General features: G+C 36.6%; 14 protein-coding genes and 1 non-coding gene across 21 annotated transcripts; 10 read left to right on the forward strand and 5 right to left on the reverse strand.

The window, feature by feature from the left end:
* Positions 1-1,807: 1,807 nt before the first annotated feature.
* LOC135688318 (tRNA wybutosine-synthesizing protein 5) lies at positions 1,808-6,374 on the reverse strand. Its single transcript, XM_065205129.2, has 2 exons — positions 5,658-6,374; positions 1,808-2,259 (listed from the first exon to the last, which is right to left on the reverse strand). Exons 1-2 carry the CDS (start codon positions 6,336-6,338, stop codon positions 1,849-1,851), a joined length of 1,092 nt encoding a protein of 363 aa, XP_065061201.2. The 5' UTR covers positions 6,339-6,374; the 3' UTR covers positions 1,808-1,848.
* Positions 6,371-24,099, forward strand: LOC135688317 (uncharacterized). 2 transcript variants are annotated; one of them, XM_065205126.2, is made up of 13 exons: positions 6,371-6,526; positions 9,157-9,201; positions 12,032-12,191; positions 14,635-14,712; positions 15,425-15,540; positions 16,357-16,491; positions 17,131-17,277; positions 18,479-18,552; positions 19,259-19,357; positions 19,777-19,850; positions 20,353-20,513; positions 20,792-20,878; positions 21,220-24,099. In XM_065205126.2, exons 1-13 carry the CDS (start codon positions 6,440-6,442, stop codon positions 21,313-21,315), a joined length of 1,359 nt encoding a protein of 452 aa, XP_065061198.2. In that variant the 5' UTR covers positions 6,371-6,439; the 3' UTR covers positions 21,316-24,099. The 2 variants fall into 2 exon arrangements, with proteins under 2 accessions (XP_065061198.2, XP_065061200.2); XM_065205128.2 differs by having other exon boundaries at positions 6,374-6,467.
* Positions 24,100-26,598: 2,499 nt separating this feature from the next.
* LOC135688315 (5'-3' exoribonuclease 1) lies at positions 26,599-62,063 on the forward strand. The gene is made up of 39 exons (XM_065205124.2): positions 26,599-26,919; positions 28,396-28,527; positions 28,975-29,075; positions 32,378-32,475; positions 33,596-33,705; positions 34,205-34,315; positions 34,547-34,626; positions 35,063-35,150; positions 35,376-35,489; positions 36,136-36,190; positions 36,685-36,752; positions 37,339-37,446; positions 37,831-38,114; positions 38,685-38,774; positions 39,291-39,447; positions 40,516-40,635; positions 40,938-41,107; positions 41,555-41,610; positions 41,880-41,950; positions 42,486-42,941; positions 43,431-43,547; positions 44,556-44,648; positions 44,970-45,082; positions 46,146-46,206; positions 47,030-47,112; positions 47,907-47,990; positions 49,532-49,667; positions 50,255-50,314; positions 51,448-51,580; positions 52,625-52,715; positions 52,872-53,315; positions 53,662-53,795; positions 54,534-54,577; positions 55,123-55,318; positions 55,911-55,968; positions 56,739-56,829; positions 57,425-57,535; positions 59,337-60,047; positions 60,739-62,063. The coding sequence occupies exons 1-39, from the start codon at positions 26,845-26,847 to the stop codon at positions 61,009-61,011; spliced, it is 5,577 nt and encodes a 1,858-aa protein (XP_065061196.2). The 5' UTR covers positions 26,599-26,844; the 3' UTR covers positions 61,012-62,063.
* A 1,386-nt stretch (positions 62,064-63,449) lies between these two features.
* Positions 63,450-66,316, reverse strand: LOC135688319 (uncharacterized). The gene is made up of 2 exons (XM_065205130.2): positions 65,861-66,316; positions 63,450-65,347 (listed from the first exon to the last, which is right to left on the reverse strand). The coding sequence occupies exons 1-2, from the start codon at positions 66,209-66,211 to the stop codon at positions 64,622-64,624; spliced, it is 1,077 nt and encodes a 358-aa protein (XP_065061202.1). The 5' UTR covers positions 66,212-66,316; the 3' UTR covers positions 63,450-64,621.
* A 3,276-nt stretch (positions 66,317-69,592) lies between these two features.
* LOC135688320 (ubiquitin-conjugating enzyme E2 J2) lies at positions 69,593-76,028 on the reverse strand. Its single transcript, XM_065205131.2, has 7 exons — positions 75,656-76,028; positions 73,994-74,034; positions 73,620-73,722; positions 72,616-72,706; positions 72,182-72,229; positions 71,373-71,453; positions 69,593-70,690 (listed from the first exon to the last, which is right to left on the reverse strand). The coding sequence occupies exons 1-7, from the start codon at positions 75,772-75,774 to the stop codon at positions 70,478-70,480; spliced, it is 696 nt and encodes a 231-aa protein (XP_065061203.2). The 5' UTR covers positions 75,775-76,028; the 3' UTR covers positions 69,593-70,477.
* Positions 76,029-77,605: 1,577 nt separating this feature from the next.
* Positions 77,606-95,431, forward strand: LOC135688316 (uncharacterized). Its single transcript, XM_065205125.2, has 11 exons — positions 77,606-78,260; positions 78,797-79,066; positions 79,537-79,626; positions 80,232-80,303; positions 84,612-84,852; positions 85,669-85,777; positions 86,781-86,938; positions 88,685-88,804; positions 89,274-89,406; positions 90,202-92,349; positions 94,414-95,431. The coding sequence occupies exons 1-11, from the start codon at positions 77,728-77,730 to the stop codon at positions 94,569-94,571; spliced, it is 4,032 nt and encodes a 1,343-aa protein (XP_065061197.2). The 5' UTR covers positions 77,606-77,727; the 3' UTR covers positions 94,572-95,431.
* Positions 95,432-96,332: 901 nt separating this feature from the next.
* Positions 96,333-132,426, forward strand: LOC135688314 (uncharacterized). 2 transcript variants are annotated; one of them, XM_089113967.1, is made up of 42 exons: positions 96,333-96,809; positions 97,413-97,541; positions 101,424-103,037; positions 103,776-103,861; positions 104,297-104,410; positions 104,643-104,729; positions 105,300-105,389; positions 105,969-106,025; positions 107,995-108,129; positions 108,627-108,705; positions 109,323-109,474; positions 110,153-110,287; positions 110,404-110,501; positions 110,983-111,169; positions 111,815-111,919; positions 112,048-112,136; positions 113,512-113,627; positions 114,719-114,894; positions 115,276-115,840; positions 116,181-116,324; positions 116,650-116,910; positions 117,197-117,340; positions 117,728-117,930; positions 119,176-119,263; positions 120,335-120,394; positions 121,559-121,616; positions 122,309-122,453; positions 122,762-122,852; positions 123,308-123,520; positions 124,254-124,305; positions 124,775-124,919; positions 125,437-125,527; positions 126,367-126,549; positions 126,950-127,009; positions 127,400-127,457; positions 128,513-128,657; positions 129,186-129,276; positions 129,600-129,668; positions 130,337-130,380; positions 130,641-130,776; positions 131,265-131,375; positions 131,704-132,426. In XM_089113967.1, the coding sequence occupies exons 2-42, from the start codon at positions 97,503-97,505 to the stop codon at positions 131,818-131,820; spliced, it is 6,633 nt and encodes a 2,210-aa protein (XP_088970093.1). In that variant the 5' UTR covers positions 96,333-96,809; positions 97,413-97,502; the 3' UTR covers positions 131,821-132,426. The 2 variants fall into 2 exon arrangements, with proteins under 2 accessions (XP_088970093.1, XP_088970094.1); XM_089113968.1 differs by having other exon boundaries at positions 96,335-96,809; positions 97,413-99,299.
* Trnad-guc (transfer RNA aspartic acid (anticodon GUC)) lies at positions 119,648-119,719 on the forward strand. The gene has a single exon. It is a non-coding gene; the product is annotated as a tRNA-Asp (tRNA).
* A 225-nt stretch (positions 132,427-132,651) lies between the features above and the next one.
* On the forward strand, positions 132,652-144,750 carry LOC135688210 (uncharacterized). Of its 2 annotated transcripts, XM_089113970.1 has the most exons (7): positions 132,652-134,313; positions 134,612-136,922; positions 137,323-139,879; positions 141,113-141,163; positions 141,698-141,833; positions 142,671-142,781; positions 143,110-144,749. In XM_089113970.1, exons 1-3 carry the CDS (start codon positions 133,344-133,346, stop codon positions 137,891-137,893), a joined length of 3,852 nt encoding a protein of 1,283 aa, XP_088970096.1. In that variant the 5' UTR covers positions 132,652-133,343; the 3' UTR covers positions 137,894-139,879; positions 141,113-141,163; positions 141,698-141,833; positions 142,671-142,781; positions 143,110-144,749. The 2 variants fall into 2 exon arrangements, with proteins under 2 accessions (XP_088970096.1, XP_088970095.1); XM_089113969.1 differs by having other exon boundaries at positions 137,323-141,163; positions 143,110-144,750.
* Positions 144,751-145,731: 981 nt separating this feature from the next.
* Positions 145,732-148,373, forward strand: LOC135688313 (uncharacterized). The gene has a single exon (XM_089113974.1). It carries the CDS (start codon positions 146,207-146,209, stop codon positions 148,355-148,357), a length of 2,151 nt encoding a protein of 716 aa, XP_088970100.1. The 5' UTR covers positions 145,732-146,206; the 3' UTR covers positions 148,358-148,373.
* Positions 148,374-150,869: 2,496 nt separating this feature from the next.
* LOC135688480 (uncharacterized) lies at positions 150,870-160,211 on the forward strand. The gene is made up of 9 exons (XM_089114081.1): positions 150,870-151,264; positions 152,979-153,039; positions 153,574-153,660; positions 153,841-153,901; positions 154,362-154,477; positions 155,571-155,676; positions 156,878-156,933; positions 157,552-157,681; positions 158,583-160,211. Exons 1-9 carry the CDS (start codon positions 150,978-150,980, stop codon positions 158,585-158,587), a joined length of 909 nt encoding a protein of 302 aa, XP_088970207.1. The 5' UTR covers positions 150,870-150,977; the 3' UTR covers positions 158,588-160,211.
* Positions 160,212-162,670: 2,459 nt separating this feature from the next.
* LOC135688479 (uncharacterized) lies at positions 162,671-181,137 on the forward strand. Of its 2 annotated transcripts, none has more exons than XM_065205344.2 (13): positions 162,671-163,092; positions 164,405-164,481; positions 166,582-166,685; positions 167,610-167,684; positions 169,519-169,650; positions 170,162-170,299; positions 171,237-171,326; positions 172,441-172,504; positions 175,262-175,349; positions 176,871-176,958; positions 178,337-178,414; positions 179,385-179,500; positions 180,211-181,137. In XM_065205344.2, the coding sequence occupies exons 1-13, from the start codon at positions 162,869-162,871 to the stop codon at positions 180,323-180,325; spliced, it is 1,389 nt and encodes a 462-aa protein (XP_065061416.2). In that variant the 5' UTR covers positions 162,671-162,868; the 3' UTR covers positions 180,326-181,137. The 2 variants fall into 2 exon arrangements, with proteins under 2 accessions (XP_065061416.2, XP_065061415.2); XM_065205343.2 differs by lacking the exon at positions 175,262-175,349 and adding an exon at positions 173,117-173,207 and having other exon boundaries at positions 162,672-163,092.
* Positions 181,138-182,915: 1,778 nt separating this feature from the next.
* LOC135688481 (uncharacterized) lies at positions 182,916-188,255 on the reverse strand. Its single transcript, XM_065205347.2, has 5 exons — positions 188,126-188,255; positions 185,703-185,733; positions 184,874-185,017; positions 183,830-184,081; positions 182,916-183,039 (listed from the first exon to the last, which is right to left on the reverse strand). The coding sequence occupies exons 1-5, from the start codon at positions 188,126-188,128 to the stop codon at positions 183,011-183,013; spliced, it is 459 nt and encodes a 152-aa protein (XP_065061419.1). The 5' UTR covers positions 188,129-188,255; the 3' UTR covers positions 182,916-183,010.
* Positions 188,256-191,361: 3,106 nt separating this feature from the next.
* Positions 191,362-223,780, forward strand: LOC135688477 (tyrosine-protein phosphatase non-receptor type 11). Of its 3 annotated transcripts, XM_065205338.2 has the most exons (20): positions 191,362-191,528; positions 192,819-192,910; positions 195,000-195,048; positions 206,907-207,029; positions 208,276-208,485; positions 208,727-208,849; positions 209,703-209,865; positions 210,803-210,907; positions 212,271-212,370; positions 212,986-213,065; positions 214,350-214,490; positions 215,912-216,043; positions 217,116-217,273; positions 217,737-217,804; positions 218,494-218,570; positions 219,097-219,171; positions 219,684-219,736; positions 220,904-220,949; positions 221,468-221,520; positions 222,642-223,780. In XM_065205338.2, the coding sequence occupies exons 2-20, from the start codon at positions 192,823-192,825 to the stop codon at positions 222,643-222,645; spliced, it is 1,848 nt and encodes a 615-aa protein (XP_065061410.2). In that variant the 5' UTR covers positions 191,362-191,528; positions 192,819-192,822; the 3' UTR covers positions 222,646-223,780. The 3 variants fall into 3 exon arrangements, with proteins under 3 accessions (XP_065061410.2, XP_065061411.2, XP_065061412.2); XM_065205339.2 differs by lacking the exon at positions 192,819-192,910; XM_065205340.2 differs by lacking the exons at positions 191,362-191,528; positions 192,819-192,910; positions 195,000-195,048 and adding an exon at positions 205,291-205,483.
* Positions 191,911-196,929, reverse strand: LOC135688482 (DNA-directed RNA polymerase II subunit RPB4). The gene is made up of 4 exons (XM_065205348.2): positions 196,792-196,929; positions 195,269-195,449; positions 194,665-194,760; positions 191,911-192,243 (listed from the first exon to the last, which is right to left on the reverse strand). Exons 1-4 carry the CDS (start codon positions 196,862-196,864, stop codon positions 192,165-192,167), a joined length of 429 nt encoding a protein of 142 aa, XP_065061420.1. The 5' UTR covers positions 196,865-196,929; the 3' UTR covers positions 191,911-192,164.
* Positions 223,781-224,273: the final 493 nt, after the last annotated feature.

The raw sequence follows: 224,273 nt of genomic DNA on the forward strand, positions 1-224,273 counted from the left end.
AAGGGCCATCCTGCCTCCCCTCGCTACCCTACTGACTGGTAGCAAACGTGTTGAAATAAATGGAGGCATGGCCTAATCAAACAGGGTTTAATAAACAAGGGGTAGATCTTTTCTGAGGAAAATGTATTGCTTAAAGTTCAGGCCGCAGGGACGTTTTGGAGGCCCTGGGGCAAGAGCGAACGGTGAGGCCCCTTGCAATTGAAGCGAGCAGAAAATTATTGCGACCACGCCCATTAAATTAGCTTAAAATCGTCCAGTCGTTTAAGATATTTTACTATTTTAGGAATAGCTTTGTTTCTTCTAAGTAATTCCATTTTGAAACGGAATTAATTACCTTAAAATGAGGCCCTATAGACCTCGAAGTCCTTGGGCAATTTGCCCCCTTGCCCCCCTCTCCACGGCCCTATCTAATGTGATGGCAAGAACATTTCGACTTTCAAAATTTTAGTAAGTTCAACGCTTCTTTAATGAAACTGGAACAGGGGTTTGGAATCAGTCGCGGCGACAATTTTGGCAACGTACTTTGTTATGTCATCCTTTGATTTTTCAAACTGCCTTTACATAGCCAACAGTTAGTTGTGAGCGTTCTTTTCAGATAAAATTGGCTTTTCTTGTTTGTAAAAGAGCGCTTTCTAGTGCTAAAAGGGCGTGGCCTAAAGTTTTTTTATTTGTCCCCCAGAGCATAGTGGCTGGCGCCGCCATTGGTTGGAATAAGGAGCCGTTTGTGGTGGTTGTAAAATCTTAGAAAGTCTTCAAAAATAAACAAGTGTGTGTGTGTATTTGGGGGGGGGGTAACCTCAGAGCCCTCTGAGTTCATATACATGGGCTCCAACAAATGTTGAAAAGTGGGGAGGGGGCAAGGGAACATTTAACACCCATAACAAAGATTTTGAAAAAACTCTATTGTTTTCAAAAAATTGGGGGGGGGGCAAGACCCCCTGGCCCTCCCTCGTCAAAGGCCCTGATATACATGTGCCAAATAAATACTGGTGTATATACTTATATCCATACGTCAGAAACTGAGTTCATAAGCTGTACAAAGGACTACTAAATACTGACTAGGCCTTAACATCTAACAATAATGTATTGACTGAAATATCAAAATAATACTTTCAATAAGATTGTTGTTTCAAATTCATCATTACAGAACTAATCTTGAACTTAAAAGCATTATCATAGGAAAGGAATGAGAAACATGAGAGGTAGTTTCAAAAATCGAGAGACGAGATTTCAAAATGTTATCTAAAGTTACTTAAAGGTAATGTTTCCATATAAAAGGACTGCGTATACCCAACTTGTCAAGCCACCCATCAAAATAACAGTTTGCGATTGGTTAGTATTCTTGCGATGCAAAACTGCTCACATGGAAAGCTAACCTCGCAGTAGGATAAATAAACAGAACGACCGTAATGACTGGGGCGATGACATGAAAAATCACATGTTTCTAAAAACCCCCGCAGAGTCGCTTGCTATAGCTGGACACATCACCTTTAAAAGAAAACTCTTGCACAGTTTAATGTTTAAACTTGTCTTGTCCCAATACTGCATAGATGATAACTTCTGGTTTAAATGGTCCTCATGTGTTCATTCAAGCAGCTTGTCACCTGCATTAAGCTTGTCATCAACATTTTTTTAATGTTGTGAGCCTAGATACCAAAATGTAAAATGTTTAAACAGAATAAATTCAATTTATATTTGAAATTTTGCCAAGAGTGGTCTAAAAGGAGCCATTAATGTTTAAAAAAAATAATAATAGCAAGGAATATAGAGAATAAGTTAGGAGACCTGAGGAAAATCTTCAAATGAGGGAATGTTATTCCAAAACAAGAAAAGTTATTTGGTACACTATCAAGATCTCCATAACAGTCCACGTATCTTCAATGGAGGTGCATGTTTGCATTCCACCTCAGGCTCTGGGAGTTCATCAATTTGTAGATAGTTTTTGACAACTTTAACTAGCCTTTCTATCTGTTCATTAGATGGTAATTCATGCCATTGCTTCAGAAGGAAAGCCTTTAGTGACCTTGGAAGATGCTCCAAAACTTTCTTAAATTGTACAGTATCCCGATTCTGCTCAATGATATTGAGTAGCCAGTACTGAAATGCACCCCACTGGCTAGAGGACATAACTTTAGTTAGAAACACATTCTCTCCACTGTCACCAAAAAACATATTCACGGATATTGTTGTCTCACTGGAAGTAACCTGATGCCACCAGAAAGCAGGGAAGAAGAGCAGATCTCCAGATTCAATAGTACACTAAAAGAGAAATGTAGAAAAGGATTCATATAAAAGGAAAAACCTCAAAACATATAAAAAACTCTAAAATAACCAGTGGCGTAGCTAGCCAAATAGCAGTGGTCATGCCCTCCCTCAAATTTGAAAAATATGGGTGTGACCATATTCTGCCACGCCCAATTTTTCAGTTGATGAGTCCCTTTGGGAAATTTTAATTTTAAGGCTTGCAACTTATAAAAAAATTTTTGATGAACCTTTGGAAAGAGCTTTTCTTATTATCTTGTTACACCATAAAATGACCTTTGTGTCTTATAGCTGTGACACTGTTTTGGTTTGTTGGTAATTTATACAGACAGAGTTCTGACAATTTCAAAACAGAACTGTACAAAAGACATTAGAAAACGTTAGTTTAGTATAGTAGATAAATTAAGCTTAAACAAATAATTGTGTTATTCTCCTAATTTCTTTCAATTTGCAGGCTGAAATACATTTGTAAGGTTTAGAGATAAGCTAAAATTTGTAAATAAAACAATAAATCTCATGAAACTGAATGGGAGCTTTTTGGTCATATTTTTCACAAATAGTCTTATTATCAATCTATTGAAGGTAATTTAAAGCCATCACGATTAACTAACAACCCGAATAGAACTGATAGATGAATAAAACAAATGGGCAAAGGAATATGCAATGTAAATATTGATATGAAATATAGGAAGCTAAAATAATGGATAGGCCTAGTTGCAAAATGTTTCCTGCAAAGTTAAGACTTAATAGAAAAATACCTTGCAAAATAAGTTAAACTTGATAAAAACATTTATGTTTCCACATATACTTGTGGTAAACATCCACATGATTGGATTTCCTTACTAAATCTAGCAAACAAGGGTTTTAAATGAAATAATTTGATCTTGTAAATTTTCAAATACATGAAAAGTTATAAAGAAATAAAACTGTTTAACTAACAAGATCAGTAACATGCTTGACTTGTCGCTGGTCATCTTATTTAAACATCTATAAGTAGTAAAAAGGTACTTTCAATTACAAGTGAAGTCAGTAGAGCTTTGAGTTTGACTTTAATTGTGTGTAAAAACAGTGTTATTGCATGTGATAATAAATAAAAAATTGAAGAATAACTTTAAGCAAGTTTTAGCATTCCTATCCATTAACTACAACCTTATTGTCCTAATCATAATATGGTAACAATGCTCTTAAAGGGCTTAACAGTTTCTGAATATGCTGCTAAATGTCTGGAAAGTTTAAGCTCTCAAATCTGTTGGTTTGGAAAATAACACTGCTATCTCCTCCATCCATCTCCATTGAAACAGCACCAAGATTTGGCATTCATTTAATCAAGAAGATTTTCTCCAAATGTTCAACTAGTAACAATTGATTACTGAAAAGGCTGAGAGTTTGGTTTGGTTGCATAAAATGATCCTGCTCGCTGATTTTATGCCCAAAAATGGCCTTTCGTGCCTGTCACTTCTCCACATAGTGCAACAACATTAGGGCTGAAAAACCCTGTCATTGCCATAAAATGTTCTGGAGATTAACATGAGTCGTGGCTGCTTGGCAATAAGCTTTTGTTTGCATTTTACTTACAGAGAATTTCCTCCCAGCTCGTGGATCTAGGCATAGCAGCGCCGCCATCGATGCCTCGCATTCGCGTTCACGAAATAACACAGGACGGTTCTGATGATTATAATGATGGTCATGCCCTCCCGAAATGGCATGACTAGCCTTTGTTCTCTCCTGCGTCACTCCTATTGTTAGGCATGACCAAACATAGGGAACCAGCGTTATGGGCATGACTAAAACACAGGGTTTGGTCATGCTCATAGTTATGGGCATGACTAAATTGGAAACCCTCTGTTTTAGTCATGCCCGACAATAGAAGAGCGCCTTCGGAGGGCTCCATATTCTTGGGTGGAACCATAGGGCTCCAAAGGCGAATGGCCTGAGCTATTTCATCAGGAGAATACGACTTTATTGTTACGAAAATATAATTTTTTGAAAAATGTTATCTCTGGAAATAGATGGTCATGCCCGGCATGACAAGCATGACCGCTAGCTACGCCACTGAAAATAACTAGAATGTTGCAAAAGAATTTGCCAGAGAAACTAATTGTTAAAAATTTTGATAGTTTCAATTTTATTTTGTTGTTGTAAATATCTGACTTATGCTTCTGCATAGGTTGCTGTAGTCTGGATCTGCCTCTGACATGAAGCATGGAAATATCAATCCTTTTTCTATTGCAATACCCATGACATTGTAACTTTCTGCCTTATTCAGAAATACTAACCAACCTCCTTAAAGCTTCTTTCAAAATATCATAAACATTGCTTATATCAAAATGTTTGTGGAGTTCTAGCAGAGTGGCATTATAATCAACCATAGTAAGCCATGGTAAAAGACAATCTGAACTTAACAGGAAAGGAACAAAAGTATGCCACTGAATGGAGATATGCAAACAATCTTTTGATGGTACAAAACTTGAAAATGGCTTTGAAAAAAGCAAACATTTAGTGAACTAAAGCTTTTTGTTTGACACTTTTCAGAGTTTGAATGGAGATATATAATAATCTGTGACCAAATTTTGATCAGTTCCAGCAGTGTGAATTCATTATATCATTATTTGGTATCAATGCCTAATGCATTTTTTCAAACTTGGATTTTTTTGTGAATCTCATGCACAGCCTCATCATGAGATCTCCAAAATATGCTATTTAAAAATAAAGTCCTGTAGCTTTTAACTTGCTATTTTGCAACATCATTTTCTTCTGTGCCAGCATAAAGAGCAGAAAACAATTCCCCATGCAGAAAAATACTTTGCATTCTGGGCATCATGTTTCACAGTAAAATGTCTCACCTACCGACAAAGCCAACAGTTATTTTGTACTTGGGTCATGATAATCTGAAATCTTGACCCATATTAGCTTGAGGACTTTGCACACAAAATACTATAATAATTTGCATTTTTGTTTCTGTGACAGCATATACTCTTTTTTATAAGAACAATTTTATAAGATCAAGAGCCTCAAAATTGGTCAAAAATTAAGAACAAATGAAGAAGAAATTAAGAAGCTGAGTCTGAGCTAAGCAGCTGTAAAATGCAATTTCTAAAACAAGGATTTCTAGCCATGTGTGCGTGCTTTTTCAGTGAATTTCAAGTGTGGTGGCAAATGACTCACTATGTTGGCAAATGAGGCCTGAACACCTTCCTAAAGCGAAAAAGCTAGCAATAGCACTGCTTACACTCTCTTGATTTAAGAACAAATTAAGAACAATCCAGCCTCAGACTTTCAAAAAAAATTAAGAACTGTCAGCCTGAACTTAAATTTATTGGTTCTTATAAAAAAAGAGTATATGCTGTCACAGAAACAAAATGCAACTCTATAAAACCAATGTTCACATTTCATACCTCATAACATTTTGAATGACGAAAATTGGGGAATTTAGTGTAATTGGGCTGGCTAATCAAGACTTTCGATTGGATTGTCCTTCCTTTTGAGCCTCTCTCGTTTGGATACATTGACTCCAAATCACAGTCAAAAAGTTTTACATGCTTCTTGCCATTCAAAATAATTAAAACATTATCATCAGGGTCAAAATGGCAAAATTCATAATGACCACTGTTCGCAATCCACATAAACGGTCCACCATGCATTTTCCCCACGAAACTAGGAATCTCTATATCTTCCTCAAGTTGAGGAAAGACTTGCTTTATATTCTGAACAGCCATGTATGAACTTTTTGCTTTCTTATTACCACTCAAAATATTATCAATATAGTGTCCAAACGTCATTTTCTCTATATTGTATTTTTGTCCAACTTTATAATCGTCTGCATTTGTGTTTCTCCTCACATTTATAATGTTTTCACCAACTCTCTCTTTCAAGCTTCCTAAGGTCCATCGCATTGCAGGCCAGTTTCTCGCAAAACCAGAGATAACCAAAGGCCTGCCACCCTGAAGATAATCCCTAATGAAAGAGATATTATCGATGTTTTCAACTCGTTCAATCGGAATGCTCCTGTTTAGGTTAACTGCATCTAATTTTGGTTCTTGTAACAAATGATCTATGCACTCTCCGTTCATCGCCATCTTGATCAACGGAGTACCTCGACTTCAGAAAGAGATTTCCCGCATTGTCACTGACAGACAACAACAAAAGAAATGGAAGGAAAAATGGAAGAAAAGAGATAATGGGTAATAGTGGGTCTTCTAGCGCAAGTAAGAAGCTGCATACTGTAGCATCGCCATACCATTCCCAACTTGAAGCTCTTTTCGATGTAAGAAACAACTTTTTGTCACACGTATAGCCTTTAAAAGCCAGAGGTGGAGACTTTGTACAAAGTCATATATAAAATTAAAATATAATATTATATCACTCATAAACGGTCAAAGTTTAAAATTTGATTGACATGTTTATTGAAAACTCATGCAGTGTACTCAATGACAGAATATCTATGGGGCCTATGTGGCTTATGGGGCCTAAGGAGCCTAGGCCCCTGGCCAAGAATCTACCTGATCCTGCTAAAAATGGCTTTTGTATCTTCAGATTTTTGAATAATTACTCGTAAAATATTCGAAATTGGTCGATACACAAATTAATGCCTAATAAATTTGCAAAAGAATTTGAACAAATACAAGTTTTTGCAAAATTTAATTCCCTTATTCGTGGGTAGGTGATAAACTTGAAAAATAAGTAAAACTTTGTTCCTTTACATTCAGGCTACCTTTGCACTAGTCGGGTAAAAAAATGGTTAAATATATCAGCTTTTCAAGTGGGTTAGTGGGAACGCAACGCAAAAATTGATAGCTTTTGACCCGTTTTTGTTTTAAGTGGAAAGACTGCCTTTGAAAAAACTTTATTCTTTGATGTCTTAAATACAAATTTATTCATTTTATCTTTGTACATCTAATGAAGTATTTGTCACTCTGCACAAAACCAGTAGGTAGAAATGTTAGATCTGCTAGTGGTTTTATTTCACTCAGTGACGAAAATAAGTTGCTAATTTTGGAGGGGCGTGGAAGGATGAAAATTCCAACTTTAAGTGAGAAATTTTTCATGCGACCAGTAAATCTACTGTACCCACCAAATTGATATTTGTAAATAGCCCGAACACCATAGTTCTATTTTCTTTATAAAAACCTTACTCAACAATTAGTCTAAAGCATAGAATCCTAAATCTCTAAATTTTGATTACCATGAAACAAAAATTTAAACTTACTGTAAGAAGTAAAGCAACTTTCAAGCAAAACCAGTATTAGATAAACTTAATGATTAGTAGTATTCTTCAGATCAATTGATCAATTTTATCTAAATTGATCAATTGATGCAGATCTATTTATCTAAAATACCTACATTTTTTCGCGATATAGAAGCACCCAGAATTCGAGCCTATTATTTTTGTTCTTGATCAAAGAAAACTACTAACACTTTTTAGAGGACCAAATGCCTTTTCGTTCTTTACAATTGAAATGATGATTTGAGAGCAAACTTGTGCATATGCCTGATTCGAAAGATGAAACACTCTTCTTTGATCAAATGCTTCTGCTGCAGTTTTGCAATGTGTTCTTGCTTCACAGCAGTTTTGTCATAGGAATTTATGATAAGGATTCAAGGACGTTAAAAAAAAACAGGGGGAGTTTAGCATAAACTCGTTTTTTATAAGAAGCGTTGAGAATTTTTAGTACTGAAAGATTCTTAATCTTTTATTAAATTAACTACTCGTAGTTTCTTAAAAACCTCCCACTCTTATATTTTCTGATCAATGCGAGTATTATTTTTCCAAACTGTAAAGTTTCAAGTTTCTTATCTGGAAATTCACCTTGCCTGTTCGTAATTTGATTCAACTCCCGTCAGAAAGAAAGCAAACAGGGCAATTGTGCAATTTGGATCCAGTGGAGACGGGATTCACAATAGAAAACGATTAGTGGATGGGTCAGCTTCAGCCTGTGAATTTTGATGTTTAGAATTTTTACATTTGAAATAAAAAAACTTCTTAAAATATAAAATTAGCAAGTTTGGACTTGAGAAAAAAATTCCAAGTCAACCGTTAAGTTTTCCAACTGTAACTGGATTTTCCAAACTTTGGGGGGGGGGGGCGTTACGCCCCCACACCCCTCTATTATTTACGTGCCTGATTTCAATTCAGCTTTCATAAAGTATTCCGCTACCACAGCCAGACCTAAAAGTGCTGGTATGCACTTAGTATATGCTAATACCTCTATTATGCAATATTCTTAAAGCTGTAATATTTTTCCTTTCAAAGTCTCTTTGCCAAATTGACAAACGCTATCCCACAACTCATCCTTCCTCTCAAGATCTTGTTAATGTTGGAACTGTCTACCCGCCTCCACCTTCCCAGGCTTTAATAGCCTGTTTTATTAAAAACTAGAATCAACAAACATGATCTTAACTCTCTTTTAAGTCCTTACTTTTTTCTTCTGTCAGAACTTTGCTGTAAGCTAACAGGTCTTTCCGGGAAATTTACAATTAAAAAAGAGAAGGAAAAGTTCAATTTGTTATTTTGAAACATGGTTTGTTTCTGCATAAGAATCAGTGGCAGGAAACAATTCCCTGCACACACGAAAAATTCTTTCCAGTCTGGTATCACATCCATTTAAAGTTTGAAGAGGGCGAAAAACTGTCTTGTTGATATGAAATTGAAGAGTCTTCAATATATCAGTTTTTCAAGTGGGTTAGTGGGAACGCAATGCAAAAATTGATAGCTTTAACTTGTTTTTATTTTAAGTGGAAAGACTTTCTATAAACTTTTTAAAGTTTGTAGAGGGCGAAAAACTGAAGAGTCTTGTTAATATCAAATTCTGTATACTATTTGTGTTGTCCACAGACTGGTGACTCAAACTTGAAATTTTCCCACTATAGTAAAAAAAAATTTTAATTTCATTCTAGAAGCTTTCTCACAATGGAATGAGCATCCAACAGGGAAATTTTAAGGTACTAAAGTATTTTATCAAATATTTTATTTCTAATTGTGTTTTAAGTTTCCTTAGAATTTGCAGAGGTCTGTTTTTTAGGATACCATGATAAGTGCAGCTTCATTTGTTGATGTCATTTAGTTAAATTAAAGCATTCGAAGAAGTTGATAGAGAGTCCATTTGACTTTAAAGCTGCGGGGGTAAACTAATGTGTGGGGGATGTCACACCCCCCTCAATAATTTCACCACCCGGTCCCAGTTGAAATTTGATAGCAATAAAGTCGGTCCCGATCTAGCCCTCTGCTTAGTATTTCTGTCTATCACACCCAAACCTGGTGTCCCAATTCTGCTGGTACCATGCTGTATTGCAGTAAGGTAAGGCATATAGTGGACGCATTTTCTAGGAAGGGCTAATCATCGAAAAATGACAGGGGAGAGAATCGGTCCAGTACGGTCCCAACCAGCGCTGCTGCGTTTTAATCAAGACCTCATGGTTTACGTGTGACATTTGATGATATCACTGCCATTGTAAAAACATGGCAACATTCATGGCAACACTTGTGTGGAATACACTCATTTTTTTATAAAAAACAAAGGTCGATGTTGAGTACTTCAGTTTCTAAATGTTCTGGAAATTTCAATGCTCATTGTTTCTTGAATACTGTTATGAAATATTCGTGACCTTTTTTATCACGTTAAGAGATTCGCTACAGTTCTGATCTGATGCTGTATTTAGATGTGGGAAGTATATTTTTATCATGTGTGTCTTAAGTTCTAGGCCAACAGGGCAATCATGTTCTTGGATTTTACAAAAATGTCGTTTATTTTCAATAGTTTCTTAACGTTTTAATATTTTCTTAATTTTTCTGCTTCGAGTACTGAAGTTCCCTAATTTTTCTGTGACTGTCCAGTACTCGTTTCTTATAGCCAGTTTATTATAAAGAAATGAGTGTACTCCATGCATCCGGAAATCGAAGAATTTCGACAGTGAATAAAAGACCTTGTGAGCAAAACATTTCCACGGCATTTTTTAACATGCCGCATAACGTGCCCTTTCTATCTTAGAGATTAACCTATATTTACAACTAAATCTACACTTTCACCAACATTTACGATAAGAAGCTAAGGTTTTGGTAAGTAATTACTTGAAGAAAATCTGCTCTTAATGGCCAGATGTCAATCATGTACTCACTATATGAACATTGATTTATGCTTTTGGGACATGATAAACTCTGTATGAGCAACCTTACATGCCTTCAGAACGAATTTGATGGGTTTTTGAATGGATGACGTCCCTAATGCTTTTGTTAGGATGCAACTTGCTGTCAGTTATAGTTATGTTGATTCTCGTCTTCTGAGATATTTTGGCCGCTTTGGAAAAAAACTCTAGCTGCCACCGACAACGATAACTTTTTCGCCATATGTACATGCTTTATCTTGTTTCCGTGCTATGCGCGGTGGTGGATGCGCAAATTTCGAGGGGAATGCGAAAGCAGCAGTCACATTCCCTCAATAGTATCTCAATTGGAAATTTCGGGTAAAATCCGCTCGGTGGAAGAAACGCTTTAGGTATTTCACAGACCTTCCTGTCATAAAATCAATAAAGAATCAAGTAAAGGTAGTTGCTCCGTTGGTTAAATATGATATTCTTGTTAGCATTAAATCTAAAAATCCAGGCCCTCTTTAGGTAAAATTGTGCCTTATTCCCATTTCCCTTAAAGTTTCTCGAGCTGCAATTCACAATGAGCTCAAGATTTTTTTGAACATTCAAAAGGCATGCTAAGATGGAAAGAGGGATCTAAATTGACAACCAGTGTTGCTTGTTACCTAGCTTCAGAAGTAACTGACAACATGGTATTTTTCAAGATCATAGCGATATTGTACCAGTTGTTTTTAACTGCTGTTCAATTTGTTTGCAAAAAAAGAATTGGGTAGGAGGACTGCTTAAATAGTGCATTTGCCAGGAAACTGGAAGCATCAAAATTCGAAAATTATCCAGTCGTTCGGTGGCAACCGTGGTGCCGCCTCGGTTAGTAACTATATCCTTTGCCTGTCTCGACATACAGATCTGGCAAAACTATTAGGAAAGTCCGTTATTATCATATAAAAATGTATGTGGCGAATTATATACAGAGTTAGATTCACAAAATGTATTGCAGAGGTTTGTGACAGCAACTATATAATTTCAGTCAATCATTTTTCAATCAGATAAATTTTTAATCCACCCCCAACAAGGCCTGTCTCGCGACGGCCCTAGAGAGCGGCTCCGATAATATCTATATCGCAAAAATCGGTCTGTCGTGGCGAAAACTCGGTCCCTTCAAAGAACACCCCTCTAAAGAAATTTGCATTTGCGCCCCTGCCCAAGAAGCTGTCTGCCCAGCTTTGTTTGCATTGCTTCTGATGAATAACTAAAGAGAACCGTAACAACGCTTTTGTTTACAGTCAGAGACTTATGCTCTCAAATGCCTGTACATTAGCAGACTTCACCTAGGGTTGATTCAAATTTATCCCTTGTCTGGAGCTTTAAAAGAAAGCTTTTTCATTGAAAGATAAGTAAAACATTTTAAAAAGAAATCTTCAGCTATTTTGAGTTTTATCCGAAACCTTTTGAAACACTTGTTGATAATTGAATTTCAGCTGTTCGTAATTCCATTTTAACTTATTAAAATTGAAATCTTTGACCCTTTTCTGTTTTCTTACCCCTGTCCAATGCATTTTCAACGCATTCACAATTGAATGCATTTTACCATCTATCCCCTTTTTGCCTTGTTAAATGACATGATGACACCTACATACAAAGCTCATTTTTTTGACCAATTGATTTTTTCCTTTTTTGGATTGCACAGCAACACTTTGAAGGACCAACAGAGAGGCTATCTGATGCACTTTATGAACAGATTTGCAAAGCCAATGGTGGTTCAGTCAGAGATGGACACCAGCCCCAGTCGGTAGAACACCAAAGCAAGCGATCATTCATAGATAATGCACACAATCTTCTTGAGCAAGGCATGTTTTGTTGCTTTTTAATAACTTATCAAAGTATAGCATATATCATTTATAAAAATCCAAGTTACAAGAGGCTACCATAAGGGGTGCCACTGGGTGCACTAGGGGTAGACAAGCTAAGCACACTTTTTAAATCACTGATCTTTGTTTCTACCAATATTGAGGAGGAAATGCTGGGAAGGGTTGAGTCTAGGGGCGGATTTAGGCGGCCAGGATTTGGAAAGGGGTGTTGGATAATGATTGAATTTCAGTGTTACACCCTAAAGCGACTGGGAAATGATGGAAACACCCATTTTTAAAATTTAGTTTTTAACTTTAAGATACAGAAAATAAGCCAATAAACAATGTAATTTTTTTGCATCATTTTGTTAATAGTGACTACATACAAAAATGCTTTTTACCGAATTGAAGCAGAATTTACCGAAGGACACAAAAATACTGGAAATGTCACAACCACCAACCCCTAGTTTGAGTGGGTTGTGTAGTTTTGAGAGTTTTGGCTTTCCTCTAGTTAGTCATTAATCACAACCGAGCTTAAATGCCGATGAAAGTCTAGAAACTTAGAAAGCCTTGCTCAGATGTCAGATCAGTATAGATCTTGATAGTAGCATAGATATATCTAGAATTGTCTGAAACTCCCACTAAAGCATTTATGGAACATGCTTTGATTAATATTGTATGTTGACAATAAAGCTGAGGACAAAATAACAATTTCACCGCCGTTTTTTGTCATATCTAGTTTCCAGCACCTAAGAGGCATTAAGTTTTATGTGCAAGTCTGTTATTCCCTTCTCCACCCCACCCATTTCCGCATGGCGACCCCCATGGAAGCTACCGTATAAAGCAATGAGACATACAGAAGCTACAAGTTAGCTGTAGCCCTTTATTCAAATTATTTCTGCAAATGTGATTGATGTGTACCGTAATGTTTCGAATAGGTGCTCAGCTTCTATTAAGCGCCCATTTCAATTAAGCTCCCAGGTCGGGTCCCGGATAAACTTTAAATAGTTCAATAAGCGCCGCTGCCTTTAATTCCCATATGTGATTAAGTCCCCCCCCTCCCCTCTTGGGTGGATACTTCTTCCAATAGTTTGTTTTTTGCTTGCACGGAGGGTATCTTAGTACTCGTTTTTTTGGATCTCAATACATAGAACCTTCCTGTAGTGTCCCAGAGCGCTTATTCGAACCATTACGCTATTGTATGTTTGAGTTATTCAAGACTATTCGCTACGGTCTGGCATTTATTTGAACTAGAAATAAAACAATCTTTGTGCTGTATTATCAACAATTCTTGCAAAAATTTATTAACTTTCTGAAATATTTTCACTTTTGAAATCGCAATTAACGGTCTCTGATACGAACCGCATAATCAAATATGAACAATTTTTTGGCGGTACAGAACTTGAAAATGGCTTTGAAAAAAGCAAACATTTTACAACATACTGCTAAAAGCTTTTTCGTTTGACACTCCTCAGAGTATAAAACGTCAGAATAAGTGTCCGAAGGAACACGCCCGTAAATGTATACGGATTTGTGGATCGAAATAGGCCAATCAGAAAAACGCAAGCACATGACCAGCATAGTTGAACAATCAGTGCTACGTGCCTATAGGAAAATTACCAATGGGGTCCAAAAGAGAAAACGAACTCCTTCTGTCTACACAATGGCGGCTTTTTAGGTTGTAGTTCGATTCTAGAACTGCTAGATGAAAAGACGACCAAGCTCTGCCAATTATCTGAAACACTTCGTCATTATAGAGTTTTGCGCAATCTGGGTTTTCTAGTAGTTGTATTCCGATGGCAGATCCACTAGTTTTAACGGTGTTTCTAGACCTCAAGATCGAGGAGGCTGTTCTTTTTGAGGGGAAGTTTTGTGTTTTATCCTCTTCCCCTATCTCTGGGTTGTGCATCCTACGTTGCCAAAATCATACTGGCACGTAAATTCATAAACAACAGAACTCTTTTGATTGGCAGGAACGCGATCCTTTTGAATGGATGGAAGGGCTCTCTTGGTACTATAAATAATACGAGGATTGACAGCAAAGAAACATTTTGTGATGGCCTGTTTAATCTGACTTTTAAATTGCAAGGAAGTGTTACCAATCTATGGTAGTTTAAGATAAACTGGGGACTTTTGTGGACCAAACCTTTTATACAGCCGAAAAACTTGTGATCTTCTCCCTAGTGTAAGAAGAAATGACATCTTTTTGGATAGCCGTTGTCCAGAATGATAGAATGAAGTTTGTCAAGCTCTGTCAGTCAAGCAAAATCTTATCATAATCAAATTACTTTTCATATCCAACAATTTCTTCCTAAGCTGGCATTTCCTAACATTTAACATGGCAAAGCACCAGTAACATCTATAGATAGAAACATTCAAAATCCAACATAAAGTTTCTGGTATCGTTTTTACTGTCCTAATTCTTTTTCATTTGAATCCCCAGCATTCAAAGTAAAGGATTCAACTATAAGGTTTTATTTTGAGCTGATGGTAGGACAAGATGAAGAGACAACTTTGCAAGGTAATTTTTCATGTAAGCTAAAGCTATGTTCAGAGTCCAGAAAACATTACGGTCGCACGGTCATTGACCGGAGGAAGGTTTGAGAAACAATAGAAATTTGGAGGAAGGTTTTCGTAAAACAGAAACTTATGAAGCAACTTATTTTGCACTTGTTTTTTCGTTGCACTTTTAAAACACACGTTTAATCTGTTGCAGAATCGATTGGCAGCGCGAGCCACTAGGCTTTAGGGGGGGGGGGGGTGTTTGACAAAAAAATCTTTAGGCTAGGGCCTTACAATACATTTTTATCAACAAAGAAACGCCAATTTTACCTGAAGGGAACGCCCATGGCTAACTTTTGGTTACGTAAAGGCAGTAATTTTGTCTCGATTTATGACGCCTGTCACCCTTTTTACCCTAGCTACTCCCTAGCCACGCCCTATCAACTGTGGTTGCCTCGAAAATTGGAGGAAGGTTTTGGCAGGGAAAAATTTTGACCGGAGGAAGGTTAAGGACTTTTCTGGACTCTGGCTATGTTTGGTGCCGCATCTATGCAATTTTGCTTTTGTTTTCAAAACCCCAGTTACTGACAGTCATTTTCTTTATAAGTCGATGTTACACATTGTGTTTGAAGTCCCTGAAAACAATTGGATAATTTGTGCATTCAGGACTGTTGCGTTTGCTGCTAAAGCTGAAACGTTCAATCTTTAGATATATTGTTTTCTTTATTTAGATATGAAGAAATTGTTGCGGGAGGCGTGTCTTTATGCTATTGCTGTAATTGATCCAGAGGCTCAACACGAGGTTGCCGTTGACGATCCAATCATTGAAGCGTTGGCTAAGTCTTGCGTAAGTGTTGAAAATTGGAACCCACTTTCTAAAAGCATGTTAAAAATTAATCCCGCCTCTCCGAACCTGAACAGTCTTTAAACACTACTTAAACGAAACTACTTGAAGTTTAATGAGCAGCTTCGCTTGTCCTCGATGAATGTGTTATCTTAGAAATGAATGAATCTCTTATACGCTCGATGGCTCAAACCAAAACAGCCAGGTCTACCTCTTGATGTCTCTTCTAATTCTCGCATGTCCCTTTCCTGGGCAGGCAAAATGGTGTCAGTTATAAACGATGTAAATTTGCAAACAATCTTTTGGTAGTACAAAGCTTAAAAATGGCTTTGAAAAAAGCAAACATTTTCAGTCATACTTAAACTTTTCTTCTGACACTCTTCAGAGTACAAAACGTCAGAACATAGATTGAAAACTCTACGCTAGGAAATATATATACCCAGTTGTGGATCGAGATAAGCCAAACAGAAACGTGAGCTCATGACTGTTGAGGTTGCCCAATCAGTGCCGTTTGCCTACTAAGAATGTTACCAATGAAGATGTAAATTCCTTGCGACAAATTTTGGAAAAAAGCAATATTATCATTTATGATTTATGATATGCCTTATAAGTAATGATAATGTTTTCATAGTAACGATGCAAGTGTGTTTAGGTAAAAAAGCAATTTAACATAAAAATGTGCAATATGAAATGCCTGATAGTTTGGTTGTTATTTGAAGTTTTGAAGTCGTATAACGTTTTAAATTTAGAAGAGATTTTACGGTGTAAAAATCATTTATAGCTTACGAATAAAGCACTCAACTCACGTTTCTTTCTTAGATTTTACATAATACATCTGTGTGTAAAGAGAAATTCTGCACGTGGGCTTTGGATTTCAACCCAAAAATCTTCAGTGGACTTGAAGCTTGGTTGCATGAAAGATTTACTGGACACATCCAGAGAGGGCATTTTCATGTAAGTTTTAATTGACTTATTGATGGCAGATGTTATATTTTCTTCCTGAAAGCTGACATCTTTGACATTGAGGCGGTGATTGAGGGGGAGGCAGCTGATGTGTAAGAGCAAAGCAGAAATTGGGAACTTGCTCGTAAGATCTCCGATCTAGTTATCCTACTGAGCCTTAAGGTACCTCAAAAGAATATTCTAGTGATGATTGAGATACCTCAAAAGAATATCTAGCTAGTTTGCAAATGGAGGAGCCTTGAATCTAGCCATATTACCTCTGACGATTGATAATTTCTTTGACTTATGGTTGGCAATACTTGCAATCGATACAAGCTGTACTCTGGTTTTCCTGAGACCAAAGGTTTTCCTAGGACCAAAGGCAAAAGAAATACCATGTTTTCAATTTTGCAACTTTTTCGTTCCAATATCTTGAAACCTGGACGCTCGGATTGCGTAAATACCCTCTCCCTCTATGTCCGAATTTATGCGGATTCACCAAACCCCCCTCTCCCCCCTCAGCTTGGACGTCCTTTGTGAATTGCCTCTAAACAGTCGGAACATCCAAATACAGACGCTCTCCGTTAATAATTAGACGACCACTTATGTCTGCTAGTTTTATGTTACTAATTTGCTTTTCGTTCTTTTCAGATGTTACCAATGCCGGATATGACAATCTCAGAGCATTCCTTTCCACTATTAACCCCAAGTTTATTGTGGTACCTCTGCTGTGTTTTGCCAATTTGTTATACGAGATTGGAAAAATCGCAAAGTTACAACCAGCCTTGTGATTCATTGGTAAGCAGATAGTCCGTTATTCGAAAAAAATCTTCTCTTCAGAATTCTCTGTGTCAAGGCCATCTTTCCACGATTCCCTGTATTTTTCTCTTGAAGGTTGTCCACTTCTAGGCTAACTTTTCCGGATTTGAAAAATAATTTCTCTCTTCAAAATTATCAATGTTTAGCCTAACTTTTGCTGATCTGAAGTTTCAATAATTTAAGTTTCCATTTTGTCATTGTAAGATGATCGCCGCTGTTTTTTCAAAGTGAATTGAAATTGCTGTTTGATATTGAGTTCTTCTAGAAGTAGCGGCCTGTAGCCATTGTAAAGCAAAAGTACACTGTAATCAAACATATACGTAGAACAAATGGTGTTTGTTTGCGACAGTAAATTTCTAAAGAGAGCTCAGCTCAACGTTCTTGCTTCCCAGAGCCAAGACTCTCATGACCAGTTATATTTCAACAACTATTATTCCCAACAAACTTGATCTCACATCCCTCTCTACAGGGACCGCGCACCTGTCTAGAAGTGGAGAGGCTGAAAAGGGTGCGACTAAAACTTTTTGAGGCCACGCCCTCCAGAACGCCGGGGAACGCCCATTTTATAAAATACTTTTTCATTTCTACTCAATTTTTATAAACAGTCTGTTTCAGAGAAGTTATCGATAACTATAAAAATAGATAAAATTAGCTTGAGAGTAACATAATACGAAGCTAACCAAGCTAGAAAATACATCATATCATTAAACAAGATAAAACACCTAGAAAATTACCAAAAAAATGTTCCCAGTCAAGAAGAGCTGCTACTACATAGGAGTAAACTATGCAAAGACGCGTTAGGGTAAACCTTCCAAAAAATGTGTAGCCTATTATTGCAAAAAAGTGGGGGGGGGGGGCTACAGCCCCTGCTAGCCCAATGGCTGCGCGGTGCCTATCTCTCTTCTTAGCCTCTCATTCTCCTGCCTTCTTACGACTTTGATGCAGTAACACAAACCTCCCCAAAGCATTGCTGACAAAAAACCATATCGACGTATGCATGTCATCTGTATGTAATCAGCAATCAAGCTCCATTAGTGATATTTCCGTTAAAATGTAAATCTAAAGGGTGCTTTTATACAACGTGCAAACATCTGTAGACAGCTAAAAATATGATAAACGTCTTTATACATCAATGTACACGAATGTTTTAATGCTCACTGACTTCTTTCTTCTTTCTCAGGAGAGTGACTCTTCACGATTTTATACATGGAATATAATTTACGACAGCAATGAGCATGGATTGAGTCTTAACAGGTTAGAGCTTCCTGAGTTTTCTTAGTCCAAATCACAGTACCATTGCTTGTAAGCATCATCAGAGAGTCCAGAAAAGCGTTTTTCTTTTCTCTGGACAATTTTCACAACCTTCAAAAACTTTCCTAAGGGCGAGGTGCATTAATTTCCTTGTTTTTTATTGATCTTGCTCACAGTTTTCGACCTTATGCAGGGCCCAGGCCACGAGTTTGAAAGTAAGGGGGCAAGGCTAACGAAAGTGGGGGGCTACGGCTACTTCCATCTTTTATTGCAGCTTTGAAAATACTTGCTTCGAAAAAAATGGGGGAGGGAGCATTACCATCCTGGCCCCCCGGTGGCGTGGGCCCTTTTATGACCGATTTGTTTTCCCGGGCCCCAACCTGCTTCCTCCAGTCTATTCCATGCGTGCTTCATTCAACCATGAGTATATTTACATGGCTTAGGGTTTAGTCGCCTGCATGGCTTAGGGTTGCAGACGAATTGCAGGACCATAAGATTGGGGAGGGGGAGGTGGGGCAATGCACTGTGGATTTATAATAAGTGTGCTGCTCATTTTTTCTTAATTTCTAGTTCATTGTTTGATATAGATTGGTCGCTCTAAAAGAATCTTCCTTTCCATGACTGTATAATGTCCGACTGTTTTGATTATCGAAAAACACTTGCATATTTTAAAGAGCTATCAGGCCTAATGAATCCTGTTGTTTTTAAGATTCAAGCATAAGTGTTTGAACTACCCAAGCCCGACTGTAACTTTGGTTAGATTTACAAATGGCTTGTTACTCGCTCTGGCCCTTGACGAACCTTGGAGGTATGTTATTCTCATTTTTATATATTTCTTTAAATTTACATTAAGATGTACCTCCAACTTTCTTCTGATTTTGCTGACATTCTAAGGAGAGCAAGTGTGACTGCTTAGGAATTTTGTGGGAATTGTTTTGGGGGGAGGGTGGGCATTGTAAAGAAAACTACTCTAGATGAACAACTAGCCTGCTACTTTTGTTAGATGCGTGTGGTACCTTATCAAAATAATGACAATATAATGAGTAAGTAATTTAAGTATGAAATTGACGGTTAAGAACACGACATTTTGAGCCTATGCTCCTTGTCAAGCACATCAATCTTAATAAGTATTTGTCATATTCACATCAGCTCTGGTTTTGGCTAGAGTTTTCTTAGACAAGATGATTTTATATGTATCATTGTCACAGCCCTCGATTCTTTTCACAGAGATTCATCAGACAGATTTGGTGGATCGTACTCCTGCTTGCTCGAAATACTCCCAACATGCAATAGTATCCTTGGTAAGCATTATAATTTTTGCCAACTGTCGCTATTTTGGGGTAAAGATTTTAGCCTGCAAGTTGAAAATTGAAGTTTTAGGGATGTCCCCAAGGGATTATTAAATTCATTGTTGACAGTCTCCCGGCGGGTTCACTCTCATTGTCAAGTGTAAGCACCCTTGTCTTCAAATCTCTGAAAAAGGGGTTCACTTTTGTCATGTATCTAGGACATAGAAAATAGAAAAAAGGGTGTATCATATGGGAATCTTGATATAGTTTCTAGTTCTTCTTTGTTTGGCATTATTTCAACTACTCAATTTCAGAAAAAGGGTATAAATTTTCTTTGGTTTCAGAGAAAAGGGGAATCAAATTGGAATCAAATATCAGAGATAAGGGTCAGTTTTCTAGACCCTCAGACACGGGCGCTTGCACTTGATAGTGTGAGATGACCCACCGGGACAGCACTTTACTTTAAGTCAATGACTCGAAGGCGTCTTTTATGAAATAATGTTTTTCTTCGTAGAGGCACAAAGCATTTTCTACTTACGAGAAACTGCCAGAAGTGCACCAAAAGGGCTGCTTGTTGGGCAAGGACTTCCTCCAAAAATTAAAATTGAATCAGATTTGTCATCCGCAGTTCTTGTCTATAAAGGATCAACAACAGAAGATATCGCAAAAATTGAGGTTAGAAAACATCCTTGTTTGATTGCCTTTAGATTTCCTCTTGATTTGTTACACTGTTTGTTCTCTGTGTGAATTCAGAAAATCTGCTCTGTTCGCACAGGCCTAAAGGAAGTCTCAATCGATCGATAAAAACAAGTTACAAGATAATGTAACTGGGTCTATTGATTGTGAAACTCTTTAGATTTCTTTTATGGAATGGCTCTCTATCTGTCAGTTAAAAGCACATTAAAAATTGTATTAAAATCGAGATGCGTTCTTATTTTATTTTTCATAAACAGGTGTGGGGCTGCGGAGGTGTGCTGGCAGTTGCTGCACAGAAAAAACAACTTGATTGGGAAAAAAATGAGATTGAAAAGATGCGGAAAGTTAGTAGTAACTTCATTTAGAACATTTGCTAAAAGGATTGCAGAAAATGCTCTCTGCATGATTCCAATCATTGCTTGAAACAGCGAGTTGGTAACGAATTGATGCAGAAACAGATTTAGACTGTAAATGTTTTCTTACCTTAAATTTTCTTTTGCATATAAGGCTTCTTTAAAAAATTGGAAGGTTTGCTGTACAGAATTGTTTTGAAAAAACAAACATTTTAGGACATACTTCAATCTTGTTGTGTGACACTCTTTAGAGTATAAGACGTCAGAAACTTTATATTGCACGATTGGAAATATATTAAAGTAAAATAAACCTTATTTAATTTCTTTTATAGGTTAAAAGGCCTGGTCGCTGGGATGACAATCCGGATAAACAAATTTTAGAAATGGCCGGAATCCAAACTTCTCACAACCAAAGAGGGGACATGTGATTTTTCATTGCACAATGTCTCTCATCATATTGATTTCCAAACCAGCTTAAAGCTCGCAGATGGTTTGTCAACGCACAGGTTAGCAAGTTTTTGGAGTTTAATTTTGACTGTGATTTGACACAAATAGCCCTTCATTGCTGAAAAAAAAGATGCTATGCCCTGGAAATCTGAGCGATCCCTTTCTTGAAATGCTTTTGGATACAACAAAGTGGATTTTTGATTCAAAAGGATGATTTTCTGATGAAACATTATGGTGTCACATTATCCGATTCTGGACACGAGGTATTGACTGTGAGTTCCTAACCGTGAAAAGTTATAATTTAGTTCCTTTGCTGAAGAGAAGTCCATAAATGTTCAATTTACTAGGGCGAAAGTTTATGATAGGCCTTCGTACCGAAAAAATTTGAAATGGCTTGAAATAAGTTAATATTTCTTTGTGGCTTGCTTCAGTTTCACAAGCCTATTTTAAATTTCATCACATTCTTTGGTAATATAGATTTCTTTATGATTTTCACACAGACGGTTCTAAGTCTCAACTCCGAGTTTCACGATTAACGCGACCATCAGGAAACTTGGAGGCAACAATGAAGCGACTTTTCCAGACCCGTTTCTTGAAGACTCATGCATGAAGCTGCGTTGTCTTTTTCAACGGGGGCTAAAATCTTGAACAAATATAGTTGAGATTTTCGAAAAAACATCACACTGATTTAAAAAAAGTAAAGTACCCTAAATTCAATTTTTAATGCAGTGTGAATTGTTCTTAGATGTTTTGGCTGCAACTCCAACATTGTTTGGGGGTGTGGTTAGGGTGGTATTTCTGTTGCAATTTTTTTCACAAATTTTCACAAAGTAAAAGTTTGTCTCAACAATATTGTTTATAATTTCAGCAACTATTGCGGACGATTGAATGTGCGCGAATGTGGAATGTCTGTTTTCTTTCACTCCAAACATTAAATTCAATGCCTAGGCCACAAAAGGATGAGATTAACGCACCTCATTTAGTATTGTTGTCTTATCGCCTCTTGCTATGTAACATACAATTAACACCAACGTATAAAAACAGTGAAGTATAAAAGCTACAAGCTGAAATTTTGGAATTAGGCGGGCATCTAATAAGAACCCACTAACCAGTTAATGATGTTTTGTGACAAATTGTTTTTGCAAATAACTCAAAATTTAGAAGTGAAGCATTTTTCAAAAATTGTTAGGGCAAACAGGATGTCCTACGACTTTATTTGTTGCTGAAAATGAGAAGATAAAAACCACAAACCTTGGAGGACGAAGTTTTGAACACATTCTGAAAAATTAAAAACTTGAGTTTAAAAGCTCAATGCAGTATGCATCAGATGCTCTTTTCGATTGATTGTAATTATATATACCAAAAATAGAAAAACTCTGGTTGATCACAACGGTTTGAAACTCAGAACAGAATAAAAACGACATAAATACATGAACATGCATATTTTGCATTCAACCCCAATTATTTTACAACCTTTTTAGACGATTGCCAAACTTTAGGTTCTTATACACGAGTGTTTTTACTGTCAATTGATTCCGAATAAGATTATCCTTCTTATCAAGTATATTCTCTTTTTTTATGGTATACTTTAATTAATGTAATAATGGCTGAACCCCCCTGTTTATGCATAACAGTATCAAATTTCTAATTTTTTTGCAAAGTTTTGCGAAAGAACCCCCTTGTATTTTTGATAGAATTAAGCCCTTTTGCCAGGGTATTTGTGGATGTAACTTCTTAATTACTCGATTTTTTAATAAGGAAGCACTTCAATGGCGGGTCCACTGGGAGGATTGGAAGAGCATTCTTGGCTGAGTCGATTCCTTATTTTGTCTAAATTCAATGATAAAATGTTGGGGGGGAGGTCATTTTTTTTGCATTCCAAAAGCCAGGACAACTTCTTATGGTATAGAAACTGTGAGATATTTAGGTCAAAAACTGTGGCAAACACTACCTCACAGTATAAGAGAGTCCCAATCATTGGCAACATTTAAAAAAGAATTAAGAGCACACCCTATAGAATGCGACTGTAGATTGTGTAAAAAATTTATTGCTGGGTTAGGTTTTATTTAGAACATTATACCTTAAACCTTTTTAATATTGTATCATATATTTTTATTTCGTACTAACTCTTTAAAGATAGTTGGCCTTAATTAGCTTCTTTATAGCTATCAGCCGTTCATTTAGTACGCCAACTTTAAACAAATTATTTATTATTATTATTATTATGTGCTTTCTGATGTATGTAATTTTATGATTTTGAAACTGCTAATTGTTTAATCACGCCTGTTAAGTCATAAACAAAAAACAACATAACTTGACAGGAATCATTGAACTCGCTAAAATTTAGGCAAACTACCGAATTTTTGTTTTTCTTGCAACTGTCCTATTTCTAGGGCACTGAATGTGCCGTTGAAAGTTAGGAACTATAAGGGAATCTTAGGAACCACAATATAATCAAAGAGGTCGAAAATAGGAAACATATAAAAAAAGGGCTTGAACTGGGTTTCCTTTTATTATGATAAATATGTAGCTGCTTATGTGTGTAAGAATCATGCTTGTTGTGGTTTGATACGATATCTAAAACTGAATTTGTAAATTTGAAATAAAATACGAGTAGATCGATGTAGTTAGATAATATTGAGTCGGATTTTGAAGTGTTGGATTCAGGTAATATCAATTTATTTCGATTGTTATAAGCAACTGCAAAATTTATTTTGTTGTTTATCATTTTGTCAATTCAAATAATTGTTTATTTGCTGGTTGCTTTTGTTGTTCTTTTCTCTGATGTTGTTGCTATTGGATCGTCCAAATTTTGAGTGAATGTAGATATAAAGAAAGCAACTTTATCTCAAGATGTTGTTAAAGCTCAGTTCCAGTTTACAGATTTATTTGTTTCTGAATAATGTTAAGGTTTGGATTATTTGCAAGGCAAAGTTAAACAGATCTGCCGTCTGTATCAAATATTGCTCCGGAACCGCGCACCAGTCTGAAGGTCTGGGGGCCCTCTAGATCGCCGGGGACGCCCCTTTTAGAAAATACTTGCTTAGTTCTACCGATATTTTAATGATAACTATAAATATATAAAATTAACTTGAGGATAATAAAACACCGAAGTAATCAAGTTTGAAAGTACACCATATCATTAAACAAGATAAAACACCTAGAAAATGAACCAAAAGGGTTCCCAGTCAATAAAAGCTGCTACTTCATAGAAGTAAACTTTCTTGACTTTTCTTGCGTTTGAGCAAATTTTCCCAAAAAATTTCTAGTCTATTATTGCAAAAAAGTGGGGGAGGAAGGTGAGGGTACTGTGGGTACCAGACACACTCTATAAAATAAGAGAGACACGAAAAAACGTGAATGTAACGCCTGGGTCATTGGTTTGATGCCTCCAGAGAATAGTCCGGAGATGCTTGAACAGCGTATCTACGTGTCTCGTTTCGTTCTGTTTGCAGACACACCCCTATTTTATATAGAGTGAGGCTGGAATCCAGGGTGGGGGGAGGGCTATAGCCCCTGCTAGCCCGATGGCTGCGCGGTGGCTGATATTGAGTTGTTTTTTGTGTCATTTCTAGTGAAGTGACAGATTAACAAGTTTTGCTGAAAATCTATAAAACCTCATTGGATTGATAAACAGAGATAAGTTCAATAGCTTTTTACGTGTTCAATTGACTACAAACTGGTAGAGATTCTGCGTTTTGACAAATTCTACTCATAAACTTTAACGCTTCCATTTTGTGTCTGACTATATATATTTATATAAACGTGTATATATGCCTTCTCTTTTCTTTCAAAATTGTACGCAATGGCTGGCAAGGGAGAGTTTTCCATATATCTTATTAATTTATGTTGTTTCGTATCTCTAATGAACTCTTTATGTAAAGACAGGAAGTTGTACGTAAGTTTTAAAGGCCCGGGGCGATTGTGGGAAAGCCCTAGCAACAGAAGATGCTTTAAATAGAGGCAGGAAAGGTCAAGTTTGTTGATTTTAGTCTTTAAAGAAAACATTTTGTAAAGTTCAGGGAGGCAAAATAGGGTAAAGCGAAACTAGCAAGGTTTCCAATAATTAAAACAAAATGCTACTGAATAAGTACAGCTATAATTAAACTTGGTTTCGATGGTGTTGGTGTTGTAAATAAACTGCCCCGAACAAAAAGTTGCTGGAACTGCTTTGGTCTGTTTACTGTTTTCCATAGCTTTTGTCCAGTATTGCGTTTTCTGCTGGTAATTCGTCGTTCGTTTTGACGACTTTTACAATTCAACTCTTTGAGGTTGCCAATGAAGCTAAGAGCACAGTAGCAAATGCAGAAGAGCTTGTTATCGTTACATCTGAAAAGTAGTATTACAAAATTAAGAATGGAGCCACACTAAGTACTTTGGCAACACGTACTTTGTGTCAATTTTCATAGGTTTGACTCAGGGGCTTTGTGGCTCCTAAAACAGTGCCGGCAAAAACAAACATTCTTTGCTATTGTTGCAAGCAGTGAAGTTGGGTAAAATAGTATAAATAGTAATGACACTACAACAGAGGTAATGTCACCAAATTGAAACTAGGGGGGGTAGCTTCAACTGTACCAAGCCCCCATTATCGCCGTGCCTATACAAAAGCACTTCTTGGCGAGTCTTCGGTCAATTTTTGCTAAGCTGGAGATCTTTGAAAAGGCATTTCTATGATATGCAAGCAGCTCTTCGATTTTTTTGAAGATTGGAGGCCAAAAAATGCAGATAGATCTTGCTATATCGACTAGCCAGTTCTCTTCTGCTTTTATAAGCGCCTTCTTGTACAGGCTCCCAAAAATATGCCCCCATCTAAAAACTGTCTAGTTAATAAGCCTCCATCCAAGGGCTAATTCTTAGATTCACGGTATTCTCGAAAGCAAAGGCCCTTCCATCAGCTCGCCCATGCCTCATTCTAGCGGGTCAGCTTCTGTGTGACCTTCTCCAAATCTTTAGTTTATAACTATTAGCTTTACTTTTTAATTAGATAAGAGTTTATTTCTCCAAAGAATTCATTCCCTTAACATAGTTTCCTGGGTTTTACAAAGTCACTTGTAAGGGGCCCACCGGGAAATCTCCCGGTGTCCCGCCTAGCCATAACGCCCCTGGTTTCACTCCCTCAAGAAATTTTAATGTCAACTTGAACAGCTTTCACCAAAATCTGAATCTGCAGCATAGAGATCTGCAACGACCATCTTTTGGCAATGACTCACTGATCAGTGGCAGTTACTGCAGTGCAGTTACTGGGAGGACTGAGAAGGAGAAATTAGATTCCATACCCCCTCCGCCTACAGCATGGTTTGAGGATAAGTTTCAAATCCATAAAGTTGCATCATTTTACGTTGTTAGCTTTTAAATGCTGATACAAAAGTTCATGCACGTCTCTCCCTTGCACTTTTAGGAGAGTCAAATAGTCTTCTCTGCCAGTTTGCGGTAGATTAATTGTTCTGGCAGGTGGTAAAGAAGCATTCGGTACTTGGTCAGTTGGCTAGGCCAATTTTCAAGTGTAAAAGATGGGAGTTCCAAAGTTTTATCGATGGACCAGCGAACGTTATCCATGTTTGAGTCAAGTTGTTCGAGAACATCAGGTAAATATTGAATACATTGTAAAGTTGTTTGAAGCTTATCAGAAGGTCCAAATACTAATGACAGCACATAAAATTCCATACCTGCTGCTGTAAACGTCAATCATAGCAAATATCATTGAAATTTCAGATTAATCTCATGTTTCTTTTAGACTTTAACCTAGACTTTGGCTATAGGCTTTAAGAAGGGAATCTTTTGTTAACAGAAAATGTTTAGGAAGTAGCAAAGCTCTAAAATTTCTTTGAATTTGAGCTTGCACATGTTAGTTTATCTTTTCATCCCACTTGCTCGTTTTCTCATTCTGCCATCCACCTCACCCCCTCTCAGAAATTGCTATTGTGGCCTTGCTAAGGCTTTCTTTGATCCCAGAAGTTCGAAACCTTTTGTGAGAGAAGATTGAGGTCCCATTGAATATTTTATGGAGCTTAATAAATATTTACTGTACCCTGCAGTAAAGCATACCATGTATAAGAGTTTGTTCATGCCTGAATCCAAAAGGTGTGCTATGCCAGTCACTATCTGATTATCCTAGAAAATCTGGACATATCTGCAAACTGTATAGTATATATTTAACAAACAAAGTAAAAACAAATCCCAGACTACATATCTGCTAACAATCACATTGAATGTACAAGGCAGAAAAAGCAAGTTGCCAAAACAAAGTTATTGTGTGTGTCAAGGCCAAAAGTGCAGTTTTTTAGTAGTTGCCCGACCACCACCCATATTGAATTCTGTAACAATTGGTATGGTTGATTAAGCCAAACTCCCACCTGCTTCCATAATTTTGTTTGTGATATGGAAGTTCAAAGTATGTTGATAATTTGAATTATTAGTTCAAGCTAACAAGATCACTTCAGTCTTTATGTTTATGGCAGTTTGCATCAATGCCAAAAGAACCAAGAAAGGCACATTGGTGCACAAGTTTTGCATTAAGCTGTGCTTGACATATCTAGGTGCTGATTTCAGTGTGGACCACCAAATTATCACTTATTGTGCTCCAATCTATAAGGCATACATATATTGTAAATGCTGGCACATCTAAGGCATAGGCCCAGTGAAAAAATCTGAGTAGAAAAGGGAAGAAGCTGACTAAAAGTCAAGGAAAATTCTCTGAATAACATTCTCTGGATTTGCAGACATTCCTTTTTTTCACAAACTACTTGCCATTTTATACAATATATATCAATTTATTATATATATATATTGAATTGATTCCAGTATTATATTTTATTGAATATATGCATATTTATATTTTTGCATTGTTGCATAGATTTCCTTTGGTAGTTCAATTATATATATAGTTAAGCTTATTTAGATGACATGCAAATTCAGATGAGGTTGTGCTATGTTTTATATAATTCTTAATATATATATATATATAATTGGAATTTTACTTGATTTGGATATTTTGATTTAAAGTTAAAACCTTAGCTTCATTTCAATAATATTCTTCATTTAATGTTTCTGTTTCCCCATAGATTCCAGAATTTGATAATTTGTACTTTGATATGAATGGAATAATACATGTCTGTTCTCACCCAAATGATGATGACCCACATTTTCGAATTTCTGAAGCAGACATTTTCAAGAACATTTTCCATTACATTGAGGTAAGTAGGGTTGTACTGCATAGTCCTAAACAGGCTTATGTTTTTTAGTTTGAATGTATTTTAACTGCTTAATTTAAAAGCAGCATCAGCTGCTTGCAGTCACTAACAAAACTAGTGTTTAATGTTTTCAAATAATTTAGGCTAACTAATTATAGAAGTGATATCTTTCTTATCACTCCTTTTTAGCAGTGCTGTTTAGGTTTACTTTTCAGTGGCAATGAAACCCATTAATGGAAGTATCTAACCCTGTAAATGCAAAGGTACTTTATGTCACATGTTTCAATTTTTCCTTTTTCAAACAGAATTATAAGTGCACCTGTATCAAGAAACGTTGGTAGCTACAATTTGCTTTCCCTACATCTCAACTTTGTCATTTCCCTCTTTCTGGTAGTTACTGGACATTGTTGCTTTAACCCATGTGGTTCAATGTCGCTTTTTCTAACCTAGGTCTTGTTCAGAATTATCAAACCAAAAGGCAGTTTTTTCATGGCAATTGATGGAGTGGCCCCAAGAGCAAAGATGAATCAACAAAGGGGGAGAAGATTCAGGTAAAAACCTTAAAGTAATCTTGCTAAAGTCAAATCTCATCAATCACTAATTGCTTAAAAGTAAAATTTACAATGCCTGCCAAAAGTCTTGGAACACTGACATCAATTTCCAAGGTCAAAACCAATCATCCCCCTCTCCCCCACGGAACAATGTTGGTTTACTATCAAACGGACTAGGATTTTAGGAAGCACTTTCTTTTGCGCTTCTTTTATGATATTTCTCTAAATCATCAACATTGTTTGAGGGGGAAGGGGGCGGAAGTAGCAAATTTTTTTCATGAAAGGAATGAAAGATATCAAATGCAGCGTAAATTGGTGGGTGTTCCAAGTACTTTTGGCAGGCATTGTCTGAATTTCATTTTGAAGCTTATTAGATATTCCACCAAAACCAATATCCTCCTATAGGTTTTTGATGGTGCTGATTCCATTTCTGCCATTTTCAACATCGTATGTGTTACCGATAAGGAGATATGGGGGTATTGTCTCTTTTCGGGGGTGGGGGTAAGCTACCCCCATAAAACTAAATGCCATATTTCAATCAAGGTGAAAATTGCTAAAATCAAAATCGATTTCCAATAAATAAGATCAAGATTGTATTTTGAATCTTTTCAAAGGCTCGTAGCCAGATGGCTGTCTAAGAAATAATGGGATAGATGAAGGAGACAAATATGAGTGGCAGCTAGAAAATAATCTAAAAATGGAAAGGATGCAATTTTATAAAAGTGACATCGATTCCTCTGTTTCATGTTTCTAATTATAGATAAGGTCGTATTTGAGAATTATGTCGGGTAGTTGCTCTCCTTTTATCACGGATTTACAAGTTGTCATTCATATAGGCCCTTGTTGTGCAATTCAGTGCCCAAATGACAAATTTCAGAGTGTTTACCTATATTGTAGAAAGGAACCCCGTGTTTCCCGCATCAGAGTTCCCAACTGATTGATCTACTATTCCATGTTGGTTGGTAAGGGAACTGAAATAAAACTGACATCCATTCGCCTTCCTGCGCTCCTAAATGCTTGGCCCAGAAGCACTACAAAGAAAGCCCTCTTCCCTACTGTTACTGCATTGCCAAAATGGCCTTTAAGTTAGACTCTACCTGCTACTTTTGTCTTCATAAAGCGCAAGGCAGATTATTTCATCGTTAATTGATTGCTGTATTTGTTTGCGTGACATTTGCCACAACAAAATATATTATTTCATCGAATGTAGCGCGCGTCGATGTGAAGGACAAGGCCCCGCAAGGCAACTCTCACCCTCGGAAATGAACGCTTGTAGACCGTTGTGTAGACCGTGGCTGTTTCTTCGCAGTTTTCTGACTTGTCAGGGGGATGTTTGCCCCCAAATTCACCCAAAAGGTGTATAATAATACCCCTCAAAGATAAAATTAGCCTTTGTATGAATTCCATGAAGAAAACGGCAAAATATGACGAAAATCCCACGGTCTACACTCAAAAGGAGAATAAGATCTAGAGTACTTCAAATTCAATTCTCAGAAAGTGTAGACCGTTGACACTTTCCTGAATTTCTTCAGTTTTACAACTTGTATCGATCTGAAAACCTACAATATTTTTTATACCAGCCATGCACACCTACTGACGAGGTTTCGTCTACTTTCTTTGAAAAATACGATTTTAATGAACATTTAAAATCTGTAGACCGTGGCTGTAGACCGTTGGTAACCATTGGCAATAGGCATTTTCATACTACATCACGTGCCCATTAGGAAAGGAGCGTTCTTTCAATTCCTAGCATACTTTAACAATGGAAAACGAACAATTATAATTGGCACAAACCATTTTCCAATTACTGAAACAAGGGAAGATAGAAAATAATAGGGAATGGGGTGTCTATGAGCGCTACCATGTTGCCACATGTGAATGCGAAGGAGCATAGCCTAAGCAAATTTATTAATTCGTAGATGGTTTTGGGAGGGTTATGGTGGATAAAATTGAGCCATTTGAACAGTTTCTCACCAGCATGTTGTTTGCAATTATTTATATCATGCATGGTTTGTAGACATTCTCATGAATTTTTTTGTTTTTTCATCAACAATTAAACCATAAATAAGGGGACTTTTCAGCAAAAAAACACTTTTTCAAAAGCACTAAACTACACTGTTTTTCCTTTGAAAATTGATAGTTTTCTTAAACCGATGATCAAATTCTGCACAAAATACTTGTATTCAATAATGATTTAAATGATATTGACGGAAAAAATCAGTAGAATGTTTTTTGTAACAAATAACAATACTCGGATATCTACTATATCAATCGTTCAGAGTCCAAGCCCCCTCCCCCCCTTTTAACTGGGTAAAGAGTGAAAATTTCGAATTTTCATTAGTAGCAGTGAGATCAGCACCATCGAAAACCCTAGGGTAGCACAATGTTTTGATATCGCAGATTGCTGTTTTCGAGAAAATTTTCAGACAATGCCTGCCAAAAGTCTTGGAACACTGACATCAATTTCCAAGGTCAAAACCAATCATCCCCCTCTCCCCCACGGAACAATGTTGGTTTACTATCAAACGGACTAGGATTTTAGGAAGCACTTTCTTTTGCGCTTCTTTTATGATATTTCTCTAAATCATCAACATTGTTTGAGGGGGAAGGGGGCGGAAGTAGCAAATTTTTTTCATGAAAGGAATGAAAGATATCAAATGCAGCGTAAATTGGTGGGTGTTCCAAGTACTTTTGGCAGGCATTGTAGGTACCCATATTTTCCTGTGTCCTGTTCTTGCATTGCAAAAGAATTGCTCATAAGCAGTTTCATCTCAAAAGCAAGTTCTGAACCAAGTCCATCTGTTAGAAGCAATATGTTAACAAATGATAACAAATTAAAACTTTTTATTTGAACTTTTTTTATTAGATTGAGATACCAATAGATGGAGAATCAAGACTAATCAACACATTGTAAATTGAATGACATGTTTATAATGAATCATTTGCAGGTGGGGGGGGGGGGGGTATCCAGAAAATTTCAGGTGAACCTGGCTAGACCTGAAAAGTCTTACAACTTTATACCTTCCCCCTGAATACGGTTCTATTTTTTGCCATCGCACATAAATCTTGACTGGAATTGCCAAAGAAAGTTGAGCCAGTTTTATTCCATATTCTCCAACTCCTTTGTAATCTCTCCTTCTGTTCAGCATTTCAAACAATTGTGCAGCATTGTGACCTGTCCTAGTTTTATTGTGCTACAGTTTGTATGGCATGTTTTTGCTTTTTGGTTTTACTTTCTATATGTTTCTTTCTATATCTTTCTATAACCTTGCATTTATGCTCTAGCATTTCTTATTTTTAAGAACTGCAAAGGAGGCAGAGGATAATATAAAGAGGGCACTTCAAAAGGGTGAACAACTTCCAAAGGAAGAGAGGTTTGACTCAAATTGCATAACTCCAGGTAAATAAAGTGAAGCAGAACATCAATTCTTGAACTACCTATGGTATTTTCTATAAAAATTATGAATTTTCCTGTCTGACATATAGTGCTTGGTGCGGTATAGGCAGAGCATTGTTTCCGTTTAGTTGCACAACATTTGACACATTTTCATTAAGAAAAAATGCAAATTTTTGCAAACAGCAATTTTACATAAAAGTGTGAATTAGAGCATCTTGAGTTTCTTAGGGACTTGTTTTATGGAGCACCTTCGTTTTGCTTAGTGCAAGGCCTGTGTATAGATGAAGATAGGTCTTTTCTATGACCTAAATCATATTAATTGCCTTATAAACATATTGGATTTTAGACTGATAAACCAGGACAGTTTCAAGATTTATTCTGTTAATGTTTATGAAGATCATCCAAAAGGGAAAGAGAAAATACTTTCAACCATTCAGATAAAAAGATGTTACTTCCAGTGGCGGACACTTTGGGGGGGGGGGAAGGGGGGTATTGGGTGACTGCCCACCCAATAATTTAGGGATAATGGTCTTTTGTTCTAAAACACTGGAAAATGTGACATTGTCTTATTAAAACAATAGGCTTGGCCCCCCCCCCAATATTTGACCAAGTGTCTGCCCATGGTTACTTCTAATTAATTTGCCTTTTGGCTGTGCTCACATGATCAGTATTTGGATTATAGAGGTGCAAGTAGTAAAGGAAGCATCAGTTTTAATAAGATGTTAATGATTAATTTCTTCAAGATATTATGGGTAACTGGCAGGAAATTTTGAGTGTATAAGATCTTGTGGATGACGGTATAAATTGTCTTGCAAGTATTGCTTGTATGGTCTTGATTATAGTTACATATATTCTTTGAGACCTAGCAATAAGTTTGGTTGTTGCAATTATGGCCTTGAGTCATAATGCATCATTATTTTGCAGTTAGAAAGCACCCAGTCTGAAATTAAGTGAAGATTTTGACGGCAGTAAAATGTGGGTGTACCTTTTTTAGGGAGAAGTTAGTAGAATTTCACTGCAGATAGAGAAAAATAATAAATTAGATTTAACCATTTCTTTTCCACTGTTTGTAAGTAAACAAAAACATTCTGAAGAATGTATTTCTTCTCATTCACTTCAACAGGGACCGATTTCATGGCAAGACTTAACAGTCATCTCCAATATTTTGTCAATGACAAAATTTCTTCTGATCCTCATTGGCAGAACTGTGATATTTACCTATCAGGACACGATGTGAGTTTTTACAACAATTTATTTTCTTGTCAGTTTCTTGTTTTACAGATAAAACATTTAAGGCTGATATAAAACTTTTACTACCCCATGATTGATGTGATTTTCAGTAAGTTTCATAAATTGGTAAATGCATGCATTTTCCCAAGTGCTCCTAGGAAATTTACTTATTCAGGGACTCTTGGAAATATTGTCATATATGATTGTTGTCTTTTCACATTTGATCATCAATAGTTGAGAAGTTAAAAAATATAAAAACTGAAAGTGCACATTTGGTTCAAATTGATGTTAAACCAAATTTTTTATTAATTGTTGTTATATTAAAGTGTTTTTATAGTGATGTAGAGGGTAGAGTGTATTTGTCAGAGGGACTATTGCAGAGGGACTTTATATGCCATATCAACAGAGGTGTAGGGGCTTTGATGTGTGGATGGCTTCAAGTTGCTTAATGCTATCATTAGGCAAAGTCAAAGTGTCTAACATAATGAAATTTATCTTATAGGTACCTGGTGAAGGAGAGCACAAAATAATGGATTTCATCAGATATGAGAAATCAAAAAAAGATTATGATCCAAATACACGACATTGTCTTTATGGGCTTGATGCTGATCTGGTAATTAAACCCTTATTTTGTTTTTAACTTGCTGTTGTGGCCTACAAGTTTGTTAAGATGGAGGAAAGATTTCCTGTTTGTTCCTGCCTCAAATTCAAGAGGTTAATTTGATAGCCATTGGATGCACTGAACAGTTTCTAGAATAGGATAGCCCACGCATTTAGGTGTAGTAGGTTTGGAAGATGATTTTTCTTGCATATTTAATTTAACAACCATATCTCATGGTTTTAGATTATGCTTGGATTAGTTTCACATGAGCCACATTTTTCATTGCTCCGGGAGGAGGTCAGATTTGGAAAACAATCTAAAAGGTGATGACTATTCACTTTTTTTTCTACTTTGTATCTTAATGGACTGTGTAGTTTCTTTGATCTGATATCTTTAAACACATTGCACTTGAAGGGGTTGATGACAATCATCTGGGCTTCAAAATGATGTCAGGCAGGTGGCTCTCACCCATTTTATTTTGAATAATTTTATTAATATTGGACAGTAAAATCTGCCTTAAAAATGGTCAAGCTTTTCTTTTAGTGAAATGCAGTTAATGCTGTATGAAAAGAAGAAAATTTTCCATCCCTAGAAATGCCTTGCTGTTTCTTCAGAGTTCACTAGCCTGTAACTTTGTTAATAGAAACATTTAATTTCCTCTTGAATTTCTGCTTTGTTTAATTGATCTTGGCTTGGATTTAACAACATAGATGACTCAATGCAACATGATTCATCTGAAAACTTTCTTATTTCTCACAGGGTTACAAAACCAGAAGAGACAGTTTTTCATTTGCTCCATCTCTCATTGATGAGGGAATACCTAGACTTTGAGTTCGGTGAATTGAAGGTAACACAAACTGGCTCTGAAATCCATTTCAATTTGATTTTGTTATGCCTCTTCCCATATAAGTTATACATGAACTCATTCTTGTGCGTTTATCGTCCAGATGTTATAAGGTTTAAGAGTATGTTAAAAAGGTTATTACTGTTTCTCAGATTAATGACCTGATACAATTCTTGCTGAAGCTTCTCGCTTATCCAACTTAATCTTTAATTTGTCTTTGGTTTTCAGGATAAACTCCCGTATGGCTATGATTTAGAGAGGATTATTGATGACTGGGTTTTGCTCGGATTTCTTGTGGGCAACGATTTTATTCCGCATTTGCCACAACTGCATATAAATCATGTGAGTAGCTGTCTTTCTACCTCGTTTACATAAGCATATTAGGCTAAAGTTGGTAAAACCCTATGATTATCAGTAAACAAGCAACAGTATCATGCGCTTTCTGATACACATGCAGAGGTTTTACTTGGCCATTACCCTTGATTTCCCCCATCTGGACACCAACCATCTATTTGAATATATATACTTTACATTTATAGAATGTTTTTAAAGTATATACCCTACTTTCCACTTCTAAATATTGTTTAGCAACCCCTGCACATTTAAATGACCAAGAATATAATTATTTGTGCTTATCATTTTATGTCTCATGAAGATATCCGAACTTATTCAGACCTTGTAAACTTTTGAATGCTTTACTCTCTTTTTGCTTTCTAGATCAAGATCCAAATTTAAACTTAATCTCACCTCCCTCTCTTCTTAACCTCTTCTTCCCTTAGGCCTCTCCCTTAACCTTATCAACTAAAACAAACAAATTAGTGACTGGAATTGACGGATTGGTTTGTGGTAGCCTGGATTGTATTCTCTCAAGAAATCCATTCCTCGTTTTGTTATATCCTATTTGTTTAAAAGCCTATTCGCAGAAGAACAGGCGTCATCCTGCAAGTGTTTTAATTTCCATTTTTGAGTTGCTTATCTTTTCTTTTAGGATGCTCTTCCATTCCTGTATAAAATATACATTGAAACGATGCCAAAGCTAGATGGTAAGTTTGTTCACAGACCTTGCATCATCAGATTGCGTCATTATAACTATCATTTATTACATCTCTTTGAAGTTTTATTTGATCGACCTTGTCAAAGGCACTAAAAGATATCATCCTCCACCTCCCCCTCCCCCCATCCTCCCATCTTACACTCCCATATTACCCTACCATTTTACCCTCCTACCTTACCCTCCCATCATACCCTCCCATCTTATTCTCCCGTCTTACCCTCCCGTCTTTCTTTCCCATCCTTTTCTCTCATCTTTCCCTTTCAATCTCTCCTCCCATCTCCCCCCTAACTACCCACTATCTACGCCCTATCTTCACTCTATCTTCCCTTCCCACCCACCCCCCCCCTCATCCTTTGAAATACGTCATCTGAAATGCTCAAGTAGATACGGTTTTTCTTGCCTTGTGCCTGTAGTCTTTAAAGCTGCATTTACTGCAGTTGTTGATATGCTTTTCCATCGTTACTTACTCCTTCTATTTCGCAGGATACTTGCATGATGGTGGTATACTAAACCTACCCAGGTTCCAGAAATATTTAGAAGCCTTGTCAAAGGTATTGATTTTAATTTGATTGTTTTCTACGAGCTCTGCTTTTTTTATCATAAGCCAGACTGGGTATCGAAGCGACTCCTTGTGGGTCTTCAACGGCCAACCTCTTAATTTGAAGATATATACTATGTTTTCGCTTTTTGGTGCTATTTAGAAGAAATTTAATTGGCATGAAAATAGTGATACCGCTTCAAGCATCAAGTTATCAAATAAGACAAATTCTTTACTTGTATTTGTTTATTATTTTTGATTTTTTTTGATAGATACAAAACCCAAGACTGTTGTTTTCTCTTAAGAAAGCTAGAAAGTTTGGTGTGGGTAGTCAAGGATTGAGGCTTTAAAATTTATGACTTAAAAAATAGCTTTAGAGTAACCAGAGAAAACCCTATCTTATTACCAAAATACAAGAGAATCTGTTCCCCCGAACTAAGCATTCTGAGGACGGCCAAAGCTATGATTTTTAAAGATTTTTATGATTTTTAAATTGGTTGTGAAGATTTATTAGACAGAACCAAACTGTTCAGGCTTTTGTTTTAATTACGCCCTTTTAGCTTTTTGTATTTATTCCATTATTTATTGTCGGTTCTTAGTTTGACAGAGATCGTTTCGAAGATGTCTATGCTGATATGAAATGGCTGGAAGGTCGAACTGGAAGATCATTCTCACCGAACAAGAGAAAGGGAGGAAACAAAGGCATGGTATGGGTTTCTTTTTTACATTCAATGTGACCTGTCCTCTTTTGTTTAGTATCTTTATAACAATATACAGGGTCTGGTAATGGCTTTATATGCATATATAGCAACAAAGGACGCTATAACAAAAGAACCCATTGTATGTCGACGATCAAAAGTCTAAGTTTTTGTTCAGTAAATATTTGGAATCAATAGATGTGGAAACGAATGGTTTGCTGCCTAAAGGGATTGGAGCCAATGGATTATTCAACTGATATCCAAACTGATGTTTAACTTTTGGGCTTCAATGTGTTTAGAGTTTATGAGTCTCAAAGCTTTTGCTTAATTTCTTTTCATTTTCATACTGGCAATTGTTTTATATTTTTGTAAGTGTTTTTTTTTTGTTTTTAGAAATTTTCCAAATTGGTTTCTCAAGTGGAAGAAGAAATAATGATTCCGGTGAGAAACCCGTATATGGCCCTGGCAGACGTGTCTGATGCATTTGACGATTCAGCCTTTGACACATCCCAGAGGACGTTGGAACTAGAAAGCGGAAATGATGAGAAACTAGAGCGTTTGTTTGGTGATCTGGGTTTCAAGGACCTCGATGGAGGCGAGGAGTTGTTTGATCTTGAATTTAGGCAGCACAAGAGGGCGTATTACGTGGAGAAGTTTGAAGTCCCGGTCGCTGACGAGTATGTGTTCATTTCTTATTTACCCTATTACCCCCGCTCAAAAGTGCATGCGCTTATAAACGGAAATTCGCGATATTGTGATTTTCCAAAGTACGAAAAAACGATTCAGATATATACATATGCGCCTATGAATAAAGAGAAAAATGTTTGCAATAAAATTGCAAGAGTAATGTTTCGACAATAGAAAAAGGGTATTTTAACAGTTATTTGGAATCAATTCCTCAGGATCCAAATCATTATCAATCATATCTATTAGTTCTTTATGCAGCTGTTCTTCATCAAGGTTGCCTTCGTCATCATATCAGTTTATACTCAAAGGACAATTAAAAATAATTGATAATGCAAGGAAAGTAATCGAGGAAGCACGTAAACGTAAATAAAGAGAAAATAGATAGCCATATAACTGTTTCTTTTTTTTCAACTTTCACACAAAAATGTTTTTTCATCTTTCTTGTAAAATTTCGCCAATTAATGCTTTAAAATCAACCACTCTAGAAATGATCTTGTTGACGTCATTGCAGATCTTTAGTTATATGAAGTCTCTAATAACTTTACTTGCCTATTTTGCAGCGGATTTATCTCAAAAGTTGCATTTGAATATATCCTGGCTATCCAATGGAATCTGCACTACTATTACAATGGTATACAATCTTGGAGTTGGTGGGTTTTTTAACGCTTTGTTTAATTATGTCCTACTGTTCAATGTCAGATTTTTTAGAAATTGTCATGCATGCGCTTGCCTTGATTGATTTGTGATGAAAGTAGCATCTTATCTTTCAATTTGTACCGTGCTTAGGGATCCAATTGCTAATCTAGCAGGGGCTAAAGCCCCTCACCCCCCTTTCAAAAATAGGTTGGAATTTTTTTTATAAAATTTACTCTAGCCCAACTTTGGAAAAGTTTACTTAACGGATCCTAAGTAAGAACAGTTTTTGTTCATTTTCTTGGCGTCTAATCTTTTTGCATAGAAATTGTTATCCTCTCTAAATCGGACTGTTTAAAAGCGATAAGTAAAAGAAACAGGTATTTTCTAAAAGGGGCGTTTTCCGGCATTCTAAATGGCGTTGCCTCACAAATTGTTCGGCCACACCGTTCTCAGCCAACCCACTTTTAGACAAATGCGCATTGTCTGATGTTTACCCATTGTTGATGTATCAGTAACATTTTTTATTGCAGGTATTACCCATACCACTACGCACCTTACATCTCTGATATTCTCAATATTCAATCATTCGATTTGACACTTGAAAAGAGCAAACCCTTCAAGCCATTCGAGCAGTTGCTAGCTGTTCTACCCTCATACAGTAGAAAGTTGCTACCAGATGCTTTTCAGGTATGAAATAATCACATGTTTTTCATAGTTCTCATGCATTTATCATGCTTTGGTTTTCAAAAGCGAAGTGTTGCTTGAGAATGGGTTGTTTTGTTTAGGTCAAAAACAAGTCTAACTTGTGGTAAGTCAAAGCCTGCGGTTCAAACGTTAAAGGGGCAATGCCCCGACGCATAGTTATTGTTACGTTTGGCAACGTAAGGCTAATTTGCAATGCTTTTTTCTATCATAAACGTTAATGTGAACGATTGACTGAGATTGACTGAGTTTACATAGTGTCTTTGATATACAGCAATTCTCCGCACAAGTATTGGCTATATGACAGGGCAACACCTACAAGAAAACTAAGACTAGAAAACTACTAGAAATACTTTAGTCTTCATTTTTATTAGATATAAAAGCTGGAGTTGTTCATACAAAAAGAGTTTATATTCTCCTTTTATCTTCTCTCTTAATTTTCCTATACCCGCACTTGTAGCAACGATTTGTTTCTCCAAGCAATAGCCTGTTGAATTATCTAATTTACACTTGGAGTAAATTTAGGTACTATACTTGCCTTTTTTGCTCCATACTCCTTGACAAGATGTGCCATTTGTGCTAATTTAATAATAGTCTTTATATGTGCTAATTTCTTCAGAACTGGGCCGTTTTTATATCCAGCATAACATACCATAAAAATTTGTCGATTTCTATTTTGTTTCTATCCTAAAGTGTAAACTGACTCTTCAATTGTAAAGTTTATTTTATTTCATTACCAAGCTTAAAGCAGCAATTGGTTCGTACTCAACGTGACGTGAATCGTTTTTACACTGCAGGAACGAGCACAAGCTCTTACATTGGCATTATTCGGCTATCGTCCAGCTTTCTTTAGAGTTATGCATATAACATATTTACCCTGAGAATGACTCTTTTGGTGTAGCTATGGAATTAAACAAATTTTAAAGTAAGACTAGGCGGATTGAAAGGATTTTCTAAGTATATTCTAAGTAAAATCAAAAATTTATTTTGCTCTTCTTGAATTGTCATTCAGCTCACTATGTATGTTGCAACTCCTGTTTTGTTTCTTCGCAGAGTCTAATGGTAAACGACACCTCACCAATCATCGATTATTACCCAACGCAGTTCAAAACGGATTTGAATGGAAAACAGCAGGAATGGGAAGCCGTCGTATTGATACCTTTTATCGACGAGGTGTGTAGATTTCAATCTCAAAAACGCGTCCGAAAACCCTTGGTACACCTGCCAACATTATACATACAGTTGTATAAGATTTTAACCTCTAGATGTATACTTCAAAGAGTTAAATTTTTCCTAGGACAAAATGGAAAAAAAAATTCCTGTGATCTTTCGTCCGAGTTGAGTAAAACCCTGCCCCTCCTATTCAATGACAGTCAACATATTTTGTTACCGAAAACAAGATTTTTGTTTAAAGTATTTTTAATGTTTACTAACGTATTCACTCAATTGCTGACCTATTTATTTCCTTGTTGCAGCGTCGTTTGCTTGGTGCCATGGCTACACATTACTCCAGACTGACTGATGAAGAAAAAGAGAGAAATTCTTTTGGCAAATGCCTGAAATACAGCTACTCGAAAGATTTAAATTTCGTGTTTCCATCGACATACCCCGGCGTGTTTAAGGACATCGCTGTCTGCAAAGCACAGTAAGATAGCAAGCATTCATTTACCAAACGGGGGTACCTAAGGGGTGCGGGGTACTAAAGGGTTGCTTGGAAAATTTGTATTTACCTTCGCAATGGTGATAAAAAGTAAGAAACGAATCTGTGGTAAAGTTCCTAGGCCAGTTTTGTGAATATTTCAATTCAATTCTGAAAGTTATTGACAGTTATTGATTGGGTAAAGAGTGAGCTTGGCTCCCTGTGTTTAATTTCCCTGTTTAATTCAGACCCTTGGCGTTAAGTTATAGAACAAATGTTGTTTCAACTGCAATGCTTCATCTGGTGAAGTTGTTAGCTTAGTGAAATGTTTGAGTATCATGTACTTCCTTTTGCTACACGAGCGTGATTGTCCTGGGAAATCTACCATTCTAGTTGTAATCATATTTTTTCTTCATAAGCCTAAAGAAATTGTCATGATTCTTCTCTTTTTAGTTGTGAGCAGATAGACAAAGACAAGTTCCACATTGATATCAAATTTATTAAAAAAGGTGTATATTTATTTATATCAAAGCATCATCAAGGGTGAATATTAATGTGATCGATCATATTCATATTCATTATTATCAATCATCGTCAATCACAATTAATCACCATCAATCATTCAAAAGTCAATCGTCATGTTCCAATTAGTTCATTGCTGCTGTTTTACCTTCATTGAAAATCGCATCGTTACAATATTCGCAATCATTACAATCAATGAATTGATTGAGCAGTCAATCCGTCGTACCCTTACTGATTGACTGCCTCTTTTTTGCAGGACTAAGTGAAGGCGTGCAACAGGATGTCTATTTTCCTGGTTTCCCTACATTGAAACATATCCCTCATGAAGTAAGTTTCAAGTTTCCTATTTTTTATCATATACCCAAATCGTTGAACAAATGCATAAATTAAGACCCTTTTGTTGTGAACACCCTCAGTGAAAACAATAAAGCATACAACAAAACAATAAATTGCACAATGGTCCTAAACATATTTCCTAAATTTTTTTTCAGTTTTTTGTCAGGGTAAAATATAGTCTTGTTTGTGGAAAGTGCCCCCTTTTTCCATTTTGAATGTGCCTGGGGACAATGAATCTAACTTTTTGGCACCCACTGGAGCAGTTGTTTAGTATTTTTCACCTTTCTAGAAGCGACTCTAGCAGTATTATAGTTTTTTAATTTTTGTATCTTCTTAGTGGATATTAAATGAAAACAAGCCTCTATTCATAATTTTCCTGACAAAATATCTAAATTTTTCTTATGTCAGAATATATTCGTTTTTTAGATAGAACCTTTCACCTGACCAGCTCTTTGTCCCAACTTCCAGTTTATAGCGTTCTTTGCTCATTGCCACATTGCCTCATTGCTCCTTGTTCTTCCATTAGGCACAATTGCGAAAAGCCGGTGTGAGGGTATTCTCGTATGCAAGCAAATCAAAGAACACGATCATAAGCATTGAGAAAGAAGAGGAAGAAATAGATGTCGATGTGATGAGGGAGACAGTGGGAAGTATAGTACACGTTGAGTGGCCATATCTAGTGGAAGCGCTGGTTACAGCAATCACAGATGGCGAGAGAAGATTCATCCTGAAGCAGGCAGAAAATGTAGTTGAGGAGGACAAGATGACTAAGGCGAAAATTGATGATGCCTTTTTCTGGAAGAAGAATGTACGGACGAATCTGTTGGAAAGAAAGGGCATTGACCCAGGCGAAGTGAAGGTTCTCGTAGAAGCAAAGACGTTGAAGGGCAAGAGATACGTCTGTGGACCAAAGGGAAAAGTCACACTCGAGAAACATTGGGCTGACACGCACACGTTCTATCCGTTGCAGGCCATTATTCGGGTAAGTAAAAATTATTACCATCCACCTTACCGATCACATGTCTTTCATCTGTCATCCTCGTCATTATTGGCATTGTCATCGACACTTCCTAGAAAAGTTCGTCGTTTCTTAGAAAACAGTCAGCAGGCAAATGTTATATAATTCATCAAAGTGAACAGGGTACTCTAGAATTAACACTGCTAGACACAAATGTTGTAAGGATGCAACAAGTTATCGTAAAAAAGTTATCAAAGCCAACTCCAAAAATGAAGTCTTATCCTCAGCAGGTAGGTATTCGTTTAGAGGTATTAAATTAGAGTCTTTTCAGGCGAAGCTCCAGCAAAACATGGTTCCTCCGGATTCTTAATGTGCGCTTGTCATATACTTGCTGCACTCGCATAATTTTTTCAATTCTGTTTTGTTTGGTCGTGTAATTTTATCAACCGAACCGTCTTTCGTTGCAGTTTTTGCTTCCACTTTTGATTCGATTTGCCCTTTTGTCGTTGACAGGATCTCAAAGTACACACGTCAAAATATCAAAAAGAAGCCAAATCGCTAGACGATTTATATAAACCTGGAAACAGTTGTTTCATGATGGCATCACCACATTATGGATGCTCTGGAGAGGTAACATGCTGGTTTTTTATAGATCGTCTATCAGTTGGTGGAATAACACCTAAATTGTTCTCCATTTATGTCCTCGTCGGTGAATTTTACTATTGATGACCCTTCACCCCCCTAGTCTTGAAGATCAAGCGACACAAATCTCATTTGTTGACATCATTATTCTGAAAACACTTGCAGGTAAAGATCAGGAGCCTATATCATATAAATATCAAGCAGCCTTTATCAGGTGCCAAAAATGTCGGTCCCATTCAGGGACACTGTAACGACCAAGGGGCAAGGGGGCAGGCTTGAGTAAAAGGGCATTTGAAGGATAACTCCCAGCTTCTACTAATTCCTTCTATTAAATGCAATTTTATTTCGAGCTTCTCTAGGTATCTTGAAAATTGGCAAACTTTTGGTATGAGGATTTATTTCAAAAGTTTTGAAAAATGTCGTCATGAATTAAGCACTGCAATCAGAATTTCATATGATTCTCTCTGATTATTACAATTGGCCGGCTTCAGGGGCACTTTAATGAAAAGGGCACTCTGGCCCCTCTTGCCTCTCCTATCAAAAGGCAACAGGGGCTGTTGACCCCCCCCCCGCCCCCCCCTTCTCCGGCGTCCCTGGTCCCAATAATTTCAGGCCTTGAGGTTTTTAAGGAGCATTTGGCTTGAATCAATTTCGGGCACAGCATTTTGCTTAAATTTGAGAAACTAAATTGTTGTCACTTTCATCGATTGAGCTCCAAAGGTCTAAAAATGTGATAAAACACTAAGAATTCCAATGGAATGTTAGACAAAAAACTGTAGTTTAAACCAAACTGCCTGTCAAAGGGTCATTCTCAAATACGATTTTATTGCACACTACCCAAGCCGCCCTTTTTTGTATTTTGCCGGGGGTTTGACTTGATGAAATGATATTGTGAGAGATGTATCTACAGAAAGGCACTAGACGGTCAGGGTACCGCTCTAATTTTGTGTTTCTATACCGCATGATTTACTCAATATTCTTCCGGATATTTTACAGGTGCTAGAGGTTGATACCGACTCATCGAGGGTCCGGGTCTCGTTAGCAGTACCGCCCGAACCGGATTTCGAAGATGTTATAAACAACCAAACCGTAAGTTTTCGCTTTTTGGCTCTGGCAACGTTATGATCATGGTGTTTTTTAAATTTCTTCCACTTTGTTTGACTTTTTTGTCTATTCATTGTCCGTAGTAATATTCTCCGTAGTATTTGTGTACACATCTAGAAACTTTTCGACGAATGGTCGTGTTGAAGTGTTGGAAATCGGATATTAGCCGAGGTAAAAGCCAGTTGTTAGTCGGTTTTCCTTGAAGAAGGGTGTTACGCTTTAAGAATACAAATTTGCATGTAGACATTTGGATATAGCATCCTTGCACAATTTCTTTGTTTGATTGAAAGTTTTGTTAAACTTCAGAAGCTGTCAGATCGCTATTTCTCACTGGATGCTGCTGCAAGGAGAGTTGGGCTATCAAGCAGACTCCTGTCAAAGATAACTGGCAATATATTAGTCACAAAAAACAGCGCAAGGTACATTAATGGTTGTCATAGTAGCAGCCTCTTTGTCTATAATTGACGTTTAGTACCCAGTCTCTTTTCTGTTGTAAGATATTTTTCACATATGATTTGCTTACTTGCTTTATGTTCCTTTGCGAACAGCACTTGTTTAACACAAGTTGCAATGTTTTTATTCAAGTTTACTTAATGATAATTATGACTCTACTTTTAGCATAATAATAGTAATGATGATAATTATTATTTAAACTGCCTTTGAAAAAGAAGAATTTTGAAGCATACTTAAAATTTTCATCTGACTCTCTTCGGATTATCAAACGTCAGAACGTAAGTAAAGAGCTCTAATCTATGAAATATATATATCCAGTTGTGGATCGAAATTAGCCAATCAGAAACGCGAGCTAAGGTCGCAGAATCAGTGCCACTTGCCTATGATTAAGATGACGTCCCCGGTTGAAGCATTCCTCTGAATGTTTTCCATTATTGGAATTGCATTGCCAGCTTAAAACAAACTTTTCCCTGTAAACGAAAGACTAGAGACGACAGAGCACGACGAGGATGTTTTATGAAAGGCCCCGCATTGTGTTTCGATTGAAACATTGCGAGGGCTGCGAGCAATGATGAGAGATCTACTTCCATGGCTCTGAAATGGCTTGTTCCATTAACGATGCCAACTACCAAACTCTCTGAGCTCAAACCCAAAAATGTTGCTGCTATTAACCCAGATTTGAAAATGAAATAAAAATTATATACAGCCAAAGCCAGCCTATGTTATATTTCCCGTATAAGAAGTACCGTCTCCCCTTACCCAGTAATATGTCCCTTCGTCCCATTTTTATCCCGTTTTAAAGAGGGAAAACCCTTTCACTTTCCCCTACACCATTTGAAAGATTTGCTTCCACACCTCTAATGAATAGTAAGCAATCTGTAATGCCAATATTTGTTTCTTGTTGACACAACTTCGCCGTATTGCCCCGATTATCTGGATGTTTTGTCTTTTCAAAATGGCTGAACATTTAAAAAAATTACGTTTTTACCAGCGATCCTGTGAATGTGTAATATTTATTTGTTTTGACAGTATGTCTGAATCGAGAACAAATATCGGCCTAAAACTGAAGTTTTCTGGACGGAATCGAGAGGTAAGGTCAGTAGATCTTAGCATTGTTTATTCTTACAATAGCTTTGATGTTATGGTTGAAGAGTGAAGGATAAAAGTTGTGTGTCTATAGGGAATCTTGGCAGAAATACTCAATTCTAATTTATATTTTGCCGTTTGTTGACGCTTGCTTGAGCATTACAGGCAAATGTACATTCAAAAAGTTGTAGTTTGCATTTTGAACTGTATAGACGCCGACGGTGTGGGGACTCTGGGGCTGGAGCCCTCACCCCTGACAGCTTTTTAATAAAGTAGTATAATTTTTATATAAACTTAAATCTGGATATAAATTTTCTGCTTACTTTTGGCCATTATCCAATGCCTATCCAACATATCAGACGAAAAGTGCTACAGTATGCAATGTTTCCGCTATTTCGTGCTAACTCCAAATTCTGCCAAAAAGCAATTTACTTTCTATTTTGAGAAGCAGCAAGTTAAACGCGCTTTTTATCGTCGAAATTCTCTATTAAAGGGACCTTCGGCTCATTTCCTTGTCATTTGCGGGACTCGTTTGAAAAGCAGTTTTATACTGAAACGACTTATCCTGTATAAATATTTTATAATTTAAACGAAACGTGATGAAATGGGTGAGGTGAAATTATATAATCAACATTTGGAAATAAAATTATTTTCAAATCTTGAGCCAACCTGGGAAAGTAAAAATTCAGGGCCTTTTTGGTAGCATATGCCAAAACCATGACATTTAATTCATCAAATGCTCATCCAAGATAGTTGTAATTAAAAACTAAAAATGAATCGATTAGTAATAGAAATAGTTCTTCACGTTAGACTTTCTTTTTCTAAAGGTCCTTGGGTATGCGAGGCGTGACGAGGAAGGATGGTCATTTTCAGAGAACGCAATCGATGTTCTATGCTCTTATGTACAAAGGTATGTTTACCCTTGGTCACCACGTTTCAACTGTTTTTAACTGTTGTTGTAAACGTCATTTTTGTAGTATTTAAGTCTGCAGGGACAAATTGGTGCCGAAGTGTTGAGTGTTCATGGAAATGTTGGAAGGGAAATTTTAAGCATTTTAATGGGTATTTTAATTGTTTTAATAAGATGACGTCACATTTCCCCATTTTTTAGAGCAAAAGACCATTGTCCTCCAAAGAATTGGAGGCGGCCGCCCCCTCGCACCCCCGCCCCCCAGTTGTCCGCCACTGTATATTACCTATCTGAATTTTTTCAAATGTCACATTTACGACAATTCTCTTTGAAATTAATTGGATAGACAAATTGCAATTCAAAGCAACGTAGCTAGGTATAATAAACATCTTTATACTGAATCAGGTTGTTTAAATCCGTTGTCATTTATCAATTTTTGTTTAACAACCAAAAAATTGGAATGAAGAAACCTTAGTATTCGAATAAGGTTTACAAATTGTTCTATCTGAGTATAGCTGACATTTCCCATATGTGCATGCTGGTACGTCTTTGTTTCTCCAATAATTTTCTAGCCTCGTCTTCTTGCATTTCAACCTCTTCACCGTAGACCTTGACACATCAGCACAATCAGCCTGAACCGGGTCAGTCTCGGTTTAGAAAACGATATTAACTCGTTATTAGATCATGCCTACCAAAAATGATGGTAAATTGGAATGTGACTCGGGCGGGATGAGACCATATATTTGCGTTTTTCTTGTTGAAGCAAACCGTGATAAAAATTGAATTTTTTTCAGATTTCCGGAACTCTTCAAAATGCTATCTAACTTGCCGGAACAAGAATGCTATGAACAAAGTATCCTCTTTCCTGACCAAACTTGGTAAGTTTGCTGTAAGACATTCATCAATGTTTCTAGCCTGTTCACGGTTCATTAGAACCCCGCAAAGAAGAACCTACGAATTTAAGAGCCTACAAGAAATTTATCTTTCATTAGGCACTTTCAATAGGCACTTTCAATAGGCACTTTCAATAGGCACTTTCAATAGGTATTTAAGACCCTGTTAAGGCTAAGTAATGTGTAAGTTTCTTGATTTAGCAAGTCTGTTCATGAAACGTTCGTTTTGAGCAGGGATTATTTGTGATTGCAGTCTGTATGTTAAATAAACAATTTTGTGTCTCTGAGAAAGAAAATTGAATTGTTGTTTATTTACTATAGGCAATTTTTCCTCAAAGTATAAGGAATATGCCCCTCGTGTGTACATCTTAGATATATATTTCAGGTAGACATTTGATTAAGGCAGTATTCGCCAATCTTTTTTGGTCCACGGCACATTTTTCATTTAGAAAATCAAGAAGCACACCACAAACAGAAAATTTTTTTAAATGAATCTCTGTGGCCTATGTTTACAATATTTAATAATTCTAATCAAATTGTCTTGTATAGAAATTGAAAGCACAAAGAAAAAGTATTTTATACAAAACATACTATTTTTATTCACTCAGTGTAAAACCTAGGCCAGTTTTTTAGACCAGTTAGGTGAAATTGGAGAATTTTCCACGGCACACCAGACAATTTCTAACGGCACATTAGAGTGGGTACGGCAAAGTTGTTGGAAAACACTGCATTGTTGTTTAGAAGTGGGGCTCCTTTTTAAGAGGAAGGATAACTCGAAAAGTAAAGGCTCGTTAATGTCTTTTTTAAAAGATTGCATGTTTGGAAAAGGAGATTTTGGCTGAGCTAAATGTTTCAACGGGTCCCATTTTTGCATACATTTTGGCATACAGCAGCTTCGCATTGCTCTTACATACTCGATGTGCTGTTTTCCCGTCACATTTTATTTTGAATTAGTCAATATAAAATTCGAATGTTATGATAGGGTTATTAAATAGTAGCCTTATTCTGTGAGGGTTACCTTTGAAAATTTTCTCTACTCAGAAGGTTTTTGAGGATTGATAGGCACCTTAGGCTATGCGTAGATTGAACATGTTTGTTTTTGGGCTATGATGAAAAATACTTCCATGGCGCTGAGACGGCATTTTGCAGTCAAAGATGCCAAATATGACATTCTGAGCCCTACCGATTTATAATTTTTCCCCCCTTTTATAATTTGATTTTTCAATAATGAATGTAGCTATCACATGCCTGAAGATTTTGGTCACATTGCTCGATTTCTAATGTTGCTCTGAAGAAATCGTCTTATCTTACTTCCGAAATCTATCTATTCGATTTACTGACTTGGAAAACTGATTCGAGTGATCTTATTAGACAAAAATTGCCACGAGACAGAACATTTTGGCTCTTTGGTGGTGCTAGGTTTGGAAATTTCAGGCCATGATTCGCAATAATTCTGGTTATCCTAACCTGAAATCTTATAAGGACATGCTTGGACCTTTTTTTGATTGCATTTTGTTTCGATGCAGGAAGGATTCTGTGGAGGAGATTTTAACATTTCTAAAATCTCTCCCGTTTCGCAACACTGAAGCAGTGAAATGTGGTAGCAAATACCTGGACGAGAAAATAATATGTGCTATTGGGGACGCTGTGGAGGAAGCAAAGGTAAGTTTGTGTTAGAAGAAAGGAAAAGTAAGAGGACAAAAATGATGATACTTTATAAGGAAAAGTCAAATGTTAGGGGGGAGAGGGAGATGAGATAATAATAAGGAGAAGAAAAACAAAAAGCGTGAAGGGAAAAGAAAATAAGCTTGATGTAAAGATAGAGAGAAGTAATTGAAAATAAGATAAGAGCCCATGTAACCGAAGAAATTTTGAAGAAAGGGAGGGGAGAATAGTAAAAGAGAAAAAATGAAGAAAAGAAAAGAAAAAAAGAAAGATCAGAAGAAAGAAAGAAAGAAAGAAAGAAAGAAAGAAAGAAAGAAAGAAAGAAAGAAAGAAAGAAAGAAAGAAAGAAAGAAAGAAAGAAAGAAAGAAAGAAAGAAAGAAAGAAAGAAAGAAAGAAAGAAAGAAAGAAAGAAAGAAAGAAAGAAAGAAAGAAAGAAAGAAAGAAAGAAAGAAAGAAATGGACAAGGAGATGAAAGCTTTACCCTCAAAAGGAAATTCTATACGTAACATTTCTAATAAATGAACTTGAAGTTAGATGTCAGATCCAATAGCCACTGTAATGTTTTGTTTTCCTCTTGCCATAGTCTTTGCGGCATCAAACCAAATGCGTTAAAGTCAAGGTGAAGCCATTCGTTTTATTCAAGGTATGGTCTTGTCTTTCCTAGTAATGCTCTATTTCATTTATTTTTATTAGTTACAAAGCAACTCTCAAACAGCGAATACTTTAAAGTAAATAGATAGTACCCTATTTGTATTATTATATTCCGTTCTTAGTTTTTATATTGAGGCTTCAAATATTGAGATTTTTAAGGGGGGCATCTTCTAAAGAAATTATTTATAGCGACATCAGTTGACGTAAACAGTGGGAAAAGATTAGGGTGTAAACAAACGACTAGAATGGTTCACTCTGCTATTTGCAAGACACTGAGCGCTACATTTATTGACTTTCTCAGTATTTCAAATATCGTAAATCCTCGAATTGCCCCCCCCCCCCCCCCCCCGCCCTCGAATTGTAACAGAGACGAAAGTCCGCCACTTTAAAGTAAGCCACGAAACGAACACAGCGACTCATGGAATGAGTAAGTAATTGACTTAGTTAAAGTATATATACAAACGTAATCGAGGCTATGATTATATATATAATAAAGCGAGGTTAGTCCTACTACAGTCCGTCCCTGTAGGCCTCCCTCGAATAAGCCCCCACTGCTACCATAAATTTACGAACTGCCCCCTCGATTTGTTAATTGTTGCCATCTGAGGTTTCCTTTGGTGTTTTATTGAATTACCACAAAAATTCATACTTTTAGTAATAATTAATTAAATGTTCATAAAGAAATTTCTCCTAAAATAAACAAGGTATTTTGATAATATCTTCTTGATGTCTACTATAATTTTTTAAGCCCCCCTCGAATAAGCCCCCCCTCGAATAAGCCCCCAGGAGGCTAATTCGAGGATTTACGGTATGGCATTCCTTACGTTACATTTTTCTATTCCTCATATCTTATCTGCTTCTCAAAGCTTCCACTGTGGCTGATTTATTCCAAATTCCAATAGCAAAACTTATTTTTACTTGTACCACATGTTGAAAATCTTAATCAGTATCTAAAGCCGTAGTTAAACAGGACTGGTTGTTCTTTTAAATTCCTATCAATAGAATGTTTCTGTTAATCCAGTACTGATTATCACGCTTTGAAGAAGTGTCTGTGCAAACGCTGATAAATCAGTGACCCCTCATTTTGCTTCTCCATAGCTCACTTTGTACTGTTCCTATTTGTAGCCAACAGCCGACTTTGGCGATCTTGTTCCTGACCCTACCACAGATTACTATCTGTTTGATCGTGTTGTCAATGTTAGAGACGATGGAGCTGTTCCTATGGGATATCGAGGAACCATTGTTGGGGTGCATGAAAGTGAGTATTGAAATACTGCGCATTTTGACTGAAAATGGGCGAGGGGGGGGGGGGGGGGTGTGGGCTTTTGGGATAGCAGGAATTAAATGCTTTCATTAGTCAGGTACATTTAAACAAACTCTGAACGGTATCTACCTACAAGCATGAATAATAAATTACACTTACGTTTAAAAAGTATTAGGACAAATTCGATAAACGAATTATGGCGTTGCGTTGGATTCGGTTTTGCAACGGGAACTTTTTCAGATTTGGGCAGTCTTTCTCCAAATAATCTAGGCCTGCGTATTTTCAAAGTGGAATAAGAAGTTAAGAAAATGCTTCAACTTATAAATTAAAACCTTGAAAACATAGGATTCTTAAGATTTTCCTGAATAAAACAACAAAATATGCAGAAGGGTTGAATGGCCTAATAACGGCAAAGTAACATGACCTTCACAAAATTTTAGAGATGTCCAAACAAATTCAACTTTTTAATTTCACGTTTGCATAATAACGAAATTTATGAAAGAAATTACAAAATCAAAATTTTAAGCTTCAAATAAAGTTTGCTACATCAACGAAAATGCTACAATTTTATTAAATCATATACTAGATGTATTAAAATTGTTCTGATTACTATTTTTAGTAGCTACGAAAGTTATAGCTGAATGTTTAATGATTTGACGATATTTAAGGATTTAGGCTCACTCTATAGGTAAATTAGATCAGTCTTCAAAAAGTTTGCTCTGAGTGAAAATAACTAGTTTTCTAATTGCCAAACTGATTAAACTCTTTCATGAACCTTGTAGAAAGTCAATAACATACCCCATCTTAGACCCAGTTATTTCAGGCAAAGCATTTCAAGAAATCATATTTAACGCGTTTTTATCTTTCTATTAATTTGATCGTCTATTTTCGCATTGAAATTATTATTCGGTCCTACACACTTCCACACTTTTCAACAAAATCCCTCCACTACTACAGAATCATTTTCAAACTTATGAGTGCATCGTCAACATCTGGTCCCTTTCTTTGCATCTCATTGTCCTTCTTTTCATGCTACAGTTGAAGAGAACAAGACAAGCAGCGACTCGCCAAGTGTTTTGAAATACGAAGTCTTGTTTGACCAACCGTTCCTTGGAGGCCTACAATTAAGGTAGTATCAAAATTTAATCTAGGGCTAGTCTCTTTTCAACTAATAATCTGTTTTTTGTTCTCATACCTTGATATTTTATAGACTGGGTTAGTAAGAGAGTGTCCATCAAGAAACTGTTTAGTTCCAGCAATTTCTTGATTACTTATCTCCTTCTAGATGTAAGGAAAACAAGGGTGCATTCATGAGCAGCAGTTCGTTGCTGAATATATCGTATGGTGAAAGAAAAGAAATGATGAAGAAAGGCTTCACCCCGAAAAGACTGACAGGATTGCAAGAAAAGGCACAGCCGAGATCTCTAAATCAGGGAGCACCTTCGCCGTACGGAGAGTCATCACCATTTTCGCCGCAAAGAAGACGAAACCAGTCCGCAGATAATTCATCTTATGAGAGACCAAGGGAATCAACACCAAAGTATACCAGCAGGGGTGGCTATACGGGCAGAGGTTATAGCCGGAGTGGTAATCGAAGTAAGGGGGACGATGATTTGAAAACCCCGGACTACTGGCTCAGGGGATATGGTGGAAGGACAAAGACGGATTCATCGCCGCGCGGTAACTACAGCCATCGGGAAAGCCCCAAAACGAGCCGCGCTACCAATGAGTGGGTATTGTTATCGCATTTTTTTCTTCTCCAAACTTGTGAAAGATAATTGGAAGATTTTTGTATCAATTTTTATGCTCTGTAATCTTTGAAGCTTCCGAGATCCACCAAATATGCTTCGTCTAGATTTATTTAGAACATGTTCTTTTAATTTGCTGTTGATGGCTGTAGGCTCCATAATTTGAATAATTTGTCAATTTTGTTGTAGCAAGGGTTAACACTCCTTTGAAAAGATATTTCTATTTTTTGCCAATACCCCTTTATGTTGAGTCATATGTTAATCTTCAAAGAAATCTCTCATGATTCAGTGGCTCCTTTTTGAGAAAATCAAACTTTCATTTTGCAGTGATGGGCCAAAATATACAATCTTGAATAAATCTGAGAGCGATGGAAATTTCGAGGAAATGTGGAAGAAGCTGCAAGATTCTGGGAAAAAAGATTATGTCGGGACTCAGGAACCCAAGAAAGATATTCAACATGGTAATTTATGATATCTGCACTGCCTTAAGCGCTTAATCCCCTTTTTCTCTTAGAGCCTTTAATAGAGTAGCCAGTTGAGTTGCTTCGCCAAATCAACCCTCCTGCCAAATTAGCTGACATGTGCCTTTGATATTTGTTCGATAGACGCTTGTGATTGGCCGACGTTAGCTATTGCGTAACTGATCACATTAAGTAATTATTTGTACGATAGCTGTTGCGTGCCTGATCACATGAAGTAATTTTTTGCGCTAGAAAGATGGCGTGCAAGCACAACTGAAAAAGATTATCTATCAATCGAAAACCCCTTGCGTTGTTGTTTGTTTCGTATAGAGTTGTATAGAGCCAATAAGTTTTATTCTTCAGATGTTCCTGGAGAAAACCGTGTTCATTTGTTTGAAAACAACGTTCAAACTTTTCCTTAATTGTATCGAGCACACAAACCGGTAAAACCATATCTAGGTTATCTCAGAAATTGCCTATTGCTATGGTTTAACTTAATGCCACTATTTTCTCTATGGTTTGTGTAAACTCTGGATTATTTTATCAAAACTTCATTAGAAAGAACTTTCCTTCGACATCTTGCACTTGTTTCCTCTGGATTTGCTACTATGTCCATCAATGTCCATCACTCGGTCATTTTCATCGTTGCATATTAATTTTATTATATTGACATCTTTGCATTTGTCATCTGTTATTTCTATATAAAAAATTTAAATCCTGTTTCGGTCCAATTTTCAGATACAATGGGAAATGTAGCACTGGAACAAGAAAAAGTTAACTTGGTGAGGATTTATCTTAACTCCATTCGTTGTATTTAATTTTTTAAGAAAGCCACCCCTGAGGTTTTCTGATGAAAAATAGAATTTTGACAATCTACCCTCATTTATGTCATTGTACGTTGAATGGCTAAATAATTGGTGTGCAATTATTTAGCCATTCAACGTTCACCTTCAATATTCACCAACGTTCACCAACGTTCAACCTTCAATATTCACGCAACTGCTTTTAATAATCTGTAAGTGAGACTTCTCTAGACCCCCACCCCCCTACTCTGTATTCTCATCCGCGGTTCTCTACCAGGGCCTTTTTACATACTAACTAGGGAGGCAATTGCCCCTCCAGCCTTAAGCTCCATTGTTTTAAAGAATAGCTATTTTGTATTGTCCTCCTCGTGTTTAATGTTTATAAGCAAAGGCTTGCCCCCGCAGCTTATTTTCTTTCGAGAAGGCTTTGTTCTGTACGCTAACATATTCGGTGCTTGGTCTTTTCATTCACCTTTACATATGTCCTTTACACTATCATATTTTTGGATCACTCTATTATTTAGGAGGGGACAGCCAGGCTCCAGAAACTACTGAACATCAAGGCAAAGACTGCTCAGCACGCTGGTGATGATAGCCAAAGACAAGCGAGCAAAGAGCAGCAACGAGTTCTGGACAGCACAAAGCCACATGGGAAGCCATCTGCGGATTTGCCGCGCATACACGCGAATGAGATAATAAACAAGCTCTTCCAGAGCAAGAGTAAGTCATGTTGCATTTATGATAACCATTGTGCCTTGTTGGGTCACCATTGCACCTACCATGTCTCAGGCACATGTCTCAAATGTAGCAGGTGAATGTTATTTTTTTCTTTGGGACGGCTCACCCGTAGACCTGCTTCATAATCCTGTAGCTGAAAAGCTTTGTTCTCAGCAATAAAATTGATTTGTTACTGTGATGGAAAATTATAAATGTGCGCCTTACGCCTTGTTGGTCATCTTACGGTTAGTCATTCCTCTTCGCTATACAGTAGTCAAGCTGCCAAACGAGTGGGTCAGGAATGTAGGTTCCACTCCAACAGGGGCGGACACTTGATCAAATATTGGGGGGGGGGGGCAAGCCTATTGTTTTAAAAAGATGACGTCACATTTCCCATTGTTTTAGAACAAAAGATCATTGTCCTCCAAAGTACTGGGGGGTCGCCCCCCCCCCCCAAGTGTCCGCCACTGCACTCCAACGCATACCTATGATTTTGGGGATTGATCCTCTCGTTCTGTTCACCTTTTTCCAAATGGCCATCTTTTTGCAGCAATGAGATGATGTTAACAGCCAATAACTGTTTTGATTTTTACAGGTGCTGATCAGCCGCCATTGAATAGCCCCGCCAGTCCCACAAGTCCTCTGATGCCCGGGTGAGTAGATATATGAGTTAGTTGTGGGCTAATTCAATTTCGAAGCGACGAAGGAGCGAAGGCAGCGCATATATTCAGTATTTTACCGCTGTTGTTAGGCACAGCTGGGTTAGATGAGAGATGATCAGATTTGGTTTGTGAGACAAACACGTCCAGAGATAAAACTCTTGGGAATATGCTAAAGTTGTTTTAATGACGTCACCCACAAAATGCCCTTTACATCTGTGAATTGCAGTTGTTACCCAAAATACGACAATTTATGAAGTTATACACAAAACATGAGCAGCGTAGCATATGATCTGTGTACCATAAATAACTATGAGTTATTAAAATCAATTTTAAATACAGAATGAAACCAGTTATAATTTCATGTGAATGTAACGCTAACAGCATTACTTGAAAGTAGACATTTGCACTCTGAACCAGAGGATTAAGAGTGGAAAATGAAGGATATTTCATGAATCTAGAATTATTTCTGAGAATTTCATCACGATTTGACCGTATGAGCGCCATGTTTTCTTGATGTACATGTTGCAAATGCTAGAAGGTGTAATGAAGTCTTTAGTGCGTAACCAGAAGCTTGCTCCAACCCAAAGTTGGTTCGAACGCAAAATGCTTAAATTCTGGCCGATATCTTTAAAGTCGTTATGGATTCCCAGCACATGAAAATTAATATTTTAACATTATGAATTCACAAGGCCTGAATAAATTGCAAATTGATAAGGGAAATATTTGAATGGCATTTTGGATGTTTTTTGTTTTGTTTTTAGGACTGTATCGGCCCCAGCCAAAGGCCTACAGCAGTGGTGCTTTGAGAGTCAAATGCCAGCACCACAATACACGTATTCCGTGACCCCTCAGGTTGGTTGATCCTTTCATTCATCCGTCTGTCACGGGCATTTGAAAATAATAAAATCATTGACCAGCTTTCCTGTCTCATTGTTGAAAAATTTTGTGGCATGAAAAATTAAATTTAGGACCCCGAATGTGAAAATTAAAGACAACATGTTTAAAAAAGTCTTAAGAAACAATGCGTACCATAAGACCTGGAGTAAGATCCCCTCGAATAACCCCCACCCTAAAGTAATTTTTATGGAATAAGCCCGCACCCTCGAATATAATATTGCCTCGACAACAGTAGGTTTATCCTAATATATCTGTATTGTTAGGCAAACTGACCAACATCAAATAGATGGAGAAAATTCACCCAGATAATATTTCATATTACCCATCCCAATTGTTTCGCGAAATAAGCCCCCGGGGCTACTTCGAGGTCTTTTGGTATTGAAGTTCCCGAGCCTTAAGAAACTGGAGTACTTGACGTCGACCTTTGTTTCTTATCAGAAAAATGAGTGTATATTGTCGTAGTTTGTTTATGTGCGATACTTTTGAAAATACTTTGTACGTGTTGTTCTGTGTATAAACGGTTTAATTAAGGTCTGCCTTTTCCTTGTAGGGTGTGCATGCTGTTGTAAATGTGGGTCCTGCTATTTGCTTTGGTGGTCTGATGTGCAAAAGCAAAGCGGAGGCAGCCGAGAGTGCAGCCGCCATCGCTTTAGGCCATTTGGTAAGTGAATATATTTAGACTAGATTATACAATTACAATTAAGTTACTTCATATAGCGTGGCCTTATGTTACAGCTTATGTTGACCTGCGCCTTGCGATTCGCCAGGTCCCTAACGTTTTGCAACAAATTGATGTGGTTTTTCAAGAAAGCAATACGTAAACATAACTCTGTCACATAATGATCGCTCTGTTACGCCATACCCTTTTTGCAGAAGTTACAGATAAGGAGAAACTTCATGGAGCTTGTAAATTAACCTGCACCCATCCTCTCTTTGAAACAGCGTTAAATTATAACGCATTTTGCTATAACCGTACCCCCTCGCGTCGCCCGACATCATTTTGGAGCGGCCTCTTTGAAGGCAATCTGTCACGACGTTGATTGATTATAAGAACAAAGGGATTTTTTATTGTTTCCAGTCCCCCTTTAATTTATTGCATAGTAAAAATTATGGCGGAGCGCTGGAATCGTATTTAGGCTATTGTTCCAGCTATTGTTCTCGTTTACCAATCCACAACGAGACAGATTGCCTTTAAAACTTAGCAGTATACAAATATAGCTATAAATGCATCGTTTTTATCGTTAGGGTGTGCTGGACGTCGAACTGTTTGGCTTGTAGCCAGGGGGTGTTGTCGTCAGCCCTTTGACATCTGGATTCATGCATTTGTTTTGGGGACGTCTGCTAGACAATTGTGCTCTTGTTGTTATGTTCTCGTTGTTGTTGTTGTTTCCACAAAACGTTTAGACTTTGTGTTTAGCCTGAAGTGTGGAATTTACTCTTCATCAAATTCATGCTTCTTTGATCCCGTTACATCTCGACACAACTTAAGAATTGTGTTCTTCATCTTTCTAATGTCCCAGCCATATAAGGGCTGTGTCCTTCCCGGAGTCATTTCCTCTTATATTTATTATTGGTTAGCTTGAATTGCCTAGTTTTTGTCATATCCTACATGCAAAAAACTTGAAGCTGACACCCAATATTTAACCTCAAAACTTACACACATCATAGTTACTAAGTCTGTTACCACAACTTTTCGTGGAAACTCTTGGCATCTTTCTTTAAAGCCCTGCAGTTTTAGGCTGATATTCAAGGCTATCGACCATGTATCATTACTGGCGATTTTCTGTTTACTGCGATTGTTGATACCCTTACAGATAGCTTTTGAAATTGAATAAAGCGTCTATGTTATCCCTGAAGGGAAGAAAGACGAATACAGCTGCTTCTTTTGTTAATATCAATGTCTTGGCATGTTAGCACTTATTCTTCCAATGCAGCCATCTCTTTTCTGATATATTTATCTCCAAAATCTCATCGCTTCATTGTCGGGACGACATTTTGTGCTATGCTTTCGAAAAGATAAGCCATTAGTGACCCAGGGCTTCTTTCCTATCATTTTTAGATCAATATTCTTGGTACTGTTAGTTAAAACTGTGTATCAAATTCTTGCCTATCTTTTCATATGCGTAGCTATGTTTTCTATTGATGCTTAAAATTTAGATGTAGTAGGCATATGAAATGGAATAGAACTGGCCACAAACTTCCAGAAGGGTCTCTCTAAAAACATTTGGCGTAGATTATGGGAACAGGAAATAGTTTTGTGTTTATGAAATTTTTAAGTGGTTGCGTTGCTGTCAAGTAACATTTCAGATATTTTTAAATTTCCTGGTAATGGTGCAAGCATTTTCAAATTATTTATCAAGAGACGTCCAAACCTGCTGCAGCTCGGATCTCTAGTTATAGTAAGGTGTTAAATGCACCAATTCACTTGTAAAAATATTCACCCAGACTTTGTGGTCCTCTAGATGCATAGCCATGGACCATTTCCTCGAGGTAATCAGCCATTTGCACTCAATAGCCCCCATATGTACATGGGACATCGGCCTAGTGTTGGCTTGCAGCTTCCAGGAGCACCAGTTCCACAACAACTTAGCCCTCGGCAGTTTATTGGTGGAGCCAGTTTGAGGTTTAGGCATGACGCAAACTCGTACCAGTCCCCTCCCAGCAAACCAGGTTCTGTCCAAAGAGCTAACCAGCCATTTCCACTCAATAGTCCACAGCTATACATGGCACATCGGCCTAATGCTGGTTTACAACATCAAGGGACTGGAATGCATCAACAGCACAGTCCTCTACAGCTCACAAGGGGATCTTATGCAGGTAGCCCGTCTCAATCACTCCAAAACCAAATAATGGGGCCGCAGCCTGTCCCTTTTCTGGCGCAGCCAGTGGCCATTCCCGCAAATCTAGCACGTCTAGCCAACCAGCAACCAAGTAATATCAGTGTGTCACCACAAAGGCAACAGATAAGAAGTGATCAGACAGAAACAAAGAACAAAATGTGCCCGCAAGAAAAGGAATCAAACACACAAACGGATACGGACGAGTCACAACTACAGGAAAGCAAAGCAAGTGGCACAGAAAGCAGCAAGGCATCTGGGCCAACATTTGTTCCACTGCAGGTCAATCGTGCTGGTATGAGAGCAAATAAGAGCAGTGCAGATGCTACACTAAAAGTAAGATTGCTTCACTGGCTTTCGTTTATAGGATAAATGAAATTCCATTAATTTTGCTATGGAATTATCTGTCTCTCTTGTAAAGGAGTGTGGCTAAACATAACCCCAATATTGACAAAAAAAATTCCCACGACAGTGCCTAGCATTATAACCTAGCACTATATGACGCCTAGAATTATACCCTCGCATTATCTGAAATTATTTTAAAAGAATAACAGAAGGGATCAAGCGTCAAAATAGGTTTCTATTTTGTTAGTCTGGATTTTGTTTGTGGTTGCCATCTTTCGGAAACAAATTACCCCCAAAAGAAATTTCTTTAATATTTCCTTAACCTGAAAATTTCTTTCTAGTTATTTTCGGTTTTGTATATATCCTAAATTATCAGTGATGCACTCTATGCCTTTCTACGACTTCAAGTAATTGCGAAAGGATAAGGCACTTGCTGCTAACTAGAAGTCAATAAGTCCATATATTGAATATCCCTTACGAGTCCCGCCGAGAGCTTTTCTGGGGCCTGGGGCCAAAAGAAAGACCTGTGATGACGTCATTAATGCAGTGATTGATATTGTTGTTATTGTTAGGGGTTTAGTTATACCTTAGTGGAGCAACTCCTAGCTCTGGAAATCTTGACGGGCCTTCTGCGTATATAGACATTTTATTGACGCGTGCTCATCGCCCATCTAATTTACAGGACGAGTGTTTGGAGCCTAGAAAAACAGAACGCGAGGAAGTCAACCTGATTGACTTCAACATCGAAATAGAGAAAAGCAAATTGCCGGCTGACTTTGAAAGTGTTGTCCCTAGTGAAAGCGTCGAATCTAGCTCCAAGAAAAAGGACGTCGTAGGGAACGAAGGGCCTGTTGGCGCTGCCAAGGCCGAAGATTTCCCCAGTGTTCCAAGGAAAGAAAAACCTCGGAAGAAAAAGTTTCTTGCAGCAAATTTTTCCGCTCCCAAGAAACAATAGATATCAAAGCAATCATCCAGCTTTAAAGGGACAATGATTTATTTGCAATTTATCCACTCATTCGCTTTCAAGTTTTTCAATATGAAAATAATTTGTATTGTAAATAAGAAAATATCTCAATATTGTTGTTCTTATGACGCTTTTAGAGTTTTCATTTCAAAATCATATTGTGTTTCATGTTAGTCTGAATGTAAACGTTCTTTGTGTAAGAACCGAAACTCGGACCTTTCGACCCTTTTTAATTTATGTTTAATTTTAGGATTTCTTTAATCTTTTTTCGAACCAGGGGTGGCAAAATGTTTTCTGATTTAAAAGAAGCAAGTTCAAGTTCGTTTTCTTTTTAAATTCCAGCTAAATACAAATTCCAAGCTAGGTATTTCAAGCTAGGTTTAGATATGAAGTGTCACCAACGGGGCTCATCGTTTTTTGCTTATACAGAATTACTTTTAGAAAAACTCAATAGCAAGGATGAACCGTAATGATTCTTACTCCAATATCAATTTTGTGATATCGGTAGAAATCATTTGTACTGTTTAAGAACTTTTAAGAACCTGCGCGCCGAAATTGTAGAAATAGAAGTCCAACACATACGTTCTCAATCAGCCTGAGTATTGGGAATGCTTCCTATTGTCAGATTGGAATTGCTGTTTGTCAAACCATGGCACTATCAGCCAGATTTAATTTTCGTAAGTGTGATTATTTTCAGGCAATATCTGAATGAACCAAAGATATGCATAGGTCTATGGAATTGAACAAATAAACACAATATTTAATACCTTAGAGTCAAGTAAGAACCTCTCTAAAAGAACCTCGTAAAAGAACAAGTTCAGACTAACAAACAAAATGTAGGCTAGAGGTTTTCATGCTTGTGTATTCTTTGTAGAGTTTGTCAATTTTGGAGTTACTTTCTTTTAAATCGGTTATAGAAGATTTGTATATTGCAAAAGAGATTTTAGGGACTAGTTTAAGGTAAAGGGTTTTATTAAAAACTTGTGTATAAATTCTTTCACGCCTACAAGAATGAAATCTAAAAAAAAATGACGTGTCTGAAATGTGGCAGAATTTTTTCTTTCTGATGTCTTCACTCTCTATATACGAGAAGAAACTTTGGTCCGCACTAAGAGTTTCTTTCCTTGGCATCCGAACTGAACATTTCTTAATTTGGCATCCGAATTTTGGTGTTTCAGTACTATAAGTTTCTTAGTTGATTTCTAATTTTCGGGATCTAAAATTGCCTTACTGTTTTGAAGTTGTGCCTTTTTGTGAATATTATAAACGCAGATCGTCACGAAGAGACCCATGCAAATTCGAAGTATGCTATATTTTCCAAAGGACAATCAACAAAATAAAAACTTGAATTCTTGAAAATATAAATTTTACAGTTTTTCTAATTTTTCTCTAGCCTTGTACTTACGTTTGTAAAATTTTTGGCCATCCTAATACTATTTTCGTCTAAACCAATTTCTGATTAATAAAAAATGTGTATTTTTGATGCCTAAAACGGTTAACCATCGAGATCTTTTGTAAATCACACTCATTTCTTATAAGAACCAGGCAATTGAGTTCTAAAGTGTGACGTCATCAAAAAACCTTTTTTAGAATTTTTTAAATTTGACCACATAAAATTAAAGATAACCACGAAATACTTTCAAATATGCCAAATTGGCCAAATATGTCTAAAATCTGCTGAGATATGGCCAATGAAAGATTTGAAGTTTGCTAACGAAAAACTGTTATTTTGCCTCTGTTTATAAAGTTATGAACAGAGACCGAAATACAGAGGTTTGATGGAGAAAGAGCCAATACACATGTGGTCATATCTCTGACAATTCGTAACACAATTGACTCATTTTGCATATTTAGAGGTATGTCATGATGCTCTTTAAGGTTATAGGATCCAAATTCAAACATTCTAAAATTAGATTTTTGTAACGTCATCACTTTAGAACTCTATTTTGGCCAAGAACATTTTTTCAGTCTTGATTTTTTGATGATTTTAGCTCGACTCAGGTGTTATTTTTTCAGCATGAAAATGAGGTTAACTCAGTACACTTTAAAGAAGAAAGATACCTTTCTGCCAGATGCTTCATCTCATTAGATATGAGAATATACAAAAAATAGAGCTATTGTTTAGTTACGAACAATAACGTTTACGATCGCTTTTATTGCACGCTTTCATGCTGTGAGCTGTAAGAATTTACTTCGTCTAAGTTTCTTGTTCAAGTTGTAATCGCCGTTATGTTATGGATAAATTTATTATAAATCGCTTGTTTCTGTGCGGAATAATTAATCTTAAATCTTCTGATTTTAACATTAGAAATGGTATTTTGATGGGTAGGAGGCACACAAGAGACTATAACGAAGTAATCACCATTGTTTTGCAAAAGTTAGGCAATTTTTACGAGCTACTCAGAAAACACATGAAAGATTTCTCGTAATTAAAGAGACAAAATCTATTTTTTAATGAAATTTATATCGCTCTAAATTATATCTTACTGACTATCCACGTAAAGTTAATTTAGTATCTAAAATTTTACTGCCACTCGTCTTTCACAACAATATACTTTTTATTCTAAACAAAACTCAAAATTAGAACACGCCATTGCACATAAAACTATTTTTTAAACATTATATTCATAATAATTTGATGTATTACAATGTTGTCAAAATACAGACTGTTAACAAGTGTGAACAATTAGCTAAATGTTAATTGGTTTTTAGGGCTGCCACACATATTAGCTGGAAACCAAGAATTTTCAAGGAAAAGTAATGGCCATCCTACTACAATGTTGTGGCCCAGGATGATGTGCCCCTAACAGTGCATTCCCCAACGTTCAATATCGAATACGGGACCAAAAAAAATGAAAATCTGAGGCAGTCATATTATAATACCAATGGCCTGTTACCTTGAGAGGCATGGAAAGAATTATGAAAGGGGTTTCACGATGATCAACAATATTGTACTAAAGGAATCTTCCTTACTGACACTAAAGGATTTCAATATTATTTTACAATGATATAAATTTTGATTTCTTAATGGGAGGTGAACAGGGAGAACTTGATCAGCCAATTAATAAGCAAACAAAAATTACTTTATACACACCCTGAAAAAAGGTGGCCAAAATCAAAATCAAACTACTAAGCGTTTTAACATGGCAATTCAATGTGAAAATTATCAACCAAATGTCAAAGTGGGGTATGTTAAATTTTTGAGGCTATCACCCTGATTACCTAAAATTAAAATCTACATTAAATCTGAATATAATCATAAAAATTCTACATGGATAACAACTGAGGTTATCTTTGGATCAAGGTTTAGAACTCAAACAGTATTTATTTAGAGAAATGATTAACCACATCTAAACTTCAAATCCTTCAAAAAGATCAATCACTGATGTGTTATTGACAAAAAATTACATAAATTTACCTGACAGACTTTCAAAATCTTCAGAGCATTGAACTACCATTATGATTATCAAAATTATACACATAAACTTTTCTAGATACCTGCTACACATACATCTATATCGCTGTTGGTATATATCTATATAGATATCTAGATGCTACCCTTAGTATTTAACATAATCCAGAAGTATCACTTGACTTAAGGTTATTTCTGATCAATGTTGCCAATAAGTTTGTTGATGGAGTTCAACATAGACATCCGCTCTTTGTGAAATTCCCGCCTTTCCTCAGCAAAAGCTTTCCTTTCTTCTTCTCTTGCTTTACATTCCTCAACAAGAGAATTTTTGACTGCTTTTAATTCCTCTGTCAACTCTGCAATAGTTTTTCTGTCTGCTTGAAGCCTACTATCAAATATCTGCAAAGGGTTTCCAGCATCACGCTGAAATGATCCTACCAATGCAACGGTTGGAGCATCACCTTGTTGATCTGGTTTTTGCATTGGTGAATCTCTTTGGTCGTGGCCTTCATAGGCAAATTTTTTAACTGCTGGTTCAAAAGATTCTCTAGATGAAGCCATGTCTGAGTTGCTTTGTCCATTCATGAACTCGTTTTTCAGGAGCGGGACTGGACGACTTCTACTTTGTCCAAGCAATCTTGAGGGTGTCTGGAGTGGAGGATTCAGCCCATAGATATCATATAGGTCATCATAGTATTGACATGTTGCCATGGTGTCACCCCTCTTGATTCTCTCAAGTGTTCTTATGTATGTTGCTTTCATGTTTCTCAACTTTCTGTCACACTGCTTAGGTGTGGGGCTATACCCATGTCTTCTCAGTTGAACACAAATATCAACAAAAATTTCTCTTTTCTTTTTGTGTGGGTCACTGAAATCTTTCTGTCTTTCTTTGTAATATTTGAACATAAGCTCAACCTGTGAAAAATCAAGAAATTATACTTATACAGCTTTAAACTTGTCTAAATGTAACATAATTTTGACTGGATTTAGATCTAAGGCCAAACATAAAAGGTTGTAGCAAACTTCAATGTTGGGAAGTTCCTGTACAATATCAGATTTGACCATATTAGATTCAGCAAGTTGAAAAATAGCATTATTAATAATGAAAGAATCTATTACATAGCACTATTAAATCAATATATATTAAATCAGTAACTAAATACACACAGGTATCTAAATTTATAAAAGTTTGATAATCTGTATTATATTCATTTTTGCCTTTGTAATAACTGTTAGTTTCAAACCAGATAATAATCGTTTCTTCTCTCTTTATCAAACTATATTTAGCCTCTAGTCTTTGGAGCTGTTTACTTGGTGTCACTATTGACGGGATATAACCAACTACTTATAGCACCTCTTATCAATGAAACGTGCCCCTGAGGCAGAGAGCTGAAATGTAATTCTACTTATTCGTGGCAAGGCAGTTACCTCCTCCTTGACCCAAACATGGGTTGATTCGTCTGCATTCGAGTTATCCCCAACATCGTATATTTCCACTTCATGCTCCCCAGGCGAAGAAAGGTTATTCAATTGGTCTTGTACTGTGTTTTGATGCGAATCAGAATCAGTGTTTATAGACGGAGATTGTTGATCGTGAAAGGCGGAGATCGCGATGGTACTGTCTTGTTGATGGTCGTTGATGCCCTCGGCCTGATGGGCCTCGATGCTGCCTTGATCGTGGCTAATTTCACCCTGGTTATCAGCCGCAGCAACTCCAGACATGTGTGCTGTGTTAATATTTACAAAAGTAGGGTAGTTTGTCGTTGGCTCTGCGGACATTTGTTGTTTTAAAACTGCGAAAACATCATAAATTTAAAGTTTTGAGAGGCGATCGCCATTCATCGACATTCTTGTGATCCGCGAAAGTGATTAGCGAATGAAATGCGAGAAAAACAATAGTCCATCGAACACGCATCGTAATCATTAAATGGCATAAAATTCGGACCAGAACGTGTCCTTCGCAGTAGCGCGATAAGATAACATAAACTAGTGTGACTAGATCTTTGCGTACAGGAAGTCACGAATAGGGTGTCTGGAGTGGAGGATTCAGCCCATAGATATCATATAGGTCATCATAGTATTGACATGTTGCCATGGTGTCACCCCTCTTGATTCTCTCAAGTGTTCTTATTTAACAAAATAATATTTTGGGGTAGGAGCTTATTTCGAGAAGGGGGGCTTATTAAAAGATAGGGGCTAATATAGCTAATATATAAGTGAACTTTTGTTTATCTTCACTTCATGAAAACACTTTACACCCGCATATGGGGCTGTTACATTGCTAGACCAAGATATTTTGATGTGGTTGATTGGTTGCTATCTCAGTTGGCTTTGATGATTTCCAGAAATAACTTTAAGTGAAACGTATAAGCTACATACATTGTAATATACATAACTACATATAAAATCTCCTCCTGAACATCTCCTGAAGAGTGAGTTACTCACGAAACAGGCTTGTAGAGATAAACCATGTAGTTTTACTTTCTTCAATCTATGATATATCACGCTCTACGTGCTAACGTATTGAGCACTGTGCTACGGAAGTATCAAAAGACAAATTTCTAACTACATATAAATACATATTTATATACATATTTGATTAATTAATTGCGTTAAACAAACTTTCGCATTTTAGTAAAAATCGTGAATTTCGCGCGAATTTCTATTCAACTGGTTTCCTTCTATTTTTATTCCACATGATACCAACAAAACAATGAAAACAATATTAAAATTTGTTCAAAATAATCATTATTCGTCAAAGTTTTCAAGAGAATCAACAGGAAATTTTTTTGGATATTTCACAAAATATACTTTTGCAAATTTAGTATTTCAGGAAGCTTCGAGTATCAAGCATCCGCGATTTCAGGCCAAAAACGCCAAAAAACGCAAACTTTCTCTTTTTCCATGAAAGTTTCTTCCCTTAAAGGCTGGTTTCCACTTTATTCGCTTTGGTCGCGCGACTGAGCGAATGCACATTGGAGCATGCGCAAATTGAACGTTGAACAACTGAGCGACTGGTGGCGTTCGCTGATTCGCTGATTTGTTGATTAGCTTCCGCCCAGTCGCACGACCGAATTGTTTTGTCATGTTACTGTTCAGCTACTGTCTATTGATTTGGATATTCCATGATAGGAATCAAATCAAATAATAGGAATAATAATAACAATTCTGTGCATACGCTAGCCTCTTTTTCAAACAGAATGTCTTGATTTCAGATTTAGCATAGGCTAATTTTTGCAAATTTTACACAATTTTATGAAAATTTTGGCAAACTCCATAGCTGGCATAAAGTTAACATTGACATAAACGATTCTTGTTGAAACCAGCTTTAGCGTCTGATAAATCAAATGCTCTTGAAACTATTTTGCTATTAACGATCATAACCAGAGACGGATTTAAGCGGCAAGAATTAGGGGGATTGGGTGTTAGATAATGATTCAATTTTGGTGAAAAATGATAAAAAAGCCCCTTTTTTAAATTCACTGGCACGTAAATTCATATACAACGGAACTTTTTTTGTGTGGTAGGAGCGCAGTCCTTTTGAATAGACGGAAGGGCCTTTTTCATACTAGTATAAACAACACGTGGGTTGACTGCGAAGAAACATGAAAAATGAATTTACGTGCCAGTGTGATTCTGGCTACGTAGGACGCACTACCCAAAGATTGGGGGATAGAATAAAAAATTATGTTCCGTCTAATATTAGAAACAAAACCCATCCCCAAAGAGAACAGCCACCTCGGTCTTGCAAATCTAAAATTACAACTAAAACCTACGATTCTGCAATCGGGCAGCATTTACTAGAAAACCCAGATTGTGCAAAAAACTATAATGGCGACATGTTTCGGACTATTGGTAAAGCCCGATCGTCGTTCCACCTAGCAGTTTTGGAATCTATCTATATGAGCACGAAAAAACCGCTACTGTGTAGACAAAAGGAGTTCGTTTTCACCTTAGGACTCCATTGGTAACATTCTCAATAGGCAAGCGGCACTGATTGGTAAACCTATACAGTCATATGCTCGTGTTTCTGATTGGCCTATTTCGATCCACAACTGGGTATATATATTTCCTAGCGTAGAGTTTTCGATCTATTTTCTGACGTTTTAAACTCTGAAGAGTGTCAGACGAAAAGCTTTAGTTTACTAAATTTTTGCTTTTTTCAAAGCCACCTTTTATATATGTTTGGAATAGGTTTGCTGTCTTTGAAAAAGGTTTGCTATGTTGAAATAGGTTTGCTATGTTTGAAATAGGTTTGCTGTGTTTGAAATAGGTTTTCTGTGTTTGAAATAGGTTTGCTATGTTTGAAAAAGGTTTGCTGTGTTTGAAATAGGTTTGCTGTGTTTGAAATAGGTTCGCTATGTTTGAAATAGGTTTTCTGTGTTTGAAATAGGTTTGCTATGTTTGAAAAAGGTTTGCTGTGTTTGAAATAGGTTTGCTGTGTTTGAAATAGGTTTGCTGAATTTGAAATAGGTATGTTATGTTTGAAATAGGTTTGCAGTGTTTGAAATAGGTATGTTGTGTCTGAAATAGGTTTGCTGTGTTTGAAATAGGTATGTTGTGTTTGAAATAGGTTTGCTGTGTTTGAAACAGGTATGTTGTGTCCGAAATAGGTTTGCTGTGTTTGAAATAGGTATGTTGTGTCTGAAATAGGTTCACTGTGTTTGAAATAGGTATGTTGTGTCTGAAATAGGTTTGCTATGTCTGAAATAGGTTTGCACATAGTATTTCATGAGTAAAAATCTAGGCAAAGACTACTTTTTGGATATCCTAGATTTATTCACGTCTACAATACCAGAGTTTGAACGAAACAGTCAAGGCTTACAAACAAAGATGGCAAACTGCTTTCAAAATACACGTCGGGACAATCCTGTTAACTTTTCTAACGAAAACTGGCAAGTTCAGGCTACCAAAGTTTTTTAGGATAAATTTAATTCCAATTCCAAAGTGTTTGGCTTGAAGGTTGGTTCTTTATGTTGTGCATTTATACTCTAGGGCCCTCTAGCCATGATAATAGGTAGGGGATATCTATAAACAAATATCTATATGCAGATAAATTTATGCCCAATCTAGACAATTCCTCTCTTCTGTATGAATATTAGTAAGTGTTTAAGTCCTCATCTAATGTGCTTTGGTTGGATCACAGAAAAACATAATATATATGATGATGACATGTTGGATTTATACATATACATTGAATATATCTAATGTGATGAAAACAGTATAGTCTAAAGAAAGATGCTAATATATTTTAAGAAATATGCTAAAGAAATATGCTAATGATAATTAACAGAATCATAGTTTCATTTGGCCAATCATTTTCTGTTAGCCTTTTAACTGCACCTGTTAACTGGCATTTCAGAAACCCCCTATTTCTACAAAAGATGGTTTATAAGTTTTTTCGATGTTCTTTTGTAAGGAAGATGAGGTCTTTGTTGACCGAACTCTAAATGCAAATAAATGGAGATAAAAAATCAAGTTCAACACGATATTCCAATAGCTTGATTTAAGCAAATTGAAATTCTCCCACCCCTGGAAGTTGGAGGAGCCTTTCTTCCCATAAATTGACAGTTTCAAGAGCATTATTTGTGCACTATGAGAATCTCTCAAGAGATTTTAATTGTCAGTTGAAAAAATTGATTGCTGTGGCATCTTAAAAAACTAAAATTTTTGTGCTTGTGAACCATTTTCTGAACAATAAATATTAAATCAAACTACCAATGCTGTTAGCTTCAATGTATGCATTTCATTGTCACTGGCTCCAGTAGGTTACCTTCTGAACAACAAAACATTCCCTTCCTCTATCTTGGAAAGCTTGCAATACAATATATCAGGCCTTGTGAGGAGCTTGAAAAACTTAAATATCATCAAATATCATCAAAAACAAGATTTTGTTTTTCACATTTAATTGTTAGACATAATAAACATGCTAGATGCTTGATCAATCAAGCTGCTAGAACTTTTTAGCTGCATGTAGAGGCACTTGTTGAGCTCAAGTGCCTCTCCTTGCAAGGCCTGCAATATATTTACAAGTACATTCTATATTCATCGATGCTGTGCCCCTGCAGCCTTGAGTACATAGCTGACAGTAAATCCAAATGCAAGGACACCTAACACTACACAAAGATTTGCAATAGTTGACCCTAGATAATTCTGTTCGGTCTGATTGCTTTTCAATGGCTCTTCATTTTTCTCTAGGCTTTGGCTATCTTTATTCCGCTTCTCTTCATTGATTGCTTCAACTTTTTCACAGATCTCCTGAAAAGAGTAGCAAACTTTGAAAATTCTTATAATAGAATATGTTCTCAAAATTCTAACCACCATTTTGAGATGTTTACTCTATTAATTAATCAATTCACGCCACAATTTTGTAAAATAATGGAATATTATTCAAAAGAAGAAAAGTAATCCAAAAAACATAAAAGAATATAGAAAAAAGTCATCATTTTAAATAATGATGCTAAGATAGGCTTTTGCTACATCATTTAGATTTTTCTTACTTGTTAAGCATTCAAAACTAAAATAAAACAAGCTGATCTTACTTGCTACTATATACTATGCAGTGCACACCATACATTTCTAACATTGGTTTTTTGTAACCATCATGTTAATCTTTAGTTATATTGTTGTTGTTAATTAGTTGTTTATTAGCTATCATTGTGTAAACCAAAATTAAATAAATTGAGAAAAGCTCAATATCCACCATTGATGATCGTTTTTTTCTTAACTTAGATCTAAACATACTAATCCCAAATCTCTTACAAGATAAAAATTGAAAGGTTCCCTGACATTTGAGCCAAACTAGGAAACATGAAATTTGTTGCTTTACAAACAAAGAAGCTCTCTGAAGATGAACTACAAGATTTGAGAATCAAAGGGTCTTACCGTCCCTCCTTTATTCCTGATTTAAAGATATATCATTGTTTGATTACTAACTTACTTTGTAAATTTCTGGGAAAAGATCTCGAAATGTTTTGTTTTGAATATTGAATTCCAATGACCGCATGGCAAACTGACGTTTCTAGAAACAAGAGAGTTTGTTATTTAAAAAAGGATGCAGCGGAGAATAATTTGAAGTAAAAATATTAAAAAAGGCTACTATGCAGTGAGCTTTTGAGTATTCCATAAAGACTTGCGTATCCATGGGACCGCTTCGAATGATTTCATTGGAGCTTTATCTTTTTGTGTACTTTTGGCATCACATTACCACAGAACTGGTTCCATTTAAAACTGAATTTCTGAAATACTGTGAAGGCAAAACCTACTTTGCAGCATGAATAAAAAAACTACTTGTCATTACTTCTAAAATCTAAAATATTCATGACCTAAAGTTCAGGCAGGCTTTTGTTGCACGAGGCAACTTTCTTTTGATATTTTTGTCTCAAAAATTGATAACTTGACATTCTAGCAACACCTAACTGTATAATATTTCCTCTTTTGTCCTCTTTTGAAGGAAAATTATAAGCACTTTTAATATCTATAATTTCGGAACCATTTGATATTTTCGCAACATGTATTGTATACCATCGATCATGTATACCATGCATTGTATTGTATTGATTGTATACCATACATCAATGTGACCTGCTTTGCAAATGGATCAGTTGGATGTATGCCTAGCAGTCCAAATGGAACTCTTCTTAGTGGTCCCACAAAAAGCAAGGCCCATCCGTAACAAAACTGTAATAATCTCAATGAGCTTTAATGAAACCTTTATTAACATACAGATTATTATTTATTATTTATTACCTGAAAATCACTTGTTTCTATACTACCAAGAGTAGGAGCACGCTCCAGCTGAAAAAAATTATGCATCTTAGTATTTCCAGAGGAACTCAAAATAATGGTCATGTACACGAAAAGTATCCTCTCAAATTAATTATACAGATGGAAATAAGTATTTTCTAATTTTTAATTTACATTTTGTCATTTATTTTCATGATTTTGAAAGTATTGGACCAGATAACCATTATCTCAGTAAAATTTAATGCATGCTGGGAAATATAGTGTTCTTGAAAATCAAAATTCACAGTTATTAAAATGTTTCTGTACTGAAGGGGAATGTATTATCTATAAATTTTTTTACGTAACTTGAAAAACTTGAAAATTATCTGTAACGTGAATATTGGGTTCTTGAAAAAATTATTAAAATGTATCAATCATGCTTCACAAAGGTTTCATACCATGAAACTAAGGAGCCCAGTCAATATTGTGGAGACTGACCATGCTGGATTCCATGTATCTGGATGAAAATCACTGATTGATAAACATAGTCTAAAAAGGAAGATGTAAATTATTCCATCAAAAGTTAACATTAGCAGCTTCATACTAACACCTGCTGTCAATTAAGCCCTGGTTTTGTGTAGAAAACAGGTAGTCTATTATTTAGATGAATCACTCTTTTTTATAAGAACCAGATAAGTTTAGTTGAGGCTTGATTTTCTAATTCTTTGGCTAATTTGAGGCTTAAATGTTCTTAATGTTATTTCCATTTAAAAATTGATTTTTCTACAACTACATAATATTAATGGTGTTTAAGATCATCAAAAAACAGTTTTCTAATAAGATATTGGAAGCGAGAATGACCAGCTGATGAAGTCTAATAAAATCTTTTTGATTTTTAACACAAGAGTCAATTTTCAAGAAAGCCTAGCTTTTTCTTCAAATTTTCATATGAGGCTGGTGATGTTCTTAAGTAGTTCTTTTTGGCAAATAGTGTCCTGGTGTTCTTATCAAGTTCGCTTCTAGAAGGAACAAGAGTGTATTAAGTAGAACTGTCCATTGCAGGGGAGTATCTGAGGCTTACTTTACAATGCTTTGATTTCAAGGAAGAAATTTTTGATAACATTATTTATTTATCTGTTTTTGGAGATGCCTGTTATTTGAGTGTCTGTTAAAAGAGGCTGTCCTGCATAACGAACAGGACCATAGCAAAGCTTGGGCACAGAAAAAATGTATGGATCTATGCTCATTTTTGTAGAAACATCCATTTTTATCTTCAGAAGATCATAATTTACAAAGTTTGATTTTGTTTATGTTCCTTAAAGTGTATAAATAATTTTGTGTGAAGGAGTTGCCAGGTGTCATGTGAAAAAGGTTGTTATCCAGAATGAATCAAAGGGTGTTATCTTAAGCTAATGAAACAATCTTAAGCTCTAGAGATTTCAAATTTGTCAATGGTATGTACCTTGTATTTGTCTTGAACCTTCCATTTGGTGTAATCATAATAATCTTTGGAGGTTTGAAAGGAAAGTCTTTTGGAAAGACAAGTTTGCCATGGTAATAACCACCTAAAATTGGAGTTGCAATAAATTTCTTTAAGATAGTTATAGTATGATATAAGAAAAATAGATCAAGAATCAAAGGAAAAATTTTTTTGTGCTATAAAAAAACAAAGATTTTTGCATCAAAACATTTTAAAAATAAAGTGGTAATTTGAAATTACATAGAAATATAATGATGTACATCTACCATTACTTTATATTCACATTCAAGGGAACACAATTACTATGAATATTTTGAAACTGAAAATGATTTTCTGAAGTCTTGACAATATTTTACCTTCATAGAGGGATTTTTCTGGCCCTTTGATGACATAATGCCTAGAGCAGATGAAATGGAGAATCTATTAGGAAGTTTATAAACAGAGCAGGACAATTCCTGGTAAAAAGGGGGTCCCCAGATTTGGAGACAAGCAGCTCTTTCTATGGTCTCCTACATATGGTCTGTGGTCTCCCAAACAGAACCCTGGCAACAGAAACAAAATATTTGCTTCGAAAAAAGCAAATATTTTGTAACATGTTACTAAAGCTTTTGGTTTGACACTCTTCAGAGTATAAAACGTCAGAACATAGATCAAATACTATATGCTAGCATATATAAACCCACTTCTGGATCAAAATTGGCCAATCAGAAATGCGAGCACATGACTGTTGAGGTTGCCCAATCAGTGCTGCTTTCCTATTGAAAATGTTACCAGTGGAGTCCTAAGGTGAAAAGAAACTCCTTCTGTCTACAACATAGTGGTTTTTTCATGTTTATGTAGTTATATAAGAACAATACTATTAAGCAAGAATTGCTGTGGTTCCTATCCTGTTTGCTGTAACTTTCCATCATTGATGCTACTTGGAATCTTATTTAATGTGCAGAGAACACAGAGCCAGTGAGAGAGACAGTATGTTGCCTGTATAATTCTGACCTGAACTGGTGACTGACTAAGTTACATACAAATTAACATACATATATACTGAAATCAAATTTATAACTAAGGATTAGTTAGAATGGTGTAATGATGATGCAATGGAGAAGGAAAAATCTAGACTTGGGAAGAAATCAGCATGACATAGATGTGAGAATGTGTGTACAATGGTGAAGGGAACGTCCTTTGGTGGATGATGCCGTGAATGACATAAGTGGATGTGATGGTGATGGCATGATCGATGGAGGAGATGTAGGTATATGGCCTATTTACAATATTGAAATCACTACAGATAGATTCCAAAACTGGTAAATGCAATGAAAATAGGGCTCTACAAATAATTCTGAAAAATTTAACGATTATAGTTTTTGCACATTCTGGATTTTCTGTTGTCTGATAGTGGAATTGCATGTTTTGGTTGTCGTTTTTGATCTGCAAGACCGAGGAGGCTGTTATCTTGAGGGGAGAGTTTGTTTCTAATGCCTTTTCTTTGAAAATGTGTAGTTTAACAAGAAAGCTAAAAAATCCTACAGAGTTCTTAGTTCTTAGGTATGTGAGAAGCTAAAAAATTCTACAGAGTTATTAATTCTTAGGTATGCGAGAATCTAAAAATCCTAGAAAGTTATTAGTTCTTAGGTATGTGATGCATTATGTAAATATAAGTAAAAGCATAAGTATAAGGATTAGTAAAAATATTGAGTGTCTATCAGTGGGCAGAGATTCAACGACTGTGTTTGCAAGATAATTGCCTATTTGAAGAAGTTGACTTAAGAGCTCAAACATTCATATTGAATTACCAGGACATTTAGGGGGAATATGGGGCTGGGGTCCAAAAACTCAACAACCTCCATGTATTGAGGACATCTATCAAAATCACTGTAAAAGAAGGTATCATCCAAAACATTTCCAGAAACAAAATATGTTTAGAAATTTATAGCTTTGCCATCTGTTCAAGTCATTAATTCTGAAGTGAGTTGGAGATAGGGCAAATAAGCAACGCTTCGCATCCTTTGCAGGATACTTACCATTCTAAAATATTCGAGGGTAGTGGTTCTGCTGTGATATAAGGTACTGGGTCTTTTCTTATTCTCATATAATCTTGGCGCAGTCGCAATGAAGCAGTTGCAGAAACGCCTTTATTCATCTTCGTGGAAATGCAGCAACAATGGGCTAGGCCTGTTAAAACCTCGACTGTGTTTGCTATACACTCATTTACACTTTCCACTCTTGAATAAAGAATTTCAAATGTATGTCCTAGTTGGATTTATGTACCATTTTACCGCTGGAGTGCACCATTCAAGCTTCAGAAACCGTGTCATGAACAGATTCTAGGAAGCTGTGAAAAACTCGCTTTTCCTGATCGATTGGTGACGATTCCAACAGGTACTTCATGTAAACCTGCTTAGTTTCGAATCTTCCTCGAACGAAAGGGACCTTTTGAGGAACAAGGAAGACAGAAGGGGGGGGGGCACCTTTTCCCAAAGGTTTAGAGGTGTAGGCTAACCTGTTCTAGCCACTTAAAATAGCAAAATGATATGATTGACAGGCTTTTGTAAAGAAAGTTTGTCACATCCAAAACTTAACAAAACTCCAAAAACTGCATCCATCCAGTTTTTAGCGATCAAAATCAAGTGAATCTTCTTTATACCATCGATGAATCTCTTCCATGACACTGACAGTGATAAAATAAGGCAAGACTTGAACCTCGATGTTCCGTGCTAGGGAGGGACACTATTCAGTCTTTGTTCCTTGACAATTCTATGCTCCTTCAAAAGCTCTCTCATTACGGTTTCAGAGGATAAGTAAAGACTGCCTGCTACCTATCATAGTAAAAGAAGCAAGTAAACCATGGTCAAAGAAAAGAGCCATCGTTTCGTCATATAGGCGAAGGAGCGCCGCAAGGACCTGTTTTAGGAGCAATCCTACTCATTATATCTATCATTGATGGGCCACAATCAACTTCACTCTTGCCAAACTGCCTGCTTATTGTAAGGAATAATCTAAAGCTTTTTCTAACTCGAGAATTTCCATGAACGCTTTAGAGCTAGAAAATTAAAAGTTAGCTCCGAAAAGACGATATGTTCTGTTATCAGTCCCTGAAAAACCTCTTCTTGTATTGTCACTTTTACACTTACTTTGGATAAGCCATCAATTAGTATCAAGTACTTTGGTGTCTTGATAGAGCATCCGAATTTGAAAAACCACATCAACAAGCTCAATAAAGCCCTGATGAAGTTACGGGACATTTTGCTAAACTTTTCATCAAACCTTTTATTTTAGTGAGGTTGAGCGACGCCCTTATGAGGATATCAAAATGTTACTGAGCTTTTCACTAAACTTCAATAAGATCTTTTGAACTGGGAGCTATGAAGAACGAATTGGTCTTACGCAAATGCGAAATGGACTCTGAGCCTGATGAAGCTGCCAAAACTAGTTGACCGGTAAAGGATTACATCAATTTTTTAAAAAATGATTGAGGAGCGATAGCAATGCACATGGGAGATAAAAAAACATACAAATAATTAAAAGAAGGTTATGTTTTCCAAACCTTTAACTTAAGCCCCGGTCAATTAGAACAAACACTTTACTTTACATTTATAAAACAAATGTTTATGAAATGTTAGGCAGGTTTGGCCCCCTTGTTTGGTCACATATCATTTGTTTGGCGATGTCTGATGAACTCATTTGTCATATGCCTTTTATCAAGATTTTCCTTTCAAATATAGATACTCTCAGCTGTTATTTGTTTGTCTCTTCGGCTACAAATTGTACCTTTATTTGTTCCAATTCAAGAATGTGTCTCTTATTAATTTTCTTTAATGATTGATTACTGATGAAGAATTTCATTGAAACGTTTGTAGGAAAATCTTTTTTGATATGATAATCTTGAAATTTAATACCTTTTGTATTTCGCAAGATGTGCCCTCGCTCCCTTTATTTCCGGAATATGTTGAATGCGAGAGCATGCGCAAAATTCTATGCCGCCGCTGTTCGAAGCCAAATTTTGCCCGCGAAAAAAATGGCTGAAGTCACGTTGTATAGTTTTCCACATGTATTGTATTAATTTTGAAGCAAGGCTAGAGCGTTATAAGAAGACATGACTACGGTTGTTTTGAAAAACATGAAGAGTAAAGTAATATCGTATCTCAATGCTTTGTCGTCACGAAATATCCTCTTTGGTGGTGGATTTTTGTCCGTTGCTGGAATATCAGTATGTGGCCTAGGCATCGCATGGAGTTTCCTGTTGGCTGCAACAATCGTAGCAGTATATTTTGTTAGGGACAAGCTGGATAATGGAGACTATGAGAAGGGAGAATCTTTTGAAAATGTCTATTCTGTTAATAAAAGTGAATCGAAACGAAAACGGATGTTTGCTAAAAGAAAAGAAAAATATGAAAGGAAGATGAAACAGGAGAACGATGCTGAAGACGATTTAAGTCGATGTCAGTTACCAGGCGGATTTTTAAGTGAAGAAAATCTGGATGGTACCAGTTATGAGCTATTTGGAGAGTTTGATAGCGTATTTGGCTATTCTGACTCGAATTCGGGAAGAAAGATGACACCAATCATACCTAGTTTGAGGTCGCCACAACCATTGCTATCTGCTTTTAACAGCAGAGTTTCCAAAAGGTCAGTCTAAATTACACCTAGTTTACATAAAATTAGATCATGGGTTCCAGGGAGCATCTTTGATTAGTATACAGATGCATTATCAAGAATAAGGTCTAAAAAGTTTGCTAGTAGATTTTTTAAGTATAAAGAGGCTGCTGGCCAGTCTCCGCCTTGCAGTGATTCCATTACATTCCTTTACATTCATATAGATTGCTTCATTTTTACAGACAGTGGCGTGAGTAGAGATTTTACAAAGACATGGCAACAGTGCAGCTGGAAGCTGATATGATGGCATGGGGATCTTTCATTTAGGTGTAGCCTACCTTCTGTTTTAGTCAGGGTTCTCTTGATCCGCACCTCAAATGTGCCAGATTTTTCTCAAGAAGTGAATGCCTTAATTTTTGAAACTCAGTGCTACTTTCTACCTAATGCCCCTTCTTGAGTGACAAAGAGTTTTCTCAATGATCAGACATTGCAAAGATGAACTACTGTAAAATTAGCTATGATTGTAGATTTACATCAGACTTTTTTTTAAAGTTATGATTTCTTCTTAGGGACAGCTTTAATGATGCACCTCTCAACCAGAGCCACCTGTTATCCCCAAGGTCTGTTTTTGGCAATCTGCAAAACAGAAGAATTCAAAGCCCAGTAAATAGAACCTTCACTGTCAAGGATACAAAGCTTTTTCTAAACAATAGTCAAAATGCACACAAAGCTATGTCACCACCAAGTGGATTATATTTCAGCAGAATCCGACAGGATTTTGAACATAGTAGCATCCTGAGCCCTCAGGGGTTTGAAACCCCTAAAAAAGAACTTTCAAGGTACTTATCATTTTGTACTTGATATGAAGATATTGTTTAAATGTAATCATAAGCTTTTATTTGATAGCTTTGAGCTTTGTGCTTGGTGCTTTGAGAGTAACTGCGATGATACATTCCTGCTGAGAGTATTTCTTCTCTAAGCTTCTTTCAATTCTTGGAAACTGAATCAAGGTATCAACTGGCTTATCAGAGTGCCAACTTGCCCAGCAGACTGGAGGCAGTAAGCAAGTGCTTCAGGGGTGGTAGCTCATTTATAAAGAAGAAGTTTGTCTGTTTTGTAGATACTAATTATTATAAGAACAAGCTGCATGTTCTCTGTATTATTGAAATTATTTGCTTTCACATGTTTATTACCTTGTTTGTTTGTTGTTGTAGGCTTTTTCCTGCAATTTTGTTATTGTTAAAACTTAATCAAAAGAGAAATAATTGGCTTGATCCAAAAATAATTGATCATGTATCTTTTGCTGCAGACAGGAAAGCTCATATTCAAGTATAGAAAGCCAAGGAGAATCATTAAGTAAAGAAGCAGTTGTCAAAGCATTACAGCAAAAAGTTGCAAGGTTGGTAAATTTAGTTAATATGTATACTGAAAACTTTTGCAATTTGTACACAGGCATAGCAGAGTTGCCACTTTGAATTATAGTATTGGGCCAGAAGAAACATGCAAATTAAAAATATGGGACCAAAGGGATAATGATTCATGTAAAAGGTGTCAAGATTTAATAGGAATTGCTTCACCAAGACGCAAAAGTTTATTCGCCCAAAACATCCTAATTCTCTTCTTTTGTGAAATTTAATTCTAAATATTTTGCACTTTTTCAATCTTTGAAACTATCTTTTTGTGAAACTTTCATCCCTGAAAGTATCCCTTGGTATGACACTAGCTTTCTGTGTAGTCCATGAGGATAGAGTAAGTTAAGTTTTGTTCTTTCTGGGAGGGCTTACATCACAGAAGGAAGTGAATTGAGTGTAATCAAGAAAGGTATACCTAGAAGAGCATGCTGCACATCAGTCCATCCTTATTAACATGTAAGGCTATAGAAAAATTTCAAATGGAAGAATGCCCTGTTGTATAGAGCCTTTGTTAAACCTTGAATTTGCTGCACATTTGGAAAACATAATCATACACTGGTTTCTGGTTAAAGAGCTCTTTTCTTTTTTTCAGTAAGAGAAAGAGAACACCACATGGAAATGTAGAATTCAAAACAGATGAAACAGAACAAGGAGTCAAAAAGAGGTACACAGTAGCTCTTATTATATTTATTTGATCACATTTTTCAACAAGGTTTATCATTAAATATGTTCATTAATGATAAATATGTATGATCAGTAATTATGTCACTAATACAGCCCCACACACACATTTGATGTATGTTTAAATGCCTTTTGTCCTTATTCAGTATTGTTAGAGATGTGTATTTACATCACAGTCTATCACAACAAAATAAAAACAATTGACTATAAGTAGAAAAGCAAGAAACAATAGTGATTGTGAACCATATCAAAATAAAGTTGCAAACATCAAGATGCCTCTCTTTGTTGTTTTGGTGGTCAGGGGTGGAAAAAATATTTTACTTTCTGGGACCATAGAAAATGTTGAAAAAAATTTCTGCGGTATATCAAAAACATGTGACAAAACAGAACGTGGAAACTCTGATTTCAATGGGACTTAATGTATCAACCAGTCAATTAGTTAGTCCGTGGTCACAGTCTTGTAATGTTCTAAGTTTTAAAATGATGGAAAGGTTCTAAGGCACTTTATCAAACTGTTTTGAGAAGTCTATCCAACACTTTTGAGTCTCCGTGAAAATCTTTGAGATGGTCTGACAAGGATGCTCTATAGAAATGCCAGTTCTGTCCCTTCCAGTATCTATTCATTGCCTCTTCAATGACCCTGTTGCAATGAGAGAGGTTGGGCCATTCTCTGCAATGAAAAACTCTTCATTTATATTTTCTTCTCCCATATTTCTGGTACTGTCAAAATGATACTCATACAAAGAAACCATTGACTCCAGAATCAACTCGCATGACTGCTTGACACAGGATACAGCAATAGCGTGCATTACCATCTCTATGCCCACAAATAAAGTATCTACAGGGTTGACAACTTTTTAATGAGCTCCTTAGAATCTACAGTTTTGAGCTGCGCCAATGTGTGGCTTGATGTTGACAGCTGAAGTCTTTTCAAAAATTCTCTGTATTGGCCTTTGAGGGCTTTCTCTAGCACAGAAGAAAGGGACCTCACACGTATTGCCAAAACTGCTTCCCTGAACTTGGGGAAGTCTGTTTCAGCAATCTTCATTCTTCCTCCATCTGGCTGGTGTAACTTGACAGCAAAAGCAGGCTGGTCAAGAATCACTTTATGTCATGAATCACATCATTTGATGTTTGATCATACACATCAGATTTCAAACCACTGTGTATTTCTCTCAGCAAGCACAGTATTGCTTGTTTGATGTTGCTTCAGAATCAGGTTCCATCCTCACGGTCAGAGACTGACTTTCTGTGTCATTTTGCAGGCCAGCTTGAATCCCACACTGGGAGACAATAGGTATTCCCCTGATTTCATTTTTTTTTCAAGTCTTTTTCTGCTTGGTTTAATGGCCACAGGCACCTCTGCTTTCTTGATTCTGGTCCCAGTGAGTTACATTTGCTGTGGTCATCTAAGCACTCCCCTATTTTAGGAAGAATATCAACAGCTTCCATAAAAAGCTCCAATCTTTCATGTGGCAATAGGTGAACCATTTGAGCAACATTCACTATCAAGCTAAATTGCCCATATGCATCTGCTAGACCAGACAGTGTGAGCAGGAACCAGGTGTTTAATATCTTAAGCTCTCTTGCCTTGTCTGCCTTTTTCCTCACTCCTGAATTTGCAGGTTTTGTCCCTGATCTGTTCTTCACCCCATCTAAGATTTGTTCCTCCAAGCAGGTCATTATTGCCAGGAACTCTTAATGTATGTTTTTATATACCTGCCTTCTGCTGTTGGCAAATCCTGTCTCTGAAAACCCCACTAAACTTTGCAGGTTGAGCTTCCATAGTGTTGTAGCTGCAACAAGCTTTTCATAATTGGTTCCCCATTAAAATAGGGTGAAAACTTGCTGGCAAATGTGCGTGTCTTCCACAACCCATGCAAATTCTTTCTTTTTGCATGTTTGTGTCTACAAGTCCACTTTTGTGCAATGTGTCATAGCTGAACAGTATGTCCCCATCATTGGTTTCATATAGATAATTGAAGTGCTTCTGTATACTGCAGTGGAAGTAGACACCATCAAATAAACCCCTCCTATTTGACAAGCTGCAATGTAAAATTCATCAAAGCCACCTTTCATGTTCTGGGTGAGTGCTTTACTATCACTACCATGTTTCACAATAGCCTGCCCACAGCTGATATTCTCAATGTGATTTCAGCGAAGAAATTCCAATTTTCATGCCAAATTATTTTCTGCTTTTTGTTGGCTTATTCAAAACAAAATACACAAGTTTTGAGACTGAGCAGAACAGATTGCCAACATTACTGCACATGAACAATAATAATATAATATTCTCACTGAGATTTTAATTTTGTCAGTTCTCATTTTTTCTTCCTTTCAGACCTTTTCATCCTTGGGTTTTACATTTTCTTTTGTTGCTCCCTTCTTTTCCCTTTTTTCTCTCTTCCCCTCTTTCTTTCTTCTTTTTTTCTCTCTTTCCCTCTTTCTTTCTTCCTTTTCTTCCCCCTTTCTTTCTTCTTTTTTTTCTTTTCCTCCTTTTTTCTTTCTGGAGACCCAAAAAATTTCTGGGACCAGTATGTTCTTTTTATAGTATGCATATTTAATAGCTTGATTGAGCCACTTGATCAGTTGAGGGGCTCAATTCTCTGTTCTTTTGTTGCTTGTTCATGTCAAGGCCTGATCACAGATTAGTTAAAGGTCTAGGCTTTGAGTCCTTGCCATAGAATTGTGGTAGAGTGGCAGAATCGTTGGCATTTCATAATTCCAGGCGTAAGAATCTTGAGGTGAGAATCATGAAAATCATGGTCGCATTGAGACTGAGAACCAGGATATTGCTTGATATGCATAATTTCTCACTTAACTAAAAAGTACCTTCAGCTGCTACAAAGGCTGCCAAAGGTCTTGGAACCCTGATGCCAGTTTCATAGGCCATCTCAGTGATCCCCCATCTCCCCCACGAACAATGTTGGCTTGCTATAAAACAGGTTATGCCATTAGGAAGTTCCCTTTATTTATTTTTCTTGTACGATATTTGTCTAAATTTCAACATTGTTCACCAATGGTAAGGGACCGGAAGTAGGAATTTTATTCTGAAAAGGAATGAAATATATAAAATACAACATAAACAGTTTCAAACACTGTTGGCAATGATTTTAAGTAGATACAAATAGTTGCATTCTGGCAGGGGGCCAAGGAGCGCTTCCAACGTCCCTAACTTTAGGCTTGGCGGTAAAAGTTCAGATTCGGTGCCATTTTGTGAAATTATTGGGAGGGTGCAAGGAGTTCTGATTGACTGAAATGATAAGAAATGCTAGGAAGAAAAAGCTGAGAGAATCTGAAGATGTCCCAATCTGAAGAAAATTGTGTTGCATGAGCTGAAAAACATTAAGCAACGACAACAAAAAGTTGATTAAAACCTAAAGAATTTCAGGTAATTTTTGTCAATCAGGCAAATCTGTGATAAACCGAAACAAGGCCTGCCTTGCAGCTGCCTCTGGGCCATTTTTTTAAGAAAGGTTATGGGTGTTGTATTTTCCAGGATCTTCAGTGATTCTAGAGCTATGTTGTAAATATTTGGATACATTTTCTGACAATCCCTAGAACGTCTTCTTTGCATTTTTTTGCCACCAACCATGGTGACGGTCTTCACTAAACTCCTGAACGATCTTACTGCCTCCTCCCTACCCCGCCCCCCCACCCTCCCTCAACAGTGACGGCCTTAATTATCATTCTTGTACTGTTTGATAATACAGCCGCTATTACAACGATACTAAAAAATACTGTTAGGTATTACAATGAATAACATACTCAATTTGAAAATTCTCTATCACGTCCTGTCAGTTATTGACTACTTTATCTCCCCTCATTTGAAGGTCTTCCAGTACGCCACCGATAGATAGATATAGATCAGCGTGCTTCTGAACTCTCGTATATTTCTGCACATTTCAAAAATTTGAAGGAAAATTCGAAGATAGCTAAATGAGGGGCGTCATTTTGACCCTTTGCCCTCTTTGCGGTCTCACCCCCAGCACGCCACTGGACACAAATGGAATTGCAGTATTTTGTCACTATATCTATCATTCCCTAAAGGGTGCAACTATATGTTTTAGATAAATGCCCATTAAATCACTGTCCTCAAACTTCTAAAGTAGTTGTTGGTTCTAGATGAAAAATGCATTTGAAGAGATTTTAATAACAAGGAAATTATAGTGGAAATAAGCCAGTGAGAGCCTGCTTTTGCCACTTTCCAGTGTTGAATTTTGTGACAAGCACTGGATTAAAAGATTGTTTGTTGCCACTTTCTTTGAATCGTGGTTACTCTATTTTACAGGCGAATTCAGAGTGAGATTCTTGAGACAACAGTTGATCAGTTTAACAATGAAAAGACTTTGAGTAAAGAAACAAAAGGGACACCTTTTCAGCAAAGTTCACTGTCAAAACATCGATATGGAAAGGATGAAATTGAAAAAGATGACGATACAGCTGATGAAGATGTGGTGAAAACTCCTGTAAAGAAAAACAAATATGGTATTGACGAAAATGAAGTTGATTCAATATCTGAAGAGGAAAATGTAAGTTAGCTATATTTAGTCCGTCTATGATTATTTTGTACCTCTGAGTGGAGAGATGATTCTGTACAGTGCTTCCAACGTCCCTACCACAGTGGGTTGCCATTGTTTTTACTATTTCTATCTTGAATTAAAACCTGTCCAAGGCGATGAATTAATTTTTGTCGATGGAGGGGGTGGGGGGGGGGGGACTTTTCAAATATCTGTTAAAGTTTTAACTTTGGCAACTGCTGAAGGCATTGATCAGACAGTAAATCAGTAACATCGGATTCGCCTATTTTTAATAATATTAGATATGAATCATTTGAATCATTTTATTTTGTTATATTGCTAGTTTTGTTAGTCCGCCTTTTGTAGCTTTTTATACACACCAATCTATTGGCAGTCTGCTCCCCTTTGTTTCCGGGGTCTCTTTTCATGGCTATGATATTCATGCATAGTTGGTTTAATGCACAAATAACCAATCAGAATGAAGAGGGACAACAGTGCACTTTCATTGAGCGAGTTGCTGTGAATTTTGTTCTTGTCTCAAACGTATAATTCAGTTTCAATGATATAAATATTAGGCATTTTTGTCGTGTTCACCCACAATAACTATTGCCGGATACTGAAAAGGCAGAGGTGGACCCTTCAAAGGCGAGGCTTTCAAGTTAGAATCAGCCAATCACAGAGGGGACAGATTCTCTTTAAAATAATGGGTTGACAGAAAAATGTCCCTCACAGTTGACAGGTCGACATTTTTCTTAATATGCAGTGGCAGCTGACACTAGAAATGTATTTTATGTTTTTAGCTCTATAATTGAGTCTTATTTACTCTAGATGGAAGTTGATAAAAAACAATCCAAAAGAAAAGCTCCAGAAGACAGTGATACTCTGACAAAGGAAAAGAAGAATCGAGAAGATGCTAGAAAAATTACAAAAAAATCAGGTAAGAACAAAAATTTTTTTTAATTGCTTTAAGAGTTTATCAACTAGAGATAATAAAGATGGCGTGGAATAGCGTAAGCATGTCATACCATTTTATCATATATTTCCGTTTTTTCGGGCTATTGTGACAGTGATTGAGGATCTGTGTGGGATATCATGTGACGCGTTTTAATCGATGCATTTGACAGCGTCTGGCACATGTGCAAGTAGCTAACGATGATGTTAGCGAAGGACAGTATATTTTGATTGCCCCTCCGTTGCAAGAAGATGCAATTTTGGTTATTCTTCAAGAGCAGATTCACCAAGCCTATGTCTTACACAAAATTTATAGTTTGTTTCTTTTCAACGTATTGTGAGAGCAGATTTTTAAAATTCTAAAAATTTTTTGTTTAAGTTCTGTTATTTTGATCCCAAAACGATCTAGCCTTATTACCATTGGCTGCATCAAGGTCGGGAAATTCTCAAAAAGCAACGTTTCTTTTTATGTGATACAGCTGCATAAAAGGCAAAGAAATTTCCTAAAATATGCAGACATTCCTAAGTTTATCGTAAAGGTAGCTATTAAGGGCGAATTTATAAGAATGCTACATGCATCGAGAAATAGTAACACAATTGTTATTTCCTTCTTTATCATTCTTAGAGAAATACTGAGCAAACATTTCAATGCAAATTTATAATTTAAAATTAGCATAAAAAAGCTGACAAATTTCATATACTGAAGTATTTTTCGTGCTTTTTGAGTTTAAACGTCGGATAATGTCCAAAGGTAAGCATAATAATTAGTAGGCGACATTTTGATTTTCAAGGCATAAAATAGATTTATTGCTCCTTCAGCATAGTCCTTTCACAAAAATGTTGAACTCTTATATTGCTCCTAGTAGAGGAAAGACGCTGTGAATGAAAACAGTTTTGCAACTAATCTTCAATATTGTGCTATGTATTACTATATACAATGCTATATAGTTTACTATATTCAATTTTGTTCAATGTTATTATTACTTCAGACACCAAACAAACGCCAAAGTCAAAGAAAACTCCAGGGAAAAAGAAAACACCTTTGCGATCTGTGGAAACACAAACTCCAACCAAAATTGATGACGAGAACGAAAAGGAAACCCAGAAGAATTACATTGAAAGTCCAAAATCACCATTTTCTAAGACGGTGAGATTTCTATATTTGCCATATCTGATACTTCGCTACATTGAAGAACGGCTGGAAGATTTTTGGTTAGGTTTGGGTGGCTTTCTAAACCGTCAATCTTTTCATAGGATTTCTCATATTATGTGTGAGAAGGAAGAACCGCAGGATAAGGTGTCCGCCGGATTCTGTGAATCTTGCAATGAGTATAATATAAATACGAGGATAAAATTCAGAAACAAAGCAAAGCGGCGACGAGAATCCAATGTTGTGAGATAAATTTTCCAAAATAAATTAAATTAAACGAATACTAATATTTCGCCCCGGCATACAGGGCTTCTCAGAGTAAATGAAACGATCGAGTGAATGAATTTGAAATGTGAGATGGTGATACCGGATTGGTGGATGTTGAATGGTGTGAATGCAGCGCAGTGGAGAAAAAATGGGATGATGGAAGTGGGGCAGGGAATGGTGGTGGGTGATGTGAGAGAATGTGGGTGGTGCTGTAGATATGGGTGTAATATTTTCTCATATTTTCCTTGTCAATATTCTAGGAAGCCGCATTTGCATGTTCTCTTGGTTCGCCCCATTGCTCTTATAGAAAAGCCTTAGCTTCTTCTTCCAATTCCGTTATCACCAAAAAACTAATGGCCCTCGCTTATGATGGAAATTTTTGAGGAAAAGGCAATGCCGTATCAACTAAGAAGCTCGAGCAATTTAAACCTACCAAAAGTGCGAACCACATGCTATGGTACAGACACCGTAAGGTTCATGGGTCAAAGAATATGGGCAAAATTACCTAAAGAAGTGAAAACTTTAGTCTCTTTGACTGTTTTTAAAAAACATCTTAAGACAACAAAATGCAAACATTTCAACTGTAGGATTTGCAAAACTTTTATATATGGTTTAGGACTTTTGTAATTATTATGTATTTCCTTTGTATACACCTTCTGTAAATAGTTGGCCTTAATTAGCTTTTATTTCTAGCTGTTTCGAACAGCCAACTTTAAATCAAAGTATTAATAATAAATAATAATAATAATAAAAAAACTGATAAAATGCTAATTGTAAAAATAACAAAACTTGATTACCGTAAATCCTTGAATAAGCCCCCGGGGGCTTATTTGCAAAAATAAATTTTTGGGTGGGGGCTTATTCGAGGGGGGTGCTTATTAGAGGGGAGCTTATTTCAAAGTTTAGTATTTTCCCCAAAGGTCGACATAAAAACGACATTATTTTTCTAGCAAATCTAACAAAGAACTAACAAATATTATAATTTTTATCATCACAAAAGTCGCTTTTTTGCTTTTTGGTCTCCAGTCAAAGGAAGTTATACTGTATAGCTATTGTCCTGTGGGGGCTTTCTTGAAATCAGATATTATTCTGCAATTATGCTTACTTCGAATAAGCGCCCATGGGGGCTTATTCAAGGGGGGGGGGCTTATTTGCAAAAATGATTTTTTAGGTGTGGGCTTATTCGAGGGGTGGGGGGGGGCTTATTCGAGGATTTACGGTACTTTGTCATATGGTGTTTGAAATTTTGGTGCCGTGGCCATGAAACGAGCCCAAGTATACTACTACCAAGTAAGAGCTGCTTAAATGTATCAAAATAATCATTTCTTGATTGCGTTGAATGCTGAATGTTAATAGATCCTCGAATGTTCACCCATTGTACTGCATATTACTGCTTTATATTCCATCTGGTACAACTGCAATGTGTATTTCTTCGGCATTGGTATGCGACTAAGCTTTCTTTTTTCCTGCTTGCAGACATCTTTCCAAAGGGTACTAGCATCTGGTTTTCCATCCAACCTTAAAAGCCGGACACCTGAAAAGAGACAAAGGATTCCCATCTACACCGGCTCGCTCGCTGATATTGAAAACATTGAGGTAATGTTAAGTGTCGTTACCCCTGTCTAAATTCAGTCCTTTTAACTATAAGACTGTCAACCCAGACTATTAACAGGCAGTCATAAAAGTTTGTTTCCGTCCATCATTGTGCGAGCAGGGTAGAGTCTGACGATAAATAAAATCCTTGTGTATATAGGCAGGGAGAGTAGATTGATTTTCTCACTTGGATACTTCTGCAATGTGAGGGGTTAGCGGTTGCTGTTTGATCAAAAACAAGGAACCAATGAATCGCCCCGTTCTTATCTTAATTCTTTCAATCTCTCATGTTATATTTGATCTCACCTGCGAATATGTCTCTGCTTCTCCTTTTGGTTGTCCAACGTTCACACTGTGTGGACTTAATGATACGCTAAATACTTACGTTAATATGCTACTTTGTCCGCTGTTCTGTACTATTTTGAAATTTGGAATACTGTACCAGAGTAAGAGTGTGTATTGTTTTACCTAGATGGGACGAGAAGAATACGGAGAGCGCGGAGTGACATGCGAAGCTTACAAAGCAGATAAGAAAGCCGCATTAGAGAGGACAATTGCTTTTATCAATGGTGAAGACGACGAAGAGATTGATCGTACGCGCGCAGGTAGTTTTTAACACTTAATTTAAGAATTGACCTCAGAAAGGGAACAAAGTCCTGTGTAATGAGTTGTTTTGCCAAGAAACTCACTTTTCTAATTTCAGTTTATTGCAGTTCTGCGACTATTTATGATTAGTTCTTTATAGCAGGTTAGTCAAGTTCAAACTTTAAAAAGCAAGTTTTTTCTTACTACTCTTAATTATTCGTTTATTTTTGTGTGACTTGGGCGGGACATAGGTATGTACCACAGACAGACACATGTTTTCTAACTAGAAGATATATATATATATATGATGATTATAGGTAATTATTTATACTCAAGAGAGAGAACCTCTCTCCATGCCTCGTGCATCTAACTCTAATCAATACCGACGGCGGGAGGGCGTAAAGCGAAGAGATTCAGGAAATGCCAAATATGGTAAGATTCCGGAAATGCCAAATATAGTAAGACCTTCTCACAATGTGTCCCGGAGCCCTGGACCCAAATGGAGGTTTTCTGTCTCCTTCGCAGTATATTTCACACATCAGATTATTGAAGGGGGCACATAATGGTAGCTTATGTTTAGCCTTTCAATATTAAGTTTTTAGATTGGCTCTCATTGCTAATAATTTTGGTAAACAAAGTTGGTAGGCAAAGGTGTTCTGTTTGGATCTATTGGCATTTTCCTCAATATCAATTCAATCAATGCATTCACCTGTCGCCTAAACTGCCTCAAGAATAATTTGTTGTACGATACGGGAAAGTGCTATCAATAGTTGTGCAGTGATTCCCAAGTGAGTTGTAAATATTTTGATTTTTAGTTTCTACCGCTGCTGCGTCGACAGTGGATGCAAGCCAGACAACGACGTCGCTTCTTACTGCAACTCAAAGTTCGTTTGAAAAGACAACAGCTACTGTCACGCCAGAGCTAAACAGCAATACACCTGTAACTAAATTGATCTCTACATCGCTATCGTCCTTGACACCTTCAACGACCTCTAGTATTCAGTTTGGTCTTCAACCCACATCATTTGCTTCAGGAGGAGCCTCGCAGAAGGCATCGGAATCAGAAACATCAAAGGAACCAATTACGTCTAAGGAGATTAATGAGGTTAAGCAGCCTTCGGGGTTGATAACGAGCCTTACCGCTGGTTTATCAAATACAACAAATACACCGCCTTTTGGCTCATTCAGTTTTTCAGGTGCAAAGACACCTCTGGATTCTCAGTCTAAAAACACAGAATCAACCGCCCAAGTATCTTCTCAAGGCCAAACTTTGTCGACAACTGGGTTTACCTTTGGGGCAGCTGCACTACCCACGGCACCCATAGCTGGTGGTGGACTCTCTTTTGGAACGCCAACTTCAAACACCTCCTCGTCTTCAGTGGCCACTAGCTTTACATTTGGACAAAAATTAGACACTGCACCAAAACCATCATCAGTGGCATTATCAACACCGGCAAATAATATATCTAGTGCCTCACTGCCTTCTGTAGCGAAATCTCAAGCAAATGCTACAGTTTTTGGAGGACTTACATTTGGTTCAATAGAGACAAAGCAGGGTACTCCAACCGCTAGTTTTGGAGGGACACAAATAACTGGGGGTTCACTAGCAACTGGAAACTCACAAGCATCTGCTTCTGTTTCATTACCAACAACATCTGACACACTACCTAAACCCTTTACTGGCTTTTCTTTTGGCTCGGGGTCTTCTGATTCAAAAACAAGTTCTATAACCTTTGGTACACCCACAGCTCCTGCATCTTCTAATACTGCAGTTGCGGCTACATCTTCCTCTACCTTTTCTGGTTTCGGTTTTGGCTCATCTGCAGCATCCTCGTCCCAGACAGCCAGCACATCTTCTGCCTCCCTTGGCGGATTTAGCTTTGGTTCTGCAAAACCGTCTTTACCAACATCTTCTACAACCCAACCAGCCGGATTTGGTGGATTCAAATTTGATAACAGCAAGCAAGGAGAAGCAGGCATCGGTGGATTTTCCTTTGGAAAAAGCGTCTCATCTGACACAGGAAAGACTTCTGCAAATATTCCCATGTTTGGAACAGATGTTCCAGCGTCAACTACAGCAGGGACCTTATTTCAGACAGCCCTTTCCAAGAATGGTAATCTTTTTGGTGCACAAGCATCTACATCTGGAACTACTAATATTTTTGGTGCTGCAGTTAATCCACTCCAAACTACCCAAAATGTCTTTGGCAGTGCAACCCAAAGTGCAACACAACAGCCGTCCGTTTTCGGTGCCCAAGCTGCTAATCAGACCCCGTCCCTTTTTGGCTCTCAAACACAGCCTGCAACTGCTGCTCCTGCACTTTTTGCGTCAATAACAAAACCAACAAGTGCCAGTAATTCTGTTTTCGGAGCAAGCGCTCCTACTTTGAGTACCACTGGCACTTTATTTGACCAAAATAGCCAACCAGGAGGACAGATGTTTGGCTCTACGCCAGCAGTGACAACCTCTTCATCGTCGATGTTTGGAACTCCCATTTCATCTACAGGCTTTTCTTTCGGCAGTGGAAGTAAACCGGTTTTTGGCAGTGGAAACCCTGCTCAAGCCTCTGCAACAACTGGCGGGTTTTCTTTTGGAGCTAATGCAACTCCCAGTGCTGGATCAGGATCTATCTTTGGACAGTCAAATGCGACACAAAATCCCTTTGGGAGCGGCTCTGTTGGGAGCGGCTCTGTTGGGAGCAGCTCTGTTGGGAGCAGCTCTATTTTCGGGCAATCTAAACCAACCGACCCTGTAACCACTGCAGGTGGCTTCTCATTTGGCTCTACAACCCAAAATGCCTTTGGACAGCCTTCAAGTAACCCAACGAATTTTGGAGCTGGCTCTGCTTTTGGTGCAAATAATGCCCCGAGTCAGATGGGTGGCTTTGATTTCAGTGCTGCCGTCAGTGCTTCCAAACCAGCAGCGTTTTCGTTTGGAGGTGGTGCCGGAGGAGCTAACAGTGGTGAGTTAATTCACGCACATTTTGAAAATTCTTCCCAATGTTTAAAGGCATTGATTCATATTAAAGACCTTCTCTATATATAGGCATTCACTTTCGGGGTGATCGGTGTAGGTAAATGTGATATCAGCATCCGTTATTGACAACTTGCTATTGACATAAGCTGCTTTCAAACCAGTACGAGGCAACTTCATATGATCGGTGTCTGACCAACCAATAGCATTGCAGTACGAAATTGATGACTCAGATATTTGGGTATGTTTGAGTATACCCTCTCCTTTTATCATGACTCAATGCCTTTGACGATCCCTAGTGAAATTTATCAGGGATGTACAGAAGGCCATCCTTAAGTTTCACAAAATATCGTCTGCTATGCTACCACTGATAGCAACTCGAAGACAATCCACAGATACTGTCAATCAAATGGTTTTAGCCAACTGTCAATCAAAACTGGCCAATCAATCAGCGCATTGACACTTACACGTTTATTGATTGGTTAATAGTTGAATGACAGTTGACTAAAGCCTCTTTAGTATTTGTCGATTGCTTGTAAAGCCTGATTTACACGAGACGAATTTTTTCGTGCGAAGCGAATTTTTCGCCGCGAATGCTCGAAAAATATGCACAGAAGTAGAGATTAGAAAATTCGCAGCGTATTCGCTGCGAAAAAGTAGAAATCATTCCTACTTTTTCGCTGCGAAATTTTTCGCCTTGTAAAATAAACCAATCCGAACAGCATTGGAAGACACCTGACTTCTGTTTTGGTTTCAGATGGCCTACGTCTTTCCGCATTCTTTTTCTCAAACACTCTCACCTTTAAAACGTCACTAAAATAGGTTGGTAATTATTCATTTCCTGTTCCTTGTACACAATCCATGTAAGTTGATTTATATCAGATTATTATTCAAACATTTGAATTTCAAATTGATGAAAACTGGCTTGAAAGATTCATCGTTCTACCAATATGCCAGAAATAAAATAGGCAAGAATTTCTTCAAATTGCTGAATTGTTGGCTGCTTATTGGCCTGCTCAAGAGCAACAGTTTTAAGCAGATGCACGAACAGGATCTCGCATGCTTGTGCAAGTTTCGATAGCGACCTTTGAAAGTATTTGAAGAAGTTATACTGGTCTTATAAATGTAAACGTAAACCTCTCTTACCGAAAGATGGAATTCCCACCTTCTTATCCAGTATCGCTTTTTTGATAAATTTAAAGCTTTCTGATAAGAGCACTCTTCGGACAGTCGCTATATTCTTTTGTAATTTTCGCAGCGAATTCGCATAAAAATTTCGTCAGTGTAAATTGAACTTCGAATTCGAGAGAAAAATCCGCAGCTAAATAATTCGTGGCGAAAAATTCGCTTCGCGCGAAAAATTCGCTTAGCGCGAAAAATTCGTCTCGTGTTAATCAGGCTTAAGTATGGAGTGTTTCTTGCTCTCTCTAGTTTGTTTTGGCTAGGTAGCAGACTAGTAGGTTAGAAAATTTATCAAATAACAATATTCAATCAAGTAGGCATGAACAGTTTTATTTTCGGGAACCTCTAAAACGAGGAACTTGTCTGCCGGATGAAATATCGCATTAGATAGTTCCTCTTAAATTTGACATAAAGTACCTTAAAAAAATTTTAATTTGGTTTCAGTTTTAACATTTAAATTGACAGTCGAGGGATGTTTTATTCTCTGCTGTAATAACACAAGATGTAGTTTATTTAAGAAGAATATTGTGACGTTTAACTTGATCATCTGTTTGTTTGCTTGAGAGTTTGATATTGTTCAACTTGAATGCAGACCCCACAAACAGGTCATAGATTGTCAGAAGAATCGTTTTTAGGCATCTTTTCAAAATTTTCCCCTTTCTTGTAGTGTTGATATAATGCAATGAAGAAAGTGAAATAATTTGAAAGAAATATGAAAGGAATTTAAAGCATTGTACTAATCATAAAGTATTACTATAACGGAACACTGATCTCCCTTTCGGAACCCAGCGAATTGAAGCATAAAAACATATTGCAAATATATCTGCAAGTTTTGTTGTTCCTAAAGACATACCTTTGTTTTCCCTTTAAGGTTTTACTAGTCGACCTGGTACCCCTACTCAATTCGGCAGTGCCCCGCCTGCTGCTGGTGATATCATGAGCACCCCGCAACTCCAAGCAGGAGCATTTGCGATTGGATCTGGATCAACCCGACCAACTGTTAAAGGAAGGCGCAGGATGCGAAGATAGCTGCTGGACTTTGGTTCATTTTTGGCACTTCAACAGACAATGCACCAATAAATTTCTAACTGCTAAGGGACTTGATTGTCTGTTATTGTTTCCAGAAGCGGAAATTCAATTTTTCAGGTGGGGAAAGGGGGGTCAAACCTCCAACAACAAGCAACTTGCCTACCAATGATAAAATTTAGTGACAAGAGCGCTAATATTTTGTTTAACCGACAATTCATAAAAAGCTGGGATCTCTCGTTCCCCCCCCCCCTTGGGAGGGGACAGATCAGAAGATGCCTCTAATTACCTTCAACGGTATTAAAACGGATGTACTTTATTTGCGTCTGATATGTTCACCCTGTAACCGTCTTCCCTTGCTAACACACTGTATGCGAAGCCTGGTGTTTCCAGATATTTTTCCTTCAACCCCAAATTGTTTCTTCGCGCAGTGACTGGCATACTTAGAGTCAGAAGTGTAGAGCATTGAAAAAACAACCGGGGTACTCGCTTGTATTTCCTAAAAGTGATTAACAGGAAGAAAAATACTTATTTTTTTGTGCTCAGCCCCCACGAGCTCCCGGCTGCTATACAAATCGTCAAGGCTCTGATGTTTTTTACCATTGGAGGAGGGGGTAGAGGTTTTTGAACTGAGTCATTTAGGGGGTAAGAGCGATGGCTGCACTAAAGCAAGGTGATTAGCTAGCTCCGACCAACACCAAATTTGATTTAGATCAGTGCCAATTTCTGGCAGGCAAATAGTCTTCAGTAAAATTTCCAATGTAAGAAAAATTTCATCTTTACTTAAAGTATTCAGTGCCGTAACGTGTACATTGATTTTAGTTATCATTGCAATTGAAAAGAGCGAAGATTGAATTTGGTAATTGTTCGTTTTTGTTTCTTTCGCCTTTTGTCTAGTATCAATCAGTAGAATTCAAAGACTTCATAGCATTCTCTTTCCAGTTTGGGGCTCACGCTTGGGGGGGGGGTAAGAGGAGGCATTGCCCCTACTTTCTTTGCTCAACAAAAGATTTAAATTTGCCCAATTTAGTGTATAGAAAAACATTGGCAAAAACCTTTTGCCACAGTTGGGGCTAGGAGGTAAGAGGAAAATCTACGAACACCATCCCAGGGCTTTATAGAATCAGACGTTTCCAACCTAAGAATCTTCAAAATCGGTAGATTTTTTTAAAAACTTTTCGTGAAATTGTTGAATTTGCCCCGTTCGCAGAAAATTAATACACTCCAAATTTGCAAAGAAAATTCATAGATATCAGCTCTTGCAAAAAGTGATTTCCTTAAAGCCATTGGTAGGTGGTAAACTTGAAAAGTGAAGTACAACGTTGTCGCTTACCTACATCTCTAGTCAAGTCTACTTTGATACGAATCAAATTTCTATAAAAATACGAAGAAGATCGAGATGACACAAACATTTAAATGTATATCAGTTTTAACGCTCAAATTGAACTTGGATGTTCTCTTTTTCACACACATTTATAAAAGCTTTAGGGAGTTGAAGTGTTTATCTAGTATAAATGTTCGTTCATTATTATTATTATAATTCAATTCAGACAAACAGATTTACATTTTTGCGAAACTATTTATCAATAAACTTCATGTTGTAGTGAGGAGTCAAACATATGTTTTTGTCACTAACAAAATGTGGGGGGGGGGGGGGCTGTGATTTCTCGATTAAAATATTCACAGCTAGATATTTAACTTACGAATGGCGGCCTCTGATTCGCTGGATCACGGAACACGAAACTGAAAAGGTCTGCATCAAGAGCCAGAATACATTTCACAAGCTATATTTCAAGAATCTTAAAGAAAGGTACGATAGCAAACTTTACATGCACTAGTGTAGATATTTTGAAATGGTATTTTAGAACAGATTTATAAAAAAATTCCTGAAAGCAGGAGGTTTGGTTTGAAAGCGGGATATTCTATGTAACGTGTGCCAACAACATGCATGTTCTCTGAGGAGGAGGAGAGATCCGAACAGGAAGCCACTTCAGACGTGCTTCCTTAACGTGTCCCATTTCGGTAAGGATAAAACGGAATTTGACACTTTGCTTTGTGAGCTGTGATAATCACCATGGATATATGCTCTCTGTTGAAAACAAACTTTCGGCCTAAAGGGAATATGACCTGCCAAGAGCTTTGATACCGTATCTGTCTCTTTGGGAATATCCAGCTCCCAAGTCGAATGTAACATGAAGAGAAGCTTCGATGTAAGGCCATTCCCCGAGGATGGTGCATCAGGTGAGGTGCCATCATGCCATTTCGTTTGCAAACCATTTCAGAGTCACTACTGCATTTGTCAGCCGTTTACAAGCAAAACCCTTCTAAATTCATACATATTTTGAGTCAGTTTCAAATTTTCCTGTTTGTAGATTATACAGCAAAAACAGTGCTAACAAAACCTCTTTCAGTTGTATCACATAGATAAAATTGTTCTATTTTCTTTTGTTTGTAACAATATTAAGTTGCAGAATTTAATTTAGGAACGTGCAAAACTTTATATTTATTTAGAAGGTTTATAAAAAACGAAAAGACTTTTGAAAAGTCTATCTCAGTGCAACTGTGTCAAGTTTTTAATTGAAGTTGAAATTTATCAGTTTCAAAGAACTTTAGTGTCATATATTAATATTAACCGCAATCTAATTTCCGTCCACAGAAATTCCTCGAAGCCACACAATTGTTGTTATTTTGTGAAATAAGAGATTTTCTGCAACATTTGAATGCGAACAATGCAAAATTGTTTCTACGTAGACTCAAAACACCTCTAATTGTTTTCAAACATGCGCCGAGATTTATTTTTTGCTTTGAAGGTTTTTCTAAGCTCTTTGCCAACTTTCTTTTAAGGATAATAACAACAATGGGTAATTCTGGTCGGTTTCTGTAAACTCCTTCAGCAATAAAGTGAGTTGATTTGCTTGGAAAGGCAGGCAAATAATGCGCCGTCAAGAAGACCACAATGAGAGGCAAAGCAATGTAAGTTTAACTTCTTCGGTCATTATTAGTATGTTATCATTTGCTAGGTCGAGCAGTTTCTTTGCAGTTATCAAGCTGTCTGTTCGGTCTTTAAAAAGGGTTTAAGAAAATCCAGAGGCTTATCTCTTTATGACGGGTTCTTTTTGTAAATTCGCGTATCACGTATCGCTTATTTCTTTAAAGTTGATTTTGTGAAGAATTTGACACTTTCTCTTTTGGGGACTACCAGTTCAGAAGCAATTTGTTCCAATTTCAACTTTTCTGCCTCCATCTCCAACCCCATCGTTAATATTGATGTTTCTGAGTGTAATTTTGGAAGCACCCTTGTGAGGAGGAGAGGTATGGTTTGACGAAAGTCCAACGTTATCAGCATTGCTACAATGTGTATGTATTTTTATATGAATAAACGTGGTGAATTTATACGGTTAAACGGCTAGAACTGTGACTTTTGGCCAGAGAGCATCCGAATATGCTGCATCTCATACCTACAACTCTGTGCCTCTCCGTATCAGACAATCGAAAACTGTCACAATTTCCAAGGCTCGTAAAATTTTCAAGGCTATACCTGGATGACAGGTAAAGTTGTGACAGCCCCCTCCTCATCGCCAGGTACCGCGGAGCATGTTCCTGGTTGAGGGGGCTAACATGTCTTTTAGGGGGCTCAACATGTTAAAAACCAAAAGCAGGGCAATTTTTGTATGGTTTCAAGTGCATTTTGGAACTTGTTGGGAGGGGCTAAAGCCCCCGTATCTTCCCTCTTCCGCGATCCCTGCTGCCAACGCAATCACCCCCATTGTTATCCACAAGTATCAATGAACATTGCTAGGATACCACGAGTGTATCACAGAAATAGCATTACTGCCTACATCAATAATGTTGGATCTAATCATATAATACCAAGTCTGATTCCAATTTATAAAATTGAATTTCATAGCACTTTTCAAACATTTTAAAATTTGAAGTTATGGCTGCAAGCGATGCGGTGTCACTAATTAATTTTATTTTGTGCTGGTGAAAATGGGAACTTTACTGTTTGTAACCATCTCTATGTTTGTATCAATAGTTTAAGGGTATCTTTAGTTAACTCAAGGGAGCTTTCTGTCTATGTACTCATCCTTTTAGCCCTTTTTATGTTCCATGGGTCACTTTTAAGTGCCAATTATATCTTTTGAAATCTATTCAAAACACCAATGGCCCGTGTCATAGTTTAGCATTAGAGTTGCTGTTGTTGCACATTCGTAGAGCTGTTGTTAAGTCCGATGTTGTTGCCAATGAAGTTCAAACCTGTTGCTGTGAAGGAGAGCATGGGTATACGTTAGAGAACAAATAGACGCTTTGGAAGATTTACACTAAGATTTGATATGTAATTACAACTATTTATCGGTATTGTCTGCAGAGAAAAGCCTTTTTGAGTTACTGTTGACATTGTCCCTGTGTAGAGAACAATAGAATTGCAAATATCACACGTTGTATAGAACCAGGTTGCTTGTTTTATGATCAAAAGCCAGCTTGTGCATGAAACCTGTCCACAGATTTGCTTGCGTGCTTCATTGTTTTGAACGTGCCAAAACTGGACTTTGAAAGAATTGAGTTGACGCGAAGAAACTTTGCTTTTGCCTCTTCAAACTGAATAGCGCTATTTATGACCGACGCTTAATGATATCGAAAGAACAGGTGGTACACCAAACAGCGTTTGCGGGCATCTTCAAGTGAACAACTTCGACTGTTCCTTGATCAGCTCAATTGAAAACTCAGCAGGTATGCTCTGATGAAATGTCTGATCTTCTACTCGCTACACTCGTGTTGTTTCATTCAATATTGCCAAGTCGTGACCTTATCTTATTAACACTCCGTTATTTGATTTATTAAGTTATATATTAAAGAAATTATCTCAGAAAAGCAAGAATTTATCAGACTTTTTTTCTGACTTTTTTTGAGTCAGTTTCTTGTTACGATTTAAGGATGTGTGGCCAACGAAGTTTTATAGAGGCTCGTGCTTTTTAAATTTTAAAAACTAGTAAGAATAAACGTTTTGAAACGGGATAGTACAGACGGCTGCACTAGGATAAAGAAGCGATACTAATTATGTTTATTCGCATTGGGTTATTTTTCCAAATAGTTTGCACATCAGCGTCACTAAAGTCTGCCTTGATATTATATGTTATAGAAAGCTTTTTACGATACTTTCAGTTCTTAAAAGCTTTCTAGTCCGAAGATTCCACGACTTATCATCAAAACACAAGCTTTAAAAACGCACTGAAATATCCATAACAGAAACGCTTTAAGAAAAAAGTTCGAGATTATATGGTTAAATAACTAGTAAGTTGCTCAGTTTGTCTACAAGTTAGATTCCTTGAAAAATATATCCAGCCCCTGACTTCATTGCCTTACATACAGTAGAAACCCGCATAAAAGAACCTATGTTTGTTTCTGGCAGCCTGAATAGGTTCTTAATTAACAGGCTGCTATTCTAACTTCCAGTCTAAAAGGTTTGTAACAAGGCTCTTATATACGTACAGGCCTTGCATACATTAACAATGTTTTCCACCGCAAGAATTCTAATGGACACACTTAAACCAGCTTTTTTTATGACAAATTTCAGCCAATCTTATGAATTTGAATTGTTAGATTGTCCAATTAGAATGCAACATACCATAACCTGATTTACTCCTCTAAAAACCCTTTTTTCTTATATATATATATAAGAACCTTTCCAAATTTCAGCCTCCTGGGGGTTCTTAATTATGGAGTTTTAAAGGTTAAATTTCAGCCTCAATGTTCTTATAAAAACAGGTTCTTTTATGCAGGTTTCTACTGTATACATGTAAGATGTCCAAGTTCTTTAAATTTTCGGTAATTTGAATTAGAAAACCTGCCGTAAAAATTGGATAGTTATAAAGAAAAAGGTTTTAATTGGATTCGGCAAAGATCTGATTTATCAGCTAGTCCTTTTGTATTGTATAAGTTTATTTCAGCCACAGGACAGTTAATAGCCTATAATCATCATCTAGATTTGTGCTTAGGTTTAAGTTCTTTTATTGGTGATTTTTCAAGGTGACCTGTATTTTGATTTTGTTCTCCATGTAGTGCAACCTATTTGTAGAAACAGTATAAACAGCTTTTAAAAAGAGAAACATTTTCAACATTTCAAAGCTGGCGTTCCTTAAAGTATATTTTACGTGAAAATAGTAATTAAAGATGTGCAGTTAGAATATATAAATATGGTGTGGATCGAAATAGGCCAATCAAACGTGAGCAAGACTGCTAAGTTTTCCCAATCAATACAAGATGCCTATAGAAAGTGTTACCACTGGAGTTCAAAAGGAGTTGCAATTCATTGCTTTCCACATGACACAAATTGCGCTAGGGACGCAGATATTATTCTTATATCCGTAAACTTTTTTGCAGCATATGTAAATATATATGAACAAATTAGTCAACAAGGAAGCTTTTACAGTCTCAGTTTACTATCATGTTAAAATGCCAGCTTCCACTTTCTTTGGATTAGTAAGAATCTCAGGTTTTTCAAGAGGATAAAATTGGCCTGTTTATATGATAAGAAGAGTTTAGACAATATAATAATTTTCGTTCAGTAGATTTTGAAAAAATTTTTTGTGAAAGATGTAGCAGCGACTCGGAATGCTAAAATTGGTTAGCCCTTATTGATTCTCGTATCTTGCAATGAGTTCACCTTGAATTATTTTCAATGTTTTTGGATGCTAAGGCCTACTTCATTTTGATACCTTTTAAAAGTCTTTATCTGGCCTTACGATTATCTAAAAGCTAAAAAGATGGAACATGGATCTTCTCTAAGTGTTAAATCAATAAGCATTTGATTTGTGAAATGTGAAATTTATTCATTTCAATGTTCTTCTATTCCAGGAAGGGTATCTCGACAGAAAAACAGATCAACCTCAGCAATTCAATTCAAGCTTTTCAGGTTACAGAAAGGTGTCCAGATTGACATCAAATCGAGACAACGGACAAAGGGTGCCATTGCCTGGCAAATACGCTGCCTTACCACGGAACAATGCGAAATTAAGTGCGAGGTTGGATGAAATTGGGCTGATTAGGAAACCTTCTGCAGAACTCTATCGCAATGCTATGGCAACTGACACAATGGATCTCGCTGCAGCTGGGTCTACTCCAAAAAAAGGGGGGACTGTAAAAGCGTATCAAGAATCAGTATTTAATGATGGTCATGATGCGAGCCAATCACAGAATAACGGAAAGAGTACTGATCGTTTATTAACCCGAATAGGGAATTATGATGCACAAGTTAAAGGGAAAACAGATCCTCGATCAAAAAACCATGTTTTGTATAGTGGTAATTCAACGAATCGTGAAAGACCTGGTTTAAATTCCGAGTTTCTTTCAAAAAGCTTCCCAGCCCTCAAAACAGAAAATGGCTATGATTACAATCATGGCGACTATAGCGATGCTGATCTGTTCAGTAAGTCGACAATGGTTAATCCAGATGCAGATTCCACCTATTCACATCACACCAGTTTAGCAGAGGTTGCTCGAAGCTCGCGTAATAATTCGAGGGTAGAAATAGCATATCGACAGGATGGATTTGGAAATGACTTGTTTAACTCGATCAATTCGCCAGCTTCTATCGATCTTTCTGGCATTTCGAAGTGTGGATCAAAGCAAAGCAATCACGATGTAAATTGCTATGAGAAACGGAAATCGTCTGATGGCGAACTCAGTCTCTCAAACTTTTCTTTTAGCTCAGCAAACGAATCGATGAGTGGGAATGAAGGCGGGAATTCGCGGACAATAATCACTGCCAATCGAAGTAGCAGTACGGAAAGCGTAGGAAATCATGACCATAAGTTAATTCCTTTGATGTCTGATTCAAACGGCATTGCTGATCATGATCCAACTGATCAAGATAACCTGATTGAGGAAATCGAGCGATCGTTGAAGACATTGCGAGACGACTCCCTCTTACAAGAAGCTAAAATCAGTTCCGGACACAGTCCTAAATCCATACTAGATCGGGCAGACATAATCTTGAATCGCATATTATTAGCTTCTTCACTGAGTCGTAATGACATTTCTAAAGACGTCGAAAATAATGATAGTGACGTAATGAAAATAGATAATTCTCCAACAGGATCTGTAGATCTCACAAGGGTAACCACTTTAGATTTGGAAGAGACAGGATCCCGAAAAAGTGTAAGCGACCGTAGTTTAGGCCGATCCGCAAGTGAGGATGGCTCGTTTGATAAAGTTTTTCGCGGTAGGTTCCAAAGTACACCGAAGTTCACATATCGTTATGGTCATTATGATGACGAGGGATCTTTCTCACTTGATGCGACTGATTCGTCTCCTCCAAGACTACAACAATTAGCAGTTGATTTCAACCGCAAAACCATAATGAAGAAATGCATTGTTGCATGGTATAAGGAATATCGACGAAGTAGCATTGAAACTGAAGAAGTTGTGCAAAAAAACAATTCTCGGCGATTGGCAAAAGCCTGGGTCAAGGTACGTAACACCCTGAGTATAATTCTCAAAACATTGCAAAGCAGCTCGTAATATTGTTTACATCTTTTCTCATGTGGACTATCCTGGAAAAAATTTTTTGAGATGGATTTTTGCAGTTTTCTACTTTACACTGCCACGCCTGTAAACTCGAACCCCGTCACTCCCCCCAAATCAATATTTGATTTGTAATTCTATCATTTGTGCTTCAGTAGCTTGCATCCAATATGTTTTTTTAAAAGAAAGAGAAAATATCAACTTTTTGAGCTATTTTTGTCCGGGATTGTAGCTTTACTTTAGGATTTCAACAGCATCTCATGTAAGAGGACTGTGATTGGTTGTAGATCTCTGGTCCTGTGTTTCTATTGGCTCGTTTCGATCCGAAAAAATTTAATCACTTGTTGACCTGATCGAAGTTTTACACCCTGATACTTACTTGGTAAAAAATAGTTTTTTCTTATGAAGAACAAATGTTTGTACGTTTTCGTGCCATACCGAAGCTACACATAATCAGTCGTTCCTATTTGAAGTTTGCTGAGTTGAAACATAGCCTTCACTTCATGTATACTTCACTCCATGACCTATAAGATCTATACTTTCTCCACAAACAGATAAAGAATCTTTATAGTTTACCAAAGTATCCTAATTACAGACGGGAAATTCATTATCTATCTTTTAAGTCCTTATAATCTTTGCTTATTTTATCTTGATACTTCTCAATTTTATCTTAATTCTTTTCAGTGGACGACGGTTTTACACAGAAAGAGAAAGCAAAGGATGAGGTCTGTTTTCGTTCAATGGAAACAAATTCACTTGCAGATGAAACGGTTGGTTCTCATTTTGCAGCAAGATAAAAAATTGATAACGCTACCTCCCACATGCATTGCCACTGAGAGCCTAACTGCTGGCCCTAGGTCAACTTTAGGTCCTTTTTCAGTCTAGCTGTACTGATGAGCTCTGATATTAGGCGAAACCGGTTTACAGCCGACTGTTTGAAGTATCAGTGGTTTTCTTTACTTCACACTATTGTTTACTTTTCGTCATTTGTGTTTTATTGTTTACTACTACCCTCAATTTTGATTTCACGAGTTCCCCATAGCTCTTGCTCGGTTTTGTATTGCGATTAGAATAACCAAATGTTTGCGTGAAGTTTTATTCCTACAATGGTTTGTTTACGTCTGTTTTAACAAAAGCAACCTATTCCAGGCAATTGAGACCTTAATAGAGCAAGTTTTCAATGGGAAAAGCATTTTTACTTACAGGGAAATGCTGACCACGGGTTCGTCTCGGAGAAAAGAAGTCAAAAAAGAATATTATGAATGGAAGTTTCAATTTGAAATGGAGCAAAGCGATGGTTTTGCATCCTTTCATTACAAGTGAGTCAAATTAAATTTTGTGGTACAATTTCCACTCATGTACTTTTTTTGCCAATAATAAGTTGCAGCATTTTCGTTCCTAATGCAGGGATTAAATGCTTTTAAGTTCTACCTGAATTGTAGAATTATTTTTTAACAGTCTTTCTTAAAGATATATTTTATCGTAATCAAAACTGTTGTTTTTTATGCTTAAATTTGCCAATATTTATTTGTTTGCATTATTTCAATTCAGGTTGTCGCTGTTAACAAGATCCTTTCAGCTGTGGAATGTGTATGTCGCCGAAAGACGTGTGAAAAAGAAAATGCAGAACCTTGCTAGGTACAAGAATGTTTCTTGCTGATTTCGATTTACAATAAACCAATGATTTTAGTGATAATGATGGTAGACGTATAATAATGATTATGGTGATTAAATGTGACAATAGTCCTTAGTGTTGTGTGGTTTGTAGTTGACACTAGCAATTTGAAGCATATATATCTAAGAGCAGGGGCGGACACTTGGTCAAATATTGGGGGGGGGCAAGCCTATTGTTTTAATAAGATGACGTCACATTTGCCATTGTTTTCAAACAAAAGACCATTGTCCTGTAAAGTATTGGAGGGGCAGTCGCCCCCCTAGCCCCCCCTCGCTCCCCAGGTGTCCGCCACTGATACAGAGCTTTAAACAGGTTTGACAATCTATTAATCTGTTCAAAATCTATTCTTCGAAATATTTATTTTTGACTACATAGCCGAGAAACATCGAGTGAGATATGAACAATTAAACATTTAAAGCCTGCTAACGGATTACTGTAATTTTTCCTTTCTTCATAAAGTTACGAAATACCCTGGAACTTGAATTTTACTTATTTTGTTCAGTTGCTGAAATTATTTGTTTATGATTTCACAGAATTCGCTTTGAAGTCCAGTCAACAAGGAAACTGTTTCTTCATTGGAGAAACTGCATTGGCAAAAGCTGTTTTGTAAAACGGCAAATGAAGTGAGACTTTGAGATGTTTTTTGTAATTTTTGATACAAGAATTGCAATGTAGTTTGAACGGCTCAGTTCGATTGGCTTCAAGTTCCTCAGTTCGTATTTTAATGAATAATGCAAAGAATAGCTAAACTGTAAGAGCATTTCGATAAATAGCAGAAAATTAATTCGTTTGAAAAAAAAGGGAAAAAGCAAATGGCAGAAACAAAATGTGTATTTATAGAGGCAAAGGAGCAGCTCTCTTAATAATTGAAAGTATTTGTTTGGTTTGCACCTGCACGATTTGATTTTTACAAAATTACTTAAACAGTTCATGTATAATTCTTGCTTAAGAAATTATTGCTCAATCATCGGTCTTTATACGATCCATTTGGTAAATATTCATATAGACAAATTCTTGCCCTATAATGTCTTAAAATTTATTCGATAAAGTTTTATACATTGCAAAATTTTAAACAATTTTTGTAGACAGTATTTTTTGTCAACTCGCAGTTCAGTAATTTTTGTTTATTGTACGACAACATTAATGATATCAAACAATTCTGTTTGCAAATTTATATTATCCTATTGCTCTTTCATTTTCAGCAAAGAGCTTCTCTTAAATGTTTTTAATGGATGGAGAAAATGGACCCAATATTCAAAGTAAGTTGTTCCATCTACATTTTTACTTTTGGATCAAGTTTAAAGTTGTCACGTGATTGAATGACAGGTCAAAGTGTTTTTTAATTCGGTATCGTATTTTTCACGAGTTTATTGTTGTAAGCAATTCAGAAATGTTTTTGCTTCGAACAAAAAAATTTTTGTGTCTTAAAAAAATTCACAAGGCATTCAATCACGAACTTTATTTTGATAATTCAAGTCATAGATTTTTTGCAAACGTCAGTGTAATTGTAAGATGAATCAGAACGCTAACATAGGCCGAATGAGCGGTTTTATGTACAAATTAGGGTTGGGGTGTGTCATAATCAGACAAAAACTGGTCTCTAACAAACTTTCATGTTGTAGGAAAAGGAAACAAGTTTAGAAAGTCTCTCTTTTGAAACGTTTTTCAGATTTTCGTCGTCGTAATCCAAATCCCCATTTTGATATAAACGGATAATATTCATCATTCACATTTTGTTTATTGATGGATATTTCTATGGGTGTTACAAAATTATGTTATGAATATACAACGTGTTGTGTTTTCTGCCCCCCCCCCCTGAGCTATCAACACGCCAAGACTATCAAAATCTCTCATATGTAGGGGATGGGGGATGAAATCAGATGCAATCTCTGTAGCAACATCCATACCTACACTGAAACCATAAGTGAACTGTATTATAAAGAATGTCACAGCTTATTACAAATGATGCCACAAGATGTACCTCAGTTGATACCACCACAATGATTTCCACGGATGATAAAACTTAAAATGTCGCTTTTGATATAACAATTCGAAATTAACCGCAATGGACACCGCAACTTACATACATGCCATGATGGGTATTGACCAGTCTTAAAATTCAATTATATAATGTTATGTAACACTGTTTGATGCACACACGGTTGGCGGAATAGGGGCCCCTTTGTACATATAGCCCTCAATATAAATTAAGAAAAACGTAAGGTTTATGAATGTAAAGAAATGATACTTCTTCCTTCTCTAGTGAACAACGGAACGTAATTGTAGAGAAGGCAAACCGTGGCGAACACCTGGGGGCGAGGGGGGACGACCGCACTTTAGAGGACAATGGTCTTTTGTTCTAAAACAATAGGAAATGTGGCGTCATCTTATTAAAACACTAGGCTTGCCTTCCAATACTTGATCAAGTGTCCACCCCTGAAGGCAAATATTAGGGAACGTTTCTAAAACAAGTTATGAACTCTGACAAAGGTTACTAGGTGGTCAATGAGCTTGTTTTCTTCATTTGGTAACATTATCGTATCTAATTGCTGTATAGTTTGCTCTATAGGAATCTTCTTCAGTTCTTCGGGCTTTTAAACATAACTGCCCAAAATCTGGTTTTTGTCCTTCCCTTTCCCTCTCCTTTTCTTCTCCTTTCGACTCCTTCTTCCCTCCCTCTGTTCTCCTTTCCCTCCTTCATCTCAATCCCTTCCCTTCTTCCTGTCCTACCTCCTTTCCCCTCACATTTTCCAATCTCCCTCCTTTCCCTTTCTTTCCCCTCCTCCTTTTTTCTCCTATTCCTATCTTCTACTCAGTCCCCTCCCTCTTTTTACCTCCTTTCTCCTCCTATTTCACTCTTTCCCCTCGTTTCCTTCCCCTTCCCCTCCTTTTCAATCATTTCCTCTCCTTTCTCCTTCTATTCCTCTCTTCCCCCTCATTCCCCTTTATTTCCCTCCTTCCCCTCCTTTCCCCTCCTTTACCCTCCGGCTTCCCTCCGTTTTTCCTCCTTTTCCCTCCTTTCTCCTCCTATTCCTCTCTTCCCCCTCATTCCCATTCCTTTCCCTTCCTTCCTCCTTTTACATCTGCCTCTCTCATTATTTGCCAAACTTTTCCCAAAGTCTTTTTTACTTTCGTTTATTCATCTCCAGCAAGAACTTCATGTCAGTATAGCATCTACTTTTGTAAGAAGTGTTTGAAAGTAAATGCTAGAACAATTTTATTCCTCAGAATGCTTCACAAGCGCCATCTAAGCGCCTGTAAGGAGTACCGTAGTCGTGCTATGATGAGGGCGGCTCTGGCTAAATGGAGGTCAAAGCTAAAAGCCAGAATGGCCGAGAAGCATCATATTATAGCAATGGAAAGGTAAGTATCGCCATTCTACTTCAATCCCTGTCAAATTCATAGCTTAAAAGTATGGCACATTAGCTCCATATTTTCTCAACTCTATTCACTAGTAGAGTAGTTTTTATCATTTTCACATTGCACAAGTTTAAACTCGTTTTTACATTTCCTTAAGACCAAAAGGTATTTCACTGCCTCCTAACTCATCAAGTATCTCTTTTAAGTTTACTGAGGATGACACCAATCCTGGCTTGTCAAATAGAATCTGTCAAGATAAAATTTAGCTCTCTTCACGGCGTTAATGGTGAAGGAGTAAAGGGTTTTTCCACTATATCAATTAGAGACTGCTATCAAAAGCATGAGAGATTGGCAATCGATATTATGTGGGGCAAACGGTTTATCTAAGTTTTAGTCGTAAAACATCAAAATGTTTTGTTACAGCGTTGCATTTGCAAAACAAAAATTGCTCAAACTTAACAATGTATTAAATGTGACCCTCCGAAACATCTGTTTTGTAGAAGATCGTTTGTCCTATGGAGACTGCAGTGTCGTCGTACGATTCTTCGAAGGCAGATCGCCATCAATCATTCCAATGCGGTAGGTACAGTGACGTCATCAAGATCTAGAATTGTTCCATTCCGACCGTTACTATGCACCAACTCGTTTAAATGTTTTGGAAATTGGCTGATGACCACTTGAGCCCAGGCTCTTTTCTCATCAAATCACTGTTATTTGGTCTTCGTTAAAAAATAACCGAACCAGGCAAAAACAACAACAATCAGTTAGAAAAAGTCATTTCTTATCCTTGATATATCTCATTAAATTTGCAACAAATTTAACTGTTTTTGCACTGTAAGGGGTATTTTATGGTGTTCTTTCAGATTATTTGGCCAAAAATAAAAAAATTATCAAATATATTGGGTATTTGCCTTCTCCTTTAAATCAACTTTTATAATGTATGCATATAATTAGTATTAATGTTTCTTTTTGCTTTAAAATTCAAAAAGGTTCGTTGCGATAAGGCAAAGCAACAATTTTTATGTCAATTGCACTAGCGAAATTGCATGAAAAATAATTTTATGAATTCCTGATATTCTTTTTATTGGAATAACGAACTCTTTTCAAAATAGGGGACTTCCCGTTGCTTTTCCCGAGGAGAGTTGTACAATGAGGCGTAATTTACAGAAATATAACAAGTTTGTTTTTCATATCAGGTGTTGATGGAGAAATGTTTTACACCTTGGATGACATTTTCAATAGCCAGATTAAGAAAAAGAAACATGTTTATCAAGTTGGTTATGAAGATACAGCTAAAATCGATGTTTCAAAAGTGGAAAGATTTCACTGAAAAGTCAGCAAGCCTACGGTAAGAATATGATAAAGATTCTCGGTAAGATGACACTTTTTTCGCCAAATATCCTTGTTAGTTATTCAGCCCTATTGTGAGCAGTGACGGACACCTGGGGGACGAGGAGGTGGTGGTCGCCCCCAATATTTTGGAAGAAAATGGTCGTTTGTTCTAAAAGAATGCGAGAATGTGACGTCATCTTATCAAAGCAATAGGTTCCCCCCCCCCCCAATATTTGCCTAAGTGTCCGCCCCTAGTTGTAAGTTGGCGGTAGAAAAAAAACACTATTTGTTTTTAACTTTGAGTTTGACACCTAAACATTCAACCAAGTATTTATTTAAATTCAAAATAACAGGACAGGACGGCTCTAAATTGCCACTCCGAGTCTCACTCAAAGCTTTTAATAATGCCAAAATTTTCCAGTGTTTTCTTCCTGTCGTTCTTCTTTGAGATATTTTTTGCCTATGTTCCATGCATTGCCCAACATTCCTGTCAAAGATCGCTTTTATTTTAAGTTGTCTCTTTTAAAGTGACAGTTTTGATGAAATATCTACTTTTTTGGAGAGAAAGCCTCCACTTCCGTACCAATTTTCCCGAAGACAATGTTTATCATAAGCAAGTATCATAAATTTTGTTAAACTTTGCATGACCATAATAAATTTTTTTAATTTTGCACCCTGATTTTACAACTTTTAGGCACTGTAAGACCTCGTTTCACTCGCTGCGATCTTCCGTGCTGCTGAAAGAGGCTTTTTCAAAATGGAAGCATTCGCATGACGTCATTAAGTTTAAGGAAAGAATGGCTGAAGATCGATTAAAGAGAATTGTCAGGTAAGAAGAAAGATTGAAAAATCCTTTTTGTAGACATGCAATGAGTGATAAAATTTTGTTCTATTTTTTTTTAATTTAAAATTATTATCTGTGTCACTAAGACTTTTTGATTTTAGGAATGCCGCAATGAAATGGAAAAACAAAATAGTGAAGAGACATCTGAATCAAAAATTGATTGCTGCTTCTCCTTTTTTTGAGTTCCTTCGACTGAAAGGTAACTATTATGTGAAGACTCACTAGTAATACCTTGTCTGGCAAAGTTTGTTATTTTTTCAATATTGAATACAATATTAACTTTATATGATGGTCCAGCCTCGATTCTTGCTTAGAATTCATAATAAAGACACTAACATATATTAGTCTTTCGTCCTTCAAGCATTATTTTCCCGCGGGTAAATTTCCTTCTCTCGTGCTGCGTTATCTGGTCTCCGCCCAGAGCTTAACCTTCAAGATTCTGTTTTGCAAAGCAATTATCCTTTGTGCCTCACCGGAAAAAAATTATAGCAGGTTATTTTCAGAAGAGCTCTTTGCAGTATCGCATGACGTGCACTTTGATTGTATTTGTAGTTTCTGCAGAGGTATCTGCTTGATCAAGACCTTATATTCGTGAGTATCGTTGTAGTATTAATAAAGCCTTGATGTAGTTTTTCGCGCTGCTTTATATGTTATTTCATACTGTTTGACTTGATTTCCAGCTCTCTTTATGCAATGGGTTCGTGAGAAAACGAAATCAGACAGGGACATGCAAAGGGCAAATGTAATTGCAGCAATCCTCGGTAAAAGTTGCAAGGCTCGAGTTTTCACGGCATGGAGGCTGGTCACTCAAGAGGATCACGTGATACATCATATGGTTGCTAGGAAGCAAAGACGCGATCTGGCAAGGTTTGTTGTTTTTCAATGCTTGGATGTTATAAAACAAAATATCAGATCATCATCGAAGTCACCTTTGTTAAACAATGGAAGTATTTTTCTTGACTGATTTCACGGATACATTTGCCAGCATCTTCTTGAGTCTTTTGTAAACTATTAACATGGCTTCCAATATTTTTTAATCTCTTATTTTCTTTTCATTTTATCTGCACTAATGCTATAATTTCTTAGGCTTCAATCAATTGAATAAAAGAATGTTTCTAAACTTTATTGTAGCTGAGTTGATTAAGTATGTTAAACACCTTAAAACCTTATGCAGCTCATAATTCCCAGTGTTGTGGATCTCAGAAACACTTTTGGAGGTTACAGTATCCCGAGGGTACAACCCCTTGGAAGAAATTCTAGCTATTTCTTGAAAAACCTAGCTTTTTCAATACATTTGCAACTTAGAGCCGTCATTTTCTACACATCAAAGTATGTAAAGCTCTGCCTATACGGCACTGAGAACTAGATGACAAACAAACTATAAATTGCAATAGCTTTGCATCCAAGTGGAAACACATTTCTCCATCCATCACAAGAGGAACCTAGTTTTGCAATTTTCAGCAATTTTCAGCAACAACAGAAGTCAGTTACATTTACGATTTATATTTTTAGAGTGTTTGATGCATGGAGGCTTGTAGTCACAAGGAACCTTGTGTCAGTGAAATATAGAAAAGTGAAGGAGTTGGAAAGAACGCAGAAGATTTTCTTCAGTTGGAGGTTCGTGTGTTTGATGTCATTAGCTCATCTAATTTCTAAGATATAAAAGTTTTTGCGCAATGAACTCTTTATGTAATAGGGAAATCGATTGTACATGTAGGTTCATGTTATTTTTGGTTTTCTTTTAGGGAAAGATATTTATTTGTACTGAAGGAAAGAGAATTACGACAGTCTGTTGAGAAGAACTTGCTGTTACGAGTAATATCGAGATGGAAAGGTATGCTATAGCTATATTTGGTTACAAATTACTGTGTTCGTCTTCCTCTACCTTTGTAATGCCTCTACCTCGTTAATACCTTTATTGGAAGTATATATCCCTCGCTGATTCTATTTGCTGATTACTTGCCTGTTGGCAGTTTTCTATGTTTTCAACTCAATTTGAGATATGTACCTTTACAATTACCGCAAAGAAGCACCCATAAACATTCTGTTATAAACCTTTTATTTTCTACTTTTTTAGATATATGTCTTATATACGACTGTTTTATTTTGCTTTGATATACAATTTAAATGATGAAATTCAGTATCTTGTTCATGATTGATAGAAGCCCACAACTTAACCATAAACACTGTAATCCGTGGCAGGATCGTAATGATATTCTTTGGAGTAATATTTGGTAATAATCTAATGTTAATCGTTTTAGTTATATTTACCAATATTCGGTTTATATTCTAATGACAATATTTGACTGATAATTGGCAGTAGCGTAACGGACATCTTAGAGTAATATTTAGCAGTAATCTGGTGGCAATCTTTTGAGTAATATTTAGCAGTAATGTGATCGTAATCTTTTGAGTAATACTTAGCAGTAATCTGATGGTAATCTTTTGAGTAATACTTAGCAGTAATCTGGTGGCGATATTTTGAAAAATACTTAGCAGTAATCTGATGGTAATCTTTGAGTAATACTTAGCAGTAATCTGATGGTAATCTTTTGAGTAATACTTAGCAGTAATCTGATGGTGATATTTTGAAAAATACTTAGCAGTAATCTGATGGTAATCTTTGAGTAATACTTAGCAGTAATCTGATGGTAATCTTTTGAGTAATACTTAGCAGTAATCTGGTGGCGATCTTTTAAGTAATATTTAGCAGTAATGTGATGATAATATTTTGAGTAATATTTAGCAGTAATCTGATGGTAATCTTTTGAGTAATACTTAGCAGTAATCTGATGGTAATCTTTTGAAAAATACTTAGCAGTAATCTGATGGTAATCTTTGAGTAATATTTAGCAGTAATCTGATGGCAATCTTTTGAGTAATATTTAGCAGTAATCTAGTGGCAATCTTTTGAGTAATATTTAGCAGTGATCTGGTGGTAATCTTTGAGTAATATTTAGCAGTAATCTGATGGCAATCTTTTGAGTAATATTTAGCAGTAATCTAGTGGCAATCTTTTGAGTAATATTTAGCAGTGATCTGGTGGCAATCTTTTAAGTAATGCTTAGCAGTAATCTGATGATAATATTTTGAGTAATACTTAGCAGTAATCTAATCATAATCTTTGCGCTATCTTTGGTATTAATTTGATCGTAATCTTGAAGCTGCTGTTGCTAAATGCGGTCTTATTAAGTGTCCATCATTTGCAGATTTCGTAGCAGAGATAAACCATCACAGAAAAGATCTGAGTCGAAGGTATTTAACCCGCTGGCAAACCAATACTGAGGCCAGAGTTGAAAGACGGTCAAGATTACAAGCGTTAGAGGTATTACAACTTCATAGATGTAATTATTACTATTGATCGTCATCAATCTTGTGCATAATTAATGGGAGAAATCTTAAGTCAGTAAAGAACACTCTTTATCGCTCTTTGCCAACATTTATCGCTCCTTATCTTTCAATAAGCAGTTTTGCTGTCGTGGCTTTACATACAACTGTATATTTTGTGAAGAAAATATCTAAGAAAGGTATCATCAATGCACTTATTCAGGTCTAGAGAATATTGTAACCTTCAGATGGTCACTAAGCTTCAGATTGTAACCTTTCCTTTGATAAAGGGCGGGTAGTGCTAGGCTGTTACGAAGTTAGTAACCAATTGGTAGCCTTTTGGTTTGCAATTTCCAAAGCAGTATCCAATTTGTTTCAATCACTTTTTAAGCAAATGTGTTATTGTCAGATTTAACTTGGCAATCAACTCCCTGACAGCCCTACTATGATTTATCAAGACCGATGCTATGATAAACAAGACCGATACTCTGATTAATAAAGACCGATTCTATGATTAAACAAGACTGATACTATGATTAACAAAGACCGAAACTATGAATAAACGAGACTGAATCTGCGATTAATCAAGGCCGATACTTTGACTAATCAAGATGATAAATCATGACCAGACTAATACTATGATTAAACAAGACTGATACTGTGATTAATCAAGACCGATACTATGATTAACAAAGACCTAAACTATGAATAAACAAGACTGAATCTGCGATTAATCAAGACCGATACTTTGACTAATCAAGATGATCAATCATGACCAGACTTATACTATGATTAAACAAGACTGATACTATGATTAATCAAGACCGATACTATGATTAATCAAGACTAATGCTGCATCAAACATCATATCATTTACATTTGCTTTAAAATATATAAACCGTGCTGTTATTAGACTAAACTTGCCATAAATAAAGTCTTTCGAAATGTTGAGTGCAAGAGACAGATGGGACTTTACCGCAAGCTTTAGCTTCCATTGAAGCAATATTTAGGGATTGCTAGGTGGACGAATAGTTGAATTAGTTTGCTTTAAGTAAAATGAGAAGTTCTGAGCTATGCTTATCATTTTAGGCCAACCGTCGCATCAAGCTAAAAATCGGATTTCGAAGGTGGTTATTGAAAGCTGATTTATTGAAAAGAATGAGAGAAGAAAATGAGAACGAAGCGATAAATTTTTGTGCATACAACTCAAAGAGAGTTGCATTATCACGGTGGAGAAGGCAATTTCATGTCCACTGTATTGTCAGGTAGGTGACATTTGCTCCGTTTGCTTGTGAAATCAGCCAAAATTAATCAATGCCTTTCTGTTTGTCAACTAAACTGATTTTGTTTGAATTTGAATAAAGTTCGTTTAGCTAAGCTGACTTGATTTTGGACTGTCTCAGCTGGTCAACGACATCTTATTCCAACAACAAGATTTCTTAGCTAACTTTCTAGGTTGGAGTTCTCCCCTTTGTCTTGGCCCCTATTTTATTTTTTAATTTTGCAAATGAATTGCCACAAGGCTCCTTTTCTGAAACGTGGATCATGGTAACACCAAGAACAATGTTTGCACTGAGCAGATTTTTATTGGAATTTTCAACAATACCTTTGCTTGCATCGCTTTTAAATATTTCTCTTTCTTGTAGCGAATATATCGAGGACAAGAAATTTCAATGTCTCGATGGAGCATTTAGGCAATGGAAAGATTATGTCAAGCACCAAATTCAAGATGCCATAGGCCGGTTCACAGATCGACTAGAAAAAGACACACCAAGAAGTGTCCGCCATCACACCTTATCAGAATCCTACGCTTCTGTTGATATGCCGATTTTAAGATCATCTTCTGGTTACTTTGGGTCCCTACCAAACGTTGCCAAAATCGGCTCGCCTTTGCCTGTATCCCCGCTAGCAACTGCCCGCTCTGTCGCAGGGAGAGACTCGCCAGCCTCGTTGTCCCCAGATTATCCATTTGATCGTAGTCCGAAATCCCCATTGACTGGTCTGTATAGATCTAATACATTCTCATCACCATCAGATCGAGGCAGGACTTCAAGTCTTGAAAGATCAAGGTCAGTCCGCGAGAGATCAAAGTCGCCAAACAGTATCCCGAGTAGTGGAAGTCTTTCTAATAAGAATAAATCGCCTGTTTATGTGCCTCCTTTGTTTACAAACTCGTTCAAAGGCGAGGGTGACGACGACGACTCGGATGAGGTATGTATCTTCAATATGTAGGGTCTATGAATGTAAAGTGAAACTTTTTCCAGTATAAGTGCACCTTCTGTTTTTCGTGTTTCTTAAGCATAGCTAAAAATTTTAAACATTGACGACAAGTATCTGTAGTCTGCCAAGTGAAGAGTATCAACCCAAAGAATTGAGCCAGCGTATTATGATATTTCTTTGTAACCAATTGGAAAGCTCAAGGATTGATCAAGTAGCTGAGGGCAACTGTCTTTGATGACATTTTGTAACTGATAAATGAAGCAGGATTTGAGAAAAATAGATCTTTTCTTTAACAGCCAGTAACGATATCATGTTGTTCACATTTTCTCAGGTTTACACTGAACTTGTGCGCCCATCGTCCCTGCCTCGTCTTGAAAACAACGATCCATTGAATCAGTCCACTTTGTTTCTGCAAAGCGATAAGTCAGCTGATGATGACAGTCCAGCTTCAATATTCGGTCATAACATGGATGAGGCAAGTACTTCTTTGATGTTGGAGCTGACTGACTCTTTGCCATATTATTGATTGCCATTTTAAAAAAGTATATCTTGATTACTTGATTATCAATCATGATCATGAACAACAACAATCATCATTTATTATCATCATCGTTATGCTCATCCCCAACCAGTCAATCACCCAATCAATCAATCACTCCACGTAAATTAATCATATACCTTCATCACAATTTTTCACTTAATCATTCCAATCAAACACCATCAGCAGCAACAATCATAATCATCTATCCTCTTCATCACCTTAAATCATCATTGTAATCATATTGGCTTGTTCCATGTAGGATGCTATGTCTTACTACTCATTTCAAAGTGAGAGCGTCGGGGTCAATCGTGAGCATTTCATGTCTGGTGCGATTCGTCATTGGCGCCATTTGCCTCTCAGCCGAACATTCAGGGCCTGGTTCAAGTATACACAAGAAAGGAAAATCAGAAGAGACCTATTACTGCATTTTGTCAGCAGTAGAAATACCTGGACAGTGAAAAGAGTCTACCTTTTGTGGCACCGGAAACTGTATTGTAGACTGGCAGTAGAGAAATTCTGCGTAAGTCAGACTCGCAAATTCACAGTAAAAAACTTTGTTTTTCTGCTTGCATGTTCTATAAATCCTTGAGTTCTCGAATGGTTTTCCATTCTATCTACGCTTTTGTTCAATGTTGTTATGTATGCTTTAAATGGAAGGTCATAGTTTGCTAGTGTTTGTGTGTATACTCTATAATTGTGGTGTTTGTCTAACATTTTTCATTCAAGAATAGGTTTGCTTTTCACCATAACAGAAATATTAGAAATAGGTACATAATGATTTGGACTCTCCTTCTACGTTTTCTCAGCGAACGAAGATGCTGCAAAAACACTTCAAAGCTGTGTTTACATTTGCCATGCAACAGAGACAGAAAAAGGACCATAATCTCGTCGCAAAGTTACATTTAAGGAACATGAAAATCAACTCAGTGTTTCAACTGTGGAAAAGAAAGGTAAATCGTCTTGGTATTTTATGGTATTCCATGGTAATCCGTAGTTATCAATGGCAATTCCATTGTTATAAATGATATTTCCATTGTTATCCGCAAGTTTGGCTAAGTTTATATAATATTTTGCAGCAATAAAAGTAGCCTTTGCGGCTCATGTTCCTTCAAATTGTCGTGTTTTAGAAAATTTCTAGACCTAAAATATATCAATTGATCGTATCAATTGATTGACCTAAAATATATAAAAAAGATTGCTTTGACATCTGAAGTTTGCGCTCTTCTTCACAAATAGAATGTTTCTGCAATCACCTGACACAAACTCTGCAATTTAACATGCCAAAACAATACAAGCCATTTCTGTAAAACTTTATTTTTTTAACCCTATTCAAACAGTACACTACAAAAAGAAGGCTCCACTCCCTCGTTGGAAGGTGGCAAGAAGCCGTGCATATATCGGAAGGTGACAAGTCAAAGAGTGATCAATTCTTACAACGAAGAAAGCAGAGGATGTTGAGGGAAGCATTTCTGGCATGGAAACAAGCCATGCAAAATTTTGCAGCTGCGGAGGAGTTATCAACCAAACTCCTCATTCGAAGGTAATGGCGCAATTTATTTGGTAAAAGGGTGTTTATCGGATACGTTTCGTCAAGAGAAATTAGATTTGACCTTCTTTTGCACTTACAAATCTTACTTGCTCATGTCATGAGCTCGGAAATCGCAATCTGGGAAAATCCCATCTGTCCAATCTACGCACCTTGACAGACTAAATAGAAGCTACGTAAGAAGGCTTCACAGATTTTCTTCCTAGTGCATGGAAAATGGCAGAAACATGGTAGAAATTCTGATTTGTGACCAGTACATCTGTCATTCAAGCTGGACCGATCATTTTGCTAGCACTTTGCCTTTATCACTTGCCAGAGCTCGAGGTCTTTTACTGCAAAGACATTTAACGTTGAGGCCAATAAAATAAGGCAATGCCTAAAGCAAACTACAATCAAGAGTCAGCTGTCTGTGTTCCTGTTTTCTAAACCTTCCCATTCACGGTTCTATTGTCTCTTTTTTCTGAGAAGAATCTAGTCCTACAAAGTGCATCTTTTCCAGCAATATTTGACGATTGGTAAAATGTTTTGCTAGATCAATAAGTTAAAGAAAAGTGTCAATTTGTCACAACCATTTCTCATATTAACATGGACTAAAAAGAAAATGTCAGTGCGCCAGAAAGAGAATCTTAGCCAAAATCAGAGTACAAGAAGCTCAATAACTAAAACCTAGGCTTGGGGACTTAAAAAGTAAAACTAGATATAATTTGAGAACTTCTGAGGTATTTCTCAGCATGCATTGGATAGCCCGTATTTCTTGTTTGTTTCTTAACCAAGTAAGCATGCATTTCGGAGGCAGAATTTTACAAACAGAAAGGTGACTCAAACAAGAGTTTCTAGCCGTTCATAGTGTTTCAATATACACCGATTTGTATAAAAAAACTTGCTTTAAATAAGTGTAATAATGTTATGCTTGGGAGAAATTTTTTATGTCAAATTCAAATATTTTATTATGTTGGAAGATAAAGGACTTTTGAGATTGATCGTGAAGAATTTGTGAAAACTTTATTAAGATATTCTTCTTTACACAAAATTAAGCTTATTTATAATATCTGTGTGTCTTCGTTGTTTTGTTTTGAGTACTAAATTGTCTTTCTTTATTTATTTCTGAACTTCCAATGCTGGTTTCTGAAAGCAGTTTTCTATTAAAAACGTTTAAATTAAGAAACTCTTGAGAAACAATAAGTATTGACTTTAAAAATATGTACCTTAAGAGTAACCTTTTGAGTTTTTGTAACCTAGGGTGATAATATCTTGGCATAGAGGGGCATCAAAATCAAAGGAGTTAGAGAAGGCATCTCAGAAAGTTGTGAATATGCGAACGTCAAAGGTCTGTTAAATCTTCTTTTTGCTCATTATGAACTTGCCTACTTATTTATGAATCAATTTTCCGTATTATTTCTAGGTAATTATAAACCCCGGTAAATTCGAAAGTGATCCCAGACGTTTGCCCCGATTGCAAATCCATGATGTTGATCAACATATGGGTTTATATGCTTGAAAATCTGGAAAATACATTCTATAAAATGGGGCGGGGGTGTTTTGAGAAAAAAGACCATTCAAGCACCACGAAGAAAATTATGAAAATATCTTCCGAACTATTCTGGGCTTTTTCAGTGGTCAAAGAAAGGTATATTTTGAGAAATGGGGCCCATCGTAACATCAATTAGCATAACGAAGAATTCGTCTAATCTGCACTGTTAAAACTAACATGTCCTCGGTAGTATAGTGGTGAGTATCCCCGCCTGTCACGCGGGAGACCGGGGTTCAATTCCCCGCCGGGGAGGCAATTGTTTTTATTTTTCAATTTTTTGTTAAGATTCAAGCTAATATGCATTAAGCTTATGGAAAATCATCTGTGTTTCAAATGTAGTTAAATTTTTCATGAATAATTTTTATATGTACCATTGATCAGCATATGAGCCCATTTCATTTCAGTTTATCTCATTTAACGTGATTTTTTCTGCTACTTTTAGCATGTTTGCCTATCATTTTATAACCATAATTGCAATAAAAAATTTCTTGCATTTTTTCTTGGTCTATCAGAAATTTATGTTCTATATGTTTATTTCATGGACTCGTTGAAGAGCTAAATGTGCCATTTTGAGGCACAAAAATGAAAAAGATTAGATGAAAAGATCCCTGGTACCAAAGAAATTTTGACATTTTTCTGAAATCCACATTTTGTTAAATCCTTTTACAAAGTAATACTGTCAATTCTTACATTTTTGTGCACCAAAAGGTAAAAAAAAGTTTGATTTCATTCGGTTCCAATAAGAAGTAGTTTTCTACATAAGGTTAGCATGAATTTTTTTTATTTTTGTCTCTAAAGTGTTTTCTAACTCATTAATTTCAACTAAGCGTTTATTTTTCACGACCTTTTCCTTTACGAATTTTTCAGGTCTTTTTTACTTGGATGAAATCTTTTAATTCGACCAAGAGAGCTCAATTGCATTATCAGGTAACAGTGAATTTTATAGCTTTCTTGTTGAATTTTTACAACGGGCAAAAAGATTATATTCGTTAAGACCTTTTTCTTTGCTGTTTTCTGTTATAGCGCACTATATAGGGCGGTAGGATGTCGCATATAGTGTAAGAAAGGATGACCCAATGAGGTGTATAGAATACGCTAGAGGGTCAACTCGAGGCAGCCCTGACCACAGGAAGTGAAGCCAGGAGAAATCTCATTTGCACGGCAAGAACGGAGAAGTGCCGTACAAACACTTGAATGAAACGTGCAATATTAAGCAAAGAATTCAGGCGAAAATTCAGTTTTAAGTGATTAAACTGGAAAATCTGAAACACCTACGAACCTAAATTATTGGATTTTAAGGAAAATGGGAAAGTAAAGCATAATTCTGGACATTAACAGTGATGGTACCGACCGTTGTTTTGGAGGATCTATAGCGTTTTTTCGCAGCCCCTCAACAATATTAAACAAAACGAGTTTGTTGATCTGAGGGGGAATACCTGGTTTGTTTTTATTTATGACTTCGCTCATTAATTTTTTTGGCATACCTTCGCAAAACAAACAGCCATATATTTAAAGCCGATATTTTTGACGAGGTGTATCAAGTGATCACCTTGCAAGGCATCGGTCATGAAACAAGGAGGAATCTAGCAAGTACCAAAGAAATAAAATTTAAGAAAAAATGTATAAATTTTACAGAAAAGCGACAATATATTGAAGAACCTAATGGTAAGGATAGGCCTAATCGTCAACAAACCGGTGAAGTAAAATTGATCCATCCCCACTTATATCCGTAGAAATACTGGCGGGAGCCGTTTACTTCCAACACTTTTTTTAAGAATGTCTTTTCTTATCAATCTGTCAATTCTTAGACCAAAAAGAAACGCACGAAACAACAATCCTAATAGCGAGATGCAATAGAACGCCATACACTGTGAGTCACTTCTTGCCGTGCAATGCGGAAATTGATAGGCCTCACTGCATCCCTACAGAGTTATCCCCTTAGCGTATTCTATACACCTCATTGGGATGACCCCAATATTATGAAAATCCCAAAATGCAGGACAAGAACTTAAGGAGAATCTCCCTTTAATATCTTTTATACATCATAATAATGTCACAGAAACTAAGTCTATATTTGATATTCTTCAACAGAATACTCAAGGTCGAAAATTCCGTACCATATTTTACACTTGGTTGGAATGGACGAAGGGTGAGTATGAAGATTAGTTGTTTTTTGCTGTTGTTAAATTTTGTGTCTGAATTAAACAACTTTCAGCTGGTTACGAAAAAGAACTTGGCAAAGGTAGATTAACTACAGTTTTACTGGCAAAGCTAGATTAACTACAGTTTGCTGGCCAGATCACAGAGGTGGCCTAAATTTTCAGCCATTTGGTTGAGTTTTGTATAGACGCCACCAATTCTCCATGAAACTTTGTTGCAAAATTTCTAAAGAAATGAAATGTTGAATATATCAAACACAATTGTTTCTAATGTTTATGGAAAATTGTTACCTCGAAAATGTTGAGTTTGATAACAAATGAAAAGAAGGAAGACATTTCTAAAAAAATGTCTTTAAACTCCATAAAGGATGACTTCTCGGTTAGTGAGGCATTTGAGGGACGATTTTGTAGGCGACATCTGGCTTGCTATTGTGTCTGAATAGCTAATGTAGGAAAAAACACAGAAGGGAAGGGATTGGCATCTTACCATAAACCATAATCTGTTTGCCCATGAAAGTTTCCTTTTTGCAAATCGGTGTTTTGTCAAAAACGTAATGTCAGCATAAATCCACCCTACAATATTTGATTCATCCTTTATCAAAACTAAACCATGATTCGTAAAAAGCCTAATATATCTTCTCATTTGCAACTCATCAGTGTTCAAACATGTTTTCTTTTCCAGAGGAGAAAGCATTGTCGAGACAAGTCGCTCAGTTCCAGAGAAGAAAGAATTTCAAATTAGTTGCCCAGGCTTTCTTCATTTGGTCAGAAGAAGCTGAACGATGCAAGATTGCGGATGACCATTACCGCGAAAGCCTTATGATCAAGTTGGTTCTCTCTCTTTTTATCCTCGACTTGTTGTTGTTGTTGTTTCTGTTTCAAAGAATCTTAAATAAGAAAGGCTCTCGACCGAGGCATCACAGAATTGTGATTAGTCTCCTAAGCTGTAAAAGCACCTATATTTGTGACGATTACGCACTCTGTTGGATGCGTTTTGGATTTATGTTTCTTATTGCACGAGTTTCTATTCGTTTCAATTTTGATTATCGTGAGTTTACAAGTTGGCCGAGAGCTTGAAAATAAGAATGCAAATTTCTTTCGCTAAAACTTACAGAAAATCTGCTTTATTTTCAAGGGTGATTGAATTTTGGCATGAATACACGGAACAAAGATTAGATCTTGTTATTCGCCTAGAAGACTATCAGCAGTCGTCTGTCAGAACCAAGGTAACTGAGGCTGATATAGAAAATGGTTTTCAAAACAGCTTATGCCCCTAGTAAATATGTTGAGATTTTATCTGGTGGTAGAAATTCTGTTATGCTCGTAGCAATTTGGCCTATGCTGTCGGAAATTTATCTAAAGCTTTCCATTAACAATGGTAGAAGGATAGGCAATGCAGCACTCTGACAGCTTGTGGCCCAAAGAACACAATAGAGAGAGAAGAACCTGATTACCCTTGCGGTTCAAAAGCTGTCAGGGAAGCCGAAGGCACTGAATTTGTAGCCAAATTTGTTAACCATATCTTTTTTAAAGGCCCCAAGTTACACACTGAATGTAGTTATAGTTTTTATATAGTTGAACGGAATTTCTTTTCTGGCTTTTAAAAAGATTTTCGTTTACAAGACGACCGTTAAAACATCTTTTGAAGCGTGCAAGGCTGAAAAACCGTGATCTTTTTCAGACGAGAAATGTTTTTGATTGGTGGAAACGCAGTGCTATTTGTTCCCGAGTGTTCAAAGAACGTCAGCAAATCCAGCATAGGGAACGTCAGATGGAGGCTTTTTTGCAATGGCGAAAAAATGTTAGGCAAAGAAAATCTGACAGTCATTATAGAGCACTGATCACAAAGAAAGCATTTCATAATTGGCTTCAGAAGTGTGTAAATATAAACAAGGTGTGTATTGAGTAAAACAGTATAGTTGTTTTTCTCAAAAAAATCAAAGTCGTCTCAATGGCGTTTTTTAGCCAAATTCAATTTTTGGCTTCTTCAAACGTTGCTTGCATATTCGTGCTCTACTCCATTTTGCTTTAATTTTCCAATACTTTTGTTAGAATAAAGATTCCCTCCGGTTCAGCAGCAACTTAATATAGGCCGATATTCAGTACCATTGATTGTTGCGAACACCTTAGAAAAAAATTACGCTGTTGTGAAAACATAAGGTACTGTTTTCCCTGGAACAGAACCACTAACAACTACATATCATTCAGCTGAATAGGAAATATTTTTGGGAAACCCGGGGGTATACTTTGGAAAACGAAGTCTAAGTTTTCTTGTAGTTTTTAGAATTTAAAAAAAACAGCTCTTCTAGTGCTTTGGTACATAATAGCGTTATTCGTAGAGGTTTTGATAAAAGAACCCCCCTGTCACCTAAATTGCGTTCATGAAAGCTGCAATGATAAAGAAGTCTTGCTCTTAGGTATGTTGATGCCGTGAGACACTATCCGGGATTTTTATGGGGACTATTTGCCATACTGAATTTTCAAGAAGGAATGGCTTAACCGAATCGTTTTCTTTGGCGTAGATTGTAATGAATTTCATTAACTTTTACAGAATCCACACTTTTAATCATTAAAAATTGATATTCATGAGAGACTAACATGATTATGAATTCGTTTTAATTCGACAGCAACGAAGGGTAGTTGTCATTGCTGCTAAGAAATGGCTTTCGCAAACGCAAGGTAAGGACACATTATGTTTCTTAAGCCACACGATATAGGCCTTGTTTCTGTAAGGCTCAATTAATGAAATGAGCAAGATATTTCAAATTGCAAGTAAAAGGCTCGCAGTTATAACTGTGGCCCTTGGTCGAGCAAAGTTGACAGTGTTAATGTCTGTGTTGGTTAATGTATAAGAAGAAACAATTCTTAAGGAATCCAAGGATTAAACAGAAAATCAGTCAATTAGCTAAATGGATTTCTATACGGATCTTCTTATTTTCATAAAGCAGGTCTAACGGAAACTTTAACTCTCAGAACATTTATTTCCTAGCTATACCATTAACTTAACGTTTTCCTTTAAAGGGCATGCAAACCATGAAAGAACAAAGCACATCTTTTTAACACATTTAAATTTTCTAAGCTAACAACTTATATCCAGATATTCTTGAGTATACCTTTCACTCACCAGTCATCTGTTACTATTTGATAGCGCATTTGGCCCTTGAAGAGACGGCAAAGATTTTCTTCCAAGAACGAACAAAGGACCTTTTGCAAAGTACGTTTATGCAATGGGTTGACAGTGCAAAGGGTCTGAAAATTGCACGGATTCACCATGAGCAGCATCTAACGACAAGGTAGGATTTTCTTCTAGAACCATTCAAACGTGTCGAGTGAGTCAGTTTACAGACTGTCTGTGTTGGTGTGGCCATTAGTGAATCAAGTATTTTCATGACCCCCTGTACGTAAGTATATACAAGTCTATGCAACTATTTTCAGGGCCCCCTATGTTTAAATCTAAGTACCCACTAGACGTAGATAAAGTTGTTTCGATCTTTGCATTTCCTATCAGACACCTTTGGACATTGATTCGTTTTATCCGTGAATCCTTGCGACTGACAAAGTTTTTTCTCCGATTCTAACTCTAATATCATCGATACCTTACATCAACCCCATAGAACCTGAAAGCATCTCAGAGTTTCAATTTTTGCTACTTCTACATAAATGACCAAAATTTACAGCAAGGAGAAAAATTGATTTTAGCTGTAATCTATATTTTCATCAAAGTTATATCTAGCATTTTTTCCTTATTTTAATCTTAATATCATCAATTATGTTAGTATGCTATTAATATGCAATCATGTTATTTTACAGTGCAATAAATTACTGGTTCGTGAAGACAAGAAGAGCAAAGGAACTCAGGGAGGCCCGAGTCACTGTTGAAACAATTGTTGAAAATAACTTGGTATATATTTTTACGAAATATTTGCTTTTCTCTGAAAAAATCTTTGAACACCAATTTACTACTTTTATATAATCAACTATTAGTTGTTTTTATACATGAAAATGCAAAGAAAATGTGATCAAATCCATTTTTAAAGTAAATCAGAAAATTTTTGGTTTGTTATTCATTATCATCATTATTACAAATGTGGTCTATTGGAACAATTTTTTAAATAGATTGTACAAGAAGAGTCTATTGGAATATTTTTCTAAATAAATTATGCAGAAAGAATTTATTGGAATATTTTTCTAAATAGATTATGCAAAAGAGTCTATTGGAATATTTTTCTAAATAAATTATGCAGAAAGAATTTATTGGAATATTTTTCTAAATAGATTATGCAAAAGAGTCTATTGGAATATTTTTCTAAATAAATTATGCAGAAAGAATTTATTGGAACATTTTTCTAAATAAATTATGCAAAAGAGTCTATTAGAATATTTTTCTAAGTAGATTATGCAAAAAGAATCTATTGGAACATTTTTCTAATTAGATGTTAAATCATGATTCAAACTTTAATATTCTTTATAAATTATTTTCTTATTTGATTTTGCACTTGGGATTCCATTAACCAACGGTATCAAGTGACCAAGAAAATCAGATTATATACAATTTTTTGCTTCTCCTCGATTGTTTCCAGTACATTAAAGTTCCCATACTTTGGTTGTTATTGGGATATGTTGGTTGTTATGTTGCCCTTTGAGATATTGTACAAGGAATCTCTTACAGCCCTGCGCATGCTAACTGTCGTTAAATATTATAGTTTCAATGTAAATTCAACTAATTATTCGTTATTTTAGTTGGCTGTGGCATTCGAAAAGTGGATAACATTCTATAAACATGTACAGAAAAATGACATGGTTTTAGAAAATTACTTGGAGTTGAAGCAGCAAGAAATCCTCAAGCTTTGCTTGGTGAACTTTAGAATCAACGCACTCAAAGGGAGATCAGAAAAGCATTGTAGAGCACTACTTCAGAGAAAAGTATGCAGAAATGTTTAATATAGAGTATTGATATTATGCTTTTGCTCTCAATGAATTATTTTTTGTACGTCAAATCCATTGCTGTACCAGGAATATATTGCCCATTTTCGCATTTTGAACTATTTTTGTTTAAGGATTTATAAAAAGCAGATATTAAATAAGATAGTAAAGAAATTTTTGCTGCAGAATCTTGCTTTGCTCTTTAGTGAATAGGCCTAAGCTTTAGAGGCCTTACTCTATGCATGAAAACTTCATGCATTTTTAAGGCTATGCAGAAAAAGAATTAAAAATTCAAATGATCTGAGCTTCGTTTGTATATTTCTTCGCCTTTTGCTTACCTTCTTTCTTGCAACACGAGAGTGCGCATCGCTCCTTCTTATGTCATATGTGATTTTTGCAGACATTGGACACGTGGTTAAATGCAGCCTATCGAAGCAAAGCATTGGCGAGAATCAAAGAGGTACTCCACATGATTTCACTTTATATTTCGATGCAAATTTCCTTAACATCTCAACAGGCAAAGTTTCAACACCTAGTTGAGTTGGTGAAGAGACTCTTGCCAAGATCCGGCAGTGTGACTCCGTGCACCTTTCACGTTGAAAGCAATGATAACTTAACTTTTCCTCAACTTCTTCAATCTTCTTGACGAAGCTCTTCAATCATATGTATCGAATATGTGTATCAAATCAAATTTATACATACACTTTTAAATTTAACTGTGGTAATAAAAAGTAAAATCTGAGAAACTTTCTTAATCTATTGTATTTTATCTTTGAGAAGGCATGGGTGGAATGTTATGTTGTTTGATTCTAATGAGATCAAATATCTTAGTCACTATGATCTTTTATAGCGCTTGCTGACAATCACTGTTCGAAAATATGCAAATATCTGGAGAAAACGAACCAAAGGTCGGTTTTATTTTAATATAGCAGGTTACTTTCCTCTTACCTCGGTGTAACATGTGTAACACTAAGATACAATTTTAACGTAGTTTATTTTCAAAAATGTATTTCAAAGTAACAAGTGACATTAACTTGTGAAGCAAGTTATGAGTTGATACTGATTCTATATTTCACAATCCTCAAGAAACTAGCTTTTGTTCCAGACCCCTAACTTGAAATTAGAGGAACTTTACTTTCAAGTTAGGGGCCTGGAGCACAGGCTACAAGAAACACGCCTTTTGTATCGTTTAAGCTGCTGGTGATCGAAAAATTTGAGACTGAGGGGTTTAGTTTTTCAATGTAAAATTTAGCACCAACAACTTCCAGTACAGTACTGGATAGCGTTATGGAAATATGACCAAAAGCCTGTGTGGTTACGCAGAGGCTTAATCGAGAGAAAAAACTAATATAAATTGCAATATTTTATCATATATTTAAGTGTTAGCTGATCAAAAAATAAAATCTCTGTCTACTAGTTGCATCTATTTGTGTATAAATAGGGGTGTGAAAAAGGACGCCTACACAAGGGTAAGGGGCAAAGTATTAAGAAAAAGGCAAAAATTAAACTTTCGTTTCCTTTTTTGAAAATGACGCCTTCCATTTTTTTAAAGTTGTGTATATTAGTAAGCAAGGCTGTAAGGAAGTAGCACAAGTAGCACAGGAAACATAGGTAACATAGATGACACAAGTAACGCCGGTAACACAGCCAGTACAGGTAACACAGAGAACACGGCTAGCCAAGTAACGCAGGAACATAGGTAATACAGGTAACACAAGTAACGCCGGTAACACAGCAAGCACAAGTAACGAAGAGAGCACAGGTAACAGAGTAACACGGCTACCCAAGTAACGCAGGAACATAGGTAATACAGGTAACACAAGTAACGCCGGTAACACAGCCAGCAAAAGTAACGCAGAGAGCACAGGTAACAGAGTAACACGGCTACCCAAGTAACACGGGTAACACAGGAACATAGGTTGCAAAACTCAAGTTATGCTGACATTGAGTTGTCCTATTTTAGCTGTGGTTGGCTTAGAAAGTATTGCTGATGCCCAAAGAAAGAAAAAAGATACAAAAGATCTTAAGAAAAGGTTCCAAGCTTGGATGCTTAAAACCAGAGGAAAAACGCTGGCAAGGATGTGCTTTCAGGGAAATTTGTTGAGAAGGTAAATGCATTATTTGTTTTCTTCTTAATTCTTGTATCGTATTTGCAGTGATGCAAGAACAGGGCATGTCTCATTAAGATTGTTTGTTACACATTGTTATTCTGCTAACAAAAATATATCAAATTTGATACGTTCCCGTTGTTTTGTGCAAAGACTCATTCGATTCGCTTGCTTGGACAATTGTCCTGTCTATGGATGGCATTATGAAATTATTAACACTATGCTAAGAAGCTGTTTTGAAGAAACATGCGGTGTTCGGGGAAGCCTGCACTCGAAAGGGCAACGGGGGCAAAGCAAAGCAAAGATAAAGAGCAAACAATTCTTATGCAAGGAATAGTACTCAGTTTTGCGAGGGCAAGGCACAGATGTCCTTGGCGGTGTTAATAATTTTGAAATAATTTCGAAATGTTTGCGAAATTTTTCTTATAGGGAATGATGAAATGTGGCCTAAATAATTATAGGGCGTATCATAGATACATTTTTCTCTCTTTAGACAAGATTCTCTATTTCTATTGTTTGATTCCATAGTAATTTCATTCGATGGCGAAGGCGCACCCAGCGCAAGATGCTTCTGAGGAAAACTTTAGAGTCTTATCAAGAAAAACAAAAGAAAAAACAGGTGAGACTCAGATAAGAGTTAACTAGCATCTTCATAATGATTATGCAGTTATGCATAATGACATTTGTAGTTTTTGTATTTTTGCCATTTTCTTTTTGTCTTATCAAGAAAAACTAAAGAAAAGACAGGTGGGATTTAGATGAGAGTTAATTAGCATCTTTGCATATTATTCCGCAGTTACTGTAATTGTGTTTCCTGCTATGTTGTGTTTCGGTTACTCTCTTCCTTTTGTTTTTTTTTGTCCTTTTGTAATTTCACTTTCCTGACTGTCTTGTTAAATAATTTCAGGTGAATAATCAAAATAATTTAATTTATATTGCCAGCTTCAAGAGCAGTTTCAGACGTGGAAGGAAAAAATGAAACAGCTGCAAAAAGATAAGAAGATGGAGGAGGTTTGTACATCATAGCTATTGAAAAAACATAAAAAATATTTAGTTCCTGAATATAATTGACAAGAAAATATGAGAAATGGTTTATTAGTTTAACGTAAAGCTTGCAAGATGTTTAGTGACATAGTTTCAGGCTGTGTGCATTAATTAGAAAATCTGTTTTTCAATTGATTACTATAAAGCTTTAGAAAATAGTTTTGTAGGACACTAAGAAGCGGTGCTTATCGATCGGGTCTTTGATTTTTTCACCTTGTTATTCCTTCGCCTGCAGCTACAGAGAGCTGGCGACTTTTAGTGAAGGTTTCGTCGTGTCACCCACTCATCCTTGGATGTTTTGTACGCCACCCTAACCATTGAGCCATCCTCACAAATAACAAAACCTTTGGTATTTTGGGGCAAAATGAGAGGGTGCTGTACCACTGTCCACTCAATCCGTGAAATGTGAAGACTGTAACCTGCCAGACTGATTGAAAATTTTTCTTTGAAAAGAAAATGTGAGATTGACTTGATATGAAAACAGGAAAACAAAACATGATACACCATCAAAAGTAAATTTACCTTTTACTGGCAGCTGTAGCCAAAGCCTCAATAATTATGATGGCCATTTACTTTATTAGTCATTAAGAATTCATAGAAACTGTAAATAACAATTTTTATCTTTTAACTTGAAGGTTCATGAACAAATTGCAAGGGCACATTTCCGCAAATCACTGATGTGAGTACTGGTTTTCTCTTTGAGTTCAGCTTAATAACGAGTCCACATTCTATTTTTTCTCATTCCAAACCAACCCATTTTTTTATTTTCTATTTTTCGTTTTACAGTTTAAACAAACAGTTTCCTTTTTTGTCAAACTCGTAATATTAGCCTCCTAGGCCAATGTCTTTGGTCTATCCTTGCTAAATCTCTTCTTATGTTTTCCAATGAATTATGCAGATTGATATCTTAAACTAATCTTTATTTTATTCATTAATTAGGGAGAAGTGCTTCTATGGATGGCGAAAGGAATGTTTAGTTGAGCGAATGCGAATGAAATTGGATTTAAAACTTTGTGCCCAGTATTTTTCTGTATGGAAGGATCAGAGCTTAGGATCGAACAAAGCTGAACGCGCAGTGGGTTCATTTTCAATATATACTTTTAATGTGTTCTTTCTTTCCTGCGCATGGGAAAGTAGTGAGGCGGAAGTCTGTCGTGATACTTATGGTGATGAGATTCATATAATTATGTTGCTTATCCATGTACATTTTTGTTTAACATTTTGGTCTGGCTCCTTCAATTTAAAGCAGAAAAGTATTTCAAAAATATAATGGCGGTACACAGATTCTCTCTCGTCTTTTCTCTTCTACAATTTAGATTTCAAAACTAAATACAGTTTCAAGTTAACATAAACTAAATTTTTTTTCTCGCATTTCTCACCAATTTCTTTCAACACTTCTCTGGCCTCCAAAACTCTCACATCTCAATACTGTCATAACGAAAAACGTTATAATGTAATGTTTTTTCTATAATTGGGCTATCTTATGCTGGTTTAGTATATCAACTTGAAAAATCTACTGTTCATAGCCCCCGTGCTTACTTATTGAATTTTTTTTCGGTTTAGTATGATCAAATGCTGTTGGAAAGGTCTTGGAAGCGTTGGAGGAAAGTGAAAATTAAACTAAAAGTAATAAGAGCTATGGAGATGCACGAGACACGACAGCAGCTTTCAGAGGTATGTTGAGAGAGTAATTGATTCTTGTTATGGCTAGAAACATATGAAGTCACCCTACGTGCCTCGTACTCATATTTTGATCGAATGATTCGTACGTACTCGCAAAGGGCAGACTAAATTGTTTCGAAATGTCGAAAATTCCCATAAAAAAGAATTTGCAATAAACAACTATCATTGTTCAGATAGAAAGGGAAAGATTTTTTGCTGAAAACAGAAAAATTATATTGCCAACCAATCAAGTAATCTGATTTTAATGTGTAGGTATCAACTTCATCAAGCTCTCAACTTTTCAAGGTAAATGCTTAATTATCTGGTTTTAAATTTTTAGGTGTTCTCTGCGTGGTACAATTATACCTACATACGACGTCGTGCTCTTAAGGAATTTGAACTGACAAAGCAGAATAAAATCTTCAGAAAATGGATGCAAGAATACAACAAATCTTGAGAGACGGCAAACTAGCGTTGATTTGGGAACACAAACGATTTCAACGGGCCTATGATACACGTTAAGCTGATATTTTCAAAAAAGATTTCGATATATTATTGCCGTTATTTTTAAAAACTCTTGAAAATTCTCTCAAAATTTTTTTGACAACACTTTTCCTGACTTTCTCACATCTAAAAACTTCTGCATAGAGTCTCTTTGTCTTTAGTTGCATTTTCATTGTCGATTTTTCTTTTTAAAATTTATCCGATTTGAAAATGATCTTACCGTGGGGATATCTTATGTATGGCCTAACACGAAGACCCTATCCTCTTCGCAACTAGCTTTCATGAGTACAAGAGACTTTTTACAAGTACTGGCTTTTCATGATAGACCCGACTTTTAAGAAGTAAAGTTGTACAGTAAATCCTAGGTTTTGTATGCATTGTAATTAATACGAATAAATATATTTTAAATTACTAGATTTCATGAATGTTTGTTATTATTTATATCATTGTAAATAACAACACTGTGAAAGATATTGATAGAAACAATTTTTGTGCTTATAAATTTTGGAAATAATTTTGATTTGAAATTTTGACTATGCTGTAGATAAGTTGATTGACAATAGATATACCTAAATATCCTAATCTGGCCGCCATTTTTATTTTTAAGCCTTTAGACATGAAGACATTTTCAAATATAGGACGAGTTTATGCTTGATAGTTTGCTAAAGGCACAGGACGATGGAGAGCCCTCCCTTTTCCCATGAATACTCTTATGATTAATATATAAAACTATGAAAGCCCTAACGTAATTTTAGCAAACCAATTTCAGACCACTGGCAACTCGGTTTCTGTTTGGCTTGGCCACTAGTTGTTCATCGCCTCTAAACGAGTTTATATGAATTTTACAGTATATTCAACGCAGAATTCTCGCGTTTTTACCGCATATCTTGCGCTTTCATCGCATTGCTTTTAAATTTGACGTCACTGATAACCAAAGAAATCTCACGTCACATTAGAAGAGCTTCGATGTGAATTCGCTTCAATTCTGGTTGAGTTACCGTTGAGTGAGGACCGTTCTGCCGTTTAGGTGAAATTTCGCTGCTTACCTGTGCGTATTTGGAGGAAATCGATCGTGTTTCAGCGTTAAGCTGAATTGCTTTACTTTTATTTAATATTCTTCATTAATTTTACAAATTTTATTGGAAGTTTCAAGTCAGAAGTTGAGAAATCTCGGCCTAGAGCGAGAAAGGTTGGTATCTCTTTCAAGTCAAACTTCTTTTTCAAATCACAAATTCTTACCAAAGAACTACTTAAAGCTAAGATGTATTAAAGTAATACTTGGTGTGTTTAATTTCTTTCACTAGGAAAAGAGTTTTCTTATTGATTTTTGCAAGTTCTCAGGTTTTCTGATGTTGACTTGATCTACTATCTACTTCAGGAGAGCGGTTCGTTTTCGAAGCCCAAGTCACCCTTTGGAAGGGTACACACGTGCATTCCCTTGACCCTCTATCGTGTTTAGGTAGGGGCAAGGAAAGAATGTCGTGTTCAGAAGAGGACGAGGTCATAAACCTTGAAGATTCTGCAAATTCTGAAGGTAAGACGGGGCTGAAAGGCGTACACCTGCCACCTGATGTCGTCGATAGGTGCGATTGGAGTGAAGGCAAGAGCAATGCGACAAGAAAACCAGTCCGTGTGAAGTGGTTTGTGCCACCACCAGTGGTGCAACCGGCTGGGAATACGGAACAAAATGAAGATAGAGAAGGTCAGAGAACTGACACTTTGAAAGCTACAAGTGCCAATACTTTTGATGTTAAGGAAGAAAGCAAAGAGGCTTCCTGGCAGAAAAGCCAAGAGCTGAAGAAAAAGAGGCTTAGATGGCAATTAGAGAAATTAAGAACCACGGAGACTGCCACTAAGCACGAAAATTTGTACCCAGAAGTAAAGGAGGTACATGCCAAAGCGACACAGACACTCAATACCCAAAGCCGAAAAGGGCTGGACGAGAAGATGATGTATAAGATGAAAGAAAAGCAACTGAGCCAACAGGTTGATCAGCTGAAGAAGGAGCTAGCGATATGCAAAAAGAAACTGGCCAAAGAAATACGCAACTTTGAGAAGCAGGAAGTAAGGAGGTTGCTAACAGCAGACAAGTCAGTTCTAGACTCTGAAAATGAAGACATCATCGTGGAGGGGAAAGGCCAATTGGAAAACCGCTGCTCTGTTTCTGAGAGCGAGAAGAAAGACCTGAAAGAGAGACTGGAACAGTCTGAGTCTGATAATGCCCGAATGAAGAGAGAGCTGGATGATCTGGCTGCTAAGTTCAGTGCAATGCAAAGAAACATGGAAATTGCAAAACCTCTGAGTTCGGGAATTCAAGGAGAGGCTGTAAAGAATACCGAGGCTTATGAATCAGAGTTCGTCGATAAAACAGGGTTGGTTCTCGATAAAACTATATCTAATCGCAGCCAAAGCGAAGTTGGTGCTGGAGATGATCAATACAAAAAGAGTAAGTATTGAAGAATTCATAATCATATCTTCGTGAGTCAATTGACGGCTTTTAATTAAAAATTCTTCGAAATTTCTTTGAGAATCCAAAAAGGGTTTCTTCTCTTTCGTAGCTAAGTTTCAACCTAGCTGTAAAAACGATTTTTAGACATTTCAGCCTCAACTTGAGCAAACAATACAAGTGTAGAAATTTTTTGACTTTTGTTTCGATCTTCTTATTACCATGACCGTTTTTGCTTAACTTCAACTAACCAATGATTTGAATTGTTCTGAAATTTAGACAAACATTGCTCTTTTAGGTTCAAAGAATCGAAGTTACTTGGATCGAAGAGAGCAAGAGGTTTTGTCAAGGGGTGGATTTATCCATCATGTCGATGACTTCTCCAACAAGAGTGATGACGAAATCAGCTTGGGAGAGTTTTCACCTCGTAGTAGAGATGAGGCCTCTACTAAGAAAGGGAAATGGAGGTTGATAACGAAGACAAAACGTATGAGGGAGACTGGATACGACAGTTGTGAGGGTGATGATATTTCTTTCAAGGGACAAGGGTTGGTCCTGGGAGCTGTTACGTACAGTGAGAGCAAGACCAATCTTGTTAAGATAAAGAAAGGAACTTTTCGCAGAAAGGAAAGGTATAAAAAGGTTCATTATACCATGGAGAAGAAAAAAGGCCTCATGAGCTTTATCCGTGACTGGAAAATGAAAAGGCGTCTGAAGAAAACTCGGGAACCAGAAGTGTCAGCCAGCAGAGATACAGTCGAAGGACCTGGTACAGATAATGACGTAGTTCCCATTAGAAGTAATTACAGTGAGACAAACCTTTGTCGCAAACAGGGAACCTTGTGGGATGGCCGGCAGGGAAGTCTAGAGCAGTGGGGTATTCAAGACAATGCTCTTTCTGAGGATAGTAGTGGGTCAAACGATCACAGAATTGTGGCACAAAGGCAAGCAGAGAGACCTGCGAAACCCGAGAGTTCTAAAAAAGAAAAGGGAATGAACGGAAGAGTAAAGAGAGAAGATCTCAAGAGAAAGGGGTTGCTAAGCAGTTTGAGAGGATGTTTTGGAGGTAGAAAAGGCAAAGTGTCAGACTGCAATAGTGAAACATATGGGGCAGAGAATACCCCGTATAAAGATGACACAAAGTCTAGTACAAGGACTGCATCTATGGAGTCAAAAACAGAAGTTCGCCGTATTTTGTTTTCTGATCAAAATGAGCCTAAAAATGTTCAAGCCTGGGTGTACAGCGCTGACAGTGATGAAAGTGGGAGTTATACTGGACATAGAATGTTGAATAGGAACTCTCTTGTAGTTGATGTTCATCCGATGCAAGGAGTTGATGATGATGGAAAGGATACTAGAGCTGAAAAAGAAATGCAATTGAAACGAACAATCCTTCAGTTAAGGGAGGAAAATGCACGGCTCAAGACATATGCTTCAAGAAACCAGCAGCAAAATTCATGCGAGGTTTGGTCAAGTAACCAGATGTCAACTGATTTCCATGAGTTGCAAATAGTGAAGAGACAGTTAGGGGATGTGAGAAAGGATTTGAGGGAAGCGGCAAGAATTGCTGAAGAAGCAAATGGTGAAGCTAGGCGTGCAAAAGAAAATGAAAGCAAAGCAACTGCGGTAATGGAAGAATATCGTAGAAAATATGAAGCACTCGAGGAAAACCACGAGAAACTGCAAAAAGAAATGGATGTTATTCTAGAGGAGGCCAAAGGAAAGGAATTCCTCTTTGAACAGAAGGTGCGAAAAATTGCAGGCTACAGAGAGCAAATAAAAGAAGGAGAAATGTTGAGATGTGAGCTCAAAGAAAGATATGAAGAAGAGGCCAGAGAGCTACAAGAGGAACTGGAAGCCTGTAAGCAAAGATGTGCAGAATTTGAAGTTCTGGAACTGGAAAAGGATATAGAGCGAGGCAACGCCATGAAGCTTGAGGAAAAAACAAAAGCTTTAGAGTCGATGGAACAAACCCTGGAGTTGAAGAAACTCGAAACCGAAAGCATGGGGAAAGAGGTCGATGAGCTGCAAGCCATTCAGATGGTTTTAAAAGATAAGGTCTTGGAGCTAGTTGTGAAGGAAAGTATGCTGGAAGATCGAGAACAAGAGCTAGAATCAATTAAGGCCGAATATAGTGAACTCAAATTGCGTGAGCAAGCCTTGGAAGATGAAATTATTGAAATGAAGTTGAATAATAACATTTCGGATGTGTTAATAGAGCAACTAGAGAGTGTTAAGAGAGAGAATGCTGATTTGAGAACAAGCAAGGCTAAATTGGAGGAGAAAATATTGGAGCTTGAAATAGTTACAATAAAAGAGACTGCCAACGATAATGGCAACTTGATCGAGTCCCTACAAAAAGTGGATTCGCAGTTAAATGTTACTTGCCCGGAGGAAAGTGACTGTGATGAAAGAAAAGATGTCGGAAATGAAAAGGAGGCTGTGTGTTCGAGTGAAGTCCTCTCAGAACGACAGAAAACTGTGTCCAATGGAGCAATAGTACAGCAAAGTGGAGCCATGAAAGGGCCTGCAGATGAAAATGTCATATCGCAGTGGGATGCAAAGGCCTTTGAAATCGAAGATTCCCAATTGGCAGCTACCAAAAAAGGGTCAGATTATTTTTTTGATGTTGTATTATAATTTGGTCAAGTTCTACATATATTTTCATTGGCTCCGATGTCTTTTAAACAGGAAGACTTTTGCAAGAGTTGTCCCTTGTATCTGCCTTGATTGAACGAAGGGGTTATTTCCAGGCCAAAGAAAATTGTTCGAAGGTAGAGAGGCATATGAAAAGCATAACAACAAGACCTGCCAAACATAGCCATTCTTGCCCTTATATTTCATTTTCATGGACTCTTTTGGGGTTCGAGGTCGCGTATATTTGAGTTTTTATCCCATTCTATATCCACTACTAAACGTTCTCAAAAGTTTCGTTTTAGTGAATAACGTGAAATCTCTATGCTCATCATGTCCTCAAGAGAATTTGAAACAAAGATTTATTTTATACAGGGACCTGGCATTGGAGAAAAAGGAGCTCGACCTTAATGAGTACCCGAGTGACGATTACTCTGAATGTGATGATTACGATAGAATACCTGAAGAAAGAGACAGTGAAGACGAAACGACAGAACCAATTGGTTCAGTTGTAGAGCAAGGGACAAAGCAAAGTGCTGATGATGATGGCGAACAGGCGACTTTGGTTGAGGATAAGCAAGGGGAACCAGTGGCCAGTGAATCGCGCTCCTCCTCTACCCTTGTATCAATGGCAAGGGGTATAGACGATCCTCTCTCGGCCGAGTCTTTGCTGAAGCATTGTTTATCAGCGAATCGCGTGGTATACGACAAAGAAGCGGTTAAGAGGGAGTTGTGCATAGAGCAGTTTCCTTCGATAACCCTTGAGGAAGGCGAAGTTGTGGGTTACCCAAAGGGAAGGTGCAAACAGTCAAGAGCAAAGCCAGAACATTATGTCGATTTCGTACTGTCGCCAGCAGAGCTCACTGTCAAGTACGACCCGGGCTTTGAACATTACGAGCCACTACCACCCTTTACAGAAACAAAAAAACCAAATAAGAAAAACTAAATATTTGAAACAGTAACAGTTTTATTTTAATTGATTGATTGTTACGACAATACGTCGTGTGGCCATTGTAAATACAGAAAGTTTTATATTTTATGAATTGTGAAAACAATGTTGTTTATTTGTAGTTGATCCTTCTTTGTTTATCAGATTTGCTGATGTTTTCACAGGTGATTGTATCAAACTGAAACTGCTTCAGTTTTGCGTTGGCAAAATGCGTATCTCAGTTTTAAAGATAAAGAGATATTGGTTTTTCTGAAAAAGGATAAAAGAAAGAAGCCGTTATGACTAAGATCGTTAATTGAAGTACACGATGCTACTATTCCATCGCGAAAAACTTCAAATAAGAAGCAAACAAGAATATACTCAATAAAGTTCCCATTTTGAAGTAAACTTGGAAGTTAAGTTTCTGATTTTCGATGCCAAATGTCAATCTGTAGATTGTTTTCATGCACATGGTTTTTATGCTAAAGTTGCCCATTTAATTTTGATTTTTGGCCCATTTTATCCGATGTTTCTACTTGAATGTTTGGTTTGTGAATTACCTTTGTTTGCTGTCATCGGCACTTGAATGTGGAAAAGGAAAGTGACATTTTCTGCTAGAAGTGTTGGGAGAAAGGGGAAAGGGAGAGCCCCTGATTGTTTTCGAAATTGCAGATTCTTCTGAGTATTTCGTGACTGTACCTAAAATGCGAGCTGATTGTTCTCCAGAAATGCAAAAATTTACCTTGGTCATCAAAATTAAACGATCAAAATGCAGCATTCATTTTACAGTTTTGAAATTCCAATCTAAGTACATAACACAACTAAACAATATAATGAAACTAACAAATGTTAAGGGAATCCTGTTAACAAAAGTTCGGAGGGACTGTTCTTCATCTTTAGAATTTGATTTTTGAGCCCAATTTTGGGTTTTTGCCACGTCAATTCTAGATTTGTTAAACAGTTGTTTAAGATCGCGAAATTGATAAACATCGTTTGGGAAGCTATGATTCGCAAGAAAGCCATAGCAACCATTTGATTTTGGTGCAAAAAAATGAAGGGCGGTCATGTTCTTGCAATGCTGTGATTAAAATCTCTCTTTTGCGTTTGTGATGGGTTTGGTTCATGGTCTCCGTGTGAATTTGATGCTGGATTGCAATATAAAAGTCGCAAGTATTTTCTTTAAATCATTTTCGGCTCCTGAAAGCTTTTGTTACGATTTTGTCTTGACATCTGTATTCTCTCGCTGTTATGGGCCTAAATGACGAAAACAAGAGTCACACTTGATATGGATGGAAAAATAAAGGCTGTCATTGAAGAAGCTCTGTTCAATGCTAGTTTGACCACAAGGGATGATTTAACTGAACATATCATATCAAAACTTGAGATGAAAATTATGGAATCCCGTGGCAACAAACTTGAACGTGTAACAAAACCTTTGGTCGACAAAGTAAGTCCTCTCGAAAGCAAAATGGAGGTATACGAAGCCCATCTCAGAGAACTTGAGGAGAATGTAGATGATGCAGAACAATACAATCGGCGTTCCTGCCTCCGGATTTATGGCATCCCCCTTTCAGAGAAAGAAACCTCAGCTCGGTGTCTTAGTAAAGTAAAGGAGATATTTGATAAATTTTAAGTAAGGGTGCCCGCAGAAATCATAGATAGAGCATATAGAATTGCCAAGGCAAAAACAAAACCGGAGATCAAATACGTGAACAGGCAGTTATCGTAAAATTCAATACCTGGGAGACGAGAGTTGCTGTTTAACATGACAAGGAAAAGCTGAATGATGTAGCAATTAAACCTGACTTAACACCTCGCAGGGCTAAACTTGATTCTCTTGCACGTGAAAAAGCTAAAGTCTCTGACAGAATCGAATTCGCCTTCGTGGACATAAATTGCCGCCTTGTCCTGAATACAGAAGAAGGATCGCTAGAATTGTTAATGCTGAAGAAGGGCTGGGAAAACTAACAGCGATGCGTGGTTCAGTTTCTTGAACCTTTTAAGGTCGTATTCTTTACTTCTTACTCTTGCGTTCCATACTTACTCCGTGTTGATATATATATTAATTTCAGTAGGCCAAACAGTAAGAATTTTTGCTTCATGATCATGGCTTACTTAAAAGTTATTTCCTTAGGTACCCCAACAAGGTAGAACAAAAAATATCTTTTCATTTGAATATAAGCTGTTTTTCTTGATAGGAATTCGCATTCCTTGTGTGAAATTTATAATGAAATAATTGTCGATAATTTATAATTTATAATATTGTCGAGCATACAGTATCACGCCTCTGTACCGTTCGTCAAATCAACATCAACAGTCCCAAGAGAATATCGAGCAATTTAAGCCAGTGCTTCCTAATTGCGGTGCACGGAAAAGTGCATCACGTGAGAAAATCTACAATTAACTGGGATGGGAATCGCTTAACTTGCGTCGATGGAGTAGGTGTCTTGTTCTTTTTTATAAATTCAATAATGAACTGACACCAAATCATACAAAAGTACCAATTCCACAAATCCCAGAACCTCCTTACTCTTTTCGTAAACCCAATTTGTTGGGAAAATTTGTTCTAGAATCGTCAGGTGTGAGCCAAATTTGTACAAAAGCCACTTTTACGCTTTTACAAGATGAAATGCTACTTTAAGTTTTGTTGTATGGCTATGAAAGGCTACCAATTGTTGTTAATAGAGAAATAATCATGAAATGCTATGAAAGGCTACCAATTGCTGTTAATAGAGAAATAATCAAGGGAATTCTAAGATATTTTTACTCATCGAAAAGATCTCAGTAGATCAGCGCTGCCTTCCCTATTCACAAACACTGTCTTTCTGTTTTTTTCTTTTTTTTGTGCGTAATCAAAGGATGTTCCAAAGATGTAGCTGGGTGTATATAAAAATCCAACCCCTCCCGGTATATGTTTTTCCTTAATGGGTGTTTCGCGTATTCTATTGTTTGATTCCATCGTAATTTCATTCGATGGCGAAGGTGCACCCAGCGCAAGCTACCTCTGAGGAAAACTTTAGAGTTTTATCAAGAAAAACAAGAGGAAGAACAAGTGGGATTTACATGAGAGTTAATTAGCATCTTTCATATGATTCCGCAGTTACTGTAATTCTGTTTCCTTTTATGTAGCTGGTTACTCTCTTGCTTTTGTAGTTTTTGTCCTTTTGTAATTTCACTTTCCTGACTTTTAGAATAATTTCAGGAGAATTATCAGAATAATTGTAGTTACATTACCAGCTTCAAGAGCAGTTTCAGACGTGGAAGGAAAAAATGAAACAGCTGCAAAAGGTAAGAAGATGGAGGAGGTTTGTACATCATAGCTGTTGAAAAAAAACGTTAAATTGATTTTTGCAAGAGAAGATTGTCCGGATATACAAAGTAAAAGGTAAAAACAGCTCAGAAATATATCATGGAGGATAATTCTGGAATTTTTGAAATTTAAAATAAGATAGAAAGTATTTAATTCCTGAATATAATTGACAAAAGAATATGAAAAACGGTTTATTAGTTTAACGTAAAGGTTCATGAACAAATCGCAAGGGCACATTTCCGCAAATCATTTATGTGAGTACTGGTTTTCTCTTTGAGTTCAGCTTAATAATGAGTCAACATTCCATTTTTTCTCGTTCCAAACAAATCCATTCTTCACTTTCTATTTTTCGATTTACTGTTTAAACATTTTTGACACAAGTATGCATTTTTGTCAAACCCGTAGCATTGGCCAATGTCTTTGGTTTATCCGTGCTAAGTCTCTTCTTATGTTTTCCAATGAATTATGCAGATTGATATCTTAAACTAATCTTTATTTTATTCATGAATTAGGGAGAAGTGCTTCTATGGATGGCGAAAGGAATGTTTAGTTGAGCGAATGCGAATGAAATTGGATTTAAAACTTTGTGCCCAGTATTTTTCTGTATGGAAGGATCAGAGCTTAGGATCGAACAAAGCTGAACGCGCAGTGGGTTCATTTTCAATACATACTTTTGATGTGTTTTTCTTTCCTGCGCATGGGAAAATAGTGAGGCGGAAGTCTGCCGTGATACTTATGTTGATGAGATTCATATAATTATGTTGCTTATCCATGTACTTTTTTGTTAACACTTTAGTCTGGTTCCTTCGATGTAAAGTAGAAAAGTATATCAAAAATATAATGGCGGTACACAGATTCTCTCTCGTCTTTTCTCTTCTTCAATTTAGATTTCAAAGCTAAGTACAGACTGTCATTTTTATTTCATTTCATTTTAGAATTATTTATCCAGGGTACAAATTCAGTCTAAATACTGTTTTACATTTGGCCCTGCAAAAACTACTTACAAAATTAAAAAGTTATATACTATAAAATTTATAATAAAAAAGGCGGAATAATGCTAAATCAAAGATGTATAAATTTAGAACAATACACCTCAATATATAAAAAAGGATTATTTTGCCTTGAGTTTGGACCTGAAGGCATTGATTAAGGGAGCCATTTTTGTGTCCAAATTGAGACTGTTCTAGAGACTGGCGCCAGGATACGCAAAGGATTTCTGGTCATTGCCAGTTCTAAACATGGGTATTACAAGGTCTGTTTTAGAGTTTCGTAACTCTCTTGGATGTACCCTGGATCATTCTTCTCGCGTTTTTCACCAGTTTATTTAGACAGTCCTCTCACATCTCAGCGCTGTCATAACGAAAAAGGTTAAAATGTAATATTTTTTATATAATTGGGCTATCTTATGCTGGTTTAGTATATCAACTTGAAAAATCTACTGTTCATAGCTCCCCTGCTTACTTATTGAATTTTTTTTTGGTTTAGTATAATCAAATGCTGTTGGAAAGGTCTTGGAAGCGTTGGAGGAAAGTGAAAATTAAACTAAAAGTAATAAGAGCTATGGAGATGCACGAGACACGACAGCAGCTTTCAGAGGTATGTTGAGAGAGTCATTGATTCTTGTTATGGCTAGAAACATATGAAGTCACCCTACGTGCCTCGTACTCATATTTTAATCGAATGATTCGTACGTACTCGCAAAGGGCAGACTAAATTGTTTCGAAATGTCGAAAATTCCCATAAAAAAGAATTTGCAATAAACAACGATCATTGTTCAGATAGAAAGGGAAAGATTTTTTGCTTAAAACAGAAAAATTATATTGCCAACCAATCAAGCAAACTGATTCTTATGTGTACGTATCAACTTCATCAAGCTCTCAACTTTTCAAGGTAAATGCTTAATTATCTGGTTTAAAATTTTTAGGTGTTCTCTGCGTGGTACAATTATACTTACATACGACGTCGTGCTCTTAAGGAATTTGAACTGACAAAGCAGAATAAAATCTTCAGAAAATGGATGCAAGAATACAAGAAATCTTGAGACAAGGCGAACTGGCGTTGATTTGTGGAAACAATCGATTTCAATGGGCCTATGATACACATTAAGCTGATATTTTCAAAAATGATTTCGATATATTATTGCCGTTATTTTTAAAAACTCTTGAAAATTCTCTCAAAATTTTTTTGACAACACTTTTCCTGACTTTCTCACATCTAAAAACTTCTGCATAGAGTCTCTTTGTCTTTAGTTGCATTTTCCTTGTCGATTTTTCTTTTTAAAATTTATCCGATTTGAAAATGATCTTACCGTGGGGATATCTTATGTATGGCCTAACACGAAGACCCTATCCTCTTCGCAACTAGCTTTCATGAGTACAAGAGACTTTTTGCAAGTACTGTCTTTTCATGATAGACCCGACTTTTAAGACGTAAAGTTGTACAGAAAATCCTAGGTTTTGTATGCATTGTAATTAATACTAATAAATATATTTTAAATTACTAGACTTCGTGAATGTTTGTTATTATTTATATCATTGTAAATAACAACACTGTGAAAGATATTGATAGAAACAAGTTTTGTGCTTATAAATTTTGGAAATATTTTTGATTTGAAATTTTTGACTATGCTGTAGATAAATTGATTGAGTAGAGATATACGTAAATATGCTAATCTGGCCGCCATTTCTATTTTTAAGCCTTTAGACATGAAGACAATTTCATATATTGGACGAGTTTATGCTTGATAGTTTGCTAAAGGCACAGGACGATGGAGAGCCCTCCCTTTTCCCATGAATACTCTTATGATTAATATATAAAACTATGAAAGACCTAACGTAATTTTAGCAAACCAATTTCAGACCACTGGCAACTCGGTTTCTGTTTGGCTTGGCCATTAGATGTTCATCGCCTCTAAACGAGTTTATATGAATTTAACAGTATATTCAACGCAGAATTCTCGCGTTTTTACCGCATATCTTGCGCTTTCATCGCATTGCTTTTAAATTTGACGTCACTGATAACCAAAGAAATCTCACGTCACATTAGAAGAGCTTCGATGTGAATTCGCTTCAATTCTGGTTGAGTTACCGTTGAGTGAGGACCGTTCTGCCGTTTAGGTGAAATTTCGCTGCTTACCTCTGCGTATTTGGAGGAAATCGATCGTGTTTCAGCGTTAAGCTGAATTGCTTTACTTTTATTTAATATTCTTCATTAATTTTACAAATTTTTTTGGAAGTTTCAAGTCAGAAGTTGAGAAATCTCGGACTAGAGCGAGAAAGGTTGGTATCTCTTTCAAGTCAAACTTCTTTTTCAAATCACAAATTCTTACCAAAGAACTACTTAAAGCTAAGATGTATTAAAGTAATACTTGGTGTGTTTAATTTCTTTCACTAGGAAAAGAGTTTTCTTATTGATTTTTGCAAGTTCTCAGGTTTTCTGATGTTGACTTGATCTACTATCTACTTCAGGAGAGCGGTTCGTTTTCGAAGCCCAAGTCACCCTTTGGAAGGGTACACACGTGCATTCCCTTGACCCTCTATCGTGTTTAGGTAGGGGCAAGGAAAGAATGTCGTGTTCAGAAGAGGACGAGGTCATAAACCTTGAAGATTCTGCAAATTCTGAAGGTAAGACGGGGCTGAAAGGCGTACACCTGCCACCTGATGTCGTCGATAGGTGCGATTGGACTGAAGGCAAGAGCAATGCGACAAGAAAACCAGTCCGTGTGAAGTGGTTTGTGCCACCACCAGTGGTGCAACCGGCTGGGAATACGGAACAAAATGAAGATAGAGAAGGTCAGAGAACTGACACTTTGAAAGCTACAAGTGCCAATACTTTTGATGTTAAGGAAGAAAGCAAAGAGGCTTCCTGGCAGAAAAGCCAAGAGCTGAAGAAAAAGAGGCTTAGATGGCAATTAGAGAAATTAAGAACCACGGAGACTGCCACTAAGCACGAAAATTTGTACCCAGAAGTAAAGGAGGTACATGCCAAAGCGACACAGACACTCAATACCCAAAGCCGAAAAGGGCTGGACGAGAAGATGATGTATAAGATGAAAGAAAAGCAACTGAGCCAACAGGTTGATCAGCTGAAGAAGGAGCTAGCGATATGCAAAAAGAAACTGGCCAAAGAAATACGCAACTTTGAGAAGCAGGAAGTAAGGAGGTTGCTAACAGCAGACAAGTCAGTTCTAGACTCTGAAAATGAAGACATCATCGTGGAGGGGAAAGGCCAATTGGAAAACCGCTGCTCTGTTTCTGAGAGCGAGAAGAAAGACTTGAAAGAGAGACTGGAACAGTCTGAGTCTGATAATGCCCGAATGAAGAGAGAGCTGGATGATTTGGCTGCTAAGTTCAGTGCAATGCAAAGAAACATGGAAATTGCAAAGCCTCTGAGTTCGGGAATTCAAGGAGAGGCTGTAAAGAATATCGAGGCTTATGAATCAGAGTTCGTCGATAAAACAGGGTTGGTTCTCGATAAAACTATATCTAATCGCAGCCAAGGCGAAGTTGGTGCTGGAGATGATCAATACAAAAAGGGTAAGTATTGAAGAATTCATAATCATATCTTCGTGAGTCAATTGACGGCTTTTAATTGAAAATTCTTCGAAATTTCTTTGAGAATCCAAAAAGGGTTTCTTCTATTTCGTAGCTAAGTTTCAACCTAGCTGTAAAAACGATTTTTAGACATTTCAGCCTCAACTTGAGGAAACCATAGTGTAGAAATTTTTTGACTTTTGTTTCGATCTTCTTATTACCATGACCGTTTTTGCTTAACTTCAACTAACCAATGATTTGAATTGTTCTGAAATTTAGACAAACATTGCTCTTTTAGGTTCAAAGAATCGAAGTTACTTGGATCGAAGAGAGCAAGAGGTTTTGTCAAGGGGTGGATTTATCCATCATGTCGATGACTTCTCCAACAAGAGTGATGACGAAATCAGCTTGGGAGAGTTTTCACCTCGTAGTAGAGATGAGGCCTCTACTAAGAAAGGGAAATGGAGGTTGATAACGAAGACAAAACGTATGAGGGAGACTGGATACGACAGTTGTGAGGGTGATGATATTTCTTTCAAGGGACAAGGGTTGGTCCTGGGAGCTGTTACGTACAGTGAGAGCAAGACCAATCTTGTGAAGATAAAGAAAGGGACTTTTCGCAGAAAGGAAAGGTATAAAAAGGTTCATTATACCACGGAGAAGAAAAAAGGCCTCATGAGTTTTATCCGTGACTGGAAAGTGAAAAGGCGTCTGAAGAAAACTCGGGAACCAGAAGTGTCAGCCAGCAGAGATACAGTCGAAGGACCTGGTACAGATAATGACGTAGTTCCCGTTAGAAGTGATTACAGTGAGACAAACCTTTGTCGCAAACAGGGAACCTTGTGGGATGGCCTGCAGGGAAGTCTAGAGCAGTTGGGTATTCAAGACAATGCTCTTTCTGAGGATAGTAGTGGGACAAAGGATCACAGAATTGTGGCACAAAGGCAAGCAGAGCGACCTGCGAAACCCGAGAGTTCTAAAAAAGAAAAGGGAATGAACGGAAGAGTAAAGAGAGAAGATCTCAAGAGGAAGGGGTTGCTAAGCAGTTTGAGAGGATGTTTTGGAGTTAGAAAAGGCAAAGTGTCAGACTGCAATAGTGAAACATATGGGGCAGAGAATACCCCGTATAAAGATGACACAAAGTCTAGTACAAGGACTGCATCTATGGAGTCAAAAACAGAAGTTCGCCGTATTTTGTTTTCTGATCAAAATGAGCCTAAAAATGTTCAAGCCTGGGTGTACAGCGCTGACAGTGATGAAAGTGGGAGTTATACTGGGCATAGAATGTTGAATAGGAACTCTCTTGTAGTTGATGTTCATCCGATGCAAGGAGTTGACGACAACAGGAAGGATACTAGAGCTGAAAAAGAAATGCAATTGAAACGAACAATCCTTCAGTTAAGGGAGGAAAATGCACGGCTCAAGACATATGCTTCAAGAAACCAGCAGCAAAATTCATGCGAGGTTTGGTCAAGTAACCAGATGTCAACTGATTTCCATGAGTTGCAAATAGTGAAGAGACAGTTAGGGGATGTGAGAAAGGATTTGAGGGAAGCGGCAAGAATTGCTGAAGAAGCAAATGGTGAAGCTAGGCGTGCAAAGGAAAATGAAAGCAAAGCAACTGCGGTAATGGAAGAATATCGTAGAAAATATGAAGCACTCGAGGAAAACCACGAGAAACTGCAAAAAGAAATGGATGTTATTCTAGAGGAGGCCAAAGGAAAGGAATTCCTCTTTGAACAGAAGGTGCGAAAAATTGCAGGCTACAGAGAGCAAATAAAAGAAGGAGAAATGTTGAGATGTGAGCTCAAAGAAAGATATGAAGAAGAGGCCAGAGAGCTACAAGAGGAACTGGAAGCCTGTAAGCAAAGATGTGCAGAATTTGAAGTTCTGGAACTGGAAAAGGATATAGAGCGAGGCAACGCCATGAAGCTTGAGGAAAAAACAAAAGCTTTAGAGTCGATGGAACAAACGCTGGAGATGAAGAAACTCGAAACCGAAAGCATGGGGAAAGAGATCGATGAGCTGGAAGCCAATCAGATGGTTTTAAAAGATAAGATCTTGGAGCTAGTTGTGAAGGAAAGTATGCTGGAAGATCGAGAACAAGAGCTAGAATCAGTTAAGGCCCAATATAGTGAACTCAAATTGCGTGAGCAAGCCTTGGAAGATGAAATTATTGAAATGAAGTTGAATAATAACATTTCGGATGTGTTAATAGAGCAACTAGAGAGTGTTAAGAGAGAGAATGCTGATTTGAGAACAAGCAAGGCTAAATTGGAGGAGAAAATATTGGAGCTTGAAATAGTTACAATAAAAGAGACTGCCCACGATAATGGCAACTTGATTGAGTCCCTGCAAAAAGTGGATTCGAAGTTAGATGTTACTTGCCCGGAGGAAAGTGACTGTGATGAAGGAAAAGATGTCGGAAATGAAAAGGAGGCTGTGTGTACCAGTGACGTCCTCTCAGAACGGCAGAAAACTGTGTCCAATGAAGCAATAGGACAGCAAAGTGTCACCATTCAAGGGCATACAGATGAAAATGTCATATCGCAGTGGGATGCAAAGACCTTTGAAATCGAAGATTCCCAATTGGACGCTACCAAAAAAGGGTCAGATTATATTTTTGATGTTGTATTATAATTTTGTCAAGTTCTACATATATTTTCATTGACTTTTGCAAGAGTTGTCCCTTGTATCTGCCTTAATTGAACGAAGGGGTTATTTCCAGGCCAAAGAAAATTGTTCGAAGGTAGAGCGGCATATGAAAAGCATAACCACAAGACCTGCAAAACATAGCCATTCTTGCCCTTATATTTGCTTGTTACTTTCATGGACTCTTTTGGGGTTCGAGGTCGCGTATATTTGAGTTTTTATCCCATTCTATATCCACTACTGAATGTTCCCAAAAGTTTCGTTTTAGTGAATAACGTGAAATCTCTATGCTCATCATGTCCTCAAGAGAATTTGAAACAAAGATATATTTTATACAGGGACCTGGCATTGGAGAAAAAGGAGCTCGACCTTAATGAGTACCCAAGTGACAATTACTCTGAATGTGATGATTACGATGGAATACCTGAAGAAAGAGACAGTGAAGACGAAACGACAGAACCAATTGGTTCAGTTGTGGAGCAAGGGACAAAGCAAAGTGCTGATGATGATGGCGAACAGGCGACTTTGGTTGAAGATAAGCAAGGGGAACCAGTGGCCAGTGAAACGCGCTACTCCTCTACTCTTGTATCAATGGCAAGGGGTATAGACGATCCCCTCTCGGCCGAGTCTTTGCTGAAGCATTGTTTATCAGCGAATCGCGTGGTATACGACAAAGAAGCGGTTAAGAGGGAGTTGTGCATAGAGCAGTTTCCTTCGATAACCCTTGAGGAAGGCGAAGTTGTGGGTTACCCAAAGGGAAGGTGCAAACAGTCAAGAGCAAAGCCAGAACATTATGTCGATTTCGTACTGTCGCCAGCAGAGCTCACTGTCAAATACGACCCGGGCTTTGAACATTACGAGCCACTACCACCCTTTACAGAAACAAAAAAACCAAAAAAGAAGAACTAAATATTTGAAACAGTAACAGTTTTATTTTAATTGATTGATTGTTACGACAATACGTCGTGTGGCCATTGTAAATACAGAACGTTTTATATTTTATGAATTGTGAAAACAATGCTGTTCATTTGTAGTTGATCCTTCTTTGTTTATCAGATTTGCTGATGTTTTCACAGGTGGTTGTATCAAACTGAAACTGCTTAAGTTTTGCGTTGGCAAAATGCGTATCTCAGTTATAAAGATAAAGAGATATTGGTTTATCTGAAAAAGGAAGAAATAGAAGCCGTTTTGACTAAGACCGTTAGTTGAAATACACGATACTAATATTTCACCGCGAAAAAAACTTCAAATAAGAAGCAAACAAGAAACTCCTCAATAAAGTTCACATTTGGAGGTTGATTTAAGAGTGAAATCTCTGATTTTCGCCACTAAAAAGTCACACGTTACATCGTTGTTTTTAAGCTAAAGTTGTTGTCAAGTTTTCAAACTAAAGCTGCCTATTTAACATTGATTTTTGGCCCATTGAATCAAATGGTTCTACTCCAATGTATTTGGTTTGTGAAAAATCGCACTACATCATTTGTAAACTGTTCGTTCTATCTAGGCGTGGTAAAAAAGGCTAAAATCAGACTGCTTTGTTTGAAAATTAGGTAAATCAATGTTTCAGCTTTCTGGTTTTGGTAATCTTCTAGTTATAACGAATATAGAAAATAATTCGTCGGGTTTCCGAAGTATTCTTTCTTACAAGCATTGTCAAAGGAAGGAGTGCTGTCATTAGCATGTGGGGCAAGGTAAATTTAACACCTATAACGAAAGATTTTGTGAAAAGTTATTTTGTTTTGCAAATATGTGGGGGGGGGGGGGGGGGGCGTCAGAGGCCCTGCCACGTTCTATTGAAAATGTAAGAAAAAAGTAAGGTTTTCCGCCAGAAGGAGTAGGGACGGAGAAAGGAAGGACCCCTGATTGTTTTTAAAATTGCAGCTTCTTCTGAGTGCCCCAGAGTCTAAAATACCATTATACCGTGACTATAAACCTGAATTCGAGCAATCTGTTCTTTACAAACTTAAAGATTGACCCTGGTCATCTCAATTAAGCGATCAAAAAGTAATACGCTTCCAGCTTAAGTTGAAACTTATCATTTTAATATTACATTCTACATACAAAACTCAAATAAAGAATACAATGACACTACAAAATACTATTACAAAAAATAATTTTTACAGAAATCCTTTTTAACAAAGCAACTAAAGTTTATGTAGGGGAATTTCTTCAAGGAGGGCCTGTCTCAATTGCTTTTTAATCTAGAAGAGGGCACCCCGTTTATTCAAGGAATACTATTGTGGCCTATCCATTAGGATCGCTATTATTAACGCTTCTTAAAATGAGCATTTGTTATTTTCATTTCAGTTTTACTTATCGTCTAAATTTCAGTTTTTCAGTTTCTATAATTCTATCACCTGTTATAGCTGCTTGTTAAGTATAATTTGTATGCTGTGAATTTTAAAATGAATTTGAAATTAATTGAACATTCATATGAATTTGGAAAGTTACAGACAATTTGTTCTTATTTTATGGATGTTTCGAAACGAGGCAGCAGTTTCATTCTGAGGATGGCCCTTGGTCTTTAGACTTTGATATTTGAGCCCAATGTTGTGGTTTTACCATTTCTGGATTCGTTAAACTGCCGTTAAAGATCGCGCAATTAAAAATGGATATACATCATGCAGGAAGCTACGATTCGCAAGAAAGTAGTAACCATTTGTCGTGCAACGATGACGACGAGCTGCTTCACCAGCACCATCATTTTCAAAGCACAATGGCTGACGATGTAACGCTGTCACAAACTTCCTACTTCTCCGTGTTGGAACTCGATAATGATCTGCTCATTGAACGGGCTGCACAAATGGCTGACATGCTTGAGAAGTCTGCCAGAGACCTTAAAACATATACAAAACTCGCGAGAGCCAAGGATAGGACTGTTCATCAAGAAAAAAGGTCGAGATTTTGTTGTTGTTAGAATATCCCCCCGCCGAAATAATCAGGTCCATGACACCTAGCAACTAAGATTTGGCTGAATCCTCTGTTTGGTTTGGTCTGGAGCAAATTTTGGAGTGGGGGGCTCTAGACAAATTGGCAAACTTTTATGGTAGTTTTTACCCATTATCTTTGGTGCCGAGACACCTGAATATATCATAGTTCAGGAAAATGTGAGACGGCTTTAGCACCCCCCCCCCCCCCCCCGGCGTACCTGATGTTTTCCTTAAGAGATTTCACATAAGACAAGTTCTAGTAGTAACCGTTTTTCTAGAAATTCGCACTCAGGTAACCTGTTGGTCAAAATGAGTTTTCAAAAGGTCTAATTAAAGAAAGCTTCGATTGAGAAAGAAAGGCCACACCACCATTTTATTCTGGGGGTGCACTGAAATTTTCAACCAGTTTATTCTGGGGGTGCACTGAAATTTTCAACCAGTTTATTCTGGGGGTGCACTGAAATTGTCATTTGTCTTAAGAAATTTCCCTATCTACCATCCATTGTCCACCTATCCATGCATTATCCATGCATTGTATTTCATATGGGAAGGATATGGATAGTTTTGGTTCTGTTGATATGAGATCTTGTCAGGAATTACCACCCTTTCCACGCGGGAGTATGATTAATTAATTTACATTTATTTAATCTAGACTAAAATCTAAAGTCACTTTTCATTTATTTAGTTCACCGCAAACTGAAGTCTTGATTTATTTACCAATAAAGTTCTTAAGTGCGAGGTTTTTAGAATTTTAAATCTTAACCACATAGCCTAAAAGAACATCGTGAAATACTTCACAATTCTCCAAAAGAACAAGATCAGTAAGGGGCCATTCACAAAGGACGTCAAAGCTGAAGGGGGAGAGGGGGGTTTGATGAATTTGGATAAATTCGGACATAGGGGGAGAGGGTGTTTACGCATTCCAGATGTCCAGGTTTCAAGACATTGGAACAATACATTTCAAGACTCAGTCTGGATTGACCTTATCGTCAAATATTTGGACAGTCAAAAAGGAAAGGTATCTTCCAGGCCTACTTCTCAAAAAAAGAAATTCTGAGCAGGTCTGCAGTTGGCTAGTATAGGGGAACAACCTGTCAAAGAAAAAAAATTTACACGGGTCTCTTTGAATATAACATCATCTAATGCTTTCTTTGAATATAACATCATACAAAAACGTACTAGAAAATCAAAAATTGTTCATCAAGCCAGATTCTGGTTGGAACAAAGAACGACTTTTTACATTCTATTTACATATGCAAGGTTGAATAGCTTTCAGTATGATATCGGTGGATGTTTGAGGAAGGGGGAGGAAGCTCTGAATACAGACAATGCCAGCCACATGGGGGGAGGGTGGTCAAAAAATTCATCTTTTTCCTGGACGTCCTTTGTGAATAGCCCCTAAAATATGTCTAAAATCAGATAAGATATGTCCAATGAAAGAATTGATGTTTGCCAACCAATCACTGTTATTTTGGCTCTGTTCATAAAATTACAGAGGTGTTGGGGAAGAGCCAGTGTGCATGTGGCAATATATCTGCCATTTCGAAACAAATTTGACTGAATTTGCACATTTAAAGGTGTTTCATGATGTTCTTTCAGGTTATGGGATCAAAATTCAAAAAATTCATAAAAAAAATATTTGTGACATCATCACTTTAGAACTCTATTTGTTTTCACAGGAAACCAAGACTTCCCCCAAGAGTGACAAACAATTTATTGCCAATAACAGCTCTTTGGCAGGCATGTACAAACCCTTTTAATTTCTGTCTATCAATGTTTTTTATTGTATTTAATTGTATATCTATATATATGTATCTCTTATAATCAAAACATCTTATTTTTTAGAAATATCTATATCTTTATCTCATCTTTTACGCTTTTGGTGTATACAACAGGATGGTTCTTAGTTGCTTCTCCAAGTTTCATGTGAAATATCCCAAGTCATCACTGATATGAGTTTATTTGTTGCACAATGTTTCTTATTTTATTCCCAAGAAGATTTAAGTAAAAAATGTGTTAAAGGAAAATGCAGCAGTGGATTCTGAATCCTTAGACAATTTAGAAATATGTCCGACTTTGCTGCTCTGCACCAATAAAACTATCACGGGAGCTGCAAAACATGAGGGACATAAATTATTATCTATAACAATAGCTGCTTAATTGTAAGTTTTATCCTATATCAATGCCATCTTAGATGCCATCTTCCACTTTGTAGTTTGTTTATATTCCAAGCTAAATTTGATGAAGTATTTAGATTTTGAAATTTCTTTTCAGGTTCTGTGCCTCCTTGCATTGACTATTGTTGATGTACTTTACAGGAATATAGAAAAGGATGACAACCACACATTGAGCTACACTATTGTGAGTGTTTTGTGAACTGCATATTCCTTCATTGATATCATTATTGTGTTATTGATTTTAGTATATATAATTCTTATATTTACGTATGAAGCATAAAACGATGCCTTTAAAGAGCAAGAAATAGGAAGCTAACATGTCAAGGAAATTTTTTATTAAAGTCAAATGTAACATTTTTTCCAGAGCATTGGCCTAATGTCTGGTTTTCAGCTCATCAATCTATGTCTTGTTTTTGCAGCAACAGGTAACATCATTAGTTTTGCTTTCTTAGTTGTAATCAATTTTGTATTTGCCTTTCAACGCCAGCATTCATTTCCTAAGTTATACTTAACATAATTTTCTTTACAAAAACTACACGGCAGTGAAAAAGAATCTAATTTTTGAAATCCTTTAATTTCATCTCTTTAGTTTGTCGTTTTTAGAAAAAGTGACTCTATCTGTCTGTAAGTATAATTCTTTGAGCAAGTGTTGAAAATAGAATTGTTTTAAAGAATATGAATTGCACTCGTTTTGGATCTTTCATGTGTGCCACTAATAACGATCAAGTATTGAAATTAAGCAAAATTTGAGTGTGAAAAGTGTTATCATTATTTTGCCATGTATCAGTAGTTTTGCAGGGATGATGTGATTCCCTGTTATGCCTTTAAATCGATTTAATGCGTCTCTTCACGTTCACATCTTTCTTTGTTTATTGTTTTTTACAGTCAAGCTGACGAAGCAATACCTGCACAAAACAGCGAGTAACAGGTTTCTAATCAATGGATATTTCTCAATGATTGTCCTGTTTGCTGGATTGTATATGCTTATATACAGATATGAGGTAGGCTTTGGTAAATGCTAGCTCAAGTCATGGTTAAATTTTTTTGCATATAGAAGGTTATCTGGTATAGTAGCCAGTTGAATATCTAAAGCTGCAAAGCCATTAAACATAGGCCCGAGTTACATGACGTCGGATTGGTTTTCGGTTCGGATTGCCCACCCCAATCCGAAGCAGTTGCACTTCGCTTTACCAAGTGATTTCACGACTTCGGATTGACTTTTGCTCTGCTTTGCTTCGCTGTTACACGATGTCGGATTGCTTTGTTTCAATGTATGGACGCAGTTCATAACACAACAAATTGAAACTATTTCTGGATATACGAAAGTTAAGTCGCCACTCTTCATCATCTTTTACAAGCCCGTTCTTTAGGTTTGACCACCAGCTGCTGCAGCGACTGGTCTTAAGCCAGAAGCGACGCTGGGCCTTGATTTTTCTCCTTTTCCTGGTGCAATAGCTACAAGCAGCTATTTGTTTCATTAACAATTTTCTTCGTGCCAGATAGTTGTGAGTAATGAACTCAAAGAACATGCTGTTCTGCTGCAATAAAGTGGAAAAACCCGTAAACATGCCAAGAAACATTTTGATTAACAATTTGATGTCAGCCATGTTTATGCTGGGTATTTTCTTCTTCAAAAAGCGCGCACATTTTGCACATAACAGAGGCAACGTGATCTGCAACGAGGTTTCGGAGTGAAAATCACTTCGGATTCAGTGTTTACACGAGAAGGAATGCGAAGCGAAGTACTTCGGATTGATTTTCACTTCACCTCCAGAGCGGAATGACTTTCACTCCGGTTACGCCCACCGAAGTACTTCGGATTGCCCCAGCGTCGTGTAACTGAAAACTCTATCCGAAGTGAAAAGCAATCCGAAGTGAACCCAATCCGACGTCGTGTAACTCGGGCCATAGAAGTAAATCACACACGCTATCCAGTGAAACGAATTATGACATAGATTTACCCCAAAAATTGGATATTTTGTTTATAAAATAGAGAAAAGATTAATTCAATTTCTTCTATATGCCCTGTAAAAGTTATTTTTGTAATAACGCATATGTACATGTTTTATAATGAAGGTCTCTTCTGTTTTTCAGAATGACAGTTTCGTTGGCTTTCCAAGTAAAAAGAAGAAGTTTGAATATTCTGTAATAGTGTTCATCCATATGTTGAACGTTTCAATATCAACTGCAACTCTTTGTGGTAGGTTTTGTCTAAGATTTTGGCTGCACTGGTTCGGTCGGCTTCACGACGAGGGGTGTCACATCAATTAGGCCAATGTTGTGGTAGGTTTTGTCTAAGATTTTGGCTGCACTGGTTCGGTCGGCTTCACGACGAGGGGTGTCACATCAATTAGGCCAATGTTGTGGTAGGTTTTGTCTAAGAACTTCGCTTCACTGCTTCGGTCGGCTTCACGACGAGGGGTGTCACATCAATTAGGCCAATGTTGTGGTAGGTTTTGTCTAAGAACTTCGCTTCACTGCTTCGGTCGGCTTCACGACGAGGGGTGTCACATCAATTAGGCCAATGTTGTGGTAGGTTTTGTCTAAGAACTTCGCTTCACTGCTTCGGTCGGCTTCACGACGAGGGGTGTCACATCAATTAGGCCAATGTTGTGGTAGGTTTTGTCTAAGAATTTGGCTTCACTGCTTCGGTCGGCTTCACGACGAGGGGTGTCACATCAATTAGGCCAATGTTGAGCCTCTCTGTTGCCGATTTGCCTGCTTTGTTGAGGAGATGAGTCTAAAAGGATTATTCTATCCATTTGTATGGTATGATATGGACATGTGAATTAGGGCGAAGACAAAATTTACATCTAATGGCGCTTCTCATTATTTAATCAAAATTATTATATATCATGGTTGCATATTTTAAACAGAGTTTTGTTCTCACATTTTCCATGACACCCTTTTCTTTAAGTTTTCTTCGTCTCTTTATTAGATTCAGGCTAGTTCCCATATGTGCCACGAATGTTTCTCTTCCACAGAATATTTTTATTTGTTCGATATGTTTCGGCAACAGCTGTAAAAACCATGAGAGAAATTGTGTCCTTTTCTTGTATGTACTCTTTGCAGTTTTGTAGCAATGAAATCCATACAATGGATGTTTTTTTTACATCCATATAAGATATTACAAGCATAGGCTACATTCTACTATACTTTAAATAACTATGCAACACTACAGGACGATGCCATGGAAGCAAAAATAAATGACTACACCACGGTCATAACATAAAGACATGGAACTAGACTAACATCTACGATACAGCTTGCTTATACCCCATTCACACCGCCAAGCCAAACCAGCCCATACCAAACCAGATCATTGATTTGTGCGTTTTGATTGGATGCATTTGTTTTTCTTATTTGTTTTTCGTGTTTTTCTTTATGTTTTTCTTAAACAGGTGCTGCAAATATAACTGCAGTGGAGTGGTATTCAGCATTGGCTATGTCTTTTCAGGTACGCTAATCCGATATTTTGGGTAAACAAAGATAGACTAGGTGTGACGGATAGTAGTGGCCTAATTTTGTTTTTGGCATGATCCCCGTCGTAGAAGTTAATGCACCACTTCAAGACAAATGAAACAACTTCCAAAAATTGTCTGGACCTCGAAAATGTTTACGTTGCTTTCAATGCTTAAAAGCAGAGACACATAGTTACAATAAAAGTATTCTTTGCGTACTTGTACCAGCACACAAGGCTAAGTTGAAGTCAGAAGTATAATTTCATAGCAGAGATGTTTACTTTAGAATCGCTTGGTATCCTTGATTCGAGCAAAGGAAGACTGAATGTTTTTTGACATGTTCATAACAAACTAAGCCAACAAAGATCAATTTTTTGGCAAAATCAGCAAACCATCTTTCATTCCTTTAACTTACGAGCCACTATGAAATTCTATGGGTAGTAGGATGGGTATTAAATATATATTTAGGGCTTTGATGAACCTCAAAGAACGTTGAAGCTGAATATGGCCTGTTTTTATTGTTTTGTTCTTGCTTCTGCCTTACATCAATGCAATTTGCAAATCGCCTTTCTGCTTTTGCTAATTTGATCCGTTATTCTCTTGTACCTTTTTAGATGTTGGTCAGTTTTATATACTTTGCCTCCTTCCTGTCACAAGTTCTTAATCCACCCCGCCCTGCATCTGGGACCAGTCATAAAGGTGGCAGTATTTTCAGACGAAAAGTGAGAAAGATGTACGGGTCAGGTGAGTGTCTCAAGGTTGTTGTGCGAATCGATTACCCGGAGAAAGATTGGGGGTGGTATTCCAAGTTTGTTTATAGTAATTTCTGTTTATCATCGTCATTCATTTACCCAGGAAGTTGACTGCTTGTACCATAGGCGTAGACTTGCATTTTTTTCAGGGGGGGGGGGGGCTCAAAAAGTTAATGACAATCCCTAATGGCAGCTGCTGATGTCACAGGATAAAAAGTGGATTAGCTAAGGGCTTAAAGATGATTTTTCCATGCATACTTCATTATCGAGGAAGGAAAAACACACAAATGAAATGATTGAAAGTTTATTTTTAAATCATGATCAGTTTCTTTAGGTTGAGATTTATTTTGCTGTAAACGCAATTATCTAATGCAACAAATCTTATGCGTGAAAACAATAATATAACAAAAATATAAAATTGGTAAAGCACTCCCTTATTTTTCAGGGGGGCTCAGCCCCCCCCCCCCACCCTCGGTTTTCGTCAGGAGGGGCTGAAGCCCTAGAGCCCTCCCTGAGTTTACGCCTATGGCTTTGACATCTGTCTACCAGACTATCCCACCGTCTTCTGTCTTCCGCTTGGCGATTGTTTCGTGTACTAATTTTGAGCATTGTTTCTTATTTCACTTGTACAATCACTTTGCCACAGCAAGCTTTCGGAAATGGTTATTTTTAATCATTCCAAGAATGAACTGTCCCCTGCCCCAAAAGGGCAATATTTTTACTGTAGAGATCATTCAAGATCTGGAAATTAATGCCACTTTTTGAAAAGCAATTACAAACTATACTGAACTTTAAGAACATCTGTATTGAACTTTAATGTTATGTTAATGGTAGTTGGAAAACAGAAGAGAGAAAGTTTAATGCTCCCTTACGCCATTTCTTTTTGCTTCTAGTTTGATACCAAGGTTGTTTCAGTATGAAAGCGTGGTTTTGCTGGCACATCAGATGAATTTGATATTTGATGGAGAACTTTCACTGTCTATGTAAATATAACAAATTTCCATGCTTTCTTTAGAATTTGTAACATATCTAAAACAGCTATAATCTGTATTAATGTCAATATCAATAGAAACTTTCGTGAACGCTTTTGTATCAATCAATTCTAAGGCAAGAAAAGTACCAAGCTTGAAAACGAGAAGCAAATTATCTAGCTTTCTTATCACTTTATTATGACCTTGATATGCTATGTATTTCTCATGGCAGAACTCACAACTGCCACCAATGCACCTTTGTTTACAATGCACCAGTGCACCAATGCACCAGGTAGCACATTGTGCATTCACAGTTAATGACAAGTGTTGCCATTTGCTTTCCCTTTTCCCCTTATCCTTTTACATTTTCATTGCAAAAGCTTTTATTTGACAACCTTTAGTTGTAAAAATCGTTTTATTGGTAATATCATTGCTCTTGAACTTAAATGAAGATTTAATTCCGTCAGTTTTTTCATTCCAACCAGATTGTATAATTTTTTAATACATAAGATTTGCAATTTTATTTTAAAAATTACTTGCATACACGCTCCGTATATTAAAATTCCAATAAACCTCACTAATATGCTTTTTATAAATAGTTCTTCATAATATGTAAATTTTGTATTTCGATGTTAATGTTCCATTTGTTTCTACCTGAATGCGTGTATATCGTAACAAAATAAAATGATTAATATATTTTATAATACTTTTAGTGTTACAGCCACACTGGCATGCCGTCCTTTTTCAAAAAAGATTAAACCCCCATTAAGGGCAGATATCAATGACCTCTAGAACAAGGATACGAGACTCAATCCCACAAGAATCATAATATAAAACATTTTCTGAGACACAGGCCTAAGGAAGCAATTATTGTTTTCACAGCAACACCAATTATGCTCGACAGTCACATTTGAATTTTGATTGCCAAACTAATGTAATTCTTATTGAAAAAAAATTGGATGGCAAAATATAAATTAAGTAATTGAAATCACACTTGATAACTTAATTTTTTGTATGCAATTAGTAGTTTGAAAAATATCTACCCTCTCCAAAACACAGACGAGCAAGTATTGAAAAGATTTATCGAGAAATCTTACATCCACTAAAGTAACTAATAAGCCTCTGTTACAATTAAATTTCTGCAGAAATATAGGTTATGAAACATGCCTTATTTTTTCTCGTTTGATGCTCTTATATGTCTCATTTGATGCACTGACATATCCCATTTGATGCTCTTTTCAGATATAGCAATTGGCTTATTTAATGGCTGACTAAATGAACCGCTTTCTTTTAGAGTTTACAGTGCAATTAATTTCACATTTTTTTAACAATCTTAGTTGCTGATTTTTCATTATTCTAATAAAAACAAAAAGAATTGTAAACCTGTATTGCTGGTGAATTCTTGTTTTTTATCGTGTAAATTGGATCTTCCAAAAATTGCAAGCTAAATCGGTAATAATTGGTCAGAAATATTGAGAGAAATGTAAAAGCCGTTGCATTTGATTAGATCTTGCTCTGATGTTAAGAGGCACAGTGGCGGCGCCAAGGGGTGGTATGGGGGGGGGGGGGTAATTACCTCCCCACTTTTCTGAAAATACAGTCTATATATTTCTTCTAAAAATGGATTAAAAAGCGCTGGGTAGGGGTAGATCAAATTTCCCAAGAAAAGGGACAAATCACTGGAACGAGGCCAAAGGGGCGTGGTCATACTGGCCACGCCCATTACCCTCCCACCCTGTAATAGCTGGCGCCGCCACTGAAGAGGCATAAACACTAGAATGGTTGGTATGCTAGGCAGTCTATTTTATCTCATAAGAACTACCCATTAAGTGTTCCCCCATTTGAGTGTTGACTTTATTCGAGTTGTTATGGATACTCAAATGGAAGCGGCAGAGTATTTTATGATAATACAATTTAAAACCTGTAAATTCATATGTTATAACAACTATGAATATAATTATTTTAGAAAAGGCATTAGAAACCCAATTCGTGTTATGTTTCTGGGCCCCTTAATAAAATTATGGATTGTTGCTGATTGCTAGACTATTAGGAACCATTTACCACCTACTGATAAGATGCAAATATCGGTGGTCTTGATTTGCATATCACCCTTCACATCCACTACCAGGCTGGTGCCTGCAATTCCTCTATACAACGTTGTTACTACCACCAGTGGCGTAGCGTCTATGTATGCTACGCTTGCGGCGCAAGCGTAAAAATTTATAGACAAATTCTAAAATTCTTGCAACACTTTCAATGCATAACAATTTCCGCAATAAACGGCTTCTCTTTCTTGTCATGAGCAGCATGCAGTGAACTCTAGCGCCAACAGGCCAATTGGCCCCAAATTGGCTATTTTTCCAAGTAAACAGATCGCTAAAAATTATGAAATTCGAAAAATCTGAAAAACTGAAGCCCCTCCACATCACTCTTTTTGCCTGTCCAAAATAAGAGAAACATGTGATGCTCCAGTGCAGCTTCAGTGCAACTCGAGAGAAGCTTCTGAGAGAAGTGAGAATTTTCCGGACTGGAGCTTGCGGTCGGCCTGAGCGCAAGCCTTCCCAAATATTTGATAATCCACAACATGTTTCTACCTATAAGCTGCTTTTTGCGAATACTCTTTGCGTGATACATCATTTCAAATCCAATTATTTTCCTTTCTTTACTTTGTGACTGTTGAAAAGAGAAACAGTTTCGTCAAAGTGGGGTCAGAGTCTATTTGTCATGATCCGCATTCCGTAATTCAAGTCAAAAGGCTTGCCAGTATAGTCAGAATTTACGGACCAGGGCATGCAGTAGACCTGAGCGCAAGCCTTGCTAAATACATGATGATTTGCCGGGACTAACTTTCTGAAACTTTACAGATGGAAGCATCTTCAATTCTAACAACTCTCACAGCTCACTATTTTCATCTTAGTTAACTATGAGAGTAAAAAATGAGCAGAAACTGTTGCTCCTGTTCGCTTAGGCTCTGCAGTGTGTTAACAATTTCGCAATGTGGAGAGCTCCTTCTTGCGGGAATCCCCAGCTTCATTATAGCATAAAAAATTCTTACATTAGGTGGGCATTAGGTGATGCCTTTTCTTGAGGAATATGAATAAGAATAAAATCTTTTGCAAAGCAGTTTTAGCACTAGGAGTTATTCTGAAAATTCTTGCTAAACAATTGAGCTTTTTTCAAAAACTTTCGCATGGATGATAATTTTTCCCTTGGCCCCCCTTCACTTTCCAATCTCTGTCGGAGCCTCTGATGCTAAGAATAGACACCTTGATTGATTAGAATTAGAGTACAAATGATTTGTTACTTTGAAAATCAAAATTTGCTATCACGATTATCATTAATTACCGCTTGTATTTTTTAGAAACTGAAATTACCATTACATTTATTCAACATAGCTGTATATTTTATGTTACCGCATGCCTAAGTTCTGCGCTCACGCTACGCCACTGACTACCACCAACATGGCCCCAATCTTTCCAGCAAGATGAATTATAGAAATTTGCTGACCATCTTTGAAGTTCAAGGCGCGGGCCTGGAAACATACCCACTCAAGCACCCTTTGCACCCCTTTTTGATCCAATTAAAAACCCCTGTAGAGTATCTATGGTCTACTTTATTTTACCTTATTATAGCAGGGATAATTGAAGAATAATTAATTTGAATGTCTGGGCGCATGGCTTTGATAGCTCGGTCTTGAGTTCTTAGTAAAACTAATGTTGCAGGCACCGCGGAGCAGGGGGGTGGGGGGGGGGCTTTGGCTTTTTGCAAAAAATGCCAAATATTAAGTATCAAAATACCAGAAAAGTCTCTATTTATACGGTTTTAGCCCCCCCCCCCCCACTTCTTTTAGACCCCACACTTTTCTCAACGCTCCGCGGTGCCTGTGCTGTTTATCTTTACCTTTTTGTATTACTTTATCTCAAAATCTACATCACTGACTGTAACTTAACAACTTTAGAATGGCATAGCATGCAGTTTGCTTGATATGCTGGAAATTTTTTTGAGTTTGAATTTGAGATAACCAATCTGAAGTTGATTTCCACATGGTACCGAGGCGTTGCTGGTTCCAAAGCGAGGGTTTCAAAAAGTGATCTTTGATCGTAATAATTTTTTGTTTTGGTTAGAGTGCAATATTTTTGCAATGTGTGAGATGGCATTTAAGAGGTCAGTTCTAGTACAGGAACGTTGATTTTTATGTTGATTTCAGAATGAGATTTTTTGATTCAGTTATTTTGCTTTCTATCATTTGTGTTGGATTTGCACTCGGTCACAAATCTTTCAAAGATGTAGACGAAAGAAGTCTGAAGATTAAGAAGTCTGAAGATAAGCTAAAAGTCAAATCTCAAGCAATTCAGAGACATTTCTATGAAGGAAATAAAGCAGATTTTCAAAGCAGTAAAAATATATCGGTTATAGCATTTGGAAGTTGCAGGTATTTGCAAATTTAATTCGCTGTTATGTTTTATTCCTTGAAGCATGTTGGTGTTAGTTCTCGAATCGTCTCATTATTGTCATGTGACTTTTGGTTATTGATGTAACGGGATGTATTTTACGTATTCTAGTTCGTATATTTTGCGTATATTTTACTGTGCTATTTATGACACTATGATATTTATACAAAAGTTGAAAAAGGGAATGATCTGCATAGTATTATTAACGCTTTCGTCTGATGACTAAATCAAATGAAGTGTATGAATTCCAACCTACGGCCCATGCTCAATTCAGTCAATATTCTGAATCAGCCACATTTAATCAAGCCTCCTTCTTCCTTTTCGGCTCTTTTCTCACCATGTTCATTATTCTAGTTCACAAGTTAGGTGGATAACAAGGAGGATGAAATTAATATACCACTTAATCATTGAATAATCATTCATTGTCACTATATTGTCTTAAAATGATCTGGATTTTTCATTTGAGAATAAATAAAGTAATAAAACATGATCTAACAAGCATGTGATCATATAAGGGGAATAGCCAATCTGCACAGTATGACAAATTTCTAAAATTCTTTGAGTTGATCATTAATTAAGTGTGTGGATGATTAAGAAGTTAGGGTCACAGACCCAAGAAGCCAAGGTCAGGTTATTTACCATGATCAAAGTTTTACTTTGAGTGTGGAGAGTTCTGATATATTTGAATTTAATTGAATATAAAGAAGTTTCAATAATGGAAATTACAATGCTTTTGCAACTACATCAATGGTTTTAAGACTCAAACTTCAGAGTTGATCACACATGATAATTGGTGAGACAGGGCTATGTGGCTGCTTCCATTTACCTGTTTCCCTCTTTTGTAAGTTTCCTCAATCTTGGTATATTCTGTGTATATCTTTGACATATTATCAATGGCCAAAGTTTGGTTACACAAAGACATTTTAGAAATCATTAGATTACATCACAAAAAGTATGTTGCCAAAATATTAGCTACCCCTCCCTCAACATTTTCTCAATGAATTAAGATGAAATACAAAATTGATCTTGTCAAGGACTGGGGGGAAGCCCCCCCCCCCCATGGAACTGCTTTTAGTTCATTTCTTGTCAGAAAGGTTTTTATATTTTGCAAAATTGTACTTGATTGAGTTTAAAAACTAATTTTTGTACTTTATTCATGTAACCTTTCTATCATTCTAGCCATTAACTCTTTTTGCTTGATTCCTGTAGCTCTTTGGTACTGCTTTTCATAAACTATTCTTTTACAGCTGATGTATGTTTAATAATTAATAGGTCATGTTCTTGCTTTTGCAGCAAACACACTCATAGACAACCATTATGGAAAAATATTTTGGCACAAAAGCCTGATTTATGGATATGGCTTGGAGATGGTAAGTATTTGCAGAAGGGCTATTTACCGTCTGCTTAGTAATGAAGGATTTTTATCATATTTTGATATGAGAAGTTATGTCTTTTCCTGCTGCAAATGGCTAGCTGAAATCATGGGGGCATGGGGGGCTAAATCAGCATTCTTGTTGGAAAATTCGGGCTTTTGCTGGATAAAAGACTAATGTTTAATGAAAACCAATCAAGCAACATGTTATCTAGTCTGAAAAACATGAGCCTGAGCCCCCCAAAATGAAAGCCTGAATTTCCTTTACTGGCAAATGGTGCAGATAAAAGTATTATTGTTGTTTTCATTGATTAAAAAAAAGATAAACTTTGTTAGTAATTGCGGAAATTCAGGCTTTCATTTGGGGATGCCAAGGCCTACAGTTTTCTGACAGGATCACATCTCAGATTATGTCTAGTTTTAAGGAAACTGCCTTAAAACTGCTTTTAAGGAAACATTTTGATGAAAATGGAGATTTTTTGGTAGGATCCTTTAGAAAACTTTGTCAACCACATCATAATTAGGTAGCAAGAAGAACAATTCATTTATGATTTTGATATCAAGATTGATATCTCCTCTAAGGCAGTTGATGATACACGAGGTTGACTGATTACTTCATGATAACAACATGATTGTAATTGTGATGTTCATTTTATGATTTTTATCTTGTTTTCTTCAATGGAAAATATGTTTGAAAATAACTTTTATTTGGAAGAAATGTTCAGCAAATATTTTTTGCAGAATTGAAATCAAATATATAATTCAGAACCAGTTTTGATGCCCCTGAGGTAAAAAGGGAAATACAGAAACTTTGGCAAATGCACAAAATACATTTCACAATGATTTCTTGCAGTAATTTCAACATGTCGTCATGATACTGTTCTCAATTATCCGATGAAAGTCCAAATTTTCCAACAAGATTGCTGATTAGGGAGACCAGAGCCCCCCAAACCCCCATAATTTCTGCCACTGTTTGTTAGTGCCTTTGTTGGTGGGCAAAATTCAGTCTCACTTGCTTGAGTTAGTATTCATTAGTCTAAATGAGAATGACATAGCACTATACTCATAACCAAAAGTTGCATGATCACTTGAAGAACTCCAGTATTTTGCTGAAAGCTACTGCCCTTTTGCCCCTTCGACAATTTATTCTATGAGTGAAATGTGTTTGTTTTTGTAAAACAAAATCAAGAGGAAAGGGTTGTTAAAGGAAAGCATCTCTAACAGAGACACTTCTTTGCTAATATTAAAGTGTAACATTGTAAAGGACCTTTCTATTGTTCCTTGTCCTCTTTCAATTAACACTCCTTTATACTATGTATAAAGGCACTATATCCAAACAGTCCAAGTTTTCTGTAACAAAAGGCTCTGCAGATAATTTAGAATTGAGAAATCAGTTAGGTTTTTGTCAGGCATTGCCTTGTATAAAAGAAATTATAGACTGTTGTATATAACAACCAGTGGGAATCTAGTTGAAGCAAAAGCTCACCAGGACCGAGTGTCTTTAAGCTTTGGATTGCCTTGTAATGTAATGGTGTTCATTTGAATGAAAATTCCCATTAGTATGGTATTTTTAGTCTTCTAGAAGTGTTTTAAAGGGAGCAGGTGTTTTGATCTTTCATTGCTCTGGGCAGCTGTAATTCTACACATGGCTGTAAAACATTTCAAAGGAACATTGAAAGGGATGATTTTCGTAGCTTGAGTTTTTATTTTCCAGCTTAAAAGATGATGGTGAGGAGCAAAAAGCAGGCGCTTGACAAACTAAGCACCTTCAACCTACTGGACGCTCAATTGAGCATCATCAAATATCATCAATAATATAATTTTGTTTTTTGCATATAATTTTTAGACATTATAAACACACTAGGTGCTCGATCAATGAAGCTTCTAGAACTTTCTAGGTGTGTGTGGAGGTGCTTGATCGAGCGCCTCTCCGAGCAAGGCCTGGGGGAGGATATTAAAGAGCATAGACCAATTTATCAGCCCTGTAATGTTGGTCTTACTGCACCTGTAAATGTCCTTGAAATTGTGTGCCAGTTGGCCCTATCTTCATTGTTAAGTGTGAGTTATTCATATCACATTGCTTATTACCTTTTTGCAGCTGTTTATGCAGATACCAGGCTAATGCCTTTTGTATGGATTGTTGCCAGCCTACCTGAAATGCAACATAGGTACAAGCTGCAGAAAGACCATCCTGAGTACCAGGTAACATCAGATATTAGATGTTCTTTATATGGTATTTGATTTAAACTAAATAGCAATGTAAGGGAATTTGGGGATTAAGGTAAAGGTAGGTGTGCCATGAAGGGTGTGTATAATTTGTATCATTCGCTGTTCCTTTGTTAAAATCAAGATTTTGATATTGCTCTTTTTGTCAAACATTTCTTGTCCTAGGGTATCTTGGAGGATCTTAAAATGGGTGATTTCTTTTAGCTATAACAGGCCTTGCCAGGAAAGGCGCTTGATCGAGCGCGAGCACTTAAAGTGCACCTAAAAACAGCCATGAAGAGCGATTTAATGAAGGCCTTAAAATGTGAAACGATATTGCTCCACAGCGAAAAATTGTTTGAAATTAATGTTGATAAAACTTTAACAATCTTCTCAATTAGCTGTGAAATATTTTGGTTTATAAGATTTATACAACAGTTTATACCACTAATCTTTTGATGACTAGATTTTGCACCTGGCTCCTTTTAAGCCACGTCTACAAGAATACTTTTTTTAATGAAAAGGTTTTTTCCATTCAACGAAAATACGAACGTAAAAACACAACACATTTTCATTAAGAAGAAACACAAATTTTTGCAAACAGCAGTTTTACATAAAAGTGTGAAATGGAGCGCCTTGAGTTTTATAGGAGCAACTTCATTTTGCTTAGCACAAGGCCTTATATATATCATAAACTACTTTTGTTAATTTTTTTTTAACCAATTGATATAATTTTTGTCAGATTGTTTTGCCCTGGTTTTATCTTTGATTGTAAGAACTGAATCTCAGTTGCATAAGAATTCTTCATGTCTTTAAACCAAGTAAACTTTTTGTAGCCTTTTGATATATTTTTGTCCTCCTAGCACAATGAAAAAGTATTGTTCATATAGAGTTAAAGTAACAAGCTTAATTTATTTCTAGAAATTTCTACGTTCAAATATACCAATCATTGGCGTTTGGGATGATCATGATTATGGTTCAGATTTTGGCAATAAGGTAAAAAAGTTCTTAATTGATGACGTCACAAAAAGCTATTTTTAGAATTTTGAATTTGATGGCCACATGTGTATTGGCTCTCTCCCCATCAAACCTCTGTACTTTGGTCTCTGTTCATAACTTTATGAACAGAGGCAAAATAACAGTTATTCGTTAGCAAACTTCAAATCTTTCATTGGCCATATCTCAGCAGATTTTAGACATATTTGGCCAATTTTGTATATTTAAAAGTATTTCATGGTGATCTTTTAAGTTATGTGGTTAAAGTTCGAAAATTCTAAAAATAGATATTTCATGGCGTCACTTTTTAGAACTCTAGCAATAGAGCTAAAAATGAATAATATCTCTGAAAAAAAACAAATCTTTATGTATTTTTTGCCGCCAAGCTTTCAAAGGTAGGCTTTAGGACACAGAGAAGCTATGCTCATCGGGCAGTGTCCTGATGGATCTTCTTGATGTATTCACAGTTCCGTGATCCCCACATCGGGAATTAGAGAAAACTAGCAACCACTTATTTGAAATTTTGAAATGAACTTGAATTACAAAATCCTTGTATTTTGAAAAGACGTGTCAGTTAATTCAGTGCATTGTTGCAACCACTAAAGCCTGATTTAAATTTTTTATGCGAAGCAAATTTTTCGCTGCAAAATTTTTTAAGTTGTAAAATAAACCAATCAGAACAGCATATGAAGACAGCTGACTTCTGTTTTGGTTCCTGATGACCTACGTCTTTCCGCATTGATTTTCTCCAACACTCTCAGCCATATAACGTCAATGAAATAGGTTGGTAATTGTTCATTTCCTGTTCCTTGTACACACTCTAGACAGATTATTATTCAAAGTTTTGAATTTCAAATTGACGAAAACTGGTCTGAAAGTTCTATTGCTCTACCAATCTGTCTGAAATAAACGATCGGCAAGAATTTCCTCAAAACGCTGAAATGTTGGCTGCTTATTTGCCTGCTCATCAGAAACAGTTTCAGTCATAAAAGACTCGAGATCTGCTCGATGCAGATGCACTAACAGGATCACGCATTTTTTCTGCAAGCTTAGGTAACGAGATTCGAAAGTATTTGAAGAAGTATTGCTGGTCATGTGAATGTAAATCTCTTACCGAAAGATGAAACACCCTCTTCTGAACATGCATGAATTTTTCTAACCCAGGATCGTTTTTTGCTGTTTTGCTCGCTTTTTCAATAAAATTAACTTTGAAATTTTGGCCTTTCTGATAACAGCACTCTTAGGACAGTGGCTGTATTCTTTTGCATTATTAGCAGCGAATTCGCATAAAAATTTATGCCAGTGTAATTGAACATCCTGGCGAACTAATAATTGAACAGTTAAAAATTTCGTGGCCAAAAACTCGTTTTGTGTAAATCAGTGATTTAAAGTACAATCACTGCCAAAATTACTTGGAACACCCAACACTTTGCGCTGTGCTTTTCTATTTTTCATTTGTTTTCTCGAATACTACTACTTCCGTCCCTCTTTCCCCCAAAACAATGTTGAAAGTATAGAGAAATATCAAACAATCCACAAGAAAAATCATACTCCAGGACCCCTTTCTTTTTTCTATAGTAAATCAACATTGTTCCTGGGGGGAGAGGGGGATTGCTGAATTTGCCTTTGAAAACCTACGTTAGTGTTCCAAGACCTTTGGCAGTGATTGTAGTTTACGCAAAAAGGATAGTTTGATCCAGTAGGGTAATATTTTGCACTCATTCGCCCATTTTTGTATTACATGTGCTTTTAGACAACAGAACTAGAATAGAAAAATATGTAAGAGCCAGATTAAATCACTTTATACCTTGGCAATATCCCTTTTTATTTTCAGTATTTCAAGTACAAATACAGGGCACAGGACATTTTCTTGGACTTCCTGGATGAGCCATTAGACAGTTTGAGAAGAAGAAGGCAAGGAACATTTGCATCATATAAATTCGGAGAAGGAAACAGATCAGTTAAGGTTGGACAAGCAATTTGTTATTCATGTTTTTTCACTATGTTTTTTCATTTACACCTTTATGTTATTTTTATCATGTTAACACGTGATAGATTTTTATCAGGTTTATAACCGATCTAGATCTTAGTCTACAATCCTGGCCACAGCTCTTGAAATAGATGTCTAATCATTTGACGATGAGGATCACCAGGCAAGCAAAGCATGCATCTATTAGCCAGAACTCTTTTGCAGAAGACTGATATCAAAAAATTGAGCTGGACAGGCAGTGGTTGCAATCCTCCACACTATGTGTCTAGGATGTCGAAAAGTTATAATAAAATTATATGAAGGAAGTATGTTACATATGGCAGAGCTGTACTTTAAAACTAAAATGATCCAGCGAAGTTATTAACAAAATTTTACAAGATTCACCATGATTTCCATTTGATACAAACTCGCATTTACTTCAACGGTCATGTTCTTTCAAAGGGCTTAATTTTTCCACACAATTTCATAAACGATATTTTTTCTTCAGATAATTCTGTTGGATGTTCGCAGCAATGCTGAGCCTGGTCACCCATGTGATCTTCTTGGAGAACACCAATGGCAGTGGCTTGAAGACCAGCTAACGAATGACGTCACGCAAATCACCATGATTGGGAGTGGTATGCAGGTATGGCCGTCTATTGCCAATTGCAGCATAGTTTAAGTGCTCCTACTTATAAAAGGTTTTTTGTTTATGGGTCTTTCGGTGTTTGGTCCCTTAAAGTGTTGCAGGCCATTCGTGACGAATAGAAAGGAAAGCTGTCTAGAAATGCCTGAAGTGTTGGAATGCTCTGGGAGAACTGCTCATATAAAATCATAACTTTCCAAACAATGTTACTCAAGTTTTTTGGTGTTTTTTGAAACATATCACATTTGAATCAAGTCAAGATCTTAGATAATCAAGTTTTATAAGAATATTAAGTTTAACAATTGCGGTGCTCACATAGAAGAAACACACGATGATTCAAAAGCAATTGTATTGAAAATCTCATGACCCATCCTCATTGGTTGTCTATTTTTAGCCCGTCACGGCCCCTGGCTTAAGGCTGATTTCCACTAGGCGAATTCTTTCACGCGAATCGAATTTTTGCCAATGTGAGCATGCGTGGTGTCATGTTCTCAGATTTCGCAGCGAAAAAATTCGATTCGCAGAAAGTAGATCACGGTCCTACTCTATCGCTACGAATATTTATTCGATTCGCGCGAAAGAATTCGCCTAGTGGAAATCGGCCTTTAAGCCACTTATTGTCTTAAGCCACGTAGTTTGCCATTAATGATATTGTGGGCTAGTAGTATAGGATCCATAACACCATTTCTCGATACTCTAGAAATATCGATACCAAAGAACCTAACAGCTTACATTATCTAGCTTGCTGTTGATTTTTTGCTACTCATTTGACCATTTAAAAATTCCCTGCATAATCTTATGCATGATATCTCTGTATTGAATATTTGAACACTGTCAGGTGAATGAGTCTGCTCTCTTCTAAGGTATTTTTGTAAATTGTAGATTTAACTTGTGTTTTGATTTTTTCGCTAAGGACATTCTCGTTTATTTTTTTTAGATAGTTTCTGATATTCCCTTTATTGAGAAATGGCAAAGGTGTGTTTCAAGCTTAGATAGGCTCGTTTGGCTGACACAAAAGCGGGACCACGTAAGATTTGAATTCCTTAATTTTCTTCACATGTTTACGAAATTTATTTCCTATGTTTCATCGCCCTTTAAAGGCATTATGTCCACCATTATTCTCAGCCTCTCTTTCATGGCCATGATATTCATGCATCGTTGGTTTAATGCACAAATAACCAATCAGAATGAAGAGCCACAACATTTTACTTTCACTGAGCGAGTTGCTGTGAATTTTGTTTTGGTATCAAACGTCTAAGTCAGTTTCGATGATATAAAGATTAGGCATTTTTTGTCGTGTTCGCCCAATATACTTAGTGACGGATACTAAATAGGCAGAAGAAGACCCTCTTTTAAGGTAAGGCTTTCAAGTTAGAATTAGCCAATCACAGACAGGACAGACTCTTAATTTGAATGGCCTGAGTTTAGATGCCTGTTCTACAAATAGCCTTCCTTGAGTGAACGTTGTTTCACGCAGATTAATTGGATGATTATTACACCTTTTTGGCAAACCGGAAACGCTTTGAGATCATCTCTTTTAACCCGGGTCATTCACTTTAAACATCGGAATTTCTAAACAGTAGCAACATCAATCAGTTTTAATTACCAAGCCAGTAGTGTATCGTATGAAACCTTTTTGATGAGGCCAGGAAGATATTGATTCATTTTTGGCTTTCAAGTCTGGAGTTTCAAATATTTTGTTACCATATTATTCTTTGTCTACTATCTCATTTGTTGATTCATCGATTCATTAAACTTCGTTCCATATTTTTCTATTGTCTAAACACACTTTACGACAACAATTTCCAGTGTTCTGATAACAAGAACATAATAGCTGTCAATCTGTAGTTTTATTGTTCTTTTTGCCAGTTGATGCTCTTAATATAAGCCACATCTGAGCATAGCAATTTTTAATTGAGTTGAACTGCGATTGTTTGTATTATCACTATTGAAATGACCCATTGATACAAAATATCCTCTCGTAAAGGCTTTAGCAATTTTTATGTGGTAAAAATGTGTTCGTGTAGGCACAATATAATTTATAAATATGTTCTCCACATTGAAGGAATTAGCATTTATGGAGGTATTATTAAAAATCAACTCTGAACAATTTTGCATGTTTAGATGTCTTTTTTTCAAAGGTATTTTTTTTGAGTGGAGATGTACACTTTTCAGAAGTCAACTGCATGAACGCAACAAGCTCTGGTATTTATACGTTCGAATATACAATTTGTTACCGCATCTTTTGCCTAAACTAAACCGATAAGTGGGCTATGATAAGTTTATGCGACCCTAAGTTGTCTTTTAAAATCTCCTGACAATGGCCTAAAACCGTTTACTAATCACTATGGTAACTGCTAGCAATGCACCCAAAGAAGCCCATTCCAAGGTTGCCCAGGATCTCAGTGCCCTTTACTTGACACCAGCCATCCTAATTTAACGAGGAATATGAAATAGCGTTTTAATACGCCAAATCTTGTTTTTTGAGACATTTAATCTGGTACAATGCCCTCTGTTTAGCCAATTTGTTGAGAATATGTTTATGGTATTCTATGATCCGATTGGTTTTAATTTTTGAAATCTCAGAATAGCCAATCAGATTACAAGATACTGTCGCAATCAGCCAGGCCTTTTAGGCGATGCAGTCCAACTACCCCATGTAACCCCACTCTGTCCCATCTGCCAAATCCAAAGATCATTCCAGTCATAGCTCCTTGTCATCGTTCTATTCAGTATTGTGTTTAGGTATTCAGAACGTATCAGTGTTGCGTCCAGTCGCATTTAGACCATGTGAATGTTGTTTATTCTGTCCCCTAGGTTACCCATTGTATGAAGTGACGTCGAGCTCGATGACGCATTCTTGCTCATCCTCCTTGTTGCCTTATGGCATTTGTGATTGGACCCTAAAGTGAGCACATTCTCTCAAACTTGTCTGTTAGGCCCAAATAAACATCCTTTGCTTCCACAGTCTCTATCTCACTTGTTAAGAAAACTAGCTGGAGCACTGTTGCTAGGAAAGTATCGGTTAACCTTTGCTTTTTACTGTGCTAAAATAAGTAGTTTTGTAATCCAACAGTCCTACTCGCATTAACTGTCCTACAAACCAACTATAGGAAGCTACTTAAATTCCATTGAACCGGTTGAACTGAAAATTGTCTCACCATGACATGGTTATGGTGGACTTTGCTCAAATTGACATCTTAACTAGATTTTTTTCGCTCCATGAAATGGTTTATTATTCATAGGGATTTTCTACTGGGCTATAATTTATTTCATCGTAGCTCATTATCAATCTTTCCTTCTTTATGGTTAAATCCAAATTATAAAAGAGGATGAGCTTAAAATTTATTGAAATCAACTTTATCATCATCATAAAGTTTTTATCTGATTGAGTATTTTATGGAGCTGTGCAAAATAGTTGTAAAGGTTGTTTTAACTTTTGTTTAATTAAAGTTAAGGGACAAATAAAACTGAACTTAACGTCCAAAATTTAATCGGATTAAAAATAAAGCAAAATCTATAAAAATACCAAAGATTTCTTAATATCAATACTTGAGCTGTCACCTTTGTTTTGGTTGTCACTATAACGCTAGACTAAAAATGTTGTTTTGACTTATTTTCAGTATTTAGGTCTACATTACTTTCTTCTTCATGTCTACTTTGACATATTTTAAATGTAGAATCTTCTCTAGTTTATTATAGGTTACTCCTTCAATAGTTTACTACGGTTTTTAACCATTTTCTTAGATGAAAACTGACTAAAGATATTAAGATCAAGAATAATTCTAACGATAAATTCATCAAAATCGTGAAACATTTCCCCCTATATACCTGATGATTGCTTCTAAATCAGAATCCAGGAATTATTGAAAAAATGTCCAGCTTTTCTTGTTTCTTTATTTATATTATTAATTTTTTTGTTAACAATGAGCTCTGGGCTGGATTGAACAAATTATCACGGCTAACTGGACGTATTGACGTATTGCTCATCTATTTGTTTTATGGCAAAGCTCAAAATGTTTTATTTCCTGGATGTAAATTCGTACAAGGGGGTTTTTAATGCACAGCTAGGATTGATTTAAGGTATTCATGTCACAGCTTTGCTCGATAAAATGTATTCCCTGCACCCGTAAGATCCAGATCCATCTGTATTTATATCCGCTGCAAAGATAGCTTCTTCAATGCTAGTGATCGGATACACTGCTCGTAATTTCTAGTCAAAATCTTCCTCGGGCTTCAATAGCCAAACAAAAGCTTATTGTCATACCATCAATGCCAATATCCTCCAAGCAAAGAAAAATAGCAGTCAAAGGTGACATTTACCAAAAAAGCAGGACTTCTGAAATGTTGCTCCCCTTCTAACCACCAGAAAACGCCCTTTTACCAATAGAGAATGCCAATTTTATCCGAAGAAACGCCTATGACTAACTTTTGTTTGAAAATTGGCGGTTTGAAAATCATAGGATTACATCATAAAAAGTACTGTGTCAAAATATTACCCCTCCCCCAACATTTTCTCATCGAATTTAGACGAAATACAAAATCGATTCTGCTGAGAACTAGGGGGATGTGTTCCCCCCCCCAGTCCTCCCCGTGGCGCCGCTACTGGAAGGCTGATATGGACTGAAAGCCCTGATATCTATTATTTACATACCCTTTTAGCTGCTAAGAAACCCCCCTTTTTGTCAATGTTCTATATGGAAAACTTCCACACCATGTGCCTTGTAAACCATGACACCTGAAAGTTTGATTACCTCCCATTATCGCGTATTTATCTCTCCCTCTTATTACTTTAAACCCAGCTCTTGCCTTTGAGTGAAGCAAAAGTACGTTATCACGATATAGTGCGATAAAGTACGATATAGTACGATATAGTACGTTATCATGCAGTAACAAATAAATAGGATACCGAGATGCAATGCATAGATCCTTTTAATACAACATGGTAACGTTATGTTTTAGGATACCCTATCTATGAATTCACCTCAAGTGGAATGACTCACACATGCTCAGTTCCAAAGCCAAAAAAACTCTGCCAATGGTTTATTAAGTAAGTTAAGTCCAATAGCAATTAATCTCAGAGTGTGGCGTGAGTCGATACTAACAATTAACAATATGGAGTGAAATTGTTTTGTTTATTACTTTTATTCTTTGTGTAGGTGACGAAAGCACTGGCTAAACTTTAAGTTATAAAACACAAAAAGCTTTTTAACTTTTCAATACTTGTTACTTTACAGAGTTATATAGACTAAATACATATAATTTCAATAGTTAATTCACTATTTTGCATTACACAAAAGGTGTGTCAAAGATCCTTAACTTTGACCATCAATGATTATTTTTGTTTACTGATTTTGAAATTAGGTTTCGATACAAATTTTTCATCAACTGCAGAATATGATGCATCGGAAACATGGGAAAAATGCATTGATCACACTTATCCTCTGTCAAAAGTGTTTTCTATAAGTCTTAGAATTTAGTCCTATGCTGCTTAGAGCTAATGTCCTATAGCTCTAAAATCTTACTAGCAAATCCTTTTAGGATTGTCAGTTTGACCATTGTTTTACAATTGATATCCCTTTTATATGTAAATACTCATATTTCCCAAGCAATTTTGCAAGTTTATACATTTCATGATATGTTAATGCTTTTACAAAATCCTTTTATGACATTCTTAATCAGTGCATTGTATTATTTATCCTTGACCTGAAAAACATTGCTAGGTCGACAATTTTATTCCTTGACTTGAAATCTGTGCTGAATATGAATATTAATGTTAAATTGATTGATTAGAAGACCAACAATAAAAAGGATTGACCGATTGGTCGATTCCTCGTCATTATTTTCAAAGAGCATGTGCAGTGATTTGGGATAGCCAGCAAGGACCGCGGAGCATATTACAGATTGAGGGGGCTAAAACGTTTTTCGGGGGGCTAAACATGCAAAAAACAAGAGCAGGGTGATTTTTGTATGGTTTTAAGTACATTTTTAAATTATTGGTGGGGGGGGGGGGCTAAAAACCCCTCAGTCCTTCTGCTTCCGCTGTCACTGATAGCCAATACACATGTCTTGTGTGTCTACTAAGCAATGCTTTTATGCTATTCGATTAAAGTTATTAGTTATTATAAAATTTAAAGTTATTAAAAGCAGACTTATCCAAATATTTATCAATGATTTAAGGAAAAATGATGCAATTCAACAAAATTCCAAGTAGCTGACCACAGCAACGAAGGGATTTTCGAAGGAGTTTTCTAAATTGCAAATTATCGCAAAAGGAACACTTACAATGCTTCATAATAAGAACAATTTTTTGAAATTTTAAATTGATGTACAAAAGAGATTTTTTTAAAACAAAGAAAGTAGTGCTAAGAAATGATTTTAAAATACCTTAAAACTTTATTTAAAATAAATAGTCGATAGTCATAATAATCGGTAATAATTTAGACGCTTTTTTAATGGTATTTAGATACTGATAAACTCTTAAAAATTGAACAACCCTCTCACCTTTATAATTGCATTACAGCCATTCCATAACTAGAATATCTTAGATGTTATTTTATTTTCTTTTTAGAAATGTGGTTGCATCATGCTTTAGAGTCACTAATGTTGTAACAGAAATCAACTACGGATTAATAAAAATCGACTGGAATGCCAAACCAGTAAGTTTTAAAGCATGAATTATTCCAGTTAATCCTGACTTTTTTCATCGAGTTGTCAATTTAACACTCAACTTTATGTATTTTCCCTATTATATAGTGTTAGCCATTTGTTTTCCGTTGGTCTTATGCCTATGATTCACTTGTTCACCCCATCAATGCAGAATAACTCTAGACATGTTTTCATCCACAAATCTTTCCCATCAAGGATAGGTTCGGTTTGTCCAGAGGTACAAACCCCCTGTAAACGAGCCAGCAGAATTAGTTTGAAATATATGGTATATATTGATTAGATATATTGTGCATAATTTTTTCGTATTCGACTTTGTTTATCACATCGCCACACAATCCATCTGAGATACGAAGTTAAAGACTCATTGCTAACAATGAGCCATTGCGCTACGCAAGAACCCCATAATGAATTTTCAGACAGTCTGAAATCAATTATGGTTAATCAGTAGAAGTTTACTGCCATTGTTTGGATTGTCGCCTGGATAATTTGCCACCCTCGCAAAGGCTCATTGTTAGCAATGAGTCTTTAATTTGAGCAATCATATACGCAATATAAGCAGTATTTGGATTTCTATTAATCACATATTTAAATAAAAACAAAATTTCTGAAATTCTTCCTCTCTACCCATGGCTGATGTTGCTATCATTCAACTCCTTCTATTAATCCCCTAAGAGTCCCCTCAGTCAATGGCGGGGCCAGCCACTAAGCTCTGGGGGGGGGGACAAACCAAACCAATTTAAACCACGCCCTTTTAACCACAAGAAAACGCTCTTTTACCAACAGGGAACGCCAATTATATCTGAAGGGAACGCCTATGACAAACTTTTGTTTGAAAATTGGCAGTTTGAAAATCATAGGATTACATCACAAAAAGTACGGTGTCAGAATATTACCCCTCCCCCAACATTTTCTCATCGAATTTAGACGAAATACAAAATCGATTCTGCTGAGCACTGGGGGGACGTGTCCCCCCCAGTCCCCTTCAGTCCCCCCCCCCCGTGGCGCCGCTACTGCCCTCAGTCAACCGTTCAAAGTTTGACTGACGGGACTCAACCTGGAAAAATCGAGAATTAGACGATGGGATACGTGACAATAGGTCTATTGTGTAGTCCAACCAATAGGAAATTTGAATGGCCAGCGAAATGCGTCGGGAAAAATTGCCTTCAAATAGATTAATACATTTTTTTATACTTTCACTTAGAAAAGATCTTTACATTTCTCAGAACTAGCTTTTTTGCATAAGTCGCCAAGAATTGATAATTGGTAGGTGTGAAGTGGGGTCATACAATATGTTGCTATTCATCTTGCTGGTTTTTATTTATCCTTTGAAAAGGTGTATACGTTGCCACTGATTAAGTTTTCCTTTAGGTTCAAATTGCATTGGAGATTCATGGTGAAAATGAGAAATTATCGTCTATAGCAATTCCCTTGAGCGATCTAGAAAGGGTAAGTAATATTGGCATATTTCGTCATTTTTACATTAAGTGGGGTCATCGAGGGGGTATTAATGCGCTATCCCACGCAATTTCAAGTGGAACACAGCCGTTCTGGACATTTTAGCCAAATCCAAAAATTGCTGATAAATGCTGCTGTCCAGAAAAACCAAGATTTGACTAGGTAATTTTTTATAAAATGTGAAAAATTCCACTAATCGTTTAAACGTTATTAAAAATTCTGTATCCAGTATCTATTATTTTTTGAGAAATTCTGCCTCCGGCAATTGTGGAAGTTTCTATCGTTTTCTTGCCAATTTGCCCAAATTTTTTCCGCATTTACACTTAAACTGGATTTATAAACAGTACTCGTGCGTCCACTGTGAAACCATGTTTAGCCCAATCTACGTCATATCAGGACCTTGTTTTGATACTCGGGTAAAGTAAGACAATGTCGAGTACTATACATATGTGCGGGAAATGCTTGTTAGAGGTTAACCTTGTCCAAGGCCAACAACATCTCATATGGTAGGATAACCATTACCTTTCCTTGCTGTCTTTAGCCCCCATCCCCCTCCCCTCCATTGTTGACACTGGATACTTATTTGCTACTTGAAAGACATGAGACGTGCTTTCATTTATAAATTGCCCCCAACATTCAGCACCAAACGTTTTGGCCCCTTCGCTTTTAGGAAGTACCTGACCGTATTTTGTCCTGTGTGATAGAAGCTGTTGTCTTCTGGTCGTAGTTTCTTAATGGCCGGGAGCGAAGGACGGCAGACTGTAGGGTATGCTCTGAAGAAACGTATATGTTAGAAGTTTTTGTCTTCTGGCTGTAGTTTTCTTGATATTTGTTCAGGGTTTGCTCTAGTAAATTGTAAGTCACATTTGCCTTATTCAGCTTCAACTTTTCCTGACCTCTTTAAGCACTTTTCATATTGAATTTTGCTATTAAAAACAGCATATATCTGTTTTTTATTTAGAAAATTACCCCGGCTAGCTGTCCCGTGACCGTTGAGCAGCCAAACTGGTACTGGAAGCGTGTATTCTGGGCATCAGTCATCATCCTAGGAGTTGTTGCAGGCCTAGCTGCACTATGGTAAGTTCGCCAAAATATACTGTATATTTGCACTCTTCAAAGGGACGTGGTTACTTCATCATCACACATCTCTCTTATTATCAGATATCTCCATTAGAAACACTAGCAGTAGCTTACGCAAAGTGACAAGATTGGGGCCTCTAGTGCAGATTTTGGTGGTAGTAGCAATTATTCATTTCAGTAGCAAAGATTAGGGGCAAAGTAGCAAAGATTAGGGGCAAAGTAGCATAGATTAGGAACTTGGTTGTTGTAGCAAATATAGTAACAAAGATTAGGGGCAAAGGCTACTGGAGCAAATCTAACAGAGTGGTCTGGGGAAAGATTTTTTTGACAACAAACTTTTTGGAAACTGTTAAATGCTTCTTTTTGTAAATTTATTTGAATGGGTTACTATCTAAATTCTTGCCCCCCCCCCCTTAGCGACGCCAGTGAACTCCAGAAAACCTATTTCCAAAAACTAAGAAGCCATTTATCGATGTAATATTTTTCTATTGAACAATTTTCATCATTGCTTAAAAACAGGGATTGCTTTCGTCTCACCTCCCCTAACAATTTGCAAAATGAACTTGAAACCATACAAAAAATTTTCTTGTTCGTATTAAACTTGAGACTTTGAGTTATAACTTAGAACCGTCTTTTTCTGTACACTAAAAGCGTATTACGTCTACTCATGAATGTTGCAGTTTATCATTTTTTCCGTTCCATTTCAGGTTGTCTATAATTTCTTGTCGATGGTTTGTAAAAGAAGTTCTCAAAGATATTGACGTTAAGATAAAAAATGGCATGGTAAAACTTAGGAAAAAGAATAAAGTGAAACATGATTAATAGCTTATTTTATTAATTTTAGAAGGAATTCTTAAAATGAACATCAAAACTGTTAGAGAATGTTTAACCCAATTGACGTAATAGAGCACCGAAGTGTGACGTCACCAAAAATGACTGTTGACTGAAAAATGAAAGTTGACTGATTTTGCATATTTCATGAGGTACTTCATGATTCTCTTTGAGGTTATAGGATCAAAATTCAAAAATTCTAAAAATAGATTTTTGTGACGTCATCATTTCTGTGCTCAATTACAGACCTTGTTCTAGGTGTTCTCCTTTTGCTAGTTATTGCATTCTTCCTCCCGTCACGACCGTCCCGTCCAACAAAAATGCCTCCACACAGTGTTACTGAAACAATAGTATGTTGGAAACTGTCTCTTCAAATTTGTTCCAATTTACTGAAAACTGTTGATAATGAGAATATCCAACCCAACAAGCGAGAACTGCGTGGACTGTGTACCCCTGCTTCAAACACCGATAACTATGTCAGCTGAGATTATGATTGGGAAAAACATATCCTAAGTAATTCGTTCGAAATATTACTCTTGTGCTGCAATTGCTGTTAAGATTTTACCTCTAGACGGGTAGCTGGGCAAAAGAAATTTGCTTCGTCATTATTATTGTTTTTATTCCTTTGAAATAGGCCTTAGTGCTTTAACCAATTACAAAGCAGCAAACTATACTGGAAATTAGCCAAGGCCCATCTTAGTACAAAGATTTTCAATTTTGAATAAGTAATTCGTAATATTAGGTATGGAATTAGGAATTTAGTTTATTTCAATTATTTTAATGAATGTTACTTTGACAAGTTATATTTGCTTCCTGTTTCACGTGATATCTTGAGTATTCGTGCTATTAAGAAATGCAGATTGACTCCCATGGGGGAATCCTTGCATCCCCTGGCAATTAGACAAAAGTTTCACCTCCCAAGGGATGCAGATGGATGCTGCTATAGATTTCCGTTTGTAAAAGTGATGCTGCTTGTCAAGGGCTAGGCCTTCTTGGTTCTACAGAAAGCGATAGAAAATCAACAAAAAGTTATGGGGAAAGAGTGCGAAAAGGTAATTTTTGACAGTAATTTCAATGTGAAGCAAGGCCCATCTTAGTACAAAGATTTTCAATTTTGAATAAGTAATTCGTAATATTAGGTATGGAATTAGGAATTTAGTTTATTTCAATTATTTTAATGAATGTTACTTTGACAAGTTATATTTGCTTCCTGTTTCACGTGATATCTTGAGTATTCGTGCATGTTAAGAAATGCAGATTCACTCCCATGGGGGAATCCTTGCATCCCCTGGCAATTAGACAATAGTTTCACCTCCTAAGGGATGCAGATGGATGCTGCAATAGATTTCCGTTTGTGAAAGTGATGCTGCTTGTCAAGGGCTAGGCCTTCTTGGTCCTACAGAAAGCGATAAAAATCAACAGAAAGTTATGGGGGAAAAGAGTGCGAAAAGGTAATTTTTGACAGTAATTTTAATGTGAAGCATGTTTTAGTCAGCTTTATTGCTTTTTATTTAACATAACCGTATACAGTAACCCCAAAACAGACGTGTTTCAAGTCAATCTAAGCAGAAAGCAGGCACCAAGCGTTTTTTGTGGAAAATTCGCAGAAGTATAAAAAATAATTCGTATTTTTAAGTCGCTTTGATGACAACTATCATATAAATTACGTGTGGCATGAACGAAGGTTCTGAATGAAAAGCACGAGAATGACTCAAAAATTCAAACCGAGCTTTGTCGAGAAAAATGTGCAGAAATACAATGATACTATTAAAATGTCAGTCAAGAGCAGATTTTAGAATCTTTCAGTCAAGAGTCTTTTTGCTTAGTACACGAGTTCGCAAGTACAGCCAAAGCTAAAGATTGTTTTTGGCCTATGTTGCAATTTGTTGATGTTTTCCAAAAAAAATTGATTGTAGAATATTACTATTGAATAACCAGGGTTTTCCTGCTTTTGAAAATGATAATAAACACATCTCTTTAATTCACGCTTTCAAAGTGGAAATTCCTCGGGATAATCAGATTTTTGGGTTACAGGTGGTACAAAATATTTGAACGGAATTTCTGCCTTTCTTGAGAAATCTAAAAGACCACTAACCGTAGTTAAGTTTTTATGATCGCATAGACTCGTAGAGGGTACCCCCATTTTTATGTACGAAGAATGAGTACATGAAGGGGGAATTTTGCTCGGCTCGATGGGCATCCATATATATATATATATATATATATATATATATATTTAGTGTTGCATTAGTTTTCACTCTACACGTGGTGTTGGTCGATCAAATCAGGGTTTAGGGGGTCTTTCTAGATTTAGAGGGCGAAGGGGGCCCCATGCGTTTTTCTGGCTATTTGTCCATATTCTTAGAGCTGTATTATAAAACTTTTTATTGTATTTGCAGAAAAATGATATATATACTCCGTGTAAAGCTAGTATCGTCGGACAATTCACATTTTCATTAAGTTGAGGTGTGTAGAGAAAAATTCTGCAGAAAAGAGTATTCACATTCCGTTTTGGAATTATTCTGTCATGAATTCTTCATTCCTCTTTGCTAAAGACAGTGAGAAAGACAGTGATTTGAAGTAGTGATATAACGGTGATCATTTTAAAAGACAATTTTAGATAAAGTGTTGCAAAAGAGTCCTTGTGCATTGAAAATAGTCCATTGTATCCTCACCTTAGGCGTACATGAAGATCTTTGTAAAGTCTACGAGACAAAAAGTAAGATTGTAGTGAACTTTCAAGTTTGTATGGAACATAACTGCAGTTTGGGGATGTTGAGATTGGTGGGCTTAATGTCGAGAAGTAAACTCTTTTTAACCAGTAAGTTTCAGCTCAAGCTGACCGTTCTTACTTTTTTAAACTGGATTATTCTTAATTTGTTCTTAAATCATTAGGTTGTAAGCAGTGCTATTTTCAGCAGTTTGAAGCAATGAAAAAAGTGCAGCCTTTATCTTCTTTTTCCTATTGTTTTTGATGAATATCCCTTCTTTGGATATAAGACCCCATTTTAATCGACTGCAAACATTACTTCCATAAATTAAAATACTTCTTATATACAATTAAAAAGGTGCATCAATACTCAGAGGCCGCTGAAGCGGGTGGTCTACGGGGCTTTAGGCCCCCCCCCCATAATTTTTTTTTTCAAAATGTACTTAAAACCATACAAATGTACTTAAAACTATACTTTTTGCCATGTTTAGCCCCCAAAATATTTTGGCCCCCTCCATCAGTAATATGCTCCGAAACTTCTTAACCCCAGTCTTTTATCTAAGTCTTTTGGCTCAACGGACTTTGGCAACATTTTGTTGTCATGGGGGAGGGGGAAAGCATTTCTTTAGGGTTCCCTAAGCCCGTCAAAACAGTGCATTTTTATCACCTTGCAGAAAAGTATCTTGCAAAATATTGCCATCTTGCAAAATGAAGGCGGTGTTTTATCGCAAAAACTGTTGTCAATAATGCGTAGCTTGCGAGCCCTGTACAAAAACAACACTTACCGCTGTATTCAAGCTCGCTACCCACAGATTCAAGCTCTTCTAGAATTCCATTGAGTTCATCGGTCGTCAGCTTCACGCTGAGGTTTTCAAGGACGCTTTTCAGATCAGAAACCGTGATTTTATCGTTTCCAGATTTGTCGAAGGCCTTGAAAGTCTCTTTTGTTTCATCATAAGCATCCTCTGACTCGCCTGAGTCTCCTGACATTCTTTGCATAAGGACACAGAAGTCGTCAAAATCGATCTCACCTTGTCCTGTTGACCAAAGGCAGAAATCGTAAAGGCATGGCCCGTTGAAAATTGCGTATCATTCAACAAAGTATATCGTGCTCTTATAGAGTACCAAAGTGATGAAGTCATAAAATATAACGTTAGAATTTTTTAATTTTGATCCCAGAGCCTGAAAAAGCATCTTGAAATACCTCTAAACATACAAAATCAATTGAATGCATTGCAAATTGACTGAGATATAATCACATGAGCGCAGGCTCTTTCCCCATCAAACCACTGTAATTTGGTCTAGGTTCATAACTTGGCTTTGGTTATGAACCAGGCGAGAATGACAGTAATTCATTAGCAAACTTGAAATCTTTCGTTGGCCATATCTCGCCATATCTTAGTTACTGATTTTGCACATTGTGAGGTATTTTATGGAAATTCTACGCTAGGAAATATATCACAAATATTGGCCTACCCAATTGTTGATCGAAAAAGGTCTATAAGAAACGCGAGCACATGACTGGTGAGGTTACCCAATCAGTGTCAATGTCCCCAAATGGAGTCATATATATTATATTTCCTAGCGTAGAGTTTTTGAACCATGTTCTGACGTTTTATATTCTGATAAGTGTCAAATGAAAAGCTTTGATTACATGTTTCGAAATGTTTTCCTTGTAATTTTGTACTTCAGAAAGATTGTTTGAAAATTGAAAAACCTCAACATGACCGTGATGCTACGATAGCATGACATCCTCTCAATAGCATGACAACACTACGTCACCCTTAGTACGTCATAGTCTGCACGTCATAGTCGCAACGAATACCGACCTTTTGTGTCGACTTCTTGAACCATGCTTTTGATTTCAGCCTCTGACGGGTTTTGCCCAAGACTTTTCATGACGAGGCCAATCTCAGAAACTGTGACGGTGCCGTCGCCATCTTTGTCGAAGACCAAGAAGGCCTCGCGGAATTCTGTATGAAAATTTGTAAAAACATTTGAATTATAATAATGATAAAAATAATAATTTATTTATTCACAGTAGGCATTGTTTGCAATAGTAGCTAAAAGGTAATTAAAGCCTGTTATTTATAGGAATAAAACTAGGAATAATCTAGGAATATGAATAATGTAGGGATATTTTCTACAAAATGGTGGATACGTAGTGATCAGCAAGAGCAAGTTTCGCTGAATTATTGTGTACAGAACGAGCTTTCTAACAGCTTTTTCGCTGAATACCCGCCTGTGTTTGGAGCGCCATAGAACAAGCTTATCAGAAACGTTTGCAACGCCCTTTTTAGAATTCTATTCAGCTTTGCAAGCAGAGTTTCTAAATATGCGTTGTCTTTCAAGTGGCATTTTTAAGGAACCAGGTTTTGGTTTGAAAACGGCAGGGAGGGCATCAAATGATTAACTTGAGACAATAGATGAAAAGAGCCTTGACCTGGTTTAGACAACGCCGTAAAAAGGTTAAAATCTATGTTACTTCGCCATGTCTCCTGACATCTATCCTGAGAGATTACAAATTATCCGTGTACAGAAATTAAAGAGACTTGAGCATGACGGGAAGGCTTAAGGTATTTGCATTAATAAAATAAGGGATAATCTAACGACAACGTGGGCTACTTAATTAGTAACAATAGAGTTAAAGTTTCTTACCTTTAATCTGTTCTTCTGAAAGTTTCTTGCTCTAAAACAGGTAAAAAATGAATTGCTCTTTATAAGTAGAACGGGTATCACAACTACAATATATTAAAGAGTGTTTTGTATGTGAAAGAAAGAGAGCGTGTGAGTTGTAAAATTTAAACATAAGTTAATTGAGGTTTCCTTCACCAGAAACTCTCTTTTACAAGAGCTACTTTCTATATCTGATAGAGTGATAGGGTGATAGGGTGATAGAATGATAGAGTGATAAATTAAGAGAGTGTATCCCTTCACCCCCAAAACTGTTCAACGGAACAGGAAAGTACCCGGGGTGCCGTTCTAAAAATTTAGGAAGGGGGCTATGCTGTAGGCAAATTCAAGAGGCCACACCCTTAGCACACCCAACGTACTTGCAGCCAAAGACTCTCCGTTGTGAGTAGGAATCATTCAAACTTTTCAATGACACAAGAAGACGAATTTGCTCATTCTTGACACAAGAAGACGAATTTGCTCATTCTTGACAAATTTATGGTAAAATAAAGGGTTGCCAACATGGAACTCGTCCTATCAAATATGAACTCACTTCTTAAGAGGGCTGAGCCCCCCCAAAATCCCTTTGAATTTTAACAAAGGTGGCTGAACCCCCTGGAGCCTCCTGGAGCCCCCTGGAGCCCTCTGGAGCTCTACATTTTCAGGCAAATTAAATACAACGTAGCTTCTTAATAACAATTGCTATTTCACATATCAATCTCTGAAATCGTGAGCAAAGACGTTAAAAATCTTTCAATGATTTGGTTATAGTTTATATTTGACAAGCAACCAGTGGAAAAAATTATGGGGGCTCGCCCCCCCCCCCCCAATCAGCGATGTCGTCGGGAAATTTGGGCTTTCTTCGGATAATTGAACACCGTTTAACGTGTCGAAATTGCTCCAAGAAATCATTCTGAAAAGGAATTTTAAGCTAATTTTAGGGGCGTAATTGCCAAAATTTTCTGCTCGCTTCGCTCGCAGGTGACCCACGTTTCCTTTTCACCCCAGGGGCCTCTATAACACGCTGTGCCCTTTTTGCAAAATTTGAACATAGCATAGCTCATAAAATATCAGCCAGTCCCAAATAATCAATCAAACAATATATGACCAAAATCAAAACTGCTCGTGAATTGTATATTTAATTTCAATTCCGTAAAGATTAGCCAAAATTTCCATCGGATTCTTCTGAACAAAAGTTATTTTCAAATGTATTTCTCACTGACAAAAACAAGATAAAATGCATAAAATGAACGTACGAGTTGTCAAAAGTGTAATCGTTCTACCTCTTGTATCACCAATTGTCTTAGATTAGATATCGATCTTGATATCAAAAATAAAAAATGGATTGTTCTTCTTGCTACTTAATTATGGCGTGGTCAGCAAAGATTTCTAAAGAGTCCCGTCAAAAAATCAACTTTTTTTATCAAAATGTGCAGTTTCTTTAAAATTATACATGGTCCGTGATGTTATCTTGTCGGAAAATCGTAGGCCTGGGTCCCCCCAAGTGAAAGCCTGAATTTCCGCCACTGCAAGCAACCATCCTCATCCAGTCTTTTATACTTTACTGCAGCGAGAACCGCTTCCTGTTAGAAATTTCCTCAAATTCCACACTTTGTAATTACAGCATTTTATTCTTAACGATTGGAAAGTTTCCCTTATGTATGGCTGAATGACTATTTTATGCTAGTACAATGATTAAAACTTATGTATCGGGTAAATTTGATTTCATATGCTTTTAATTGATTTATTGCCCAGCAGAACGCCTTAAAATGAAGAACACCTTGCTAAATGATAGAAATCTTGTAATGATCATGTCATGACAAAGGTTTTTTGTAATCACATCTGAGCCAATCCCCTTACAAAAATTCTTTGCAATTCTTTGAGTTTTTTAACTGACCGATCTGGTATTATCACATATATCAAGTAGAGTACGATGAATCCAGGCGATATTAGCGATAATTAACAATATTGACCGAGTGAAAATGTTCTTCAAAAGACAAACAAATAGCAAAAAGTATCCTTGATACTGAAAGTAAAAAATTATAACAGGCATTTAAGCACAGAGACCTAAAATTGATCTTTTTTCTTATTAACTAAGTTTTCCTATCAGCTACCCCTTGCTATCAGTCGATTACAAAATATCACCTATGATGCATAGACATCCTGCTATGGAGAATATATGATTTGTTAAAGTTAATAAAATATCGGTATAGTACAATCCGATTTTCAAAGGAGCATATGGCAAAATTTTTGCCTTTTAGTACACAAATGTTGCACCGCTCTTTTCAGTTCCAGGACATTCTCTCCCGCTGAACTCAATTCCCGTAACAACTGCTCAATACATTTCTTTTGGAATATACCATAAGAACTTATATTCAAGACAAATTGAAAAAATTTGAAAAACTCACCATTTTTATGAATTTTCGATCAAACAGGAGCAAGATTGTGTGCTAATGTCTTGGAAGCAAGATAAGACAGACGTGGTAAGGAGATTCGGTCTTCTGAATAATAAAGATCATTATTTGTTGCAAGTTTTCAGGGGGTCAGCGCATGTAAGTAGCTTTCTAATATGTTGAGTGTTCTTAACGATAGAATCATAGGGTGTGTCTTCCTTTTAATAAGGCGCTCGGTCTTATATCCTTTTGAATACTGCAAAAATGTTGCTTACACTTTTGATTACACTACGATTTAGATCTCATGAAATGAGACAACTTTGGAAAAACAATCGGAGGCTGAAACCTGTAAACAGAATCGTGCTCAGTGTCTCGTTATTGGGCATTTTAGGCATAGTAAGGAACAAGATGTTGTTCTATAGTGATAAATTGGTGGATGAAATGATATTTAGTTGCATTGTTCTGTAAACATACTCGTGATTTACCTTTGTATTGTAAACAGCTGATTCGAATGGCCAAAAAATCTTTTTGTCCTACAAATTGGCGGTATAAGCATTATAATGCCAATTGTTCTTTTAACCAACTATAAGAACAATGTGGATCAGTCTACCAGCAACATACAAGGGCAGTGCTATAGGAAGGATAGAATTATTGGGGGGCACCATTGTTCGGGGAACAATAGAAACAAAAGGGATTGTTCATTGAAAAGAAAGGATTAAAAATTTTTGGGGGGCATGGGCTCCCCCCAAGAGCAATAGTAGCTACTGAGTGCATGTCTCTCCACCTCATCGGTGGGCATATAATTTTGATCCTGAACCCTGAAACAGATTTGTTTTTGGATTGGTTTTCAATCTTTGCTCTTAATTACTCAAACTAAGGTCATTGATCAAATGTTATATACATTTTCACTTACTTCTAATGACTTAAAGTCTTGTGTAAGGTTCTTGTTTTACATCATTGGTTAACTAACACCACAGGCTAATTTAATCCTGTTTTCTAGACTTTACACAAATAGTCACCTAATCGGTTTCTAGCAATTTGTTAGTCTAGAGCCCAAAAATATTGAATTCCAGGGAACTACCATATCACCTAAACCTTCAAGATTAACTTCAAATAATAATTAAATTGTTCAAGACATTTGGTCACTTTAAAAATAAAGGCAAGCATAATGAGTGTGCTAAAGTCAGTGGCCTTAGAAAGTTGCATTCTGGTGACTTTGGCAATAAAACTCTCTTCGACATATGGTCTTTCAGGGGTGTGGCATTTTCGTAACCATGGGTACACCCAATTTTACAGGTCCATGTCTCAAGATTGTCCAGAATTCTCCATGCAGTTTGAATATAGTGTGCCGTTTTGCAAAAGAGTGCGTTCTCCAGGGGCTTATTCACAAATAGAGACATCATTAGAAATGGAAATCAAAGGGGGGGGGGGTTGGTTTTAGGTCTGTCACTGCTAGGCCTATTCGCCCATCAAAGTGAAAAATATGCCACCTTACAGCAGATTACTTTTTTGACATGGGTAACATGTATTCTTTCTGATTGCGACATGCAAGTTTTTAGGCATGCTTACCGTTTTTTGATTGAATAGGAATTTGAAATAAAATCACGATTGTCAGGAGGCTGAGCGTTTGTTGTTGCCTTGACAACGCCTGACTTTGCTGATAATGGGAGGAAGGCTTATTTCCTTTTCCACGAACAAACAATAATAAAATATATACTTAGTATTTCAAGTATAATTGACACTGTATGTATTATATTCTATTTCTTTAACTGCTGGGGTTTTTAACCCTGAAAAAAGTAATTTTGGTTTTTTAAACTTCAATAGACGAACAAACATTGTTAGCCATATTTGGATAGCGTTCATTGTTTTCCTGAAAGTGAATTCTTCAATGCAAAATAATATTTGTCCAAATCCTTAGTTCACCACTTTCAACTGTACTTGTTCGTGCATGCTAAATTTTTTCATCTGCTTGGATAGACAAGCCCCCGTTTCAAAATGACAATACAAAGAGGTTTTCCGCCGACCTATAAATTACCATTGACACAAGCCAGCCTTAAAGAAGGAGCGATTTTTAACGAAAATTTTGTTAAATCGCAAGTTTTGCTTACGATAATGGTCACTACAAACAAACAGCACATGTAAACAAGAATAAACCAAGTGCTGGGTAGAAACAGGCGATCTCCGAGGAGAGGGTTTTGCACAACAGAGCACAAGTGTTGGTCCCTTTGGCCAAGACAATGAGAAAGCCACTTTTTCAAAGAGACTTTAGGGCAAAGATTAAATAATCTCTGCTTTCTATAATTTCAGATTATCCCTTTGAGAAATATGCGTCAGTTCTCAGAGCAACAGCATAACAATTATTTGTCTCTTTACATGTCCAAAAAAGGTACTTAAATAAGAAGCCATAATTTCTTTCTCGCCTCTGGTAGATTCAAATGATCACAAAATGAGGCCGAGGAAATTTTCCTCCTTAACTGCAATTTACTGTTATCACTGCTCGGTTGTAGAAATCGTTTCAAAGCAAAGCTGGAGTCTTTGCAGTTATTTAATGCTGAGTAGGGTGATCAGAACATTAAAACAATGTTATACGGCACATCATAATATGGTTCTGAATTAGAAATCTGCAAAGGCATTGCTAAACGGATTGAAAAACAAAAGCATTGCCAATGGATAAGGTATAAATGCTAAACACGCCTGGATAAGAGATAAGGTTTACAAAAACTTTGTATCTTCGTCGAACAAATGTTGCTTTCTTAAGACAGAAAATCTTTTATAGACAAATATTTTGAATTAATGGAAAAGGAGGGCTGTTTTGGTTGCATTGATTTCTTGAAGGTTGCGTACACATAAACAGAAGAATTATTCTATGAAGATGGTAAATAAGCTGCTTGTTTGTAAAAATAGTAGTCCCATAACGATGAGTAGTTCATCTGTTTCTACGGACCTCGAATCCAAGAGGCGCTTCTGCCAAGTTGTTACCCTGGGTACCAGAGCCGCAAAAATTAAAAATAAGCTCTCTCATTATTTTTTGCTGCGGTTAATTTTTTGCGGTTCTGGTACCCAGGGTACCAAGTTATTTGTAAATGGCTCCTTTGGTGTTGTAAAAAACATTCCTAAGAGTTCATTGTGGTGTCAATAATGTGGCTTTGTTTCTAGAATATCCAATACAATTGAAATTTTTGTACGAAAGGCAAAGCCGTTCCAGGGATTACAACTTTCACTTAAGGCTAATGAAGATATTTTTCATTTATTATCATACGCTGACTGAGAAAAAAGCCAGACTGAAAATGCAAAACAAATCTAGTTCTTCCTCATCAGAAGGAATAATATAGGCTCTATATGGTCGAAGAAGTTTGTAAGACTACCAAAGGGCTCGATCCGAAAACAAGCAGGAAGGCTAGATAAAACAATTTTCAAGGTATGCGCAGATTCTTAATTCAGTATCTGACATGGCATGGGAAAGTTTATTCAGATAGTTATTAGAGCAATAAAATTAGCCTAATTTCGTTGGGTCCAATCGTTTTCCCTGCAAAAGTTAACTGTTTACACAGATGGCAAATGTTGCGGAGTGAAACAGTCAGGGACGTCGGAACGTCCAAAGGGCTAGGGGACAGGCTTCATTAAAAGGGCATTTGAAAAATATTTCCCGCCTTTCTAAGCCAGCCAGCCTAATTCTTTCATGACTGTTATATTATTTCGATCTTCTATAGGCATCCTGAAAATTGAATCTTTGTGATCTTACCCAACAAAAATTTTTTGATACTGGTCGTTTAAGATACAACAAGAATATAGAGAATGACTTGACCATATCATATTATAAAAACTATTAAGATATTAAGGATCTAACAAATTTACATTCTGCTAAGGATGGGTGCAATGTCTGTTCGCCTAGGGGTACTTTACAGAGTACATAATTTGCCTTGAGAAGACTACCTTTTCGATGTAGGTGAATGTTCTATACAAGTCCATAATGCTACTAATAAATTTCCCTTTGTCTTCTACTAACAGCTTCAGTTAGACTTCGAGCAGCTGACCATGAAAATTTTATTCGAGTTTATCCTTGAATGCTTCTGTATGTCTTGATTTCATCCAGCACATCTTGAAGTTCTTTGTCATCAAATCTTCCCTCTAAGCTACAAATGGAAAAATCTTTTTATATATCATAAAGTTTTTAAGCTGTTTAGAACACATTATTTATAACTTTTGTAATAAACTATAACCTAGTCATTTCATTCGGTGATTAATTTTATTAGGTTTTATCTTAGAAAATTCAGTTTTCTGTGATGCAAGACAGAAACTGGGATTCTTTCCATTTGTAAAGCCATACCTTGTTTAGCCATGTCCAAATATAATTCTCCTTCCGTCCTACATTTATTTTCATTATTTCTTTTTTATTTTCCACCCATTCATTCATTTTCAATTAATTATGACATTTGTTGATTTTTCCTTCTTTTTTTCTCAAATTATATCCTTCTTCTTAATATCTTTATCTTAATTAACTATAGTTTTCATTCTCTACCTATTGAAGGTTGTTCAGCATCTAGTCAATGCCAATTACTTGATCCAGTAATAGCCACTTAGCCAGGCAGCATCACCAACCAATCTATCATTAAATTGCATAGAGTAGCCCAACTGGGAAGTAAAATGCTGTCTATGTAAAAGTGATATAGCTAGTCAAGATACTTAATATAGTGAACTTCTCCCTCAGAGACATGGAAATCAGTGGCGAAGCCAGCTCGGGAGAGTTGGTCATGCACTTGGGGGAAAAAGGTCATGCAGGGTTTTCAACACCACAGCAAGGTACCCATTTCAAGTTAAGGTTAGATCAGTTCCCTTGAGAAAATTGATATCAGCTATTGTGAAAATATCAAGAAAAGTCTTAGGTGGGCATAAAACTGTTGATAATTTGCAAAAAAAATCCTCAGAACTTTCTATAGACATGCTTTGAAGAAGCCTTGGCTTTAGGTGTTTAACTTTAGGTGCTTTAGGTGTTAAATTCTGAAATTAAATTGTTAACTTACAGTTCTTAATGTTAACTTGCTTTTGAATCCTGTTATTCAATTTATTCATATTTACCATTTCAAGAGCTGTTTGATTCACCTAATTAAACTGACAGATAATAAAGAAAGGCTTTTTTAGATAACATATTTAGATTTTATTCTCACAATATCATATAAAGTGTTTAAATTATTTTGCTCTGATACATGACAAGATAAATACACTTTTGATAATCCTTCCTTATTTCTTTACTTAGAACTACTGTACTTACAAATACAAATAGCGTTCTTTTTTACAAATAAAAAAAATCAATACCCCTTAGACAAGGTTCATGCTACACTGCATTTCTTTTAATTTCTTTATTCTTAATTTGGCAAAACTGATTATAATCAGAAAATAGAGAGTTCTCCTCTGAAACAATCTCAATACTCTCATCTCACAAAACATCAATAACAAAAAGGCCATGAAAATATTAGGACAACAGAGAGTTCTAATTTTGTGCCTCATTGTATCTCAAACTTCCATCACATGTCTCTAAGAGCAACAACAATGGATCATTTGTGTTTCTTCTATTAACAATAAGTTCTAGAGACATTCATTCTGAATATTTCAAGCTACATAATATGAAAATTTTGCATGTAAGTCGACCAGCCATAATCAAAGCATGGAATATTTTGAATTTTTTCAATTATCGGCAACAAAATGACATTATAACCGTTAACCAGGCAGTTTGTTTTGTTGTTTTTCTTACAACAGAAGCGTTGACTGCCTTGTCATCAGGCGCAGTAGGCCTAGTTTGTGCATGTCATTTCCTCGTTGACATTGGCTTAACTAAATATTAACTAACATAGTCCACAACAGGAAGAATCTGTTCCACTACCAACTTTTATTTTGCTGCTTCAATTCTGTAAAATCATGGAATTGTTAATCTTTTTCATTTCTCTGCTGCCATATTTCTTGCAGGGTAACAATTCATGAAAACACTTTCCTTATGAACAAGCGTACTTCCTCTTCAGGCTCACTTTTTGAACTCGAACAGGGCAACAATGCGGTTGCTGTGCTTACAATAATCAAGGCCATGGTCATGCCATTCCAAAAATGCACGACTAAAACCTAATAATCATCATGTTTTCCAGGCTCTTTCCATTGTTTTGCATGACCAAACATAGGATTGACATTTGAAGGTACATGACTAAATTGGGATCCCTGCAATATTCGCATGACTGAATTGGAAACCCTTGAGCTTTATTGAGTTTCAAATGTAGAAACCCTATGTTTGCGCCTACGGAGTTACATGAAAGTACACATAGAATAATTTTCTTTGATTTTGGAGAATTTTGAATGTAAAAAAGTCCTTATTGTAAGATATCTAGAAATTTCAACATTGATTAAAAAATTATTTTCCCGGAAAATTTTTTGGTCATGCTTAGCATGACCTGCATGACCTCTAGCTTTGCCACTGGTGGAAATTAGCTGTGGTGAACTACTACCAAACCATTACTGATGATAAGCAGGCAGAACATAAGACTTTGACAAAAACTTAAACAGTGTTTTACCTGGGTATCAGTGCCCTTGCTTCTTCTGCAGTTTCAGGACATGTGTTGGCGAGACATGACAGTTCAAACTTATGAAGCTTTTTCTTTGATAGTAATCTCAAAGTGAAAGAGTACAAGTTAATAAAAAGGAGTAAAAATTGAGCACTGCAAAAATTGAGGCTTCCTTCTCAAATGTTATTATCATGACACAAGAAAATATATATACTTCTGTCTAGGTTATGCAAATGTCAGTAGGGCTTGCTAATTTCAACTTAATTTTGAAATGTTCAGCTATATTCTTTAAAACAGCCATTTAAGAAAGAAGACAATTTTTTAATTCTTGATAAATTCAACAGGTTTGGCTCTTGATGTATGGCAAATGTCTTCTGAAGTTCCTAAAATGATGTAAGTTTAAAAATGTTTATTTATAACAAATAACTAAACATCCTGACATTCGATTTCTAATGTTGAGTTTGAAATTTTGAAGCTTCTGTGCATCTGCCTATGCAAATTTTGGTTGTTCTGAATTCTCTCAATTTCTGTCATCTTCTAACATTTATGTCATTTTTCATTTGACCTGTAGACAGAAAGTGTACTGAATGACCAACAATTCTTAAATACTCACCCCCTAACTTGTGCAATTGTTTCTCTGTTCTTGTATCTGCTGAACTTCTGTGTGTATTCATATGTTTTTCGAAATACTTCTGACATCTCTTGATCTTCATCAGCCATCTCATTCTGTGCTTTTCTGTGTTCCAGCAACATAAATACTTCTGAGTTTAACAAAGTCTCTGCATTTTCAAACTCTGTAATGTATAAAACTTTAATGAATATGTGTCAGTTCATTTAACCACAGTCATGAAAATTAATGTTTGTCAGTCTGTTATTATAGTTTATAGTCTTTTTATATTCCTGTATAAATTCACAATATTTAATACCTACGCTAGATGCAGAAAATACTATTATGTCTAGCTCATGGCCAGTTACACGAAAAGAACAAAATATGATAACATCTGTGAAAGGAAGCATTTTCTGTGTGGAAACTGCAATATGGGACTGAGTGGTGTATATTGAGATCACAGGGAACACCTCATATATAAATTGGTTAAATAAATTCAGGTAGGAGCTGGAGTCAAAATGAGGGATTTTAATAGGATAAAATATAAGATGTTTTTGGGTGTAAACTAGCTTAAAAAATTAAGCCACAGTTTTAGATGTAGAGGCACTTCCATGGAAGGACTGGGGTTGTGCAGGTTTCTTGAACCAAAAGCCTTACAGAGCCAAGGCTAACACCTGTTAAAATTAACAGTTAACTATTCAGATCAGACACATGGATTCTATAATTACATTATTTTGATAAATTTTATTTTGGAATTTTTATCCTATGGCTTTGGGATCAACTCTTTGAGCAATTATTGTGATGAATGTGTACTTCAGTTTTTTTGCTAGCCACTTTGTTGCTACCTAGCTTCCAAAGGTAGCTTTAGGACAACAAGAAGCCATGTAAACATCCTTCCATGATTAACAATAATTTGAGATTAAAAATGAGATTAACAATAATTTGTCCATTAAAATGGTGAAAGTAGCTGAGCTCTTCTAACTTAGATATTTTTATCTGTTATTTGTTCTATGATAGCTTGAATCGTGTTTTGGGTATAACTTCAGACACCGTTCAGTGACTCTTCAACATGTTTGCATATTTAACTACTCTCTATAATACTTAGGGTTACAATGCTTCGGAAGCTGATTTAGGAAACCAAAAGTACTTTGATAAAAATGTGGCGATACAGATTACAATTCTTTTTTCCTAATAACGACCTTAAACTTCTGATGCAGGCAGATAGACAAATCTTTAGCCTGCCTTGATGGCTGTGCTTTACTTCAAAATATAAATCACCCGTGGAAATAAATTTTGAGGAGAATCTATGAGTAATTAGCAGTTATCCAAGAACCATGGCAGTGGCAGTTGAATGCAATGACATTTGGGAAATTAACAAGTTTCTAGACAGGGTCTCTTGATTTTTATTCCTGAAAACTTTATTCCGTACAACATAGTTAGCATTCTGACGATCAACGATCGATAATTCATGGCCATAAAGCTGACAGGAAACTTAGGGCAGAAATTTCCCAAAATCTTTCCATATTTACCTTTTGGAAACATTAATTCTTTAGCATCTTCTTCGTCGATAATAACCTCATCTCCATTCACTTGACCCGCCATGTTAGTGAAGCAAAGCCTCACTTTGGGACAAACAAATTTGTAAACGTGAATGAGGCTAGACAGATTTCTGAATTTTAGAAAAGTTTCGTTTTACACCGATGGACATTCAAAATAGCAAAAATTCCTTGGTATTGTTTGAAAATTATTATGCACCAAATACATTGTTATTTTATACATTAAGTTGATAAGGTTTGACTGATTTTCCACAGGGCCGTCGCTAGCAAGAGGGTGCGGTGGTTGCGGCACCCCCTAGAAAATTCTTGTCGGCAAATTTTCGAAACGTAGAGTTTTGTCGGGTTTTGCTTTCACAGTTTCCAAAGCAATAGCTTCAGCAAACAGTGGGGATGAGATGAGGATAAGACCGAAAAAGTATCACCGAAAAGCTCCACAATTGAAAATAGGCACAGATAGCGAGGCCTCGAGATCTTGGGGGCCTCACTAATAGGCAGGGCATTCCTCTCAACCATCGACCGCATTGCCTAACCTTTGTTTTCTCGGCTGATTATGGAACAATATGGTATAACAAATAATTTAAGCCCTTACAACATTTTCAAAAATTCATCAAAGTCACGTTACCGATGACGTCAAAAAGCTCTGTTTCCTAGACTGAAAATCATTGTAACTTCTTAAGTATACGTCTGACTTTAATAAAAATGCTAGATTCGGGCTCGCCTGAACGAAAGCTTTCTAATGATATATACACATCACTATTTTAACGATGTCAGCAATTTTCAATGATGACGTCATCACTTTCAAAATGGCCGTCGACCAGCGAGCTGACTCTGATTTTGCTAGGCACAATTTGGCATTATCGCAATTTGACATCATGCATGGTTTTGCTTGACACTTTCTTATAACCGAGAAAAAGCTGCTCCTTCGCCATCCACAGCTTTTCATTATTATTCCTTTAATTTTATTAATTAAATCTAAAATAATTGTTTCCGAAGACCGGACCTGAAGCCGTCGGTACGAAACCGAGCTTTGCACAAAGGCCACGGGCTTATATTATTGGCATTGCCAGGAGACGGGAGGAAACAGTTATTATATGATTTATTACTTTAAAGCCTTTATTTAATACCCCTGACAGGGCTAGATACCTTGCCAATCACTCATAAGGTGCCTGTCTATCCAGTATGCAAGGAATATACCTTGATTCTTTCTTAGATATGATCTTGACATATTTCATGTTTTTGTTCATGCGGATGAAATGGGGAAGGCAAAGATGAACCAAATTATGTGAACGAATGCTGACTTGTATAGTCAGATCAAGGTGCTGATGGGTTGCTTTCATCAACTCATGGGTTCGCCAACGTCTTTTCCAAAAAAACACATACAGTCAATGCCCATAAGCAATGGCAGATTGATGCAAAAACTGTTGATTCTTGAAAATCGTCAAAAAACTGAAAAGTCGCTTGAAATCACTAAGCTGGAGGATTTGTCTGCTTTGTTGAGCATGGTAGCAGCTTTGCAGAAAAGCAACACTAAGCTACTTTTGCAAGCAGTGCGTAATATGATTCTGCTTACATTTGCATTGAATCACATCAACTATGCCCGCTACTGGACATACCAACACATCTGCTTCTCCATTTCACTTCAATCATTACAGGGTGAGGGTGAACAAACTACAGCATTCCAAGATTGGAACAAATAAGAATTTAGAGGAAATTTATTGCGATTCAAAAAGCTAAAGGGACTGCAGGTCCATACTGGTCTGGCTTCAGCAAACGTTAATGCGGTTAACACTTGGATTGCTACGTCCCACATTCATAGCAAGTTTAGAGAGGCTCTAAAAAAATACTTTTTCGTAAAGTCATCATCAATTCACAAGTACAGCATTCCAGGTAGGACAAAGCTCCTTCAGAAGCATAATGGTAGCCTTAGAGAACTCTTCGAAGCTATGGCACCAATCGGTTTTCTGTTACACCTGCGAAATCGACTTTAACTGGTGAAGAACTAGAACAATAAAGTTCTACTGACCTCCTTGCAGCGTCGATCATAGGAGAAGGGAATATGCATCGCTTCACAAATGATCGCCTGATTATTGGCAGCGTTTAATTCTTCACGCCGATCAAAAAAACCAAAGCTGAAGGCAGATCTGGAAAAGATCAAGGGGACACCTACCGTGGCCAAAGAACACAAAAACAGGCCTTTAACTACTCATTTTGAAGACAGGAAGTCTGCAAGAGGCATTCATTCATCCCATGACAAGCGTTCCTCTTTCAATTGCTATCGCTACAGCTGGTTTAACTTTGTGTCAGTCAGACAAAGTAACTTTGCAACGACTCTTGCTCGAAGAGTGGCAATGGATCAAAGACATGCCTCCGAAGTCTGCCGTTTGGATAGTAGACGGAGTGGTAGCAGTTCGCTCCATCAAGCCGATGCCAACGTACCGAGCGCGGACGCGCAACCTTATCAAATTTGTTGCTCCTGAAGCTGGGTATAAGTTGGTGAACCAGGGCCAAGAGGTCATTTAGAAGTGTACTACCAAAACATGTTGCAAGGATATAAATGCCACGAGCTCCGATATCAAAATTAGAAGCAAATTTATATCATAAGACTGATTTCTGAAGGAAGACACATTGGGCTTTTGCTTTTCTCCATGTAAAACGCAAATGGTTCCCATTTCGGAAGAGCTGTTTGCCTTAATCTACAGGCTTTACATGCTTTATCTAGGTGTTATTCTAAATCCTATTTCCGCAACGTAGGAAAGGTAAGGTTGCTGAAGACAGTCATCAAGAGCCCGCGATACCTTGAACTGCTTGACAGCCTTGGAGAAGGAAAAGTGGTTAGTGATAGCGATATAGAAGATTTTCAGAAGTTTGTTCACATGGTAATGTATTCTGACAAGGTCAAGAGAAGCTATGTGGAAACAAAACTAAAAATGTATAACAAAATGAAAGTAACATTTAACTCCCTTCTGATTCACATTCCTAGAAGATAGCCTACTGCTGATTGCGTTGCGTAGAACCATCCGTCAAGACTTTCTTTCGAAAGTTGTGGCTGGAAGGGTCTTCTGAAGAGTCTTCCTTAAAATCTTGCTGCCTCCTTCTTTGAAGTCAAGACGGAAAAACAAGAGCCGACTTTCAGAAAACGTTGGGGCAGATGTCGAAAGTGGCAGTAAAATCTCCCTGCCCCAAAGAAATACAAGAGATGTACTGAGGTACCGAAATATGCCCGTAGTGTCGACGAAATCGGTGCTAGTAACGAATACAAGGAAACAACAGACCAGGTAGACTCTGACCTAAGTAGCACTGAACTTTCTGATTAAATAGAGAGTGAACGGGAAGTTTATGACTTCAGTTCGTCGGAGGATTCTGGCGGTAAATGGATTTGAGGCAAATATATAACGTAAATCCTCGAATAAGCCCCTGGGGCATATTCGTGGGGGGGGGGGGGGGGGGCTGATACGAGGGGGGTTATAAAATTATTGTAGACATTAAGAAGATATTAGTAAAAGACGTCATTTATTTTAATAGGAATTTCTTTATGAGCATTTAATTAATTACTACCAAACGTATGAATTGTTGTGGTAATTCAATAAAACGCCGTAGGCAACAGATCAGATGACAAAAATCATCAAATTGAGGGGTCCCATTCGAGAATTTATGGTAGCAGTGGGGGCTTATTCGAGGGGGGCTTATTGACATTTTGTAGTGCTAGGGTGGGGGCTTTTTCGAGGGGGAGGGGGCAATTCGAGGATTTAAACGTTAAATTGAGTGATGCAGAATAATTACCTGACAAAACATTGCCACAAAACGATCCAGAAATGCAGTTGATTAGATCAGAGCTTTTGTCTAAAAATGAACTGTACGACGGCCATTTTGAGAGTGATGACGTCATCATTGAAAATTGCTGACGTCGTTAAAATACTGATGTGTATATATCATTGGAAAGCTTTCCTTCAGGCGAGCCCGAATCTAGCATTTATATTGAAGTCAGACGTATACTTGAGAAGTTACAATGGTTTTGAGTCTAGGAAACATAACTTTGTTGACGTCATCGGTAACGTGACTTTGATGAATTTTTGAAAATGTTGTAAGGGCTTAAATAATTCGTTATACGATATTGTTCCATAATCAGCCGAGAAAACAAAGGTTAGGCAATGCGGTCGATGGTTCAGAGGAATGCCCTGCCTATAAGTAATGAATTCCATTTTAAGAACGGAATTGATGAAAAATAGAAAATATATGCCTAAAAATAGTAGAACGTTCTAAACGATTGCCAGAAATGACTATAAGAAGTATTTTCAAATGCATTTTAAGATAATCTATAGGACGTGGTCGCAAAACATTTTCGCTCGCTCCGCTCGCAGGGGGCCTCGTATTTCGTCGGTTTTCCCCCAAGGCCTCCGAATCCTCTCGGTGGCCCTGCCTCTGAAATCTACTAATAAAGGTTCTATATAACCGTGCTGAATTATCATCTCATTGTTGAACTTGATTTCTAGAATAGAATAAAAAAGGTACCCTAAGGCACTCAGGCAAAGGAAATTACGACGCAAAAATCAAAGCAATGATTGACTGACGAGAAATAGAATCAAGGCAAAATGCTACACCCAAAATTGATATATTGTGGGCCATGTCCCACGTTGTCTACAAATGGGTGATTGGTACTGCACATTCAGAGACGGCCCTGATTTTTGCACATTCAGAGGTATTTCATAATGCGCTTTTAGGAAATATGGTCATGATTGAAAAATTAAAGCTCTATATCTATTTTTAACTCACAATCAATCAAAATTTATAATCCCGTCATTGCGAGTGATGATCGATAATATTCCCAGCTGCAAACGGTTCTAATTATTTTATCCCCATGGGTTACGAAAAATGCAATATTGTTAAATCACTACTTTGATCTAACATAAACGCGTGAGTTCTAAATAGTAAGTAGAATTAACTTACGACCTTGGGCAGAAGAACTCGAATGAAGACACGTCTCGTCTAACGGCAAATGATTTCGACAGCAACTTCATTAATCTACAGCTTTCGGCGAGTCTCTCTAAAAACTACGCTACACGATATATATATGAATATCTAGGGGCAAAGGTTAAAATTAGGAAAATAATACGTCTTTACTAAATATGATTAACAGAAATGTATTTAATGTTTCTGGCCAATCAGGGAAGCGATAGAAAAATATCTGATGCAATGTACATGAACCCGGCACAAAGTACAACGTGTGATCTGATGTCTGATGCAATGCTGGTATGTAGCCATCACGTGACATGCAGCAAAATCAATAATCGAACAAAACAACAGCAACAGCATAAAAGCGATTGTTTAAATGAACTGTCTATTTACAATATAAAAGCCCCCCCCCCCCCCTTAAGTTAAATCGTAGTTTATGACATTCTTGCTCAGTAGGCGTAAAAAATTATCAAAAGCATAATAGACATAAATTAAGTATTCTTCGGGCAAGCCCTGACCGCCATATCAACCTGCTTTGCATAAGAACGATATAAATTTGATTCAGCCTCGATATTCGTAATTGAGTAAGAAACTCGTAAGTAAGAAATGTTTGCTTTGAGCTGAATATATTCTTGAAGTATTCTTATTTTCTAAAATCTGATATGGTTTCAGGAAAACATCGCCCAGCCTCGAATAGGAACCACGACTTTTGAAAAAACGAGATATCTCAGTTCTGCGAATCCTTGATTCAAACATGGCAAAACCGGCAACTGCTGAAAATAAGACATAACTTTACAAACTGAAGTTGAGTTCTTAAAGACATAACTTTGCGAGTTTTCATGATATTTTTAAATTTGGATGATTTGGTGTCTGAATGTTCTCAGTGGAGGAAGTTTAGGCTTTCATTTGAGGGGCTTAGGCCCATGATTTTCCGACAAGATAGCTGGGCATTTATCACTGCTCAATTTAATGAAAAAGTGTAACTTCTTGGCGTGACCCGTAATAATTTTACCACGCCCTTTAATTTAGTAGCTAGAAGAACAATTAATTATTGATTTTCGATTTCACGATTGATATCTTGATACAAGAGGTCGACCGATTACACTATTGTCAAGTCATTCATGATGACAACGTAATTGTAGCTTCTTGAACTAAAAAAAACACAAAATTAAAAGTTGAAGTTCATTTTATGCTTTTATCGTTTTTTCTTTTTTTCATTTTCCTACCCAGTTTCATCGTTTTTTCATTGGAAAATATGTTTAAAAATAACCATTGTTTGGAAGAATTCGATGGAAAATTTGGGTAATATTTACGAAATTGAAATTAGATATACCATTCGCAAGCAGATTTGGTTTTGCCATATATCTTTTGTTTGTTTATTTAATACTGGCTAATATTAGATCAGGTATATTCAAAGGCACAGAGAGGTTATAGAGACTCCTGGGGTAAAACGGGAAATGTGGAACTCCTGCGAGCAGAAAATTTGGCAAAAGTACCCTTTAGATTAGCTTTAATTGAATTTGAGAATGATTTCTGGCAGTTATTATCTTTCGTTTAAAATAGTTTAGTATTTTTAGCTATACTTCCGTTATGTTTGATTAATTCAATACTTCATATAAGATTTCCTTACTTTATGATGTTCCTTACACCTTGAGGCCAAAGGGAATTTGATCACCCCAGTCTCCTCTTTTTGTGACCCTGGGTAGGTTTAGGCTATCAAAGTTTATGAAAAATACGGAAAATTTGCTCGCTTTGACTATGAATTATAGTCTTAACACTGCACACTTTCACTGTTTATCAGGGCACAAATTGGTTATTTCTGCACCTTAAAACTAGGTATGTCTTGTATGGGCTTTTGGCCACTGGTCTCATAAAAAGACTGGATAGAGCTTCTCCAGCCCAGCGCTGATTCCACATTGCAGCGTTCATCTTGAGTCTTCACCGTGTTGTATGAGACGAGAGTGCAATCATCTCGGTTCTAGTTAAACTTGCTTTTTCATAGCAAAATTCAAAGTAACCGTTGAAATTAAAACTTGCAGCATTCGTAAGTGACGTAAAATATTTTTGATGTAGTACTAAGCTTATGTAATGGAGAATCTACTGTTATCTTATTTTTTTAGGCCTGTTGTCTCTTAGGATATTTTAGAATTTAATGATTAATGTACAATTTAAAGCGCAGCACTGTCTGCGCACCATTTTAACAAATGGCAGCCCAAAGCTTTAGGCACAAGTAGTCTTAAGATGGAGAGGTTCATTCGCTTCCTCGAGCTGCTGTAGGAGAACAATAGGTTGTTCGATCCAGTCTTTTTTTGAGATCAGTGGGTACAGCTGGGACAGTGCCCTGGGCCCAAGCCCTGGCGGGGGGCTATATTCGAAATTTACCTTTTTTTATTCTTCAACGATGATGCCTTGCTATTCCATGCTTTCTCCCAAAAGAACCCCAAAAGCCCAAGATTTGATGTTAAAGTATGTGAAGGTAATTCTGTGTTGTTCATGTTTGATACATTTCTCGACAATCTTAAGCTCAGGCTAGCAAAGTTGGTCCGTCAAAACAAAATAACATAGAACGAAGGCTTTAACATGTCACGGCTTCTATCACACCTATTTTGTATAAAAAGAAGCCCCGGCCGAAGGTTTGCAGGGAAGATTGACATTCTTCAAAGCGCTGTATAAAGCCCGTTTTCACCTTCAAATTCAGAGAGAGGGCGTTTCTAGGGGCAAAAGCAGGGCGTGGCCTAAATTTTTTTGCGTAATTTGAAGCCCCGGTATGGCGAATAGAATCCCCCCGAGGCCCGTCCTGCCTGGCGGCGGCCCTGCCTAGAAAGACATCTCTCTGGCTTGAATTTGACAAAGTACTATACTGCTCAACTTAGGTTATAAAATTTGACGTTTCTCAGGAAAAAACTGATCATCGTTTATTGGCAAAAGTTAGGAGGAGGTATGATAAAATTCTAGTGATAGGAGTTGGAGAGGAAGGGAAAACGTATAACGATAGCAGCAGTCTTTGAGCATCCAAAGGTCTTAGAAAATCTATGATTGTTTCTTCAGTCACTGTGATGAAACATTTTTTCCAGCCTCTGGTCGTTAGTCAATTCCTTCGCTTCGGTCCTGACATCAAACCTTTATCTTTGCTTACACAAAGAGGATTTTGATTTTTTGAAGAATACTTATCTTAAATTGCCGAAAAAGGTTCACCAAATGTTTCAAAGGAATTCATAAAATGGTTTGCATAAAAATTGCATTTGAAACTTAAAACAGGTTTTTCTCACAAAACATTTGCTACTTTCCCAATACTTTTGTTTTTACACGAGGGTTACACATCGATTTAAATCCACCAAAAATGCCGAGAATCATGCCTTTGACTCCTACTCCTGGAAAATTGGGGATTTTGAACGCCAGAAAATACCATTTAAAAGAGATTTTTTGCAATTTAGGGGGGGCGTCCGACCTCTCTTGCCCCCTCCCCAAGCTACGCGCCACTGCATTCATTTCATGATTCATTCGACCGCCCTTGCTGGCAGCCTCACTATGATACCGAAACTTGCCTGGCTGGGTTTACTTCCGTGACTGAGTTTACAAAAGGATACAGTTTCGTCTCTTTTTACAAGTTATGGTTTTTCCAAAGTTCAAGTTTCCATGAGAAATGGAAAATTCATAAAACCTGAGCTTTGCCCGCTAATAGAAACAGAGCAGCATAAGGAGAAATGACGGGAAGGTATGTGAGTTTGTTTTCAAATTTTTCGTAGTTGAAGGGCCTATATCTCACAACAGTTCATTTTGTCAGATCTGGGTTATATCATGTCACCTACACTGCGTAAACCATTTCTGGGAATGTGACTTTTTTGCGACTTTTTGGAGTATCTGCCTCTAGTCTAGGGCAGAAAAGTTCAGTAGAAACTTAGGCTGTACTTATCTTGTGACAAGGTGTAATTGAATATTTTATTATGTCGTTACACCGCGGTATAGCCGAGCCGTTCTTGAAAACCTGAAAAAGGTCTTCATTGCTCATCATCATTTATCGCACATGGCTATTTCTCAACGATTTAATTATAGCTGTTAATTACATTCATCCTTTTTGATAAGTTAACTAATAAGTTCTAAACTAGAAGCTATTTGTAAGAATTGCTGCTGATTTCAAGGGTTTTTTTCTTCTATAAAAGCTGACGAGGCATGTTTAAAAACCAGAATGTGTAAACAAGGTATATCTAGTTTCTAGTTTTATTTGATCTTGTAGCTAACTTTCCAAGTGTACTTAATGGAATTAAAGAGTACCCAACTTCATAAAATCTTCATAAAATTTTAAAGTAGGGAAGGAAATAGTAAGTTCAGAGATGTGGAAATATACAGGACAAACATGATTGGCATGGTTGCTCTGTCTCTGGCATTGAACCTGTCTCCAGCATTTAAAGTAGAGATGATTGTAAATAAATGAGAAATTGATACAAGATGAATAACTTTTACCTTGTATCAGCTTACGTGTTTATTAAGACTATTATGTTTTAGTTGTAGGTACAGACCACTCAAAAATATTGTATCTGCAATGTTAATACCTTTCTAAACTGATATTTTATTATAAAAGTGATTTGCCTCCTCTCAGTTATCCAGGTATGAGAATTAAGGCATAGATAGAGAATGAACCAGGAAAAGGAAAATTTATTGTATGCAGCCCTCAGAGAATGTGTGAGAATGTGAATGTGACATTTTACATTTAGCTTTTGCTGTTGTGTCCTTGATCTCAACTTTGCACTCTCATGCTTTTAGTTTTTGTAAATAGATTTGGATAGGTAGCTTGTTGTCTGGTCCTTTTATTTCACAATAGTTAATTCGTAGATGCCACTGACCATTCCATTACAATAATACCCTCTCAATGTCCCCTTTAATTTTCAGTCCCTTTTTGATTTGGTCTTGACGACAAACAAAATTACAGTTTCTCATTTGACATGTATATGCTCAATCAATCTAATCATTGATCAGTGGCATCTTCTAGCACATTTTATCCATTAAACTTCATAATTTTCATTATTTCTTGCACTCTGAGCATTATATCGATACTCGGTCCTGCTCAGTATCGATGTAGATGTAGATAGATGTAGAATAGAAAATCCAATAACCAGTGTATCATTTTCTGCATCCTATAGGTGGTTTCACCCACATATTACCCCCCAGGAGTCAGATGACTTGTTGAAAGGGAATGGTAATGATGGAACGTTTTTAGTGCGACCAAGTCAAAGTCACCAAGGAAATTTTACCATTTCCGTCTTGTAAGTATACATTTGACTTTTAATTCTTGATGCAGAAATAATGGAACATTTGTTAATAACTAATGATAAAACATATTGATAGGAATCAACACACAAAGAGAAATCGAAACATAAGACTTGTAGCCATTGTCATGTTTGTACTGCCAACTTTAACTTTGTTGAATCAGGCAGGTCAAAGATTCAGCGTGTTGAAATTTGCAAATTCATTGAGAAATTATGCACTATTAAGCTAAATATGCCCAATTGAAAATCCTGTACAGGGGCAATGTTGCAAGTGGTGATTTCTAAGGACATGATTGTTGTTACAACCCTCCCTTTCTATGGAAAACTATACATGGCTTTGAAAAAAGCAAGTTATCCAGTCATGTTTGACATCTTCAAGACATGTTTCGGATTATTGGTAAAGCCCGATCGTCTTTCCACCTAGCAGTTTTAGAATCTATCTACATTAGCACGAAAAAACCGCTACTGTGTAGACAAAAGGAGTTTGTTTTCACCTTAGGATTCCACGGGTAACATTCTAATAGGCAAGCGGCACTGATTGGTCAACCTTTACAGTCATGTGCTTGTGTTTCTGATTGGCCTATTTCGATCCACAACTGGGTATATATATTTCTTAGCGTAGAGTTTTCGATCTATGTTCTGACGTTTTAAACTCTGAAGAGTGTCAGACGAAAAGCTTTAGTTTACTAAATGTTTGCTTTTTTCAAAGCCATTTACAAGTTTTGTACCACCAAAAGATTGTTTGGAAAACTATACCCGAAAATACTGCTATTTTTGCAGGAAAAATTGACAGTTTAAAAACTCTAGCGATTAAATGGGGAGGAAAACTGTCATGTTAAATAGTCACCACTAACAAGTTATCATTGCCATCATCTCAAGTCTACATCTTATCTGAGTTTCATATTTATAACTTTCCTTCAAAATGTAAGTGAGTCTAAAATATGGAGTGTTGTCTTCAACAAAGTAGAGTTTTAGAAATGTGAAAATATATGTCAGATTTAGAAAATATACTGAAAAGAAAAATATATGCAGAGAGCTTTCAATAAAAACCAAAAAAGGCCCAAATTTGGCATAAAAAGTTGTCACATGCTTTATTTGGTAGCAATGGAGTCAGGTTCTTGGAGCAGATGTGATGATATGTCAAAATGATGGGATTTTCTTTGCAGAATTTGTGCCTGTCTGTTTTGATATACATAGAAAGACAGAAGTGGCCCTTTAAATGCTGCCCTTGTTTAACTTTCAGGCATCAAAATGAAGTGACAAATATTAAAGTACTCAATGATGGTGATTGCTTTCAGTTAGCTTCATTAGATGGAGCAGCATCAGAACCATTTGCAACATTGAATGATCTTGTTAATCACTGCATGAAAACAAAGAATGCCATTCCACTTAAAGATGGTGGCTGTATTGAGATGAAATATCCACTTGCTTCCCAGGATCCAACATCTGAAAGGTATTCCCATGTCTAAGGGATTTTTAAGTTTTTTCCCAAATTTCATTTTGAATTTTAGTGTCAAAATTATCTAGAGTATTTGTGAGCACTTTCGATGCAAAAAGTCCTTCTTTGAATTTGGTTGATCTAAGGTTATGTGTTTTGCATATCCGTGCTGTTTTGTAGTAAATATATAATTTGGTCTAAATAACTATTCACACATTATCAAGAAAGGTTTGATAATAATCTCTCTTTTTTCAAGGTGGTTTCACGGGCCATTGAAAGGTGCTGAGGCAGAAAAATTGTTATTGTCAAAAGGCACTGTGGGGAATTTTTTGGTCAGGGAGAGTCAAAGCCAGCCAGGCCAGTTTGTGATCAGTGCAAGGTTGTAAATAAAGTTAACTTCTCCAAAACACATAGTCCTTTTAATTTTTTTCATTGACGTTTTTTCAGTGAATTTACCTGAATTGCTACAATCAAAGATTAAGGTCAGAATCAGAAATTGAAGTCATGCATGATTTCACTCAATGATTTCACATTCAACACTCATCAGAAATTGAAGCTTTAGTTTTAGTCTAATATTAACAGCTGTTTTATAACGTTTTGCAGCAAAAAGAAGATAAGACAATTAAACTTTTTATGCATTCAAGATTGATCTTGCATTTAGACTCACTTTACACTCAAATGAAGCCAAAGGAGGTTTTCACACTCGTCCAGCATTACACATGTCCCAATAGGCCCACTTTAAAAACTGCCTAAAAGTACTAATAACAGACTAGGATTGGATCTAATCCTCTGTGTCCAGCGTCAGCCCAACAAGCATTCATATATTTCTGCTAATCGGTCCCTCTTATTTCCTGTCTATCATTTTTCATTATATCGATTCCCGCAATATTTTCGTGTAAGTATTCATTCATGAGTTTATGGAGAATTACCGATAATTTCGTTAAATTGGAGCATAGAAACACAAGAGTACTAGTCTGAAAACACATTTACAAGAACTCTAGAGTAAAGATCGCTACCCTGGATATTAGAATTAGCTCCACCCTTTGCATAAGCCTCCCCGTTAACCCACCGTTTCTAATGCACCGAGCTCATTACTTCACCTCATTACCTCATTAATTCTTTAATTCCTTTAAATTCTTAATTTACTGCATCTATAATCGAACTTCCAATGATCCATTGTTTAATCCATCGTTTGAAGTTTTTTTCTAAGATTATTCATTTCTATTTGAAAGGTGCCAATCGGGCGTGTCACATGTCATTGTGAAAAATAGAAATGGCAAATTTGATGTTGGATCTGGTCTTCAGTTCAATAGCTTGGCACTCCTTGTTGATTATTATAGACAAAATCCGCAACTCAGAGATGCAAATACCCAAACTGATATCAAGTTGGTGGAGGTGAGGATTTGAGTTATTTGAACCAAAGTCATATCTCACTGAAGAACAAAACATTTTTTAAAAATACTTCTCAGACGTGCGTTACTTTCATTTAAGTTAGAATTATTTTTCGTACAGAACATCTTCTCCTTTTACAATTATGCTTTTTTGAACCAACTTTTGATGATTTCAACTCTCGATCGTTCAAGCAATTTTTTTAATTCAAAAGTTCTACATATCGGTTGTTGAGCCAAAATCTTGGTTGAATTTGGTTAAAGTGTTTGGTTATCAAGTTAGATATTTAACTTCTAAGTTTGATGAATCTTCCAGAAGCAAGGATTGATTAGGCCTGATTAACGTGCCATGCTGCTATCGACATGCCAATTGGCAATATTTTCAGCACGCCTGTGACATTTTGATTTTAAATTCGTGCTCTAATGTGTATTGGATGTATCGCCCTTCATTACCTAAGCTTTCACGCAATTATTTTCTTCTGCCACAAGTTCATCCCCTCCTTAGTATCTTTGCGGTGGGGCTTTCCCAGATCTTGTAGAATACGGCTCCTTACGGTGCCTGAGTCAAGCTGCATTGGAAGGTCGTGGCTCGATAAGATTCATCCTCGGACTAGTTTTCAAGTTTTATTTGTGCATTTAGTTGGTGCCATGCTTAAAGATTTCTATGTAGCAGTGTACGATTCTGGGATGACGTATAAACCATTGGTTTTAACGGGAACCTAACAATCACACAAGCAAAGTATCAAATAATTTTTCATTGTTCCTGTAATTGTTGCGTTTCCGTCTACCATTATTATAGTTGTGCTCAAATGCCTTTTTATCATCTGTTTAGTGAAATGCCTCATAAAATTTTTTTGTGATTTTCAAGTGGAAAATAAATAAATGAAAATCTGTATAATTTATTCTGAAGAATGTGTCGAAATTTGTTTACATTTTTTCCCTAGCCATTTTACAGTACAAGTTTCATAGCACGAAATATCGGAGAAAGAATGCAGCAACTGGAAAAGAAAATTCACCCTCGATTAGATGGCTTTGGTGAAGAGTTCGAGGTACTATATTATCTTGCCTGATTTTTCCAATCTTTTGTGAACATTTCAACTCGACTTTTCGATATTTAGGAAATTTTGCCAATTATTGATTTTAGCTTTATCAAGATTATAGTTTGAAATACACCAATTCGACTTACGGCCTCATTTTGAAAAATTCTTCAAATTCTTTTGTACAAAATTTTTGACCTCAGATTCGGATTGACAGCAATGATTTTAGTATACTTGGAAGTTTTCATTTTGATATTGCTCACGATATTGATTTCATGACGACATAAAGACAAAAATTTTATAAGGGATTTGACCGTAGTGGCGACTAGGGGGGTAAAGTTTCCCCCGGAACGATTTTTGCGGTCAAATCCCTTACAAGTTTTCAAACTTCATTTCTCGGTAAAATCTAAAATACAAGCTTAAACAATATGAAAAATGGTATCCCGCCTAAAATTATGACGATAAAACCAAATCTGAGCTTAAAAAAGTCGTATAATGAAGTTTGGAGAAATTTCCAAAACGAGGTCGTAAGTCGAATTGGTCTATTGCGATGCCCATTATGGGCTTTACTGATTATTGTGATAGATAGAACAAAAGATGGTCTGCAAACCAAATATGTTTTCTATACTGTTTCGTATTTTACGTATTTTCCGTAAGGTTTTATTTGTGTATTTAAGTGACACTCGCAACTTGTAAATACTCGTGGCCGATCTCAACATTGCATGCTGATATGACCTCGTTATCTTATTTTGTTACATGGCCTCACCTCAGAAGATTTTCCTTAAAACGCATTGATTTTTCCATTACTTTTATAGGAACAGACTGGAGGTCTTGAAAAATAGGCCTTCCAGGTTGCTTTTACTATAATCTGCAAGAAACTTTCAACATCAACTACTCAGACACTCATATTTTTAACAGCAAAATACCCGTCGGCTAGACTAGACACGTAGCTCGCATCAATGCATTTTATCAATATCGTATGGTCTTTGAACTTAAAAAAGGCTATTTAAAAGCAGAGAGTCCAAGACCCGCGTTGTTGTCATTATTTTTAGAAGAAGGTTTTCCAATGCTTAAGGGTTTTGTCTGGATAAATGATGAACTCTCTCTTTGATTAAACCTCTTTATGAATTCCGCAATACTTTTTGGGAGAAACAGCTTTAGTTCCTGGCTTGTGGCAGCTGTTCTGTCAAAAAAGGCTGATCACTCTGACAAGGTGGCTAAAATACCTGTAATGCTGTCAAATCTCTGTATAAAAATCATGTTTTGCTTAAAAAAAATTGAGATGTTTTGGGTTGTAGACCCTCTTTCTAGCCTTGTCCTTGCACCATCCGTTGTTGAACAAATCTCATTTCAACTTGTTTTTTTTATGTTTTAGCGGCTTCAGTACTTTGATATGAAGCAAGGTGCCTATAGTACAAGGGAAGGCATGAGACCTGAAAACAAAACGAAGAACCGTTATAAGAACATTCTTCCCTGTAAGAATACCAGAATTATTTACTTTTTATTCAATGTTTCACATGTCGTATTCAACTATTTTTCCTTTAAGGTTTGCCCCTGGATTCTCAATTTGACCGGATTTTTTTATTGCGATCATAATATTTAGGCCGTGTAAAAAATGAGAAAAAATTAAAATTAATTGTAATCTTATTACAAATTGCTTCATGCAGAATTCATTAAGAAACATTCCAATGACGATGGAGCCGAGTTTTTTTAAAGCTTTTTAGTCTCCACTCTAAATCCGTGAACAGTATAATGTATCAAATATTAGTTCTCAATACACGAAAACGTTTAATCCCTTCTACTTCTCTCGTCTTTCTAAAATATTACTTTTCAAAATTGTTATAAATTCTTTGACTCTGTTTCCTTTTTATTATTATCTCAGCCTTTGTTTTGGACATTTGGAACTCTTATCAAAAACCTTATTGCAAAATACTGTGTCAATATGAATATCCATGCATGTTTGTCAAAGCACAAGCCTGCCATTTGAGCTTCTTAAGTCTCTGTTTATTGCTGCATCGACGTCAGCACTGTTCTTTGTAGCGACCAGTGATTTGCTACAATTTAAGTTTGAAATATTTCTGCTTTTTTAGACGATCACTCTAGAGTGAAGCTGCAAGGCGCTGAGCCAAGGGTTGTTGGTTCAGATTACATTAATGCTAATTACGTCGATGTAAGTACAGTCGATTACAAGTACTTTCTATTGTTCAGTGATCTGCAAAACACGTCTTTCCAGAGTTTGATGCTCATTCAAAGAATCTGTTACTTGCTTCTTATATGTATTTATTCTTAGATAGCCACATTTGTTGTAGGAAAACGTTTTAAAAAATTACCAGTAGAGGGAAAGCTAGTAAATCAGTGATCCGTAGTCTTCCTTTATCTGCTCGCAGTAATTAATCGATTTATTTTATATAGTAAACGTGTCGTGAAATATAAATAGGTTGTTTTGTGCCAACCCTAGACTATTGCACAGGGTTTTGCCAACCAATCGTTTGTATAGCTCCCGGCTTTTCAGCTGGTTCACAGCCAGTTTATATGAGAACAACGTCGAAGCTTTTTTCCTAGTTCTGTAGCCTGTATGCGTTTTGTTTTATCGCGAAAACCGTTCAATTTTTTTATAAAAGTATTATGTTTTCTTTTGGTTAGTATCACATTATATCGACTCCAGCCTTTGGTGTTGCAACATTTGACAGTACACAATTTCCTTTTTGTAAGAATGTAGCCTACAAAAATATTAAGGCTCAAAATCGCTGAAGTTTAAGAATAATTCAAAAATAATGCCAGGCTGAAGCCTCATCAAGAGTTGAATTATTTGTTTAATTGAATTTTAGGGAAGCAAAACAAATGCGAGTTTGACGCTATATGTTTTTAAAGACTCATTGCTAACAATGAGCCATTGCACTACGCAAGCATCCCATAATGCATTTTTAGACTGTCTGATATCAATTTTGGTTAATCCGTAAAAGTTTACTGCCACTGTTTGGACCGTAGCCCCGCTCGCAAAGGCCCATTGTTAGCAATGAGTCTTTAAATAGACGTATCCGCACTTGAAGTCATTAACACCATAATTCGACTCAGTTACACCTTGTACCGCTGAAGAATAATTTAGGAATAATTTTAGGCCATAAATATAACAGTTAAGAATTTAGAGGCTCGGTAAAAATTTTGTATTCTTATAAAGAAGTTTGTAGTACGGAAAGCGGAAACATGGCATGTTTGAGTACTTTTCATCAGGTATTGCATATGGTAGATGCATCGGACTTCAAAAGTAAGATTGATTTGATTCGTATCTAAGTGTGATTCGAAAGTAAGTGTTCAATATGACTTTATGACGTGTTCAATAGTGAGGTCGTCAATTCAATCAGTTAGCCTATTTGAAAAGCAAGGTTCGTTAATGTAGTATATTTGTAATTCATATCAAGAAAAAGCTACGTAGATTTTTAATTTTACCTTCAAGAGCGAGCTTAAAGAAACCCAGACAAGCTATATCGCAGCTCAGGGATGCTTGCCGTCAACGAGGGCTGCTTTTTGGTCAATGATATACCAAGAAAATTGTCGTATAATTGTTATGCTTACAAACGAAGTGGAACGAGGAAAGGTAAGCTTATTTCTACTTTTTCTCACCTCTTATATGTTTTTTAAATCTGCTGTTTGCTATGATAAATTTTTCTCTAGTCCCTTGAAACGAGAATGGCTTCCATCAGTTGCAGGACATATCTGCCTCTCTATATGAAAGCTGATTTCGAAACCTGCTGAGCTTGTAACAAAAACTTTGATAGTTGCTTGATGGACAAAAAAACCATTTTAGATAAAGAGAATGGAAAGAGCCCAAATAGACGCATTTGTAAACATTCCTTATGCAACTTGTTTTAGTAATCAATTTATATACTAAACAATGCTTACAGTTTCTCACTACAAGTATTGGCAGCATTATTCATATTTTGACTTAAATCATTTTTTGGATACACTTTCCTTATTTGATTTAAACTTATTTGTTTTGTTTGATAACCCTCGACTCAGTTTTGCCCATATGCAAATTCCTATTCTCGTTTTTATTTACTATGTTATCTTGTGTTCACTTGTTTTATAACACAAATAAGCATTGCACAAATATCGAAGGGCATTGATCGTGGTTTATTCGATTGGCCTACTTCCATGTGATTTTTCAAACACTCTGTATATGAAGGGGATATCCATCTTCTTCAGAAACAACTCGAACAGATATTATGTTTGCTGAGAGGCATTATACCTCGGGAGGTAAACTAAGCCTAATTTTGGCTGAAAATTTGGACCCACAATTCCGCAAACATGATGAAAACTATACCCATCATTCCGCAAAGCAAATAAAATTTTTAAAGCACATAAAAATCATTAAAAGAATTTTTCATGTCCTTTGCCCCAAAATCTCAATGTTACAAATACCTCATACTTTTATTTCTAGCTGGACATTCATTTTGCCAATGCCAAATCTCCTTCCTAATAATTCCGCACTTTTCAGGAAAAAGGTACCCCCAAATAATGGCACGTCCCCGTACCTTCAAACATGTTAAGGTACCCACCCCCCCCCCCACCGAGCATTATACAATACACAAGAATGTTGTCTAGTGTGCTCTTCTGAGCTGTACTGTTGGCCTTTTCTGTCCTGCCATGTGAATTTGCTTGGAAACTCTTCAATTTTCTCAGGGAAGGGCTGCGTTAAAATAAAATTAGGAATGTAAGTAAAATCGTACTAGGGAAAACAAACTAATTTTTTAATTTTATACCGGGTTATTCCTACTGGTATTGATGTATTCCTTAAACTGCTGCTATCTTTTAAAGATGTTTCAAGGAATAATTGCAGACATGTTCATTTGACATATTTACCGATTAACGGGTTTGCTAATTAAAGAAGCCAATCATATGTTTCACAAAGAATTAATGCCCTTTTAATAGTTTTTAATCATTATTATCATGATTACATATTTCTGTACTTGCTGTATCAGCTTTTACCAACTATAATAAAACTTTTGCACCATCCAGGCAAAATGTGCGCGTTACTGGCCGGATGCAGGGCAGTCAAATGAATACGACGACATTGTGATCGATAATATGATGGAGAGCCACAAAGGAGATTTCTTAGTTAGAGAACTGCGGCTGTACAAGAAAAATGAGGTAACCGTCAATTTATGCATGACCAAGCTTTCTAATTTCATCGTCATGTCCTTGTTTATTCGCCATTTCCAGCGTTTCTGGTTTTATCTTAATGACTAGACAAAGCGATTCGACAAATCAGCGAACCGGCGAGTGCGACCAGTTCCTCGGTAGTTCAACTGAGTTGAAATACTAGGCGAATGTTTGCGCATTCGAAACGAAAGAGGAAGTTTAGTCTTGCGCATGCTCAGAAATGCGTTCGCTCAGCCGCGCGACCAATACGAATTAAGAGGAAACCGGCCTTAACACTCCCTTCAGTGATGACCCCGCTGAAACGCTCTATATCCAAGGTATAAATATTATTCGCTATCAAGGAAATACGATGATACGATACGGAAATACGCAAATACGATATCAAGGAAAATACGATCATTTTTTATATTAGGATTTATCCACACCCGATTTCCGTTGTTTTCATTTCACTCCTGAAATTATCCCACTTTTTCGTCAAAGCCCGCAAGGAGCTGTGGGGCGTGTCCTATAATACTTGGCATGTGGCATAAAATGACGGGCCCTGACTACGAAAATCTTTCTACCTCAATCCCCATCGCCTTTAATCAAAGTTTGATCAAGTGAAACCTTTTTAATCGAGAGGATCAATAGCTTGGTGTTAGGCCATCTAAGGTAAGAATTTGAGTGAATAAGTGGGAATTAAGTTGTGGTGAAACGCGGTGGTTGTCATCAAAACTGTTATCAAAATTTTGAATGGCATGACAAATTGCTATTTTTTCAAAATTGATTTGACAAATAGACTTACAAATTGTTTGATTACTTATCTTTGTTTATATGTTAACATGAATTTTTTTATTGCTAAGATTTTTTTTCTAACTTGAAAAATTTCTTGATAAATGAGTAAACGGTCATTTGTTTCCGACGATTCCAGGACTCGGTCCCTTGCTACTAATTCCCATTTACAGGCTTTTCTAGTTGTGCTTCTGGTTAATTGCAGGATAAGATTTTGCGTAATCCTAAAATAAGCAGACCTGTTTCTCATTTTGATCATAAATTTGATAACAACGTTTGCAATTTCCAGGCTGATAAAGAGCCTCGAATGATTTACCAATACCATTTTACTGCCTGGCCTGACCATGGAACTCCAGACGAACCGACAGCAGTGTTGGACTTGCTGGATGACATTTATGCCCAGTATCTAAGATGTCATAGAGTAGGCCCTATTCTGTTCCATTGCAGGTACCTTTTGCCATTCTTCAGTTTATGCAATTGACGTCAGTATTCGACCTCTTAAGCGTGTACTTTTTCATTAATGGGTCTTGGCTGATCGACTTTTTTAAGTGACGTAGTCTGAGGTTTACTGAATCAAGAACGTTGAGGTCACAAGTTTAGTTTGGAAGACAACCAGTCTATGTATGTACAGGATAAAACAGCCAGGTTACCACAATTTGCGTATGCATTAGAGTATTTTATTTTATTTTTAATTATGGCCCAATCAGTCAAGAAGATTGCGTTTCAGAGGGCCATTTCAAACTTAACCATAAAAGAAGTTGTAAAAATCTAAGATTGTATATGTTTATCAAGAATATGGGAATTGGAAGTCAAAAGTGGGTTTCATGGAAGTTTTCTTCCGATATCCCTTTCATACCATCTAGTCTTCTACTCAAATCCTCCCTCGATCAAGTCACGTTTTTTTGCTTAGTGCTGGCATTGGCAGAACGGGAACTGTGATTGTCATCGACGTCCTTATTCACTTGCTTGAAGAACAAGGTATGAAAATTGCCGGCATCACTTCTCGAAATGTTTTTGGTTTTGACTTGATTTGTACGGTATCCTCTAATCTAGAATCCCTGCCATTAAGTCCTTGGAACACCATGACGTCATTGAATGGTTTGGGAAAGCTGAAGGTTTCTTCCCCTGTTACAGAAATATTCCCCTCCCCTCCCGATAATCCAAGTTGAAAAGAATATTACTTAAACTATCCGATGAAGCTAATTAAATGAATTTCAAGGACAATTATTGTTGCTACTACATATTGCAACCGCCTCTCTTGCCCGGTGATAGGAGGGGCAAGGGGACCTAAGTGCCCTTTTCTTGAAAGTGCACATGTAAAAATTTTTTTATTACAGAAGTTAGCCCATTTACAAATGAAATGACAAAAAAGTTAGTAGAAGCTGGGATTTTTTTCAAATACCCTTTTACTGCCTCCTTGCCCTTGGTCGTTCCCACATTGCTGCTCATTAATCTATGATGTTTCTTGCCCTGTCAGTTCTTCTTTTCGGACACTACAGCAAGACACCTCCAGCAAATTACCTCAAGTGAGGCAACTCCAGGTTAAGAGCAAGCCCAATGCTTATGAACCAAGCCATTTTCAAGTATTTTTATCACTCGTTGTTATGCTAGTACCTTATTTATTTATTGCATCATTTATTTATATCTTTATCTGTGATTTTGCGTAGGCATTGATTCTGACATTGACATTCAGAAAACGACACAGTTGATCCGAAGCAAGCGCCCAGGAATGATACAAACCCAGGTGAATAACTTGAGTGGGCACCAGTTTCACTTTCTTCAATTGTAACTGATATTATTGTTAAGGTAGAAAGATTGATTTCCATTGACTTTATTTTACCCAATGATCAATGATCAATGAACAGAACAACTCGTTTAGAAAAAATGCTTTACAGGAACCAAATTTGAAGAATAGAAATAATTGATATTTCTCGGAATCTCACCGGTCGCGTTAAAATGCTATAAGAGAGTGATAATTTTAAAGGGTGATCTAATTGGAGATGCATTTTGTGAATCAACAACTCTTTGCTTATGATGGTTATTCCTTTGGATTCTGGTTTTTTATGTATGATCTCTGTTTTCTTCTTTTTTCCGATCTTCCCATTTCCTTAAGAAATACTCATTTCACATCATGTTTATTTTATTCCCATTTTTTTTGTCTTTTTACGCATCCATGTTTTAGATTGTGATTTTTAATGTTTTTATTCCTGTCACTGAGCACGTGTCGCACTGTAGGATAGCCACCTGAGTAATAGAACATTTCTTTTCAGCACCAATATAGATTTGTGTACAGAGCAATTCAGAAACACCTTGAAAGGTTTATGGCTGAGCAAAACTCATCCAAGGTTGGTACAGATATATAAACTTCTATTTTTCTTTTTTTCTCCTTTGTTTGATGAATTAATGAACCTGTCAATAGCTGACGGTATTTGCTTATTGAAATAATTTGATCAATTGGGAGAGCTTTCTCATATGCTTTGGTGTGTCTAACAAAACAGTTCTTTATCTATTGGCATAACCATTTGTCCAGTTTTGTGAGCTGCTCCTCTTTCTTTATTTCATATTTCGTTTTCTGTAAAAAATGAATTTTATGCCCCTTTTCAGTGCGATTTTATACTAAGTACATGAATTCTTCTGCTAAAGGACCTTCAATATTCTTTAAAAAGTTCCTTTTAGGTTTTATTTTTTTGCTAAATGATAGCTGCTGTGCATTGAACATATGATTTAGCTATTTGTAAGCCCTTGATTATGCTGGCAGTTTTGAATGAATATATGAAGAAGATGCCATGACAAGTATTTGCACTTCTATATAACGCAAAGCACTTCTTTAAATCATTGACTGCGTTTTCTAATGCAGGTAACATCTTCCTCGGGTATTTATGAGAATGTCCAAACTGCTGTTGTTGGAAAGTAAGTTCATTTAAATATATTTCATCAACCTTACTAGCAACTTTCACTGCCTCCAGTTGGATTAATCTAAGGGTGCCTCCAAAACTTCATGTTAACTTATCTTCTTACTGCTGATTATAATGTCTCTAATGCTTCATGGATCTTTGAGCTTTGATTTTAAACCCCTTTGAATTCTAACAATTTTTCAGATAGAGCAAGAAACATAGAATACTATGTTTGTTTCCCTAGGTATATTTTGCTTTTCCGTCCTATCTTCAACTTTGTGGTACCAAAGGCTAATTTAAATATGTCGTTATTTGATCGGAAGTGTGCAGTATTTCATGCTATTTGGGGTTTGCTTGCCTACGGCATCGTTTGTATTTGCTGTCCACATGAACTTGGAATCATTAAAGCCCTGGTCAAACGCATCCAACATTTCATCCAACATTTACTCCCAAAAAATTAGAAAGTTCGTTGATATCTTTCAGCGGGTGGTCAAATGCATCAAACATTTCGCCCAACATTTCATCAACATTTCATCCAACATTTCCATCACCGTGCATCGCCTGCGCAGCGACATGTTTGCAGCACTGGTTTACAGATTATAAAAGGGGGGTAAAACAAAAGTGAATGATGAAAACTGATTTCGAGAACAACACGTTGAAATGCATAGCTTCCCGTTAGGCCTATGCCTAAATCTAGATCGCCATCGCTGCTGTGACTCTCCACGTCAGTGCTGCGATCGTCCTAATCCGCCACCTTTTCCTCAGCTATTAATTGTTAGATTATTTCATAATGCACTTTGCTTTTGCTTTTCATTTTTTACTCGATAACTTTGAAAAAAGTTGCTCACAAATGAATCTGGATTCAGCTCGGCTCAAATGACAATAAAGAAGTTTGAATCATGCGCATGCCTAGAAAATGAAATGTTGAGTGAAATGTTGGATGGAGTGGTCGAACGCATCCAACATTACATCCAACATTGAAAAACAAAATTTGTTTTTGACCGTGATCAAACTTCATCCAACATCGGTTTGCAAATGTTGGGTGACCCAACATGGGTGGTCAAACGCATCCAACATTTCGTCTAACATTGGTTTTCTGCATGTTGGATGAAATGTTGGATGCGTTTAATCGGGGCTTAACGCTGTCATTTGGTTATTTTTCAACTTCAAAATATTTTTCCAGACGCCAAGCTGGAAACCCACGCAGCAGAGGAAATGTTTCTGATAAGGTGAGGCAATCATACTTGAATCAGTGTCTTTCTTTTTTCTCATACCATCTGAGAAAAAATGTTGCTCGAATATTTCATTCAACATACTTTATTCTATCCTAGTTTGCTTTGTGTTATTGAGCAACTGATGTCGAAAAGCTCATGTTTTATAATTGTTGCTATATGGTTTCATATGTATATTTCGATCAGTTTTTTATTCCTTTGAAGTCGGGATAGTTATTAGGTTTCTAGGTTTGTATAAAAAGTGCATTCTGCCTATACAGAATTTGCCTTTACAGAACAGAAATAATTTTAATGTGCCATTTTGCAAGTGTATGCATCAGCAAAGCTATAAGCCACCTAACGATTTTCGTTTATTTTAATGCATTATTGTGTCATAGATACTGTTGCTTTCAGAGTTCTCGCCTCGTATACAAGAGTTCTCGCCTCGTATACATCTGACTGCCTATTTCTTCATTTCGCGTTGCACTTTTCATATTTCTTCCTTGCTTTTCCTTATTCCGTTTTGTTTATTTCAGTCTTTACTTCATTCCAATGGAGATCAGGCGGAGTATAAAAGAAAAGGCAAAAGGTAAAGAAATTTCAGTCATTTACATATGCCCTTGTTTAAAGATACTGTTTTTTGAATGTCCAGTGTTCTATTAGTTCACTTACCTGAGCTTTGAGTGCCGAATGGAACTTTATCAATAGCCTATTATTTAACTAAACCAATGGGAATTGAGGTGATCATCCAATTTTGTCGGGGCATAACATCTTTAAGAAAAGAGACAAACTGTTCCTAAGATCAGTAAAATATCCGAGTTCCTTGGATCATGGAAACAAAGTTTTTCTATTCTAAATTTGCCAAAAGAGATAAAACTTTCTAAGTTCTTCTCAGTTTCAACTTATTCATAGAGTTTAAAGCATAGTCGTCAAATCGTGATTGAGGAATTGCTGCATCAGGAGTTCCCGTTGAATTAAAACAATCGTTTTGCTAGAGATGAGTAAAAAGAGGCGATTGTATTAAGATGCGATCATGATTTGACACCTAAGTTCAAATTCTACTTTGACTTGCAAATGATCAGTATTCGAACTCAGTATTCTTTGCTGGCTATCTCACTACGAAAAAAGGGCACCACATTTTTCCGATAAAGAGTTGATAAACAATATTATTTTTGAAGCCTATGCATACTTTCATTCGGAGAACTTCTTCTTATGTCACTGTTTGACCTCAAGAATATAATGGAAGCTATTACTGGATGAAATGGAAGCTTTATCTCCGAAAAAATGAGAAGCTTTTGCTTTGGGAAACCGGAAGCATTTTATATGAAAATTCGATTCCTGTGTGATTCATGTGGGATTCATGTGGGACATTTCAAAGTCTTCTTTTTGTCCACCTCTCATTACTGTTAAAAAATTAATGAAAAGCTTTCAAAGCTGCCAGATATGTTTCTCAGTTTTGTATTTCAAAATTTAGAAATCTACCCTGATGGCTATTGTTTTTGCTGTCAATGCTGTCATTCTCATTGTTTTTGGATATTTGATTCATTTGTGACATTTCAAAGTCTTCATTTTGTCCACCGCTCGTTACTGTTTTTAAAAAATTCATCGAAATCTTTCAAATCTGCCAGATATGTATTTCGATATCGAGAATTTATCTTGATGTCTATTATTTTGCAGTCAGATAATAAATTCAATTCTATTTTTTCTCAGGTGAAAATTAAGATAAATACGACTGGCAAGTGGATTTGACTTTATGATCTATTTTGGTAGCGGTTGATTCACAATATTTTCTATGGTGATTTGTAATATATACATATTAGGTGGATCATTCTGTTAATTTTTGAAACTTTTTTTGATAATAATATTTGAAGACTCATTATAAATCCTATTGTAAAAACTCTAAAAACATTTCTAGAATTTTATATTGTATGCGTGATTTGCAGCCTTGTTGCAAAGAAACCATCTTACCCTCAGAATTACGACAGGTCAAGGCATAGAAGATCGTATCAGTTATTATGATATTGTACTCAGTATCAACCCTGCTAGGCTTTGCAGATATAATATGCATATACTACAACACATCCCAGATATCTACCTAACAACTGTTCATTAATCGTAATCCCTAAACTGAAACAAGTATTAGTATCATCCAAGGTGCTGTTATTAACTCTATGCAAACTGTAGCTCTCTGCAAACCCTTTTGAACATCACCAAGCAACAAACAACATTTTAAGTCTCAAAACCATTACACGAATGCTTTTTAAAAAGAATCAATGAAATTTTTAATCTTTGACTTTTCATTCCTGTTTGTTTATTTTAACAATGATGCTCATATCTTATTGTTAAGTTATCAGCTTGTTATAGTTATAAGAAGAATACGACATTATTCAGTTACGTATCATAACCTAAACCTAATCTTAAAACCCAAATCTTTCTGTATGAAACAAGTAAAAGGGCATCGTGGTTTTCATAATTGATTGGAATGGTGTAACATCATTTTTCAACAGCGCAAAGTGTGTTTTCATTTGGCCTTTTTCATGTTTAAGTGTGAAATAAAAGGGTCTCCAGAATAGCTCAATTGAATAGTTATTTTGAACTAACTTTGATTGATACCAGTGTATACCCTATCCCCACTCTAACTTTCCAATTACAGTTGCTTTCGTTCCTTAAGTTCATCTAAGCCATTTTCAAGTTCCACTAAAACTGTGTACAGGTGTCACTTGTTGGCTGTCGATCCACGATGCCCTATAAAAGCCAAATATTTTCATGTTTTCTAAATAAATGTATTTTTGATTGTTATGATTACTTTGATTCGAATCATCATTATAGAGGCTTGAAAAATCATAAAAGATTGTCATGATCTTTGTTTAGTCATTCTTTGAAGTGAAATTGTTTGTTGTCCATTTTTATAATCCCAGTTGCATAAAGAACCTATCTACATGTAAAAATTTGCGATCGTTTATGAAAAAACGCATAAAAAGTATTTCCGTCTACACTGATACATTGGATCTTTCACAGAGCGTCTAAAGCTGTCCACTCAGGCTGTCTACACGTAAACATTAAACTGACTGCAATCGAGCATTGTAAACATTTAAAGATGTAAACATTTATCCACATGTAAACATTTGCGATCGTTTATGAAAAAACGCATAAAAAGTATTTCCGTCTACACTGATACATTGGATCTTTCACAGAGCGTCTAAAGCTGTCCACTCAGGCTGTCTACACGTAAACATTGAACTGACTGCATTCTAGCAAATGATAAGAACTTTGAAGCTTTGCACACGTAGAAGTTATTATATTTTATTGGTTTTGGTTGTGACTGACTCGTAGCCTGATGAT

The sequence above is a fragment of the Rhopilema esculentum genome, chromosome 19 (genome assembly GCF_057945365.1).
Source record: "Rhopilema esculentum isolate cy_ngs chromosome 19, ASM5794536v1, whole genome shotgun sequence".
In the NCBI taxonomy this organism is placed as follows: Eukaryota; Metazoa; Cnidaria; class Scyphozoa; order Rhizostomeae; family Rhizostomatidae; genus Rhopilema; species Rhopilema esculentum.

What these genes read in the sequence shown, in the direction of transcription:
- LOC135688479 (XM_065205343.2), top strand. Translation starts at nt 162,869, where the DNA reads ATGAGATTTTTTGATTCAGTTATTTTGCTTTCTATCATTTGTGTTGGA. An exon ending in GTTCAGATTTTGGCAATAAG is followed by an intron (nt 167,685 to 169,518) that starts GTAAAAAAGTTC and finishes TTTTATTTTCAG; the next exon opens with TATTTCAAGTACAAATACAG. An exon ending in GCAGGCCTAGCTGCACTATG is followed by an intron (nt 179,501 to 180,210) that starts GTAAGTTCGCCA and finishes GTTCCATTTCAG; the next exon opens with GTTGTCTATAATTTCTTGTC.
- LOC135688481 (XM_065205347.2), bottom strand. An exon ending in TTCAGAAGAACAGATTAAAG is followed by an intron (nt 185,018 to 185,702) that starts GTAAGAAACTTT and finishes ATTTTCATACAG; the next exon opens with AATTCCGCGAGGCCTTCTTG. An exon ending in TCAAGAAGTCGACACAAAAG is followed by an intron (nt 184,082 to 184,873) that starts GTCGGTATTCGT and finishes TTTGGTCAACAG; the next exon opens with GACAAGGTGAGATCGATTTT.
- LOC135688315 (XM_065205124.2), top strand. Translation starts at nt 26,845, where the DNA reads ATGGGAGTTCCAAAGTTTTATCGATGGACCAGCGAACGTTATCCATGT. An exon ending in ATTTAGAAGCCTTGTCAAAG is followed by an intron (nt 36,753 to 37,338) that starts GTATTGATTTTA and finishes GTCGGTTCTTAG; the next exon opens with TTTGACAGAGATCGTTTCGA. An exon ending in ACGAGCCGCGCTACCAATGA is followed by an intron (nt 53,316 to 53,661) that starts GTGGGTATTGTT and finishes TTCATTTTGCAG; the next exon opens with TGATGGGCCAAAATATACAA.
- LOC135688320 (XM_065205131.2), bottom strand. Translation starts at nt 75,774, where the DNA reads ATGAATAAAGGCGTTTCTGCAACTGCTTCATTGCGACTGCGCCAAGAT. An exon ending in CCCTCGAATATTTTAGAATG is followed by an intron (nt 74,035 to 75,655) that starts GTAAGTATCCTG and finishes CATCTGCTCTAG; the next exon opens with GCATTATGTCATCAAAGGGC. An exon ending in AGGTTCAAGACAAATACAAG is followed by an intron (nt 72,707 to 73,619) that starts GTACATACCATT and finishes CTTCCTTTTTAG; the next exon opens with ACTATGTTTATCAATCAGTG.
- LOC135688317 (XM_065205126.2), top strand. Translation starts at nt 6,440, where the DNA reads ATGGGTAATAGTGGGTCTTCTAGCGCAAGTAAGAAGCTGCATACTGTA. An exon ending in AACTTGAAGCTCTTTTCGAT is followed by an intron (nt 6,527 to 9,156) that starts GTAAGAAACAAC and finishes ATTTCATTCTAG; the next exon opens with AAGCTTTCTCACAATGGAAT. An exon ending in AACATGCAATAGTATCCTTG is followed by an intron (nt 19,851 to 20,352) that starts GTAAGCATTATA and finishes TTTTCTTCGTAG; the next exon opens with AGGCACAAAGCATTTTCTAC.
- LOC135688210 (XM_089113969.1), top strand. Translation starts at nt 133,344, where the DNA reads ATGTCGTGTTCAGAAGAGGACGAGGTCATAAACCTTGAAGATTCTGCA. An exon ending in AGATGATCAATACAAAAAGA is followed by an intron (nt 134,314 to 134,611) that starts GTAAGTATTGAA and finishes TTGCTCTTTTAG; the next exon opens with GTTCAAAGAATCGAAGTTAC. An exon ending in TTGGCAGCTACCAAAAAAGG is followed by an intron (nt 136,923 to 137,322) that starts GTCAGATTATTT and finishes TATTTTATACAG; the next exon opens with GGACCTGGCATTGGAGAAAA.
- LOC135688316 (XM_065205125.2), top strand. Translation starts at nt 77,728, where the DNA reads ATGACTACGGTTGTTTTGAAAAACATGAAGAGTAAAGTAATATCGTAT. An exon ending in CCTAAAAAAGAACTTTCAAG is followed by an intron (nt 79,067 to 79,536) that starts GTACTTATCATT and finishes CTTTTGCTGCAG; the next exon opens with ACAGGAAAGCTCATATTCAA. An exon ending in AAAAATTACAAAAAAATCAG is followed by an intron (nt 85,778 to 86,780) that starts GTAAGAACAAAA and finishes TTATTACTTCAG; the next exon opens with ACACCAAACAAACGCCAAAG.
- LOC135688477 (XM_065205338.2), top strand. Translation starts at nt 192,823, where the DNA reads ATGGAAATCAGTGGCGAAGCCAGCTCGGGAGAGTTGGTCATGCACTTG. An exon ending in GTTTTCAACACCACAGCAAG is followed by an intron (nt 192,911 to 194,999) that starts GTACCCATTTCA and finishes TAAATTCAACAG; the next exon opens with GTTTGGCTCTTGATGTATGG. An exon ending in GAGGAAATGTTTCTGATAAG is followed by an intron (nt 220,950 to 221,467) that starts GTGAGGCAATCA and finishes TGTTTATTTCAG; the next exon opens with TCTTTACTTCATTCCAATGG.
- LOC135688318 (XM_065205129.2), bottom strand. Translation starts at nt 6,338, where the DNA reads ATGGCGATGAACGGAGAGTGCATAGATCATTTGTTACAAGAACCAAAA. An exon ending in GTCATTCAAAATGTTATGAG is followed by an intron (nt 2,260 to 5,657) that starts GTATGAAATGTG and finishes TTTCTCTTTTAG; the next exon opens with TGTACTATTGAATCTGGAGA.
- LOC135688319 (XM_065205130.2), bottom strand. Translation starts at nt 66,211, where the DNA reads ATGTCCGCAGAGCCAACGACAAACTACCCTACTTTTGTAAATATTAAC. An exon ending in ATGTTTGGGTCAAGGAGGAG is followed by an intron (nt 65,348 to 65,860) that starts GTAACTGCCTTG and finishes GATTTTTCACAG; the next exon opens with GTTGAGCTTATGTTCAAATA.
- LOC135688480 (XM_089114081.1), top strand. Translation starts at nt 150,978, where the DNA reads ATGGATATACATCATGCAGGAAGCTACGATTCGCAAGAAAGTAGTAAC. An exon ending in ATCAACTGCAACTCTTTGTG is followed by an intron (nt 155,677 to 156,877) that starts GTAGGTTTTGTC and finishes TTTCTTAAACAG; the next exon opens with GTGCTGCAAATATAACTGCA. An exon ending in CATTGGCTATGTCTTTTCAG is followed by an intron (nt 156,934 to 157,551) that starts GTACGCTAATCC and finishes GTACCTTTTTAG; the next exon opens with ATGTTGGTCAGTTTTATATA.
- LOC135688313 (XM_089113974.1), top strand. Translation starts at nt 146,207, where the DNA reads ATGAGGGAGACTGGATACGACAGTTGTGAGGGTGATGATATTTCTTTC.
- LOC135688482 (XM_065205348.2), bottom strand. Translation starts at nt 196,864, where the DNA reads ATGGCGGGTCAAGTGAATGGAGATGAGGTTATTATCGACGAAGAAGAT. An exon ending in AGAATTAATGTTTCCAAAAG is followed by an intron (nt 195,450 to 196,791) that starts GTAAATATGGAA and finishes TATACATTACAG; the next exon opens with AGTTTGAAAATGCAGAGACT. An exon ending in ACAATTGCACAAGTTAGGGG is followed by an intron (nt 194,761 to 195,268) that starts GTGAGTATTTAA and finishes TTTCACTTTGAG; the next exon opens with ATTACTATCAAAGAAAAAGC.
- LOC135688314 (XM_089113967.1), top strand. Translation starts at nt 97,503, where the DNA reads ATGCGCCGTCAAGAAGACCACAATGAGAGGCAAAGCAAT. An exon ending in ACGACGACGACTCGGATGAG is followed by an intron (nt 115,841 to 116,180) that starts GTATGTATCTTC and finishes ACATTTTCTCAG; the next exon opens with GTTTACACTGAACTTGTGCG. An exon ending in TCGGTCATAACATGGATGAG is followed by an intron (nt 116,325 to 116,649) that starts GCAAGTACTTCT and finishes TGTTCCATGTAG; the next exon opens with GATGCTATGTCTTACTACTC.